General features: G+C 40.7%; 20 protein-coding genes and 1 long non-coding RNA gene across 49 annotated transcripts; 10 read left to right on the forward strand and 11 right to left on the reverse strand.

The window, feature by feature from the left end:
- The first annotated feature begins 625 nt into the window (after positions 1 to 625).
- LOC146506850 (transmembrane protein 248) lies at positions 626 to 4,692 on the forward strand. 3 transcript variants are annotated; one of them, XM_085180103.1, is made up of 9 exons: positions 626 to 795; positions 1,301 to 1,380; positions 1,556 to 1,622; positions 2,150 to 2,342; positions 2,923 to 3,184; positions 3,273 to 3,372; positions 3,492 to 3,633; positions 3,723 to 3,863; positions 3,956 to 4,692. In XM_085180103.1, the coding sequence occupies exons 2-9, from the start codon at positions 1,374 to 1,376 to the stop codon at positions 3,974 to 3,976; spliced, it is 933 nt and encodes a 310-aa protein (XP_085036229.1). In that variant the 5' UTR covers positions 626 to 795; positions 1,301 to 1,373; the 3' UTR covers positions 3,977 to 4,692. The 3 variants fall into 3 exon arrangements, with proteins under 3 accessions (XP_085036229.1, XP_085036231.1, XP_085036230.1); XM_085180104.1 differs by lacking the exon at positions 1,556 to 1,622 and having other exon boundaries at positions 627 to 795; XM_085180105.1 differs by lacking the exons at positions 1,301 to 1,380; positions 1,556 to 1,622.
- Positions 4,693 to 5,446: 754 nt separating this feature from the next.
- morc2 (MORC family CW-type zinc finger 2) lies at positions 5,447 to 23,345 on the forward strand. Of its 4 annotated transcripts, none has more exons than XM_085180091.1 (29): positions 5,447 to 5,580; positions 5,967 to 6,053; positions 6,161 to 6,315; positions 7,384 to 7,437; positions 7,551 to 7,585; positions 7,685 to 7,753; positions 7,865 to 7,955; positions 8,046 to 8,154; positions 11,980 to 12,139; positions 12,231 to 12,342; positions 12,801 to 12,926; positions 13,013 to 13,092; positions 13,178 to 13,260; positions 13,520 to 13,605; positions 13,805 to 13,945; positions 14,035 to 14,189; positions 14,566 to 14,694; positions 14,774 to 14,879; positions 17,448 to 17,580; positions 17,700 to 17,783; positions 19,100 to 19,351; positions 19,468 to 19,701; positions 20,218 to 20,328; positions 20,630 to 20,687; positions 20,760 to 20,898; positions 20,996 to 21,163; positions 21,262 to 21,355; positions 22,120 to 22,308; positions 22,409 to 23,345. In XM_085180091.1, the coding sequence occupies exons 3-29, from the start codon at positions 6,248 to 6,250 to the stop codon at positions 22,475 to 22,477; spliced, it is 3,135 nt and encodes a 1,044-aa protein (XP_085036217.1). In that variant the 5' UTR covers positions 5,447 to 5,580; positions 5,967 to 6,053; positions 6,161 to 6,247; the 3' UTR covers positions 22,478 to 23,345. The 4 variants fall into 4 exon arrangements, with proteins under 4 accessions (XP_085036217.1, XP_085036216.1, XP_085036218.1 ...); XM_085180090.1 differs by having other exon boundaries at positions 5,970 to 6,053; XM_085180092.1 differs by lacking the exon at positions 5,967 to 6,053 and having other exon boundaries at positions 5,463 to 5,580.
- On the reverse strand, positions 18,005 to 30,966 carry LOC146506852 (uncharacterized). Its single transcript, XR_014877190.1, has 2 exons — positions 30,736 to 30,966; positions 18,005 to 28,684 (listed from the first exon to the last, which is right to left on the reverse strand). It is a non-coding gene; the product is annotated as an uncharacterized LOC146506852 (long non-coding RNA).
- LOC146506853 (acyl-CoA dehydrogenase family member 11) lies at positions 25,301 to 31,524 on the forward strand. Its single transcript, XM_085180097.1, has 14 exons — positions 25,301 to 25,585; positions 26,089 to 26,312; positions 26,421 to 26,520; positions 27,255 to 27,372; positions 27,585 to 27,727; positions 27,806 to 27,958; positions 29,293 to 29,387; positions 29,490 to 29,589; positions 29,667 to 29,807; positions 29,892 to 29,984; positions 30,063 to 30,170; positions 30,255 to 30,426; positions 30,775 to 30,841; positions 30,963 to 31,524. The coding sequence occupies exons 1-14, from the start codon at positions 25,301 to 25,303 to the stop codon at positions 31,072 to 31,074; spliced, it is 1,911 nt and encodes a 636-aa protein (XP_085036223.1). The 3' UTR covers positions 31,075 to 31,524.
- A 732-nt stretch (positions 31,525 to 32,256) lies between these two features.
- On the forward strand, positions 32,257 to 41,558 carry slc8b1 (solute carrier family 8 member B1). 2 transcript variants are annotated; one of them, XM_085180098.1, is made up of 15 exons: positions 32,257 to 32,613; positions 34,945 to 35,097; positions 35,641 to 35,693; positions 36,037 to 36,094; positions 36,758 to 36,863; positions 36,949 to 37,116; positions 38,817 to 38,930; positions 39,022 to 39,096; positions 39,206 to 39,336; positions 39,435 to 39,576; positions 39,671 to 39,792; positions 40,496 to 40,649; positions 40,745 to 40,825; positions 40,917 to 40,981; positions 41,083 to 41,558. In XM_085180098.1, exons 1-15 carry the CDS (start codon positions 32,455 to 32,457, stop codon positions 41,272 to 41,274), a joined length of 1,773 nt encoding a protein of 590 aa, XP_085036224.1. In that variant the 5' UTR covers positions 32,257 to 32,454; the 3' UTR covers positions 41,275 to 41,558. The 2 variants fall into 2 exon arrangements, with proteins under 2 accessions (XP_085036224.1, XP_085036225.1); XM_085180099.1 differs by having other exon boundaries at positions 39,025 to 39,096.
- A 118-nt stretch (positions 41,559 to 41,676) lies between these two features.
- On the reverse strand, positions 41,677 to 58,150 carry tpcn1 (two pore segment channel 1). 3 transcript variants are annotated; one of them, XM_085180095.1, is made up of 26 exons: positions 58,017 to 58,150; positions 54,959 to 55,092; positions 53,708 to 53,884; positions 48,763 to 48,876; positions 48,021 to 48,151; positions 47,577 to 47,665; positions 47,403 to 47,437; positions 47,208 to 47,266; positions 46,915 to 47,014; positions 46,680 to 46,796; positions 46,434 to 46,558; positions 46,295 to 46,343; positions 46,133 to 46,197; positions 45,995 to 46,038; positions 45,855 to 45,911; positions 44,390 to 44,443; positions 44,181 to 44,253; positions 43,811 to 43,918; positions 43,551 to 43,712; positions 43,334 to 43,449; positions 43,160 to 43,206; positions 42,996 to 43,064; positions 42,683 to 42,779; positions 42,459 to 42,598; positions 42,289 to 42,369; positions 41,677 to 42,202 (listed from the first exon to the last, which is right to left on the reverse strand). In XM_085180095.1, exons 1-26 carry the CDS (start codon positions 58,105 to 58,107, stop codon positions 42,059 to 42,061), a joined length of 2,478 nt encoding a protein of 825 aa, XP_085036221.1. In that variant the 5' UTR covers positions 58,108 to 58,150; the 3' UTR covers positions 41,677 to 42,058. The 3 variants fall into 3 exon arrangements, with proteins under 3 accessions (XP_085036221.1, XP_085036222.1, XP_085036220.1); XM_085180096.1 differs by lacking the exon at positions 58,017 to 58,150 and adding an exon at positions 56,204 to 56,451; XM_085180094.1 differs by lacking the exon at positions 58,017 to 58,150 and adding an exon at positions 55,171 to 56,197.
- A 439-nt stretch (positions 58,151 to 58,589) lies between these two features.
- drc10 (dynein regulatory complex subunit 10) lies at positions 58,590 to 63,389 on the forward strand. Of its 2 annotated transcripts, none has more exons than XM_085180102.1 (5): positions 58,590 to 58,696; positions 60,855 to 61,502; positions 61,598 to 61,834; positions 61,930 to 62,001; positions 62,995 to 63,389. In XM_085180102.1, exons 2-5 carry the CDS (start codon positions 60,876 to 60,878, stop codon positions 63,286 to 63,288), a joined length of 1,230 nt encoding a protein of 409 aa, XP_085036228.1. In that variant the 5' UTR covers positions 58,590 to 58,696; positions 60,855 to 60,875; the 3' UTR covers positions 63,289 to 63,389. The 2 variants fall into 2 exon arrangements, with proteins under 2 accessions (XP_085036228.1, XP_085036227.1); XM_085180101.1 differs by lacking the exon at positions 58,590 to 58,696 and adding an exon at positions 60,057 to 60,240.
- A 17,433-nt stretch (positions 63,390 to 80,822) lies between these two features.
- tbx5b (T-box transcription factor 5b) lies at positions 80,823 to 95,164 on the reverse strand. 2 transcript variants are annotated; one of them, XM_085180817.1, is made up of 9 exons: positions 94,921 to 95,164; positions 92,324 to 92,470; positions 91,938 to 92,032; positions 91,514 to 91,633; positions 89,865 to 90,012; positions 88,319 to 88,471; positions 86,033 to 86,124; positions 84,744 to 84,997; positions 80,823 to 83,124 (listed from the first exon to the last, which is right to left on the reverse strand). In XM_085180817.1, the coding sequence occupies exons 2-9, from the start codon at positions 92,462 to 92,464 to the stop codon at positions 82,538 to 82,540; spliced, it is 1,590 nt and encodes a 529-aa protein (XP_085036943.1). In that variant the 5' UTR covers positions 92,465 to 92,470; positions 94,921 to 95,164; the 3' UTR covers positions 80,823 to 82,537. The 2 variants fall into 2 exon arrangements, with proteins under 2 accessions (XP_085036943.1, XP_085036942.1); XM_085180816.1 differs by lacking the exon at positions 94,921 to 95,164 and adding an exon at positions 93,152 to 94,914.
- A 5,239-nt stretch (positions 95,165 to 100,403) lies between these two features.
- Positions 100,404 to 113,084, reverse strand: plekha2 (pleckstrin homology domain containing A2). Of its 4 annotated transcripts, none has more exons than XM_085180135.1 (12): positions 112,217 to 113,084; positions 108,659 to 108,819; positions 108,473 to 108,529; positions 108,017 to 108,065; positions 107,790 to 107,887; positions 106,561 to 106,692; positions 106,300 to 106,389; positions 106,144 to 106,212; positions 105,904 to 105,974; positions 103,523 to 103,586; positions 101,953 to 102,030; positions 100,404 to 101,835 (listed from the first exon to the last, which is right to left on the reverse strand). In XM_085180135.1, exons 2-12 carry the CDS (start codon positions 108,797 to 108,799, stop codon positions 101,392 to 101,394), a joined length of 1,293 nt encoding a protein of 430 aa, XP_085036261.1. In that variant the 5' UTR covers positions 108,800 to 108,819; positions 112,217 to 113,084; the 3' UTR covers positions 100,404 to 101,391. The 4 variants fall into 4 exon arrangements, with proteins under 4 accessions (XP_085036261.1, XP_085036260.1, XP_085036262.1 ...); XM_085180134.1 differs by having other exon boundaries at positions 111,733 to 113,084; XM_085180136.1 differs by having other exon boundaries at positions 100,404 to 101,763; positions 111,242 to 113,084.
- Positions 113,085 to 113,191: 107 nt separating this feature from the next.
- Positions 113,192 to 115,159, reverse strand: LOC146506859 (uncharacterized). Of its 2 annotated transcripts, none has more exons than XM_085180138.1 (3): positions 114,977 to 115,159; positions 114,506 to 114,646; positions 113,192 to 113,978 (listed from the first exon to the last, which is right to left on the reverse strand). In XM_085180138.1, the coding sequence occupies exons 1-3, from the start codon at positions 115,023 to 115,025 to the stop codon at positions 113,761 to 113,763; spliced, it is 408 nt and encodes a 135-aa protein (XP_085036264.1). In that variant the 5' UTR covers positions 115,026 to 115,159; the 3' UTR covers positions 113,192 to 113,760. The 2 variants fall into 2 exon arrangements, with proteins under 2 accessions (XP_085036264.1, XP_085036265.1); XM_085180139.1 differs by having other exon boundaries at positions 114,506 to 114,619; positions 114,977 to 115,142.
- Positions 115,160 to 115,463: 304 nt separating this feature from the next.
- LOC146506860 (transforming acidic coiled-coil-containing protein 1-like) lies at positions 115,464 to 140,190 on the reverse strand. Of its 5 annotated transcripts, XM_085180131.1 has the most exons (14): positions 130,343 to 131,186; positions 128,773 to 128,864; positions 124,159 to 124,585; positions 122,922 to 122,957; positions 122,413 to 122,467; positions 122,219 to 122,300; positions 121,612 to 121,664; positions 119,551 to 119,682; positions 119,338 to 119,414; positions 119,146 to 119,189; positions 118,713 to 118,873; positions 118,186 to 118,292; positions 117,973 to 118,093; positions 115,464 to 117,073 (listed from the first exon to the last, which is right to left on the reverse strand). In XM_085180131.1, the coding sequence occupies exons 1-14, from the start codon at positions 130,447 to 130,449 to the stop codon at positions 117,005 to 117,007; spliced, it is 1,563 nt and encodes a 520-aa protein (XP_085036257.1). In that variant the 5' UTR covers positions 130,450 to 131,186; the 3' UTR covers positions 115,464 to 117,004. The 5 variants fall into 5 exon arrangements, with proteins under 5 accessions (XP_085036257.1, XP_085036256.1, XP_085036255.1 ...); XM_085180130.1 differs by lacking the exons at positions 122,922 to 122,957; positions 130,343 to 131,186 and adding an exon at positions 140,087 to 140,190 and having other exon boundaries at positions 119,551 to 119,685; XM_085180129.1 differs by lacking the exons at positions 122,922 to 122,957; positions 130,343 to 131,186 and adding an exon at positions 138,635 to 139,008 and having other exon boundaries at positions 119,551 to 119,685.
- A 969-nt stretch (positions 140,191 to 141,159) lies between these two features.
- ddhd2 (DDHD domain containing 2) lies at positions 141,160 to 158,857 on the reverse strand. 7 transcript variants are annotated; one of them, XM_085180123.1, is made up of 20 exons: positions 158,734 to 158,857; positions 157,004 to 157,195; positions 155,218 to 155,410; positions 152,066 to 152,262; positions 151,846 to 151,935; positions 150,327 to 150,447; positions 150,138 to 150,227; positions 149,923 to 150,064; positions 149,596 to 149,804; positions 149,437 to 149,498; positions 149,216 to 149,332; positions 148,986 to 149,081; positions 148,596 to 148,772; positions 148,460 to 148,486; positions 147,832 to 147,987; positions 145,090 to 145,192; positions 144,854 to 145,015; positions 144,551 to 144,655; positions 143,057 to 143,225; positions 141,160 to 142,970 (listed from the first exon to the last, which is right to left on the reverse strand). In XM_085180123.1, exons 2-20 carry the CDS (start codon positions 157,121 to 157,123, stop codon positions 142,889 to 142,891), a joined length of 2,418 nt encoding a protein of 805 aa, XP_085036249.1. In that variant the 5' UTR covers positions 157,124 to 157,195; positions 158,734 to 158,857; the 3' UTR covers positions 141,160 to 142,888. The 7 variants fall into 7 exon arrangements, with proteins under 7 accessions (XP_085036249.1, XP_085036247.1, XP_085036246.1 ...); XM_085180121.1 differs by lacking the exon at positions 158,734 to 158,857 and adding an exon at positions 157,717 to 157,864 and having other exon boundaries at positions 157,004 to 157,238; XM_085180120.1 differs by lacking the exon at positions 158,734 to 158,857 and adding an exon at positions 157,717 to 157,862.
- Positions 158,858 to 159,003: 146 nt separating this feature from the next.
- On the forward strand, positions 159,004 to 170,942 carry LOC146506862 (clustered mitochondria protein homolog). Its single transcript, XM_085180118.1, has 28 exons — positions 159,004 to 159,281; positions 161,298 to 161,404; positions 161,730 to 161,901; positions 162,554 to 162,691; positions 162,781 to 162,935; positions 163,012 to 163,166; positions 164,402 to 164,524; positions 164,675 to 164,807; positions 164,905 to 164,997; positions 165,095 to 165,261; positions 165,444 to 165,632; positions 165,718 to 166,155; positions 166,236 to 166,309; positions 166,401 to 166,505; positions 166,588 to 166,688; positions 166,772 to 166,924; positions 167,008 to 167,070; positions 167,215 to 167,444; positions 167,534 to 167,618; positions 167,778 to 167,931; positions 168,036 to 168,175; positions 168,917 to 168,997; positions 169,084 to 169,209; positions 169,313 to 169,422; positions 169,536 to 169,629; positions 169,738 to 169,863; positions 169,949 to 170,022; positions 170,195 to 170,942. The coding sequence occupies exons 1-28, from the start codon at positions 159,233 to 159,235 to the stop codon at positions 170,715 to 170,717; spliced, it is 4,158 nt and encodes a 1,385-aa protein (XP_085036244.1). The 5' UTR covers positions 159,004 to 159,232; the 3' UTR covers positions 170,718 to 170,942.
- An 838-nt stretch (positions 170,943 to 171,780) lies between these two features.
- srrd (SRR1 domain containing) lies at positions 171,781 to 173,775 on the reverse strand. The gene is made up of 6 exons (XM_085180137.1): positions 173,504 to 173,775; positions 173,372 to 173,412; positions 173,096 to 173,289; positions 172,903 to 173,001; positions 172,527 to 172,678; positions 171,781 to 172,437 (listed from the first exon to the last, which is right to left on the reverse strand). The coding sequence occupies exons 1-6, from the start codon at positions 173,644 to 173,646 to the stop codon at positions 172,197 to 172,199; spliced, it is 870 nt and encodes a 289-aa protein (XP_085036263.1). The 5' UTR covers positions 173,647 to 173,775; the 3' UTR covers positions 171,781 to 172,196.
- A 753-nt stretch (positions 173,776 to 174,528) lies between these two features.
- On the forward strand, positions 174,529 to 180,183 carry tfip11 (tuftelin interacting protein 11). The gene is made up of 15 exons (XM_085179735.1): positions 174,529 to 174,676; positions 175,590 to 175,797; positions 175,890 to 176,049; positions 176,147 to 176,303; positions 176,410 to 176,537; positions 176,640 to 176,801; positions 177,021 to 177,212; positions 177,374 to 177,553; positions 177,791 to 177,925; positions 178,013 to 178,116; positions 178,250 to 178,422; positions 178,583 to 178,822; positions 179,199 to 179,341; positions 179,451 to 179,616; positions 179,707 to 180,183. The coding sequence occupies exons 2-15, from the start codon at positions 175,592 to 175,594 to the stop codon at positions 180,051 to 180,053; spliced, it is 2,493 nt and encodes an 830-aa protein (XP_085035861.1). The 5' UTR covers positions 174,529 to 174,676; positions 175,590 to 175,591; the 3' UTR covers positions 180,054 to 180,183.
- Positions 180,184 to 180,845: 662 nt separating this feature from the next.
- On the forward strand, positions 180,846 to 193,986 carry thoc5 (THO complex 5). The gene is made up of 20 exons (XM_085179740.1): positions 180,846 to 180,980; positions 181,182 to 181,286; positions 188,806 to 188,949; positions 189,106 to 189,219; positions 189,548 to 189,645; positions 189,822 to 189,968; positions 190,118 to 190,232; positions 190,365 to 190,497; positions 190,592 to 190,669; positions 190,766 to 190,809; positions 191,255 to 191,354; positions 192,137 to 192,245; positions 192,338 to 192,439; positions 192,516 to 192,612; positions 192,689 to 192,800; positions 192,882 to 192,985; positions 193,081 to 193,168; positions 193,273 to 193,388; positions 193,475 to 193,665; positions 193,753 to 193,986. Exons 2-20 carry the CDS (start codon positions 181,188 to 181,190, stop codon positions 193,814 to 193,816), a joined length of 2,055 nt encoding a protein of 684 aa, XP_085035866.1. The 5' UTR covers positions 180,846 to 180,980; positions 181,182 to 181,187; the 3' UTR covers positions 193,817 to 193,986.
- Positions 193,987 to 195,993: 2,007 nt separating this feature from the next.
- Positions 195,994 to 202,789, reverse strand: LOC146506866 (uncharacterized). Of its 2 annotated transcripts, XM_085179739.1 has the most exons (5): positions 202,732 to 202,789; positions 199,692 to 200,491; positions 198,314 to 198,513; positions 198,072 to 198,196; positions 195,994 to 197,976 (listed from the first exon to the last, which is right to left on the reverse strand). In XM_085179739.1, the coding sequence occupies exons 2-5, from the start codon at positions 200,440 to 200,442 to the stop codon at positions 196,665 to 196,667; spliced, it is 2,388 nt and encodes a 795-aa protein (XP_085035865.1). In that variant the 5' UTR covers positions 200,443 to 200,491; positions 202,732 to 202,789; the 3' UTR covers positions 195,994 to 196,664. The 2 variants fall into 2 exon arrangements, with proteins under 2 accessions (XP_085035865.1, XP_085035863.1); XM_085179737.1 differs by lacking the exon at positions 202,732 to 202,789 and having other exon boundaries at positions 199,692 to 200,581.
- Positions 202,790 to 202,846: 57 nt separating this feature from the next.
- On the forward strand, positions 202,847 to 212,216 carry fancg (FA complementation group G). Of its 3 annotated transcripts, none has more exons than XM_085179742.1 (14): positions 202,847 to 203,085; positions 203,629 to 203,728; positions 204,626 to 204,751; positions 204,876 to 205,048; positions 205,485 to 205,638; positions 205,964 to 206,094; positions 206,186 to 206,332; positions 206,530 to 206,690; positions 206,807 to 206,873; positions 206,955 to 207,271; positions 207,350 to 207,390; positions 207,485 to 207,658; positions 208,303 to 208,417; positions 211,741 to 212,216. In XM_085179742.1, exons 1-14 carry the CDS (start codon positions 203,017 to 203,019, stop codon positions 211,832 to 211,834), a joined length of 1,869 nt encoding a protein of 622 aa, XP_085035868.1. In that variant the 5' UTR covers positions 202,847 to 203,016; the 3' UTR covers positions 211,835 to 212,216. The 3 variants fall into 3 exon arrangements, with proteins under 3 accessions (XP_085035868.1, XP_085035869.1, XP_085035867.1); XM_085179743.1 differs by having other exon boundaries at positions 203,632 to 203,728; XM_085179741.1 differs by having other exon boundaries at positions 203,632 to 203,728; positions 206,807 to 207,271.
- Positions 212,217 to 212,881: 665 nt separating this feature from the next.
- Positions 212,882 to 222,858, forward strand: vcp (valosin containing protein). The gene is made up of 17 exons (XM_085179736.1): positions 212,882 to 213,022; positions 214,800 to 214,911; positions 215,021 to 215,193; positions 215,272 to 215,414; positions 215,536 to 215,666; positions 215,764 to 215,895; positions 216,450 to 216,552; positions 216,750 to 216,883; positions 217,171 to 217,306; positions 218,304 to 218,416; positions 218,842 to 219,006; positions 219,257 to 219,379; positions 219,482 to 219,694; positions 219,847 to 220,155; positions 220,570 to 220,725; positions 220,838 to 220,992; positions 222,235 to 222,858. Exons 1-17 carry the CDS (start codon positions 213,006 to 213,008, stop codon positions 222,338 to 222,340), a joined length of 2,421 nt encoding a protein of 806 aa, XP_085035862.1. The 5' UTR covers positions 212,882 to 213,005; the 3' UTR covers positions 222,341 to 222,858.
- Positions 222,500 to 224,515, reverse strand: akr1a1a (aldo-keto reductase family 1, member A1a (aldehyde reductase)). Its single transcript, XM_085180868.1, has 5 exons — positions 224,450 to 224,515; positions 224,246 to 224,367; positions 224,005 to 224,154; positions 223,745 to 223,904; positions 222,500 to 223,471 (listed from the first exon to the last, which is right to left on the reverse strand). Exons 1-5 carry the CDS (start codon positions 224,513 to 224,515, stop codon positions 223,406 to 223,408), a joined length of 564 nt encoding a protein of 187 aa, XP_085036994.1. The 3' UTR covers positions 222,500 to 223,405.
- Positions 224,516 to 226,818: 2,303 nt separating this feature from the next.
- dnajb5 (DnaJ heat shock protein family (Hsp40) member B5) lies at positions 226,819 to 236,699 on the reverse strand. Of its 2 annotated transcripts, none has more exons than XM_085179745.1 (4): positions 236,389 to 236,699; positions 234,934 to 235,197; positions 233,554 to 234,215; positions 226,819 to 228,837 (listed from the first exon to the last, which is right to left on the reverse strand). In XM_085179745.1, the coding sequence occupies exons 2-4, from the start codon at positions 235,142 to 235,144 to the stop codon at positions 228,604 to 228,606; spliced, it is 1,107 nt and encodes a 368-aa protein (XP_085035871.1). In that variant the 5' UTR covers positions 235,145 to 235,197; positions 236,389 to 236,699; the 3' UTR covers positions 226,819 to 228,603. The 2 variants fall into 2 exon arrangements, with proteins under 2 accessions (XP_085035871.1, XP_085035870.1); XM_085179744.1 differs by lacking the exon at positions 236,389 to 236,699 and adding an exon at positions 235,845 to 236,356.
- Between the last annotated feature and the right edge of the window lie 2,556 nt (positions 236,700 to 239,255).

The raw sequence follows: 239,255 nt of genomic DNA on the forward strand, positions 1-239,255 counted from the left end.
TCCTTGGTGATAGATTCAAAATAGAAACTGGTAATTGTGTATTTTGTGAAACAGAAGATGAGGATTCGGACCATCTATTCTTTTTGTGCAATTATATACAAATATTTTGGTTGGATTTTCATACCTGGCTTTGTTCAAGTGGGATTCAAATTACCCCATTTACCTTAAATATGATAATGTTTGGAGTGTTTTTGAAAGAAAAGAAAGCTAATTATGGTGTTAATGTATTATTAATTTCGTGCAAACAATTTATACATAAATGTAGTTTTTTTAAGACCAAACCAACGCTAGCGTACTGGAAAAACGACTTAAACCTGTTGGTTAAATCTTTGACTTTAGTTAAAAAGAAAAAGGCTGCTTTTTTTGTTTCCTTTGTGAAAGATTTTGATTTAGTGAGTTAATAATCTGTTAAATTATGTGACCCCATCTTTATTTATTTTTTTCCTATGTATAAAAGTTGTTAATATGTAAGGAACGTTTATTTTCTGAATGTGCAATATATGGTGCATTTTGTCTGTATGTTAATTTTACTAATAAAAAATAAATAAATAAATAAAAATTTTAAAAAAAGCTTTTCCCCCGTTTAAAAAAACAATTCAACCCATTTAAAGTCATGTGATCTGGTCCTTGTTGGCGTCATAGCAGTGTATTGTCGTAAAGTGACAGCGGTGTCGTGTCACTATTTAACTGCTGAACTTCCTTCTTAAATGTCGAACTTTTGTTTACTTGTCTTTAAGAAACTATTCCGGTGTATTTTACCAAGCGCGGAGACGTGAACAAGCATACGAGCTCGAGGTATGACGTTATATTTCAGAAAGCTAGCTAGTTAGCGTCATAAGAGCGGTAATCTTTGCCAGTAGAGCTGGTTGTTAGACTAGTTGTACGTCTCCCGTTGCGTAGAGTATTGACTTAATGTAATTACTACATAGATGTCTTATTTTTTATAAGTAAGCGTTTAACTGTCTACAGTCACGTGACAGAGAGTACGCGCTTTCAGCTTTGCTCAAACTAAATGTGGTTATGTTGAAAACGAGGTCCGCTCGAGAAAAGACATTCCGAATATCCTGTTTTGTTAAGCAGTAGCTACATAGTATTTCCACAATAAAAGTTACAGATTTTCTACAGCTTAATGCTCACTATGAACATAACTAGGTGATCCATGCAAAGATTTTTCATTAGAAAAGTTTAACTGCTTCATACACGATGTCTCCATGTATGTGCAATACAGAGCATGTGTGTTCATGCCAAAGTTGTTGTGTATATATTTATGATTATATCTATTTATGTACACTATCTGTAGCACTGCACTACAGGGTGCCTGTCTGTTGGACCAAGATTGGCTTTCTGTTCCCAACAAGGAAGATTACATTTAGATGTTAGGTGAGTGGAGAGAAACCTTTTGGTCTCCCAGTGCTAAAGTCTGAACAGAGATTATTCTGGAGAGTAAAGGTCAAACAGCCAAGAGGGCAACACTGGCTAAAATGTGGGACATAGGCACCCACCTCTGCTAAAAGCATTTTGGAGTGGGTTTGAACAGACTTCTTTCTCCTTTCAGGACTTCCAATCTGCCTTATATTACTCTGGCCCGAGCATCCTCCTCCGTCACACCCCTGCCCCTGCATGTATATATGAATCCATGAATTGTCTCTGTGGTCACTCTCAGTAACTCTGCCCCCTACAATTCTGACTTTTTGTTAGTGGCACTGTCTCCAAACCAAAGTTATAGCATTTCTCATTAGCATCTTGTAAATCTTCTCTTTCTGCTCTTGCTGCTATCCTACTGTTACAAATCACCCCTAAAACTTGTCTCCATCCTGCCGTCTCTATGTGCTCTCTTCTTCACCTCTCTTATGCAATGTTTGTTGTTTAGAATGGTTGACCCCATCTATTTACACAGGTCCACCTTTACTACCCCTGCTCCTTGCAGCTTCACTTTCACTCCACCTGTCTACTTCTCATTCACACACATACTCTCTCTTCTTCTACTGACTTTCATTCCTTTGCATACTTCTACTTCTCCAGGCTCTCTTCCATTTGTTTCCTACTGAAATTGTCTTCCTCTATGAAGAACAGATGTATTGAACTTGCCTAATAATAATGAAAAGGTACATTACTTAAGTTATGTGAAATTTTTCTCTTCTGTTTACAGCTCGCCACATCTCTGCTGTTTGTGGAGCCTGATGATGGGTTTCTGGCAGCCTCTGACTAATCTTAGAGATTATGTGTCACAGAATCCTCCAGGGACTACATTTTTCCTGTGTTTGCTAACTCTGGCTATTTCATTCATCTGCCTTAGTTTTTACAGCAACACTCACACTCTGCCTAACCCTGACATAACAAAGGTGAGGAGTGATTTAAACTATAGCAATTTTGGGTTTTTGCTCTTTTCTGTTATCTATATATTAGAGTAGTGGATGCACAATAAACATGGCTGAAGTTTCAAATATTTACGTGCAATCAACCTGTGTCAAAACCTAGGTTGCAGACTGCTCTAAGCTCTCTGTATCAATTTTTTTCTACTCTTGGTTCTTTTTGAAGCTCAAATATTCTATACAGAGGAGCAATTAATCAGATTAATCAGAAGAAATGTACCTTAAAGATAGGGGAGTTAAAATGACTGTGTTCAGATTGAAAATGAATCAAGGCCTGATGTCAGACAAATATGGATTTTTTTTTAGAGCAGTGACTCATGCAAGGAAACTTTTTAGATCAGTCCAAAGATAACAATATGGAGCTGGGAATGAGTATAGTAGGTTTCCTTAGTAAACTGAGCTAATTTTCCTCCATGCCTTCTCTAAATAGATAATTGGTGCTGGTGTGCATAGGAAATATGATGCTGTGCAGGCTGTGACTGAATATACCCACACATTCTGTGCCCTGATTGTATCTGTGTGTAATTTGTGCACTTTACTATTCTCATAGGACTGGAACCGTGTGTTGTCCTCCTTATCAACATTCCACCTATGTGTGAAAGCAAATGAGCTTAATTCCTCAGTCCAATCACCTCTTATCAAGCAGGAAGAGGACAGAAAGACCTCAGTTAACTCAGCAAAGAGTCCTTCTTCTGTCACCCATTTACATCTCAAGGTTCCTCTTGCTCTTATGACTTCCAGCTCTCCGAGTGTCTCGCTGAGAGATCTCAGTCTACATACAACCTTGAGAGCCAGTCAGCTGCTTATTGGAGGTTAGTTTTGCCATGGAGCGCCATGGGTGTGATATTATGTGAAAGTTTTTATCACCTTACATTCTGATTGTAATTTTTTACTCCCCAGGCAATGAAAATGTTAATTTGACACTAGAGTTTCTATCTGACAATGGTAGCTACACCTGCCTCACTATAAGTGCCCCAAGTGACCTCCTGCCAACAAGTGTGTAAGTTTATCATGTTCTGTAAAGAACATGTTTCTTAACTTAATTACTTTGTAACTACGACTTTTCCTCAGTGACCTAAAAATTCAGAAAACTCATAAATGTTATGTACTTTAATAAAGTCGTCCTCCAGAGTGTCCTGAGTCAGAGAAAAATATTTCATCCTTCTATGTGGAGGCTAGTAACCAGCTGCCTACAGCATCACCAACCTGCTACAGTCTGAACTTCAAGGATGATACCACTCTTACAGTCATGTTAACACAGGTACGGTGTGTTGCACTTGAACAGCATAGCTGATTTAGCCACAATTCAGAGATTTGTTTTGTACCCTCATTTATTTCCTACTTCTAAAGGAGGAACAGAGTGTGGCAGTGCAACATCTGTTGGAATTCAGTGCGTGTCTCCTTGGAGTTTGTTTGATGCTCTGTGTAGCTGCTTGTCAACCACATGCACTAAAACGCCGCAACCAATGGAATGGACTGAACCAACAAAGTGTAAGTTGTGATCGTTCGGCTTTTAGAACCTTTTTACTGAGAAATCCATACAGATTATTTAACCTAACTTTGCTACTTTACTTTATTTACAGGAACCCTTAATAGACAGCTGAGCTATTAAATCAGTTGATGGTTGGAAAGAGAGGGCTACGCCTAACTACAGCCTACAGAAGAAGCTGGTTTGTTGTTGGAGTACTACTAACTGTGAAAATATTTGTATAATGCTGCTTTGGAGAAAGCTCTCCTAAATTCATACTTGGGACTAAAGTCAGGGTACAGCAACCTCTCTTGGAATAGTTTGAACCCATTTATCTGTCTCTCACAAGTTTTGCTACATTACAAATGTGCAATATGTAAAATCATTTTGAGAAACATGGCCATGGTAGAAAATGAGTTATAATTTATTATTTATGATGTGCTTTTCAAAATAAAAGACAAAAATGTTATGATAAGGCAGTGATGAAGACATTGCTCAAGACTGAAGAAAATGGATGAAATGTGGGTTAAAATTGCTATTATATTTGCCTTATATTTGTTTAATAACAAAGTATTAACAGATCATTGGGCACTGTAAAGAGTGTGTGTGTAGAAATTAGCAGTGCTATGAACTGTTTTTCTACAGGATTTTACGCTTCTCAGCAACAAATGACTGCAGTCATGCTGTTTCAAACATGTTTCTTTGCTGTAGAAGAAATAGCTTTACTTGGGCTGTTTTGTTGACTAATGTGATTCATTTGTCAGTGTCAAACACAGGTATTACAGTAAGCACTGTATTGTACTGTAACTGTAATGTCAATAAAGGCTAAAGCCAAGCTAAGGGGAATGTGAAGGTGAGTGACATCAGTTTTTAGTGACATTTAAAATTTCAAATACATTTTGCTTGTGCAATTATTTTTAAGCATCATTTAAATATCTTTCTATCCACCTGAAGGTTTTGGATTAACCACCACTAAGGTTTAATTTTAGGTTTATGTGAGTGCCATATTTCTCTCTGATATAAGGCCTCTTGAAACAGAAATTGAAGAGGAAATTATTTTTTTCTTTAATTTCATTCAATGTTTCCTTAAGTGTCTGAAAGAAAGGACGTATAAGTATTTTGTAAAATTAGTAATTCAATTGTGACACACTGGAGCCCTGTAACAGACTGGCGACCTGTCCAGGGTGTACCCCGCCTCTCGCCCTATGACAGCTGGGATAGGCTCCAGCACCCCCCGCGACCCTGAAAAGGATAAGCGGAAGCGAATGGATGGATGGATGGATAGTAATTCAATATTGTCTGTAGAAGAATTATTATCAAATAATCATAATAATGTTTCATCAGCATTTCAACTGCTGTAGCTAAAATAAAATAAAAATTAGGGTTAAGGTGAATTCTCAGTGTGTTTTTGTTTTTATTTTAACTGTGAGCATACTTTTGATTTTATGGCCCCAAAAGTATAGATTATGAGCTTAACGCAATGAACTTCTGAAGGTCTCTCTAGGCGCCAGCAGACTGGTGCACCAGTATGTTCTTTTTTTACGTAACGAGATGTCCTCCAATCATGGTTTAGAATCATAACGCGGTGCCTTCCTATTGTCCACAGCTATTGGGTGATTATCGAAAAATAGAGGCGGGATTAGCGCGGATCAGGGGAAACTAGAGAACCAACCATCGACGTTGATGGTAGTTGGATTCTTCGCGGCCTCGGGGATTGCTTTATGTCAAGGAAAACAAAACGTAACGTTATGAAGTATTTGGACTAACTATATTAGCGTGCAAAGTCGAGGTCATCTGAAAACGTCTGGCAGAAAGGAATTGATACGGCTAACGTTAGCTTCATCTTCCCACAGTAAAGCTAGCTAGCTGCCGTTTCCTCATAAACATTCCTGCGCTAATGTCGGCTAGCTGCTAATGTTAGCATGCCGTTAATAACAGTTGCAGCAAAACGTCTGAACTGTTGATGTCATGTTCTTAACCAAACATGACTTAGTCATATTTTACAGTAACCCAGCGAGGCAACGGTCTGACTTCTTCTCGAACGAATGCACGTTAATGTCTTCGTTGCTCAAGCCGTGCCTAAAGACGCTCTTTTCGCCTAATCATAACATTTTGTTGTTCCTCAGCAGGCCTCCCACGTGTTACTTGCTGGTACCTTCACCTGCGGGGTGACTTGTAATTACGCAGGAGTGTCTCCTCTGACTTGTTCTAAGGTATAAACATTAGCTAATGTCATGTCATTTCTGTTATGTCAGTGAATTGATTGAAGATACACGCAGGCAAATCAACAGTATTTTTGATCTTTTCTTTCCTGTTTTAGAATGAAAGTTCTGAACTAGGGCTTGGTCAGTCAGCAAGAAGACGTGGAGGTCACCAGGAAGTACTTAGTTAACAATCGTGAGTGACCATGGCCTACTCTAGCTACAGCAACCTGAGCAGGGCTCAGCTCACCTTTGAATACCTGCACACAAATTCGTAAGTACCAACTTTTTGGGAATTAATTTGTCCGTAAGAACTTCACAATACACAGAGTTACAACTAGTTAGCCTTAAAGATAGAACTTTAGCAACCACCTACACACAATACACTGCACCACTTCACCTCACCTACTTATTTTTGCAAGATGCCCAACAATGTTGTTGAGTAGAAAATAAGATATAGTCCAGAAAGACGAGTAGAGCACGTTTCCCTCATTTTGCTACATGTCATTTTATATTTAAAACAACTTTACCTTCCATGAGTAATACTTTCCATTCTGTCTGTATTCATTCACAATTCAAAACCTATGCTGGTGTTTATTTTAATAGCTGATGCTGCTACCATTCTTTTACTCTTTTTGTTTTTGCTCTTTGTTGTTATGCATTTTCTTTATTGTCACAAGGGGGGAAAATTGTTTGCCAGTTTGCCACATCAACGTTATAACAGATTTGTTAGATATAATCAGCTATTTTTATTTTTCTGAACTTGATAGTGTCTTTGTGTATAATTGACAGTGTAGGCTCAGAACAGAGTATAGACACGTCACAAATTTTGCAATGAAGCTAAATGTGCTTGCTTCAGTTATTTGTCAAAAAAATCATGTGATATTGGCTGCTTGCAGACATTTATCACTCAGTTTGATCAGTAATGACTCAGGAAAAAGAAGACAAGTTTGGTATATGCTCCTGTGGTATGTAATGTTCAACGTATATGTGGCTTATATTCGAAGTAGGTCGCAGCACCCTTTTGTTGTTCTTTTTGTTATAATGATAATTCATTTTAAGTGTTTAGCTGTCAGGTGAACTGTGGATAGTCAGTCCTTGAAGCTGAGCAGATAGTTTTACAGTTAACCAGGAAATGCATGCTTAACTGATAGTTCTTCATTTTATGCTATATATAGCAGACTTGAGAAATAACAGTTTTTATAACAGAATAATAATCGTATGTTGGCTATCTGTGGAGTTCAGATGCTGTCACCAAGCATCTCCTATGTGTCCTTGTTCTCTAATGAGCTTCCCTTGTCAGTTTTTACTCTATTAATGGAATATTTGGTCTAACTCTTAGGACAACACATGAGTTCTTATTTGGAGCCTTGGCAGAACTTGTGGACAATTCAAGGTACTTGTTATGATTCACAGCACAATTTTTAAATAAATTATCGAGTATGGGAAAACTTGCATTAACCTGATATCATATAATCTAGAAAATCTCATATGTTTTTTCTTTCACAGAGATGCTAATGCCACACGTATAGACATCTACACAGGTAGACCTCAGAGTAAAATATCCAATTTCATATACTGAAACCTATCCAGTGAGTCACTGTTTTTCATATCTGTCTTTTGACTTCCTGCTTGTGTGACAGAAAAAAAAACAGAGCTGAGGGGTGGCTACATGCTTTGTTTTCTGGATGATGGTACTGGGATGGATCCAAGTAAGTGTGACTAAATGATCAAAGAGCAAATTTAAAGCAAGGTTATTGTTGTTTTTGTAGGGCCATGGTTACATACAGTGTATAATTTGTGTCCTTAAACTTTTTTCTTAGGTGAGACAACCCATGTGATTCAGTTTGGAAAGTCAAACAAACGGTCTCCTGAGTCCACTCAGATTGGCCAGTATGGAAATGGACTGAAATCGTGAGTTGTTTTTCCAGTTCCTGTCTGGTATTGATCACGAAGTTGGTACACCAGCATTTCCATATTTACGAAGTTTGCGTGTTTCCACAGGGGCTCTATGCGCATCGGAAAAGACTTTATCTTGTTCACAAAAAAGAACAACACGCTGACTTGCCTCTTCCTGTCGAGGACTTTCCATGAAGAGGAGGGTCTGGATGAGGTCAGTGGCAGTCATGAAATGCTTAGAGACTATTTTTGTTAGATATGCTTTAGCCACTCACCACACATTCATTTCAAAGTGTACTTTGAATATGTGTCTAGATACTCACACCTGTGTGTTCATGCTTGTGTGTGTGCTTTCAGTCTGTGTGAACAGTACTCTGTGCTCTCTGCTCAGTTCAGAAACATGTTGAAATTTTACAGCAGCCTACTTGAATAATGCTGTAAATCCCTGGACAAATACAAAGAATGGAACAAAAACTGACAGCACTGCAAAATGCAAATTGTTTAATATTAAAATTTAGATAACTTCTAAATAAATGTAAAACACCAAAGGTTATCACAGTCATATCAACAATCTTATATCTTATAGCATAAATCAAGACCTAATGCAGACCTTCTCAAAGTGTGGTGCCCACCCCCTAGGGGGGGGCGCGGTATGAAAAGGGGGAAAAAAAACCCAAAACGCTTGGACACTGCTAGCATGGGGCGCCCACACAAACGCAAAGCAGGAGATGAAGCATAGCTGAATATGTTTCCAAACCAACTTCCTTCCAAGCCAAAAACTAGAAAATATGGTGAAGCATATCTTCCCTTTGGTTTCACCTGCACAAGTGCCAAGGTAGGTCTCCCCTGCAGAATTGGTTTTCCCTTCGTCAGGAGCACGCGCTGGGCTGTTCAAATCACGGACAAACAACATCCCACATTCTTGATTTTTAGTTCACAAACACTTGTTGTAATGACTAACTACTCCTGACATTTTGGAGATGTTAGCTCTTTATACAGTAAAGTTACAGTGGGATACAAATAATATCAGGCTGATCCTGCCACAATTTGTCCCCCGGTTCAAATCACAGACAAACAGTATCCCACAGCTGTTTATGTTTTTAAACCCATTTTGCACAGAGAGGCATTTTTTGAAAAATGTATTGATAGCAATGTTGAATATTATTACACAGGAAAAAAACAACTACAATACTAAAATAATTACACCGTGACGCCTCTGCCTTTCTAAATGGAGGGGCAGTAACTGCGTGTGTATATGTAAGCGTTTAAAAACTGAAGCTAGTCAGATTAACAGTATTTTGTCTCTATCTGCCATTCTGCAATTCATCTCATGTAAGCAATAACGTGGCGCACAGCGTGACTTGAAAAAACGCACATACCTTTGACGTTGCATGATGAACTCTGTATTCCTCGTCCACACGTAAATGCAAAAAAGGATTTTTAAAAAATCTCAGTTTTCGGTGATTCGAAACGCCATTTACGTGTGAACGAAACGGCTGCGTTTTCAAAAATACCCGTGTAGGTGCGGATGTAGCATAAAAGAGTTGGTAGTTTATTTTATTGCTACCTGTAATTTATTGCAGTTTACTGGTATTTGCTTAATTGTTTACGAAATGTTTGAGGTGTGAAATAAATTTTATTTATACAGCGCCAAATCACAACAAAAGTCGCCTCAAGGCACTTATATGATATGACATTGAACACATGTTATATTACACTGTTTTTTTTTTAGTTTTTTTTTTTAAACTAAGCAAAAATGCAGAAGCAGTGTGTGAAAAACTAACTACACTGCAACCAAGGTCAGACTATGAAATCCTCAGAAATTTCAAAAAACAAACAAACCAAGAGCTACATCTCAGATTCTGAGTATGTTAAAGTTCATGACCAGACAATTAGACGAAGATAAAATAAGTATGACCCGTTTGAAAGAGATACCAGGACAAAGCTTCCTTTCTCTTAAAACAAAACAAAACAAAACAAATAAACATTGTGGCTCAGATTAGATTTGCACATTTACATTTGAAACCACGAGTCTTATGAAACAATGTCATTGGGATAGACAAGAGTAAAGTGGAGATGTTGGACCATAATACACAGCACCAAATGAAAACCAAATGCAGCATATGAGCACAAAGATCTCATAACTGCATAGCACAGTGGTGGAGGGGTGATGATTTGGGCTTGTCTTCTAGCAACAGAACCTGAGCATCTCGGGCTCATTGAGGTGACCACTGTATACCAAAGTATTCTAGGGTCATCTTTCCAAAAAATAAAGCTTGGTTGAAACTAGAGATGGACCGATCCGATATTACGTATCGGTATCGGTCCGATACTGACTCAAATTCCTGGATCGGATATCGGCGAGAAATAAAAAATGTAATCCGATCCATTAAATATCAAAAAAGCACCTCACAAAACTTGCTACATGGCGTAACCTGGCTCATAACCGTAGCACGTTGCAGCAGTGTGCATCACGTGATAGAGCGGCTGTGTGGAGCTTCGCTACCAAACCAGCATTTCATCTCCGAGGAAGTTTTCCCAGAGAGAAGTAAAGCAAGTGTGTAAGTTCATCTCTGAATGTTTGTAAAGCATTCCAGCGTTAAGCTTAACAACCGATATATGGAGCGACTGCCTCTCTCCCCCTCCCTCTCCTGCTCCTACTTCAAACGTGAAACTGATTAATGATCAGCTGATCGGCTTTTCTGTCGCGAGTCTGTCTCTCTTCTTTGTTTTTGGCCCACTTCTCACCAGAAAGAGGAAACCAGCGGCTGAACAACAGCAGCACTATTAAGCTTGATAAGCTGTTGTTAGAATTTATTTAATATTACTTTCTACACCAGGATCGTTTTCTACGTAGCTGATGGCTGTAACTGTGCAGGTGCGGATCTAGCAAAGTTTAGCCAGGGGGGCCAATAGGGCATGAACAGGGAAAAGGGGGCACAAAGACATACTTTTCTTTCTTATTCCCATTTAAAATGTCGAGCTTTTAATAAATAATTATCTGACTCTTACACCCAAAGTTTTAATCTGATGTAAAATATATATATAAGTCCATTACTGTATATAGTAACTGTTAAGTCTAATATACCCTAGTAAGCTATAGTACTTTTTCCTTTGGGAAGGTACCATCTGTGCAGTCTGCAATTTTGTTGAAGAAAGATGTTGAATCTATTTAATTATTCTTGAAAAATAATTTATTTCTGTGCATTTTCCTCCCTGCATCAAATTAAATTTGATTACATCGATTAAGCATCATGAGGTGGGGGTGGGGGTAGTTCCCTATTTTTTTTTTTTGCTGGGAGTTTGCAACCCTATTAGTTAGGTTGCTTAATATTTCTGCTAAGTACTCTTTAAAATACCAGAATAGGAAGGATGGAGCAGGTTTAAGTTTATTAGATATTACTGCACTATGAAATATTTTGGGCGCAGTGTATTTTTTTTTGCATACAGGTATAACAGAATAGCTTTAGTGTTGTTATTTATTTCAACTTGAGTATGAACTTATACAAAATGCAGCAAGATATTAAAAAAACGTTTTATTAATTAAAAAACACACTATATCGGATTCATATCGGTATCGGCAGATATCCAAATTTATGGTATCGGTATCGGACATAAAAAAGTGGTATCGTGCCATCTCTAGTTGAAACTGGGTCATTTAACACGATATTGATCCCAAGCATGGCAGCAGATCTACAATCAGGTGACAAAAAAAGGAAACAAATCAAAGTGTTGGAAGGGTCCAGTCAAAGTTCAGACCTCAGCCTGATTGAAATGCTGAAAGTTGGCTCTAAAATCGGAGTAGACAGTGCTTCTGCATTTTGCCTTAGTTTTTGTTAAACAAATAAGGGCATGGTGTAATATGTCATAATATGTGTGTAGTTTGTCATTTGGGGATTTAGTTACCCAGCATGTTGTGGAATGTAAACCATGTGGCTCTCCAGCAAACTGATTGAAGGTCACATTTGTCAGATTCCAAAACATGTGGAAAGCTAACTGCTCTGGGTTACTTAGGGTTTTCATTCCCCTCCCTCTACAGGTGATAGTGCCTCTTCCTTCCTGGGATATGAAGACCAAGGAGCCGCTGACGTCTGATCCAGAAAAGTACGCCATAGAGACCGAACTGATCTTCAAATACTCACCTTTTAAAAATGAAAAGCAGCTGATGGAGCAGTTCAACAAAATAGAAGGCAACAGCGGTAAGCATTTAAATGTGCATCACTATGTGAAGAGCTGACAAATTGACATGTTGTTACTTACTTTTGGTGTGGTATTTTATATTATCTATAGGAACGCTAGTGATAATCTATAATTTGAAGCTGATGGACAATGGAGAACCAGAGCTGGATGTAGAGACAGACCACCAGGACATACTGATGGCTGGGACACCTGCTGAAGGAGTGTAAGTACAGTTGTTACTGTTAGTTATGATGCCATTATTATTGTGGCTCACAGATACGATTTTGGTGGTTTTTACTTCAGTATCAGAAACCAGTTTAAAATTTCATCAAATGTCCAGCTGGAACTCAAACTTAATGGTGATCAAATTTCAAAATCAAAATGTTTGTAATGACTTCACTTCACAAATAATTGCTGATTGTGCTGGGGGGTGTTGTTTATCTACAGGGGATAGCAAGGGATCTCTATGGCATTAGCATATGAATTTATAATATTAATTTAAAATATTAAGTTGAGTTGGGTATCTTTCTTGGCAAGCTAATAGTGATTCAGCTTAATATTGATCATTTATCTTTGTTTAAAGGTAGAGCCCTGCAAGTTGACTAGTTGGAGGAGGCAGAAAACCACAAAGTAAAAATAGTTTGATGACAGCATGTCTAATGCACCACTTCTTGTTCACAGGAAGCCAGAGAGAAGATCGTTCAGGGCATACGCTGCTGTTTTGTACATTGACCCACGCATGAGGATTTTTATCCAGGGTCATAAAGTCAGGACTAAGAGACTTTCGTGCTGTCTTTATAAACCAAGGTAATACAGTAACACACATATGGACTCTCAGTAACTTGTTTATTCCAGTGTTCACACTTTGATTGGACTTACTGTTTTATTTAAAGGTGTTATAAATACTCATCAACTCGGTTCAAGACCCGTGCTGAGCAAGAAGTGAAGAAAGCTGATCATCTTGCAAAGATTGGTGAGATAGTGGGTTATTAATCCTGCTAATTAAAGTTTGCTTTAGCTTTAGATCATGTGAAAATCATATGTGGTGTATATTTCAGCGGAGGAGAAGGCCAGAGAGGCAGAGAGTAAACGCATGGCTTTGGAGGCCAGATTAGGAGAGGACCTATCAAAAGACTCACGGGTAAGCTAAGGAAAACCTTTGGTTAATTGTCAAGTGCAGATGTGTAGTGTTTATGTAAAACGGGTTTTGGGCAAAGCAAGTTTAGTTGTATAGCAACAGTTAATGACATACACATCAAAGTGTTTTACATATGTCAAATTATTAAAGAAACAGGGAAATTTAATAAAAGGTGTACTTTGACATGATTCAGTGGTTGATTCACAACCAAAAAACAATGACATTAAATTTCTTCTTTGTCTCCCTCCTTTTACTCCATCAGGCAATTTTGAGAAAAGTTCAAGATGCAGCCATGATGCTGCGAAGGGATGCTGACATGAAAAAAAGGATTCTTGAAGCCAAACAAAAGTATGTTTAACAAAAATGGCAAACTTTATAGATTGTAGGCTGTTAAAATTCTGTTCCTTTGTTTGGCTGGAAATGTATATTAAAAAATGCCTCAAAATAAGATTTGTGCATTAATTTTGTTTGCCGACCAAATTATTTGGCATCTAAATTTTATGTAAATGTATTTCTTACCAATCTACGTTTCTTCCTTGTTCTTCAGAGCATTAAAGGAGCCCAAGGAGCTGAATTTTATATTTGGAGTGAACATTGAACAGAGGGACCTGGATGGGATGTTTGTGTACAACTGCTCTCGTCTCATTAAGATGTATGAAAAGACTGGTCCTCAACTGGAGGGAGGCATGTAAGTAAAATGCACTAAAAGTGAAAAATGGCAGGAAATGAGCAAGTGATTAAGTTGTAATTTTAAACTATTTGGTTCATGTGTCTTAGGGCATGTGGTGGTGTAGTTGGAGTAGTGGATGTCCCATATTTAGTTCTAGAGCCTACTCACAACAAACAAGATTTTGCGGATGCTAAAGAGTATCGACATTTACTAAAATCCATGGGGGAGCATCTGGCTCAGTACTGGAAGGACACAAACATTGGTAAGCTTCCCTGAAGTTGCTGGATTCCTGTTTATTGCTGCACCTCAAATTACAAGTGAAAATACCCCCATACTCCTGAGAGTTTTAAGCATGTTCTATGATTGATACATTATCCTGCTAGAGTGTTAGACAATTCAGATACAGTTGTAATCACCATTATTGATCTACCAGCTGCTGGAGCTTTAAGGTGATATTGCCTGTGATATTGGATCGAGAAATGTTTGAGTCAGAGGTGAAGCATAAGTTTCATTTTAGCTGTATTAAGGGTTCCTTCCCTAAATAAAAATACAGCTTTGGGTCAACTTATTTTAATTATAGCAAATGACTTGCAACTGTATCAACTGATCTCACATCTGCATCTGTGTTTGTCATACAGCACAGAAAGGCATAGTGAAGTTCTGGGATGAGTTTGGATATCTGTCTGCCAGCTGGTCTGCACCTCCATCATCAGAGTTGAGATACAAGAGACGCCGTGCCATGGAGATACCACTTACTATTCAGTGTGGTAAATTGAGCACACACATTTAGAGGACATGCAGTATCTCTCACTCGCTGATTATGCTTTTTCTTCTTCTTTTTTTAAGATAAATGTTTAAAGTGGAGAACGCTGCCTTTCCAGATGGATGCAGTGGACAAACGCTACCCAGACAGTTGGGTGTGTCTCATGAACCCTGACAGCACTCAGGACAGGTACTGACACAATGAGCTTTTTCAGATAACTTCATTTTCTTATCTTATCTCACTAAGCAAAACGGTTATCAAGTTTCTAATTAAACTTATTGGTTATTTTTGATTGCTAAAAAACTGTTTTTAGTATAATTTAGACCAGCGTTATAATGAAATTATACAACTGAATTGTTACTTTATTCAGAAGCAGCAGGAATATTTACAGCAGCACAGTGATGATATGATCTTAGCAACTAAAATAAATAGAGCTGACATTAAACTACTGACCGGCCTTTAAGGTGTCGCGGATAAATACAACAAAATAAAACTAGTACCGGTACCGAAAAAAAGAAGATTTATTCATAACACACGTGAAAAGACCCAGGAAAACAGAGTTAACAATAACAAAATAACACTGAAAATCGATAAAAACCCTAAAAACCATACATTTCACACCTGAGCCTCAACTCTCGCGGCCCGGTACCAAACGACTCACGGACTGGTACCGGTCCGAGGCCCGGGGGTTGGGGACCGCTGCCCTAGGTTGTCTGAATTTTGGCATCAATTCTTCAAAATAATTTCGGATATATTGGGTATAAAATTGACTCCAACTCCACATATCGCTATATTTGGCAAACCACCAAATAACCTTCATACTACAGCTATTCAAAATAACCTTATTGCCTTTGCTTCTCTCATTACTAGAAAAAGAATTTTGTTGTTGTGGAAATCATCTCAGCCACCATTAATTAAAGTCTGGCTACAGGATATCTTAGGACTCTTAAAACTGGAGAAGATAAAATTCTCCATCAGAGGCTCATCAGATAGATTTTTTTTTTTTTTTACTCACCAGTTACCAGCACGAGAAATCTCTCTGTAGTCCACCATATGACAGTGTACAAAATTTTCTGCTATTCCCAGCAGTGGCTGTTCTACCTTGTAAGAATACTTTATTTAAAAATATTCCAGCATTATTAGTTTGTTTCGACCAAGGAGCAAGTACTTATTAATATTAATATTAATATTGTTAATATTGGTTAAGATTTATATCAATATTGATTAATGTTAAGACTTTGTTTTTTGAGGCTAGCAGATGTTGTTGTTAATTTTTTTTTTTTATTATTATTTTTTTTTTCCTATTTATTTATTTATTGTATGGGTTTTGCATTTTTTGTATGGGTCAATTCATTTTCTCTGTAACATACTCATTTTTACATTATTGGGAGGGAGTGGGGGGTATTCAGGTACTCATCCCATTTATGTTTTTTTTTTTTTGTATGTTATAAAAAAGAAAAAGATTATTACCTCTATGTGTTTTATGACAGTTCGGTATTGAAAAATAAAAGAAAGAATAAGAAATTGATGATACTTGGCAAATACAACTAAAGTCCGTTACACACTAAATGCGTTGCGAAAAAGCGACACAAATTCCTAATTTTACGGATCCGAACGTATATACACACTGAATGTGTTGCATTTTTGTGGAAAATTTGCCCTAAAAAAGGAATTTGGAGAAAGAAAGAAAAAAAAATTAAGTCGTTATGAAGCAATGATGAGCTGGTCCTGATGTTCCTAAATAGAGATTCTGGGTTCATTCAGTTCTCATGACAAAGCAGCAGCAGGAAGAATATGATGGTTTGATCTGGGAGTGGAAGCTATATTGTGGCTTTCATACATGTGTAAAAGGATGTCAGTGGGGCAATTTGACCTTATGTTAGCAGACCACATCTGAGGAGGTAAAAAAATAAATTCAGAGAGCTGATTGACCCCCAGAGCAGCATCTTGCTCTCAGAGGTGAAATTATTATTTACATATCATTGTAGATTCAGTACCAGTGCGCTTGATACCAAATGCAGTGATCTGATTCAGTGCTCTATTCATTCGGATTAGAAAAATCGAGCTTGGTTCGAAAAAAAAAATGCCACAAATTCGTCCAGTGAAAAATAGGTGAGTCTGAAAAATATTTTAAACACACAAAATGTTCAGAGGGATTTTATCTGTTACCCTACAAGCACACAGGTTTTTTTTGTTTTGTTTTGTTTTTTTGTTTTGTTTTTTTTTGGGGGGGGGGGGGGGGGGGGTTGTTAAATAGCTTGTTTGTAACACTGTTCATATCATCATATCGTTCATGTCAGCTCATCAACTGTGCCATAGTTGAAGGTACTGGTGTCTGATGGTATCCTCCAAATAGCCAATGTTATAAATGACACTTCAGTTATAAGTGTAAATATAGCAAATCTTAATTGAACTTTGCCACAGGTGCCTCTTGTGCCTACAGATGAGGTTGTTGTGCAATCACAAATGTGACCAAAATGTCAGGGTATATTTAGCATACCACTTTATTTTTCCTCTCTCAGTTTTTCTAGTGATAAGAAAAACCCTATGCACTGATAGTGCTTAAGAGGAGTTAAAATCCAACCGGAAGTTGGAGATTCTGCAGCAATAAACAAAAAACAACAAAAGAACTTTGAATAATGTATTAGCTGAAGTGCTTATGCCATGAGAAAGTACCTACTAGTGTGGTAATATATTTTGTATGTTCTATATAAATTGTTCACATATTGTTATATATTGTTTGGAAATTGTTTTCAGATGTGACGCTCCTGAACAGAAACAGAATCTCCCATCTGGTGTTTTGAAGAAAGATAAGCCAACAGCTGAAGACAAACAAAAAGAGATAGCAGAGAAAATCAAACAGCAGCAGGAGAAGCTGGAGGCCTTGCAGGTATCCTGTCCAACTCTTGCTGTCTGTGTTTCTGTGTTTGGTTTGTTTTTTGTTTTTTAAATCTCTCTGTTTTGTGTCTATCACCACAGTATATGTATATTCTGTTTGTTCCCTGCCAGAAAACCAGCACCATCAAATCTGCGGCAGATGTAAGAAAGCTCCCATTGGAGGTTAGCATGAAACCAACAGAGAGTTCCTCTCAGGTAAAAACAAACAAAAACGTCCCTGTACTGTCTTCTTGTCTTTTTCTACTAGTTAACTCTCGGCATATCGTATTTCTGATTTTAATATCACTGCACGTATGAGGAAAAACAGGAAAACTACCAAAGTAGTTGAATGAGATTTGCTATTAAAGAAAAAATTTAATCATTAGAAAATGATAAAAGAAGAAACTTCTATTCTATTGTATTCTATTCTCTATTTATTTATTTATTTATTTTTAACATCACAGGTACATTATATCCAGAAAGTATTCATAGCACCTCACGTATTCCACATTTTGTCGTGTTATAGACTTATTCCAAAATGGCCTCAAAATTCTACTCACAATAACCCATAAATACAACGTGAAAAAAGTAAATATTTACAGACTTTGGTTATTGTCTTGTTGAAGCACATTTGGCAGTAATTACAGCCATAAGACTTTTTGAGTTTGATGCTTCAAGCTTAGCACTTCTATTTTTAGGGAGTTTTTTTTTTCCATTTTTCTTTGTATAACCTCTCAAGCTCCATCAGGTTGGATGGGGAACATCAGTACACAGGTATTTTCAGATCCTTTCAGAGATGTTCAATATAGTTTAAATCTGAGTTCTGGCTGGGCCACTCAAGGACATTCACAGAGTGGTCCTGGAGCCTCTGCTCTGTTAGCTTAGTTGTGTGTTTAGAGCTGTTGTCCTGTTGGAATATGAACCTTCGCCCCAGTCCGAGGTCCAGAGCTCTCTGGAGCAGGTTATCCTCAATGATTTCTTTTATGTCACTGCATTCCCAAGACTCTGACTCATCTCCAATTTTCTTCTGCCAAAAAATATCCACACAACATGATGCTGCCATCACCACGATTCACTGTAGGGATGGTACTGGCCATCCATACAGCAGTTCCTGGTTTCCTCCTGACATGACACTTGGCATTCAGACCAAAGAGTTCAATCCTTGGTACAGATTTATTTTTGAATTTTGTTTTTCATCGTCTAACAGACCTTCAGATGTCTTTTGGTAAACTCCAATCAATTTTAGAATAAGACTGTAACATGACAAAATGTAGAACAAGTGGAATGCTGGGAATACTCTCTGGATGAACTGTATGTTTCCTTTTCTATGTAAATATGAACTGAAAATGTAAAAAAGGAGTTTTGTATGTTCAGTATTAAACAATTTAATTGCACTGTAAAAGGGTCACACTAAAGACAAACACTGCTGTTGATAGTGATCCTTTTTTTCCTTTTTTTTCCCCTCTTTGTTCAAATGTATTCATTATCATACTCAAATACTAGTTTTGTGTCCTTTCACGTTAACAATTCAGGCAACCAGGTCTTCTGAAAGGTCTGTTGCACGCCCACGCTCCCCACCACTCCCAGCTCATCTCAAAAATGCCCCAAGTGCCCCACCAGGACGTAGTGCTTCTCAGCGGCCCACCCGAACATCAGCCATACCACCAACTCCACCAAAGGTTGAGCCATCCAGGTCCAGAGCTGCAGCAAAACCACCTCCATCTGCAGCAAAACCCGTTCCCAAAGCTACTGCCAAAACACCTCCACCCAGCCGCAGCTCACGGGTACGTTACAGGTTTGATTTAAGAAAAGATTTTGTTGTAAAAGTATTTCATATGGCTTCATGTACAAATCCTACCATAAAGCAGTGTAAAATACTGAAAGCTGTCTCCTCATATAGGCATCCGCCAAAGCTTCACCTGCCAAACCAGCAGCTGCTGGACAGCGCAAGAGAATAATAGAGCAGGAGGAGAGTGAGGAAGAAGAAGAAGAGGAGGAGGAGGAAGAAGAAGAAGGCAGCGAGGAGAGTGAAGAAGAACCACAGACAAAAAAATCCAAGATGGCTGCAGCTGCCACTAACCGTGGCAAAGTCGTAGAGAAGGCCCCACCTCCCAAACGTGGAAAGTTGGATGAGGTAAAGAACAGAGGCAAAAACTGTAGTGCAGATTTGTAACTGCTGAAAATGTATTACAGCTCTGAAAAACAACTGCACATCAAAACAAGATGATTAACCTTGGGTGTGAAATGAGGGCACTAGTAATTCTGCACAAATCTTAATCCTGCGTGTTCAGCGTGCAGCTTGCTTAAAGGACTTTTGCTTTTGCTCGCATTTTCCCGCTTTTGCTTTATGAGAAATTAATTTCAGGATGTGGATAAGGTAATGACTGGACTAGGAAGTGATTGTATGCTCAACATTATTATGATATCTGCATTAATTCAGGTAAAGTCTGTCAGTTTTAAATTAATTAGCTGCTTATTGGAGCAAAGCTTTACTCGTACTGCTCGCTTACTTTATTGTGTCTGAACACAGTAGCTGCAATTAAAGTATCTTAGACTTCTGCTTAAGACACTGAGTGAACATGGACATACCTGGGTGGTCCATCAGGTTGCTGAACCTCCGATCAGAAGCCCTGTGCTATTGACCTTGCAGGTTAAAACACACTCTCAACTTGAGAAGAAAGGAGTGTCTGCCCCTACACGGCAGGCACCAACACCATCCTCTGCCCCTAAATCCGTTTCTACACACGGGGCTAAAGAAAAGGTAGCTTTATTGGGTCCCTCTCTCTTCTACTGTCGAATCAAGCTGGGCTGCCTGCTGCTCTCACAACTTCTAACAATCAACACTTACTTTTTCAGCTCATATACATATATAGTGTAGTGATAGATTAACGGTTCTTTCAAAACAAAACCAATCATTTTATTAATATATAACAGTTTCTTTATAACCAAGCATGCCATTCATTTCAACCTCTAACTAAGTTGTTGAAGACTGTATCTAACCCGACTGCCTTTTCAGTGATTTCTTAAACTGTTGTGGTCATATTTTGTTTGTATTTTTAAAGGCACCTGATAAAGCTCTACAACAGGAACCAGAAAACGACACTAAAAATGCTCAGAAAGGTGAGATGATGATCCACTCTCTACTGATGTGAATCAAATACAGAACTGGAAAATGAGTATTTTCTTCTCCAGATAAGGGTCTGCTGGTCGAAGTACGTGTCAATAAGGAGTGGTATACGGGCAAAGTCATCGCCGTTGAGGCGAATAAACAAAGTGTTCGCTGGAAAGTTAAATTTGACTACGTACCTCGGTCCACCCCTAAAGATCGATGGTAAGATACAGTCTGTGTGAATGTTGCTTTCTGAACATGTTTTTGATGACATGGCAGGTGATTCAAATCTTATACATGTATGTATCTCTCTGTAAAGGGTATTTAAGGGTAGCGATGAAGTCCGGCTGATGCGACCACCATCTCCAATCTCTCAGACACCTGACACCCAGCAGGAGACCGAGAAGGGTCCGGCACCCATGGAGCCAGACACTACTCAGCCAGGAACCAGCCGAGAGGTGACTGACAGCCTGGTCACCATGTTGAGGTGAGCTGGTTACAATGGTTACAATGTTGTTATCATTCTTTAAGAGTCTTGTAACTCTCATAACTGCTGTGTGTTTACTGTGCTCTTGATGTTTCTAGAACAATGCTGCGTTACTTCTTTCCTCCTGCTTTTCGGATCCCAAAGGACGATGTTAATAGCATGACAGCCGAGGAGCTGGTTGCCTTTCCTTTGGTGAGATAATAAAAGCTTCTTCTATCTTGTGACGGATAAGCAAAAGCAGAATGCTAAATTTAAGCAGAAAGATGCAAGAAAAAGAAGCTTAAATAGCACAGCAAAAAGAAATATGAATGTGAATGTTGTCTGTTTCTGTATTCACCATGCTTCTCGCCCTATGGCAGCTGGGATCATGTACTTGTTGTATCAGTCTTGCATGAAGAAGAAAGAGTGAAAGTAGAACTGAATTTACTGGTTGATCTGTTCCCACAAAGTTTCAAATTGATGGAGGTCACTGTAAATGAATTGACCATCTTTGGGAACCCAAAATGTCTGCTCAGTCTACTTACCTACCACCGTTTTTGACACTTGAGCCAGACTTTTTCACACCTCATCAGTGTCCACAAGTCTGATGGAAAAATTAGATTGTAGTGAAAATGATCTTCCGCTGCAGTGTGCAGGGTTCCGCTGCAGCTTGGGAATGCCTCTGTGTTTCACAAGACCAGCTGGAGGAGTTGGCCAGGGAGTTAAGGCTGGTCATCTCTGCTTAGTTTGCTGGATAAGTGCCAGAAACTAGATGGATAATAGTTTGATATTTTAGTGTGAGATGAAACTAGATGGAAAAAAAAACTTGTTAAATAACTAGATAGTTATTTAACAATGGCAATAGTGCACAAATTAACATTGAAATTATAAGTGAAGATGTTAACTGCTGTGTTTTCTTGCCAATTCTGTTGAATTCTCCCACTGATTTGTTTTTGTTTTTTTCCTCCTGCATATAGAAAGAGTATTTCCAGCAGTATGAATCGGGCCTGCAGTCATTGTGTAATTCATACCAGAGCAGAGCTGATGCTAGGGCCAAAGCTGTGGAGGAGAAAAACAACAACACTGAGCTCAAACTAAAGGAGGCAGACGAGAAATTACAGAAACTCCGAACAAACATTGTGGCCCTTCTGCAGAAAGTACAAGAGGTAACACTTCTTAATCTGTGCTCCTCATTATGTGCACATTGTTGATAAACCCCCCCTTTCCAGAAAGTGAGTGATTATCGTGCCTTTTTTCCTCCCACAGGATATTGACATAAACACAGATGATGAACTTGATGCTTACATAGAAGACCTCCTTACAAAGGGTGATTAAAGAAAACCAAAATCAAATGAAAGATGTGAACATTAACAAACTGGTCATCATTTCAAGTCTCCATGGACCCACTCTCATGTGTGAATATTTGGGGTTTGTTTTCATTAATCCCTCCATGTGTTGAATCAGTTTGTAACCGGTTTGTATTTTTAGGTTCTCACTGTCGATTGCCTCTGGGCCTGTGGTTTTATTTTGTCCCTTTTTATTACCCTCTTACATCTGTTAATCTATGTTTAAAACATGCTATCCTGGTTGAGCTGTTAAATAATTTGTATGTTTATTGCGGCGTATGCTCTTTTATATAGTCAACTGTTGTTGTGACAAACTACATTTCTTCATTTTGGTCCATTGTCAGGTGACATTTTCACACTAAAGACTTGGGCTTAACTCGTCTCTGTTCTATATTGCAGCCTGTAGTTAAACAGTTATTTTTATTTTTGCACACTAAAAACACATCAGTGTTCTCCAACCTGGACAGAAAACCGGGTTCATCTTTTATGTTTGGGAGATATTCCCCATCCATAAACAGGAGCTACATACTGGGTTATATCAGTACATTTATTATTCCTTTAAATTCATTCTTCATTTAACCTTTGACTGTTCTGTTTTCATTTTGGGAAGAAAAAAAAATGGTTAACTGCTGAATTGTTTAATAATTATTCAGTGCCTCTGTTCTTCTTTTTGAACAGATTTTTAACCCATCATGGAAATGTTTTATTAAACGGTGCATGCTTTCAGTCTTTATGTTCTCGTTGGAACAAAGGATACTGTATTTTTGACAAACCTTTACTTGGAACAATAAAACTGGTTCAGCAACACATTATGTTGGTCAGTATGTGGTGTATAATAAAGTATTTGTTCTGGGAAATTTTACATTTGGGCTTAAGTAAATTATAGTGTTACAGGAAGGGATTTCTGTAGCCATGACAGTAAATATTGTTGAATTTTGTTTTGTTGGTGGTGCTTAGAGCCCTGTGTTCTGTGGATTATCTTTACAAACAATTCATTTTCAATCCGTTTTTTCTACTCTTGGATCTATTTTATATAAATGAGACATGAAACACAAGGTTTAAACGGCAGAACATTCTTACAGGGATTCTTACAAGTCTGTCCAGCTTCACAGTGGAAGGTAACCTGACTGGATGCACAATCTCTTAGTATGTTGTGGAAGCTGCTTAGCTAATAGTACACACAACAGAGTCCAGGTATCCACCAGTTTCTACCGTCGGCTTTTACTGAAGGCTCAGATGATTCATAAGAACACTTCCTACTAAAATCTTTCCTTTCCTGCCATCTGCTAGGAGGTCCAGAAGCTAGCGTTCATGAACTATCAGGTTCATTGGCTTTAAAAAAAATTAACAATGAACGTAAACACTTTTTTTTTGTTTATTTTGAGTCATCTCGTCAACGCAGTTACAAAAAAACATAACTAAAAGGGATGTTTTATATTTATTTATATAAACATTATATCATACCTGATATTTTATTCTTTGTATACACTATAGATCCTTGATAGAAGTGTTTGTCACCTGTGTGTTTGCGTGCTGTTTTAGCCGCTGCTGTAGCAGCAGGAGGTGCTAGTTGAACCTTAAACGAGGAGAGACTTTTATTTTGAAGGCGAAACTTAAGTTGCCGCCGTGAACGTGAACGCAGCTGGGAAAACGTTTGGTAAGATGACTGCTAGCAGCTATATCTTTGATATTTAGGAAGCTTTTAAGTTTCATTTGAAACTAATTCAGCGTTGTCTGTGTAAGCTTGCCCGTGAATAAAGCGCTCACAACTTTGTTGAACGTCATTGCTAACTGCTGTGTTGTTGTCGGGTTGGAGTGTGAAGAGTACGCGTTATGACAAAGGGTTTCAAGAAGAGGATAGCAAGTATATGCCTCTGTTTAATATTTAAATATATTTAAATAATATAAAGGAAACCCTCGAATACAAGCGGTAAGATAATATCTGCACAAAGGCAACGACGCAACCAGATGAACTTTGACCCATTTCTTTGGTTGTCAGTCTTCTCCATGGTCTGCAAGCCAGCTAGATAAATTTACATAAAGAAATAAGTATCAGCAATGGAGAAACAAAGAAGCTAATCCTATCCGGAATCAGTAAAAATGCGCCTGTTTTCTGAGTAATAAATAAAAACCAAATATACAGAAATTGCTTTCAGCTGAATGCACCTCCCTGTTCTGCCCCCGGGAGGACCAGCGGTGGTGCTAAAGGGCACTGGGGTGGCATTGCCCAGAGGGTGCCGTTGTCCTCTTTAATACTTCAATACAACTTGTCCTTGCCATTAGTTTATTGCTTCAAAGCAACTGTTTGATCTTAAATGTTATTACATCCCGTGAATGCTACTGGTTTACATATTAATGGAAAATAATGATTTAATTTGAAAGATGGATTTCCCCTCTTGTACTTCACATTGGTTTGGTCCACTACTGTCGCTTACTTTGCAAACTCTAAACAAAGGATGTGTGAGACCCCCTTATTTATATCTAAAAATGACACCCATTAACAGTTTTATCCAGATTCATTTTTATTAGCTTGTTACCTTACTTCTTGTGCTTCAGTGTGGCTTGTATTTTGTTATTACTGTATTTCCAGATAGATGTCTATGGAGCAGGAGGTCTGTGCAAATTAAAATGATTATAACTCACTTCTTTTCCCCTGATCCCAACTAGTTGTTGGACGCCACTCACCAGCCCCGTGCCACCCCATTAAAAAAAAAACTGAAGCATTCCTGCCTTTATCTAAATGTCACCTGTCCCTGCTCTAATGGCATTGTGTTGACTCCCTAGTCAGACCTCAGACTGAAGGTATTAGGCCATGTCAGTGTCGTCAGCCCTCCTGAGCCGACGTGTAGCCGGAGGCTCCTATAGGTTGTGGTGTGTCATTCCTTCACCTCGACCACTGATCCACGTCAGATCAGCTTCTGTAGCTGAGCCAGGCAGAAGAAGATCCAATGAAGAACAGCTGTGCGAGGCAGCAGGCTACCTGCCGTTCACCCGAGCCAGGATAGGGCCTTTCTTTCAGGAAAACCCAGTGCTGAAGAACCCATTTGTAGAAGATGCCTTGCTCAGAGGATATCTGAAGAGACACATACCCCAGGAGGTGAGCAGGGATTACATGTTTTTCTCAAGAAAGGGTGTCATACTACCAGTTTTAGAGCAAAAGCAACAGGCCCATTAAATAACAATGTCCATATTAGGTGTATATTACTATATAATAATGTGTTTTTTGTTGTTGTTGTTTTTTAATGTGCTCATAACTTGTTTTCTTTTTGAAAGAAGTGTTGGGTATATGCACAGTGTTACATATGTAATGCATATTTTTCCTTAAGTTTTGTTGCACCAGCACGAATTCATTTTATAAAAAGCAATAAGAGTTTGACTTTGGTCTTTGTTACTATTAAAAAGCCAGGGAGGAGCTGTCCTATCAGGTAAACAGGCTGAGATCTGTTTCATAAGGTCTGCGATATATTGTGTGTAATAATAAGCACCTTTAAAGACCCTCAAGATCACCATACATTAGTACAAAATGTATATATATATATATGTATATATATGTGTGTGTGTGTGTGTGTGTGAATAGTATGTGTATAAATTTGTCTACAGGCAATTCTCTCAGACTTGTGTGCATTTGGAGAACACATGGCAAAGGAGGTGGATGGCTGGGGTAGAGAGTGTGAGGTCAATCCTCCACGGTTGGTGCACTTTGATCCCTGGGGTCGCCGAGTGGACCACATTGTGACCTCCCATGCTTGGAAACGCATGAAAGACCTGTCAGCGCAGGAAGGACTCGTTGCCATTGGCTATGAGAGGTCATTTGGCGAGTGGAGGTTAGAAGGCCGTTGCATTTCCTTTTTTCGGTTTAGCTCATGTGTCTTATTTCACTTCAGTAACGTGTTTTTGTCATCTTCCAAAAAGTGTATGTATGTGTTTCCTAGTCGTGTGTACCAGATGAGCAAGCTGTACCTTTTCTCTCCCTCATCTGGCCTCTACACCTGTCCTCTTGCTATGACCGACGGAGCAGCAAAAGTTATCCAGGTGTGTTTAAAGAAGTGAATAACATGACTAATACAGTGTCCTGTAAGCCAAACTGATTAGAACAACAGAACTAGTAATGGCATTAACCTCCAATCATTTAAAACTGAATTAAGTGAAGAATATTGTAGCCAATGTAGTTTAAAACATTGGCATTTTAAGAATATAAATTCATCGTCCTCCCATCCGTCAAACGCTACAGACAGTTTCATGCTGAGACTAAAGGCTCAGAGACAGTTTCATCTCAAAAGTTATACAAGCATTTAATCAGTCCATCAAGTCCCCCCAGTAAAATTGTTTTAACTGGCTGAGGAACCACATAATCATAGCCATATTGGGAACAGTTTGCACTATATGCATTTTGCACCCTATTTCCTTTTATATTGTATATTTGTATTATCTTTTATTGTGTCATTTATTTCTTTTATAGGGAGATTATGTTTTTGCTGTTTATTTTCCTGTTTGTGTTAAGGAGAATTTCCCTTCCAATCAGTTTGCACAGTGTACGTTGATAATATTAATAAACAAAAATGTAAAATATGCCAGCTTTTGTTTAAAACAGCTGCATGTACTTGAAGGAAGTGTATATTAGATTGATGAGCAACTGAATAAAACTCTATATTTTGCAGTAATGGCTGTATAGTAGTGAATGTACACATATTTTTGACTTGCTTGACCCCAGTTCTGTTTTTCCTTGTAAGCACAGTGAATGATTGTTTGGATTTGTGTATGAGAAGTCCTTAGGTGTTTCGTGGCCAGTAGAAGACGCCTACAGTCGTTTGACCACCCGCCATCCAGAACGCTTCTGGACATCCGGACAATGGATGACAGAGAGACAGGGAGGCTCTGATGTGGGTAAGTAGTGACACACTGTTTTCTGCATTTATCAGTCCCAGATTCAATCTGTAAATTAAGAGCTGCAGTACAACAGTGTTGTAATTGTGCTTTTCAAAGGATGAGATATCTGTGGAGGGGATTCTTTGTTTGCATACTTTTTTTTTCCGCTTTGTCATGCAGAACAAGAGTAACTGTTGTAATGCTTCATGAGTTGTTTTCATTGTTCTCAGCCAGTGGCACTGAGACGGTGGCTGTTCCACAAACAGATGGTTCCTACAAGCTCCACGGCTTCAAGTGGTTCACGTCTGCTACGGACGCAGACATGACTCTTACGCTGGCCAGAGTGCAGGACAAAACGGGAGCAACCATACCAGTACTGCTGACATCAGTCACAAAACATTGTCAATGACTTGCAGAGTGATATAATTGACTGCTGTTCTCTGTCCCACAGGGTAGCAAAGGTTTGTCTCTCTTCTATGCGGAGGTGAGTCGAGATGAGGAGGGCCAATTGAGGGGTATTGAGGTTCAGCGACTGAAGGACAAGCTGGGGACACGCCAAATGCCGACTGCTGAGCTGCTGCTGGACGGCCTGCCAGCGCACAGGGTCAGTTACACATGCAGGGTCATTGGATATAACAATTTATTGACAAACTATAGGCTTTATCCCCTATCTGTGCAGATATGAGCAATTGCTTAAAAACACACACACACACACAAAAACAAGTTATGTGCAGCAATGATAAGCAGAACCATTCCTGCATTTGTGTGCTAGGTGGAAAAATTCACAGTGATTTTATTTGCCACTCCTCAGTAACAAAAAAGTACACACTGCTTTGTAAAAACACAAATCAACTTTTGTAGCACTTCTGACTTAACCCACTGAATCCTCAGAAACTTGTTGAGATGTGCAACTCATGAGAGTGCCAGCTGCTTGCATCTCCAGCAGCAGCACTCGGGCAGGTAGCATTCAGTCAGCATGAGATAATGAGCTGTGAATGGCTGCAGCTAAATTAATATGAGGGAATCACTTAAAGCAAAACAAGCTCAGAAAAAACAGCAAACCAAAACAAGAAGTAGAGATCTGCATTCGTTGTTGGTAAGAACAGATTATTTTTTTTCTTTTACTACTTTGCCTCTAAAGTAGCGTTGACTTGTCTCTGGCTCTTCTCCAGCCTTCTTCGAATTCTTCGATTCATGTAAGCCTCTTTGGATCAGGATTGCTCCTGTGCAACCTGTGGATACCAATTTACATTGGGTTGTGGGGATTTTTAAGGTGGTGTCAATCCCTTGGATTCTTTGTTGTGCTTGCTGTTGTTGGTCCTTCAGCTAGCTGCGGGGAAGACCAAAGTTACAACATAAAGAAAGCTGAAGTGAAACTGAGTGTTAAAAATAAGGAAAAGTGTCCACTGCAAACAATGACTGTGGTTCTCCTGCTGTTTTCTTTTGGTTGACTTTTCAATAATGTTTGCTCCCTTTCCTGTTCAGGCCCACTTTTTAAAAGCTCAGAATTGGACTCACTCATAGCGCTATCTGTGTCAAGCTTATAATCTTGGCCTTTTTGGACTGTAACACAAGCACAGCTGTGTAGGGTGCATACACAGAAAACTTAAGCATGGGGGACACGAGTGTGGTACCACAAATCCTGCATTACCCTGCTGGGGGAGAATTTTTATGGAAATTTGTAACAGTGTGAGCATTAATTGCACTTTTGCTATATAACACATGGTTATATGGCAAAAGTGTAATTAATCACTGTGAGGGAAATCATCCAACATTTTTTTTTTTTTTTTTTTTTTTTTTTAAGGTATGGACATTTTCAGGCAGTTTATGGTCCACTCCACCAACCTTCACTGTTAGAGAAACAAGACAAGCCATGTTACTTGTAATTTTTTTTTCTATAATGTGTCCAAATCTTTGACAACTTGTTTTCCACAACAGCTCGCAGAGGAGGGGAGAGGTGTGTCCTCCATAGCTAATATGCTGACCATAACCAGGATCCACAACAGCGTCTCTGCAGCAGCCGCTATGAGAAGGCAGGACACCACTCATACTACCACACTTGAATCTGTGCTGATTTCTTAAAGCACAGCATGAGTAAGCTGGTTAAACATTTGTGTAACTGTGTGTCTTCACAGGGTGCTCCAGTTAGCTCGTGACTATACCACTCGGCGCACTGCCTTTGGAAAGCTTCTTAAAGACCACCCACTGCACATGCAAACTCTTGCTAGAATGGAGGTAAGCTGGCAGGGGGTGAACAAACTCCACACAGTGTTTTCTGTCATGCTTCAGGACACATGCTTCTCACACTACAGGTAGAGTCTCGAGGGGCCTTTCTTCTGGTGATGGATGTGTGTCGTCTGTTGGGCCGAGAAGAAAGTGGAGTGGCAACCGAGCACGATGCTCACCTTCTCCGGCTGCTCACTCCGGTCGTCAAACTGTACACTGGGAAGCAGGTGAACAGTTTGTGTGAATGCTAGCGTTAGCGGTTATTTGCCTGTTTTGATTGTCTGATTGTTTCAGTGTTGTGTTTGTCTCAGGCTGTGGCTGTGGTGTCGGAGGGTTTGGAAAGCTTTGGTGGCCAGGGATACATCGAGGATACCGGCTTGCCTGGAATACTCCGTGATGCACAGGTGAGTTTGATACTAGAGGTGTGATAGCTTGAGATTTACAAAAAGAGTGAAAGACTAACTTGGCTCTTCCTCTTCCAGGTTTTGAGCATATGGGAAGGTACCACAAATGTTTTGTCTCTGGATGTGCTGCGGTGTGTGGCTCGTAGCTCAGGGATGGTTCTTCATGCCTACTTCAGCCATACCAAGGTCAAAGCAAGTTTAATGAAAAAATCTTCTTTGTGACTGAGCAGAACAAAAATGTGAAGTGCGCTTGTTTTCTTCGTGTTATAGTCTCTGCTGGCGGGCGCCTCTGGCGTTTCCTTATTGTCCCCAGCTGTGAAAGCAGTGGGCGGAGCTCTTTGCGAGCTGGAAGAGTTTGTTCAGGTAGCAGCAACCAGAGCACCCAGCTACCTGGAGCTAGCAGCAAGAGACCTGGCATACAGCCTGGCTCGCATCTACACAGGTGTATACCACACACACACAAACACACACACACACACCAGAGCTGCAACTATGAGTTAATTTACAGGTTAGCTGATCAACATAAAAATAATTCTAAATAATTTTAAGCATAAGTCAAATATTCACTAAAATGTTTTCTGCTTTTTTTTCCAACTTTTTGAGTTTGTAATTAAGTTATTAATTAAATCAGCATTTTGAAAACATAAGCTTAAGCTGACATCTTTCAGTCTAACAAACCTCTAAGTCAGTAATGTAATCAGTCAGCTGTACTGTTATCGTGGCCAAACATTCAAACAATAAACACATTTACCTCTATGCACCTTGTTATCATTCCCAACTCTGTTATCAGGAGCCCTTCTTATTGATCATGCATGTTGGAAAGGAGCTTCTCCATCTGACACCTATGCAGCTCTCAGGTAAAAAAAAAAAGAAAAATGTAAATTTGCAGTTGTCTAAAATATATATTTTTTAAATGCACTATAATTTTGTTACTATTTAACATTATTTTTTTTAATCACTATTTTTTTTATTTTCCAGGTGGTGCGAACAGGACTTGTGTCCCGTGGCAAGGAACCAGAGAAGAGGTCACTATGATTCCAACACTTCACTTGATGCTTCTTTAGTCTTTGACCAGTCGATACAGGGCTGAAGAATCACTGAGTCACTGCTGAGCCCTGCGGTCTGTCTTAGTGACAAACAGATTTATTGTCTGCTATATTGTTGTTTGTGTTTTTGTGAATGACTGAAATCATGTTTCATTAAAAAATGAAATTCGGTCTTGAATAAGCATGTAAATAAAATGGAGAATGGGTTGTGTCTTCAGTATCAGAGTAAATACTGGACAGTAAATTGAAATGTAAATTCCCACAGTTAAATGTAGTTTTTTAAATAAAGGCAAATGATCAGCAGCCCAGAGATTAACTTCACATAGGTCATGAGCAAAACAGGCCCCGACTGACCAGGTTCATACACACTGCCTTACTGTACTGCTGGAAAACCTGCACATACATATTGATGTATAAACTTTAAAACAGTAAAACCTTGGCAGTTTTAACGCAATTTTTTGATATTCATTAAACTGTAGTGACTTTAACTGTGAGTTTACTGAGTCACTGTTTTTTATTTTCAAAAAATGAACATTGCTCCCATGTGATACACAGCAAAAACATAAAATAAACACCCAAACAATATCCAACACCTCTTTTTAAAATATGTTGATATATATCGAGGTGGGAGTAGGTGCGAAATGTTTTTTTTTCTAATGGCGATAAATACTTTTTACTCAGAAAACTTATTGTTGCACTTGTTTTCTGTACTTTTTTTTTTTTTTTTTTTTTTTACAAATTTAGATGTTCAATATGATATAACAGGAAGTTATATCAGACATTCGTACACTGCAAGGCAACCTGAAACAATAAGACGGGGCAGAAAACCGATCGTTTTTTGTGATTTCCTGCCTCTTTGGAGCTAAAAGAGGCCATCCATGAGATACGTCATGCAATACACGAGATGTTTAGTACATCAGGACTTTGTAGGGTAGCTCAAATGAGTCAAAAAATATAGACCATAAACAAATGTCCATTATAGAGGCAATAAATGAATAGGCTGGTTCTCTGGAGTATATAACTCTAATAAACTAAGCTTTTAAATACACGTATTAACGTATTTTAACAGCCTCGTATTTGCCGTTTACCTTTTGCTGTCTGCATTCCAGCACTCGTTCCTTTGCTTCTTCTGGGTTTACGAGGAGTCCGTGAACGTGGCACATGTCTGATTGGGAAAGCAGTGGGAGGAGTTTTAGAGTAAGGTGTACAAAATGTTCAACGGGATTGAATCTGAGCTTAGACTGTGTGAACGCTTGAAAACAAGTAATTTAAGACCAGTAACAAATACGACAACCGGGACATGTTTTTGAGGTCTTCGACTTAATTTTTAGGCTAACCGCCCGGGAATTAAAAGAGTAAACCAGCCCACGGATGTCCTGTTAGCTTCCCAGCAGAATGGAACCGGCTCCGGGATAAAGTGAATCATGTTTTGCGGTATTTTCTTGCCACTTTTCGTGGTGCTGCCGTGTGGCTGGCAGCTCACCTCGGGCTCAGAGCTTTTACGAAACGAGTCTGGTGTCCGGGTTGGAATGGCTGGACGTTGGTCCTCACCAGTGATGGCTGAAAACAACAACAACGATGAGGTCAGTGAAATGTTTTTCTTTGCTTTTGCTTGGAAATGAACGTGTTATGTGTGAGTGCTGTATTTTATTAACAGGTGTTCGTCAGCTGCTTGTTTTCTGGTTCAGGTCAGCAAGGTTTTTTTTGGTTAGTTTTTTTTTCACCTGTCACATGATTAGCGAAAGCTAAGGGCGTAAGTCAAGTTTGATCGGCTTGGTTCACAACTGTCAGTAAACTATAGACCCTCAGTGCAAAGCTGAAAAGAGCACTGACTGTGTGTAGAAGGACCTCTGCATGGGTGGGTGGTGTGCTTTAGCTTGTTTTGCAGTGGATGAAAAACATACACAAAATTTGATCTGACATCTCATTCTGATTAAGGAATGTAGGTGTCTGATTTAAATCAAGTAAATCGAGCCTTCGTGCCAAGCATAATACACACTGCAGTTTACCACTCCTCATCAAGACAGGTTTAGCTCAGGTAAAGCATCCCATACTCAGGACTCCCATCGGTCCACTGTTTTTGTGAAAATACGAAATACTCAGGGCCATCAGCTGTCACAAGCGGAAATGGTTAAGTCGGGATCTGAATTGAGTGAGCCTCATCCTCTGTTTGCTTTTTAAAAACTATATTATTTCACTCAATTCTTGACCCCCTTCGTCATTTTATTTGTTACAGTTTAGCAGTTTCACTCGTCACAAGCAGTTACGCTGAAAAGGTATGACAAATATGTTGCCTTAAGGAAACTTGTATGGCAAGTCATTTTCCAGTAAAGGTGAATTCAGGTGTCTGTTTATTGCTAAGGTTGTAGTGGTTGGCGTTGTACTAGACTGAATTTTAACGAAATGTGCAAATAATCATCTGGACAATATCAGTTTATCACAATTTATCTCTGTAAAGGTGATGAGTAGAATTGGATTGCATCAAAGTTACACCTGTTAGAGGTGTGTGTGTGTGTGTGTGTGTGTGTTAAGACAAATTTGTTAATGTGGTCTCTTGGTCTCGGTCTCTTGCAGGCCCATTGTAAGCAGTGATCCAAAATTAAAGAGCTTTCTGGTGATTTGTTATTTATCACCTTATATCATGATTGCATGCATCTCAGTGCTGTTAGATGATAATAATGATGATGATGATGATGATGATGATGATGTTGTTGTTATATCAAAATGTAGCGCCTATGTTTCAGCTATCATCCACGGGTGACCGTGGCTCAGGGGATTGGGAAGCTCATCTGTAACCGGAAGGTTGCCGGTTCGATCCCCCTGCTCTCTCTGTTCTGGTCGTTGTGTCCTTGGGCAAGACACTTTACCCTACCGCCTACTGGTGTTGGCCAGAGGAGCCGATGGCGCGACATGGCAGCCTCGCTTCTGTCAGTCTGCCCCAGGGCAGCTGTGGCTACAACTGTAGCTTGCCTCCACCACAGTGGAATTGTAAAGCACTTTGGGTGCCTAGAAAAGGCCCATTATTATTATTACTTATATTCAGATGGATTTGTAGTGTGTTTTCATGCATATTCAAATATATAAAGCCTATAAAAAGTATATAATATATAAAGCCGGTTCAGATAGAGGGAGAGGAGGTGGAGGTGGTCAACAAGTACAAGTACCTCGGGCTGTGGGTGGACAACAAACTGGACTGGTCATGCAACACAGAGCACCTGTATTTAAAAAAAAAAAAAAAAAAAAAAAAAAAAAAAAAAGCCCAAAGCTGACTGTACTTCCTCAGGAGGCTGAGGTCTTTTAACATCTGCAGGAAGCTCCTGAGGATGTTTTACCAGTCAGAGGTTGTTGGAGTACTTTTCTATGCTGTGGTGTGCTGGCGGAGCAGCACAGCAAAGAAGGACTCATCCAGGCTGGAAAAACTGATCAGGAAGGCTGGCTCTGTGGTCGGCATGAAGCTGGACACTCTGGTGACAGTGGCAGAGAAAAGGACACTAAAAAAAAATTGCTGGACATTATGGACAATGCTGGGCATCCTCTGCACACGGCCATAAACAACCAGAGGAGTCTGTTCAGTGTGTATGTGTGTGTATATATATATATATATATATATATATATATATATATATATATATATATATATATATATATATATATATATATCTCACATATTATTCTGCTCACGTTCTGTAACTTCTGTCGGTGCTGTGCTATTGGAAACCGAATTTCCCAGAGGAACCCACCCGAGGGATTAATAAAGTTTTATCTTATCTTAAACACAAAAATAAATGTATGGTACACTCAGCTTCATCAGTCATTGCGAAAGAGATGCACATGTTGTTGTTCCACTGTTTAAGCCACAAATGATTGCATGAAAATATTGAGCCATGTAGATAACTGTGTGTGTGTGTGTGCAGTGCGACTTGGTGATGAACTACAGCGTTGCAGACCGCTGTGCATTCGTGAAGAAAACACCAGACTGCTCAATGGAAGATGGCTTCATCAATTACCTTGAAGTGGCCTTCTGTCTGCTGCCTCCCAACCTCACACCACTCACCATCTTTCTCTGTGTAAGACTGAGTTATTTCTATAACAATTGGGGAAAAAGCTGGGAGAAAGGTGGCATTATCCTTATAGCATATTGGTCACCTTTTTACCTTGTGAGCTAAACCAGTTTTTTTTTTTTTTTTTTCTAAATGTGGGTGAGAGGTGTTAGGTGCTTCGGTTTTTGGACTTGGTTACTGTTTGTGAATCAACATAAAACTCACATGAGGAAGTAAACTTTGTTTCAACAGAACTAGGAAAACAATCTGCTTTTTGTTTTAGCTTAATGTGTTTTCATAATGGTGGATATTTTCCAGTTCCCCTGTTTGCAAGATTCCCAAAGTCTTAAATGGGATTAACTGAAGTGTTTGGTTAAAACAGTGTAAGTGAGGATCTGCAAATGAAACCTAAAAGAGATTTCTGTGGTCAGGGACAATATGACCAATGTAGTCAGTGTCATGTTTGTAAATGTAAAGACAGTCACGCTTTTTTTCTTTTCTTTTCTTTAAACAATAGTTTTTACCTCACAAACCAACAACTGCTGTCTTTTTTTTTCTGCTTCTCTACAGATTATATGGCTCTTCTTTTTGTTTATTATTCTGGGACTTACTGCCTCTAAGTTGTAAGTGTCACTGGAGTTATTCAACACACACACACACACACCCATGGTTTCAGCAAAATGGCCATGCAAAGAAAAGTCACATGAGTGGAGAGATTTCATTACTGTTTCACTTTTGTTGTAAGATTGTGAGATTTCCTCAAAGGAAGAACTGTTGCTTCTGTTTTTTCGTTTATTGTTTTTTAAACCTACCCACTTCACTTTACACACTACTGCAAAGAAGCTGTTGTGTGTTCAATGAAAAGTATCTATTGAGACATAGCTTTTTTGTGAATTGAGGTATTAAATTATTTTGTTTTCTCAACAAGATTATTGGATTGTATTCATTTTTTCCCCCTCTCTCCAGCTTCTGTCCCAACCTGTCTGCCATCTCCTCCAGTCTGCGCCTCACCCACAATGTGGCCGTATCCTTTCTCTCCATCGCCTGAACACTACCCATGGGCTGCAGTCTGAAGTTTCTGTTTGACCTCTTAGACTGTTAAATATTAGAATATACAGTACTGTGTAAAATTATTGATCTACCTTTTTTTTGTTTCTTTTCACTTCTTTGGAAGTGTGCAGCTATTTATTGAAATGTATGGAAATACAGACTAGAAAATGAGAAATAACTGAGTTTGTGCAATTCTTGAAGTAATCTTCAGAAATAGTTCCCTGGGCTTCTTCAAAGACATCCAAAGCTCCTCTTTGGATGTTGGCTGCCTTTTATTTGGTTCTCTGTCAGGATGATCCCACACTGCTCTAATAATGTTGACGCCATGAATACTTTTTCACACAGTGGAAAACCAATTTTTTTTTTTTTCTATCAATATCACAAAAAACACTCATTCCACTGAACAGTATTAGTACAAGAACTGGACTGAAAATGAGTGTAAAAGCAGCAAATGTTCAAAGAAATACTTTGAAATGCCTTCAAAAAGTCTGGAGAGCTATTGCTCAAAACCAGATTACGAAAAAGTCTGGCTCCTTGGAAGCCAAGAAATAAGGGGAGGCTCAAAACTTTTGCACACTAGTGTTTATATTTATAGCTTCTGAGAAGAATATTTTCCTTGACTGCTGCCTGTGATCAGGGTGTGACATTTCTGGCTCTTGGTAATGGAGCTCCTGACATCTTCAGTGCCATTGCAGCATTTTCCCACCCGCACACAGCGGGGTTGGCTGTCGGAGCCTTATTTGGTAGGCACAGACTTGCACACGCTCACACTGATATGTAAAAAATTTAAAAACGCCTTGAGATGTGACAGCCTGTTTGCCTTTCCAGGAGCCGGGATATTTGTTACTACAGTAGTTGCTGGCAGCGTGGCGCTGGTCAAGCCTTTTGCTGTAGCTTCTCGTCCGTTTCTGCGCGATGTCATCTTCTACATGGTTGCAGTGTTTTGGACTTTCCTCATATTGTACAGAGGAACTGTGACGCTGGGAGAAACACTGGGTATACAGCGACACACGCACACATGGTCTTGCATTATTTATGCATCCTATTTGACCTCTCGATTTTTCTTTGTTGGTCCGGTTTTAGAAAGCTTTTAATTTTCCAACTTTGTTTTATTGATTTCAACAATGACATACAAAGTTAGCAACAGCAAAGTCAATCTTGATTCCAGAACAGTTGTATGTCCATTATACCCCCCAACCCGAATTCTCCCCCTACCAGGTCCACACTAGACAAGACGCCGCAGAGAACCAGTCTCTGCCCATGAAAGCTTTTAATTTTGAACAAATATTATAATTTGAAATCTATTTACATTTGTTCTAATTTGCCATCAGTGAATCCTGACTAGACTTGACAGCTCATTCATTTTCACTTCTGTTATTCAGCTTCTGACTTTTGTTGTCAGTCGGTGGGCTGTTTGAAAGACCAAAAAATGACTTTTGTTTCTTACGAGAACCACACACACATCTTAGTGTAATTAAACACGTGATCATTAGTCATTTGACACATTGCTTTGACAGTAAGAAGCTAGTGGTATAATATGGTGCCAGGTTACAAGAAAGTTATGTTAAGTTTGGGCAAAGGTCCAGGAATGACCTTGCTGCTGCAGTGGAGGCTAAATTCTCTTTTCAAGACACAAGTTTCAAACTTGTCTCAGAGAAGCTTAAAGAGTCCCCAGCCATACTTTCAAAGAATCGCCTCACACACAATATGACATTTGAAGTCACTCTGGACATGAAGTGATGATGTTTTCTTCACAGCTGCAAGTATTGGATAGTCTTCACATAGCATTTCATTCATCCCTGCAGGGGGAGAAAATATTAAAACGGTCAATTACTTATACTTTTGGTGATTTATAGGCAGTAAACTGAAGTATTAACTTGTGTTTTCTTCTTTGAGTAAATCTTTCTGTGATAACTTTTCAGCTCATCCCATGGCAAAGCCTCCGACTGTCCTCCCATCTATTTACACTTCACAAGAATCATTCCTTCCCTTAGAGTATTGGTTAAGAGACACTTGCACATAGTGATCGTCTAAGTCTGTGCTCGAGGCTGCGGTCCAGTTTATCATTTTACTGTCACGCTTCCATTTTCACAGCATAAACTGCATGCACATTACTTAGTTTTTTTTGATGTACCAAAGAACATTCAAGCCATTTAGCAAAGTCCTTAAATTAAGATTCTCGATACATAAAATGACAATGCAAGAACTTAATGAAATACCAGATGATGCGATGGCTTTAAATATCACTTGTAACCATCATGGGATGTGATCAGTAACATGGCGAATGCTTTGATAAGCTGCTGCATTTACATGTATTCATGCTTTTTTTTTTTTTTTTTTTTTTTTTTTTTTTTAAATGGCCGTGGTTAGTTTTAACCATGTAGTCATAATACTCCTGATCTCAAACATGGCATGGTGGTAAATTTGATTAATTTGTCCTGAATACGACTGTGTGTGAGCCTTTAGTTCTCAGTAGTTTTTACCACTAATGACAAGTAAACTTTCTGCTCTTCACAAATTGCAATAACCTGTGAAATGTGATTGATCGTGAGCCAGATCAGCAGAAATGCCGTTGGGCTGGTTTTTACAGCTTAGGTGTGAAACCCACAGGGCCAAAAAGAAGAGGTTAATTAAAACTAGTCAAGACTAGTTTTAACTAGTTGGAAAACATGTCTCTGTGTTTTTCTTTTTTCTAGGGTACCTTGGCCTCTACGTCCTGTACGTCGTGATTGTTATCATCAGTGCGTTCATTTACAACCGGCAAAAGTATTCTGACAACACGAGTGTCCAGAATGTTACACATGTTCCAGGTTAGATATGTAAACACACGCTCTTACACACAGACAAATAAAAACCACACAGTTCCAAGTGATGTGTGGTTTTTTTGTTTTTTCTTTGAAGCAGACTTTCATTCGTCTGACTCATCAGATGATGACGTTCCCTGTCTGACAGGCAGGAGTCTTCATCAGGAGTATGGTAGGAATGCAGCAGCCTCCATTTAAAAAAACAAAACTAAACCAAAAGGTAAATTTACTGCAGCACATTCCTGAGTGATCAGATCATAATTTACACCTGTGTGTTGCAGAGTCAGAGTATCGACCACTTCTGCCCTACTCTGAGTCTACAAGTCAGATCCTGCTGAGCTCTTTGAATCCAGTCGACAACCGTAAGTGGAGGAGGAAATCATGGAAGTGGAAAGTCCTTAAAGTACTCAAGGTACTGGTTCACAGACTTAAGTGAAATCCAGTCAAAAACTTGTCTTTCAATGTAAATTAAAGTAAATTATTCTGTGGTTCTTGGTCTGCACCCATCAGACGCCTCTGGAAGTGCTGCTGCTGCTCTGTATCCCTGTGGTCGACCCTGACAAAGAAGACAGAAACTGGAGACGCCCTCTAAACTGCCTCCACCTGATCACTGCTCCTCTGGTGTGTGTGCTCGTCTTCCAGTCTGGAGCGTGTAAGTGCTTAACATTTTACAACAGAAGCAGCTTGAAGTCCTAGTCTTAATCAAAATAAGCATATGATTAAATTATTTTCTTTTTATCTATCAGATGGAAATTATATGATCCAAGGGCAGTTTCCCCTCTGGCTGTTGTTTCTCCTGCTGGGACTTTTCGTTTCTGCTATTGTCTTCTGCTCAACCAGCAATGACTGTCCTCCCAGATATCACTCAGTAAGTGTGTGTGTGTGGCGAATAAGTATGATGATGATGATTATTCCTTTTTGTAATACTGTAGCCAAGTGGGATAGTGGTGCAGTAGTTGGCACTGTTGTTGTTGTTTCATGCACCACAAAAAAAAACAAGAACAACACAATACACTACACTTACATGCATCTTTATTACGCCCTGTAGATATAGCTGCTACCACACAATATAAACTTATGGACCTCGTGAGCCAGTTGTTTTTGCATATTTATCTACAGCTTATGTTTCCTTGTTGATTACTGATGTGCTTTACTGGGGCAAGTCACCTGCCACGTTTGGCATTATTTAACTCTCCTATTGCTGTTTATTCATTATTCTCTGAGTGCTGTGTCCCTTATGTGTCTAGCTCTTCTGATGCACAGTGATGCTATGAGTTTGAGTGCAGGTATAATGGTTTAGCATGTTGAGTACACTGATTTAGTTGACATTTGCTAATTAACACGAAACACAAATTAAGTACAGCTGAGGCTGATGGATATCTGGTAATTGCTGGTTTTGCTTTAGCAACACTGCCATCAAGCTTCTAAGGTGGCTTAAAATATTTGCGTTTCTCATATTGATTCAAAATTAAAGCTACATCACAGGTCTTAAATTTTTTTATTTTGAAGTTTTTACATTTATGCTATGATGATACTGGTTTGTAAATGTCTTGTCCTTCCCCTCCCTCCAGTTCTTTGCTCTTTTGGGGTTTGTGGTGAGTGCAGTGTTGATCAGTGCGGCGGCCTCTGAAGTGGTCAGTCTTCTGCACATGCTCGGGGTTGTGCTGCGTCTGAGCAACACTGTGCTGGGATTGACTCTGTTGGCCTGGGGAAACAGCATTGGAGGTAAAGCTTAAAAACTTCATTCAGTATTTTTCTCCAAAAACATACTGTATGTAACTTTAGTTGCTTAAAAAAAATTGTGTGTCTCTTATTTTCAGACTGCTTTTCTGACATCACCATCGCTCGGCAGGGTTACCCACGGATGGCTATATCTGCCTGCTTTGGAGGCATCATTTTCAGTATCCTTGTTTTTGTGACTCTCTGTAAAACAACACCAATCATGCGTGTATAAAAGAGGCTTTTAGTATCCTTGACTCTTACTTCCTTCAGACATGTTGTTTGGAGTGGGTTTAGGATGTCTGGTGCAAATGCTCCAAACACATGCCGACGTGCAGGTAATCTCCTCCTCTAAGATGCAGCGTAATCTAACCCAAGCTACACGTGCCTGTTTCAGACACTATGAAGATATGAAGCCTTTGTTCTTGTTCCTTCTCAGGTTGAACCAGAAGGTTTGCTGACATGGATTCTTGCAGGATCGCTGGGTTTGTCTCTGGTCCTGTCCTTTGTCATCGTTCCACTGTGCCGCTTCCACTTGGGTCGGGCCTATGGCATCTTTCTCCTCATCTTCTATGTCATCTTCCTTATCATTGCACTTCTTACAGAGTTTGGCGAGATTCGTGTTACGTAGACCTGATGCTGTGGCCGGTCTGAAAAATGACAACTACAACTATTTATGCACTATTTTTTACAAGAATCAGCTGTAACCTTTGTTCCACTTGACTACTACCCACAGAGTTCCTGTGGTTGGATAATGAAATCAGGCGAGCAAAGTCTGCTCAGGGAGGACTGAAACGACACGCACTGTGCCTTTTGTAATTTGAAACACTGAATTGTCTCCATTAATTATTGATCTAAATGTTAATGACTTGTGCATGCTGCTTTGGGGTAATTAAATGATTTTGGTTTAATTTTTTTGGAGTGTATGTGCTTTAATTTTTTTCCCCTCTAACTTCTCTAAATAGATTTGAGTAAATAGGTAATTTTTACAGCCAGCAGTGTTATAATCCAGCAACATCAATGAACATCACAGTTTGACAAGTTCTAACAGTTTATTCAAATAAACTCAAATACATTACAGAATAAGAAGTTATATAAAAGTAAAATATTCTAAGTCTGCTGAGACATTAGTTGAGGGAAAATGTCATCATTTGTTCAGTTGAGCTAAAAGGAGTATTAAGTGTTTATATATTTTGGTCTTTGGAAAACTCAGTGGGTGTGTTAATACTGATCAGAGGAGCCGTTAAACTAAGGCATCAGGTTTAGATGCGTCATGATTTACAATAGGGCACAAAAGGCCAACAGCAGTATATGCACACATAATATGGGAGTCCAGGCTTCCTGATTACTGCAGCTTTTGCCTTTAAAGGAAACGTTGGAATGACAATGTGCATGTTTCCCTAGCAAACTTTGCATTAATTGATGCTGTGAGGTCCAGTCTGTGAGTTGAGCTGAGGCTCTGGGAAGGGAGACAAGTCAGGCATGGGGCTGTCTGGATCCCGCTCCAGGCTTTGGTCTGGTTCAGGCAGGGCTTCCCTCGAATATTCTGCATACCACTCCTTAAGAAACAACACAGAAAAGACCAACACATCATGATAGTCCAAGTCCTGACATGGTATTCAGGATTACATCTTTAGTTTCTTACCTGTATCTCCTCCTCGTACATTTTCATGCTGAGGTCGCTCTTCGTCCTAGACCTGCGACCTAGGTACACTAAAGACGAGTGCTGCACACAACAAATCAGGAGTGAAAATTAATTAGAGGGACTTAAAGAGCCGAAGAAGACGACTTCTTGCTGTTTGCGTGTGTTCTTACCCCACTTTTGTCCATAGTCTGTAAGACTCCCTGCAGAGAGCTGAGGGAAGACGATCCTGGGCACATCTGTTTGTACAGCTCGAGAGCGATGAGAACGTCATCACGACTCACCTCTACTTCAAACACGATCCCATTCTCATCTACAGCATGTACAAACACATTTAATTTAGATCCTGGCTGACAACTCTTAACCTGCATACAATCTCACACACACTCAAACCCACCCTCTGGATTTTCTAGCGGTTCCCGGTTCTTGCGACTGTAGTTCATGCGGAACACAAATGCATCTAAAATGAACGCCACGATGATGGTCATCACCACCTGCACAGTGCACAGACAAAACATTGTATGCAATATGGTTACATTCCCACACACTGATTCTTCAGTAGATTATGCAGAGGACAACATTAAAGTAAGACTACACAGGCTCCTCAGGGCAGGATAGAAACATTAATAAAGAATAAAAGGCTTCAATTTGTCTCAGATATGCAAAACCTCTGAGTTTTGTTTTGTTCCTCTGTTCGCATTCCTGCTCACCATTGTAACTATATAAAAAGTCATGAAGTACAGACGGCTCCAGTGGCTCGTCATAGACGTCACTCCTTCCTGTGAAAGAGCAAAAAGCAGTCAGACACCCAACGATCTGTGCTCAGGCTGCCGAGTGGCGACAGATTTTGAACCACAGATAAACTCAATCTCACCATGGTGATGTACCAGTTGTTGACCACGGTCAGTTCAAACAGAGTCACTGGACATAAATGAAAATTGAGTAATTGTTTTTAAAATTCTAGAAAACATAACACACATGAACACACAACAGATGTAGATAATATACAAATACAGAATTTTGACAAAAAGGAAAAAGGGATTATTACCAAAGCTACTGAGGATGTTGTTGAAGTTATTGAGATAATAGTAGCCCTCTTCCAGCACTGTTTTGTTGCCTTGTGTGTTGTTGATCAGTCTGTAGGAATCGGCCACTGTGCTCGTACTGAGAGGGAGAGAAAAAAGGAAGAATAAATTAATGAAGTAATGAATCGTCAATGGAGAGACCCACTTTTTCCATTTGTGTCTCATGACACCACTACTCACTTGCAGCAGTTGGGGTAAACCACATCTGCAAAGAACTCCATTCCCACAATAGCAAAGGAATAGTAGAAGATGATTAATGTCAACCCTAGACTGGCCATCCTGGGGAAGAGCTCAAACATGGTGTCTAAAACATTACGATACCTCTGCTTTATCTTAAATAACCTGCAAAAGGCAACACACAGAAATTTGAATGTAAAATAAATGACTATTGCCATTATGTGCATATATGCTGTCACATTAAAGGAGATCGGAAATCATACCTTAGCAGCTGAAGCGGTCTGAGAATTACAATAAAGTAGAACGGCTCCTTATTGAAGGCGAGAGCAATGAGGCCCAAGAAGGCAAAAACCGTCACAGAGAAGTCAAACCTGGACGGAAGAGCACAATGAGGATTACCAGCAAAAGCAGAGAAACAGGGTTTCAAATCAGCTCAGAGGCATTTCTGTGATTTTCTTTTAAATATAAGTAGGCCTACTGAAAAACAACATGTCACGTTTAATTGTTAAAGATTCCTAAAATTTCCACAGTCAAATGGAGTCTGTTGATTTAGACATTGTTTGTGTTTAACAGAGTGCACAGTTTGAGTTTTGGATGCAGCACAGATTTGTGTTTTCAATGTGTGTTACTCACAGATTCCACCCAGAGCTGAAATAGGCAACTGGCCCCAAACCTGATATTTTCAATAACACTTCTACACCATAAACTGAAAGTGGAAGGACAGACACACAGTGTAAATGACTGTAATTAATCCTCGACACCTTATGACATTTTAATACTATCTGGACTTTCTATGTGGGGTGCAGAGTTTGGGTGGGGAGGGTGCCATGCAGCCTACTTACTGGTCAGAAAAACAATGTAACTCCAGGGAACCAATTTGGACCAGGAAAATCCACCTGCAAGAGGAGAGGAAGGTAAAACACCTGGAGTATTGGAACACATGCCTTAGTACTGTGCAAGTACTGTGCAAAAGTCTTGGGGCATTTTTTTAATATATTGCCAGGAAATTAAGTGCAGTTATTCACTGGAACACATGCAAACATACGTGTATAAAGCAAAAACTGAGTTTATGCAATTATAAAGAGCTTGAAATTCAATATTTGGTATGACCACCTTTATTCTTCAGCACAGTCTGAACTCTCATAGCCATAGGTCTTCGGGAATACTGAAGACTACTTCAAGGACATTCAAAGCTCTTCTTTGGATGTTGGCTCCCTTTTAGTTCTGCTCTCCATCTCGATGATCCCACACTGCTTCAATAATGTTGAGGTCCATTTTCTGGGGAAGCTAACCTACCTAGGTAGATTAAACACATTGCCAATGTGTTTGAATTCATTGTCATGCTAAATAATTAAGCTGTTGTCAGTTAGACGTTTTGCAGAATATACTGCATGGTGAATCCAAATCTGGCAGTACTTTTCTGCATTCACAATCCTGTCAACAGCCCCAACACCACTGGCTGAAATGGAGCCCCAAACAATGAGAGAGTCTCCAACATGTTTTACAAATGGCTGTAGACACTCACTGTTGTACTTCTTTTCTGACTTCCTCTGTACATACTGACAATGATTTGACCAAAAATGTCAAATTTGTGTTCTTCAATCTATCAGACACATTTTCCACTGATTCAGTCCAGTTCTTGTGTAATTTGGCAAACCTCAGTGTTTTCTTCCCGTTTCCCTTCCTCAAGAATGGCTTCTTGACAGCCACCCTTCCACTGAGACCTTTTCTGATGAGGCTTCAGTGAACAGTAGATGGATCGACTGAATGGCCAGATGCATCTCTCGGGGTCCTGCATCAGGTCTTTGCTGAATTTCTTTCAATTTCTTAAGGACGTGACTTTCAAATGTTGTTCATTTGTGCTGTTTTTCATAGATTCAACTATAGAAATGGAAACAAGTTATCCCTTTCTACATCAGGTTGCGAGTAATAATGTGCCTAAAGATAGAATATTAATAATTTTTTTTTTTTTGCTTAGTTGTCTTTTATGTGTAGACACAACACTGGTTCATCCCTTGAGTTAGGGGCCTTTTTTTGTCATTGAATGAGTCATAGGTCAGAGTTAAGCGGTTTATCAAACAACAAAAACATTCCACTGAAAACGGTCAGGGATGAGGACTGGCCTAAGTAAAAAAAGCAGCCAATGTCGAAAGAAAAACTTTTAAAGACCTCCAGAAAGAATGGAGAACTATTGCTCAAAACCAATTTAAAATGACAAGAAAGTCTGTCGCCTTAAAGGCAAAATATCAAGATATGAGGGGTTCGTGACTTTTGCACAGTACTGCAGATTACGGTTAAAGATCTTACTATTCAGCTGGTACGTCTCCACAAGGATCCAAACACCGTTGATGGCCACCACCACATCTACAGTCGCAAAAAAACTTTGATAAGAGACTTTAATCAGTATCACTGATAGCAGCTGGGAGAAGGTCAATGATTACACTTACACATAGCATACTGAAAGGCCTTTGACTTCACAAGCAAATGGATACCTAATAAAGTAGAGAGGAAAGTATCCACAATAAGGGATCAAGAGCCAATCTTATTTTGTCTGACAACAGAAGAAAAGAGAGAAAGAGAACTTTCCTTTGAAAATGAGGAAGGCTGTGTGTGGAAGATCATCAAACCAGTGTTCTCCACTGCGACGTGCCTAAACAACACACAGATTGACAGTAAATGTATATTTGAATCAACCAGAGGAGCACAAAAATAGAGCAGCTACACAGCAGAAATGTCAGGCTAATTACCTTCCATTTAAGGCCAGTGACCTCATAGAACTTATAAAAGTCCTGCAGGCTGCAACAGAACACACCACCATTAAATCAGTGACAAAGCAAATCAATGTAAAAGGATTTTCATTCTGAGAAGTGGAAGGGAGACAGTTACCTGAGCATGGTAGCCCCTGATGTGTTAAGAGCTTTGTAAGTGAGGAAGCGGTCTCTTGCAGACATGCGTGGTCTGTAAAAACGCATCAGACCATCGAACTGCTTCAGAGACACACCCATCGGTCTCTGTGTAACACAGAGAAACGTAAGAAAAGCTTAAGAAAACACCTGACAGTGTTAAAGAAAAAGGAAAGACATGTTACAAATAATAATAATTATAATAATAATTTAAAAAAAACAGGCATACCTGACGGCTAACTAACAGCTGAAAGGCGTGGTCGATAGCAGAGCGTTTGTGAAGCAAGAGAGATTTAAACTTCATTTTCTCAACATCATTAAATGTATCAAACACGACCGCCAGGAGCTGGAGAGGGGGGCACAGACGGCGATGATGAGTAACTGGGAAAACTTCAAGCCATGTGTATTTTCAATAGGACTCAAAGACATCTCAGAAATTGTGAAAAAAAACAAGCTTCTTCTACCAGGTTCATGATAAAGTAGAGCTCGATAGAGAGGTATACAATGAAGAAAACACAGGACCAGCGGTTCTTGGAGTATGCTGGCATCATCACATCAGGGAAACTACACAGTGAAAGAGAGATGCCATCAGATGCAGACCGAGTCATAAGATGCAAAAAATGAAAAAAATGTGGAAGCAGATTAAGCAAAAGTGGTAAAAGGATTTATGAGAAGCTCTAAACGTGGTGAGCACTGCTTACATGCCCCATGTGTAAAGATAACCAAGCGGCAGTAGTACGTGTATTGCCGTGCTTACTTTGCTGTGGTTAGCAGCACAAACAGGCTGACAAGGCTGTTCTCCATAGTGTTGAAGTACTGTGGTGAGAGGATAGGGTTCAAGACAGGAAATATGACCAGACACAAAACTGGCACAAAGAGAAGAACCACCCAAATCGCTGAAATGACATAACTCAAACAAACTCTTGTAAGTGAGATGGAAGACTCAACATACCGGATCAGAGGTGTTCGTGGAGAAGAGACAGAAGCCTGGAGGACACAAAGAGCTAATCAAATACAAACATTAACAAAAACAGCTTTCTTCATAAGGCGTTTCCTCTGCTTGAATAAACAAGTTTAACAAATAGAGGACAGAAAATAATCAAAGTGTTTTTTTATGCACTCTTACCAAGAATAGCAAATATAACCATGAAGAAAAGCAGCAGCAGGAGGATGTCAATAAAAGGCGGGAGAGACTGGAAGATCTGACGCAAGTTTCTGATTGGATGAAAGAAACCTCGTCAGTGACAACTGCCTTGTGGGTGGCCACAATAGAAAACAAAAGAACTTCTCAGAAACATTTGTTAGCAAGATAGATGGAGCTGAAATCTCACTGAGTTTGTTTAATTTTGTCTGGCTTTACAAACCTACAGAGTTGAGTCACCATTTTCTTTCATATGACAAGACTTTTGCTTGGAGCCCGGGCAGGGATGACTAGTCTCTCTGTTCCCGCTAGTATTTTCCAGTATGCAAGTCAAATTTGTGCTCAATCAAAAATGTAATGTCTACTTTGTGGCAATGACTTGGGCCAGACTGAATCTGTGTGTGTGTGAGTGTGTAGGTCATTATTTACCTGCGCACAGCACCACAATATCTACAGTCCACCAGGAATATTGGTCTGAGCGCTCTGGTCACTCGCATGTGAGAAGTTTGTCGGATCAGAACCACTATGGCCTCCACAAACTGTACCAGTAACACACACGTCTGTGCAAAGAGAGAAGACAACATGTACAGTGTAGGATAATGAAAGCTGAATCCCAAACTTTAACATCAGATCTGCAGATAGCAAAGTTTAATCGCCTTTCTTCAGACTAATCCCTAATTTAGACGTCTGTTGGGAATCTTTGTATCACCTACGTAAGTGGTCGACGTCATTGCTCACATTTATGCTTGTGTGTGTGTGTGTGGTGTGTTACATGTTAATTAGTGTGTGGTCATGTCCCGATGTTTTATACGTGATGGTAACTGATAGAAAAAAGATTAAGTGCTGCTAATGTTTTTCCCTCTTGGGTCCTCGCTTTTTGTTGTGCTCAGTTTTTTTTGTGTGTGTGTGTGTGTCTTTTCCCCAGAAGCAAACATATCTATCCCTCTGTTTTCCCATTTTTTTGTACACTCATTTAAAGTCATCTGTGATTATTAGTAGATACAACTATGGTATGAATTTGAAAAACCCAGTTGACTTTGAGTTATCATATTCACGAGGTTTTTTAGAAAACATGACCTCTGACCGTAACTGAGATCCACACAATGTAACAGCAACCCGACTGCCACACACACGCACAATAACTATGAAATTATTAACATGTAACAGTTACCTTAACCACTGTCCTCTTGTGCCGTATGAAGGTGTGGAAGCCTAACCAGCGGAGTTTCATGCATAGCTCAAATGCTACCATAACCAAAGCCAGCAGCTCCAGCGTGGCATGGACCTGAATGACATCAAATACACAAGTTATAAAGGAAACTAGCCACTCATTAGTCATTTTGTTAGGTACACCTATTAAACTGCACATCAACACAAGTCTTTAATGAGCCAATCACATGACATATCACATGGTGTTTAGGCATGTCAAGGGAACCTGCTGGTAGAACTGGTGTACACAACATGAAAGCATGGATCCCTCCTGTTTTGGGGTTATGATTCATGATGCTAGTGGTGTAATGAGAGACATTTTCTAGGCACACTTTGGGCCCCTTAGTACCAACTGAGCATCTTTAAACAAACCAAATTGTTGCTAATCATTTGGATCGCTTTATTCAATTCAATTCAATTCAATTTTATTTATATAGCGCCAAATCACAACAAATGTCGCCTCAAGGCGCTTCATAGATACAGAGAAAAGCCCAACAATCATATGACCCCCTATGAGCAAGCACTTTGGCGACAGTGGGAAGGAAAAACTCCCTTTTAACAGGAAGAAACCTCCGGCAGAACCAGGCTCAGGGAGGGGCGGCCATCTGCTGCGACCGGTTGGGGTGAGAGAAGGAAGACAGGATAAAAGACATGCTTGTGGAAGAGAGACAGAGATTAATAACAGATACGATTCAATACAGAGAGGTCTGTTAACACATAGTGAGTGAGAAAGGTGACTGGAAAGGAAAAACTCAATGCATCATGGGAATCCCCCGGCAGCCTACATCTATTGCAGCATAACTAAGGGAGGATTCAGGGTCACCTGGTCCAGCCCTAACTATATGCTTTAGCAAAAAGGAAAGTTTAAGCCTAATCTTAAAAGTAGAGATAGTGTCTGTCTCCCGAATCCAAACTGGAAGCTGGTTCCACAGAAGAGGGGCCTGAAAACTGAAGGCTCTCCCTCCATTCTACTTTTAAATACTCTAGGAACAACAAGTAGGCCTGCAGAGCTGAGAGCGAAGTGCTCTAATAGGGTGATATGGTACTACAAGGTCATTAAGATAAGATGGGGCCTGATTATTTAAGACCTTGTATGTGAGGAGCAGGATTTTGAATTCAATTCTGGATTTAACAGGAAGCCAATGAAGGGAAGCCAAAACAGGAGAAATATGCTCTCTCTTTCTAGTCCCTGTCAGTACTCTTGCTGCAGCATTTTGGATTAACTGAAGGCTTTTCAGTGAGTTTTTTTGGACATCCTGATAATAATGAATTGCAGTAGTCCAGCCTGGAAGTAATAATGCATGAACTAGTTTTTCAGCGTCACTCTGAGACAGGATATTTCTAATTTTAGAGATGTTGCGCAAATGGAAGAACGCAGTCTTACATATTTGTTTAATATGTGCGTGAAGGACATATCCTGGTCAAAAATGTCTCCAAGGTTCCTCACAGTGTTACTGGAGGCCAAGGTAATGCCATCCAGAGTAAGAATCTGGTTAGATACCATATTTCTAAGCTTTTCAGCGCCGAGTACAATGACCTCAGTTTTATCTGAGTTAAGAAGCAGAAAGTTAGTGGCCATCCAAGTCTTTATGTCTTTAAGACATTCCTGCAGTTTAACTAATTGGTGTGTGTTATCTGGCTTCATGGACAGATAGAGCTGGGTGTCATCTGCATAGCAGTGAAAATGTATGCTATGTCTTCTAATGATGCTGCCTAGGGGAAGCATGTATAATGTAAACAGAATTGGTCCTAGCACTGAACCCTGTGGAACTCCATAATTAACCTCAGTGTGTGAAGAGGACTCTCCATTTACATGCACAAATTGGAGTCTATTAGATAGATATGATACAAACCACTGCAGTGCAATACCTGTAATACCTACAGCATGTTCTAATCGCTCTAATAGGATATTATGGTCAACAGTATCGAACGCCTGCACTAAGGTCAAGAAGGACAAGCACAGAGATGAGTCCACTGTCAGAGGCCATAAGAAGATCATTTGTAACCTTCACTAAAGCTGTTTCTGTGCTGTGATGAACTCTGAAACCTGACTGAAACTCTTCAAATAAACCATTCCTCTGCAGATGATCTGTTAGCTGTTTGACAACTACTCTTTCAAGGATTTTTGATATGAAAGGAAGGTTGGAGATTGGCCTATAATTAGCTAAGACTGCTGGGTCTAGAGATGACTTTTGAGTAAAGGTTTAACTGCAGCCACCTTGAAGGCCTGTGGTACATAGCCGATTATTAGAGATAGGTTGATCATATATAAGATCGAAGAATTAATCAATGGCAGGACTTCTTTGAGCAGTTTTGTAGGAATGGGGTCTAAAAGACACGTTGATGGTTTGGAGGAAGTAACTATTGAAGTTAACTCAGAAAGATCAATTGGAGAAAAGAGTCTAACTTAACATCAATGAAACTAAGAGTAGCTGTAGATAATATTACATCTGTGGGATGATTATTGGTAATTTTTTCTCTAATGATAAAAATTTTATTTGTGAAGAAGTTCATGAAGTCATCACTAGTTAACGTTAAAGGGATGGTTGGCTCAAAAGAGCTCTGACTTTTTGTCAGCCTGGCTACAGTGCTGAAGAGAAACCTGGGGTTGTTCTTATTTTCTTCAATCAGTGATGAGTAGTAAGCTGTTCTGCTTTGCGGAGGGCTTTCTTATAAAGCAACAAACTATTTCTCCAGGCTAAATGATGATCCTCTAAATTTGTGACACGCCATTTCCTCTCCAGATTACGAGTCATCTGCTTTAGGGTACGTGTTTGGGAATTATACCACGGGGTCAGGTACTTCTGATTAGAGACCTTAGTTTTCACAGGAGCTACAGTATCCAGAGTCGTACGTAGTGAGGAGGTGAAATTATTAACAAGATAATCGACCTCTGTTGGGGTAGCGTTCAGATAGCTGCTCTGCTCTGTGTTGGTACAGGGCATTGACGATGATAACAGTGGCTGGATTATATTCTTAAACTTAGTTACAGCGCTTTCAGAAAGACATCTACTTTGATAAAGTCTACTCTCCACTGCTGTGTAATCGATTATTGTAAATGTAAATGTTATCAAGAAATGATCAGACAGGAGAGGGTTTCAGGAAACACTGTTAAATGTTCAGTTTCTATGCCATATGTTAAAACAAGATCTAGAGTGTGATTAAAGTGGTGGGTGGGTTCTTTTACATTTGAGAGAAACCCTTTGAGTCTAACAACAGATTAAATGCCATGTTGAGGCTGTCATTTTTAGCATCAACATGGATGTTAAAATCACCCACAATAATTATTTTATCTGAGCTCAGAACTAAATTAGATATAAAGTCTGAGAAATCAGACAGAAACTCTGTGTAAGGCCCAGGTGGACGATAGATGATAACAAGTAAGACTGGTTTCTGAGTTTCACAGCTGGGGTGGACGAGGCTAAGCATCAGGCTTTCAAATGAATTAAAAGTCTGTCTAGGTCTTTCATTAATTAATAGACTGGTGTGAAAAATTGCTGCCACACCGCCCCCTCGACCTGTGCTTCGAGATTTCTGGTAGTTAGAATGACTCGGGGGTGTTGATTCATTTAAACTAACATAATCATCCTGCTGCAACCAGGTTTCTGTAAGGCAGAGTAAATCAATTTGTTGATCAATTATTAAGTCATGTACTAACAGAGACTTGGAGGAGAGAGACCTAATATTTAATAATCCACATTTCACTGTTTTACTCTTTGGTTCAGATGTGGATACTGTATTGTTCTTTCTTTGTAAATGTTTAAGTTGTTTGTTGCTGGTTTTTAGTTTGTTTTTTGTCTTTTTGGAAGCAGACACAGTCTCTATGGAGATGGGTTTTTGGGGGGGTAGCAGGAGGAGAGAAGCTGCAGAGAGGCGTGTAAGACTGCAACTCTGCTTCCTGGTCCCAACTCTGGATAGTCATGTTTTGAGGGTTTAATAAATTTGTCCATATTTCTAGAAATGAGAGCTGCTCCATCCAAAGTGGGATGGATGCCGTCTCTCCTAACAAGACCAGGTTTCCTCCAGAAGGTTTGCCAATTATCTATGAAGCCCACATCATTTCTGGGACACCACTCAGACAGCCAGCAATTTAAGGAGAACATGCGGCTAAACATGTCACTCCTGGTCTGATTGGGGAGGGGACCAGAGAAAACTACAGAGTCCGACATTGTTTTGGCAAAGTTACACACCGATTCAATATTGATTTTAGTGACCTCCGATTGGCGTAACCGGGGTGTCATTACTGCCGACGTGAATTATGATTTTATTGAATTTACGTTTACCCTTAGCCAGCAGTTTTAAATTTCCTTCAATGTCGCCTGCTCTGGCCCCTGGAAGACAATTGACTATGGTTGCCGGTGTCTCTAGCTTCACATGTCTGAGAACAGAATCACCAATTACCAGAGTTTGACCCCCAGCGGGTGTGTCACCGAGTGGGGAAAAACGGTTAGACACATGAACGGGTTGGTGGTGTACCTGGGGCTTCTGTTTAGGACTACGCTTCCTCCTCACCTCCTTTATGACCACATTGTGTCCATCTACTGATGGCTGCTTCTAGCAGGACAACACACCATGTCACAAAACTAATCTCAAACTGAGACAGAGAGTTCACTGTCCTCAAATGGCTTCCACAGTCACCAGATTTCAATCAGAGCCCCTTTGGGATGAACTGAAGATTCTCATCACGGATGTGCAGCCAACAAATCTGCAGCGACTGTGTGATTCTATCATGTCTATGAGCAATGTTTCCTGCACCTTGATAAATCTGCAGAATTAGCACAGTTCTGAAGAGGAAAAGGGTCCAACCCAGTGTTATCAAGATGTAAATCAGAAAGTGGCCTGCGACTGTAAGGTAAAGTTGTGTTTTTAGTTCATATTAGTAAGTTAGCGAGTAGAGATTCACTCACATAGACATCCAGGCGCAGTGAGGGTACAGCAGGAGCCTCGCACAGTGAGAGCATCAGCAGCAGCAGGCCTGTCAGCAGCTCCATCATGTAGAACAGGTGGTTGTGCGCAAACAGGTACGCCGCAAGCGCCTTTGGGTTTCGAGGGTGAGTGAAGAACTTATCATTGTTCTCTCCTTCCTACACAGAAAATGTAAAAGTTACACATTTGTGCATACAAGTTGGCAAAAGTGATGGATGTGTGGATATGAACGTTTCTAATTTTTTAAACAGCTTTAATTCCCTGAGTGTTGTTTTTTTTTTAATTGGTATTTTAAATTTTTTTCTTCCACGGGAGACATAACAGAAAATGTTTTTCTGCACTTAATTTAAACTGAGCAGAACTCAACATTCAGACCAACGATGTAAAAAGAACTTCTCAAAGGCATACAAATGCACATGTGTGCTTACTGTTATTTTTAATTTGCAGCTCTTCAAATGATTTAAAACAGGCCAACCAAATCTAGGAGCCACTGCCAATTTTAGAAAGTAAAACATTCAGACATTGATAAGAGACACACAGATAAATATTGATTGACAGCAGCTTTCTTGTCTGATTTATCAGTGTTTATGAGTTTGTTCTTTGACATTAATGTTGCACTGGTTGGATATTCAAACATGTTGTGAGAAAGAGAGAGACTTTAAAACAGTAATTTATTTGTAATAAAGATTGCTTCTTTCCCTAAAAAGAAAATTAAAAGCAAACCGACCAGTACTGGCCAACTTGGCATCTCCATCGTATCAGTTCAAAGGTTTTACAAATCCATAATCTACATTCTGTTGAATGTGTCGATACCATTATAAAAGTCCGATTTTTGCCTAAACGCTGTGTATAAATCAACAAATCTGCCAATAATCAACCAATGAAATCAGTCGGGTATAATTTTTACACCAATTGTGGCTTTTTAAAATACAGTTACAAAACCTTATGAGGTTATGTTTTTGTATCAGCAACAAGACAAAAATCCCATTTTTGGCAAAAAGTTCCTTTCATGTACATCAACACTGCCTTTGTATTTTATTTTGCACAGTTTTGCATGTTTATAGATTTATAACATCCTGCAGCTTTTCAGGATGTAAATATAGCTCACAGGGAGAGGACAAGGTTTAACCATCTACAAGTAATGCAGTGTAGAAGGTATAATAAAACTATAATGTGATCATGTGAATGAGGGCATACACTAATAAATGCAGCAATGCTCTGGTTGTAAATACCTGCAGGTAGATGGCTGCCTCTTGGTAGTTCATCTCCCAGCTTTGTCGCAAGGACACATTTTGGGATCTGTAGTTTTGTGGGCCAGGCGTTGAGATCACAGCATTGTTAACTACGTCATAACTGCCTCCTCCATCTGGAAGACAAGACTTAATTGTGAGTGTTCTCATACACCCCTTATTTATGTGAGTCACACAAAGGGGTATCCGCCTACCAATGCATTCTAGTTCTAACTGTAAGGCAAAGGATGAAGTCACTACAGGGCTCTCGATATGCGACTGATCTTCACGGAAACCAGCTGCCTGTGTGTGCGAACTCTCCATTTGTCAGTCTGGATTCATCAGCTGTGTGACGGTATTAACATCCCTCACTTCCAAGGACCAAGTGTACATGTGTGTCACAGTCACAGTATGCTGGTCTCGTTCCAGCATCAATACACATCTGGAGATACAGATGGCCAGACATTCCACACAGACCTGATGCAAACAACAGAAACCAAGTCACAAGTGGATCTGGATGAAATCCTTACAGATCCGGAAATATCCCGGAGATCAAAAGGACTCTGGAGAGCGGACCCCTTTTAAAATGATCACAGATGTTCTTGAGGTTCCGCACTTGTAGTTCTTTGAGAATCAGTTGCTTGTTTTGGAACAAAAGTCACACAGAAGAGTGATATTACATTTTTTGCCAGACTGAAAAATTACCTCCTCCTGACTCTGTGGCACAACGTGAACCTTGATCCCAGTGCTGCCAGTCAGTAATAAAGTGTGCTTTCAATCACATCACATTTGCTATTAAGCCTCTGTCATACCACAAACAGGATGCAGGGACGAGACAGAAAAACCACAAAAGGAACTGATTTTGCAATACCAGACGACAGCGAGTGACTAACTTCGGAAGACACGAAACTCCTATGTTAGGAGGAACAAATAAACATAATATTGTATAAATTAAGTCAAGTGACCAAGATAAAATCCAGACAAAGTCAGTATTCAAACTCAAGCCTGATCCCAGGTTCTTCCTCAAACAAAGCTGTCCCTCCATGCGGCTTTCTGCAGCTGCATACTTTACTGTGGCGCAAGTCTGTTGGGGTACGCTTCCCACACACTGTAGATCACATATTTTCTCTTCGGGCACGACTCCTTAGAATCCAATGTGCTGCAGGTCACAGATGTTTTCTATCCACCATGACAGCAGCAAACTGAGCTGAAACGAGAAGCTTAAGTTCCAATCCAGTGGCAGCCTACCCGTTACTCTGACAGAAGTACACCCATCGTCTGCTGTGTGCCACTCCGACCACTCATTTGTTTGAGAACAATAATACGTTTGAAGCTCCCAGTCAATAACACAGTGACGTCAGGCTCACATAAACAGATCCAGCAGTCATGTCTACTTGTCCCAGAAAAATAAAGGGTCCGGAACATGGGCAATAAAAACTAAATTCCTCACTTCTATCCAAGCATGTGATTTGTCACTCAAGTGGTAAGAGGCAGCTTTATTTCATAGAGTCCAGGTTCATACTCCCTCTATTTCCAGAAGGCTTTGGCAGCAAGCAGGCAAGAACAGCAGGACTTGTCCCACTTGTACACCACTCCCATATATGACAGAAAAAACACTCCTCTCCTCTTCCTGTTCATGCCAGAGCTAGAGAAAATGATACTCACACACACGCACACGCACACAAACACACTCTACCCATATGCACTGGGGAGGGGCTGAGGGGCACACAGTTCTAAGCTGAGCCAGCAGCTTTTCAGATGGGTCATTTTGTAGCTTATATGTGAGGAAAACAAAGGCAGCAGGATTACTATGTCAAGCAGATGCACAGATACTCATACATGCTCCACCCACACGTGATCCCAGAGCCTGGTGGACAATCTGTTTTCTCCATTCAAACAGCAGATCCTGGATGTGCAACATATATGCAGCTGACTGTCAACATTACAGCACTTCTGACTGCACCAGTGCATTATGGTAAGTTGAAAAAACAACATTAACTCCATCTATATACAGCTATAATAAAATAAACAGTTTATGCAAACGCTCCTCTCTGAATACTGTAGTGTACAGTAAAAACAACCATCAGAGTTCAATACTCAGCTGACATTTTATCTGGAGTACCTTTAGAAAAGTATTGATTGAACTGTTTTTATTTAAATACCTGGTGTCAACCATCCAAAGCGATAAACAGCAGCACGAGAGAGATGAAGAAGAGAGTGCAGGCAAGGTGGAGTGGTTGGAGACAAATGCCACCAGAGGTGGTTTGTGAAGGACAGCAGCAAGAGTGAAATTGAAGGTTTACAAAATGATAGTGAGACCTGCTGCAATGTACAGTTTGGAAATGGTGGCTGTGACAAGACAAAAAAAAAAAAAAAACAGAAGGCAGAGGTGGAGGTGGCAGAGTTTTGATTAGGAGTCACCAGAATGGACAGGATTAGAGATGCGTATATCAGAGGGACAGATCAGGCAGTGGGCTTAGGAGACAAACTTCAAGGGGCAAGGTACAGTGGAGAGATAGTGGATGTATTTAACAAAGGATCCTGAACATGGAGCTGCCAGGCAGGTGAAAAGGAGGAAGAGCACAGAGAAGATTCAAGGGTGTAGACAAAAAGAGAGGGTTGCCAGGACAAAGGAAGATGTAGGAATAGGGTGAGATAGAGGGAGATAATCTGCTGTGGTGACCTATGAAGTGAGCAGCCAAAAGAAGAAGCAGACTGAACCTGTACAGAAGTAGTGATTTAACTTATTAAATCTTAGAAACTTGGGTCTGTTGTAATTTTGACCCTAATAGTGTATTTAAAATGTTGGGGGTGAACGAACCCCCAACACCACAGCCTTCTTAAAGGTGGGGATTATTACACAGGTGTTACACAGGAGTGCATTAGTTTTGGTGTGCTTTCTCAATGGGATCTGTGTATTACTTGTATGTCTACTGCGACAGCATTACAGTAGAGACACCAAACCACTTCCCCCGATCATGTTCCTTTCCTTGATGTATATGTGCATTGTTTGCATTGCTTGACTACAGAGGTATGTGATGATATCACTGTATAGACTTACTTTCGTCTCCTCTTTCAGGCTCCTCGCTGAGCAGACCACTATTTGCTTCGTCCCAGGTTAAGATGAGAGGCACATCGTCGTCAGTCTCCATGCTAGCTAGCAGATAAACAGACTGCAACCTGCTTGGAATTCCACCCTTTTGTCAGACTTAATATAAGCTACCTAACAGCTAAATAAGTGTAAGGTTTTCTCCGCAAACAGCAGTAGAACTGCACATCTTGTTGAGGACGGACGGCAGGGTTAGATATTAGCAGACAAACCGAACAGTTTCTATCCTGTGTTAAATGCAAGTTCAAATATCGATAGTAGAATAGTAAAAAACAGGCTCTAGCGCCTTTTACAGTATGCTAAACAGACATGGGGTTGGGGAGCTTACAGATTTGGTGTCTTCCTTGTCACAAATATCTATCTCCGATTTAACTGGCTCGCTGTCACGCAGGCTAACAAGCTGTCCGTCTGGGTCCATCGCGGCAGCACCATTTCCGCACAGCTACACAACTAATTTGATTACACATAGAACGGATAACCACTCACAGCCAATTGACATCTAGCTTTATCTTTTTGAGAGCAACATTATGTACAAGAACGACGCCGCAAAAACTCTAGAGATACCTACAACTTATGGGCAGAACTGGATAAACAAACTTTTACGACACTAGCAGCAGTTAACGGCAGGCTAAGTAATAGTGATGGGTCGTTCGCGAACGAAATGGCTCTTAGAGCCGACTCTTTGAAGTGAACGACGCGAGCCGGCTCCTTATTGGGAGCCGTGAGTTGTTTTTTTTTTCTTTCTCTCACCCTCTCTCTCGCCCTTTTTTCCGCTAAACTCCGCACGCGCGGCCTGTACTTTGCGCTGGGCAGAGGGGGGAGGGGCGTTAGTTACACTCGCAGTAGCACAGGAACAGAGCCAGAGAGAAAGAGAGCGAGGGACAACAACGTCACATTAGAAAGGTATAGTGATCATCCACTATTTTCAGTTGCAGATGATAAAGGATTCAGAAATCATGCAGGCCCATATGACAGAGAATGTGCATCTTCTTTTTGTTTTAATATTTTAATTTATATTTAATTGTGTTGTGGTTTGCAGTGTTTTGTGTTGTTTCACGTTAAATTTATTTAAAAGGAAAAAGCTGAAAATTTAAATAGTTAAAAGTCTAAAATGTAAATAGTTGTTCTTTGTATTATATGATTTAATTATTACATTTTATGTGGAGTGAATAAATAAAGTATATTTATGGTGGCCCTTAGAGAAAAAGCACGTACAAACTCCAAAACACATACAAACTCAGAAGCACGTACAAACTCCAAAACACGTACAAACTCCTAAGCATGTACAAACTACAAAACACGTAAAAACTCAGAAGCACGTACAAACTACAAAACACGTAAAAACTCAGAAGCACGTACAAACTCAGAATCATGTACAAAAGACAACAGAAGTGCTCCAGGATGCTAGGGCGCAGTGTTGAGCTTTTGTTACCTAGTGGCTACACAAGCCAGGAAGTATCAACAACCGGATTTGGTGTGTGGTTGTAACAGGTAAATTAATTTTTTTTTTAATTATTTGAATAAATATGAGTGCTTGTCTATAAATACACAAACAATACACACATGCTTTCAATTGTGTAATTTAAGTGATCTGGGTAGCTCTGTTTTGGAAGTTCAGTTAACGCTAGAAATGTGTTTTGGAGTTGTACGTGCTTTAGAGTTTGTACATGCTTTGTCTCTAGGGGCCATATATAAACATATATAAATAAAACCACTTTTTTTACATTAGTAATTCCTTTTCTGCATAATTTTATATTATTGTTAATGATTAAATAATTAAAGCAACAAAACAACCTGAAGAGCCGGTTCGGAGCCGACAGAGCCGACTCTTTTTAGTGAGCCGAGCGGAAAGAGCCGGGTCTCTAAAAAGAGCCGGCTCTCTAAAAAGAGCCGGCTCTCTAAAAAGAGCCGGAAATCCCATCACTACTAAGTAAGTTACCATGCATATTTCCAAAGTAAAAGTCGGCAATTTTAACACATCATAGTATATTAATTTAAAGCTAATACCTGTATGAATTTGTTTGAAATATGGTAAAGTATTCATATATGTGTGTATATTTTGTCAACATAAGCAATCTGTAATATGATCCGATGCTGATCATATTACAGATGGCTATTTGGTATCCTAGCAACAGGAAAACAAATAAAACACACACTTACTGAGGGACGTCTACAGGTATGTAGTTTAGCTAACTTTGTATATTACACAACTAAAGTAAAAGCTGCTTATGTGCCACAAGCAAACAAAAACCGAGAACAACCTTTTCATTTTTTAAATTTACGATGTGTTGTTTAGAACGTTTACTACTCACAGTACTATAGATACTTAACTGGCTCGCTAATAAGAAAATTAATTTACCAGGTATAAAATAAAACCAATACAGTACTTCACAAAGACTTTAGACTAAAACTAAGATAGAAAAGTAACTTCTCTTATGTGTAAAATACATTGTCAGACAGGTTTTGTTTAAGCGATTTCTTGATTCAGCAGGTCTGACAGTAATAGTTAGTGAAATTAAACTGAGCTTTCCAAAAATGTGGTTGATCACATGATTAAATACTTTTTGTCCCTTAATAAATTAAGTCATCATTTAACAACTGCATTTTTTATTTATTCTGGTTGTCTTTGTCTAATATTTAATTTAGTTTTATGATTTAAAACAAGTAAGTGTGACATATAGAGTAAAGTGAAATATACAAACTCGTGCTAATTTTTTTCATAGAACACACTGCCTTTATCAAAAGCTAAGACACAGCTAAAACCAGACTTCTTTTTTTTTTTTTCTCCAGTCGAAGCCACTGAGTGTCGACATGTCTGAAGATTGGTTGGCATTGCTGCCAAACAGCCAGTCAGAAGATGGTTGCTTAGTACAGAGCAAGCACCTCTCTAGTGAGGCTCAAAATATTTTAAGCATACTTGAAAACTGCATCAGTAAAATTGAGACCACAGCAGCTCTGCCCGCTCTCCTCCACCTTAACAGTAAGTCTGAGATTGTTGACAAGGACTTGAGCAAGGCACTTGAAAAACATTGGATTTTAGTGGAAAGACTGGAGAAACTAGAAAGTCTCAAACAGGAGTCCGTTGAAGAACAAATAAGAGATGCCAGGATCGGAGGAGAGAAGGAGAGAGCTCAGCTTGGGAATGATCTCAAGAACTCTGTCAGGGATATTCTCCGTTATTGCCGAGCCCATTCAGATGGCATTATTGGCTTGAGGGCAGAACTAGATATAAAAATAGAGGGAAATGAGTACAAATTAATTAAAGGATTAAAGGTGCTTCATAGCCACATGGTAGAAAAGTTTCTGATCAGCCCAGACGAGGAGCTACAGCTCATCACAAAGCAGAAAGAGTTTTCATCCTCTGCAAAAGATCTGGAGAAAAATATTTCACTGGAGGAAGAAGAAGTAGCTAAAGCTATACAGCAAGTAGATGCTGAGGTAAGTTGTCAAGGCTTTTTCATTAGCAGCCAGAGAAGCAGAATCTTCCTTTCTTCCATCTTCTCACCTCCTATCCATTGCTTTTGATATCACAGATTTCCCAGAAGGAGAACACAATCAAACACTTGGAAAGTTTGCTGCAGGCGTGCAGCCCTCAAGAAGGTGATGTGTCAGATGATAACATGTCGCCTTTTGAAGACAAACAGGTGCAGGCACACATTCAGGTGTCAAAGCTGAAGCAGGACCGTTTACAGCAGGAAATTGATCAACTGAAAATTCAGCTCAAAAATGTTGTGCTTGAGAACAGACAGGCTGAGAGATTACTCCAAGAGGTACGTTTAGTGTAACAATAAGGTTTCATGTTTTACTTGTGGTAGTGTATTTGGTTTTCATTAAACTCATGTTCACTGTTATTGTTTTTTGGCAGAAAAAAGAAAAGATGCAAGGGAAAATTGACTCCTTAATCCAAAAGTTTGACAACGAAATAGGAGAAATCCAGGTACAAACTTTCCACTGCAAAGTACTGCAAAGTACCAGAAATAGTCTGTAAAATATTAACATGGGGTCTTTCTACAAACTTATTACTCATTACTATATTCAGAATATGTCCCTAAAATATTATGTTAAGGTTATCACAGTTGCACAGTATGTGACACCTCACAATAAACTGGGTAAACTGTATGCCGCAGTATCCTGGCTAATCCTGCCATGCAAAGTTGTGACATTTATTGTATTTACAGTACAGTACCAGCTCAATATTAACACGTGACAGCCCTGTACACTTAATGACAAGTTTTGACACCTAAGGTTATATCAATAAAGATGTAGTTTGATGACCATTAGAATAGGTTCCTGTATAGAGAACAATCCCAGTCAGTTTGTTCAGGAAGCAGGCCCGAAACCACTCAGTTCAGAAAAGAAAAACAATGGTTACCCCTAGTAAGCATCCAATGGGGAAAGTGTTTACACATTTAATTTTCAATTTTACACATAAAACTTTATGTATTTTATTATTAAAGTTTATGTAACTTTAATATTTATTCTATGAGCTCATTGTAATTGGTAAATCAGCTGGTTCTTATAACGTTTCTACTTGAGCACTCAAAACAACTTAGGTTCATAATCTTGCCCAAGGATACTGTGGCATACAGGCTGAAACAGCCAGGGATTCAAGCACCTTGTACTAGCAGATGATCTGCTCTATCACAGCATATAAAATAACATCCAAGTTTCTATGCTTTAAAATCCATAACTGTTGTATTTACTCTTGTATAACATCTGGAAATAAAGGTGTTGTCCTGGGTTTTCTTTTAGGTCATTGTTACCTTTTTATGTCCTTAGTAAATTAAGGATGCTCAGTGTCAGTGAAAGCATTTCTTATATTTTCACCACTTTTCTGTTTTTTCTTCACTCCACAACCATATCCACTGCCATCTCCCTCTTCTCCACTTTTGACACAACACACCCCCAATGACACCATCGTCTTTCTCAGGCCAAACTGGAGGTGAATGAAAATGCTTATGAAATGGAGGACAATGAGCGGAAGAAGTTTGAGAAACCCTTTTCTACCCTGGAGATGGAGTACAATCAGATCCAGGAGAGGAGGCGGCTGGCTGAAGAGAAGAGACAGGAGGAGATCAGAGAGCTGGAGTTGAAGACCAAAGCTGCCATTCTGATCCAGGCCTGGTGGAGAGGCTACAGCGTTCGCAAGGCCTTAAAGAATAAGGCCAAAAGCAAAAAGGCCAAAAGGGACAAAGGAAAGGGCAAAGGCAAGAAGACCAAATAAATCATGCCTTATTCCATCAGTGTTTCTTTGCCAAGACACACTCCTCTTGTAGAGTGTGAATGTTGTTTTGTTTTTAAATGAAGTATTTATGTTTCCAGCTAGTATTTCCTGTTTTGTGTGTTGAGTAGTTTCTGTGGCTCTGTGTTACTTATAAAAACAAAAGTTAATATTTACATTCTGAGTTGATGTTGTCAACATCATTAGAGTCATTAGACTGAAAAAACACCAGATAGAGTAGCATTTGTATTTGTCAATGTCAACAAAAAAGAGTTTGGATGTGAATTCAGCTCTGCATGGGTGTGTTTGATTGACTTCTGTTAACACATCTGTAGTTCTTTTGCAGCAAATGTCCACCACATGTAAACTCCACTTTTCACTGGAAACAGATGAAATCAGCCAAATCAGTTCAAAGGGGGACCGATCCACACAGTATAAGAGCTGCTGTTGAATCTAAAGACCATAGGGGGGCAGTGCAGACCCCTGTGTGCTGAATGATGTACATTACATTGTTGTTATTTGGTAGTCATAAACAGAAAGCAGGGAGTGAAGCCCTGGTATTGCATATTTATTGTTTAACCCATCAATCTAGCCTTTCTCTTCCTAATTATCCTTATCCTGAGTAAACGCTGGACGGGTTGCCAATCTGACACAGGGCTAACACAGAGAGATAGGCATCCATTCACACTCACATTCACACCTATGAGAGAACCCACGCAAACATGGGGAGATGCAAACTCCACACAGAAATGCCCCAGCTTCACTCACTGTGAGGTAACAGTGCTTAAAATCTAAAAAGCTGGTACACTTTTCACTAGATTCACATCAGAATTATTAGTCAAGCTCCGGTCATTAGAACAAGGTTCTATTGGTTACTCACTGAAGTCAGTAAGTGTATTAAGGTGCACTGTGAGGTTATTAGAGTACTCGCCAATATTTAGGTTTCACAGTGTAAGATCTTAATACAAGTTCACTGCCTTTAACTCTAAAGTTCAGTGAACTCAGGACTAACTTTAAATGAACTATTCAATGATAATTATGTGGATTTATAGGTAAAGAACGGAAATTTACTTAAAGGGGTTTTGTTTGTTTGTTTGTTTTACATTCACCTGTGTCTGGGATTTCTTCTTTTTATATCAAGTGTGACATGTTTTTTGTCTGCATCCTTTTCAAGATAGTTTCCTGTTTCTCTGTCATTCATAGCTACACCTCCCTCTCATTTCACAGTATCTTCACATCTTACACCGCATTTCACAGACGTTTAAGGTCACCATCCTGATCTGTCTCAATCCAAGTATTTTCTTTGCTGTATGTTGAATGTAGTTCTACTTTTTCTTGTTCATTATACAGGTGATCTGATTCAAGAAGCAGACTAGACATGTGGTGTACCCAATGGTCACTGATTAAAGTTTGATCCAGGATTGTACCTGGTTAGTTCAGAGTAAGTTTTCTCCAGCTGTGGAACCAGGACAGCTGATTGTTCTTAGAGTCCTCCAGACTCAGCTTTGGTTCACTCTGAACATCTTACACCTGTGCGTTGTTTCTCTGATAGAGCATCTGCATGTCTTCATACTGTAACACACATTAGGGTGTATCCTCCAAAACAAATGTCGCCATCTGCTCAAATCACATTAAAAGGTTTTTTTTTGCTTTTGTCAGAGGCAGCTCATCTGAAACAAAAGCCATCCCTGTTAGTATGATTATTGTAACTTTTTTTGATTAAAAAGAAAATAGGAAGAAGCAGTAAGATAACCTATTTTAGACAACAGTATGTATATTAAAGTAGTGTTTCTACTGTTTAGGCCATCTTTGAGAGATGAGTCAAGATTTAGAGCAGCCAGCCATAACAACCAAACAATGTTCAGGAGTTTTGGAGCCTTTTTAAAAGTGTAAACGTTTGGGAGCTTTGGAAATGGCATGTTTTGAAAACAACAGATTAGTAATTAGAAAAATATTTTTATGACAGACACTTTGTTTGGTTGTTAGGAAACATCTTTGACTTCCACACAGTCACAGCATGTGAAATATTTAGAATTGAGTTGCATAGTAACATGCAGTTTGTTACATTCAGAACATATAAGGTACTTACAGAAACCTTTGTGTTAAATTATGCACCAAGTTGAGATACTTAGTCAAAACAAATGAACGAATTAATAATTATCCAAGTGTCTTGCAAAAATATCCCATGTCTTCTTCTTCTTCTTCTTCTTCTTCTTCTTATTATTATTATTATTATTATTATTATTATTATTATTATTATTATTATTATTATTATTATTATTATTATTATTATTATTATTATTACATGAGGCCTATCTCCTGTTGTATCACATCCCAAAGGTGCTCTATTGGATTGAGATCTGATCACTGCGGAGGCTATTTGCATACAGTAAATTCATTTTCATGTCCAAGAAACCAGTTTAAGATTTTTTTTAAACTTATAAAGATTTTAAAAAGATGCTCAGCTGATACTAATGGGAACAAAGTTTTCCCCCAAACCATTACACAACCTACACACCCTGATCTGTTGACATAAGGAAGATGGATTCCTCTTTTCTTTTCAAGTTTATGCCAAATTCTGATGAGTCTCGCCAGACAAGTCTGTGTTTTTCCAGTCTTCTATATATTGTCCAATTTTTGTGAGACTGTGTGCATTATAGCCCCTGTTTCCAGTTCTTACTGACTAGAGTGGCACCCAGTGTAATCTTATCTCAAGTCTCTCAAGCCTGGTTCCATTCACTGTGCTAAGATGATTTTCTGCATGTCTTGGTTGTTACCAGTACTTATAGGAGTTAGTACTGTTTCCTTCAGCTCAAAGCACTCTAGATCTCATCTGAGCTCTGGCATAAAATAGGATTTATTTTTCTGAGAGACCCGCTGCTCACTGCATATTTTCTGTTTGGAAACAACAACTATACTGCATTCAAAGTCACTTAAGTCACCTTTCTTCTCAATTCTGATGCTTGAACTTCAACAGATCATCTTGAAAATGTCTACATGCCTATGAGTAGTGAATTGCTGTCATGTGATTGCACCTAATTATGTAATGTGCCTAATGAAATGGCTGTGAGTGAACATTAACCAATTGGTGCTTGCATAACTAAGGAGTGTAATTTAGGATCATATAAACTTTATTAGGCACAGTATCCTGTTACTTGTTGAACTCTTAAACAGCCTCAGTTCTCATAGGCATGGATTCATGAGTTTCTGTTTCCTGTTGTCATATTACATCCCATCATTTCTGTTCATTCATCATATGCACTCTCGTACCAGTTATATGCAGCTCTACCACACTCAAACAGTGTCTTATGGATTCAGATCAAATGACTGAAAAGTAGAGTTGGATGTGGTCTCAAGACCATTTTTATGTGGTCGTGGTCTTGGTCTTGTCTTGGTCTCAACGGACTTTGGTCTTGGTCTTGTCTTGGTCTCGGATTCCTCGGTCTTGTTTTGGTCTTGCTGTCTCAGTCTTGCTGTCTCGGATCGACACACAACGTAACGTTTGATAATGTGTCATGTGCAAAAGCACCAGCTCTAAGGCCCGTGCTTAGAGAGTGCTTTGTAGTGAATCAGAAGAGTCGACTCCCATTGAGCGAGAGCCGGCTCCTCACTTAATTTCCTTTCGCTGCTCAGCTCTCACACAGTGGCTCAGCTATGCTCCAATCTCTCCATATTATAGACAATCACATGCGAGGATATAGGATAATATCATTATGTGAAAAACAGAGGGTGAGAGACGCGACAGTCAAGTGGAGCGTGTGTCTGTCCTCTAAGTAAGTGAGGGAGACAGTAGACAGCGGTGAGGAGGGCTGCGCGAGTGCATTGCAAAAACACATAAATATGCCTGACACCCATAAACGAAGCAGCATCTGGCTGCAGATTAAAGACTTTTTTGTCTCGACTTTGTCTTGGTCTTGACTCAGTCTGTCTTGGTCTTGGTTTAGGCGGTCTTGACTACAAGTCTACTGAAAAGGCAAATTAAGCAAAATGGCCTCTCTGTCATGTTCATGAAACCAGTTGGAGATGGCTTTTTTTAATGGACTATTACAAGATGGTAAACTGTGGCAATAAAAACACCTACGCTAACTTTCAAACACTAACTACCATGAAAACACTCCTCATATCATTACACCAGCAGCAGCTGCCTGGACTCTTGACTCATGGCAGGTTGGGTCCATGATGTTCTTCTCTGAGCTCACCATCTGCACGCCTCAGGCCAAAGACAGATTTTTTTAATCCAAGCTTTTTCCACTCTTTAGCAGTTCAGTTTTTCAGAGCATGTGCACACATTCTCCTCTAACCTCTCATCAACATCACTTATCCATGTGAAGAATTGCCACTCACTGGATGTTTGACATTTTTAAGAGCTAGCTATCACAGGGCGTGAGGTGAGGTATACCTCGAGCAAATCAACAGAAAGATGTACAGGAACACACTTTAAAAATAAATGCAGAATCCTAACATGCATGTTTTTGAACTGAGGAAGGAAGCTGGAGTAGCCAGGGAATCCACATAAACACAAGGAAACGTACAAATTCCACACAGAAAGGTAGGCTCAGATGCAGGACCTGTGGTTGTACTTTCTCCTTCGAGCTAGGAACAAAACATAACTGACGAGGCTTAAATTTAATAAGCTTCTGTTAGTAATGAGGGCGCAGATCCCATCATGTCTCCTGCCATCTCCACTCTCATCTCACTAGTTAACAATCTGTTTGCACGCAGTCATACTAGTAAGTTATTAGCATCGATTGCTCAGATTGATTCTGGCTAAGCTTCACACGCTCAAATGGGCAGGACCACTCACGACTGTGTTGTCTTTGAACATTTGGAGTTAACAGCACATGTTCTTCCCATCGTACGCTTAGTTATTAGACTGCCTAATAGCATGCACAAGTCTGTGCCCACTCGTTAAATGTCAACACATAACAGGAATTTTGAAGGCGCATCCCAGCTTTTCCACTTAGAAACCCACTAACAACTTTCAAAACACTTAATCTGTAAGACCACAGTGTTACAGCAGCTCAGGCGATGAGTCAGCTAGAGAAGACTGATCGACAACTAGAAAAAATGAATACTCTGGTTACTGTAAAATACTGCCCACAAACAAGAAAAATAGAATATTTTGTTGTATAGTGTTATACAAGTACAATCCTGTAAAAAACTTAAGGCGGAAGGATCCATTGAAAAGCATTAAAAAAAAACAATACATATGCACATTAAGTAAATAAATTAAGAAATAATAAAACGTATTAAAATGGAACAGAAAACAGTGGAATACATACAAAATCCACTACACTGGGGTTACACTTTAACATGTATTGATTTGTGCGTTTGTTGTGTGTGTGTGTGTGTGTGTGTGTGTGTGTGTGTGTGTGTGTGTGTGTGTGTGTGTGTGTGTTATTTACTAAACAGTTTTCTGTCTTATAGGAAAAAAAATGTTCCTCACTCCCATATCGCCTCTGTCAGTGCGCCCCAGGGTGGCTGTGGCTACAATGTAGTTTGCCATCACCAGTGTGTGAATGTGTGTGTGAATGGGTGGATGGCTGGATGTGTATAGCGCTTTGGGGTCCTTAGGGACTAGTAAAGCGCTATACAAATACAGGCCATTTACCATTTACCATTTACCATATCTCCTACTACAAGGCATCAGGTAAGACAGACTGCTGTGTGGCTGAGCTGGGTACTGCTTGACATGCTGGGGGATTCCTGGGTGCACCATTATTGCACGCTGGGCAGCTTCCATCCACCAATGTGCTGTGAGCCACACACTCTGGGGTCTCACAGTCTTTTCCAATAACCAGGTGATAAAGCAGCCTGTCAGAAGGTTCTCTGTGGTGACAATTTTGAATGTGTATTAGTGTAGACCATGTGTGGTTATTGACAAAGTTGGAAACCCTCTTATTTTACGATTTGAACCAAACATTGAAGTTGCACTTTTACACCATGGATACCGTACAAGCTTTTAAAAGTACTAAGAGAAGTCTGGCTCTGTCCACAGGGGGCCTCTGACTTCCTTTTTTTCATGCACCTTTTGCCTTATAATTTGTCCATCTATATGATTAAAAACATCTAAAAATGTTTTTATAGCATTGACATCAGTGAAGTGACCCCTGAAATGTAAGTTTAAGACATCTGATTGACAAGTGTGACCACTGGGAAAAGTGTGATTATTTCACTCTGAGCACAAAAATCACACTTAAGATCACACCTTTCACTGTGGACTCTCTGAGAGCACTGAGCAGTGCACGCAAGCATGTGGTAACACACTATGCTTCTTACCATACACTCGACTGGCTGACACAGGCACACACGATGACACTTTGCTGCAGCCTGTCAAAAACAAGATCAGGTTTATGAAACTAATGAGTCTAATTAGTGCAAGAATTCATTGGAGACTGGCAAGTTTTTTGGAAACTATGCACTGTAATCCATTCCTGTTTTTTTATATATATATATATATATATATATATGTATATATATATATATATATATATATGTATATATATATATATATATATATATATATATATATAGATAGATAGATAGATAGATAGATAGATAGATAGATAGATAGATAGATAGATAGATAGATAGATAGATAGATAGATAGATAACTGTACTTGTATGCTTTCTTTAAGATAAACAGCAATTTCTTTGACATTTTGTTTTCTAAGCGAATGGAATTCATGCACACTCACCAGCCACTTCATTATGTACACCTTGTTGGTACTGAGTTGGACCCACTTTTGTTTTTAGAACCGCTTAAATTCTCTGTGATTGAACAAATTGAACAATTTGCTGGAGACATTATACAGATGCTCCAGATGTGAATCTCCTATTCCACCACAGCTCAAAGGTGCGCTATTGGATGAAGATCTGTTGACTGTGGAACTCATCATGTTCCAAAAAACATGCTAAAATGTTCTTATCATTATGAGATGATGTGTTATCCTGCTCGAAGCAGCCATCAGATGATGGGTACACTATGGTCACAAAGGGATGAAGAATGTCAGCAACAATATTCAGGTAGACTGTGGGGTTTAAGCTGATACTAAGGAGCATCTGTGTGTGACAAAAAGATACGCCCTAATCATACACTATTACACCACCAACACCAGCAGCCTGAACAGTTGATACAAGGCTGATGGGTCTATGCTATTATGCTGTTTAGACCAAAGTTTGATCCTACAAGAAATTGAGACTCATCAGATCAGGCAACACTTTTATTGTCTAATTTTAATGAGTTTGTGTGAATTGCATCCTCAGTTTCCTGTTCTTAGCTGACAGGACTTGCACCTAGTGGTTTTCTGTTGATGTAGCCCATCTGCTGCAACATTTGACCTGTTCTCCATTCAAAGATGCTCTTCTGCATACTTTGGTTGTTACGACTGGTTATTTAAGTTACTGTCGTCTTCCTATCAGCCCAGAGCAGTCTGACCATTCTATGCTGACCTCTAACATCAACAAAACATTATCAGAGAACTGCCCCTTACTGGAATTTTTTTGTTTTCCAGACCATTCGTAAACATGTTGTGTGGAAAAATCCCAACAGATTTCTGAAATACTCAGACCAGTGCGCATAGCACCAACAATCATGCCACGTTCAAAGTCTATTAAATCACCTTTCTTCCCCATTCTGATGTTCAGTTCGAACTTCAGCAGGTCATCTTGACTATGTCTACAGTTGTAAAGGCAGCAAGTTGCTGCCATGTGATTGGCTGATTAGATATTTGTGTTGTATAACTAAAGATAAACCTCCATTGAGGATTGACCTGGAGAAATAACGATGAATTTTGGCACTGGAAACCATGGCTTCTTTGATAGTCATGACTGAAAGGTTCAAAATCAGCTTTTTCATGGTCATTTGATAAAAGATATTTCTCTTTCTTGAACATTCTGACTGAGATCATGTGTATAATATATTCAAAGACTTGTCATCACCTTAAAGCAAGACCCATTCAGGACTGAATAAATGGTCATTTTACAGTGCACGAACATACTGGGGGCATAGTGCCACATGATGAATGAGGGAGGCGGCATTAACACTTAATGGAAATGCTTTGTGTGCTGTTATTTTTGCATAATAATTGCCAGGTGTGGTGAAGATAGGGATGTGGACAGTGACAGCAGCAGAACCAGAGAAACACATCTGGTTCAATCAGTTGAGAAATATGGAGGAGAAAGCAAAGAAATACATGACACAAAGGCAGTGAAGGGGAAAAACAACAACACAGATAGCTGCAGGCTGAGATGCTGCTCTATTCATTTTTAATGAATGGCTGGCTTTCTGCACACACTAACACAAAGTACTTTATTAGTACTAATGGAAAGATCTTATTTTAATAAAAGCATGTTGTGTTAGGTGATGTGTGAAGTGTGAGGCTGTGGAGATTGAGGTATCACACCCATGTAAACACCAGCAGACCTTTTAACAGCTCAGGAGGATGAGGAGAAGAAGACAAACAGGTCAGAGTCTGTTAGGCATAAAACACATGAAGAAGTTAGAAAGTAGTGATATCACTGTCCATTTCTATTGCCCTTATAATTTGTACAATTTTCTCTTAATTTGCAGATAAACAGTACAATGCTGTTGTTTCACTACATCAAGTTTTAATCTATTGAAATCCAAAATATTTTTTAGATTGATGCACCGCTCTGGTTTGGTGTTTATATTGGGGTTATTTTTAAACCAGTAGGTTTAGGGGTCATCTTTAAACAAAGCTTTCCCAACATCAACACTTTTCTCCTCAAAGTTAGGATTCAGTGATGGACTGACTCAGGGTTTTTCCAGCTCAGACTAGGCCTGTAGAAGTTGACTAAGCAGTAAGCATTAAAAAGTCATAAAATAAAGGCAACTATTGTGTGTTATGTTTTTTAAAATAAATCTCTGTGTTTCACTGTTATTTTGGAGATTTTTGTTCAATTGTGCACAATGCTTATGTAAGCGAGCCCCCCAGTGTGCCACGGCTGAAGCCGAACAGGGCAAAAGACTCAATATGCAGATGACACACAGGGACACTGGTGAGCGTGATTAACGCAAAACCTTTACTCACAAGAACAAGGAAAATAGCAACTTAGACTGTGAACTGTGAACTACGTAGGATAATCTGTGGCTGTAACAAAGAGTAGAAACTTGAATGGCTATAAATAACGTGAAGTAGTAGATTAACATAATGCACTTTGATTCTGTGACAAGGGGAGTGGGATTTAACCGGGAATCTCTGAACATTTAGCAGGTGGAGGATTTGGCAAGGGAGGGGTAAGTGGTCCGGACGAGGCAGCGTGGTTTCCAGGTGAGCCAACTTGAGCTGTGATGCAAAGAGGTGCCGAGTACCGACCAACGCCGAGATGAAGGTGAGTATTACCAGAGGGTGAAATGGCAGACAACAGGATGATACGGTTAGCTGAAGACTTGGCGAAGAGTAGTGGCGAGCTCTGGTCCTATATACTGGCAGGTCAATTGCCAGCAGGCGTGGAGACATGCAGGGATGCCGCGACTCCACCCAGAGGTGGAAACTATGACTCTGTGGACTCACCTGAACCATGACGCAATGAGCAAATCTTTATCATAATGATGGTGATTTAAAATTTAAAAATTCTTTAATTATTTTTTTAAACACAGTTTAATATTTGACAGTAAATACAATATGCCATTTTTAAAGGATGATTTCATTTATTAAGGGAAATAAACTATCCAAACATACCTGGCTCTGTGTAAAAAAGCAGATGCCTCCTAAACCTGGTTGTACCGCCCTTGTCACCAAGGGTTGCAATTACCATTTGTGAGTCTTTCACACTACCGTGGAACAATTTTGACTCTTTTCTTTGTAGAATTGTTTTAATTTATGTTTTAATGTTAATCATCTCAATCGGATTTAATTCTGGACTTGATTTATTGTTTTATTTTTGGTCATTCAGAGGTTGACTTGCTGGTGTGTTTCAGATCTTTGTCCTGCTGCATAACTTAGTGCTCTTGAGCTTCAAGGGATGAACTGGTGTCTGTTTCTTTATGATTTGCTGTTAGAGAGCAGAATTAATAGTTTCAACAATTACAGCAAGTCTTCCAGGCCCTAAACTACCAAAGCTGCCCCAGACCATCACACTACCACCACCATGCTTGACTGTTGGTGTGATGTTCTATCTGTGAAATGCTACGTTAGTCTTATGCCAGATGTAACGGGAAAAAGGGTAAAGCTTTTCCACAGAATATTTTCTTGTCTTGGGGAACATCAAGATGTTTTGGGGCAAATATGAGACAAGCTGTTGTGTTATTTTTGGTCAGCAATGGTTTTCTCCCTGGAACTCTCCCATGGCTGCCATTTTTGCCCGCTCTCTTTTTATTTTAGAATCCTGAACTGTGACCTTAACTGAGGCAAGTGAGGCCAGAAGTTATTTAGATGTTGTTCTGGCCTCTTTTGTGACCTCCTGGATGAGTCATGAGTTTTCTCCATTTGTGGATAATGGCTCTCACCGTGATTCACTGGAGTTCTAAAGTATTTCAAATGGCTTTGTAACCATTTCCAGGCCAATGGACGTCAATTACTTTGTTTCTCATCTGTTTCTCTAGATCGTGGCATATGAGGCCACATAGGTTTAGATAGCTTCATCATTTCAAAATTGCTCTTACTCAGGTTATATTTGTCTCACAGGTGATCATGTGTCTTTCCTCCAGTGCCCAGCAACCTCCCACTCCTAAATCACATGGAACAATTTCAGTGTAAATGCACTTGAAGCAGACTATTTGCTGCAGTGTCATGGATATATACGTTTTAATTCTGCATGCATATGTAAATTGCTTAACAAATTTATTAGAATACCACCCAGTGTTACGGCTTATGCCACAGCTGCCCTGAATTAATAGTACTAGTAATTACCCAAATCAAGGCTAATGGCTAATGGTTAACCCACCAGTATGCACAAGCTCTTCAATTAAAGTAATATTTTTAATTATAAAAAATATATATTGTTTTTTATCCATGAATTTTCAAATTTACTGTCTTGCAAAAAACAATTAAAAAAAAAGAAAATCAAAAATTTTTTTTTTTTTAAAGATGTCCACTTACACTTAATATCACCACAGTCACATGAAGTGCTGAACAGAAAAAAAAAATAGTTCACGTGGATGAATGTTATGCTTGATTAATTTCTGACTTCTTAAAGTCCAGTGTGGGTTGAAAAATGTAAATGCAGTTTGTTTAACTGCCAAACAAATAATAACATAATTCTGTTTTAAACAAGTTTTTGAGGAATGTTTAAAATATTTGTGTTTTCTAGTTTTTATGATCTATATTTGATGGTCTAATGCATTTGTTAAGCACTGTATGTACAAATAAAGATTTGTAACTCTTTGGTGTAAGTCACTCCTGCTATGTATGACAGTGTTACGTAACACAACGTTTAAAAGTAGATTACTGTCATAAAAAAGAAATCTGTTATGTCTGATGTTGAGCTTTAGAATGTGGAAGAAAGGTGATTTAAGTGACTGAAAGTAGCATGTTAACTGGTGCCAAACAGAAAATATTAAGTGAACAGCATTTCTCTCAGTGAAAATGCCTTGTTGATGTCACATGCCAGAGGTCAAAGGAGAGTAGCCAAGCTATTCTGAGCTGATAGGAAGGCAATAGCAACTCAAATAACTACTGGTTACAACCAGCAGGTAAAAGCTGGGGTAATAATTACACTATTCCTGCATTTCTTCACTGGCTTGCAGAGAAATTCCAAATACACTTTTAAATCCTTTTATTAACATATAAGGCTCTGCATAGACATGAACCAGCTTATATAGCAGATCTTCTGAGACCTTATCACTGCAGCTGGCCTCTCCGATCATCTAAACCAGGCACTCCATAAAGTCCTTCGCTCTGATTTTAAAACCAGAGGTAATCATACTTTTGAGGTTGTTTTGTGCCCAAACTGTGGAAGAGCCTTTCTCAGTCTATTAGGATTCTGTTGAGTCTGTTATTTGTTTTAAATGACTGTTGAAAACACATTTTAATAGGTTAGCTTTTCCTTAATCTTTCCCCCTTTATTTTAAGCCATAGTTTGCAACTACATGTCTGTATGTTGGTATGAATGGCTAACTATGTGGTTAATTATTGTCTGTTTAAGTGTCTATATGTTCGAACATGCACACTCACCTTTAATGTCTGCCTTTTATTCAAAGTGTGAAACACTTTGCAGATCTGTTTTTTGTGTTATACAAGTAAAGATTATTGGTGCTAGACTGTCTGGTTTGGGCATTTCAGAAACTGCTGATCTACTGGATTTTTCAACACAAAGAAAGGTCCAAACGAGAGAAAATATTCAGTTAAGGCACAACATATCAAACCTTGGAGCAGATGGGCTACAGCAGAGGAAGACAACAGTAAGTGCCTCTCCTATTAGCCAAGAACAGGAAATTGTGGCTACACTTCACATGGGTTCACCAAAAATTTGACAATAGAAGACTGGAAAAAGTTGCCTGGTCAGACAAGTTTCTTCTCTGCTGTAACATTCAGACAGTATGGTCACTCACTATAGCTGGAGCACAGACATCGTCTACAAGCCGTTAATGTAATTAAGCCACGCAGAAAGCTATATTATTTATCAAAAGGCACCATCACCAGAAACATGGTGGAGAGGTCCAGTTGAGTGGATTGAATTAGTGGAGATAAAGCCTAGCAGATAGCTGCTGGCTAGGGCCACCTAATGTTTAATTTATACTGTTTCTGTTTGCACAGGCATTTAACTTTGGAAAGGGGTTTTCAGCCATTGCAGACAGGCTCCCATGCAATCCTCAAAAATCCCAACTGCATGATGCTTGAATGGTGGCTGGTTGACAAGTAAGCCAGTGTTCACCAAGAATGGGAGAACCACAAAAGACATCAAAGATGAAAAAATAAAAAAATACAGCATGAAAAGCATCGATGGTGACTGCGATGGAAACGTTCACTGTTTTTACTCTTTGTATGTTATGACTTGGCTCTTCACCATGACTGGCTGAAGGACCAGCGACAGCACAAGAGTGCCCCACAGACCCGTTGTTTTTGGCACTGCCCCACATCTGAATACAGACACTCTGCAGAGAGACTGCCCACGTGCTACAGCCACTGGACCATAATTACTCCAGGAGTCAATACCTGTGCATTAGTCGTATCCTCAGTTGTGAATAACTTTAAGTACTAACAAGATTTAAACAGGTGAGTTATAAATAAATAACTAAATAACTAAAATCCATAGGCTACAAACTTGTAGCCTTGGAGTCTGTGGGCATGGACTCGCTTCCTGGAGTCACCCTAGAAAAGGCCATCCGAGGAAGTGCAGTTTTCCCCAGTTTAGCTTTTGTTTTGCACATCTTGAGATTAAAGCTCTTTAAAAAATGTGATGTCAGACATTAAGTTTAATTCCGCGATTGTTCTCAAGTGTCTGACTTAGATTAGTGCAAAACTTAAAAAAAAAAAAAGAATCATCTGTCTCATAACCAGTGAAAAATGTTACTTTTTCTGTAGCCCACACATGCACACACACACACTTAAGTGGACGGGTAACAAACATTTATACATCCATAATTGAAGGTCAACAGTGCGTTACAAATAGATATTGAGAGGGAGTTTGTGTTTATGCTAATGCCTTGTCAGACAGAGAGGCCGGCGACTCTCTGACACCATCTATTAATAATGAGACAAGACTGCAGAAATGCACTGCGTATGAACCAAACAATGCTGCTCCTGAGAGCTGCCAGCAGGCTTGAGTGAGTGCTTTGGAATCGGCCTCAGTGTGCATGCATTCTTCTTCGGAGGAAGTGATGTGTGTGAGTGGATTTATTTGTTTATTGATGTTTGTGTTTTGTGTTTGTCTCACAGCAGTGGTCTTGTCTGGCCTGTTTGCAAACATGTTTGTACATGAGCGGCAACAAGCCTGCAGGAATGACTGGGTAATAGAAATGCAGCGAGAGGGGAAAGCCTGCCAAGAGATGCTGAGGCAAATGGTACCTCTAGACTAGAGCAAAGTTTAAGAGTGCTCCTGATGATCTCTGAATACAATGGTATGTGGCTTTTTTCTTTTACTTGTTTTGAAGAGTTGAACCACAACCTCCCTTTAATTGTAGCTTATGTATTATTTGATCTAATTAATATGATCATATAAGAAGCAATCAGCCAGAAATTTCTGTCACATGGTGCTAAGTCGTTTCTGATTTTACTAGTTTATTGAACCTGCCAGATTTGGGGGGCGAAAATCGCATTATTTCCACGTTGTTGTTTGAGCTTAATGATTTTAAGCTCTAAAATCATTAAAAAATAAATAAAGAGAAGGGGAATCAGTGTTTCCGCTCCAGAATCGAACCAAATTGAACCACTGACACAGCATGAACCTTCGCTGTGAACAAACACAATATTTCGTTATTAAGAACTGGGAAGATGTGAGGCCACAGCTAGTCTGCACTAGTGTGCAAACAGAGTGGCAACATAAAGTGAAGTCCTGCTGAAAGTGATATCATTGTGCTTCCTATCCTGTCTGGATGAAGAGCTCGGAGTGAGGTCAGGGGAGTGTAGGGTGTAATTTCTTGAATAGGTTGGTGTGTGTCTGTCTGTCACGCTTGTTTGGGTGTCTTTGTGTTTGAGACAGTGTATGTGTACATCTCCATTTGTGTGTGTGTGTGTGTGGGTGGGTGGGTGTGGAGGATTAGCGTGCCTCTCCAGTCCTCTGGCTGTAATGAGACGGGACACTGGCTCCACGACGGCCCGTCGCCCACTGGGAGAGTACCTCTATCCCTTTTCAGTCTGTCATATGTGTTTGGCTACTGGTCTCAAGACTTTGGTTGCATATTAGGATTTAAAACAATGAATTCTGCTCACATCGGCGAGTCCTTTTATTTAAACAAATTTACCTTCCATCAGTGAGAGTGACGGAGAATTAGAGACGTTGGCCTCAGCTGTTGGACCTGACCCTACATACCATGCTGCATCTGTATGTTTTTTTCAGAGGAATCAGCTACTCTTCAAAAGTGGCGGTGAGTTGCTGAAGTGGTCTAAAAGTGAGAGTCCGGCACTGAAGGGGAAAGCTCCATCAGGCTCCATCAGGGTGATGGTTCTGAAGTCTATAGATAAACAGCCATTGCTGATCAGGTTAGTCTGAGCCCTCTGACCCTGAACGGGCCTGTCTGCTGTTAGTTTGACCCATAACCTCTCCCTTTGTCTTTCAGACTCAACATGCAGGACAACCTCAAGCACACTCACTTACCCACGCACGCGCGCACACACACACACTCCGACTTGGCCTCTTATCCTTGACAGCCCTTACGCTCATATTAAGATCTACTTCAGTGATTTCAGGGCTGTTTCAGCCATAAACTCTCATTTAGGGGGAAATTAGCTTGGCTTTGAGTCTTGTTACTATACCGTCCTTAACAGCATTACGCCATTCTTGTGGCTTTTAAATAACAACAAGGATGGATAGGACCATTCAAATAAACCTCCGCCATCCTACTTTGTTACACTACATGTAATGGCCAGGCATTCATTGTTTTACATTATTGTATTGCCATTGTGCTGTCCTCTTAGTGCCACACAGAGCTTACTGACTCTAATTAGTGACACTAACATATGTGGAAAAAATGGTTTAATGCGTCCGTCAACCTATTTTACAGTGATGTCTTTTCAATTTGTGAATACCAGAGGAAGCTGAACAGGGTTTGGTAATGATGTTGGAGTTTCTTGAAAGCCACTTAGGAAAAATCCTACAGGCTTAGATACGCCCAAACTTTCAAAACGTGGAAAATGGGCTGATCTAAGCTTGGGATTCCAGAGTAGCAGTTGTTTTGACTAGTGCCACGCTAGTCAGGACGGACGAAGCCTTGTCGCCCTTTACTGCCACAGAGACGGAGCACCGTCAGGCTCACAGAGACGAGCCATAATCAGCTTTACCAATTATGCTCCATCTCAGACCACTTATTCCACACAAAATGACATCACGAATGCTGGACATCACACAAATGCCTCTCGGAGCTCCGCGAGCGACTCCAGTGCACATTTATATTTTCAAACAAATAGTTCAGACTGTAATGAAAAAAGCTTCAAATAAGTCTTTGATGTCTTTTAAAAAAGCATTGCAACAGAAATCGCTGTGCACAGCTGGGCAGCAGCTTTAACATGCGACCCAGCAGTCAGTAACTCTCATGGTTTAGTTGCTATACAAAAATGTAGCTCTGTAGGCCAAATGGGTGACATTTGAAAATGTCAGTCTTTTAACATGTGGTATCTTAATGTGTCTGTGTGTGTGTTGTTTACACTCTATGGCTGTTGGAAACGACTGTTGGATGAGCAGAAGAAAATTAGTATATGTAGAGAAAAGGGTTATAGCTCTGAGTGCCTGCGCGCGTGTGTGTGTGTGTGTGTGTGTGTGTGTGTGTGTGTGTGTGTGTGTGTGTGTGTGTGTGTGTGTGTGTGTGTGTGTGTGTGTGTGTGTGCTGGAGGGGGGGTGATGGGGAGATAATGATAAGCACCACTTAGGCTCTTTGATCACAAAGGTTCATCAATCTACTGTCTAACCAGCTGGTCTGAGAAAGTCCTCCACTGATTAATTAAGGTCCTTTACACACACCACACACACACAACCTGCGCTTGCTGTGTTTAATATTACCTCAACACTTAACCCAGCGCTTTACTCTTAACTTCCCAGCCATAAAGAGACATCACAGAGCCCCCTCACACTATAAGCAGGCATGAAACTCTCTGATTCTCCTTGTAGCATTGGAGGCCCCAGAGATCCTTTGTCTCTGGAGACGAAAGGGTTAACGAGGAACAGACCCTCTAAAGAGCTGCCTGCTTAGCCTTTGACCTCATGGTGTATGAGAGACAGAGGAAGGAACAAAAGGAACAAAAGGGAAAGGAAAGTTTGAAAACTTCTAACAAACATAAAGTATGTAATTCAATTAAAATACAATGGTTAAAGGCTATTTAAACACTTTTGCAATAAAAGAAAAAAATCAGTTCTGAATTGTCAGGTGTAGCAATATACGAGGTTTTTCTTGTGGAGACACAGGAACATGAGATGGCAATTTGGAAAGGAGTCTAAGAGAAGTGTGGGGACCACCAACACACCCCCACCTTCCTTTGTCCTCGATCCCAACAGACCCCTCCCTTTTCTGGGCAGCAGGTTGTCAGTGAGGCGGTCCAGCTGGTGGAGACTAGAGATGCCAAACAACCTGTCAGAGATAAGAAGAGGTGGACAAGGTATGTGCAGCTCCCAGACTACTCTGGAGGTTTGGCTGCTGAGAAGAAGAGTAACAGACACTGGGATCCGTTATGCTTGATAAGACAGCATAGTAAACACTCTTACACTTTAAACAATTCTCTCCAACACTGTTGAATGAGCTTGCACTTGTTATCAGATCTTTCAAATTCATACATGCCTCAAAATAGATAAACTGCCCTCCACTTAAAAGAGTTTCCACTCCAGAGGTGCCGAACATACTTTAAATAACCCGCCGGGAATGTTAATTGTTTGTCCTTGCTGTGTTTGCTGCCTAGTCACAAAGAAGAATGCTCCAACCAAAGGACTTTCTCTCTAAAATTTATTCAATTTCTGTTTATAAATCCCTTTTTTTGTAATTTCATAGAACAGAAAAGTTTGTTTATCACAAATATTTATCACCACTTGAAGATGGAGGGCAAAACTGGAAACAAACCCTCAAAGAGAAACAATGATCTCCGAACAATACCGTCTTATTTCACAAACAACAAACTATTCTTTACAAATCTAGAGTAATAAATACTATTGGCAGGAACAGGGCTAAAATAAAAACAAACTAAAAAGAACAATCAATTCTTATTTCAACGTCACGCACACACATTCTCACACACACACAAATCAAATAGATATCAAGGAATGATGAGGATCTTCTCTCTGGATGAATAATTTGTAATGTTAGAGCACCATATCACAAGTTACTGCATGTTAAAACACCTGGGCAGAGATATAAAAAAACAGACTGTTAACACATAAACCAGAGGCCTGTATCTATTCTTCACAAAAAGGGCCACACTTCTTGTTTGTTTCTTTTGTTTGCTTGTTTTTTCACATTTAGCTACAAGGATTAAAATGTGTCCCAAGGACTGCAGGGAAATGCGCGTACACAACCAAATCTAGCAAGCAATGAAATAAGGCTGTATGTATGACAGGGACTAATTCTGACTTAAAATGAAAAGACAACAGGAGTTGGTGTATCAACATTTACAGCTCTGTGTTTCTTTGTGATTGCTGAGCAATCCTCACGTGTCAAGGATCACCACTGGACTCATGAATAATTCACAAACAAACAAAAATGGGCCCAATGCACGAATGTATAACACGCGCTGCACTCCTGATCCGACTGGTCAGCTAAGGATAAAAGAAAGCCACGCGCTCATTGGCGTGTTCCGAGTGAGCAGAGCAAGCTGATTGGTCAGGCTAGGGTGACTGAGAGGACAGCGGTGACAGCTGTGTGACGCTGAGTTGTGCATTTACCCAGAATGCAGTGGAAACAGTGTTTACAGGTCTTTGGGCCTGTAGCGCGGTCTAAACAAACTGTTTATCTCGATGGTGCAGTGCCTGCAGCTACCACTGCCTGTCTCATTGGAAATGAACTCATAGCATTCTTGAGCTGAGCTGACATAGGCTTTACATATACACAGGCTCACGCGCGCACACGCTCACTCGGACAACTCATGCCTTTTCTCCTTCACCGAGACTGAGCATAGAGCTGCGCTTTGAACACTAAAGAGGAAAAATGTCTCCCTTAGGCTCTGCTATGAGAGCTCAGATTATTTTGGTCAGTAAATGTTACTGCCTGTCTGACAGTGGGTCACAATTTAAATCCTTCACAATACCAAAAAAAAGTGGGAGTCACTGAGAGGAGAACAAGCCTAGTGCTCACAGCGCAAACATTTGAATCACACCAGTCTTTGAGTTACGCAAAACAAAACACAAACTTTGATTTTCACTTTGCAGTTAGAAGGAGCTTTTCTTTTGTGAACATCTGGAGCATCATTGTTGTCCAGGTCCTGTCCTCAACAATCTACTACTCCTTCCAGCAGAGGGGAGAAACATGACTAACAGATGAGACCGCTTCACACAGCACAAGATCACACTTTTCACAATTATATTACAAAATTAATATCATATTTAGTTCATATGTAGTGCAGCTTCTTTCAGAAGAGCGAAAAGAAGACTCTTTAAATTTGGGACTAGGAATCTCTGTCCACTCATCAGTCTTTAGATATATCCTCTGATTTAGTTAGGAGGCTGCACTCCATTCTGGCACTCCACACCGGATGTGTGTGTGTGTCTCTAGTGTGTGGTAGAGAGGAGGAGACAGATTGGGCGTGTATCGGGGATATTCTCTGAGAGGAGAGCCGAGCTGCCTGCTGTGAATGTTTTGGGAGCTCTGAGATGGAGGTGCGGAGTTCTGTCTCTGGTAGGGATCGTGGGTGATGTGTTCTCCGAGTGGCGGAGAGGTCTGGTGGGCTATAGCGCTGAGTCGAGAGCCCTGAGGACTGGAGCTGTAGGGTGGATGAGGGGTGTAAGGTGGATAGGGCTCCATTGGGGTCATGGCGGTCGGGATGGGGCAGGGGTATGACCAGGATGCACAGCTGAGTTCATCCATTCTGGGCTCCGATCCGGCAAACATGCAGGCCTGACGCTGTCCCATGTCAGAGCTGTAAGGAGAGTCAGTGAGCCCCAGGGCTGGGTTGTTGGATAGACCGGGTGGAGGAGGGGGATAGGAGGAGGGGTGATAGTACGATTCCCCTTCACTTGGTGAACTACCAATGAAGGGTTTCTTGTATGAAAGCTGGTGGTTTTCCGAGGAGCAGTTTTCCTCCACTATAGAAAGACAGAGAAAAAAAATGCTGGTTTTCCATTTGAAGTTGAAGATAAATGAGAACTGCGAGAGTTCCAGCTTTCAATTTATAACTTCCCATTTACTACAGTTTAAGTAGCTGAGACACAAAAAAAATGTACACATGACGTTTCAAATTTCAAAGTAGGCCTGTCTATAACTCTTTTCAATACTTTCTAATTTTGGCAATGCTGTTTGTAGAAAAAAACAACCCTTGAAATAAACATCAAAGCACCAGAACTGCACACAGATCAATGGGGGATCTATGTAAAATGTTAAAGATAACAGAATGCCATCATTTCTGAATCATTTAATCATTATATTTAATTACAAATAACACAATGCCAACATGTCAAATGCTGAAACTAAGAAATTTTATTTTATTCATTTTTTAATGCACGTTTTTGGATTTGATCCCATTTTAAGGCTGTAAGATTTGAAGTTTTTAGAAGTAAATATGAAGAGGGGTTCCCCATTATGAATAAGACTTTAATTACAAAATAAGACTTCTGTTTCTTAATTAAGAAAAACTGCAAACAATTTAGCTAATTCATCATACACTGTACAAATAAAGGTAATAAAAGGTTCAGAGAATTTAGAGAAATCTCTGTAAATAAAAAACAAAGCCAAAGACCAATACTGAGCTTCGGTGCCCTAAGATAGACAGCATTCTGCTGTAGAAAGGACTCCGTGGGCTCAGGAAGCCATCACCAGTGAACACATTTCACCACTAAGGTCGCAATTTTAAACTTTCCCATGAAAAAAAGAAGAACACTTACAGTTCATAGACATTTATACTCAGGCCCTCCATGATGTGACATGTGTAACATCTTTAAAGACTCCATTAATGCCGAACAATAAATACAAGTTATTGAGCAACATATGCTGCCATTCAGGGAAGTACTGGCTTATTTCAGCAGTACAATAGCAAACAATGTCAAATGTTGCCAAGTACGAGTCAGCTGATAAACTGTCCTGCGTCCAGACCAGACCTATCACCTACTCCAAGACTTTGGTGCATTATGGAATAGAAAATACAACAATGCAGGGCAGTATAACATATTAAACATGTCTTTTCTGAAAGTGGTCTGAAAGTGGTCTGAAGTGGTTGCCATCACTTGTCAATGAGCACATTTTTTTTCAAAATCACTCAAAGTTTCGCAGCTTCAACATTTTTCAATTAAATATAGGCAAATTATATAATAATAATAACAACAACAACAACAATAATAATAATAATAACAACACTCTCCTTGTCAAGCAGAGTGTAGAATAATAGTTTAATATAAACTTCACTACATCACCCACTGGTAGATGAACGTCTTTGTTGTTGGTTAGTTAAAATACTAATTTACTAACTAATTAGTAATTAGTTAGTAATTATCTATCTATTTATCTATATATATATATGTATATATATATACATATATATATTCTCATGAATGCTTTTGAAAACAAGCTGGAAACTGGAAGGATGATGGTGCATCCTTGAATGCTCATTCAAAAAGACAAAACTTTATATTAAATAAAACTCTGTATTCCCTTTGTCTTCATCGTTATATGATTTACTTAAACCTGGTGTGAACACACAGTTTCCTCTTACCTTTTCTCTTGGTGCAGTGGTACACCTGTTGCTGTTGGCCAGACTGCAGGTGTGGATGAGGCAGGGTGTAATGCGTGGGTGGAGCACTCAGTAGCTCCTGAGGGCTGCTACCATTCAAGCCGTTCTCACAGCTATAAGGAGACCCAACAGCCTCGGGGGAGCCCCGCAAACCGCGACCCTCCCCACTGAAGGGACTCCCAGAAGAACAGGCTCTCTGACGGACAGTACTACGAGGGACCACTGGGTAATCCTTGCTGTAACAGAGAGGAAAACAAGATTACAGCATGGGGTAACAGTTTATCTCAGATGTTGTAACAAGCACAGGAAAGCAGCACAAGCCTTCTGTTCTCAAATGTGCAAATCTGTGCATGTATTATTATATTCTTATTATTAAATTCTGCTTGGTTGAATTCTTGAATTCTTGTTTTTTGCCCCTTTTCCTTCAAGTCTATTTAGATATTCTCCATCCTTTCAGCTCTGATCTCTTTCTGTGCACACTGCCCTCTTGGTGAACTCAGTGATGTGCGGGAGACAGCGGGCCACATCGCCCTGACTCCCACTGAGACAGTAACACAGTCGTGCACGCATACACACACACACACACACGTACACACACACACACACACACACACACACACACGCACACACACACACACACACACATATACACAGTGCTGTTGTGAGATAATTCAACGTTCTAAAAATAAACATTCATCCCTGTCACTTCACATAGAATCTCCTCTCCTCTCCTGTCCTCTCATATCCTCTCCTCTCCAATAAAGCAGGGGTTCTGCATTTAATGCTGTTCTCCCACCCTCTGTCTCCCCCCTTGTCTTTCCTCAACCTCCCTTCAGTGACAGCCTATCCCATTGGCTTGCAAAAACCTCTAAACTGCCTGCCACAACACCACTCAAATGGAGATTAGTTCAGCACGCAACCCGACACAATATAGGCCTGTCAGCTGATCAGTGGTGACAGCCTAAATAGACCAGCAGCAACATGATATCATGGACTTATCAATGCAGCAAAGGAAATGATGCTGGGTGTGCGTTTGTGTTTGTGCTGCATGTTCAGGGCGGGCTTTCAGGGTAAGATCAACCTTCAGGTGACAATGGCTGACATCTCTTTATACCACTTGGCTCCACTCACAGACACACTTGTGTCTTAGACCATATGTACCCCATCATAACAACCTCCCCCTCCGAGCTGATGGAGTTTGAGAGAGAAGAATAGCAATTGTGTCTTATAAAAGCTCACAAGCACACACACATCAACGAAGCTGTACTCACCCTTGTAGCTTTGCCATGCGATGCAGCTCATTGTCGTCGCTGCCTCTGAATCCCTTAGCAAAAGGATTATTCTCTATCTTCAGCTGTGTAATCTGAGGACAAAGCAGAGCAATATTTTACTTGCACAGGTCTGCAGGCCCAAAGGCATGCTCTGTTTTGTTTTGTTTTTTCTTCCATTGACTAAATCAATGGTTTACTATTATTCGGAGGCCCTGCAAGTGTTAAAAGGAGGACTGCTGGAGCTCTGCATGGCCAACATTCCTCAGCCGCTTACGTTTCTAACAGAGCGAACAGTGTTCTCGCAGCTGACACAGAATAAACTGTTTACCCAAACAGTCGCCAGGTTTAAGGATTTCAGGCCAAAGCTTTTAGAGGTCCAAAGCTTCGAGCTTTGATGTTAAAGCTTCAAACTTCTCCCAGTGATGTCATGGAGGTAAATCTTTGCGGTTTTTGAGGGATTTCATTTGGTCAAAGTCCAAGACCATCACACAAGAGGCGAGCCGGCTGAAGATCTGACACGAGCTCAGGTCCAAACAAACTTTGAAGTGCTGAAAATACTGATAACCCACACCAAACTGCTGGCTAAAGAGCTCTGATTTCTATTTAGCACCACATTAGTGTCTTACATATTACTTATTTATACTGCTTATGTTAACTATAGCTACCATGTAACTATAAAGCTTTTTAGTAATCATATGTTTCACCAAAAGAATTGAAAAAATTAATACAATCTCTAATAATAATAATAATAATAATAATAATAATAATAATAATAAGAAGAAGAAGAAGAAGAAGAAGAAGAAGAAGAGCTGTAATAATTCTTCTGGACATTTTTATCACTGTAATATATCATATTATTATTATTATTGTAGCACTGTAAGTGTAAAAGTCATACAAATACAAAGTCTTACTATATATATATATATATATATATATATATATATATATATATATATATATATATATAGTAAGACTTTGTATATATATATATATATATATATATACATATATTTGAGAAATATATTTATTTATATATGAACGTATACATAGACTTTGTGATAAAAATGTATTGTAAGCAAGAAGTATACTGTACTTATAATTACATACTTGTATTAAATATAATAATTTAACAATTATTACCATTTTATTATTATGAAGTACATGTATTACCTATAGTATTTTATGCAAACTTGACACTATAATGATAATAATTATAGCTAAAGTTGAAATACATTGCAATATATCTATGTACAGAAAACAATGCAATGCAAATTGGTTATAAGCTCAAAATGCCTTCTGATGGATTAAATCATTATTATTGGGGGGTTTTAACCTCAACTTTAATTATATAATAAATAAAATGAAGAATGCCACATTAAAGCTACAAAGATTTTTGCTTCTGTTTTGTCTACCAAAACACTTTGCTTACAATTTATAATTTCTAAAAGAAAATCAAAAGACAAACTATAGAAATATAAATTGTGACAGAAAACTTTCTTAGTTGTAACTATTTAAGTTATTTGTTATGAAAATTAAACGTGATGAAAATGAAGCCATCGCATGTGAACGTATTCAGCAACGAGGCTCAAAGCCTCAGCAATCTGTGTTTCTAATAGATGCCGAGGAAACTAGCTCAGCTCAGATTAAAGGAAAGAAACAGGTCATTAGAGGCTGACACTCACACAAGCTCGTGCACACATATAAACACACACACACACAGAGAAAGGGAGAAACTTAATGTTTACATGTTTACAAATACTAAGCTATGACGCATAAACAAATAGCATGCTAATTGGCTTTTTGGATACAAAATAAAGACAGTAATACAAACAGTGTGTGTGTGTGTGTGTGTGTGTGTGTGTGTGTGTGTGTGTGTGTGTGTGTGTGTGTGTGTGTGTGTGTGTGTGTGTGTGTGAGAGAGCCTTTGTGTGTGTGAGAAAGAAATTTGACTATAACTACTGACCAAAAGGCCAAAAAATATGCATGCATCTGTCACTGATGTTTAAAATGAAATCCATTTCCATTATTGTTTGAATAACTGTAACATACTGTAGCTCAGCCAGTGAAATCACTCTACACTTTATATTCACATCAACAATTGTTAAACTGTATAAACATCTTTTAAGGGTTCTTATACCATTATAAGGACTTCTAATGCATCTGTGTTACTTAGAGTACCCCTACTGTACTCATATACATTGTGAAACTTCCAGTACTTGCTACAGCATTTGCAGTTGGCTCCCCATGTTTAACAGTGCTTCGTAGTGTGCTCTGCATTAGGCTTACCTTGTGGTTCTGATAGGACGTCACAGCGATGAAGGCAGTCTCGGGGAAGATGTGAGTGCAGAAAGCTGTGTTTTTGGAACCAAAGCCATTGTTCTCATCTGCCTTGACAATATGGAGACGAGGCTGGTATTTGTGCATAGAGTTGAGTATTATCTACATGGGGGAGATATTATGTAGGTAAGACTGACAGGCCTGTCATGTTTCCAGAAAATCACTAGCAGATGCTTGGATCTAGACTTTAGAATCCAGGTGGCGATTAATCCCATGTAAAGGTACTTTGATTTCCAGAATCCTTGGCTGACATAAATGTTTAAAACAGAGATTACCTGTGAGTAGGATCAAAGTGAATGTCAGCAGTAAAAACAATAAAGGATCTTTGTTTATACAGTTACAATCCGAGACTAATTTTCTTACAGTAATGTGAACCCTGCAAGTGTTTTGGTTTTTTTCATCTGCATTGGTTAGAAAAATCGCAAAAATTATTCATGAAGGTCATGTTGTCCTATAAAGTAAAGAAAAAAAGGAAATAAATATACATAAAACCCCATTTTAAATCAACATATTAATCTTTGTTAATTAAACTTGTATGACATTTAAAGCCTTTTGAATAAATTGTACGCACCCGAGCAATCATCTGGTATAATGCAGAATTTAAAAAATGTGTTCAGCACTCACTGATCATCAACAAACTATTTCCGCGTATGTCTAATTAGACTTTCTGATTCATTCCCGTTTGATATTGTTAAAGACTTTAAGCTTTAGTTTGGACATACTGGTAACTTTAAACTATTAAAAACTGTGAATTCTGCGCACGGTCTAAACTATTTCCCACGACACTGACAACTCCACAAGTGGTTCTTGGCTAGATCGCGGCCCTCTCTGCGCGCGTTTGGGCGAGACCACGTTTGTTTACGCAGGGGGCTCTCGGTTTAACGGCAAAGTTGCAGATTATCTCTATATTAGTTATACTTATTTAAGTATAAAAATATTACAGTTGTGTCCTTTCTTTCGTCTTTTTCCCTTTTTTCTGCGTGCGCATGCACTGGAACCAAGAGGCGCGCGCAGAACGATAGCCTATCATCTGCTCTCACGCGCTTGTAACCATATGTGTCTCATCTCAAGTGTGCAGTGTGAGCTGTGCGGCTCTCGCGGTGATTTGTGTTGTGTTGTGATGTCGGGTGAGTTATACCCCCAGGAGTGAGCTTCACGGGCTCCTCGGGTTTTGCCTGCCTGCTGACCGAGACCGTGTTGGCTGACCGGACCTGTGCTGTACTTTGTATAGTCATTTTTCTTACACTGAAAACACCTCTCAGGTTTAATTATTTAAAATGCGTATAAAGGCTATTTAGTTTGGCCCGCAGGCCACCTTCATTAGGACAGCTGATGGTTTGTATGCTTATTATAAGTAAAAATAATGGAACTAAATTCAAAGGGCAAACTTTTTTTATTGTATCAAACAGAGAAGAGCGTGTGTTCTTGTTCTGTCTGTGACAGACACAGAAACAAAGCAAACAAGCAAAAAATACTGTTAAGCAGACAGACTCACGTGTCCAAAGGGGTCCAGGTGGTTGTTGGTGAGTTTGAGTTTCTGGAAAGAGACAAGCTGGCGGCTCCAGTGCGCCCCTGTGGCGGGAGAGTCCGGATGGACGTAGAGCCTACCGGGCATCGCGGGCTCTGCCTTCCCCGTTATCGACCTTTATGACCAAGGAAACGCGGTGGATCGGAAAATGCTCTGACACTGACACACACACGGTCCCAGTGGTTTTCGTGGTGTAGCAGGCCAGCGCTGCCGCCGGCTGCAGAAGGCCTGGTTAGTTCTTTAATTAGACAAACTATGTTTTGCTGGAGCTTACGCAGACACCCACATCTGGACCTTAACTCGGTTAACCGAAATGAACCGTTTCCTCCTAAACTGCTCTAGCGTGTATTTCCAGGCAAAAGTCTGAAATCGTTAACATAACCTGTATTTTTTAATAATTAAGAAAAATAACAATAAAGGTCCATCTTTATTATTCATTATTTTCCTAATTTCCTTGTAGTCACTGAGAAACAGACAGAGAAAACATCTGCACATTTTATATATTTGTACAGGTGAGTTTCCCCCCCACATACTTTGGATACTTTGCACAGCATAAACGAGTCGATATGTATTTTCCCAAACAACTAGGGCGCATGTGCGTGGAAACTACCAATAGTGTCATGGACATTCAGCTCCTAAAGTATTAAGAATTGATTCCGCGGTGTCAGAAATGATTTAGGCTTCTGTTTAGCCTGGGAGTCTGTGATGTGTGAACTTTTCATCATTTGTGGAAAGTATTGTGCATCCTCCTACACCGGAAGGCAAAAATATTTCTACAAACTCCCAGGACAGGGTGAAACAAAGCCCTACGGACCAGCAGCGACTTACAGGCTACAGTGTAAACACCGAGCCCCTCTAGTAACTTTACTCTCTGAGCTGGGACTTTGTGTCAGGTAATCCACAGACCCCTTGTGTCTTTGTAATAACCAAATGATGCTCTGAAGGGGCAGATATCTTGCTGCAGAGTCAGTTGTCCATCGGATTTCCCTTCAGCAGCACACACACACACACACACACACACACACACACACACACACACACACACACACACACACACACACACACACACACACACACAGCTGAATTGGAGATTTTAATCCGGTCTGCGCCGTCTGTCCGCCCCGTGAACCCGTCATATTCCGATTTAACCGGCGGGCAGAAACGGGGGGGAAACACGGGGAACTAGGCCATCCCAGTCTGCAAGAAGGACCCGACCTTTACAGAGTGCACAAGCGTGGGTGGAGTGGAGGGTATAAACCCACAACAACAAGGTTTACCCAGAGTTAAGTTCAGAGGTTTCTTGATATAAGGTTCATAAGCAAAGAGGGGGAAGGAGATGGCGGAATCTGAGATCTGGAAATGGAAATTTTGATTTATTTATTTTTTCGGAAAGCTATTATTGTATTTATTCATTTATTTTAAATAAATGTATATTTGTTATCATCCTCTTTCTGTTTTACCATACACTTAAAACATTTATATATTCAGATATTTTTTTGGTGGGGAAGCTGACCTATACCCCGAACACACTGCCATACAACGTTCACTACCATACTAACATGACTTTGAATGTCCTGTAAGTGTGTATACCGTGTTGTAGACATGTTCCTACGAACCATTTGTTGTCTGCGAATTTGTAGCGATGGTCATCTCCGGGAATGATGTCCATCAGGAGAATGTACTTGGTTTTCGGGTTGAGTCCTGTGACCTTCACTTTATAACTGGGGAACATCCTCCTGCAGGGAGCACAGCCAGAAAAAATCAAATAAAAACAGCGACATATATGATTAAATATTGATTTATTTTTTTTAAATGAATAAAATAAAAAATAAAAAATAAATTATTCCTTTAGGGATTTGGTTTCCTTTAGAAAATTTCCCTGCTGAGGCCCGGTGGCAACCCGCCGTACTGTATTTTGTCCCGTTAGGTTTATGTTTGATCAAAAAGTGTGACATTAAGAATAATTTGCAATGTTTTAAGTGGGACAACACGAACCACCAATAAAAATTACTTTGTGTTAAAGTCATTCGACAGTTTTACCTTCCAGCCTTGGTGATGATCATTTCCGTTCCTACTTCATCAAACTTGGTCCAAAGTTCCCTATCATGAAGGAAAACTTTGATTCCCTCCATCCCCTGTACAAAAATATAATGAGTGCACGAGTTAAAGTTTAAACCCTAGTTATATTTAAATAATTATTTAGTAATTAATAGGCATTATAAGCCACATCCGTGGCAAATTAAACCAACAGCAATGACAAAGTTTTGTTTACTTTTTTCTGCATCCAGAAGTTATTGTTTTTATTTCTATGAAAAATATGACTGGACGAGCAGCTATTATTTGTTTGGTAAAACAACAACAACATTGAATTATTATTTTTTTAAGTAAATTTAAATTAAAATCCAGAGTAAGCTACAGGTTGGTACCTGCTGACTGGACGCGCTCTGCGGTGAAGCTGGTGAGTTCAGGGTGAAGCTGGGATTTTCCTGTTTGGTCTCTTTTGGGGAATCCATACAGTCCGAGTCAGGGGGCTCTGCAAGGCCGTACTGGTCCCCTCCGTTTGCCATGTCCCACTGATGCACACACACACACACACACACACACACACACACACACACACACACACACAACACACACACACACACACCAGACATTCGCCCATTTTACTGGTTTATCTGATCAAATTCTATGCGCTGTTTGACACTCTGGATATTGTCTGGATATCTAATATTTCTAAATAATAATAATTATATATGGGGACAAAACGGTCTTTTGTTAGAGGGAGCGCAAAGAGGACACGATTTGAGTTTGTGGTGAAAACCCCCCACAAAGAACTCCTGGCCTTGTTTCCCTAAAAAAACCAATCACTCACAATAGATTACAATAGCTCACATAGAGTTACAATAGACTAACTCATCCAATCACCTAATTACAGACTTACACTTGAAATGAGATTAAACGTGCAGCTTGATCTTGAGCATTGTTTCCGAAGAAGGTTCAGATTCACTACCAGTTTTATGAGATCTAAACATCCCAGCTACCAAACTGGACTGCACTTACAGATGCCGTAATAAATGCACTGAGTTCATGGTTTACAGTACATGATATCTGAAGGTTTACATTCCAGTGTTAACAGTGCACAGAACTGTACAGCTACCACAATCATAGCTTGCAGCTTTGAAAGTGCACATCAAATCTAACCACTGTGTATGTCTGGCATGTTTATTTTGTGTGCTCTCTCTGAGGGCCTTTACCTCAAATGCACTGCCCTGCTCCCCCTGCAGAAAACACTCTCATCCTCTTCCTGCGCGCTCTGCAGGCTGTAGAGCGAGTATATATGTATATATATATATTTTTTTTAATTAAAAAAAATATAAATTTTAAATATTTCCAAGGTGGTTCTTAAAAAATCCACGTCTCCACTGCAGCTTTGTCATATTGTAGTTTTTAGTTTTGGTCTATTTTTTTCTTCTTCTTCTTCGTTTCGCTGTCCGTCTCCCTGCTCGCACACGGAGAGGCGCGTCCGCCTCGCTGCTTCCCGTCCACAGCTGTGGCGAAGTCTGAGATCTGCTCACAGCGCCTGTAATTCCTTCCTCATTTGTCTCGCTCACTCCCCATTGTCCTCGCGGACCCAGCAATAGCCTTGATCTGAACCCAGCTCATCAGATCCTTCACAACAAATGGAGTCAAGTCCGCCTCACGTACTCTGCCCTCCCCCTTTTGCCAACCCCGCGCTCTCATAGGTCTGCACGGTGCATCGGTATCTGCAGCCCAAATCATGGCTGTGACACTGGCCAATCACGCGCGCAGAAACACACACACAGAGACCCAGACGCACGCACGCACCCTCGATGGGGAATTATTTATTTATATACATTTATATGAAAATATATATTTATAGATATTTTTTCTCACAGCGTCTATTTTCCCCACCGCATCAATCATGTATTTTACAGCCTTCTCACTTGGTGTTATGTCACACAGACTTCAAGTTGACAAAATGATCGCTGGTTCATTTCCTACCTGAAAAAAAATCTGTATTATTCATAAAAATGTCCTGCTTGATCAGAGAAACGCGTTACTTCCTGTTTCAGGACAGAGGGGAGATATTTTACGCTTGAATTAAATAAACATTAGACACGTGATGGGTGAGTGGAAGGAGACTGTCGGCAAAGCTAGAGTAAAATGAAAATAAGAGAGACGTGGTCTGATTTTTTAGACAAATTTTCATTCGTGTGTGAGCATTCCCCTCACGCGAAAAGAAGACATATTAGCTGATAACTGCTGGCAGATTTATTTACGTACTAATAGGTTATTGATTCGTGTCTGTGTCATATTGGTGATTAAAGCACAATTTTATATATATCTACATATATGTTGGGCTACTACATACCAAGAAAATGTGACGTGGATTTGGGTTGTTTCAAGATAAACCCCCAAATATAATCTCACACGAGGCTAGATACAGAGATCTTTTTTATAGGAGATTATTCGGGCACGGAGGGGCCTATAGTAGCAACAGCATCGAGGTGACGCGAGCGCGCATCACATTGACTGGATTACTGTAGATCTTGATAACCGGAGGCATCCAGAGTTGAAAGTTGAAGAGGTCACCGGGAGGTCAGCATTACACATTTCCACCATTCAGCTTAACTGCAGTCTCTCCATTCATCTTTTTTGTATTAATTTAAGCATCAACCAGATTTTCAGATTAATAATTTAAGTAAAATATCCGAGATATTCACGACATAACCATCTTAGACATGACAGGTGGACAAGGTCTAAAATAGCTTACCAGAAAATACTAGAGCTTACATGTACTGACATACTGGCTTAGGACATAACACAGCAGTTATTCGATACGCTAAGATTACTACATCAAATTAATGTAAAAATGTTATCTCCTGCAGGCAATTCTTGCGCATAAATAGCGCTCTTTTACGCACGAGAAAGTCTTAGATTTATTCCACCTGCACGTGACTATGTTTTGGTTCAAATACGCAGTAATAATTGCATCTCTTACCGTTTTGAATTATCCAAATCCCAGGTGTAGACCTCTGGTTACCGCAGTTTGGTCCACAGCCTCTCCTGCATAACGCGCGCGACAAGCGGGTACTGCAGCGCGCTGCCACTGGGAGAGACAGGGTCCGTACCCTCTGTGTGTAATTGTGTGTGTGCTAGTGTGCGTTCATGTGTGTAAATGCAGATCCATCAAGTTTCCGAGCTGCTCGGACACCACGCCAATAAGCCTAACAGTATATACGCTCAGACGCACGCTACATCTGTGCGTTTTAAGGTGGCGGTGACGATTAGGTTACACGCAGCGTGGATTTTGATCTGATAAATTATTCACTGTTTTCGCACTGATTGCCACGCTGATGCGAAGCTTAGAATAAAAAGCTTCCATAGGCCACATGTTACACATTTTTAGTACCAGCCTAGTTTCTAAAGTCATTTCTAAACAATCATTTTTGGGAGGTGGAAAATGAAAATTCAAGAGAAGCTGCAGTAGATTATTTTGTTGATGCAGCCGAGCCTATACAGTCTGGGCAGATTAGCGTTTCCCGGACAGAAAGACTGGCCTGAATAATGTTCGTCACATTTATTATGTTTGTTTACAGAAGGTTTTTTATAGTCCACTCCTCAAAGATTTTGCTTTTCAGCTTAGGTGATAAGTCAAAACGTCAACTTAAATATTTTTTGCACAACAAAGACTCTTTTTCATTTCTTTAAAACTGTATTTGTGTGATGACACCGCTGGAACAACAGTCCTGCAGAAAGAAATAGTCTGGACAATTCCCACAATAAACTTTTTCGCAATTAACTTTGGTTTAATTACTCACCTCATCTGCTTTTTAATCTATCTGAAACAGTAAACCCACATACAAACATAAGAGATTTAAATATATATATATATATATATATATATATATATATATATATATATATATATATATATATATATATATATATATATATATATATATATATATATCAGAGGGATTCCTACGTAAAAGAAACATATTATTAATGTATTTTGGTTTTCAGGCTATTGGAAGGTTGTTGCAATCCGTTTATTTATTTAGAAAATTACAAGTATTTTCTCTATTCCTCGAAACACAAGGTTTTTTTTAAGTTTAAATATAGTTTTCCAGAAATATTTGCTAAAAGTCAATTAATTATTAATATGGGCCTGCAAGCTAAATCGAAATCTGCCGAATTGCCGCTTAAAATACACGCAGTTTAGCGCTTCTTTATAAGCCTTAAAACAAGATAATTTTCTTTTAACCATTTTTCTATAGACGGCCTATAAATATTTGTGATAATTAGATACGTCAAAATAAAAATATGAACTATATTTTGGATAAATATTAACTAAAATGGAGAAATATTTCAGATTAACAACCAAATAGTGACAAAACTACTAATTCTTTTAAAAAAAAATTACTTAACAAAGAGCGTTAATTTATAATTTAAATTATGAGTTTGAAACTTGTCTTTAAGAACAAATGTTTTTTTTGTCTATCCGATTGCTCTCAAAATGTAGGCACATTTCTTTGAAAATGAAACATTTACTATTGGAAACCACATTTTACAGGGCACACTTGCACACACATGCCATTCTGAGCAATACGCAGCCTCAGTATTCAGTCAAGTTCATGTTTGACTGAATACTTTTGTGTACTTTCTATTTAAAACAGTCCCACGTCTAATATTTTAATCTTTAGTTTTGAGTGCTTAATCTCATTATTAAATCAGCTTCTTAGGGTATAACTCTTCATTTGGTATGATCCTGTAGCTGCTTGGTCCAGAAGAAGAAAAGCTAGAGGCAACGGTTTGAATAAATGAGGTGGTGGTGGTTGCTGGAAGGCTCATTATTGTCCCATCCTGGCTTCAGCTGACTGGATCCTCTGTTCTCTGTCTGGAGGAAGTGGTGAAGGGGTCCCAGACCTCCTGCACTCAGCAGGTCTGTCTCACACACCTCCAGCTCGGCTAGAGCGAGTGTGTGTATGTGTGTGTGGCATTGGAGGGCAAGGTCAACCCATTTCTCTGCAAACAATCACATCACACAGGGCAAAATACATTCCAAACCCCCCCTGCCTCCAGTTTGTAAGGTGGTCTGATGTGGGAACAGCAGAGGGTGGAGGTTTGGCAGTGGTCCAGAGGGGGCCTCTGAGTCCAGATGAAGGAAAACCTGTTCCACATTAATATGACTTCATATTACACATGTTGAAAAGCCTCTGCTTTCTGCAGGGCACTAATTTAATGCTTTGCTCATCTGTAATATCAGATAATTAACAGACTAATAACAGAGCAATATGACATCACACTAAACCAGAATGGTTTACCTAAACCATTCTCTAAAGGACTCCACACACACACACACATGCACACACACACACACACACACACACACCTATTCTTTACACATTAACTAGTTTAATCTGAATTATTAGCTATTATTAATCTGAACTACAGGAACCCGAGGAAGTCTTGCAATTAGAAGTAGTGTCACAGACACACTCTTCCAGAGCTTTACAACACTGTTACCCATGAATGAATGAACACTCTCAGTTGGGCAAAACTCCATGCGGGTAACTCACTCACCATCAAAGGTCTTGATGCTCAGCTTCTCTGAGATTTTAAGGGTATGAAATAGAGCTTGACACATAAACTTCAAGTCCCACTTGGATATTCATGCCACAGTGTCTACATTTTGCACTGGATTGTATTCAGGGCCTATAAGCTATACAAAACACAAAGTAACCCTTAAACCCCCGGAGAATCAAATTTATATGCAAAAGATTTTTTCTCTAGAACAAAACTTGACCGAGTCTGTCTAGTTTTAATGTGTTTATTTTTATATAATACAGCCCGTCTGTGATTACTGATAATACACTTCTTTTCTAAACAAGTCTTTGTTATGATTTGTCCTCCTTGGTTTTATTATTGTGCTTATATCTTGCAGGGGATTAGTGTGAAAATCAATGGGAAAATGCTGCAACTGTTCAGATTTATAATACTATTTCAGTGCTTTAATGCTGAAAGGCTTTACAGCTTCTTGTCAGACTTTTTAGGGGGTTTACAGCAAGTCAATGTAATCTCACTGAACTACAAGCATGCTGCTCATTGAGTGTTTTGACAGCCTCATAGTATGTTGAATGAAGTGCGGTGTATCACAGCTCCCTCTAGTGGTAATCTTCTGCAAACGGGGAACTAATAACTGGTAGCATAAGAGATGATTATCATAAGATGTCATAAGAAACAAATAAAACCCGCTGTATTTAACTCCATCACTTACAGACTCCTCAAATCGGTGTACAAGCAACAACAAGCTTTAATCTTAAAATCATTTCTGCTGAGAGAAATAAATTTATTTTGTAACATTTAAAATCACCAGAGTGTAACCAATGTGAGCAGGAGGCAGAGAGAGAGAGAGTGCAGTGTGCTGCAGAGTCATTCATGTGGGAACATTAACATTTAGGGGAGCAGTGTGTCTGCCTGCCCTCATAGCTGCCTGTCACTCACAGGCATCAGACCAAAGTGCTGTGTGACCTTTAAGTTATGTCTGTGCAGACAGGAAAAAGAAGTTCAACCTCGAAGGCTTCTACCGTGACGCTGTATTTCCAGACGTTTATCTCTTTGTTTCTCAAACTATGAACAAACTCAGAGAGGCAAGAAACTTCAGACTACTTCTGAGCTTTCTATGTTGCTTTCAAGTTTCAGATTCAAGCCAAGCCCCACAGTTAAGGACGTTTTTTAACCTGGAGGTCGTACACAGGTACACGTTCCCCAGAATGTCACCCCCTATCCACTTCATTTCTTTTTTTTCTTTCCTAAACCTCGTAAAAATTCAGTCACTGGCTTCATCTCCACTTTTCCTGCCACGTGTTTCTGCTTGGATTTCTCTCATTACCTCCAGGAGCTTTGTCTTTAACAGACTGAAAACTCATTTCAACACAGCTGACATTTCACGAGCACTGAGGGCCTTTTTACCTATACTGACACAATTTAAGCTGTTCAGTTGGAGACATTTCACCCTCACCAGTCGCACAGCTGCCCTAGGAAGCACAGAGGGAAGTGGACAGAGGTCAGGACAGAGTTTTAGGGCAATTTATCTAATGGACTTTGCACTGGATGTGTGAAACACTTCACTTAACTCAGCCTCTGGCCACTCAATTGGCGTGTGCATGCACGCTCGTGTTTGTGTCTATATGTCATGCATGTGTTTTAAGGTGACAGTGTTAAAGGGCAAGTGTGCTGGCACTAACCCTTTGAATGTTTGGAAGTTGGGGATTTTCACCCTTTACAGAGAAAACACATAAAAAGTTTTTAAGACTCACCAGCATCACTTCGATCAAAAGATAACCTTAACGTTACAATGTATTTAGGTTTAAACTCTGTATGGGCATACAAGGCATTACATGACAGAAGGTGGGAAAGTAGTAAACCTTAAAAATCAAAAACAGCCTAAACTAGAGACAATAAAAAGCCTTGTTTTATTCACAAGAAAGAAAATTAAGCTTAATTGCAGGCAGATGAGTGCATATAGCGTCAGAAAACGGAAACAGGAATAAACCTGGTACCACATCAATGAAATCTCAAGGTGAACCTAACAAGGGTGTAAAAAAAACAAAAGGCATAATCTAAGAGGAAACTGTAGTACATGGTGTGAAAGCTGTGACAAAACAAGAAAAAAATCACAAGTAAAAATAAGAAACACAAAGTGCAGATAACATTACCCAAGGCAGTCGCAAATCTGCCCACATAATTCTGCAAAAAGAAAACTGCTTTACCAAACAACTGAGCTAAATTAGTACCATGAAACACTGCAGCATTAGTATGGTACCGTGTTCAAACCAAACGGGAAGAGGTCACAGCTTACTGAAAATTGATCTTTAAGCCAAGTATTAATATTAATAGTGGTGGATACAAAAGTCCTGAGAGGCAAGCAAGAACAAAAGAAATTGCGGCGATCCATTTGCAAACTCTAACTTGTTCTCCATCGAGGGTTTATGAAAAACAAGGGCTGGTTTGGCAAGGTTAATTTTCTAAATTAAATTTTCCCCCTAAAATGCTCTGGCACATTTAAAAAAAAAGGAGGCAAAGGCTGCCAGTGTCAGAACCATTTTTCCAACTCACTTTCTTCTCATGTTGGAAAACAGCTGGAAGAAAAACCTTTTGTGAGAAAAACATGCTTTTCTATGGTTTTTTTCACTGAAAACGAGTAAAAAAAAAAATCATTTCCTGCCCTTTGCCATTTCTGTAATACTTATATTGGCCATGAGAGGGTGACAGGTCCCACTGTGCCATGTGCTAAGCTAAAAGCATTTATGTTAATTTCTTCATCCACTCTTAAAAACAAAGCACATATATTATGTCTTAAGAACTTATCTAAAGTTCCCATCTTGCTTTTCTTTTGACGCACATAGGTGGGTTGGGTTTTCCCAGCATGCTGCGAAAAAACATGCCAGCGGACACAAGCTGAAGTAAATTGTGTTGATACAGATGTTATCGTGCACACAGTCATTAGTGTTACTCTTCTTCGCATCAACTGTACAATCTTCCTAGTACCTTAGAGTTGCTGTTGTGGAAGGCGTGTCAAGCCATGGGTGAACTTGTGTGCTCCCTTTAAGACACAATAATCCAACTAAAGGGAAAACATGCCTGGCTTTGTCTGCTTTAAAAATGGAGTGTTGGCGTAATGTGGCTAAAATGACTATTGCAAGAGCAAAGCCTTTCAGAAAGAGAGCAAATAGATGACATTTAGCAAAAAGTGAATGAAATGTAAAAACATGTTAGCCATTCTTAATTCATACAAACAAGAGAAGAAACAACATAGAGCAGGTTTAGAAATGGATCACCAGATTTTTTTTTCCCCCTTTACTTGCCTCTGAGGGTTTTCATGGCAAAACATATGAAAGACAACAGGTATAAAATGCTTGTTAATTATTATGTGAAGTTTTTCCACACATGATGCCCCTCAAGAGCAAAGGAAAACACTGTTGGCCCAGAAACAAAAAAAAAAAACAAAACACAGAAACACAACCGTCTGATACATTTAAACACAAAAACAAGCTTGGACATAAAAATATATTGTGAATGTGAACACTTGTAACTGGGGTGATAATGGGGTCCTGCTGATAGGAGCAAAGCAACAGAGTGAAAAGCGTGTGCCATCATTTTACAGTCGGCAATAATCAACAAAATCATTCAAGTTTTCAGAGGAAGTTACACTTAGAAAAAAAGGAAAGAGAAAACACTCCGTCTTATCTGTTCACAGTCCTGTGTACAACAAACACTATGCCTCTTAGCCTTCCTGCAGCCGGGTGCATCCTTCATCTGTATAAGTGCTACTTCACCAGTAGGGGGCACCAAGCTCATGGCCTGGCATTGAGGCAGGTGGTCACAGTGGCCCTTCAATAGGAGTCACATTCATTTAAAAACTGGTGTCAGCACAGCCCACGCAGGAGTCTCCTCAAACATCTCTGGATTACACGTCTGTGGTGCGGATGCTGTCGTCATCCAGGCTGAAGGGAAAGCTGCAGCCGGTTTGAGGCTGAGGCTGCGAGCGGTGCCTTCGACGCCCACTCGCCGCATCTGCGGATGCTGTGAGCATCCCCAGTCCACTGGCCGAAGGTGCTGGATGTGTGACGGGGCAAGGATTTTGGGTAGAAAGGGAGTTTGAGGAGGAGGAAGCAGATGAGGAGGTGGAGGAAGAGGAGAGTGGCACAGAGCTGAAGGCGCTGTCCTCATCCTCGTTATCCATGATAGACGGTTCACACGATGGAACGGGTGTCCAGGGCTGCCATCCTGGCGCCACAGAGCAGGACTTCACTAGCTGAGGTCTCCTATCTGCTTCACTCTGCGAACCACGAGATGTAGAGGAAGGATTGTAACTCCGATAGCACGAAGAAGCACGTTTAAAAGAAAAACCCTGCAATTAAAGAGACAAAAGCATCCCCGCTGTCAATCGTAAGCAAGGATTTCCACTTTTCTCCCAATAACTTATAGCTAGAAGTAAAGAATTATCCATTTCTGAAGACAGAGTTACCTTAGAGGGACCCCTGAAATCCTGGATCTTCATCTGAATGTCCCTGATCCAACCATGCATTTCCTCTGGCGAGTCTGTCTGTAGAGAGAAAGGGCCCATGTTATGTTTCATGGTAGCTTTTGTGCCTGTTACCTGCCCTTTAATAAGGCCAAAACGCAACAACAGCAGTCGTCACACGGCGCTGTATACTGTAAGGTAAAGACCCAAAAATCAAACAATGCCCTATGAGCAACCACCTGGCAATGGCGGGAAGGAAAAACTCATTTTTATCAGGAAGAAGCCTCCAACAGAACCAGGCTCAAATTACCCAGCTGCCAAAGGCAGAGCACCAGAATTCGCTTCAGCAGGTAGTGAGGCATCAGCAAAGATATTGCTGGTGTTCGACAGCAACGCAAATATTAATCATAAAAATAGAATGGGAGACAGAGCTTTCAGCTTCCCTGATTTGGAGCAAGCTCCACAGACAAATTCCAAACTGGCAACCCTGGACACTCTTTTCCCTTTTTGATAAAGCTTAAATTTAGGATTGGCTCACATGACCCCGTACCCTTCCTGAGTTACACTACAATACGTCTAGGCTGCTGGTATGAACTGAGCATTTCTTCTTCACTCTCTATGTGTTTATACACCACTTTCCACTTAATCATTAGTTATTAATAATCTCTGGCTGTCTTTCCTCCTGTCCCCCTTTCCCAGCCATAACTGGTCTTGGCAGATCGCCACCCCTTAGCCTGATTCTGCCAGAGGTGTCTTCCTATTAAAAGCGAGTTTTCCCTTCCCACTGTCGTCAGCTGCATGCTTATAGGGGGTCGTCTGATTGTTTGGGTTTTCTATTATTGTAGTGTCTTCATCTTATAATATAAAGCGCCTTAAAGCAACTATTATTGTGCACTACATGGGAATTGCCTGATGTTATCAGAAAAAAAAGCTAGAACAGTACTCAAAAATTATCCTCGGTGGTAACTGTACTTATTGTCATGCGTTTATGTTTGGAAAGAATGCACGACAGGAGATCACTATCCGCTCTCAAGCTATTAAAAGGTGTGTAAGGACTCCAATATTCATCTTTATTTTAGTTTAGATCACTTTTTATTACAGTGTCCACACACGGAATGAGAAGTTGTGGTTATCCTGTTTTTATTTACTTCAGTTTATTATTTGTTTTTCACACTTCCTTTTTTTTCCTTGCACAAACAAACAAAAGCGCTCATGCTTGCAGTCTGTCTATCCCCGCACTTCCTATCTGATCCAGCCCCCAACGCCTCCGTCAGCTGTTCTCCCGGGGGAAAGGAGGGGGAACGGATATTATTGTTGTTATGGTAACAGATGGCTGTGCCCCTTTCACAAAAACAAACTTCGCATGCGCCTTAAAAAAGCGACTGCGCCACACTTCAGCAGCAGAGCATTTAGAGAAAACATGTCGACAGATCAGGACGGTGTCACCAGGGAATACAGAGCTTCTCTGTTCTTATTCAAATATCTAAAAATACAACAGGGACATTGCCTTCATTTCATGAATGCAGGCCTTTTTTTGATGAGTGTTGTATACAAAAGGAGAACAAGGTTTTACCTGAATGTAGAACGTTCGGTTACTGGTGATGATCTCAAAGAGGTTGTCTCTAAGCAGGAGCTCCCTGATGGATGCAAAAAGTTAAAACTTAAAGCAGCTAAAGAAAGGGACAAAAGCTAGAGTGTGTTTTAGTGTCATTTACAATACTTATACATTCAAGTTCAGCAGGTATATACAAATGAATCTAATAGGTTCGCAACTGAAGCTCAACTTCAAGCCTAAAGTGACTAATTATTAAGGGAGAAAGAGAGGTTTCAACAGAGGGGGAAAAACACTGTAACAGTGCATACACTAAGACGGTAGACATGAAACTAAAGTTTGTTTGTAATGTTCATTTATAAAAACTCCAAAAACTCATACTAAAGATCTGAAAAAAAAATTTCCATGTATTTTTTAAGACCATCCACAACTTCTCCAGCTGTCAAGTTGTATTCAGTGGCCAACTTTAATACTGGATCATGAGCTAAAACTATATAAACTATAAACTATATAAAACTTTATCCTGCACTGATATTTAAAAGGGGACCAATGATGATCATTTGCAGTTCCAGTTTTTCTTGGACTCTTGATTTACAGTAGCTGTGAATTTACAATACTAAATAATTCTTAATTTTCTGCAACAGTTCATAATATGGCCAGTGACTAAGGACGTAATCCCCCTGTAATTAAATGGAATTTCTACGTATTTTATTTTAAAGTGTAATCTAATTATATTTACCTACAAATACTTAAAAACATGTATACCTAAAGTGCGCCTTATGTATAAATTCTGGTTTTGCTTACTGACCTCGAACCGATTTTATGTGGTTCACGGCACTCAAACATCTGTCAAAAAATGTCTTAGTGCGCCTTTGGTAAGCAACGAAGCCGCACCGCTTGATGGATTGTCGGAGCATTACGGCTACCGTAGTCAGGAGCCTCGGAGTAATCTGTGTCCAAAACTCCGTCCGCTTCAGGTCCCAAAGTCAAACGTACAATGCGGCATCACTGAGACTTAAAAACTGTCTAAATTCTTTCATCATTAATAAAATGATCAGCTTTGCTGCTTTACCAGGTGTAACAATTAAGTTTAACATCCAGGCATCCATGAAAACAGAATTTATTAAATTTAACAGAGTTAGAAGTTAGCAGGAAGTTAGCTCGCTAGTTTCCACCGAAACATGATGTTCTGACTGAGAGATTTCTGAAAAAATTAAAACGTACAGCTCTGCTATAACTTCCAACATAAATGAAGACAGAAAACGAAACAGCAGTGATGTTTGTAGGGTTACTGAAGTTGGACTAGCTGGTATATAATGATGTGCTACGTGATCGCTAGCATAACATAAACAGTGAAGCTGGAGGATGAATGCTAATGCTTGTTTCGCTTAATGCGCCTTATGGTCCGAAAAATAGGGTACACTAGAATAAAAAGGGGGTAACAAGACGGGTTTCTAGAGGAAACAAACAAAAAAAAATATTGTAAATAAATCTAGGTAGTGCATAACTTGATGTATTTTACAGGAAAAAAGACAGAAATGATACTGTAAGTAATTTTAGATATTTTGTAATTTCTTTGTCGTTTTATGGATAAAAATACAATATTTCCCTGTCTTATACTGTAAGTATGCTGTACTTTTTGGGGCACGGGCCATATTATGAAGTGCATTTCAGTTATGCAATACTTAAAATTACTGTAAGGCATAAAATTACTTACACAGTGTAATTATTTCAGTGTTTCCTGTAAAATCCTGACTTGTTAACACCTTTTGGTAGTCTAACTACCTTTAAGCATTTGTAGGGAAATATAATTAGATTGTAATTTCAAATAAAAAGGTTCAATTTAATTACAGAGGAATTACAGTTTTAGTCATGGGGCGTATTATAAAGTGTAACCCAATTTCCTAATACTGAGCCATGGTGCAGTTCCTCAGTTTATCATCTGTCTAAAGCTATTTGTTTTTGCTCACTTTGAGCCAGCTCTCTTCTGATTAGCTGCCTCTCGCAAACAGAAGGTTTGGGCAGCAGGTGAGAGGAGCTTCTCTGAGAAGGCTCACAGAGTTATGAATAGAAAAAAAATAATCTGGGTTTAGATCAGACTGAAGCCTACACGTTTGGCTCATAACGATCACATGTTGACCTCATTATTTCAAACTTTCACTACCTTTGTTCACACCATTTATAACTTATATTTAAGGGCCCCTTTTAAAACCTGTGAAACTCATCTAAAAATGATAAGGATAAACTTGTCCATACATGCAATGCAACACTTTAAAACCGGTTAAGAGTGCATCATCTGCTCACGTGCAAGTATTCACAATTGTTTACATAGTATAGCAATAACCAGACAGAGGGAAAGCAAAAATGCTGGCAGACTCAGACAACTTTTATGTTTTACTCACCCCGACTTGACGAGGCATTCATGCACCTTCTGAATGTCCCTCAGTGGAATAGATCGGATAAAATCTTTCTCCTAGGACAGATTTTTTGTTTTTGTATTATTGTGGGTTATTTTTTTAATGTTTTGGCTGCTATAACACTGTAGTTTTCAAAATTTTGGAACAAAAATATTCAGAAAAGATAACAGTCACTCTTAAGCATGTAGATACAGGGGCAAAAACATGAAAACCCTGGTTTCTCACCGACTCAGTCTTGTAGTAATTGACTGCGTTGTCATCCAGGGTGAAAAACCGCCTCTTCCAGCTCTTCCTCTGAAACACATACCACATTACCATTTCCACACTCATGCTGTTTTTTACTCAGACTCAGTCTCAGTCTGAACCTGTTATGAGACTCACCACATTTCCCTGTTTAACACAGTAACCACATCTCAGCAAACCCGGCCTGTTGCCCTTCCTCTCTCTCCCTTCCGTCTCTTCATTGTCGTTCTGAAACATTTCATGAAAACCATCTTTATTATCACTTTAGATATCATGGTCACGGAAACCAACACTGTCGATAACTCAGACTAGCTTAGCACACCGCATTTTTGTGTGCTTTTGCCACAGTTTTGATTCTTATAATGCTAAAAAAGTGTGTGTGTGGCCTATTCATTTTACCTGAATAGGAGTGTGCACCACCACGCCGCCAATAATCTCAGCCTTGTAGGCCTGTTGTCTCTTCCCTCCTTGAGCGTCACTGATCACTGTGGTCACATCAGGCCTCACAGGTGCAGGGCAAGACTTAGGCACCTGTGAACAGACGGGACACCTCTGAGAGCAAATAAAAGGACTTAATTGTTTAATTTCCACAGCCGCTCTTCCTCACTCTGGGAATACTTTCTTAGTCATACGCTTGCCACAACACCGTGACTGTTTTACTGCAGAGATAACTGAAAAACACCTCAAATGTCATCTGCTATGAGAGATTGCAAGCTTTCTCAAAGTCCACCGATGCACGAAAGCGCAACCAAGTGTATCCAAGCAAATAAAGCCCACTAGACACGCGAATGTTAGCGTGGGGTGTATATCAAGTAGGGAGCAGGAAAAGAAGAAAAACAACAGAATTGCAGGTGCATGCTGGTCATACAGTAAAAACAATAGTACGGCTGTGTGATGCTGTGCTGCATTTTCTGCTTTCAGAGCCGTTATCTAGCCTACAGTTTCTCAAAACTGGTCATACAGCTGAATCATTCAGCTAAATGTATAATTTCCTAATAAACTGCAACACATCTAGCTCAAACAGACAAATATTAAGAGATGCATTTTAATAACTTTACTCCCCCCCCCCCCCCCCCTGCAATTACGTCATGATTTCCTTTTTTACACTCGCTCAGAAAAAGAAAAGAAAAGATGAAAGAAAAAAAAAAAAGGCGGCAGAGCAGCCCTGCCCTCGATGGGGAAGTGAAAAAGAGTGAACAGTGCCGCTTCCTGTGTCAGTGAGCAGGTGAGAGAGGCAGAGAGACACTCTTCTCTGTTACCTTCCATCAGGAGACATCTGAATATCACTGATCAACGAGGCTCCCGGACATTTCATTGAGCTCACACAAATATTATGCAAATACATATGAACAAGTTTCGACACCTTCACCACAGTGACGTTTGTGTTAACACCCCTCTTCTTGCACATCCACAGTTTCCTCATTCAGCAATGTGTGTGTGTGTCTGTGTGTGAAGGGGTATCTGTGGGCAACGGGCTGGCATTTGCAGCCGCCTGGGTCAAACTGGTTTCAGTCCCACCGCAGCAAAATTGCAGCTTCCTGCACTCAGGTGGAAACAACCCCCACTCCCCCACCCTAACACCACCAATAACTGCTAGATCAAGCATTTTCTCATGTAACGGCACTTACTGTTATCTTGCTGGCCTTGTTGAGAGCAGCCACCCAGTCTCTCATGTCGGTCACATCATTGGCTTGCAGGAAGTACCGTCGCGAAAGTGCATTGATGACTGCCGGAGAAGAAATCATTTCCGTAAATATCCACATTAAATGCAATGGACAATACTATCACATATGGGAGATTGTGTGATTGTGAACCATTTCATCAGCGTCACTCTGTTCCTCCCTAAAAAACTCACCAAAGCAGAACTCTGTCTTGGGCTTTTGCTTTGTTGTAGCTTCACTCACCTGAGGATAGAAGAAGAGAAAAGAAATATGAATATAAACTGAAAGGAGTGAAAAAAAAACAGGAATAGAAGATTCACATTTTTGACATAGATCTGACTGAGTGTCCAGGGAGAAGCCGTCAGCGCTGCAGTGCAGAGGAGCCAGATGTCATTATCTGTGGTTACCTCAGTGAGCGCGCTGACATCTGGAAAACTTCACAGCGTCTGCCTCAGCTCTGCGCTGCATGTGACCGTTAACTAGAGATAACTCTGACCTCTTTGTGTATCTATGAACTCTTGCACGAATTTGCATGCTATTTGTGTGTATTCTGTGAATTCTTGTGTGCTCGCATTTTAGATATCTAAGTTGGTGCGCTGGACTTTACTGTATGCAACCACACTGCGGAGTCAGTCATGAAAGTGGTTTACCTTAGAGATGTAGGTTAATTTCAGGCTGCCAACAGAGCTGGCTCCACTGGGCAGGTTCTGCATACAAACATAAATACACAGACTCGTCGTTGGCTCAGAGTCCAAGGTTATATGACCACTATTGGTCAATTTCATTTCCTCTTGCTATTTGTGAAAGTGTGGGTCGTGCATGCGCGTGTGGAGCACCTGAGGGTTGTCCATATACCACAGCAGTGCATTTCCCTGCGTGTCAAGGATGAAGTATCGTCTCTGGAAACGGCAGCTGTTCTCCTTCTCTTCGATGTCCAGGAAGCCGCACACACGGTTCAACCGGTCCACGTACGGCATGCTGTCGATATCACATATCACTGAGGACAGACGGACAGTTAGGAAGAGAAAGATTCGAGTGGGATGGACAAAGAGAGACAACATGTGAAGGGAGCAACAGGAGGCAAAGACAGGCAGATGTGGAGGATAAATCATCTTTCATTTAGTGTTCAAGCGCACACAGGCATGCATGCGCGCACACACGCAGGAAGAAATAGACCACTCGCACTCAGCAGTTTTTCATGTGACGTGATTGAGGCTGTGCAGCAAACCCTGAAGCCCGAGGCTGAGCTGAGGCCCTCCACCACAGCCAAAAATTACAGACTGCACTCATGATCTGCACACACGCACATTTCCATTGGCCAGAGAAGAGAGAGGAGCAAGGAGAGAGGAGAGAGGAAAGGCAGGGAGCGAGGGAGGGAAGAGAGAAGATGAGAGGAGGGGGAGAAAGCTGGTGAGATGTGTTCATTGAAACAATGCCATGCGTGTGAATCACCAAGCTGCTGACTGATTCCTCAACACAGTCGAGGCTCATTCAGCCCAGAGAGCCTCAGCTCTATAGACTTTCAATTACATTTTATCAATTGGCAAACATCTCATAGTATTTATTTTTCTAATGGGGAACCACAAGGCTTATGGCTTCATTTATTTTCTTGTCCTCCTTAAGTTGCCAAAGGAACTTTCACTGTTGACGGAGCCTCGTTTGCATCTCTGTCAACGAAATGTGAAGTAATCACAAAGACAAACTCCAAAGTTGGATGCACCCAGTAAAATAAATAATCAAATAAATTAATAGATCCATTTAGAAGATCCTTACTAGATTTAAATCTATGGAAAAACTTGAATGTAATGAGGCCACAAAGGTAATATGATGGCAAACTAGGCCACATCTGTGACTGATCTTTTTATACAAGACCAAAAATTATAACGTGACAGTCATATAAAATACATAATCAAGACTGAATGGCCGTGCGCCCTGCCAGTACTTTTTTACGGGCTCGTCCTGGCTCGGAAGCCTTCAGGAGATGGAAATTATCAACATTTCCATGAAAATATTCAGACAACCCGCTCAGAGGAACAGAGGACAAACACAGACTATGTCTTCACCGTGCCGATGAATCTCCAGTGAATCTATTTTTGAGTTCATGGGTAAGAAAATGTTTCATTTTGAAACTGCTTTGAAAAAATTAGTGGGTTGTGCTTCTGATGTGTTAGTCTGCTGCTATTTAAATAGGTCAAAGATACAGAGGCGCTCTACAGAAAGTCTTGGTGTAATGGAAAAATGAAAACGATGCCACAGAGGTCAGCTCTGACAGTAGCACACTCCCCACACATGCATCCATGTGCACAATAAACCATTTTGGGCATCAGAAAACATCTGGCTTAGCCATTATAAAGACAAGCAGCGGCGAAGCTGTGGCATCTTTGGTAAAACTACATTGACAAATGTTATTTCAACTGTCTTTACATTTCTATCAAGTACCTTAGCTTTGAAACGTGGCAGGATAATATAAACAGAGCAATCATCAGTTTGTGTGCAGGAAAACAGAATGTACAGATCACAGCAGCGATATTAATTGGCTTATACCACATCCAAGGTAATGAAATGAAACCCACCTACAGCACCTTTACATATCTGCTTCATCTGTGTGCAAACACAACACAGTCTGGCAGAAACTGATAGTAAATCTCTTAGACCAATGTGTGGCATGTCTGAGAGGTTTAGTCATGTTCTTCTTAATCGTTGGGGGAACTTGTTACGGACATATTACAGCAGTGCAGCATCTTTTTTTCTGCCTGGTAAATGCTTTACTTTGTTCTCAGATTTATCAAAGTTCACCCCAGAGCTGCTAAAGACAGGCTCGGTAGTTCTTCCTCTGGCATTTGAGTTAACTTTGAGGTGTGCAAAACAGTGAATAGCTCCTTAATAAAATAAAAATAAAAATACAGTTTGTTGTGTCATCAAACAATCTGCACCCAAGTAGTTTCAACACTCCCTACAATCACTTTTATGTAAAATTTAATAAATAAATAAAATGATCTTAAAGGATTATACAAAAGCAGAAATCCGGATCTTGAAATCCGGAACACAATTGGGGGGTTTTCGTCTAGTCTGGAGCGCTATTTTAAGATGTTTGGCATTTTGTGGACCAGTTAATCGAGCAAATCGTTTAACTGACAGTAAAAGCAGCGGCGTGGAGCACGCCCCTGGATACCAAGCTTGACTGCCATGCGCGTGCATGTCCAACGTGATTATGAGCATGCAATGAAAAGTGTCAAAATGTGATCAGGCGCAATTACTCAGCAACACCTGACAGACATTACATTTGTTCAGCTCAGATGACCTGCACTGACTCACCAGATCCAACGACTCAACGGACAGCCACACCTACTGTACCGCGCGCGCGCGCACGCACGCACACACACACAATATCACAAAGTACCCCTGTCGACTTAACTTACCCGCTATGGAGAGTCGGCGTGCGCCAAAGCCAGCGCCCCGCAGGGCTACGAAGCAGCGGAGAGAGACGCGAGTTTGGTGAACAGAAGCATGCTAAATAAAGTTTTTAAAACCTAAAATAAGCCGTGGATATTCGCAAGACCGGCGTGCGTGAAACTCCGACACCCTCTTCAATTTGTTAGTGTGATCCGATTACAGAAGACTTGTCCTTTTTTCCGGGTTGGACGTTTCGTTATTAGAATAAACCAGCCCCGGATGTGATCTATGCGTCCCATGAGCACAAGCAGGGCTCTCCTCCTCCTCCTGTCTGCTGCTGCTTTAATCTGAACAGGTCTGTCACACACACACACTACTTTTATCTTCAGTTTTAAGTTGCAAAAAAAACGACAAACACGAGACGCTCAGATGAACCCGGTAGTTCACATAGAACAGCTGAAAGGGAAGGGAGTGTAAACCTGGATAAACAGGAATACAAGACTCACAGTGTCATTACCGCTGGTAGGTGAGGCTGACAGGTGCGAGATGTTATGCCAAAAACAGTTGGTGCTTTAAAATATATATATAAGCCTAAAGTTAAAGGTTCTCCACCAAAAGCGGGGCTGTTGTTCAAATTTAAAGATATTAACTGCCTCACGGGAACCCTTTAAAATGCTGTTTTAAACGCTTTCACACATTAAAAAGGGGAAAAAAAAAAATCAACTTCGTCGTGTGGTTGTAAGTGTATTTGTTGATAGATCTCCTCTGCAGACCTTTAACCCCATAAATTCTCGTGTCACATGACCACAGTGTCATCAATAGCAGCCGCACGCCTGCATGAAAGTCCTGCATTATTTAGATAAAGAGAAAACGGTCGTTATGCCGATTAGTGCGTGCTATTGGAAGAGTGTTGTAGCTGCATGTGATCCCGTGCAACAAAAATATGCAAAACATATCCCATGAAAAAGCATTTGTGGTTATCAGACTTATAATTTACTAACCTTATATCCCGAAGCACGACCGTTGAAGCACGACAAAGCACTAGTGTAGCCCAGTGCTATCAGAGACAAACATCCAAAGTTAAAGAAGACACATCAAAAGCAAATATATGCAAGTGTGGAGGAGTTTAAGGCTGTCAGTCAAAGGTGTTCATGGAAATTCAGGCTTTAAACTTATACAGAAAGGATCCTTTTTAACACATTACCTTATTGGCAGTTTCTATGGCTACTTAAGCTGAAGAGCTCATATATAAAACTTTAGCAAGTATCTTAAATTTGTCTAACTTGCAAAACAGCAACTTCAGTGTTAAATGTTGTGTAAAATAATAAGTCATCCATTTGACATTGCCACAGGATGTAAAGAAACTCAGCGTATTCTAATAAAATGCTTAAAGCCTGCTTTATTCCACCTTTACACAAAAGTGACCACAATTGAGGTCTGTGATAAAACACGAGTGATTAAAAAAAAGAGGGCTTAAAAGGTGAACTGACCTGACTTCTCAGTTTCAACATCTCACTCCAAGTTTAGTCAAGATTCTGGTTTTAAAGTTTTCACACATGTAAAGTCTCTCCTGGATCTGAGCACGACACCTTTGTAAGTGCTGAAATAACAAATATCTACATTCACAGGAGGGATTCTGTGTTCACTTTTGTTGCTTTCGGCAAAATTGTGTCCTCCTGTTAAGAGGAAGTGGTTGCACGTCATATGACCTGCCTCAGGACTGAGACCTACCTCACTGATTTCATATCCTGTGGCGACTGCACAGAAATTAATTTACACTGTTGCAAAAGGAAGCTTTGAAGTTTCAGCAGACCCTTCTGTTGCTGCTGAAAATCACAGACTGAATGTTTCCTTTACTGTACAGAAGACGCCCAAGGTGTGCTTTTACATCAGAGACATTAACATAAACACAAATTTAGTGAGGAGCAGTGTGTCAAATGCCACACTTTACCATGCACTGCACCCACACACGAAACAAGGGTGTGATTAGGTCTTTATTCAGACAAGCTTGCATACAGATAAAATAACAAAGCATCATCAGACAATTTTAAACCTTTTAAATCAGTTTCAGATTACCGTGCGAAAGAGATTCGTTTTGTGGTTCTATGGTGTGAAGCAAGCTAGCTGTGCACTAAACTAGTGAGGCACCCCAGCACTTAGTTACCAAAACCACACCCGAGTCCCCCCCTGGGTGCATCAGAGTGAGCTGCTCTTAACTTTGTACACATTTATTCAGCACAAACACTCTCCAGGTTCAAATCCTCTTAAATTCAACAAGCTGCTACAGAGAACAAGGGTACTGTTTGAGAGGATGATAACTTAGACAAAGGAAGCTGCTTTAAAGCAGCTTATACCTGCAGAACAGACCACACTCCCTTCCACCACAGCCGTCAAAAACCCTCGTTAAAACTTGATATTTGTCACAAACCACATGAAACTCTCTGCAACTCAAATCCCTTTTTTGAACTTAAAAATAAAACAGATAAAGAGGAGGTGATGAATCACTGGAAGGAAAACAAAACAAAAAAAAGGGGGGAGGAGGAATTTACAGCTGACTCAAGGCCATACGCAGCAGCAGGGCTGTGATCAGCAGGACTGGGCTGGAAGAAATTGCCCCTGTGCTGTTGTGATGACCACCGTGGCTGTGACTCTTGTGGGGCCCGTTACAGTCATCGCCAAAGCAGCAATGCATCTTGGCTCCGGAAGTGCCGCTGTTAGCCTTCTCACAGAAGGCCTTGTATGTGCACGACTTCATAACTGTGTCTGAAAGAGATCAGGTCAGAGAGGGTGACGGGTAAGCTGCGTTGAAGTAACTGAAGACTTTCCAAGCACGCAAATGGACACACACATAAAAGATGTCATGTGACCAATATGTGAAAAAAACTTTAGATCATTTTAGTGCTTAGAATATCATCAGATGCATCTGATCTGTTACAAATTCACTCTGTGAAATAACAATCTCAGATTTTTGTTACCAACACAAAAAGGTCTTGCCACAGCCCCTTCAGCTAAATGCACGAGAAAAGAGAAGCAGCTAAGTGAGTTTTATTAGTTTGTGGTTTATGGATTTTAATATTGACTAAAAAAAAAACTATTTATATGGAAATGGAAACTGTTTGAGCAGTATTTTAAGGAGCACTGGTTTCCTGAATCTGTGACACAATCAAGCATTGGGTTGTCAGTGTTGTGCTGACCTCTAGTGAGGCACTACTGTATCCAGCCACATCATACTGGTTCTGCTTGTTTTTCTGTGTGTTTGTACATGTATATGTGTGTGAGTGTTTACTCACTGGGCCCTGTGATGGTGGAGCAGGCATCAGCGTACTGAGGACAGGGGGTGGAGCCCTGACGGTTGCAGTCTTCCTCATTGGACGCCACGCATGTGTGACATTTGAGAGCATGGCCTTCACAGACAGAACAGGAGAGAGTGCCTGGCTTGAGACTAAGCATGCATATTCAAAAAGTGGCTGCAAGCATGCAGATATGCAACCACCTTCTTATTAGTCCATTCACCCGTAGACACAGGTGTAAGCACACACACACACACACACACACTGAGCAGAGTATCCAGCTTCTGTTGCCTCCTACAATTTGAGACTGGGGAACATCTGCACACACTCAAAGGTATTTAAGTATGTCCAACAGACAGGCTTAATTTGAAATATAGTGACTAATTCTCCCCCAAAAATGGATTCTCTCCACCACAAAGTCTCCAATTAGTATGTAATCAGCCAAGTTGATCCCTTCTCCTAAAAACTTACTGTGGCAGGCCAGAGAGATGAGCAGCAGCACAGCCAGAGCAGTCTTCATGGCAGCAGGGCGATGGGTCACTGTGTCTTTTCAAGAGTCCAGAGAAAGAGTGGATGAGCCGAGATGAGCGTCTGATGGAGGAGACACGGGAGGTTGAGGTGGAGCTGGAGGGGAAGGTGTCTGAGGGCATTAAAGTCTTATCGTTGTAATCTCCATCTATGATGCACAGCCAGCACACTGCTGTAATTGACTTAAAGCAAGCTTTCCCAGGGAGAGACACACAGTTAGAGTTTGGTGTTATTAACAGAATTATGAGGTAATTTGTTTGTTTTTCTAACTACTAAAGCTTTTTACAGTGTGCATATAAAATGTAATGTATGTGTAAAATGTAAGCGCTATGCATCGTAATCAGCAGCGAGTCCAAAGCTGCGGCCATCACATGCACACTGACACATACAGAGAACTCAGACAGGAAAACAAAAATCAAACATAGCAGAACAAATTCTATTTAGGTTTATTCAGGAAGGATGTACAAACGCTCAAGTCGCTTCCACACAGGAGTGAGATCGTCATTTCTAATTCACAAATATATATTTAAATAATTACAGGGGCTAAAGTTACAAAGCCAATTAAGTTATCCGACATTAAGAAAGTTACAGTAGTGACTGACCAAAAAGTACCAACATCAAAATGAAAGGCTTATATTTTTAGTTTATGATAAAACCTGAATGAGTGGTGATCTTTTCACACATTTCTTTTGTTTTTCTAAAAGAGCAAACTTTTTTTCTGTATAATATGGGAACCAGCTCTAATTTTACTGTTGTTGCGGCGCTGCGCTGATCTAGTTTTTATTGGTGCTAAGAAAAAACTGTGTGCATTCTGAAAAATGGAAAGATGTGAAAGTAAACATGCAATAAATTGATATTTTTCTATTGCATTACTAGTGTACTGCTTTAAACACAAGCAATAAGGCTCACATGTTCATCATCGCACATAAGCAATGGAAAAAAATACAAAGGTGTCAAAGTCTGAGAGATAAATGTGATTTAGTGAGCAATCGGTTACATACTGAAAGTTAAACAAAAACTGTTGACACACAGAACAGCAGCACTTAAAATAATATAATAACCTTTAGCGTTCAGCTGACATACAGAGTGACTCTTTTTCTCCTTTCCAGCTGTTCGCAATCATTAACACCAGTTAGTTAGTCAAATTTGTGTTTGTGCACACAGGATGAAGCCATGAATCTTTATGTGATTGTCAGGTTAATTTTTTTTTTTTTACATATAAAGTGACTGATTAATATTCTGTGGGTTTTTGAATTGTCGAGCATCCCAAATGTGCCGCCATCTGAACCAGTTTAAACAAATGATATTAATTATATGCAGCTTGCTTTCAATATCATAACTGAACAAACAAACAAAAGCCTCTGTGGGCTGCTGTACTTCCTCAAGTGATCCTAAACCCCTTTCTTCCCGTTTTGTGCAGCTTGACTTTAACCTTGACCTCATTCAACCCTGACGAAATACCCCTGAGCCTTCCTCGGTGAGCATAAAACCCACATTTGCGTCGTAGAAAAATACACTTTATAGACTGCTTCTTTTATAGAAAATATTCCTTCTACAAAACTGAGCTGAAATGTAACTTTAAAACAAATCTCGGCCTAGATTAAATCTGATGTCACCCTGCATGAGGAGTTGCTGGGAATTTAGCGGTTAAGCTGCTGGGAAAATTGAGTCACAAGTGAGCTGTTGTTCGCTGGAATGATTGACAAAAGCACAAGGCCCCCAGATGGCCTCAAAATGGGCACGAAGTCAAAACAAACTAAGATAATCACACGTAATTAACATGTATAGAGCGTTCTTGGTTCCTGTCACATGTAGTGCAATCGTAGTATACAAGAAGTTACTTTAGACGTCTGTACATAAGCAGGCTCTGAGATGCAGGGCAGGTACAGGGTATAAGAACTGCTTCAGGGCTGAATGCATGCACGGGGCCAGAGGAACGGACAATCATGGTTGATTCCCATAAAGAAATCCTCAGTCTGTTTTTCCCATTTTGACAATCAGCTCGTCACAGATTTTTGTCAGTTCTTCGATCTCTTGATTCTGTAAAAAAACAGAATAGAGGAAAGTAAGTAAATACCATCTAACCACCAAAAATGCTTTTTTTAAAACTCAGCAGCACTGTCATTTGCCAGAAATCATGACCTAGATACCCAGAAGAAGAAAAAACACAACAAAAGTTTTCTTGTAAGCAGTTTCATGTAGGAACAAATTTCTATTTAGCAAACTTCACTGTAGAAGGAAGTGGCTCGTGATCGTTCAAGTGGGACAAGCTGTAACTAAACTTTCATGGTGTGCACCTCAGCTGAGTGGCAGCGCAAGCCAGCTGCAGGATCCCTTTAGTTTAACAAATACAAGTGCAAATCATATGTAAATATTAATCGGATTGTTTCTTTAAGTACGCTTATTTGGAAATGATCCAATCCAAGTCCAGACTATTTATTGTATTCAACTACTTTTTTGGCTTTTCCCTTTGGGGGTCGCCACAACGGATCATCTGCATCCTTCTCACCTCATCCCTACTATGCACCTCTGTCACACCACCCTTCTGCACTCTCTTCTTCACTGTCTTATTACTGTATTATTGTGGGGTTATGTATTATTGTAGGGTGTAAAGTGCCTTGAGGCGACTGTTGTTGTGATTTGCCGTTGTATAAATAAAAGTGAATTGAATTGCATTGTCGATTGTTTGGATCGCTGACCGCAGGTTAAACTCATCCACCTTCACTATCTCTGCTCCTTGCAGCGTCACACCTGTCTTGCTTGCTCTTATCTCAAGTGCATACCTCCACCTCTCCAGACTCTCTTGCACTTGCTCCCTACTCTCGCTATAAATGACAATGTCTTCTCTAAACATAATAGTCCTCCTCTGTCAGCCTGTCCATCACTACTACACACAAAAAGGGGCTCAGAGCAGATTTTGTATCCATGATGCAATTCACCTTCTGCTGCAGGGCTTGTTCTAGAGACTCGTTCTTCATCTGTTCCTTCCTCAGGCTGGCGGTCATCGCCATGTTTTCTGCGCTCGCCTTTGCACGCACCTGAGCGATCTCCTCATTAGCTCTAAGAGATGCATGAAATGAGATAATTAACAGAAACTGAATCTGTCGAGTGTTTCGTTTCTTATTGTAGTTTTATATTTGCTCTCTACATACTTGTCCAGTTTCTCCTCTGCATGCAGCTTTAGTGTTTGGTATCTCTGCTCCTCCTGCTTGACTCTGGCCAGATACTCTTGTGCACACTTCTTCAACACCTCTTCATTCTCCATGCGGAAACAAACACAGTGCACCTTAGAAGTCATCTTTACAGTGAATGCTTTTGTTATTCTAATTCTTCCCTTAACTCGGGTCTTTAACTAGAGTAATGCCATACACTGTAATTTAACACGTTTACACCTAGAAGTCTTTCCAATACAACCACATAAAGTGAGGACTCTATTTAAGTCCTGGACCAAACTGAGGTAAAGATTTCAGCATACACTTGGTTTTTATGTGGCATCTGACAAAGCTGGGAACCATGAAATATTGATCTAAACCTGTGTTGTTGCTCTTAAGACCACTGCCCTTTATCACAGGATACCATCCAACCTTATTCTGACCTTAATCCTCTTACAATCCTCCAATTTGTGCTACTATCAGCTCATCATCACAGCACTTCGACTTGACAGGCATATACCCCTTACTTTCTTAAAGCCCTCCAGAGTGCTCTTCATATTTTCGTAACGGCGAAAGACGTCAGAAAGCGAGCGCTCCACTGAGTTCAGGTCTGCCAGGGCAGCGTCTTTCTCCATCGTCACTGTGTGCAAAGCCTTCTGGGCACTCACAGTGTTGCGCTGCTCGTCCTCTGACAGAAGAAGAAGCAGCTATTGTTAAGGCGTGGTACACAACTTTTTCTCAGACTCAACTGCTTGAAATATTGCATTTTTAATCACAAGCAGGGAGGAATTTGGTTTTTCACTGATGTGACATCAGAAATCATAACTGCAGGCTCGATAAGACAACACAAATTCTTTGAAATGTTTGATTTAATGGAAAATTTTGATTTGATGGAAAATAACAGTCTGTTATGTCAGGGTTAGAAACTGTTCAAATACATCTCTCAGTATTTCCACTCACCAATCATCTGAGCGATAGTCTTCTCATATTCTGCAACAATCTTTCTGTAATAAGACACAGAATGGTTTCTAAGGGCTCCATATTCATTCATTCTGCTTTTAAAGGTGATAGAGGCGAGATAAGTTAACCTATCATAGTTTATCAAAACCTTACGCGACCACTCTTATGGTAGTGGTTTCTCATATTTCTAACCTCATCTCATCCACTTCTTTCCTGCAGTCTTCATACTTTTTCTTCCAGTCACTGACTTCAGCCTCCTTAGTGATGATCTGAAAGAAGACATTTCCTGTGAGCATGAACTGTGTGCATGAATGAAACCTTGTCAAAGTAAAAAAAATACAAATAAATAAATAAGTACACTGATGACATGCAACACTGAAGAATGAGTGTGATAGAAGAGTGTACCTCCTCTCTGATAAGGGTGAGAACAGCCTGTTTTTCTGCCTCACTGATGCAGATGGAATCCAGAACCTGACTTCCCGTTTTCTGCATCTCACTTCCCCCCGACTTGTTCTTCAATTTGCACGTGTCTTCATACTGCTGAGAGCAGAAGGAAATCAGTCATGCTCTCGTGTCTTTTTCTTTTGTACGGGGCTAATAAGCGTTTTACCCACTAAACCGTCGAGAATTTAACGTTATCTAGGCCACAAACAGTTTTCACTATTTTGGGAAACAGCATTCAACAAAACTCCCATAAAACTGAACAATCTGCACACTTTAACAAAGTTTTTCTCTGTACTGGTTTAGCGTTCAATGCCGTTTTATATTTACACCATATATTCCATGTAAACTGTGCTGTTTTCTTGTTTTTGTGTAACTTTTCTGTTATATGAAGATATTCCACACACCAACTCCTTTCCTTCTCTTTGTTTTCCTTTTATTTTTCTCTCAAACTGCTCATCTTTCACCTCACACCAGCCGTTGGCTTTCGATCAGCATTCTTACAGACCTCAATCTTCCTCCTTCTCTCCGTCTCTCTCTCCTCGGTTGTTTTGTCCTTCCCTGGATTATGGCTGTCATATTCTAATCTGCTGAATGATAATCATAATCCATCTGTCACCTGAGCACAGTGGCAGACACTAAATACCTCCTGCAGCACAGTGAAGTCATCGTATCAGTACTGCACTAGTTTTGAGCTCTAAACTGCACACTGAGCATTCAGCCAGACAATCTTTCTATTTTTACTGTGCAGAAGTATCAATTAATTTATTATGAAGCAGCAAAGTACCACTGTTACTTTTACACATAGTGCTGGAACATGCCAGGACATGTCAAAGCCATTGTTTTTAAAGTGACTGTTTTGTCTGCAGACTGCATTTATACTAGACTACATTTAGAGCCACAAACAACATTCCTGTCACAAGGCAGAAGTTCCAGTCATTTTTTTGGCAAAGTGACTTTTATGTAACATCTGTTTATCCTGCTAAAAAGTGTCACTGACGTAAAGAAAAATGTTTTTCAAGACAGATCTGGCCAAGATGGCAGCAGAAATTGCAACAGATATAATATAACAGTTCCACAAAGTGGAATGTTTTAGGTGGCCAAAAATAAATGGATTCCTTATAATGTAGGTACAATAATGCAGAGTCATAAAGATACTTGCAAAACAGGTAATTTCTTTATTTTATATATAACCATAAATCCTGTTGATTACAGTCTATTTAACAATATAAGTAGAGATGTTACCATTTCTACTTGAAAACTGCCTAAAATTCGGTCTGAACATCAAGGCTGCATTTTGCCCTCTTTTCATCCAGCTAAAATTTGGTCGCAACATCAAAGTCACACAAAACTCAAAATAATTTGTCCAGTTGTGAATTTAAGGAAGTACGATAGGCATCAGTGCGTTGGTATTTCTCCAAAGTCATATTTATAGCCAAAATGTAGTCCACAAATGGCATTTACTATTTCACATAAAGTGTCATAATTATTGGAGCTATATATGTTACATGGGAAGCTTACAATTAAGTTCTCATTGCCATTATTCTTTATTTTTTCTTAGAACGTTTTTATTTTTAACACAGACGCTAAGCAAACTAGAACAAATGAGAAACAGACAGTGAGTCAAACACTTGACTAGTGAATGTTAAAAGCTTTGCTTGAGCCATAAAAGATTGCTTTAGCCCCACCTAGTGTTCACTAGATGGTATTATCATGGAGGGTGCAAACAAACAAAGAATATGCACGACAGCTTCTAGTTTGATGATGTATAAATAGACCAGAGAGCAGAGCACAGGTTTCTGGCACAACTTCACCTACTTCCATGGAGATGCATGGAGGAGGGAAAACGACTAAAAAGGTCAAAGCTCCAACAGCACATTGACCAACATGAAAGCCTCAAGCCAAAAATCATTGGTCTAACAGTGAAATTGCTCTATATAGTAAGACTTTTGCAGTCTTTAAATGGATTGTACATGCAGCAGATGTAGGGAAATGACTGGGTGGTAAAATATGACGGTATCTCACCACAGAGCAGCAGTCTGATGCCTCAGGTTTGGATGTCACCTGGCAATCTTGGACTAGAAGGAAACAGCAGTCACTGGGTCATTTAGTGCCATATAATGTAACAGACTAGGTTACAGTACATAAAATATAAATGTATTCTTCTAAACAACATTTTGTTGTGTAAAATCTAATTACATATACTTTTCTTTTTTTAAATTATGATGTAAGTATTTCACTCACTGTACATATATTTGAATTATTGTGAATGTGAGCTGTATTTCAATGCTTCTAGGCCTCCTAGCACATTTTCATAATGATTTTCTTTCACTTTCTCATGCTCATAACTCACAAAGTAACAGGGTTCAATGTGATGCAAAATTACATGTGAAGTTAATGATTATTGTGTATGTGACGGTATGGCAAAGATGACCTAGTTGATGTGCAGTATTGATTAACCCTGGCTGATTGTTTGATCCAAGTGGAAAGCTGATGCAGGCTGACAATTATTAACAGTTATCTGATATCGGGATAGTGTGTGCCCTGTGTACTGTGTGTATTATGGTGAAGTGGCCATGAGAAAAGTAAATATTTTAAGTATAAATAAACCTAAATTAATCATTTGACTCACTGTTCTGCTCCTTTTCTGGTTTGACCCCGACGCTGCTCGCCAGTTTCTCCTCATCTGTGGCGTGGTCTCCATGATGGTCATCCTTCAACAGCAGCAAACTCAATCATCCATAGCCATTGCATCATGCATGTAGTTTGCAGTGCTAATCAGCGATTCTGAAGCTCCTCAACAGCAGAAAACCTATTAGTGCTTACCTGTCCGTTAAAGTTGTTCTGGATTGGCTGGTTCTGCTTTACTTTGCAGGAGTTCCTGAATATGAAGGCAAATGACAACATCAGCACTAACACAAACAGATCACATCCGTGTGTGCATACATGTGGACAAGTGTGATGACGAGAAGAGAAATTAGGAGACAGAGGAAGCCTTACAGCTGGGCCATATAGCTTTGCTTTGTGTGTGCTGCGCTCGCATGCTCTGCTAAAAGTGCTGAATTACACACAGCAAAAAAAGCAGATTAATGAAGAAGCTGTTTGCCAAATTTAAATAACATTTGCACAGAGCATTGGAGGGATGTATAGGGTTACCACTAACCATTTCTCTCATCTACTTAATAAAATGAATTCCACAATTTCTTCCACCTTCGCTTTGTGATCAAAGGAGAATTAATGAATGTATGCAAGACAAAAAAAAAAAAAAAAAAAAAAAAGAGAGCCGTAGTTACACCACACAAACATTTCTGCACCTACAGTTACAAAGTACTTACAACAGAACACAGAGGAAATGGACTTGCTCAGCAGTCCTGAGGCCACACAGAGAAAAGGGACACAGCATGACAGGGTTTGAAGGAAAAGGAAGGAAAGACACAGGAGAGGACGGGATAGGAGTCAGGGTAAACACAAGGTGAGTGAGGGTTATTGTTTTTTAGTAAACTGAAAACTGAGGCAAAAACTAGACGGCAGATAAAGAGATCATCCAAACATGTCCTAAACATCTACCTGCCGGTGCTATTTTTTACCCTCATATGTGATCGTCCACTCAGATACCTTGAATAACTAAAACTATAATAAAAAATAAAATCTAGGTCCAAAAAAACCCACTTTTGTTAAATAAAATAAATAACACTAAAAATAACTGAAATGATATTGTGAACTCACAAAACTAACTATAACTAACTATAAAGTGTTTTTGATCTTCTGTGTTAAGCACATTGAGTTTATGCATAAAGAAATATCAATAAAATTCAAAATGCCATTTCACATCAGGATCATTTTTGGGATATGTTAATAAACAACAGTTAAGTTGCTTTTTTAACCATCCATTAGTTAAAAAACAGGAAAAAAAAATAACCATGCCTGTGCCGAATCTTTTTTAAAAGCTCGAATTAGTGGTAAATATGGAGTTCTGGTTAAAAAACACCAGAGGGCGATGCTTGACATCCTTACAGAAATGTTAAGGAGGTTAATACCTTTGAAGAGAAAGAAATCTTTTTGCAAAAACAAAGCTTTTCTTAAAAATACTTAATCCAGGTATGAAGACAGGACTACAATATCCAGCCTTTCATCAGCATCCACGGGTTAAAAGCAGGCATTTCAAATAAAAATTTTTCTGACTGAATTCTAAAACTTCTTAAAATAAAACCAACACTACTGCAAAAAAAACATTATTAAACACGATAATGCTGAATATTACTTCTTCATTAGAAAGAAGAGAAGAAGAAAAAACAGCTCACAGGACTTTTTCAAGACACACAACAGGCGACCACGGCTGATTAAAATGGGAACACTTTGATCTCCTAGGTTCATTGAGGACAATAGTGAGCATTCAGTACTGTTCCCCACAGCCACTAAAAGAGAAAAGCACTTGTTCAGCTTGAAAATGTGTGAGTCACCCTGGCTCAGATTCAGCATTTGTGTAACTGCAGTCACCGACTGGAACAGGGATGATTATGGCTTATGACTGGAAAGGACAGGGCTTCGTATATAAGTCTGTAACGTACTCACGTGATAATTGACCCTTTGGGCTCGCAGGTCAGTTTTGTGCTTGGTAGCGAAATGTCAGAGTCCATGTTGCCATTGAGCAAATCCGAATCCACACTAATGTCATGACTGAGAGTCAAGTTTGAATCCGGGCTTGAGTCGGACGTCACCGGAGCCTCGTCATCCACCTCGGAGGGATCGGGTTTGTTCAGCGGAGAGACGACAGACAGCGTCGGAGGCCGGGCAGCCTGTGGAAGAGTCTTTGATGGGGAAATGACCACTTCGGGTTTGTTACTGAGGGTCAAATTAAGGTTCTGATCCAAACTGAACCTGCTGTTGTCAGGCGAGGAGCTGGTAAGGTTGTTCAGAGAATCGACCTCTTGGGATGGAGCGGTACCAAGATCCTGGCTGGAGACTGTATTCAGAATGTGGTTTGTAACATCAGGAAAAACTGTGGAAAAAAAATGAAAAATAGAAGTCAATTTATTTACAATTTGGGTATGCTGATTTAAACACATGTGGAGACTAAAATGCGCACTAATGTAGGTTTACGGAAGCTGTTTTCAACTCTCTACAGTGAGAGTTTCAATATTTAGGATGCAAAACCCTAAAAACAGACTCATATGTTGCTGACAGCCTTTATTAATCTACTTGTGCCACAGGGCTGCAAAGATATTTTTAATGTATGTATGTGACTGATCCTGAAGAGCTGTATCGAAAGTGATCGAGAGAAAACAGGTGTAATAAAATCAGGATCTGTGTCAAACACGCTTCTGTACAGGATCACTTGCAAAGGATCCAGTTATGTTTTGGTGAGGCAGGTGAAGAGGGAGCCAATCTCATCTGAGATTTGCAGCTGGAAAAATTATATAGTTGAAACACTTAACATGCTGACAAAGAGTCAATGAACTGCCCCGTACAGACTACAGAACTGAAAATCTAGAAACAAAAAGAATCCTCTATTTAAATGTCCCTACTTAGCTAGTTTGTCATATAAGTTGACTAGTTAACCTTTGTACTGTGAAAAAAAAAAGAAATTAAATGAGGGAAAAGGGCGAGCTAAGAGGGAAAACACCTGGATTCAAAGGTTGAGAGGTGTGGCCCAATACTTTTGTCCATATAGTATATCGTGAGGTGGAGCAGGACAGCTGGCAATCGGAAGGTTTACTACCCAGCTCCCCATCAAGGTTATTACAATTTTTTTTTACCTCATTTATCTCAATTCTTTCTTTTGTTTGATTACATTGTCCCTCTGTTCAGCACTTTGGCCGACACTTGATGTCTTTTAAATGTGCTATACAAATAAAGCTGACTTGACCTGACTTCAACTACAAAAAAGGGTTAACTCTAATAAAGATAAAAACTAGATTTTAGACAAAGAAATGACCTGAAAATATTTAATTAGCTTGGAAAACTCAGCAAATGTTCTGAGTTTTAGTTTAGTAACAATTTCATTTAACTTGCCTGATGAGGCTTCGATGGATGTGTTTATAAAGACTTTGGATGTATACAAGACTTTGTGACATATGTATTCCATTCAGTAATAACAAGGACTAAACTTAAACTAAACACTTTCAAACAATAAAAGCTAAACTGACGCAAAAAAATCCACTAAGTGAAACGAAATTAAACAAAATTTCAAAATGAAATTAAAATAAAAAAACTACTTAGAAAATACAAAAACTATAATAACTCTGCTCCCCATGGCTGCTTGTCACAGTTCCCCTGGGCAAGATACTGAGCCCTGATGCATCCATAGGTGGATGGATTAGAAGGCACATAATAAACTGTAACTTTGACACTAACATTTTTGCATCATAATTTGCTGCTAATGAAAGAATACAATAGGGGTGTTAACCAACATGTTAAATTTAATAACTTGTGCAAAGCATTGCTATCTATAAATCCACTCCTCCAGTTCCTCCAGACTCTCTGATTGTAAACCATGAAACCTCACATCCCCGTCCTGTGTCTATGTTAAGACTGCATCTGTCTCTGGAGGATTTAACCTTGTAGTGATTCATGAAACGTTTCCTTCTCCTGTTAGAGCACTTAAAATGGCTGCTGACTTCCTCAAAGAACACTTCATTTCCTGTGTCCTTATACATCTCTTTAAGAGCTAGCTAACAACCACAGCAGCAGCTGAATCACACTGCTGCTGAAACACAGGAATCTCTATAACAAGTCAGACCCCCCCACCCATCCACATACTGTTAAACTTACAATACTACGCCCGTTAATAACGCAACAGGGACCTCTCCGTACGCGCAAAACATGAATCGAGGCTTTGTGGTTTTAGCGCTTTCTCACACAGTTTGCTCTGATCGAATGCTAACGTGAGGCTCACTGAATCATAGAATAAGTTCAGCTAAGCTTCAGCTGAAATCAGGATACTTTCAGGCACACAACAGAAACGCCCTTTGGAGACAAGGAACAGATGTAGTGGAACCACACCCAGTCATGCAAAGGACGTATGCACCACCACCACGTGGCTTAGCAACAAAAACAACATCAAGCTGAATTACAGATTCACAGCTCACTGAAAAAGAAAGGAACAGAAGACTGAACAGAGAAACAAATACAAGCATACACACAACTGCCTAAGGTTTCATCTTCATTATTGTTTAAATAATACATCTAGTTAGATTGTGGCGTGTGGATGTTCCCAAGAAAAGGCAGTAGTTTCCCAGAACCACAAGTCTTCTAATTATAGGGAACCCGAGTATCAGTTTCTCCACAGTTGATCTTTTATTCATGAAACTAACCCAGATTTTTTTAACTTAACGTGACTGTTTCAGCCCAAAAAGGAGAATGCTATTGTCTGCAAACTACTTTCAATAACAAATACGGTAATCTCTATTACTGTGTGGCACAGCTTCACATATACTGTGGTTACAAAACACATCCGTGCAAAATGGACACAACATATCCACACACACAGACGAAATCAATTACTTTTTAATCATCATTAAAGGACATGGAGAAACATTTGTGACAATCGCATTTGCTTCCACACAGAAACGCCATCGCCATGGTAATGCGTGCTACTTGTGTCTGTGCGTGTCTGAAAGCAGGACAGCTGAGGAAGAGGGGGTGAGAAGCACCCCAGTAGGCCTTGCTGGCAGGTTCAAAAAGAGAGGATTCAGCCCGCGTCGTTTGCAAGTCTGTGCCTCACTGAAGTGAGCTCATTTACATGTCTGATTACCTTTCATAAGCACACTTTGAGCAGATCACAGTACGCTGATCCGAGACCAGATTCTGGCACGCTAAAACTGCATAATGAGCAACATAATATTCCCAGTATGAAGTTACACAAAGCAACTTTGCATTGTCTGAACATTTTAAACGCACACTAGCGTAAATACTACTGTTACAACAAAAGTATCACTTTTCTCCAAATTACAAAAGAAAGCAAAAACAAATCCAACCCGAAAAAGAAGGCATAATTATGAAAGTAATAGTCTTCAACAAGCTATTATTCTGAAGTAATAACAATAACTGTGACATCTTTCTTTAGGTCCGCCTGTCTAAACTGACTCTCAGTGCAGATTTAGATCCGACATCTTATGAGGAAAACCTTTCACACTGGAAATCTTAGCAGCAACCTGAAAAATAGATCAGGTATTGTTTGAAACGCTTATGGATTATCCGTGCTTCCGTACCAATACAAATACATGTTATAGAAAGTATGGAAGACTAATTTTCAGCATTGTGTGACACAAGAAAAACCGGCTTGTTACCCAGCCCCACCTGTGAGTGTGTAATGTCAGCAGTCAGTCCGATTAGGCTTCATGCGCAGAGGTGCTTTTAACACCCCTCTCAAAGCTAAAACAAAAATCACAAATGATTGGAAATATGTGGCATGGTCCATTATCCTGATGTAAGCAGACATTCAGGAGTCGACTGTTGCAGCCACAGTGTAGGACAGGGCGCTACTGTAGGTGCTTCATCCCAACAGCAGTCAGACTGCACAATAACCACGCAGGATAAATACCAGCTAAAAAACCCATCTGTAAATATTATCATTCCCACTGCACTGTAAGTACATATTAAAAAAATCTGTGTAATTTACTGCATTTGTTCATACAAATCAGGGTGATATTGTTTTTTTACCACATCTTTAATTAACTTTTTCTTCCTGACCCTTGTTGTAATAACTGAATTTCCCCAGTGCGAGATTAATTGTGTCCATGTCTATCAGAAGACACACAGGCACAGTGTGGTCATAAAGGGATGGACATGGTCAATAGTTACACGCCCTTACATCATACAGCAGAATGTATACATGTTTTCATGCTGTTTAACTCACTTAGATTATCTTTCTTACCCTTCCTTAATCTCAGTTTGCTCATATTAACCATGTCTGTGTGCCTAAATGCTGCCATGTGATTGGCTCATTAAATAACTGAATATGTGTAGCTAATAGAATAAATGTGGTTTACCAGTTTTGTTAATCAGGTTTTCATTTCTCAAGCATGAAGCTTATTTTGTTTATGAAATGACGAGAAACCAATTCATGTCTGTTAAATAAGAGGACACAGACTCATTGCCTTTTCTGTACCACCAATCACGCTCATCCTGCAGGTAGGGTGGATTCTGACAAGTGTATGAACTAGCTAAGCAGCTGAGCAATCTCACCTGAATGGTTGGAGTTGTCCAGTTGGCCCAGCAGCTTCACAACACTCGGAGACTCGGCCTCTGGAGTCTCGAAAGTCCCCTCGGAGTCCGAACTGTGAGACAGAGGAATGAATAGATTCATGAAACTGAGCTACAACTGAGCTCAACTATTCATGATATTATCTGGAACTAAAAGTCAAATGTTGCCTTTTGAAAATAAAATGTGCTGAAAATGAGAAAACACAATATACAACATTGTATTTGCAAAAATCTTTAGAAGATGGGATAAAAATAAACATCACATTGCCTGGTTTAAAGACAGTGTTTCAGACAACAGTGTGCTGTCTGTGAGAACAGAGAGGCACTGAAAAGCTTCATAAGCTGCACATATGTCCTACAAACAGCTACTAAATTATGTTTATAAAACTTTGAATGCTGTTTTGGGGCGTTGGATCGTCTTGTTCCTTCTAACAAACACAGAACAGGTTTTCAGTAAGGAATTCATGTTTTTTTAAGAGACCCAAGCACAATAGAGCTGAAAGTTCAAAGTGACCAAACATAAAGTGCTTTTATTTTAAAGGAAGTTAGAGGAAGGGAGAGGAGAGGAAGTGAAGCACTACAAGGCCACCTGCATCCTTTGCTCTTTAGTAACGACACACTGTGTCCCGAAACACACAAACACAGACACACACGCAGTCTTTGGGTCTGCTGTGTCAGCTGCCACGGCAACCAGCCAAAATTTATTTCCAAACTGTGGAGAGACTAAAAAAAAAAAAAAGGAGGGACATCAACAGCAAGGGTTTGTGTGTGTGTGTGTCGCAGTCACTTCAAAGCACATCAAAATGTCTGCACTCTAATGAAAGACAGCACAACAAGCAACAAAGCTCACAGTCCCAGCCACACTTCACCTCTGATAACCAGCTCACACAAACACACTGACACTCTGGGGCTCCATACAACCCCACCATCAGCAGCTAATCCTAATATACATACCCACTCACCCCCTCACTGTGTACACACACACACACACACTCTGAGTCACATCCCAGTGACGGCCCCAACGGCTGCAATCTTGGAAGGTTACTTAGAGACTAGAAATGGACAAGAAAAAAATCTAAAGCTTTGGAAACTGTGGCTTTTTTTCCCTGCCCACAGTTTTCAGCAACTGTTCTCCGACTACCACAGAGCCCTCACAAACACCCAAACACACATAAAAACAGGCCTGGGCAGTCGTACCGTTGGTTTCTCAAAGAAACACGACGGTGCACATAAAACAGACACTCGTGAAACAGCAACCTGAGCGCCTGTGTTTTAAACAAGTATCTGTGTTTAGCAAATGACAGCATCATCAATCCTCAGCACAGGAAAGCATCAGAGATTATCACAGCTCTGAGCAGTTTGTCTGCTGTAAGTGATGCTCTGTCTCTTTGTATACAACCACCACCTGTCAGCATGACTCAGGGAAGTCATCACACAAACACCCACATTCACAATCAACTTGCGAGAGTCCGTGGCATCAAATCTTCTCTATCAGAGTGTATTTATTATACTGCAGCAGCTATGTTTCTCTATTCACTTCATGCACTCTTACATGTCTTCTCCGTTATTCTTCGCTGCGGGCTGACCATCATCAGCTGAACCTCCAGTCACTGCTGACCACGTCCATTTCGCCCACTGGACCGGCGACAACCAGGACATCCTTGCGACACGTTCAGTCCCAAGCGTGACGACACTTCTAAGAATTAATAGTGACCTTCCTCTTCCTCTGTTTCGATTACTACTGCTGTCAATGAAACTGGCAGTTTATCTTGGAGTGCCGCAAGAAAAGAAAAGAAAGGCAAACACGAGTGCACGATCTGTGTTTTTGATTCTCTTCCTCTTCTTTTGCCTTGTCCGTTTGCTGTCTCACTTCCTCCTCTTGCTTAGCCGCTTAGATTTCCCATCCTGCTCTTCTGCTTTGTTGACGTTCGTGAGAGAGAAACGTGCCTCACACTGCTGCAGCTGCTTCTGTTGCCGCTCTGCTCTAAACAGCACTGACTCACACGGCACAGATTACTGGAGCATCAGTATTCACTCCTCCCTCTGCTCCCCTCCTTTTTTCACTCTCCACTCTGTCTGGGCGGACGATCAGCTGGTTAACAGACATCAGCTCGCCCTGCTCCCACATGTTTGCTAACTCTCTTGTTTGTCCTCAGGAGTTTGCCTTTCCCCCGATCCTTTCAGGGTTAAGCAAGGAGAGGGGGGGAAAGGAGAGCCAAAGCTTCCTGTTTAAAGAGGCAAGAAGGGTCTGTTTTCTCTGGGACAGACAGACTACTACAGAGATGAGGTGATCAGGCTAAGGGAGAAGAATTAATAGGGCATATATACATTTCAAAAGCTGTAAGTATATGAAGTATTCTGAAAAGACTGGTGCAAATGCTATCTGGAAATTATACCCTGCTGTAAAGCCCATTTACTCAACATCACCCCCTCCCCCCACAACTATAAACCTTAAAGCACTCATTTATACATCTAGACAAGCATTTCTGAGCATTTCACAAACTGCTAACTACTATGCTTGTCACACAAAACCTCTAGAGTTGTAAAACTATCCAGTCAGCCTCAACTCTCTCAAGAAAAATACCTTTTTAATTCAAAGAGCCAGAGAATGACCAGACTGCTTTGAGCTGATAGAAAGGCAACAGTAACTCAAATAATTACAGTCAAGATAAGCAGAAGAACATCTCTGAATTAAACCTTGAAGCTGAGAGGCTATAACAGCAGAGGACCACGCAGTCCTACTCTTGTCAGCTCAGAACAGGAAACAGGCTCAGTTCACATGGGCAAAAAATTTGGCTGATCAGAAATCATGAAAGCATCGATCCATCCTGCCATCAACGGTTCAGGCTGGTGATGTTGGCGTAACGGTGTGGGGAATATTTTCTTGGCATATGAGCATCGTTTAAACCTCAGAGCCAACCTGAGTATTGTTGCTGACCACATCCGTCTCTTTATGACCACAGTGTATCCAGGACCATGGATAACAGACTATGTCACAAAAGTCAACTTTTGAACATGACACTGAGTTCACAGTAAACAAATGGCCTCCGCAGCCACCAAAACTCAATCCAACAGAGCACATCTGGAATGTGGTGGAACGGGAGACTCACATCTTGGATGTACATTTGACAAATCTGCAGCAATTGTGTGATTCTACCATGTCAACATGGACCAACATTTCTGAGAAATATTTCCAGTTGAATCTGTGCCACAAAAAATTAAGGCAATTCTGAAGGCAAAAAGAGGTCAAGGCCAAGGCACATCTCACAAAGTGGGTGGTGTAAGTGCTCTGAGAGCTTTCCAGATGCTATAAAATCTTTACAACTTTGGCTACTTTAAAACAGACGTCCTGGCTTTTTATTATCATGAATTGAAGGATGTTTCTCACAAATTAAATGACTGAGATGTTGCTCAGTCACTTAATTTGCTTAGTGAGACTGAAAGGTACTTTAGCTTAATTTGCTGTAACAGTTTGACTTGGCAACACAGAGGCCCGCATGAAAAAGAGTATTCGAGATCAAATATTTCTAACAAGGACTAACAATAGTCTCTTTACATTTATAATAATGCAGGCAAGTAAAATCTGAGCTGAGAATAAAGTTGCTGATCTAGTAATATGTCATCAACTAACAGAGCTACTATTCACTTAAACGATCCAAGCTAGCCTGAGGACAAATCAATACAGCAAACCTAAATTCAGCAGTAACGATGCCGCTCAGCACGACACCGGCAGAATAAAGTATTTCGCTGAAAGCTTCATCGTTGCTCACACAAATGCCTCTGAGGTTGCTCATGGGTGGCTTATGTAAGTCCAGGCTTTCACATTTATACCTCTCTCCCTTTCTCTCACACGTGCGCACACACACGGTATCTAGGCCAGATGAGATGCATTTTCTGACAACAAAAAAAACATGAACCATGAATAATCTAATAACAGGAAGAAGCTCTAACTACTGTGAAAAATGTGAACTGTGAAATGTAAAAAGCATGTGAAATGTAAAAAGCATAAGCATTTTATTGCTTATGCTTTTTATTTGCACTCGAAGGTGCCCGTCCTGCCATTTACTGCTCCCACAAAACACGTGGAAGGAAAGACAGGAGCGCTATTATCACACTGAGCTGATCCACAGATACACGCAGGCAGCGAGTGAGGGAAAGATTAACCAGTGTACTCACACATATTTTTTACACACTGGCGAACACATAAAAAGAGGCTCTGTTCAGCCTATGATGAGTCGACAGCGAAAACAGAGCAAATGAGAGCCATGGCAACCGGAAAAGATTGATTTAATTAAGCGCACAGAGACGGGGGAAGTGTTAGAAAGGAGAGAGGCAGAAAGAGGGAGATAATAGAAATGAAAAGATCTGGGATATGAAAGAGAAAAGAAAAAGAACGTTTGGGGCGGGAGAAGAATCTCAAACATTTGTTTGTGTTTGCTTTTAGTCGCCTTTGTTCCCTTATCAGGAGAGATGAGAAGACAAACCTGTCTGTCCTGGAGAGGATGGTCTGCCTGCAGCTAACAAAGCCCTTCAAGCAGCACACAAAGGTGAAGTGAAAAGGCCATGCAAGATTATTTATTCAATTTCAGTTACAACAATGGCTTTAGATATTAAAACCAAGCCAGCTGTTTGGAAACAGTCCAGTGTAGAATGAGAAATACAAGTTTATTCAAAGTTCAAATAATCATGATCATTACATAATCATAATAAAGTAGCCATATGTGATATACACTATGTGCTGCACAAACTCTTCACCCTGCAACACCTGGAGATGTGAACTGGCCATGCGAGGAAAACAGTAAGTAAAACAGTACGCAGTCTGTGAGTGGAAATATCCCTCACTCTCTCCCTGGCAGAGGCACAGACCGCAGACAGAAGCAGGAGGAAAATACAAGGGGAACAAAAAATCAACTCTTATGTAATACCTTGAAACCACAAATAGCACACACAAGTAACAGTGGCAAAGCCCACACATACACGTTCTCCTATAAGTGGTCATTGGCTCTCGTAGTAACACACACAAAAACAAACGACTATGGCACATTAAAAAAGGCACACTCCTACACACTTGACCACGTCTGTTAAATGGGTGTGCTGTCAGTTAATGTAGCAAGAATGCACATCCTTAATCACGGAATAAATGTTGACTGAAAGCAGCATGTGTGGTTACGAGCTAAGAATAAATCGGCCGTGATAAACATGTCTGTGAGCCGCAGCAGAGGCGATGTGATACTGGATGAGATAAGTGTGTGTTTGTGTGTAGACTAAGAAGGAATTAGTGAGGCATCCCAGCTATCACAAACTGTTTATTTCTATGCCTAATCCATTGCATGATGATATAAGGTTAGCTGCCGACGCTCACTTTAGCGCCAGTATAAAGTTTACACACTGCCTGTGAATGTTCTTTGTCCTTGGATGAATACTAATAACAGTTTTTGTTACACTGGACATGATTTCACTTTGACATTTATCGAGTATTTTTTAATTTGGACATTCTTGTGTTTCCCTCTTCATCAGCTGGAAAAAAGCTCCCCTTTTTCCAAAAAGTGGCCCTGTGTCTCACGAGACGAGCAGATTGCTATGATAAACTGTTGAAAATGTTGCCTTTATACCCAAGGAATACTACCAAGGAATACTACACTATTGTCACTTATTCACGTCTTACATTTTTATTTTACATCTTTTAGTCTGTTCTGTGTATTTTATATTATTATTTGGCTTTTCTGCCTTTCTCCTGGCCGCAAGACACATTCTACCAGAAAAAAATAAAGTTAAGCTGTAGCTGAAATTACTTTGGTCAGCCCCAAAAGCTTACAAAGCCTTTGATTATAACAGTCATCCCAACCTGACTTTATGTTTCTATCCCCAGTACAGCTAAGAATAACAGAGTCATCAGCATGTTTTGTGTCCAGTGTAATTGCAGCTTACATTCTTTTAATGTTAGATTTAAGCTCTGGATGTGTTTCAATTAGAAACTGAATTCGAGTGAATGCGCAAAATGTCATCCTTGAATGGTTCTTCTTTGATCAACAATCACACAGCACAAATGCTAAACGGCAAACATGTCATGGGACGTGCACACCAGTGCTACTGCGTCCAACCTCGAATGGCTAAAATTAAAAAGTAACATTTTTCTATTTTTTTTTTTTTTACAGATTCAACTTCCACTTGGTGGAATACAAACATTACAGAGCCTGGATTCCCTTTTAAAGACGGTTGCCATGAATTCCTGAAATAAGTCACTTTTCTCATAACTTTTACATAAGAGCATGTTTAATGTCTCACAAAAGACAGTCTGTTGTAATATTATCTAATCCAAACAGAACACTATGTTGGCTTCTTAAAAGATATGGCTCCATCTAGTGGTCATTCTTGGAACTATTCCTCACGTAAGAAAAACGAAATGACACAAAGGCCAACACTAGCTTCAGTCAGCGATTCAATAATACAAAACATGGATGCAAAAGAAGTGAGTGGACATGACACAAAAAATAAATGTAAAAAAAATAAAAAATAAAAAAAATCAGGTGTCATTTTTGGGAGCCTAAATATTTCACTCCTGATGGGAGTGTTCTCTTTAAAAATGTTCTCCATAGAGCACAAGGGGTCACTGCATGATTAGATTTATATAAAAATGGTGCCAGTTACTCACAAGGGCCTTCAAGATCACCAAATACTAACCCAGTTGAACACCCGTGGGAGAATTTGAACAGCTCTCTCTCCAAAACCCATCATCAAACCCCAAGATGAAGAAACAATAGCCCTCATCCCTCCAGTGAGGTTACACAGACTTATAGAATTAGCATAGAATTAGAATCAGGTTGTTCTTGCTGCACTTGTTGCCACATCAACTTACTAAAAGAATTTATGGTACTTTAATTTTTCATCTGTCGGTAGGTGGAAACCTGATGCTGTTGTTAATAATTACTACCCCTTTTCCAAAAAATTTGGTATTATGTGTGAAATGTGAATAAAATCAGAATTCAATTATTTAAAAATGTACCATGTTAAGAAAAATACAAGGTCATTTTGAATTTGGCAGTAACAGATCTCTCTTTTAACAACAGTCTGTAAACATCTGGGAACTGAGAGACCAGCTGTTGGACTCTGGGGAGAGGAATGATCTCTAATTCTCGCTGGAATATCGGATTCTAGCTGCTCAACAGCCCCGGGTCTCCTTTGTTGTATTTTCCATGTCATGATGCTCTGGGTGTTTTCAGTTGAAAATGTCTGGACTGCAGGCAGGTCAGTTCACCACGTTGTACTGTGAAGACATGCTCTTGTCACTGATGAGGCATGTAGTTTAGCATTGTCTTGCTGAAATTTGCAAGACCTTCCCTAAAAAAGCCTGGATGGTTGCTCACCTACTAAAAAGGATGCTGCATCCATGTTTTCCCAAAGGAATTCCAGATTCATCTGACCACAGAACAGTTTTTCACTTTGCATCTGTCCATTTTAAATGAGCTTTGGTCCAGAGAAGTGAGCAGCATTTATGGATCCCATTCACATATTAATCGTCTGAACTAAAGCAGACAATCAATATGGCATGAAAGTTTTAATCTGCATTTGTGGATGGCAGAGTGAATGGTTTCCCAGAAAAGTTCCTGAGCCAATGCAGTGAGGTTTGTAAATGCAGTTTTCCTGCAGATTTGTGAATCTGTCTATCGTTACTTTTCCAGTCTTTTTTGTTGCCTCGTCCCAACTTTTTTTTGCTGCCATCAAATTTAAAATGACCAAATATCTTTCATGAAACTGTAAAATGTCTATGTTTAAACATTCAATAGCTTTTCTATGTTCTGTTGTGAATAAAACATTTTTGTCTATGAGATTTTAGCAGTTCAGAATTGTAAAGCAGTAAACTATTTATCTTAATCTGATGTGCTGATCAGAGCTGTGATTAAAATTTTGGTGGGACAGCAGAAGATTTTCATATTTCAGTCTGGGCGGTGGCATTCTTCAGTTTGGGAAGGGCTGTTATAAAAGACACACAGAGATAAATTTACACAAAGAGAGGCTCATGCTCCAAATTCTTTGGTATGCTTTTGGGAAGCACATCGCAAAAGAGTTCCTGAATATTTTATAGAGAACATTCAATTATTTGCGTCAGAGCGGAAAACTAGCTCTGAGCGAACACAGTTACAATCATCAGAGCCGAAGCCCTTGCAGTGCTGCAATGCACTAAAATAACCCGACTGGCAGCGACATGATAAAACAAAGAGAGAAAGAATGAGGCGATGAGAGAATAAGAGAGGAGGACTGATGCACAGGCACCAGCTGAGCTACTGTTTCGGACTACAACAGGAACAAAAGAGCACACAATTCCCACACTACAGTTCATGTCCATAGTGTGGGAGGGAGTCGACACACCCCACTGCAACTTATGTTTGTATTTATATTCATATCTTCAAATCAAATCAAAAAAAGTTTAACTGCCATTAGAAAGCCAATATAGCTATACTTATTCTTAACTTCATTTCAACATCCAATGTATGGTGCAAATCAAAGTTTTTACCTGTTAACTTCACAATTATTTAGCCGTGATTTTGATCTTTGTGCTGGTAATACCCCACAGCGAAGCCTTATGCTTAAAATCAATGCTTATCCTTAGATTTGCTACATGAAGATGTGACATTTCACTCCACGTTAGATTGATTTGTACCATGGAGACGGAAATGAGCTCCAAATGCAGGGCAGCTGCATTTGGAGCGAGACACTCTTTGCGTGTTCAGGGGTTTTGGAGAGCAAAAAAAACCAAAAAAACCAGTGCACATCTAAGACTGCTCCAGTTAGGATATAAAATGGATGATGAAGCCAACTAAATTTAGATCCTAAGCTGAAAGCTCCAATCCCAGTGGTTGGTTTCCCAGTTTTCTCTCAAAGATGACCCCAACCCCCATCTGACCTTACAAAAACACAGATGGATACAGAAGACTGAAGTATGCTTGAGCGGTGAGATTTTTTTAAACCAGCTGAGCATTTCTTAAACATGGCTTTGTCTCAGTGTTTGTCCCTTTGAGTTCTCTGCAGCTTTTTCTTACAGTCGCTCTCTGTGTTCTGCTGCCATCTCCAAAATAATATCTGTTTCAGTACATGGCGGCAGTGCTTCTCATATTAACAGCCACTGACAAGAACCACTAAAATAACACACAATGCGAAACTGTTGTTTCGCTACAAGGAGCTTAGAAAAGCTTTTAAATAGCGAGTCCTTTCACTTCGTCCTCTTTGTGACAAAGGATTAAGAAAAAGAAGAGGATGAGCGGTGACTGGGTGCTTTCTAGCCTCAGCTCAAACATTTAAATGCCCTTTTTTTCAATATAAGTGTTCCAGACAGCTGCGGTTTTCACATCTCACGGGTCTTTAAGGATGTCAAACACGATGCATGAACGAAACAGGAATCTGCAGTACCTGAAAGAAATGGACTGCACAATTTGTACGATTAACGCAGTGCATATTAGGGTTAGAATTAGGGTCACAGCGGCATAATCAAAACCTGCCAGCAGCATTGTGTTTTATACTGTGGTAACTACAGCAGCTGTCAAAACTGAACTGCTTTAGACCTTCAGCTCATGTTATCAGCTGCGCCACTCCTCAGTCGAGCTCGCTTGCTTTCTGCCTTTAGTCTGATTTGAATACCTAACTAGTATTCAAACTCCCATGATGGGCAAATTTGCCTAGCACAGAAAGTCCTGTTTGCTTCAGTGTCCCAACACTGCACTTTGATTCCTTATCTCCCACTTCTCTTCCCCCTCACTGACAGAAGCATCCACATTAGACAAAACACCAAAGAGCTGGAGCATCTCCCCACGCTCACAGACAAACATACAAATGAAGAATCTAGCCTTACATGCTGTTCTTCTTGCGAGGAGAGCTGACAGATCCCTTCCTGTGCTGGCTGAGAGAGCCCCCCATGGCAACAGCAGCGTCTGTGCTTGGTACAGGTACGTCCCAGATGTCTTCTTCCACTTCCGAGTTTCACCTCTGTGTCTCCTCCCGACAGTCTGGCTCAGCTTCAGAGCAGCGCGACACACCGCTCCTCATGGCTGACTAGTTATTATTTAACCAAGCGCCCTCTCCTCTTTCCTCTTTCACAGACTCTGTTGATGCTCTACGGAGCATCATCAGCACTACACGTGAATGGTGACAAGTCCCGCCTCCTTGCTCTACTTCCCAAGCTTCATCATCTCCCTCTCCTTCTCCTTCAAAACACACACACACACCCCAGACCAACAACACTGCCCTTTGGAGAAAGACAGAGAAGTTAAATGTCTGTGTGACGGGGGAAAATTAGGATCAAGCATAAAGAGTTGGACAGGAGGCAGATACAGTGTGTGTGCCAGAGTGTCACGGGGGGTATCTGGCAGACTTGACAGAATTGTTTAAGACAGAGAGAGCCTCTTCTATTGTTCGTGTGCTGAATAACAGATCTGACATCCAGGGGGAGGGAAAGAGTTGGTGGCATAAAACACAGCTCCACTTGTTATATCGCATTCCCGCTACCTGCTGTCACCCAAAGCCCCCCCCCCCCCCCCCCCCCCAAAAAAAAGAGATTCAACATGACAACAAACATGCCCTTACACTGTAAGGAAGTATTGTTTGTACACTTTCATTTCTTATGTTGATTGGTTAGATTTTGACCTCTTAACCTTTAATCAGCCTCTAAGTTTACTTCAGAATCAGGTCATACAGTGTGATTAACATGACAAGAGGCTTAATCAAGGCTGATAAAGACTAAACACTGTTATGAAAATAAAAAAGCTATTGTTTAACCATTAATTTGAAGGAAAGCGCTTATAGGGTTGGTCCAATCCTCATGCTGAGTCACAGTGCAGCAGAGACGATTAATGAATAAACAAAGAAACCACAGCTCTTGATTCAAGTCAGTCTGACCACGTCTGTCTCTAATGATTACATGAAGAATGGTTTAAAACCTCAGAGTGTTGCAGGGTCAGTAATTGGAGTCACCCAAGCATTAGCACATAATTTCCTCCCACTGAAGTGAATCACACGAGGCTCAGTATGGAGGTCCCAGCTTTTGAATGACACATATTTTTACCCAACAGGGACAACTACGGAAATGCGCTGAAAATATAAAAGTACAATTTACCAGCTATTACTACAAGCATGAACTCTTTTGTGGGCTCTCTGTTTGGGAGCTACTGTTTTATCGTGTTTTTTTTTTTTATCGTTTGACCTGCAACATGCATTCAAGAAAACACGAGCATTAAAACGAAGACAGACACCTCTGACAAAAAGCTTTAAGACTAACCGTAAAAACAAGTTCAAGACTTTGAATTACCTCATTGCTTTCGCCCAAATCTGCAGGCCAACTCAACCGCTGCGACTGATAGTGCGTTTATCACTTAACTGCGCATGCCCGAATGATTTGCTATAGTAACGACAATGAGACCGTACATCTGAGAATTATGTACGTCCTTCGTGTGTGGTTTACTTTTTTTTTTGGCTGCTCTTACTTACGTTAAAACATCACCTCGTCTTTGTTTGAAGGATTTATTACTTTGCAAATCTGAATTGACTGAGAAAGTTTTTTGTTGTGTTGCTTCTAACCAAACGTTAAACACTAAATAAAGTAAAATAATACACTTTTGAAAAAGCTCATAAAATCACGAAAATGAAATTTAATATACATAAACAGAAAATTTGTCATGGAAACCTGCCTGATGAGGCTGTGGTACATATTTTTATCTATGACTGCAGTAAACATGGAGCACACAGTCATTGGTCAGAACAAGGCGACTCCTGAATGTCACAGTTGCTGCCAAAAAGCCACTAAAGGCAGATTGCAATTTAAACACTGTCTCCAGGTAGAAAACAGGAGTGATTCACCTCCTGCTTTCAGGCCTGCAGCTATCAGGCTTGTGATGTTCTCCTTCATCTTATAGATGACAGAATTTAATTTTTTGGAGAGGCACAAATAATTTGTGTGGCATCTTATTTGAAAACCCGATTGTTCTGTAAATAGTTTGAAATTGATATAAAAAAAACCCCACCTTGGCTGCATTTTTAGAATTTTATCAGTCAACAGTGTCATGGCATGGACATACGTGGATACCAGTGGAACCGGGACACTAGCATTTGTTGATGATGTGAGTGTACAAGGACATATGCTGATCAGATACCACTTCACAGTGCAAATGGAACAGAGAAGCTTTACAGTTACTGAAGGCAAAACTGAAAGCAGAAAGACCCACAAATAAGCAGCAGTGGCTGCAGTGAAGGTCTAGTGGAGTATCTTAAGGAATGAAACAACATGTGATGAAGTCCATGGACTGTAGAAGTAAACCTACAAAAGCTATTTATTTATTTCAAATTCAAAACAATCATGCTTCAATAAACCTGAAAAAGCACAACGCATTTGGAATATTTTATTATGGCACACAAAACATGTAACCACATTTACAGGGAATCAGAAAGGATTTTTTTTTTTTGTATTTGGTATATAACAGTATAGCAGTATAAAGTGCCCAAAACAATGGTTATGGTTTTGTAGAAGACTCATGGAATATTAAGTCCTGTTTTCTACTGTTTATCATTGGTGTGGTTTATAAAGTGAAATTTACAGACAATGATTAGGTTCTACAGAACATCGTCATGGTTACAGCGCATTTAGTGCATTTCTAAAAGAAGAAAAAGAACCAGCTGAGCAAGTTAATTCATTATTTATGCAAATATCACATGCAGAGGGCTGTGCTACCCTGATAGTGATAACAAGAGTCTTACAAAGGTAAATTACTCTAACACACACAGTTTTTAACTCATTAGTCTTGACATTATGTTGGTTGATATGCAAATTTATCTTACTTATAATACTGATATTTCCCAACAAATATATATTTTTATATAAAATAAATACATTTGAAACATCTTTTAATACATCTTGTACTTGAAATGACATTCTTATGAATTTTACAACAAAATTATTTTGCCGTGTGCATAATATTCATTAACATTTTAGGGCGTAAGAATTGAAACAGGATCAGAATATGTTGCAAAACTCTGTGCTATTTTAAAAAAAGAAGTGCATGCAGTGCAAACAGAAAGGGTGACTTACAAAACTTTAGTACAAAGAAGGAGATAAGAAAATTCTGACCCGTGGATAACACCAAAGTTACAACTGCCCGAAGACTGGGCCAAATGCAAAGAAGCAATGACGTGGTAAAGAGGAAATGGTACAAAACTGAGGGAGAGTGGGTGAATGTGACCTTTCCATTAGTTTACACAATCTTAAAACATAGAATACCAACCCACACTTAGAGTGCATACAAAAAGACACCTGCATTTCCAAACATCATCATGGTTCCTTCATACAGATACATGTGTTAGACACAAACATTACTTACATTAACAGCAGTATGTTTGTGAAGTAACAGGAGTGACACCAACATTACCAAAACACTGCACAAATGTATGGGAAAGCAGCTTCCGGTTTCAAGTGTCTCTGATGTGGGCAGAGAGAATAGAGCTGCCAGACAAATGTAACAGACAAAACATAAACTTTCATTTTCCTGTTTATAAAGCAAAAATCCTATTAAGTCAAACAAAACAACTCTACATGTGTGATTGTGCACAGAGTTGGGAAATCTATCATTTTTTTTACAGACTATAAATAAATATAAAAGAATATATGTGCTATTTTTATTTTATTAATGAAATCGTAAATATGTTTTTGTTGAAAGTGCCACCTTAAAATGAGTTCTAGTTCGACATGCGACGACAAACAAGTACAAAAGTACTGTGTGCGTTTTCTGGTAGTTGTGAGCACAATATTTCAGTAACTCAGCAACTTGAAGTAAAAGAAGAGTAAAGTAAAGAATGATTAAAAATAGTGCAACCAGAAGCACGACGGTGCTTCCTGTAGTGGCAAGAAGCAGCTGCCATCCTAAATTAAGGTTAACCAAAATATGTGAACCTAGATCACCTGACTGGAGTCAAACTGTCACTACTGAAGGGTTTGGATAGATTCTGGCAGGCATGTATCATCCCGACAGTAAGGCATTCTGGAAAAATAATGTACAAACTCTATCAGTTGTCCTTCATTTTCCTAAAATCAGGCAAACATTTCTTCATTTATACAACTTTCCTACTGTTGTGGCTGTTCGATAGCCACACCTAGGTTGTCGTAAATCTCCTTCAGCAGCAGTAGAGCTGTATCCTCCGATTCCCTAACAAGCAGAAAGACAAACCTTTTATTTGAAGTAAAAATATTTAAATCATTCCCACCAACCCTGCACAGATACGAAAAACTCACCAGTAACACAGATGAGACTGGATGGCAAACAGGTACTCGTTGAAGCTCTCAATGGGTTTCTCCTGAAGCACATAGTCGATGCGTCGACCTCCATTTAACATCCCCATTTTAATCTCACGGTGCTCTCTTTCCTCCACTGACTCTGAGGACTCTGCCTCATCAAACCCTCCTGAAGGGACAGAAATCATTACAAACGAGGCTGCACGCACCGAAACCATGACAAAACCCAACAGAGGCTCTTTGCTTTTACTTACCCTCTGTTGTAAAATAATTAACAGATAACTAAGTGAGAGCAAAGAGGGAAGCATGTGCTGTTTGCGGTGAGCAACACAAAACTAAATTTACAGAGTAATACAAGTTAAATGCAAACAGTGCCGCTAAATCCACTTCTGCAAACACTACTAACAATACTCTGAGAAGTCTACTCCAAACATCAATCAGTATATACTGCCATCATAGATCCTGTCAGATGGGGTTGGGACGCTACCCCATGGCATTAGTTAATATACATTTTAGGCTAAAAAAAAAAAAAAAAAAAAAAAAAAAAGCAAAACAAACAAAACGTGTTTTTATGGGTTTATATTAGTGAAGGACGTTTGTCAATACTTGTCTACTATGACATTTTAGTTCATTTGATGTAGTATCAGGTACGCGTATAATTATAGGCAAATCATGAGTAAATGTCAGTAAGTTGGGGTAGTTTTGACTGATGTGCTTGTTAGCTTGCAATGAATCCCTCGAGGCTCCCCACAAAACCCCAATGCACTTCTGATGAACCTGCTTGCTGTTGGCTGTCAGCGTCTCAATCTATCTTTGCATGTACTGGCTTGTAATCCTGACATTAAAAACACAAAAACTCTCAAATAACATTCCTTTAGAATAAGGTTGTAAATGAATAGCTGTGAGTCCTGAGATAAAACAAAAAAAACAAAAACGGTATCCTGTCACTTAATTGCAGGACGTGCACCCACATGTAGCTACTGCACAAGGTCTACAGATAAATATCATTTTCACCTCCAGCTAATTTCTCATGTAATTAAAAAAAAAGAAAAGAAAAAACTTTACTGCTTTAAAACTGCTAGTGCTGCTTGTTCAGTCCACTGCTTTAGTTACACCGGCTTATGATACTGAGGATCCACCAGCCAGAACTAAAAGGAAGAGCGGGAGGCAGAAGCCTAACGGAGCCTGAGTCAGTAATGAGCTACAGGAAAAATACATCATATTCACTCTTTGTATATGAGCAAATGTAAATGCCGATGTAAACCTCTGTAACTGAGCAGCAAAGTAGAAATAATTAATTCTGCCTCTTTTGTATGAATACTGGAAACATGTTAGTTTTCTAGGTTAAGATGAGTAATGATGTATTCATAGGCTTAGAGCTTTCTAAGAGAGGACTAAAAGGTCATTAAACCAATGTTACAGCAGCTATAAATTACAATGAGTTAATTACTTGTTTTGTTAATCAACCCCACGCAAATGACTATGCTAGCTTACCTCGAAAGTAATGCCTATGAATGGCACTGGACCACGCCAGTATTTTAGTCCAAAAATTAGCCCCTTTTTCTTCCCTCTTAGTAGAAGCAGTGACTGCCGCTGAGGCTGAGGTTCATAGTAAAGTAGTAAAGGGTGAGGGAAGCAGAAGAAAACACCAGATAGAGCAGAACAGAGGAGGGCAACATGCAGAGAGGGGTGAGAGGAGTACGAGGAGACTGAGTTAGACACACGTGTGCACATTCGCTCACACACGCAAACACACACAACACACACAAATAAAGCAAATGAACATGCATTATTTACCCTGCGTCTCCTCAAGGGTTTTCTCTGTTGAAGTTTCTCCTCCTTCCCCCGGAGGCAGTGCAGCAACCGGCAGTCTGGCAAAGGACTGCCACGCAGTCCGTAATGATCCCAGAACATTGTTCTTCAAATCCATGCTCATTCGGGTCAAGCTGTCCTTTAGTTCTACAAAACAAAGAGAAACGGAAATGAGTTTCTACAATAGTACAGCTTATTTCAGTACAGAGAAATAATCATACCCAGGTGCATCCTCTTGCGGCCTTTATGGTGAGGGATTAGCATGGGCTCCAGGTCCACCTCGGAAACAATCATGGGCTCTATCCGATAGGCAACAGGATCATACTAAACACAGATAAAAGACATAAAAGATGACCTCTTTCATCATGTGAGTAGAGAAAGAGTCCAGCAGGTGCTTGTCTATATACCAACTATTTCTTTGGCAAATCTTTTAATCTTGAATTCAACAACTAAATAAAGAAGTAGTAAATTGCAAAGAAGCTGTCTACTTTAATCCAATTACCTTAATCCAGACGTTCCCAAAGTGTGGGGCCCGCCCCCTAGGGGGGGCGCAGAGCCATTGCAGGGGGGGCGCGGTATGAAAAGGGAAAAAAAAAAAAACAACCAACGCTTGGACACTGCTAGCACGGGCGCCCACACAACCGCAAAGCAGGAGATGAAGCATAGCTGAATATGTTTCCAAACCAACTTCATTCTAAGCCAAAGACTAGAATATATGGTGAAGCATGTCTTCCCTTTGGTTTCACCTGCACAAGTGCAGAGGTAGGTCTCCCTGCAGGATTGATTTTCCCTTCGTTGGGAGCAGCGCTGGGCTGTTTAAGTCACGGACAAACAGCATCCCACATTCTTGATTTGTAGTTCACAAACACTTGTGGTAATGACTAACTACTCCTGACATTTTGGAGATGTTAGCTCTTTATACAGTAAAGTTACAGCGGGATACAAATAACATCAGGCTGATCCTGCCACAATTTGTTCCCCCGGTTCAAATCAAGGACAAACAGCATCCAACAGTTGTTTATGTTTTTGAACCCATTTTGCAGAGGGATTTTTTGAAAAATGTATTGATAGCAATGTTGAATATTATTACACAGGAAAAAAAACCAACTACATGTAAAATAATTACACCGTGACCCCTCTGCCTTTCTAAATGGAGGGACAGTAACTGCTTGTATATGTAAGCGTGTAAAACCTGCAGACAGTCAGATTAACAGTATTTCGTCTCTATCTGCCATTCTGCAATTCATCTCATGTAAACAATAACATGCACACAGCGTGACGTGAAAAAAGGCACATACCTTTGACGTTGAGTGACGAACTCTGTATTCCTCGTCGACATGTAAACGCAAAAAAGGAGTTTTAAAAAATATCCGTTCTCGGTGATTCGAAACGCCGTTTACGTGTGGATGAAACAGCTGCGTTTTCAAAAATACCCGTGTAGGTGCAGATGTAGCGTAAAAGACTTGGTAGTTTATTTCCTTACTACCTGTAATTTATTGCAGATTACTTGTATTTGCTTAATTGTTTACTAAATGTTTGAGGTGTGAAATAAACTGCAATGGAGCAAAATATGGGTGTGTGTGGTTGGAGGATGTGTTCGTGCGTGCGCGCGAGGGGGGCGCGAACATTTTTCTTGTAAAACAAGGGGGGCCCAGCAAAAAAAGTTTGGGAACCACTGCCTTAATCTAATTCTGTTAACATTTTTCATTTCCTCTTTTTTTCCCAACTCATACTGGCAGGTGAGGTTCCTTTAAGACAGTGGTTCCCAAACTTTTTTTGCTGGGCCCCCCTTGTTTTACAAGAAAAATGTTCGCGCCCCCCTCGCGCGCACGCACGAACACATCCTCCAACCACACACACCCATAATTTGCTCCATTGCAGTTTATTTCACACCTCAAACATTTAGTAAACAATTAAGCAAATACAAGTAATCTGCAATAAATTACAGGTAGTAAGAAATAAACTACTAAGTCTTTTACGCTACATCTGCACCTACACGGGTATTTTTGAAAACGCAGCTGTTTCATCCACACGTAAACGGTGTTTCGAATCACCGAGAACGGATATTTTTTAAAACTCCTTTTTTGCGTTTACATGTGGACGAGGAATACAGAGTTCGTCACTCATCGTCAAAGGTATGTGCCTTTTTTCACGTCACGCTGTGTGCATGTTATTGTTTACATGAGATGAATTGCAGAATGGCAGATAGAGACGAAATACTGTTAATCTGACTGTCTGCAGGTTTTACACGCTTACATATACAAGCAGTTACTGTCCCTCCATTTAGAAAGGCAGAGGGGTCACGGTGTAATTATTTTACATGTAGTTGGGTTTTTTTCCTGTGTAATAATATTCAACATTGCTATCAATACATTTTTCAAAAAAATCCCTCTGCAAAATGGGTTCAAAAACATAAACAACTGTTGGATGCTGTTTGTCCGTGATTTGAACCGGGGGAACAAATTGTGGCAGGATCAGCCTGATGTTATTTGTATCACGCTGTAACTTTACTGTATAAAGAGCTAACATCTCCAAAATGTCAGGAGTAGTTAGTCATTACAACAAGTGTTTGTGAACTACAAATCAAGAATGTGGGATGCTGTTTGTCCGTGATTTAAACAGCCCAGCGCTGCTCCCAACGAAGGGAAAATCAATCCTGCAGGTAGACCTACCTCTGCACTTGTGCAGGTGAAACCAAAGGGAAGACATGCCTCACCATATTTTCTAGTCTTTGGCTTAGAATGAAGTTGGTTTGGAAACATATTCAGCTATGCTTCATCTCCTGCTTTGCGTTTGTGTGGGCGCCCGTGCTAGCAGTGTCCAAGCGTTGGTTGTTTTTTGTTTTTTTTCCCTTTTCATACCGCGCCCCCCTAGGGGGCGGGCCCCACACTTTGGGAACGTCTGCTTTAAGAGATGAGTGCAGAATCAGAGTGGGCATTTGAGTTAAGTAAGGAGTTACTCACTGGGTGGTAGATGTTGTAAAAGCTCTTGCAGGTGGGGAAGGTGTAGTTTGGATCGATGCGTTTAAGCCCACGTACAGTCAGAAACATACCAATTGGAGAACCGAATGCAAAAAATGTCTGAGGGTGGAATTCAAGCTGCGGGTAATCAATGGATACCTGTCGAAAAATGGTGGGGTTAGCTTGTTACAGTGAGTTATAATTTAAATAGATTCTGTTGTAGGACACACACACACACACACACACACACACACACACACACACACACACACACACGATAGAAATAAGTTAGCTGTGCCATCTGAAAATATTACAACATCCAGGAAGTACACCAGCAGGTGAGGAGGACACCAGGGAGATGGCCACTCATGCAGGACTGACTCATGTGTGTGAGGACAGACAGACAATGGCACTGGGATGTACCTTTCAATGGGACAAACACAGTACCCTAATAATGGCACAATGTGACTTAGGCACAAAAGTTCTCTTATCGTTGATCTGCTATAGTTTAGCTCCCTTGAGAGCCCCCTATTCTGACTGAAGTATATATGAACAGAAACTCCAGACACAGTTAGGTCAAAGACAGCAAAGGACAAAGCCGAAGAGTATGTGGACACCATGTGAGACACACCTGTCCCTTGGCTATGCCTCCATTGGTCTGTCCAGGTAAGCGGGCGGAGGGGAGGAGAGAAGCAGGAAGGTGATGCATCAAAGCTTCACCCCCCGAGCAACAATAACAATGGTGTATTTGTCTGCATGTGTTGTACCTGTCCAATGCCCACATCGAAGTACTCATAGTCCACAGCACTAGTGACAGACTGCGGCCTGTGCAAGTGGAACTGCTGAGGTGGTAATCCTGAAGACTCATTGCCATCCTGAGTACTTGTCACTTCAGGCTGAAGTTGTGGCCCTTGTGACTGACACACTGCTCCCATCCTGCAGTCCTGTTATGAATAAGAAATATAAAACATTATCAGCAGGTTTTCCAAACATGGCTTAAACCATGTTAAACCAAAAAAAGGAAAATAAATGAGCATATTCATGTAAATCACTAAAATTCACCAATATTCTCCAATTGCATTTCATTCAAGTACAAATTCTAAAAAAAAAAAAAAAGAAAGGAGAAAGAAAATCCACATAATTGAAATGAGCCAGACCTCTGGAAGCCATTTCCTTCTGACATAATTCAGGATCTTCTTCCTAGGTCCAAGAGGAATTCCCAAATCTTTAAGATCACTGTCACGGCAAAGAGCCTAAAAAAGAAGATCAATGGGTTTTTAAGTCGGATCAAATGACTCAGTGGGTGTTATTATGTGAACAGTATACAACATGTAATGCATAGATAGAACCTTCAGTTCTCTCAGTGTGTATATTCATTATGTCTTACCAGAGATTCGAGATCCAGGTTTTCGTTCTGCAGCACATCCAGATATTGCTGTAGGCCCAGTCTGTTCAGAGTCTGCACCAGTGTGTTGCAGTTCAGATGACAGGGCTCACCAGAGATCTTACGTAGAAGAGGAAATAGAACTGAAAAAGCCATGAAGAAATATACAATCTTTCCGAATCAGTAAAGCTTCGTTATTCTTTGCTGAGAATATCATGTTGTACCCCTTGTCTAGCTTGTGATTCATCCCTCTGGTTGGTTAGCAGATCAAACAGGATCAGTGAACCTGCAGAACAAGAGGCAAAGCAGAAAAGTTAAAACTCTGCATTTTAGGTCCCACTTCTTTGTGATTGCAAGAGTTTCTGTGTTTGTACATCTCTAACCCAGGCTATGGCCTACTACTGAAACTGTCCCGCTGAACTCTGGGTGTCTCTGCTTAAAGAGTACATGTAGCCTGTTGAACTCCGAGGCCACTGTGTCCACTATGGTCTGGCAGTAAGTGGGGCTGTTATAGAAAAACAAGTCCAGCAGAGTGTCATTGGTGAAATGTCTCAGCCTGCTGATGCTGGGGAGAGTGATCCTCTGGATGTCCCTGGGAAGTGGGGAAGACAAGAGAAATCAGAAAACAAGAAAAGCGTCTACAGGGTCATGAGCTGGACTGCAACAGAGAAATCCTGTTTTGTCGATGTCTAATTTCTGTTCATACTTACTCATCAACACCAGTGGCATCTCCGTGTAGAGCACTGTGCCAGTTGACTGGGAGGAACTCTACTCGGCCCACCTGACCTTCCTGCTGAGCACGCTTATAATGAGAGGCCAGGAGGGATAGGGAAACACTCCTGAAGTCATTCACTGGAAAGATATTAAAAGAGGTCATAAACACACATGGGAACATTTATATATACATATAAACAAAGAAACTTACCACACTGTATGATGGATCGGAAACGTAAGTCGCATGCAGGGCCAATGCCATGCACCATGAAGACAACATGGTCCACCTTTTCTGGTTCACCTGCAAACACACGTGCAAATATGATGAGCCTAAACCGCTAACTGTGCTATACTTTCTGAAACTGGTGACGAGTAGCTTTCACCACATTATCATACATACCATCAGGTATTTCTACAGAGATGCTGTCTACTCCCCTTTTGACAGTTCTTGGCCGGGTATGTTCTGAGGGGGAGGACACCCAGTCATCCTGCAATCCTATTGGCTGATACTGCATTATCAACTGAGAAGAAAAACAGTGGGTAGAGACTTATATGGGCAAATGACAAATAAATTTAATTATATCTTTTTTTTAAATCAATTTTTTTTAAGATAAACAAAAAAACAATGCTGATACAATAATACATAAAGCAAGAGAAGTTGTGACATTAATAATAGTGACCCAAAACAATACACTTGCACAATAGTTTGGTGAAGTACAACAATGAGTAATATATGAACAAATGTCATCCATGTCATTTGATTCCAGTCAAAAAAATGTGGCAATTGTCCGTGTCATCTACTTTTAAACAAATTATAATCAACCCCAACAAGTTCCAGTGGCCTCTCCCATTCCTGCTGTAAAAGTAAAGTCCTTCCATAAATAAAGTGTCCAAGTTTTTCTTTTATTCACATCTCTGAGATCTGTGATTTCCACATGGAAAAGGGAGCAGTGTGTCAATCAAGGATCTCATCTCTGACCCACATCACCATTATAGCTTTCCTTGCTAACATGAAAAACAGCTGGATCGCATCTTTCTTTTCTTTAGAAGAGGCGGAGACCTTCCAAACCAGACACAGATCTGCTGAAACTTGTTGACCTTTTGCTGCATTAACACTTAAACATAGTGGTGCCCGGCACATTTGATTGCAATGCAACCTGGTGTTAACGAGGCTTACATTTGGAACTGGGACAGTCTGGAGTGGTTCCTGTTGTGTACTTACAACAGATGAACAGACATGTGCAGATGTGTGGTAAAATATTATACTGTAACTTTTTATGCCTGCTGCAAACTGCCATGAAAGTTTACCCAGGCTCAAAGTTAACTCCTCAGAACAGCATCTGGATATCTAAAAAAAAATTAATAAAAATTTATCTAACGGTTCTGAGTCATCTGAGCTTACACTCAAAGTGTTTGATCTCTAAATATTTGTATAAGATTTGATGTATTGAATTGAACTGTCAGTGAATCAAATGTTTTAAGTCTTCCATTCTCAAAAAGATTAAAGAGGCTAACAGCACCCGCTCTTTGCCAAAATGTAAAATTTGATAAGTTTCCTGTGATAACAGCTCTGGGTTATCAGCCAGTGTTGTTATAAGATAAAAGAGGGAGAGTGCTATTAAATAATTTTGTGAGTGCTCTCCAAGCTCACATCACATTAGTCATAAGAAGATTGTTTTTGGCAATGGGTGGCTTTTTTAAAATTTTACCCAGCAGGTTTACAGTAGAGAAAATCTCTAATATTTTATTATCTAAATAAGGTCTGTTTCCTGGTTGTTTTTTTAATATAATAAATGTAATTTGCTTTCATTTTGTTTCTAATTCAGTGAAATAAAAAACATTTTAAGTATGCAAATAGTTCTTTGAGTGGCAGTCTCAGGAACAGAATTACTCTTTGATATTTTAACAGCAGGCTTTACCTTAGGATTGTGTAAGATGACAGTCTCTCCAGTGGGAAAATCCAATTTCTTCTTCCATTCATCTGAAGTCACTGATTTCCTATAGGCTTCCTGCAAAATATTCATGTATTAAAAGTGTTACTTAAGACCAGACAAAGTTGAGAAGATTATAAAGTTAGAAAGTAGTCAGCTATAGAGAAGAAAGGGTGCTGGTGAAAGCTCATTATTTGTGTCTGACTACCTCCAGATCCTTGCTGAAATCTTCAGGATAAGGCATGAATCTGGTGTCTTTATCTCCTTTGTAAAACCAGATGCATCTGCGGACCTCAGAGGGAGCTTGCTCCCAATACACAGCGTAACGCTTCCTTTCCTTGACATGTACATCATACCGTTGCCCTTCCACAGCTACCACCGTATCCTCCTCGCCCTCGTCGCTGACTGCGAGGTAAAAACATACAAACGCAGATATAAATAAATAAAGCACTCTGGTGCTTTGATTTAATTACAGCGCATGCTATTTTTACAGGACTAAAGAAGTTACTTTGAAAATTTGATCACACGTTTTACTTTGCAGCAATTACTGGTCACTCATCGGTGACTTCACCAGCATCACCAAGTGAACAATAAGTTTATTCTTCTGAAATAATTTAATCATGTACCTGCTGTTAGAAACACCGTCCCTGTCTTTAGTTTAATGGAGACTGATACTCTTTTACTTGTCAACTTAACCTTTATTGACAACACCATTCATATTTTCATTGCTGTTGTCACACACAAGATCAATATTAATAATAATAATAAAACTACATGCTCCCACCTAAATGTAGATTTAGACTCTTTCTTTAGTGTTTAAATATTGTAAAATTATCTGCTGATAAGTACATCTTTCTGAAGCCTTGAGGAATATGTTATTTGTTCAAAGAGTCATACTTTTAAAATGACATTCTTATACTGCTGTTTTATTATTGTGTTTGTTTTCCTTTGGATGGGGATGTTCTTTTTTTTTTGTTTTTTTTTGCCTGTCCCATTTGGTTCTTTAGCCGTCAGAATTGTTGTCTGAAGACCAACAAGGATACCCAATGGATTTATTTTGCCAAATGGATCATCATGGCATTGCCGTATTGGTCCATTTGATCGACCTTTGTTTTTATTATTTATTTTATTTTATTTTCAGTTGTTACAGACGGGACAGACATAAGTGAGGGATAGGAAAGGGAGAAAGAAAGAGGAAGGAAAAGAAAAACAGAAGGGGAGAGGGACAGTGAGAAAGGGGGAAAAAAATCTCCTGGATCACCTGTTGAGAGGAAAAAGAATAAAAAACAAGCAAAAAAAAAAACAAAGCAACATACTAAACACAACACCATCGCATTAATCTAGCTAAGTGTAAACAGCAGTAAATACTAAATATTGAATGTTGTGCAGCACGCAGGACAGACAGCGCACAATGTGCTTTGAAGTAGCAGCCAAGAAAGGTGTGATTTAAGTCTACGAACAGTGAACACCCGTGTGCACACCTGTGTGGATCGGCGCACTTGCATTCAAATGGTTTCCCCATGTAATGGTCTGCAAGAGGATGTAGAGAGCCATAGCCCTGTCCCCCAGGGCATGAAGCAGGCATGGAGGAGATCCAGGCCCCAGACATCCAGAGGCCCCAGAGTGCACATTGTGGGACAGACAGCACATTGTGCGCTGTCTGTCCTGCGTGCTGCACAACATTCAATATTTAGTATTTACTGCTGTTTACACTTAGCTAGATTAATGCGATGGTGTTGTGTTTAGTATGTTGCTTTGTTTTGTTTTTTTTGCTTGTTTTCTAGTGCAAGAGCCCAAGGAGGACCACCGGAGGGGCATCCGTGCCACCTTCATGGGAAGGGCTGAGGATCCCCAGACGAGGGGTCACCCAGTAGCCACCGGGCAGAAGCTAGAGGGGGCTGCACCGGCAGCCAGCTGTGCCAGAGTGAACCGAGCCGCAGGCACAGAGGCCGGAGGCCCGAGGGCCCCCCGCGCCCCGGAAGAGGCCTGACCGAGCAGCAGGCGCTCGGTCAGGCCTCTGTAGCCACCGGGAGTGAGCTGGCACATACCTGAGCGCCCAGCCCCGGACACCAAGAACCAACAATGCACCGACCCCTGAGGGCATCAGTCACCGGCCTGTGACTGATGTGGTGAGGGGAGATGGGCCTCCACACTTTGGAGGGCCTGGGAGTTCCCAGAGAGGTAAATGGTAAATGGCCTGCATTTGTATAGCTTTTCTAGTCCTTAAGGACCCCAAAGCGCTTTACACTACATTCAGTCATTCACCCATTCACACACACATTCACACACTGGCGATGGCAAGCTACATTGTAGCCACAGCTGCCCTGGGGTGCACTGACAGAGGCCAGAGGCGAGGCTGCCGGACACAGGCGCCACCGGGCCCTCTGACCACCACCAGTAGGCAAACACGGGGTTAGTATCTTGCCCAAGGATATTTGGCATGCAGCCAGGAGGCAGCCTGGGATCGAACCACTGACCTTCTGATTAGTGGCTGACCTGCTCTGCCACCTGAGCTACAGCCACCCCGGTGGAGTCTAAGACCCGACCTGACATATAGACACAGACACAGACATGCATTCCCACCCTCATGCACACATATACAAACACTCAGCACTCACCCAACGTAGGAATAAACGTAAATGGACATGTACACACAATCACACTCCCCAAACATACTCTGTACCCCGGGTCCAGGTATCCTCGCCACCAGAGGGGGAAACGGCACCCAGACCCAAGAGATGTTACCCTTCCCTCCGGGGTGGAGGCAAGCAGACCGCCCCAGGCTCCGCAGCAGCAGGGATGGGGATGTTCAAAATGTTAGTGTGTCAGTGGGAGTTAAGAACACTAAGACACACCCAAACCAACCGTGAAACTGAACTTCGGTTGGTTAAATTGTTAATAGCAGGGAGCATGTCCTAACAGAACAGTCAAATGGCCTACTGGGCATTTAGCCAGTGATAGCAACATTGTTTTGAAAGTTTATCTTTCCATCAGTTGTTCCAGGAAAACTCACTCCAACTTTTGTAATAATGACACAGGGATTATGCAGTTTTTCCTGGATACAATAAAATCAGGTCTTACTTCCTGGCATTTTCCTTAAAGGAAAATCACAAGTTTTAATAAAAATTTAATTTTTAACCAGCTTTTCAAATGGGATTTTGTTTGTTTGTTCCCAGTATAGAATCTATTTTTATGACCTTTGTTAAGCAAACTGACAAACACATGTTTGTACCCTCCAACCACACCCTACTGTCAACAAAGGCCCATAAAAATGCCTGCTGATATAACCCCAGACTATCCATTTGTAATAATTTAAATACACAGTATATTTTATAACATACAAGTAAAATACATTCTTACTGTTGGTGAAGGCATTCTCTAGTTTGTCAGAGTCTTCTCTGCTGAAAGGAAGCCAGGAGGTGTTGTCATCAGCACGTCGACAGAAGAACCAGTGAGGCTGCACTTCTTGGTAAGGAGCATGAGCTGACTCCATGTCAAGCATCTCGAAAGAGGACGCTGAAGAAGGAGAAGCTTCGTCCACCACAGGTGAAGCCTGAAGAAAAATTATGGCGACATGATCGAAATCTGACATCAGTATTTCTTCCTGTGCTTACTGTCTTTGGAACAGTGCACTGTTCAACTCAGCAATTATTAGAACCAGTAAATTCAGAAGTCCGAACCAGGCTGTGCCTTTCTGTAAAATCCTATGAAGCAAGCCGAAACCATGAGACAGAACAAGGGGTGTCAGGAAAGACAGGATTAGGCCTTGTCTTTGTAAGAAGCACAAAGCCCTACTTTATGCTTTTCTTTACAAGCTGCCTCTTGTCTGTTCTTCTTTCCACAACTGATAAAACTATAGCTTGTAAACAATCTACTTCCACTGAAAATCCAGTGGTAACACACAATGCTGCCAGTAATAATTTTGGCAATTCATTGTGTCAAACAGTGCCTGACACAACACCCGCCCACATTACTGACAGCAGCCAAATCAGTCTGCATAAAGCATCTGGACAGATTTATAATGACTGAGAATAAAGTGGAATGTGACCGACGCACCTTCCCTAAGAATTAAATCTTGCTGTTATCTTGCTAGTAAAATTTCTCCCTGAGACTTTTTTAGGCACACAACTAACTGTACCACATATTTAATGACATGTTATGCAGGGGAAAAAAGCAACAAACCCTCAGGAATGTAAATGATAAAACTCCAAAGTCACAGGCAGAGATATTCTGACAGTAGCCCAGATGATCACACCAGGACTGTTGTCACTTTTGCATTACCTGCTTTACTTAAAACTTTACAATGAGTCAAACCACAAAAAACAAACACTATTAAATGTCCATCTATTACTACTACACACTACCAGAGTGGCTCTCAAACTGCAGATTAGTGAAGTTAAAGCTTCAGTCAGACAGGCCTAAAGACTGGCCGGTGACAGGCTGGGAACCCAAAATCTTAATTTAGATTAATATGGCTTTTATATTGTGATGCATGCTTAATAAGGAAATCCCAGAAAGGCAAAGAAGTCACCCCCACTGAAAACACTGCATCCAGATAAACATAATCACTTTCTGGGATATGAAGTTACGAAGATATGAAATTACTCCCATTATCCTGCTGTCCTTTATTATGTGGCTCTACAGAGTAGTGGTTTACACAATTGGCTAACAAGGGAAAAATACCTGGTTCCTTTCTGGGGGGAAACAGATATGCATTGGGGGTTGCATCAGAAAGAAGATCAAGAATAAAAATCTCCAAATCTGACTGCTCAAGCCTATCCTTCATGCCTTTGGGGTATTGTTTTTTGCTAATATGTCATTTATGTCTCCAAAAGTTGATTCTGTTCATCTGGACGTAGCGTTTTGTGGGAGAAACGTTTTGTCACTTGGATGAGTGACAAAACGTTTCTCCCACAAAACGCTACGTCCAGATGAACAGAATCAACTTTTGGAGATTTACTTACCTGGATGATTGAGCATCCATCAAGATGTCATTTATGCTACATTTCATTTTATGAATTTTCATTTTCCCTTCTGTCACTTTTTTTTATGTCTGGTGAAACAGGTTAGGAATAAATTCATATTAGGGTTAGTGTTGCTGCATCCAGCAACATTTATCCCCCCATGGTTATGCATGTACTCTCACCTGATCCTCAGGTGTGCTCCCCGAGGCCACTGTCTTAGTGGGGTTGTCGAGCAGGTCTTGGGAGTTATCGCTTGGGGCAGCCCGAAAGAGACCCCCCTTTTTACCTTCACTGACTGACATGAGCCCGATGATCAACTCTTACATGAAGCGGGCAGGAAGCCACACAGTCACAGGACATGTAACAACCGAGTTCTGCATGGATGACACAGACAGTCAGTGGCATCCCATACATAACCTGTTACAACGTGTAAAAACAAAAAATACAAAACGAGTGAAAGTGTTGCATCAGATTGTGGCACAGAGAGAATCACAGGTGGTGAGAAAAGAAGAGCCAGCTAAGCTCCAAGGATAAACTGACAGCTGTCTCTTTAGCTGCTGGCCAGTAACGGTGAACAGAATGGAAATACAAAAAGCTAAAAGTTCACTCACACAACGGCTGTATCATAAGTTGTGATGATGTACGTGGCAGGGAAACGCTGTACACTATCTTGACTAAAACAATGTTCATGGTTAACTGCCACGTTGTAAGCCTTGTATTTTAAAGGATGCAAAAACACAATCGCCGAGGCCAAGAGTTGTAACGCTGGTTGAGGTTTATGCTAACTGAGTTACAATGGCTGGACAGGACGCTATTATTACAGTTCTTTTTGTTTCCAAACATTGTTATTAGACATCACAGCATTAGTAACAGACAGCTGTTAAGTTAAACTCACCGACAACTTCACAAAGACCTAATGCAGAGGATTTAAATTGTTTGTTTATTCTATCTTGTCGTGGCTAGCTCGGTTAGCCGAGGACAGCCTCCTGAAACGATGCTAGATTGCAGTGACCTCGGAAATATGAACATTACTGAGTGAGCATTCACGACTGAGTACAATGTAGGTCAAAACCACAGACTCGGGATAACTACATCAATTTGGATGTTTCTCCGATGCCTGTACTACAAAGTGTGATCATTAGAAGGCGAAGTACTTAACCATAGCGTCTAGTGTTAGTATTAGTCTTTATAAAATAAAATAAACGCATCTTTATCATTAAAGTATTTTTATATATTTCTTATAGGTTATTATAAGAGCAGTTACATTAAAACCCAAGGAATAGTATCACAAAACATGAACTAAAGAGCTGCATTTTCGTAATTAAAATGAAATCTACAAGGGGCTCCTGAAGGTAACGTTACGTTTACGTCCCTAACGTGGTACGGGGTGTTTCACTGTGCTGAAAACGAGGTGTACCCTACTCTGATACTTTCAGATACATTCATCCAGTTATATACCAAAACTTAAACGTGACGAGTGTCAAAAAGCCATCATCCACCATAACCTGGGATATTTCGATCCTGTGGGGATATCTTATAATATGGCAAATATGGCAGAAGTGACAAGCAGCTGACTTTTGTCCAGATGCATGCTTAACTTCCCTGACTTTCAGCTGAGAGATGTTTTATAACACCACCACCGAGCACACTGTAGATGACTAAAACATAGTTTTATGAGATTGTAGCAGCCGAACCCAGAAATCTTAATGCGTGTTTGGACTGAAATCTGCACAGGTATGCGTGAAATGTGACTGTAGTAGGTGTACACTTTTCAACAGAGATGAGTAACCAAGTCACACACGGGCACACCCATTTGTGGAAGGGTAGCTTTCTCACGGTTGTATTTTCTGCAGACTCTGAGTAAACTTGTCACAAATGAAGAAGCCCAGAAGCTGCACCCAGCAGCACTCACTTGGCGTTAGATTACAGAACACGGCCTCATCATTCCCCTTTGTTAACATCTGGACATGTGTGGACCAATGCGCTGAGCGAGCTTCCACATAATGCAATATAAAACACTTAGATTCAAAAGCAGTTTTTGTTGGACTGGTGTCAAAGCAGTCTTTAATTCACACTTCTACTCCAGGGCTTCTGGAGGGAGGAGTGAACAGAGACACACCCAGTCCAACAAGCGTGTGAGACAGCCGGAGTAATGAGCCTGTGTGGCGCAATAAGAGGAGGGTGTGGCTTTTTACACAGGGAGAGTAGATAAGCTAAGTTTGCTTTGTAGACAGGACAGGAGTTGCAGTTCTGAGCAGGCACTTTACCTTCAGTCAGTAGGACTGCGCGTTTCCACTTCTCTCGGTCTTTTTTTCCGGGAGTTTTTAAACACGACTGCGTGGTAGCAGCTTCCACCACAGAAGAAGTAAAACACAAGAAGACAGCTCCAGGAAAAACTTCAGTAGGCAGCCATGAAGGACAAAGTGAGGAGAGGAGGAGGAAGAAATCAAGCCAAGGCTGGTAAGAACTAGTCTGTGGGATATGTTTTACGTGTGCGCGCCTCTCTCTTTGGCACTTTCTTCCTTTTTGTGCTTGTGCGAGGGGTGTCTCCCGTAGCAGGAGAATGTGTGGAGGGTGAGAGATTCCAGCACTGTACTGCTGCTCTGAACATGGCCGGTGCTTTTACCAACTTCCTGACCACTTGAAGCATCTCCTGCTGTGTATTTTGCGCATTTATTGAGTGCCACACACGTGCTGTGATGCAGCTAAAATCGATAGGAATATGTACACAGATGTGTAAGGGGCCTTAAAATATCCACTTACAACCTTTTTAAGAAGTGAAACTCTACACTTTCTTGATTTTTGTCCAAAACAGTTGCCACACTCTTGTGAGGACCTCCTAACGTGTTGCCACTCCCCTCATACATAACATGCTGATTGAGTTAAGGTAGACTGTGCGCTAGCCTGTCACCAATTAAATTGCCCCGAGGGCGTTTTTCTTTCAAAAAATGTCATTAATCTTAACTGTGATCGACAGTTTAGGTAATTTCAAAGTACAGAGGAATGCTTTGACAATTACCGTTTTGCATCGTTACCATGAATGCGCTGTAGCATATACATTTCTTTGCTTCCTAGCTCGATTATAGTGCAAGCCAACTTCAGGAATCAATGCCAATATAGACTCTGTACGAGCTCCAAAAGAGAAGTGGAGAAGAGGAGGGACATTCTGACAACCAATCACAAACTGCTATTGTTTTGGGTGCTTTCCAGTTGCAAAGTAGTCCCAGATTGACAGCAAGAGTTGTGGCTGTGCTGCAGAGTGAATGAATGACCGTAGCCAGAGATAAGATCAAAGTTATTTTTGGCCTTTGCAATGTGCATGTTATGTTTTAGTAGCCATTGTGTGACTGCATCATTGCAAGCAAACCTGATCCATCACCTAGGTTTTAGTTTTGTGTCACAGTTTGCTGCTTTTATCTACATAGCAGCGTTGGGTGTTGGCTGTCCCTTCACTCTGAGATGGCATGTAGGCCAGTATGCAAATGCAACAGGTTTAGCCATACTTCCATTAGTGGAACACGCCAAGTCCTGTTCTCCCTGCAAGTGTGTGTAAAAAGCTAGACACTCCCCATGTTTCTTTCTCTTTTTTTCCCCTTTCCCCTCTTCCTTGTATAAATTCACTCTCCTTCAGGCACTCTGTTACATACCAAACTTTCCATCCTAGCTCATACTCATTTTAGAGGAAATTAGTGGGAAGAAGGTGATAAATTATTACTATTCCTTTGTTGTTTGACTCTGTTTTAAAAGTGGCAACTAAGCAAGAGAGTATTGTGAATGTTGCCCAGATTGAGTCCCTGCCTCATCACGGTAGGTAAAATACAAAAGGAAGGCAATGATTTGCAAGTAGTACAGCAAGAATGTGCCAAATGTTACAGCTGAGAAGCTGTAATCTTTTATTTTTAGCATATACTTCGAGCAAACCATTTCATAAAAGTCGGGCTCCTTTCCCAACGTGCTGCATGTGTCCGCTTCTTCTTAACAGCCCTGCAAGTGTTTGGGAACTGAGGGGACCATCTGCAGCTGAAAGTTGTTGTTTTTTGTTTTTTTTTTTGTTTTTTTTTCCATTCTTGCTGCTCAACAGTTCAGGGCCTTCTTTGTCATATTTTTCTTTAATCATGTGCCAGATGTTTCAGTGGGTGGCAGGTTCGGACTGCAGGCTTTTTCTGACATGCTGCTCAAATGGGTGCAGAAATATTGTTTGTCTCGCTGAAGGAAGCAAGGCCTTCCCTGAAAAAGGGAATAAAATACTTCAACATAAATGGTGCCCTCACAGATATGTAAATCACCCAAACTTGATGCTACTTTTTGCTGTCCTTCAAAATGTTTGCAATCAGATATGATGATTAGCAGGTGTTTCACTCTGTTTTATAGGCATGTCAACAGAATCTCAGCTGTTCTGGAAACTGACATGTTCTGCTGCTTTTGTAGAACTCTTGATTATCCTGTTGAATCTGTTCCTCTGATTTCTCAAAACAGATGCAAACAGCGTGACTGGAAGCGATGCTGTCAGTATTCGCCTAGATGATGTCACATCGTTTTCTGTAAAGATCCAGGGAGCAGGAGTAGAGCCCTTTGAGCTGCAGGTACTGACTCTCACTGTCTGTTCCTATTTTCCTTGTTTTTTGATTTTTGTTTGTTTTTTAAAGCGGTGATGGCTATTTTTGTAGGGTCTTTACCTTACAATATAAAGCACCTTGAGGTAATCGCTGTGATTTGGCACTATATATAGAAATAATATTGAAATTAAAATTTAGCTGGAACTATGTATTTATGGTTTATCATTTTTGTTCTTTGTTATATTTGCCACTGTGGATAATTCTGTATGTTTGAAATTCTCCTCACAAGTAGATATTTGAGTGTTCGCAGATTGGATTTAACTGGTGTGTGTTTAAAAATTCATCTCTGTAGGTCCATGGCTTTTGGCTTGTTCAAGATGCAGTAATGACTCTGCTTTCGAGGAATGAGGTGTGCCCGCGCTCCAACCTCTCACTCACACTAGCCGGGGCAACTCTGGATCCCCTTGCTCAACTGCAAAACGTCAAGGGTCTTAAAGCAGGTGCCATCCTTCGCCTTGTGGAAGGTATCATGTTTTTGTTTTTAATAAGCTGTCCTTGGCAACCACTCAACAATTCTTACATATTGGTGAATTTCTTATTGAGTCAATTACTGCCTGTTTTATTCTTTTGGTAATTCAACCCATTTACACATTAGTAACATTTTAATTCTATAGCAAAAGTCACAAAGTTAACCAAATGCAAGTGGAAAGGTGTGTGTGTGGGGGTTTTTTTTTTTTGTTTTTTTTGCAGACCTCGAGGTTGGAGGGAGAGCATTCCAGAGCACAATTATGTTCATAGCTTGTTAATTTTAACAATAATCCTATCCATATTTTCACCACACTCTCACCCTTTCTCCTCCACAGACACCTAAGTCTATCTTGGGTCAGTGTAAACACCTGACTCACTTTTTCTGAGTCATCACACAAAGGTTTATAGATGCAGTAGTCTTTGCAACCATAAGTGCAAACTCAAGTATTTCACTCTCACCCTCTAGCTGCTGAAGCAATGTACCCTCGAGCACATTCCTTATGTATCTTCTTTGTTGAACTCTGTACGGCTTGTTCTTTGAAAACAGGGCTGATCATTTTCAGGTGGTTATCAGATCTTTGTTGTATTGCTGAGAGTTTTATAATTGGTCGATCTAAATTTTCTGTTAACCAGCGCATCTCTTTTCAGAGCCTTACACTTTCCGCTCAGCCAGAGTGCATCTGGTTCGTGTGCTTGAGCTGCTGAGAGCATCTGGACCTCAGGATGCACTGAGAGAAGGACGCTCACCTAGCGTACTGGAGGCACTCACACATACACAAATACCAGGTAAACGCACACCCTGTGCATTTAGACAAATTGTAACACGTAGACCAAAGATGGACTCTAACTCAGTCGAATCTTTTTTCCCAATGTAGAATCTAGCTTACAAAATGGAAAGAGCCTTAAGCGCTCTCTAAGCCACACAAAAACTGAATCAACCAGCCAGGATGGCGCGCCGCCTGAGTACCTCCTCCCCGGTTCCTCAGAAAGACCGCTCATGGCCCTGCTCCCACATAGCTCCCAAACAGAGGTGCACAAATAACTGGAATCTTTATTTGTTTCACCTAAACGCATTCACTAACTCTGCATCACTTTATCCTCATCAGGCCCCCAGTTACCTGAAGGACCTGTCTCTCAGCTGCTGGAACCCTCCTCCAGGACACAGGAAGTTGCAGGGAGACTTCCTGTACATCACTGCGGTTACAATGGAGGGGCGACGCTGTGACATCACATCCTGTCCAAAAGGTTTTTTCCTAAATAGGTAAAGAAATTTATTTTATTTAATCAAACTGCTTTCTGTGGCGGTGAGGAAAAGCAACAGCAGGCTAATAATACGCAACCCACAATCCTTATATTCATGTTGTACTTTGTTTTATTGTGGCCTTTGACACAAGCAGTGATGAATATTTCATTGGTTATTATTAGTTCTGAACACTGACAGGAAAGACTTCATAGTTATAAAGAACCTCTACTGGGAACAAAGTTCAATGACATTGGAGAATTTATCAAAATCTGAAGGTTTACAGCAAGCGTGTGCTGTCACCTGACCTAATTTTCTCTGTACTGTGAGAGCATCATCATGAGATTGATGGAATGACAGGCAATGTGGTTAGTGGGTACCTTTATTAATAACCTGAGGTATGCAGATGACGAGAATATCGCACACAGAACGACTGAAGTTTTAAATGAAGACAAAAGCTCACTATGTAAGAATGACAGGCAAGCAAAATTGTGTGGACACATAAGAAGAGGTGGACTGGAATATGGTACACTGGCCTGCATTTAGGAAGAATCTGAGAAAATGTACCTCTTTTGTTTTAAGAGAATTGGATGGCAGCAACAGGACACAAAATGTGTGTCAGCGCCATGTTTCTCACTCTGTAGCGTCCTCTCTTTAAACTCTGGAAACTGAGGAGGCCAGCTGCTGGACATCTGTGAGAGGAGTGTTGTCCCATTCTAGCTGCTCAACAGTCCTGGGTCACCTTTGTATATTTTAATTTCATGATGCTCCAAATGTTTTCAGTTGGTGAAAGAGCTCGACTGCAGCACGTCAGCACCTGAACTCTGTAACTATAAGGCATGTTGTTGTAGCAGATGCTATATGTCTCTTTTGATGATGAGTAGATCATGAGACATTCAAAGTCTTCACAATTTTTATGTTGAGGAACATTATTCTGAAACTTTCCAGTTTGTAGATGCAGGTTTGTTTGTTTTTGTTTTTCCCCCACACTAGTGAAACTAGCCAACTTTATTTACACTCTTTATACCCAATCATGTTGCTAACCTAACTGGTTACAAAATGTTCCTCCAGCTATTTCGTTCTAGTACCCCTTTTTTCTTTTTTTTTTTTTTTTTTTTTTTTTTTTGTCTCGACTCTTTCAGAATTGGATATGTACCTACTTGCATACTTTCTGGGCCAATGCACACAAAGAAAGAAAATGAGACTACAGCATCCAAGTTGGTTTAATCATATTCTCTCTCTGACATCTTTTGCAGGTCCACAGAGGATGTGTTTGATCCTCGTCCTGCACAGTCTTCTCCAGTTTGTCACTGTTTAACCGACTTGCTTTGTCATATTAGTCCTGCCTTCAAACAAACCTTTACCACACTCAAAAACAGGTAACAACATTGTTCTTTACAAAGTGAGTACTGCTGCACTGAATATGCATCCCTTCCAGCCTTTTGATTGGCAAAAGAAATGTTTAGTATTGCTTTGAAAATAACCAACTGAATCGTATTTGGAGTAAAGCAGCTTTTTCCTCTTTTTAGGCCCCTGCAACCGCCAGTAGAGGTAATACCTACACCCTACCATACGATCAGTTGGCTCGGTCCTCCGTGCGCTACACGCACTCACAAAAACGCCTTCACCAGACTGGGAGTAGATGATCAGGCAGCAACACAGGTTGTTTATAGCAGAAGACAGTTGTTTTCTGATGGTTGCTGGCAGCAGTTTGCTGTTGGCGGTGATCCTAATTATGCATGCCTTTGTTTATACGCAGCCTCCAGACTGGAACGAGGAGCTACAAGCAGCCAGAGATCTTCCTCAAGGAAGTCTGGAGGAGAGGCTGCAGAGAGACAAAGCAGTACTTCAGGTAAATATAAAAGCTGTCATTTAGCTTGATGTAATAGATTGTATTTGTCTCTTTTCATTCACTTTCATATACTCTTCATTCCTTCCTTTTTGCTCAGGTGAACAGTGCATTTGTGAATACTGTTATGCAAGGGGCCGAGACTGTGGTAGACGGTTTTGTTGAGCCAGTTAATGGAAACCCAGGGGACCCAGCTTTCCTGTGGGGTGGCCTTTACATGAGCCAGGGGGCAGCAAGTGCAGTGTTTGGTGGCGAAAGGGGTCGCAGGTAAGTGCAAACTCCCTTTAAAAAAAAAAAAAAAAAAAAAGACAAGACGACCTGATGCCCTTTGCTTCTTATGGGATGTACGTATATGCTCCATCCCATGTTGTGTATGATAAAATGACTCTTGCATTGTAGTTGTGCTTTTATATTGGCACTGATTATTTTTATCCTCCTTGTATTTGCAGGGCTGCTCAGAGGCTGGAGCTTAACGGTGTGCAGGCTTACAGTGACTTGGAGGGTCTGCAGGGGTTGCAGGGGCTCCACACTATACCCACAGCCATTGTTGACTACAGAGGGGTTCGCCTGTCTGCCCAGGGTCTGGCCCCTGGCTTGGAGGGCTCGGAGCAGGACCAGAGAACTGCTCCTGCTTCAAGGTACACTCCCTGAAGCTGTTTAAGAATGTTTAGTGGTATTAAATTTTCACAGATTTTAATGCTACCTGTCTCATTCGACCTTCAGAGGTTTGCTGTATGGTGTAAATGCAGGACCACAAGAGTCTCCCCATCGTAGACGGCTACTAGAACTGTTGGCTCATGCGGCCAAGTCCCTTTCGCTGCAGAGACATGTTGTCCTGGCACCCAACGGTCACCAGGTGCCCCTGTTCACCTCAGTGGATGCGCAGGGGCTGTTGGGAGCTGATGGGAGGTTCTACTTATTAGATGTGTTAAGAAGTTTCCCAGCTGATGCCAACTTCTGTCCAGAGGCACAGACTGAAAGCTGCACGGTGACTGGAGAAGAAGAGAGTAATGAAACCTGTAATGAGGATGAGAATAAGAACGACTGTATAAAAGAAGGTTGGCCAGAGGATTATCATGCAAATACTGACCTTCCAAGGAATTTTCCTCATGGCCTCTGCAGACTGAGGCCAGAACTGATGCAGGCTTTCAGTCAACACAAGTGAGTAGTAAATCAGAGAAGATTTATTTTAAACTTTTAAGTTTTCATGAAGTTTAGGTTTCTCTTGTTTTGTTTTTAAGACATTGCCAGTTCACTCAGCGTGTCAGAGAGTTGTTGGATGAAAATGGAGGATTTGAAGAATGTGCCACATCTGGTAAGAAGTGTTAGTAGTTCTTACTGACTGGGCACTGAAATCATGGCTGTACTTCAGCACATTTTAAGTGAAGTTGTCATTTATTTCACAGGTGACTCTCGAGCCACTGCTGCCGTCCGAGCTGCGTGTAAAGACGTGGGCTCAGTTAGTGACATCCTCTTTGAGATGCGCTTTAATCCAAATGTATTTTCTCCAGGTATGCAGACTAACTACACAAGTATGCTATAGCAGAGCTCTTATTAGAATGCATCATGACATGCTTCTTGTACAAATTTTAGGGGTAGCATTTCCTCCGGGCGAAAGCACATCAACAAAGCTGCAGGAACGGTTACTGAGGGAAGCGGCAGCTTTCATCATCACACACCAGATACCAGCTTTTGTAAGTCCAAGTAGAGTTAATGTGCTCCAAATGGTGTCTTTTGAAAACAAACATGTTCACTAGATGCCTGTTTGTGTCTGCAGTTGGAGGGTTGTTTGGACAACAGTGAGGCTCCAATGGACGGAGCTACTCTAAAAAATGCTCTACATCAGAGAGGCATCAACCTCCGGTACCTGGGCCATGTGGTCAAGGCTATTGCCCAGTCAGAACACAAGGAGCACCTGAGGCATATAATGGTTCGTTTAACTTTAAAAACAAAGCCTAACTCGGTCTTTATGGTGATGCTGCTTTCTTACATCCTCCTTCCTGTTTTCACCAGAGAACGGTCGTAGCTGAAATTTTTATTCGTTCAACAAGAAGGGTGTTCAACAGTTTCCTCCAGGTACTTTTTTTTTTTTTTTTTTTTTTGAATGTTCCTTGATGAGAACTCCAATTAATCACCCATGTTTTCACACCTTGGGTTTTAAAAAGGCAGCTGGTGTGGTTTCCAAGGAATGAACTAAAGCCACCATTCATGTCTCTGTAGGGCGTGGATGTGCCGAGTCTCTCCGCAGCCGTCAGTCACTTCTTTAGCTGCATGTTGGTTCCCCACTTCCCGCCCACCTCTGTAGGAGAGGATACTAAGAAGAAGTCAAGACGGCGTGGCCGAGGGGCCGGGGCCTCTGAAAGCACACCCTGGAGCACACTCACAGGAGCAGAGCTGTGGAACCTGGTCTACCAGGATGCTGCTGAAACCTATGTCTTTGATAGCCTGGGGTGAGGGCATAGCCTTTGTTCTCCACATGCATTTATTATCTAATAGTAGAGAATCAATTTGAGAACAACCTGTGTTTTTTGTGGAACAGCTCTGGGCCAAACTACCTGGTGGAGCACTATGGCCTGCAGAAGCTCTCCTTGCTCAGAGAGTTCTGTTTAAAGACTGGTGTACAGGTAACAGACATCTGGAAATATGAATGCAGTTTTAAATTTGTCAGTCCAAGTAGAGAATATGGATATTAATATGTACATTTAAGTTGCAAAATTAGCTTTTAAAAATCAATTCTGTATATTAAAAGGGAAAGGCACTTTTTAATCCTGTATCCACACTAGTTGAGACTGAGAGACTACTCCTTTGACAACCAAAACAAAGCTCCTATTGGTCCAGAGGACATCATCAACATGATCCCTATTGTCAAGCACATTCACATGCCAACTGTGGATGCCTCTAAAGTATATCAAGCTGCACAGCTCTCCATTCAGAAGGGTAAGTCACAAGTCCAACTGCTGCAGACTATTGTCTCTATTTATTTATTTTTCTTCCCCGCAGTGTGAATTTACTGAAAAATAAGCTTTGTGTTATGATTGCAGGTCTGCTGGATCAGGCCCATGAGCTGTTAAAAGAAGCGGTTTACCTGTATGGTAGAGCGTGTGACAATCTGCACCCTGAGGCTGGTTATTGCCACACCTTGCTGGCCAAGGTGGCTTACCTCCAGGGGAAAACTGCTGAGGTATGCTGACTGATCAACGGTTTCTGTTAGCCACAAACATTAACACATAATAGAGATGAAAATAATAAGACAGCTTTACTGAATTACTGGATCTTTGAAAAACAATTTATGCCACGTTTGAGAGAACACTGCAGCATTAGCTACACCAGATGTACAAATTATTGGGCCACACATTTTTAATCTTTGAATTCCGGTGTTTTCAGTCCCATTGTCACAGGTGTGTAAACCAAATGCCTACTCATGCTGTCTGCCTTTACAAACATTAGTGAAAGATTGGGTCATTCTAAAGAGCTTCCTGAATTTGAGCATGGTGCTGTAGTGGGAAGCCACTGCTGCACAAGTCAGTCTGTGAAATTTCTTCCCTCCTAAATATTCCACCATAAACTGTAAGTGGCATTATTGCAAAGTGGAAGCATTTAGGAACCACAGCAACTCGGCCACAGTGTGTCAGACCACAAAGTTAGAGCAGGGTCACAAAGGCTCTGACTCACCAATCGGCCTCTATAAAACATTAACATCTGCACAAACTGCATCAGGAGCTTCATGACACGGGTTTCTGTGGCTGAGCAGCTGCTGTAGGTGTAAGGTGAATGTGATCCTGTATTTTTGTTTGTCTCATCTGCATTCCATGATTCTTTTGGTTGATTGATGCAGACATGTATGCACTGCTCCCTCCCTTAACTGTTCCTTTTAATATAGATGAAACTATCAATTTCTCATCTGACTTTCTTTCTCCTCAAGGCCCGCAGTGTCCAGCTGAAGGCAGTTGTCATCAGTGAGAGGGTGCTCGGCTTCGATCATCCAAACACGATTCAGCAATACGTGAGTATAGCTACACATTTGTATATTAGAGAATGTACTTTATCCAGTCATCACAAAGTCACAGTTGCCATTGTTTTTGTATGTAGGCCCTCTTAGGTGTGTATGTGTATGCTGGAGGGGAGACCACCCTGGCACAGAAGTGTTTCCTCAGAGCTCGTCTGTTAATGCTTACAGTGCACGGAGAAGACCATCCATACACAGCAACACTGGATGTAGGTTTGATGGACTTGAGTCTGGAATGCTCAGAAGAAAAGCTTTTGACAATATAATGAAAAGTGAAATGACTATGAAAGTGCTAACACTTTCTTCTTGTAGAACTGCCTTGGACTGGTGCTAGCAGAAGATCAGACAGGCCAGTTCCTAAAGAATGCTGTGAGACTTAACACTTCCTTCTTTGGCCCCACATGTGAACAGACTGCTCTAAAGTAAGATGTGATTTATACTCTTGATAATATTTTGAATAAAAAGTCAGTGCGATGTCTATTATCCTCTCTCCCCAAAACATGACCATGTTTCTCCCTGATTCTTGTCTGTGCAGTCAGCACTTGTTGGCCCAGTGGATGTGCAGTAAGGGTGACTACAGAACTGCTATGACACATGAGAAAGAGGCCTTGACTGCCTTTACCTCTCTGGTCAGTAAATGTGTGAGAGAGGAAGTAAAGTGGGTTACTGACTTTATTTGCATGGACTTAAATGTGTGTTTTGTTTTTTTTGTTTTTTTTTCCTGCCCCCCTCTTTAGTTTGGAGAAGATCACCCACAAACACGCTGCAGCAAAGACTTCCTGTCCACCATAACCAAGCAAGCGGTAAAAGTTGAACGCACTCTCAGACAGGCAGGAGCTGAGTGCACAGAGGAAACTGTGGAGGTAGGTGCCTGAAAGCATGCGCAACTCTCGCTTTCAAAGGAAAAAGTAAAGCATGCTAAACCCCATTGTTCTCAATTTCCCCCAGTGTCTCAGTCCAACATCCGACATTATTCTGGAGCAGATGGTTCTAGTTATGGGGATCAGGAATATTACACAGAGGTAAATATTCATAGTGGGATGGCATACCCAGTGTTAAAGCAACGTGACAATGCACATCTCAAAAATGGACTTTAGAAATGGTGTTTTAAATTCTAGTTGGATTGTATGTAGCTTATTTCAGTATTGGCACTTCTTATGTATAAACCCACTTATGACACGACTGTTTTCACAGTAATAGGTTCCAGGAGTATAAGCAGAAGCATCTTGAGCTAAAGGCTGCAGTGGTGAAAGAGCTGGGACTAAAACTACCTAATGTCGCCTCAGTGGCTGTGAATGAAGGAGGGAAATGTTCAGACCGAGAAAAGGGATGTGGGAAGGAACCAGCGGGTGGGGGAAACCCAGCAGAGGATACAAGCAAGTGCCAGCAGGACCAACAAGTAGAAGAAGGATCTCTGGAGAGCACTGGGCAAGTTTCAGCTAATGGTCAAGTGATTGAGCCAGCTAAGCAAAACCAGCAAAAGGAGAAAACCAGTGCAGAAGGTGACAAAGCGGCCTCTGATGAGGTCAAAACGGTAAATGATGAGATGGCGTCGAGCTCAGGCGAAATAAATGTAAGGATGGATGTCCCTGCAAGCCCATCGGCCCTGAGAAGTGACGTGAGCTGGGCAGATGTTGTTTCAAAGTCTAGAGGCAAAGCTACAGCCGTAAATGGAGAAGGAGATGGCAGCACTGCCAATGGAACAGCTGAAGAATGATCACGAGGCAAACAAACAGTTGTAATAAAGTTTTCCAAAGTCACTGCTGTAAGATTAAAAAAAACTCTCCCAGTATTTCCTGATGAAATTTGATCCAATGAACAAGAAGGACAGAATGACTATTACTTTATCCTGAAGATTTTACCTTAGCACTGACTCGGAGAGGGTTTAACCTTTTGTTTTTGTTTTTTCAATAATAAACTTTTTACCTTGGTGTATTCAAAAGTGTGCCTTCAGGTTTTTTAATGCACTTACATGACATGACTTTAGAATTTTAAGATTCACATGATGTAAACTCTATTCATCTGTAAATCAGGATGCATCTGTTCAAATTTAAAGTTCTATTTGTACACAGGTGAGCTGAAGCACTGGAAGGTAGACTGTAAAATAAAAAGGGTTAGCTTTTATAAAATCTTACTATACTATATAAAACTGAATCTGATTGGTTCAAACCTAAGAAATACAACTTATTGTCTTTATATACTTAAATTACAAATATAACAGTTAAACCCTATGAGAATTTCCATTAATGTGATTATAAATAAAATCTGTGGAGTTGATAAAAGTTAAATTTTTGTAACATGCTAATACGTGTTTGCTTGGTAGGGTATGGAAACCAGTTTATGATTTGCGCTTTGTGACATGTTATTGAGGCAGCCATCAGAAGATGGGCACACACTGTGGTGTTTAAATAATGCCTAGTTTGCACTAAAGAGCCAAAGTGTCAAGAAAATCTCCCAAACAACACTACGAGCCTGAATTGTAGATATAAGGCAGAACGGATCCATGCAAATCATTTTCTATGTGAATTGTAGCCTCAGTTTCCTGTTCTTAGCTGACATTAGTGACAGCCGATGTGGTCTTCTGCTGCTGAATCTCACCTGCTTCAACATTGTGTGTTCAGATATGCTCTTTTGCATACTTTGGGTGTATCATAGCTAATTCAGGACCAGACACAAATGTTACAGTTCTATTAAAGAATTTGTTACGGCTGAATAAAGTCAGACATTATGAGCAGGATTTGTTCCAACAATTTTTAATTCTTGTGCTTTTCTTGAATAGATTGCATGGTCCACAGCTCAAAATAATCCTTGTTTTATAGTGGGCCTTCACGCCCAGCCCCTCAATTTGTCACTGTTTGTAAAGAAGCTGTTTTAGCTCCCCTCCATTTTATGCCAGCTTTCTTTTGATTTGCTTCTGCTTACAAACAGGGTTTGAACAGTAAGTGGGTGGGGCTTCTGTCCCATACATCTGGAACTGACCAAATTAAGGTTCTCTGATGGTCTTAGTTTAGGGCAGTCTGATGCCTGAGGTTTTAGCTCACTGGAAAACTCTGAAACTTGGTTGATGTTTAATATGAAAACCCATCATTGTCACCATATATAATTAAGTAAAAGTACAACAGGTCCATTAAAAAAAAACAACTTGTCATATGATTGACAACAGTCAATAAAACATGTCCTATATCCATCTCCTGCCTCAGCTCCGAGTTTCTTTCAGTATAATCTCCAAATCAGGGCTGTGTGGGTACCGTGGTTCAGGTGATGCTGCCCAGGTAGACTGTGGGAGTCCATTAAGGCTGTTGGAAGGAAATGTGATGACTGCTGTGTCATTGAAGACGTCTATCAGATGAGATGGGCATGCAAGCTTTCTCTCCACACTAAAATCCACAGCCTTACTGATGTAGCTGTAGTCTCGCTTAAACTCTTTCTCGATCGTTCTGTTGGGGAAACAGACAGATGTCAACTTCATCTCCACTGCTCTTGCTTAAAGGTTGACTCCATCGTCTACGTGTCGTCTCGTACAAACCTATCCCTCATCCCACTGAAGCTGTTTCCGATGATTATCATCAAAGGGAGACCCCGTGCACTCCAGTTCTTCCACAGAAGGTTGTTGTAGAGGGCTTTCCCACAATGCATCAGGTAAAAAAATGTGGGTTTTTCTACCAAACGTTTCCCCTCCTGAACAATACAGACACACAGGATCACACACTGTTTGCACAGTCTACTCCCCTAAACAATTTTGTAGTCCCCATTTTCAATATAAAATGGATAGTAAATAATAATATAGTTGACATTTGGATGAACTGTAAAGTTTTATGTACTATATGACACAGTTCTCTTTAGTATATGCCTATTAACAGTGTTTCACTTAATTACCAGGACATGAGGGAGCAACAACTGACCTCATTTTCTGAGAGTACAGTCAGACCCAGGTCTCTCAAAACATCTCTCTCTCCAGAAGAGAAGACTGGATCATAGACAGAGCAGTCCTTTAGAGGAATCTGAAGATATTAACAGGGAGACACAGAATATGTATAACAAGCAGGGTCGGGTGTGAGTGTTTGTCATCTAACTGATGATGAAGCCTCCCCTGACCTGTCCTGCTTCCAGTAGAAGAAGCAACATGGCAAGCTGGTAACGGGCTGAGACACAGGAGGCAAATGGACCGAGGCCATAACACACACACTCCAGCTGCTGGCATCTCCTGGGGATCCGCTCCGGCTGGTCCTCAGCGTCCTTGTCCGCTGGAGATTTTGAAAGAGATGCTGATGCCGCCACCAAGAGCTGCTCTAAAGGCAGAAACACAATAACACATACACAGCTGCAAGCCAGATGCTTAGTGGTAACCCCAACTTTCAAAGCAAAACCTACCCTTCCAATCGTGCCAAAACTCTTCGCATCTTAGTTCAGACCTGCAGAGGTAAAATAAAAGCAGAGTTATGGGACTGTGGTGAAGATGAGACGTCCGAGGTGTTGCTGCTGAGCTATACTTGAATTTCATACACGGTGTCTCTGATGCGTTTAACGGTTTTCCCGACGTCCAGCGACTCCTGGCCGCATGCTGCAGACACCTGAAGAGACTTTGAGCTCCTCGACGCACCTTTTCGTCGCCGTGCCACCTGCCACTCCCCTCCGGTGTCCGACATTTATGCTAACTTAGCACCAATACCCCTGCATATTATCCCCCAATTATCAAAGGACAAAAAGCATTTTTTCCCTTCAGTAGACAAGTGACCAACATGTGGGAATATTTTGGGTGTAACACGCGTTTCCTCTTCCGGCGTTACGCCAAATTTGTAGTCCATCAAATAACATCCACCTGGTGGTGGTGTACGGTCATTACTATAGAAATAATGCACAGCTCGGTTGATTTAAAGAAACTGCGATATTATTTTTTTTGTATTTATTTTAAATATACTATTACTATATATAATTATGTATATTATTGTGAAGCAAACTAGAAATTGCCCCGTTGTTTTTAGCTAATTTTGTTTATTAATACATTCTCATATAGGACTTTGCAGTGTGGTTTTATGTATTTTTGTATGTACTTATTTAATATTTTATTTAACCAGTGTGTCCCAAATTACAGATCGTGATTCACTTTTATAGTGAAGTCACTGAGACTTTTAACTTTAATAATTTTTAGGTATTCATGTTCAAACATTGCCTCAAATTACTACGAAATAAAATAAAATTCTGAAAGAGGGTAGGCACATTTTTTTCTAACTAAATAAACAAATAAATACATTTTAAAAATGCATTTGATATATTTAACATATGAAGCTTTTTTAAACTAATAGTATGATGTAATATGAATGTATGTAATATTTCTATTAACCTGGAGAAAAAACAAAACTGAGTTTTATATACCGTCTTTTTTATTATTATTATTATTATTATTATTATTATTATTATTATTTACTACTGAAACGAACATTACTTCGCAAAGTCAATGAGATAAACGCATCTTTGCCCTTTCTACGCCAACAGTCATTACTAAGAACCAACGAAATTTTTTACAGGGGTACAGATTTTGGTGTAACACCATCATACCGGAAGTACTTGTGTTTTCGTGCACTAAACGAAGGAGCTTTAGTGTGGATTACTTCTCGTCGTTTTTGAAAGAAAGCATGTCCAATTGATCTCCACGCCGACCTTTATATAACTGTTCAGGTGCGTTAGAGAACATGGTGTTTACACTGCTCTCAACACTCGAGATCATTACGTATAGCAAGACATTCATGCTGTAGAGGGTAACTAACCTTAGCTATAGCTAGTTATCGTTAGCTTACATTGCGTTTTCTCCACGGAGATGAATTTGTTCGGTGTCGTTAGTGTCAACTAGCGAACCAAATATTTGAGATAGTGATGTGTATGTTTAAGACGTGTCTCTATAAAATAAAATTTACTTTAAATTTAGACCGATCTAGTTTTTGCGACACTGTTGCTGATCTGGAATCTGCAGCAATAGAGCCTCAAAGTGTGGACAGGCTGACAGATGAGGTCAGGTAGGATGTTCTCAGATAACGTTACGGTCTGTAGTTAGAGTAGGGAGCAGGTGAAAGAGCCTGGACTGCTGGAGGTATGCTCTGGAGAACAGAGGACATGTGAGAGGATGAGAGAGAGATGGGTGTAAAAGTAACGACGAGGACGGAGAGTTGTTTGTTATGGAATCCAAGATATTGAGCTGCCAGGCAGGAGGAAAAGAGGAAGACCACAGAGGAGATTCATAGAGGAAGTGAAGGAGGACATGCAGAGTGTTGCTGTGCTAGAGGAGGATGTTAGGGACAGGGTTAGAGGATCTGCTGTGGCGACCTCTAAAGAGAACAGCTGGAATAAGAAAAATGTTATGTTTTATTATAATGTATTTGATTTTGTTTTTCCCTGTGCTCTGAGCTACAACTTATTGCTTTAAACAGATTGAGTTTGATCCGTTGCTATGGAGATGGATGTATTTTATTATTCTGATCCCATGTCAAAGGGCTTTACCTAAACCTTTACACAAGTAGAGCAAAGTTATTTGAAATTACTTATGCATAGTTTTTACATTTCTTTAAATTGTGATTTTGTTCATTATGATCTCCAGAGATGTCCATGTCACACCTATATGGGCGGAGAGATGAGGAGGAGGAGGGTGTTGAGGTTGAGAGCTTTGAGGTGACAGACTGGGACCTGGCCAACGAGTTCAACCCAGACCGCCACAGACACAGGCAGACCAAAGAACAGGCCACTTACGGCATCTGGGCTGACAGGGATTCAGACGAAGATGAGAGGCCCAGCTTTGGTGGCAAGAGGTGAGGCATGAGTTTGTTTTTGCTGCTGCCCACAACTTTAAAGTCTGCCATTAGTAGGAGATTGAGTTTGCTGTCTGTGTTTTCATTGCTAGATCTAAAGACTACACTGTCCCAGTGAACTTTGTGAGTGCTGGTCTGCGAAAGACGGCAACAGAGGAGAAACAGCTGAAAGGGGAAGGAGGCTCTGATGACTCTGATGATGATGGTCCTGCAGCTCCTCCACCTTCTCGTGCACCCAAAAAACTCCAAATGGTAAATTTGGTTATGTGTGATTTGTATGTGTGTACATTGCAGATAAATATCTCAAAGCAGTTTATAGGAACAATTATATGCTGAATTGTTTTGCTAGGGTAATTTCCGTGGGAATCAGTCACAGAGGTTTGCAGGTGGCATACAGTCTGGACACGGCATTGGCAGCTGGGAGAAACACACTAGGGGAATTGGGCAGAAACTACTGCAGAAAATGGGCTACCAACCAGGAAAAGGCCTGGGAAAGAATGCTCAAGGTAGGGTAGGAAAGGCTGAGAAGGCCACATTAATGAAGTATTTAAGAGTATTGTGTGTATTTCAGAGCTGATCTACTTTGTTTTTCCACACTCTCATTTTCTGCAGGTATTGTAAACCCTATTGAAGCAAAGGTTCGTAAGGGAAAGGGGGCAGTCGGAGCCTATGGAAATGAGAGAACCCAGCAGTCTCTCCAAGATTTTCCTGTGGTGGACTCTGATGAAGAGGAGGAAAAGGTACAGTGTGCACATAAATGCGCTTTTCCTTTTTCTATGTGTAAGCAGATGTTGAATTGTAGAGTCATTTTTTTACATTAATCTAAATTCGTGCTGATGTAGGAGTTCCAGAAGGAGCTGGGCCAGTGGCGTAAGGATCCTGCAGGGTCGGCGGGAAAGAAGAAACCGAAGTACTCCTACAGAACTGCAGATGAGCTCAGAGCTAAAGGCAAAGTGGCGGGGCGGGCTACAGCAGCATCTGCTGGGGAGCTGGCACAGGTCAAGGTATTAGTGCTTTTTTGTCCTTTCTCAGAGGTGTGTTATAAGGGCACTGTGGCTTGGCTGTATTTTTACAACAAACTTTAGCAGCTAAAGTTAATTGTAGTCAGTATTAGACTCTATGGGTGAAGTTGTTTGGTGTATCTATATAAGCACATGCACTCTGCTATTATTGTTTGTTTTGTTTTTAACCTTTTTTACCCCATACCGGCCCCTGGTGCCTAGGTGATAGACATGACTGGAAGAGAGCAGAAGGTGTACTACAGTTACAGTCAGATATCCAACAAGCACAGTGTTCCTGATGAAGGTCCACCAAGCATGTCTACTCGGGATCAGAAGGGATCATGCTTTGCGCTCCCTGAGCTTGAACATAACCTTCAGCTGTTGATAGACCTTACAGAACAGGACATATTACAGGTATGAGGATACCAAAATAGTTTTTCCAAATATATTTGGCTATAACTAAGATAATGCGTCCTTCTTAGATCAGCAAACTGGGGCTTCCTTTATAATTTAGCAGATATTTATTATTTATTTTTTTAATCTCTCTCTTTTTTTTTCATATAACCCTGGTATAGTCTGCCAGACGTCTGCAGCATGAAAAAGATGTTGTTGTTTCTCTGAGCCACGAGTCAAGAGCCTTGCAGAACAGACTGGATACGGAGCAAGATGCCATCCAGAGAATGGAAGCTGTGCTGGCATTAGTCGAGCGTTTTCCATCTGGGGAGACACCACCAGGGGAGGGTCCTACTCTGCAGGTGCATATAAAAAGAGAATGGACTGAGCACTTACACCTTTTTAGAATTTTGTATTAGGTGTAAAGTTTCAAAGCAGTTTTCTGTCAGAAAATCATTTAAAAACCGGAGAATAAAACAACATAAAAACATGTGCAAAAATTGTGAAACAGAGACAAAGTGAGAACAGGATGGAAACTGAGTGCTTGCTCAGTTTTCATGTAATCATTTTAGTAATTTTTGATTCTTCTCTTTGTTCAGGAGTGTGCTCGCATCTTTGAGACCTTGCAAACAGATTATTATGAAGAATACAAGATGATGGGTTTAGCAGACCTTGCTGTAGCTGTTGTTCATCCGTTACTTAAAGAGAAACTTCATTTCTGGGACCCCCTGAAGGTACACTTTTGCGAGTATATCTTTTAAGATAACTGCATCCTTTTTACATGTTAATAATTCTTTACCACATTTTAATTATTATTTCAGGACAGCTCTTACTGTCTGGAAGATATTGGTCAGTGGAGAGCAATCCTTGAATCTCGGGATATGCACTCCAGTGGCCCAGATTCAAATATGGATCCTTATCACAGGTAAATTTGAACATACAAACATATATTAGGTTGTGCTTTGTGTATTTATGTGAATAAATGTTGGTTATATGTGATCCAGCCTTTATTTTTAACTACATGTGTCTGTAAAATGCGTGTGGTCTTTGTGTTTCAGACTCTTATGGGAAGTGTGGATCCCAGTGATGCGGACTTGCGTGTCAGGCTGGCAGCCTCGTATGGTCGGGCCGATGGTGGACTGTGTAGAAGTGTGGGCTCCTCTTCTGCCCCTGTGGATACTGGATCACCTGTTGGAGCAGCTGATCTTACCCAGATTACAGCGAGAGGCAAGTCACACACGCTGATAAAGAGAAATATTTTTGATTTGCTCCCATTATTTATGAGTGAAAAACTGTTTACTATATGCTATACTGACTTTATGCCTCCATCAGTATCAAAGGCAGTTTTGTCACATGTAAACCTCTCTCTTTGTTCCCTGTTTAACAGGTAGATAACTGGAACCCTTTAACTGACACGGTGCCTATCCACTCCTGGATCCACCCTTGGCTGCCTCTGCTCCAGTCACGTCTAGAGCCTCTTTATCCGCCAATTAGGAGCAAACTGTCCAACGCCTTGCAGCGCTGGCATCCCAGCGACGCCTCAGCTCGCCTCATCCTACAGCCGTGGAAAGATGTATTCACACCAGGTGCATGGGAGGCCTTCATGGTGAAAAACATCATCCCTAAACTAGGTATGTCTTCATCTGTGATGACGTCATGTGTGTGCTGGGAGGAAAATCGAAGGAGAAGAGCCAACCTCTTATTAAAGTCAAGCCTTGCCTCATTAATTAGGTTTAGGCACAGGTGTAAGAAGTCAGAAGTACAGTTACCTATTTATTTGACTAGAGTGGATGTTTTAATTGCGACATTCAAAAGATGGGGATTTATAACATATACGCTCAGTTTAAACCTGGTAAATACGATAAACAACTGAACAGAAGCTATAAATTGACATGAAACGGCACCAGTGTGCCAAAGACATGAATGAAAATGAACCCCTCCACGTTTCCATTCTCAAGTAGCCCCACTGATATATCTTCATGCAACTGCTGATCTTTCTCTCTGCAGCTTTGTGTCTGGAAGAGCTGGTTATCAACCCTCACCAGCAGCAGATGGAGCCATTTCACTGGGTCATGGACTGGGAGGGCATGCTGTCCCCCTCTAGCCTCGTGTCTCTGCTTGACAAAAACTTTTTCACGAAATGGTTACAGGTCAGTGAATTAAAATGTACTCAGAACTGAGCATTTTGGTGTTTCATATAATTGCTTTTTGGATTTTATACCTTTTGGGGTTTTTTTTTTTGCTTTTTGTGGATTATAGGTCCTGTGTTCATGGCTGAGCAACAGTCCCAACTATGAGGAAATCACAAAGTGGTACCTCGGCTGGAAAAGCATGTTTAGTGACGTCTTGTTGGCCCAGCCCCTCATTAAAGAGAAATTCAATGAGGCTTTGGACATCATGAACCGTGCGGTCTCTTCAGGCATAGGTTCGTGCTCCACAGTCTGAAGATGTATAATAAACACACAAAAATGAGTATTACTTAAAGTATAACTTTCTTTTTTTCGTGTAATTTCAGGCGGTTATATGCAACCTGGAGCGAGGGAAAACATTGCATATCTCACACAGACAGAGAGACGCAAGGACTTCCAGTATGAAGCCATGCAGGAGCGCAGGGACGCTGAGAGCGTGGCCCACAGAGGGATCAGCGCCGGTGTGCCGACTAACTTTAAGGATCTCATCCAGGCCAAGGCGGAGGAGAACAACATCGTTTTCATGCCCTTAGTGGCTAAACGACATGAGGGAAAACAGCTGTACACATTTGGGCGTATTGTTATCTACATAGATCGAGGGGTGGTGTTTGTGCAAGGAGAGAAGACTTGGGTACCCACATCTCTGCAGAGTCTGATCGATATGGCAAAGTGAGCGTGGACTGACATATTTAGGTCTGACAAGTGTAAGGAAAACAGGAAGTATTTTTTGTTTTTAAGTAACTTCTCTATCATATGTCTCTTTCTCTAAGAGGTCAGAATTGTGAATAAATAACTTTTGAATGCATGCTGACTCTCTTTATTGCTCAAAAATGAATTTTAAATAAGTGCTGTACTTGTACAGTGAAAAGTATATATGATGTTTTCACATATTGCACATTTTTATACAAAAGCTGCTTAAGGGTCACGGTCATTATAATGTCCTCTTGATACACATACAAAAACAGTGCTTACCTTCAATGTTTCTATTGTAACATCAACAGTTAAGTAATTGGAGTACATTTTTGGTGTTGTTCATTTTTCTTTTTGTCTGTGACAGCGTATTGGTCTGTGTGGAGGTGACCATTTATACCCACAGTTTAATTGGCTTTACGAGAGGCAAAAGACCTACAAGTCTCACAAGAAAAGTGTCTCCTAAAAGAAATCCCTGCTGAACCTTAATGGACTGAAAAGCACCTGATCTGATCATAGTTTTCAACATTTAATGGTTTTAATAGAAAAAAGGAATGACTTGAAAAATAAGACTTGCACAAAAATAGTTTTAGCTTTTATTTATGTGCATAAGAACAGACAAACGTGCAGCATATTCATCCATGATATGATTGTTAGCAAACCCTTAACTTGCAGTTTTAAGGTTAAGTTTTTAGAGTAGCTTTAAGCATTATTCAACAGATTGAAACCCTATTTGTGAACGTTAACAATGCGATACAAACGATAACAGGAAGGTGGCACTGCAGTTGCTGCTGCTTCCTCCTGTTTGAGGTGTTTTGGTACGTCAGGGCTTCCGTTGGAAGTAGGCGCTTTGCGGCGAGAGCAGCGAGTTGGTTCATTTGTTCGTGATTAACGGTTTTGCACCAAGAAGGTATGTGAATATTTATATATATATAAAGTCGAACATAGCCTGTCGTTTATTTAACGTCTAACATGTTTAATGTGGTTTAATGAGCCGCAAAACTAACGATTGCTATCCAATGAACTACCGTAGCAGAGTGCTAACATTAGCCAGCTTGCTAACAGAAAGGTATTTACGGCTTTTAATGTCATATTTTCCATTTTTATCCAGCTACTCATGTCGTCGGACGCCCTGAAAAAACGAAAGTCCAAGGTTCTCCGCAACGAAGGAGCAACCCCGGAGATGAAGCGGGGTCGAGCAGATGCGGACCAACAGGTAAAGTTGAGGAGAAGATACACGACTCCTCGATCACCTGTGTCATTATCAAAGTGGCTTTGGGCAGTAATGCACAGACGTTAGTATACATTTTAAAATTAAAGTATTTAGACCCTAATGTGCTAAGCAGCGTCTGCCCTTTAAAGATGATACAGTTAAAGTGGTCCTTTTACACAAATACATCTTCTATCTGAATTACATTTTCAAATGGAAGTCATAGAGACTGTTGAATCAAACAGCGAGACTCTTGTTTAAAATAAACCTGGGTCATTTCCCCCCAAACCCACGATTTCTAATTTCTAACTTTAATGAGGTCGTTTCCACTTTTGTCGCAAAATCCTGATTTAATACTCTTTCAGTACAGAAGGAAGAAAAGCTCATATACTTTTTAAGTATTTAGAATAGAATAGAATAGAATAGAATAGAATAGCTTTTTTATTGTCATTGTTACAAGAACAATGAAAGGCAGTTTGGCATCTCTCCATGTATGTGAAGTACACAGTAGCGTAAGTATTTACACAATAACAGACAATTTTACATTTACACAAGAAAGATATGTACAAGTTATACATACACCTGCAAACATACACGCACATACATACATACATACATATATGTATATATACATATATGCATCCGTACATACATACACACTAGGGGTGCAGCGATACACAAAATTCACGGTTCGGTTCGATACTTTGGTGTCACGGTTCGATATTTTTTCGATACAAAAAAATGTTCATGCCTTTTTAGTTTGTTATTTATTAAAATTATAAATATATATTTTAACTCAAAAGTACAGTTTTTAAATTTAATGTTGCTGAAACAACAAAGTAATAAAAAAAATTAATATCTGATTGAGGAATCACTTATCTTTGGAAAAGAGAGTTTATTACAGAGAAATGGCTCTTTCCAAAATAAAAGCTATACTATACACTTCTTCTGGGGTATATTCTCAGCAGCATATTAACCTCTTAAGCCCCAAGGGGGTTTCTGAGCTTCCTGCTTGAAAATGTAATGCCCAAATTTAATTGATTATTTCTCTGCAATTACAAACTCTGTCCTTACAATCTTGGTATCAAAATAAAGCTAACACTTGGGAAATTTCATCAGAGGTGTAAATATTGAATCAGATATTACTGTGTCAAAGTTACTGAGACTGGAACACAGAAAAAGTAAGTAGCTTTTATCCTCGCCTAATTTTTTAACATTTTTTTAGCATATAACCCTTTGAAAAATATGCCTCAGATCACATTTGGTTCCAGAAATCCAGTAACCAACATATAAACATCATCTGTGCAAAGATTTATGTTTCTAAAGTGAAACAGTGAAAAATTACAGTGCTGTCAATACATGAATATCCAGACGTTGTACAAAAATGTCCAATTTTGGCACACAATTGGACACCATGCCAGTTGATTTTTTTAGGTATTAAAGAGCAGAAATTAATAAATTTTATTAACAGGCCTAAACATGCTTTTTTTAAATATATATTTTTGAAGAATTAACCGCACATTTACATGGCAACGGCCCTTTTCTGCGGCGCGTATAGAGCGTTTGATTGGCCTCTGGCCCTTTAAACTCCGAGGGGCTGTAACTTTGGTTTCTTTTGGTCAATTTGTGTGATTGACACCTCTTTTTAATGTTTGAGCCAATAGGTTCACAGTGACGATGCCACGTTCACGGCACGTCAACCAATCAGACGTTGTGATGCCAAAACCCACGTGGGCCCAAATTTACTGCATGTGGCGTCTGTTCAGTCACGTGTCTGTAGGTGGGTCTAAAATGGAGGTTGTTGACAGAAAACTGCTCTGATGCAGGCTAGGTAGGCATGGCAACTACTGTTAATCACGTGGCTACCGGCTACCAGCAAAAATAACGGAAGAAATCAGGACGGTAAGCCCTTTTCTGTCTTAGCGCATTTGCGCTGCTGTGTGTTTTTGTGGTCTTCTTTTGTGGCTCATTCAGTGAATTGTGGTCTGATCGTGGTGAAACCTGGTGTGTGGAGTCAGTGATAGCTCTGGAAGCTAACCAGCCCATCTTTAGCCGGTTACACGAAGTCTGAAGAATTTCTGGTTCGGTTTTGTTTGTTTAGCGGACTTCTGCGCATTTATGTAACTGCTCGTTTAATCACGGCTTGTTTTCGGTGTGTTTGGTGGTTGTAGAAATGGTTTATATGACGTGATCTCCTCCTTTTTGCCCTGTACGGGGCGTGGGGCTTAAGTGGTTAAACATATCAGGTCCCCATAAGGAGAATCATGTGCTAACGGCTGTCTAAATGACTCGGGTAAAGTTTCTAGCATGCATGCTTGTTGTTTTTGTCTGTTTCCACTTGTCTTTGCACTAGGATGATGTCGGAGTAAATGTGCAGTCATATTCGTTGTGTTCCCACTAGTGCTGTCAGCGTTAATCTGAAATGACGTTAACGCCACAACACGGCAAATCTCGGTTAACGACCTACCACAGATCGCCCTGTGCGTGGGGCTGGACGGCCAACACGTTAACGAGCTAACCTACTAACACACTAGTTCCCACCAATTTAATTGAGCATTGCGTGGCACATCCAACATACTGTTTTACTTTTGTCCATGACATGCTTACCTTCAGGGTCATACTTCACATGAAAACCAAAATCCAAACGCCACATCTGAATGAGGGTGGGGGAGGTTCAATTTGCCATGTTGCAACGAGCTTAACTTCTGTCTCGCTAGCTTGCCCTGCGCTCAGTGAAACTGGTTCGACTACTCCGCCTAGGCTGCACTGTCAAGCGCAGATCCACTGAGCGCTCAACACAGACAGCATCGTCAGAAGGAAAGTTGATAAAATAAATTAAAAATTTTGTATTGTTCGATACATATGCGTACCAAACCGAAAGCACTGTATCGAACGGTTCAATATCGATACGAGTATCGTTGCACCCCTAATACACACACACACAGACACATATTTCCACATACGCACTTACATCTATATACATACACATACATGCCATCTGACTAGCAGGTGCATTGAGAGGTGCATTGTGATCAGTGATATTGCACATTGAGTGGGGGGGTGCTGTTGGAACTATACTAAATAAGGTTATAATAAATACAGTTTAAAGAGGTAGGGGCGTTGGTTGCATTGAAGTATAAACAGAAATACAATTTATAAATAAGGTGTAATGTCCATGAGTGTTGGCAGTGCAGTTATCCTCCAATCAGGGTGGAGGTAGGGCATGTTTGACAGCATGTGGGTAAAAACGTCACTACTTTACACTACTTAGTGTAGTGGTACAGACCAACAGAGAGACAGGGGCGCTGGATTTACATGAAAGCATGTTGGGAAAATGTGAAGAAACGAGCAAAAACGTAAAATGAGCAGCATCTGACTGACATATCAATGATATGTCTGAGTGTCTAAAGGAGTCTCACAGGCCTGATTGTACACTTCAAGCTATTTATAATTCTTAACTTGCTAACAACACAAAAGCGGAGCATCTGGGCGAAGAGCTACCAGATTTTTTTTTCTGTAATCTTAAACATTTATTTTTTACATTTTAAGTCCAAAGTGTTGTGCTAACAGATTTCTTCCCTTTTCACAGCAACTTTTTTTATCATGTAGACAAACAGTTAAATGTAGCTTCTTTACACTGATAGAATGGGGAGTTTCACTTATTCGGCCCACATAAGATCAAAGTGGGCTTTATGTTGCCCACCATGTAAAATGAGTTTGACATCCCTGTGTTTTCCCTAGAAATTTTAAGTAAAAGTATAACATACCTGCTTCACACTTTAGTCTAACAGTAACAAAAGTATCTTAACCTTGTAACTCTTCAGGAGTTGCGCAGTGTTGTTGCATAATAAAAGTGAAATTGAAAAATATTTTCTACATGGGGTGTTCAAACTTTTTAATCACTTGCTAAAAGCGCCTTTTACCAGCATGTACTCGAATTAGTAATTTTCTTCCGCAGTTTGCTCTTCCTGTTAAAGAGAACACAACTGTTTGAGTCACTCGTTTGTCTTTGGGCCGCACCTCAGCAGCTGCTAGCATCTCCTCCCCACATGCCTTTGTAGACTGGTTGTGCTCCATGATGTGTTTTTGCCTCAACCTTAATGGAAACAGTTTTTTTTCAGAGTTTTTAAGCTGCAGTTAAAATGATCCAGGAGGTCAGTTCCAGCTGAAGGGGTATATTCTGCCTGTGTGTTTTATAATGTGGATCATACATTTTATCCTTAGAAATTTAGAGTTCACTCAACAGCTTTCAGCAATTTATAATTAATATAAATATATGATTTATATGGGCGACCGTGGCTCAGGGGGTTGGGAAGCGTATCTGTAACTGGAAGGTCGCCGGTTCGATCCCCGGGCTCTCTGTCCTGGTCGTTGTGACTTTGGGTAAGACACTTTACCCTACCACCTACTGGTGTTGGCCGGAGGCGCGATATGGCAGCCTCGCTTCTGTCAGTCTGCCCCAGGGCAGCTGTGGCTACAGCCTGAATGTGAGAGTGAATGAATAATGGCATTGTAAAGCGCTTTGGGTGCCTTGAAAAGCGCTATATAAATCCAATCCATTATTATAATGCTGTCTTTGTTCTGGATCTATACTGAAATACCTTTGCATGATTAGCAGTTTTAAAAAGGTGTTTTATATCCATCCTTTATACTGCAGCTCATCTCACAGCATATTATAGACCAAAATATGAAATGCAAATTATATCACCTTTAAGTCATATTTAACTTAGTCACTAGAGATGGCACGATACCACTTTTTTATGTCCGATACCGATACCGATATCATAAATTTGGATATCTGCCGATACCGAATGTGAATCCGATATAGTGTGTTTTTTAATAAGTAAAACTGTTTTTTTAATATCTTGCTGCTTTTGTATAAGTTTCATACTCAAGTTAAAAAACAACAACAACACTAAAGCTATTCTGTTATACCTGTATGTAAAAAAAAAAATAAATAAATAAAAAATAAAAAATAAAAAAAAAAACCACACTGCACCCAAAATATTTCATAGATCAGCAACACTGATCAATCTAATAAAGTTAAACCTACCCCATCCTCCCTATTCTGGTATTTTAAAGAGTACTTAGCAGAAATATTAAGCAACCTAACTAATAGGGTTGCAAACTCCCAGCAAAAGAAAATAGGGAACCACCCTCTTCCTCATGATGCTTAATCAATGGTAATCAACTTTAATTTGATGCAGGGTGAAAAAAATTCACAGAAATAAATTATTTTTCAAGAATAATTAAATAGATTAAACATCTTTCTTCAACAGAATTGCAGACTGCACAGATGGTACCTTCCCAAAGGAAAAAGTACTACTACTAAAAAGTACTAGGGTATATTAGACTTAACAGTTACTATATACAGTAATGGACTTCTATACATTTTACATCAGATTAAAACTTTGGGTGTAAGATTCAGATAATTATTAAATAATTAAAAGCTAGATATTTTAAATGAGAATAAGAAAGAAAAGTATGTCTTTGTGCCCCCTTTTGCCTGTTCATGCCCTATCGGCCCCCCTGGCTAAACTTTGCTAGATCCGCCCCTGCAGTTACCAGCCAGCTGCATAGAAAAAGATCCTGGTCTAGAAAGTAATATTAAATAAATTCTAACAACAGCTTATCAAGCTTAATAGTGCTGCTGTTGTTCAGCCGCTGGTTTCCTCTTTCTGATGAGAAGTGGGCCAAAAACAAAGAAGAGAGACGGACTCGCGACAGAAAAGCCGATCAGCTGATCATTAAGCAGTTTCACGATTGAAGTAGCAGCAGGAGAGAGAGAGAAGAGGCAGTTGCTCTATATATCGGTTGTTAAGCTTAACGCGGGAATGCTTTACAAACATTCAGAGATGAACTTACACACTTGCTTTACTTCTCTCTGAGATAACTTCCTCGGAGATGAAATGTTTGCTAGCAGGCTACAAATACACACAGCCGCTCTATCACGTGACCACACTGCTCCGGCTCGCCATGTCGCCAAGTTTTGTGAGGTGCTTTTTTGATATTTAATGGATCGGATTACATTTTTTATTTCTCTCCAATATCCGATCCAGTAATTTAGGTCAGTATCGGACCGATACGTAATATCGGATCGGTCCATCTCTATTAGTCACACTTAGACCCCTCAGAGCAGTTAAATAAATGATATCAAGTTTAACCATGACTAATATCTTATACTTATCCATCCTCTTCTGATTAGTGTTATCAGCCCCCACCCCCGTGTGAACCTTGTACTTAATATACATTTATGTTTTTTTTGTTTGTTTTGTTTTTATTGCCTGTCCCATTTGGTTCTTTAGCCGTCAGAATTGTTGTCTGAAGACCAACAAGGATACCAATGGATTTATTTTGCCAAATGGATCATCATGGCATTGCCGTATTGGTCCATTTGATCGACCTTTGTTTTTATTATTTATTTTATTTTATTTTTAGTTGTTACAGACGGGACAGACATAAGTGAGGGATAGGAAAGGGAAAAAGAAAGAGGAAGGAAAAGAAAAACAGAAGGGGAGAGGGACAGTGAGAAAGGGGGAAAAAAATCTCCTGGATCACCTGTTGAGAGGAAAAAGAATAAAAAACAAGCAAAAAAAAAAACAAAGCAACATACTAAACACAACACCATCGCATTAATCTAGCTAAGTGTGAACAGCAGTAAATACTAAATACTGAATGTTGTTGTGCAGCACGTAGGACAGACAGCGCACAATGTGCTTTGAAGTAGCAGCCAAGAAAGGTGTGATTTAAGTCTACGAACAGTGAACACCCGTGTGCACACCTGTGTGGATCGGCGCGCTTGTATTCAAATGGTTTCCCCATGTAATGGTCTGCAAGAGGATGTAGAGAGCCATAGCCCTGTCCCCCAGGGCATGAAGCAGGCATGGAGGAGATCCAGGCCCCAGACATCCAGAGGCCCCAGAGTGCAAGAGCCCAAGGAGGACCACCGGAGGGGCATCCATGCCACCCTCATGGGAAGGGCTGAGGATCCCCAGACGAGGGGTCACCCAGTAGCCACCGGGCAGAAGCTAGAGGGGGCTGCACCGGCGTGCCCGCCGGCTCCGCCGGCAGCCAGCTGTGCCAGAGTGAACCGAGCTGCAGAGGCCGGAGGCCCAAGGGCGCCCCGGAAGAGGCCTAACAGGCGCCAGGCCCCGCCAAGTAGCCTAACAGGCGCCAGGCCCCGCCAAGTAGCCACCGGGAGTGAGCTGGTACATACCTGAGCGCCCAGCCCCGGACACCAAGAACCACCAATGCACCGACCCCTGAGGGCATCAGTCACCGGCAGGGAGTGTGGTGAGGGGAGATAGGCCTCCACACTTTGGAGGGCCTGGGAGTTCCCAGAGAGGTGGAGTCTAAGACCCGACCTGACATATAGACACAGACAAACAGGCACACACAGACACAGACATGCATTCCCACCCTCATGCACACATATACAAACACTCAGCACTCACCCAACGTAGGGATAGACATTATACATTTATGTAATATATTTACTTACTAATTTATATACTTTTTTGGCCAGGATGTGCGTGTGTATCATGAGGAGGTGGAGCTTGATGCCAGGGACCCTCAGCAGGACTACCTCCAATACAAAGAAACATGTGAGAGTCTGGCTAATCTCATGAGTGAGATCCAAGAGCTTAAGGCCAACGGAGCTAAGGACGGGGTAAGAATGTGTCATTATATGCTGATTTAATGGCAAACAATTCATGTACAGCAGAAACCTTACACATAGTTTGTAGTATAGTATATCTAAAGCACCATAACATTTATTGTCTTTTCTCAATAATAATGAAAGGTGACTGGTTGTATGTCTCCTCAGTGTGCAGAGGTTGAGAAGAAACGTATGCAGAGCTGCATCCACTTCATGAATCTGAAAAAGCTCAATCGACTTGCTCATATGCGTCTAAAGAAAGGCAGAGACCAGACACACGAGGTAACTCCCACGCAAGTCTCAAGCACTCTCAAGTAAAACCAAGTAACAGCTTAGGTTACTATCACTCTTTCATTCGCTTACTAAAAAAGTGCTGCCTCAAGTCTCCTTTGTGCTGACCTCAAAACCAGAACTGACCACTGAGCACTTTGGTTTCCTTGTAGCACCTAACAGTAGCAGCTGCCTTTGTCAGCAATCAGGGTTTTTATGCCTTTGGATTTAGTTTGTTAGTCTTAAGACATTTTCAATTAAACTTCAGTATTGTATTATGCATCTAAAAATATTTACTTAGAGTTTGCAAGTCAACTTTAATCTCTCTGTCTCTCCTCAGGCAAAACAGAAAGTCGATGTGCTGCACCTTCAGCTGCAAAATCTGCTGTATGAAGTCATGCATCTTCAGAAGGAGATCAGCAAGTGTCTGGAGTTTAAGTTAGTTAAAAAAAAAAAGATTTCATTTAAAATTGCTCATTGGTTTTCCTAACTTACAGAGAATAATTCGAATAACGTTTGTTGCTTATTAGTTCCCTTGTTTTTAGTTTATACATTTTTCAGAAATGTATATAAATGTCTCCCAGTAGTAATAAGTACTCGTTTCCCCATTCCAGGTCTAAGCATGAAGAAATTGACTTAGTGAGTGAAGAAGAGTTTTACCAGGAGGCACCGCCAGAAATTTCCAGGCCTCAACTCACAAAAAATGACCCCCACCAACTCACACTGGCGCGACTGGACTGGGAGCTTGAACAACGGAAGAGGTATTTAAAAAACAAACAAACAAACCACAAGGCAGAGTGAAGGATTTGTGCCTGCACAAAGCATTTGCAGCATGTTGTGTTTAAAAACTAATTTGCTAATGGATAATAGGGACACTGAACACTTGTTAACAGTCTATTGTTGGATGCAGGTTGGCAGAGAAATACAAGGAATCACTAGCCTCAAAGGAGACAATTCAGAAGAGCATTGAGGTGAAGAAGGAGCATCTGAGAAGCTTGCAGCCAGGTCTTAATGCCATCATGCAGGTATCATTGCTGTGTTAATTCATAGTTTGTAGTCTAAAGAAAAGCTTGGTGGTGTTTTGTACTTGTTGAGGTGAATTTTTAACTGCTGTGCCAACAGTTTACACCACGTATGCCTCCTATGTATGTTCACAGGCCTCCCTCCCAGTCCAGGAGTTCCTGTCTATGCCTTTTGAACAGACTCAGAAGCAGACGGAGATTGCCCGCCATCTGCCTCCACCTCTCTATGTCCTGTTTGTTCAAGCAAATGCTTATGGCCAGGCGTGTGGTGAGTAAGGATGAGAGACAATGATGTTTTCCAAGACAAAATATTAGTTTTTCTTTAAAGGATTGAAGTTTGGATCGCCTTGATTTTATTGCAGACAAGAACCTGATTGTCTCAATTAGTGGTGATGTAGATGAGGCCAAAGCCCTGTCCAAACCTCCAGAAGATTCCCAGGGTACAAAGGCACACATTTAATCTATGTATAACACACAGACGACTCATTTTGGGATTCATCAACAAACTTAAAACTGTGTATTCTGGTTTTATTCAGATGATGAGAGTGATTCTGATGCAGAGGAGGAGCAAGAGAAAACTGTGAGTATCAGGCACTGCTTTACTCATGAACGAACACACACACTCAGGACACTGAGGTCTATTGTTAGTTAGTATACAAATCACTGCTCTGGACACATGAACTGTCTCTGAAGCCATAGCTGTCGTGCATTGAGTGGCAGCTATTGATTGGAGTGGCAGTGGGGATGTTCTGGGAAATATTTACTGAGAATGGCTCGGTGACTGTAACCGGATCTTAGGTTTGTATTTGATTGCAAATACTGTGTATTTCTTTTGTTCTATCTCCATGTTTGAGCTCATCTGTAGCACTGTTTGCTTTTCAGGCTTCCTTTCAGTATTCTTTTTAAATGTGCTTGCAGGGGGCTAACATTTTAGAGATGCTATGTCACTGGAATTATGTCTTTTATTTATTTATTTGTTCTTTTTTGTCTTTTTATTCAATTGCTTTTTATTGTCCATTTAACAGAAGAGAAGAAGGCCAACTGCAGGTGGCCAGCTGGATGATAAAAGGCGAGAGATGCTGAAGAGGCACCCTCTGTCCCTAAGCATAGACTTGAAGTGTAAAGGTAACTCTTTCTGTGTGCTTCATGTCCTTGTTGGCAAAAGCATTCTCTGTATTCACACAGCATCCTTCAACCCAAATATTTGCAGCCCCTTTGTGCTCCAACCCTAGTAAAGTGACCACATATATATATATATATGGTGCTGTGCAACTGTACACCTATCAGATGGCATGTGAAACAAAGCAACTGTGGCTGTGACATGACACCACTTGACCCTTGTGTTCCCTCTGCTGGTGATATATGGAATACAGTGACAGATTATAGGGAGATCTGCATTGCAGGCGTAACTCTACCTAAGGGGGGGGCGGAGGCGGAGGGATGGAGGTGAGAAAGATGCTTGCAGCCTTGTAGTTCTGCAGCACCTACAACATCTTGTAAGCAGTTTTTCTCATCACCGCTCTTTGTCTGACTTCTGCTTTTATTTCTGGAGCCCCTCCTTTCCCTAGTTATCCTCACTGCTGCCAGCTGCAGCATTCGGTCTAGTGCAGTAAAAGCAAAAAGTGAGCGGTGTAGGTGTGAGTGAGTGACAATGTGTCACTGAGTTCACCGTGACTGCAGAGAGTGGAGCGAGAATGATGACCATCGGTGTAGCCGGTATCCCATAGGTGCCATTAGCTGCTGCCATGACCAAGGCCTGTTATTGCTCTGTAATGCGCTGCAGTGTAATATAAACCCAGAGGAGCTATCACTGGCAGGATTAATGAAAAGATTGAGTAGAGAGAATATAAGATTAAGATAGCAGTCCATTAGTGTAACACCATGTGTTGTCATCCTTGTGTCTACAGATGGCAGTGTACTCCATCTTTACTTCTACTACCTGATGAATCTGAACATTATGACTGTCAAGACCAAAGTGTCCACCTCCACCGATCTCAACACGGCCATCAGCGCAGGGTATGTGTGTAAACGTAAGGATTTGGCTCTCTGACTATGACAGCCTTATAAAAAAAACTAACAATGACTCTTTCTTTTTTTTTTTTTTCCAGGGAGCTCCTGAAGTCAGACACTCTCCTCAGCTGTCTCTACACCAGCGACCAGGGACGAGAAACACCCAATCCAGCGAATCGCTACCAGTTTGATAAAGTCGGGTAAGGAAGTAATGTTCATGGTTGATGTGGTGTGTACTGGATCACAGCTGGCTGAATTAACCTATGTTATTTTTAGGATCATTTCCTTTGGCGATTATGTGGAGGAGCTGGGCCATCCCTACATGTGGGTTCAGAATCTCGGAGGACTTCATTTTCCTAGTGACGCTTCGGAGGTGCGTGTGTGCTAACCTCAAGTATACACCATGTGTTACAACTGTATAATGTTAACTTTTGCTAATTTTCTTTTAGGGTGTGCGCGTGGGTAGTTCACTGAGTGCGAGCCACATGGAGAACACCATGAAGCTGCTGAGGGGACGAGTCCAGTCCCGCTTGGCTTTGCACAGACAGTTTGCCTCTTTAGGTATGTTATTTGTTTACAGCCTTGCACACTGAATCATCGTAATGAAGAGATTGTTAAGTTTGTTTGTGCTCCCGTCATCAGAACACAGCATCATCCCCATCTCCAGCGAGTGTCAGCACCTTTTTCCTGCCAAGATCCTTTCTCGTTTGGCACGTTGGACCACAATCACTTACCAGGAGTACTTGGTAAGTGAAAGCAAATTGTCAAACGATTGTACTCAAATGTAAAGAAAGCATTAGTTAGGAGTGTGACTGATTTTGATATTTCCTTTCTTTTGCAGGAATTTCCATATACACGTCATGTGACTGAAGCTGGGCTGGCAAAGGAGACTGATCTGTACTTTATGGGAGTGGTTGAAAGAGGCACAGGTAAATCCTGTCGCTGACAGCATAACTGAATATTACTGATGGTTTTTTTTGTTTGTTTGCTTTGAATGTGATTTTATACGCAACCTCATCTGTGTCCCTTTCAGCTCGTCTTAATGCTGCAGTGGTGCTGAGTCCCAGATACCCAGAGATATCTCCTGTCTTCTCCCTCTCTCTGAGCTGGAAGGGAGAGCGCAGCGGACGCACCGACGACAACCTCAGAGTATGAACATTTCAAAACCTCTCAATATGATTGTTTATAAATACAAGTCATTTTTCACTTTTTGACTCCCCTTTTTCACTTTTAAGGCCATGGAGAGCGAAGTTAACGTGTTCAAAAACGAACTACAAGGACCACGTCCTGGGCACCAGCTCCTGACCAATCAGTTTGCACGACTGTGCGTCTGCCTGGATGTTTATTTGGAGACAGAAGGACAAGACGACAGCGTGGAAGGACCGCGAGAGTTCCCCCGTGAGAAGATGTGCCTACGCACTGTCAGGTACAGTTAGAGAAAGAAGTGGGAAACTTTTTGATACATTTGGTGAAAGATTTATCTCTGACCACCGGTTTGTCTCTTTCAATTCAGGGGTCCTAATCGTCTGAAGCCGTTCAAGTATAACCATCCTCAGGGTTTCTTCAGTCATCGCTAAAATTTGTGTGCACATAATTGTGTGTGTGTGCGTATGTATATAATTCTCCTTCTGTAGTTTATCACTCTTAACTCCCTCAAGATTACCTTTGTGACTCTTTGACACACAAGTATCCTTTTTAAAACACTTCATACCAGTTTGAAAATAAAAGAACATCCTATTTTCTGGAATGAGTTTGTCTTTTTTTTGTCTTCCATCGCTGCATACAGGCTTTGTTGTGCACACAAAATGTTTGTTTTATCCCCTTTCCTTCCTCTCTACCCTCACCTCTCTGAGTGCTGCTCTATTTATAGGTGTCGTCTGAGCTTGCTGATTATTATGCCATTGTGGTTCAGTGCTGGATATAGCTGAGTCATTTCCACAGAGGATCTCTCGCATTGAATAAAATATTTGGTCTATTGCCTGCTGTTAGCCTTTGACTTCTCATTTATAGTTTCAGTAAAGAGCAACAGGTTTTCATGTAGAATACTGATCCTCAATTTCTGACTTGATGCTAAAGTCAAGGAAAACAGTCATTTAATGATTAAAGCTAAATGATTAAAGCTTTAGCTTTATAGAAGAATCTCTCTCCTTTGCTCTTGTGTGTTGCCGCAAAGATCCAGCAGCAGGTAATCGAATCTAGGAATTCAATGCTGCACAGATGCATGGAAATAGATGCCTGTAATCACAAGAGAAAGGAAGCATTACTTATTGGAAAATTGGCAGTAAATGCTAATGGTTGAGATGAGATTGGTAAATGGTACAAAATGAATCAATAGATTGAGAATACTGTAAAGCTTACCAGTGGCACAAACATGAAGCCCAACAGATGAGTGTCTGTTGGCTGTGCAAAGACATGGGAGCATCTTACAAGCATATTGTTGAGCCAACTTATCCCCATTTGGAGTTAAGAGTCACCGCTAACCAGTACAAAGTTGTGAGTGATCGTCCATGATGAAATGTAAATACTGAAGTGTTTTCCAGTGTGTCATGGTGGATTGGTTTGCACTGTGACCTCACTGGGTATGAACGCACCACCCAGCCACTGTGTGGAGTGTGCATGTTCCCCCTGTACTCCAGTTTCATCCAACAGGCCAAAGACATGCACGTTAGGTTAACTTGTGATTCTAAATGGGCCGTAGGTGTGAATGTGTATCTCTGTTCACCCTGTGAGAGACTGGCAAACTATCCAGGATGTTCCTCTCCCACCTTGTGACAGCTGGGATAGGCTCTGCAACCCCAAAGAGGACGAGCAGTTAAAATTGATGGATCTTATATTGGTTCACTTTTGTTCAGTTTGCACCGAGAGCAGTCACGTTTAGCAATGATGTAAATGTTTTGGAAAAAAATAAACTTTACAGAGTACACAATCATCAATAAAACAGTCAACAGATGGCAGTCACAGCACAGTGACAGCAGTCAAAGTAATCTCAGTCTTTCGACTCTGTTTTTTAATGACACTGATCTCATTAATACACAGCCATCTATTAGATGCAGTGAAATTGGATTACAGGGGGATGCAGTCGTGCCAGGAGAGAGAGCCTCACAATGTCAGCCAAAGTGTGTCCAATGTCAGTGTTTCACCAAGAAAGAGAAGCTTTTGGTGATGGCACAAATCTAACAGTTACCTGCTTTTCAGTAGGATGGTAATGAATGTCTTTTTCACCAGCACTCATTAGGAAATCCTATTAAAAGTAACCACACATTTTTTTTTTCTGTGAAACAAAAGAAATCTCTGAATATTTCAAAATATTACCAAACCACAAGTGACAGAGGAGGATTTGCATTTCTTATTAATTTATACGTTTCAAAGCAAAAGCTCTGTTTAATTTTATGGCTGTGCCTGTAGGACAATTTGATCATTCTGGTGATTTTTAATTAACAATCCTAAGATAAATGTGGGTCCTCTGCTCCTGTTTGTAATGAGACAGGCCTTGGAAATAAGAGAGAGAGAGTCTGTGCGAGCCGGCGACACTGCTCTTGATTTATACATGAACGCGGTCTGTGGGACGTGAGGAAGGGTGCAGCAGCTGTGGAGAGTGGGTACAGCTCCCCCTCTCCACAGCCGCAATGCAGTGCAATAACTCGCAGCGTTTACCTTTTGGCATCGCACTTTGTAGATTTTCTCTCGACACTTTATTAATCTTCACTTTAATGAGCTGCGGATTTCTGCATACATGAAGAAAAGCCTGCCAAGCCTTGTGTGCTTCATTTTTCATTCTTTATTTTTGTGTTTCATATTGCATATTCTCAGCAGTTTATACAGAGCACAGTCATCATTGTCCTAACACTGCAGACTAGAAGAGTGAGACACTCCAGTTCACCTGTAAGGAGAAGCTGCATTAAGGTGCACAACAAGCAAAATTCAAGTCTTCCTTATTTATTCATTTGTAAATATAACATTTGTATTTCCCTAAATATAAGTTTTCATATTCAATATCTGTGACAATCTTTAGCTAGACATTGGTTTGACATCTCTACCCTTGAAGGCTTGCGTAGGTGCAGCAGGGTCCTCCTGCCCCCATCAGCTGGAATCCTGTTTAAATGCACTTGATATTGATTAAGGGCAGTTGTCACATTCTGATAAAGAGTTTAAGAGCATTCTGTATTCACTACAGTCATACATCAGAAGCATCAGGGGCATATAATGGCCATACGTAGGGAGCGGGGGGGGGGGGGGTATTTGCTACAGAAATCACTATTGCTTACATACTGTTACCTGCTTGGTTTTGGGCATTTTGCCCATCTGAACTGCTGGGTACATCCAGCTTCTCTTTCTCTTCAGTCACTTTTTGCCCTTTCCTCACCTCACCTCCATCACAGATCTTTGGCATCTCCTCCTCTAGCCCTGAAATGCAGCATTTTTGTCTTACTTCTTGGGTTTCTCCTCCTTGCTTTCCTTTGACTCAGTGCCAGAAGATTTCTCAGCCTTCTCCGTCTTTGCTCCTTCCTTCACCTCTTTACTCTGTTCTTTACTAGCCTCCTTTTTCTCCTCTGGCTTCTTCTCCTCTTTCTTGCTATCCTTTTTCTCAGGCTCTGCTTTAGGCTTCTCCTCTGGCTTCTTCTCCTCTGTTTTTCTCTCCTCTGGTTTCTTCTCCTCTGGCTTCTTCTCCTCCTTCTTGCTCTCTGTTTTCTCAGGCTCTGCTTTAGCAGCTGGCTTTGCCTCAGGTTCGGCCTTCTCTGATTTAGGAGCAGAGGGCTTCTCCTCCTCCTTGGCAGGGGGAGTACTCTCTTTAGCCTCAGACTTGGGGGCTGGCTTGTCCTCAGCAGGCTTGCTGGGAGTTACAGGTTTTGAAGCCTCTTCCTTTTTTGGTGTTTCCTCTTCTTTGCTTTCTTTCTTTGTTTCAGGTTTGTCCACCTTCTCTGGCTCTTTCTCTTTGGGTTCCTGCTTCTTCTCCTCCTTCACAGGCTGCTCTTTCTCCTTCTTTTCCTCTTTGACAGGCTGAGGCTTCTCTTTTTTCTCCTCTTTTTCCTCCTTTTTAGGGGTGTCTTTGGCAGAAAATGGTTTGGCCTTCTCTGGAGACTTTGGTTCAGGGCTCTTGGGAGGAGGAGATTTGGACTCAGGAGATTTGCTGGGTGGGGATTTGGACACGGGTGACTTTGACTCATCTCCTGCAGGAGACTTGGCTGCAGGGGACTTGGCAGGTGATTTGGGCATTGGGGATTTGGCTGCTGGGGATTTGGCTTCTGGTGATTTTTGTGGCGATTTAGATTCTGGTGATTTGACAGTAGGAGATTTAGATTGAGGAGATTTTGAAGGAGGGGAAGCAGCTTTTTCTGGAGATTTGGACTTTTCTTCTTCTTCACCTGCCTTTTCTTCCTCTCCTTTCTCCTCTTCCTCTCCCTCTTCTTCCTTTTCCTCCTCTTTTTCTTCCTCTCCCTCTCCTTCCTGCTTCTCATCTCCTTTTTTCTCACCTTCTTCTTCACCCTCTTCTTCTTTGGTTTCTTCACCCTCTCCTTCCTCTGCTTCTTCTTCATCTTCTTCTTTCTTTTCTTCCTCATCTTCATCTGCTTCCTCTGTCACCTCCGTCACCTGTGTTTCATCTGTCTGTTCCTCTACAATGACTGTATCAGAGATCTCTTCTCCTTTTACTTTCAAGTGGGCAGAGATTCTGCTTTCCAGGTAGGAGTATGGGCCTCCACCTGACACAAAGCGATTCTCCTCTCCCTCCAGTAGTTTCCTGTTTGGAAGACAAGAACACAGAAAATGAAAATGTTAATCACTTTTAGCATAAAGAAACCAATTTAAAGTTACATTTTTTAGATCCCAACTAACCTGTAAGCAGCAATTTCGATATCCAGAGCCATCTTCACATTCAGAAGCTCCTGGTAATCTTTTAGCTGGCTAGCCATCTCCCATTTTGTAGTTTTTAACTCGTTGTCAAGCTGATTGATGGTTTCCTGCAAAACAAACGTAAACATCCTCTCTGGTCACATATCATTCATCAAGTGTCTGAAAAGAGATTTGCAGTATTGGTGCATTTCTGCTTTTTCTGCATGTCTGTGCTGATTCCTTGCCTGTAGTGAGTTGAGGTCGTCTTGGTGTCTGTCTTCACTCTCTATACGCTGCCTCTCCAGTGACTCCTTGGTTCCTCGAAGAGTCTCCAGCTCAATGGTGCGGCTCTGGAGCTGGCGGCGGTATTCTGCAATCTCTTCCTGGGTTCCACGGATTGCATCCTGGTTAGACCGAGCAGCCTCGGACAGATGCTCCATGCGCACTGTGGAAAAAAAAGAATTTTAAAAAGTACATAACATGTTTAGAAATCACTTTTAATTAAGATAATTGCCTGAAACATGACACATATGCATACTTTTAAAAGAAAGGGGAACATTTTGAGTCTAAAGACGTGGGCCTTTTTTTAAACTGAAAATATTTAACCAGTCCTGCTTTAGAGAACAGACAGTCACTACAAAGAGCCTCTGTAACCTTGACACTGTCCAGCTGCCAGTCAATAGTCTGACTCAGCTCCCTCCCGCATCCAAGCATGAATAAACCACTGCTGCAGTCAGCTGGACTCAGAGAAGGTCAATTTGTTTGTACCTTTTACTAGCTGTACCAGGTCAAAACGTACACCTACTGAGAGGGATTGGGTATAGACCAATATGTCCTTTGACATACCCAAAACTACAATGCGCAGGAAACCCTTCTGGGCCTTCAAAGTTGTCAGCAGTGTGTTTATGTAGCACCATAAAAGTCAGAAGCGCTGTGTCTAAGTGCTGCTCACAGTGGCTGTAAGATCGTGTCTCACTTATTGCTTTGCTAGTAATTCTAGGCATCAGATCTACGTCCAGGTGCTTTTATTAATCACATCAGATGGCTGTAAAAAGCAGGACCGACTGATGAAACATTATCAGCCCGCCGCGACCTTGAAAGGTACTTTTCTACTTCTAAGTCCAGGGTCAGATCCATCAGCACAGCAAAAAGAGAAACACGCAGTGAACACCCACTGTTAGCCGGCAAGAGTGCAAATTAATCGTAGTCTCTTCTCTGTGTGCCACCTCACCTCTGCAGTGCTGGCCTTTAATTTTTTTAAATATTTTTTTAAAAGGTCACTATGCCGCAACTGCGCAGTCATAGAAAAGGGCACCAACTAAGATTGATATTATTTAAGTGATTAATTTTATTTTATGTATTTGCGCATTTCCAAACTGGTTATCTTGCTTCTTTGGCGTAATTCGTCACTTGTAATTTAACCTGTAAAATTTTCGATGTAATAGATTAATAAATGTTATCAACCAACATTCCAACGTAACAGTCGGAGACGCCTCAAATAAATCCCGATGTGGATCCATGAGGCACACTTCAGCACCACGGACAGCGGACAAACATGACTTTACGCACGGAGACTTTTGATCGTTTCAATAAACTTTCCGCCTCTTTTTTGATCGGACTCACCTTTGAACCACTCCTCGGCGTGCACTGAGGTCTTGGATGCGTGACTGTCCAGCTGCGAGCGGATCTCTCGCAGTGCGGTGGTGACGTCCGCCTTCAGGGTGTCCCGCATGTCGAAGCTCACCTGCGCGCTCTGAATCTGCTCCAAGAGCTCCGCCACTTCTTCCTCGTGGTTCTTCTTAAGAAAAGCGGCCTCCTCTTCCAGCGCACGGAGCTTCTTGTCTAGCTCCAGGCGTACCAGCCGGCACTCGTCGACGTACTTTTTCATAGCGCGAGCGGCAGCCTCCAACTCTTCCCTGTTCCGCGCTTCATCCTCCAGCCTGACCCGCAGGTGCTGGATGTCCTCTTCCAAGTGCTCGTGCTCTACTGCCGCGCGGGCCTTCTCCCCGGTCAGCTGCTGCAGGAGACCCCTGAGGTCACCCAGTTCCCTCTCGTAGTGCTCCCCGACCGAGGCGCGCCCGGCTTGGTTCTGCCGCAGCGCCGCCGCTTCCGCCTCCAGGTTGCGGTTGTGCATCTCCAGGTTGCGCACCTTGTCGATGTAGCCGGCGAACCGGTCGTTCAGAGCTTGCAGGATCTCTTTCTCGCTCTTCCGAGTCATGTCGCCGTTAAAGGTCTCCAAGCTGTCGATTGAGGATGGCTGGCTGTAGGTGAGGCGACGGCGCTGGGAGTGAAAGCCGCTGGAGGACACGGAGGCGGGCCGAGCCTTGCGGTACGAGCTCGGGCCCATGAAGTGATGCTCTACCGTGAAACTCATGTTGGCTGGGCCGGTGAGAACTGACTGCAGTAGGAGGGAAAGCGATCAGCTTTTATAGGAGGGAGGGAAAAGACAGTAGTCAGCACCAAGACACGCTCGTTTTTAAAGAGATACCTTTTCCTCAGAAAACTACCGGCCGCGCAGGAATGGCAAGACGATACTCGCTCCCGCTAGTGTAGGATCCTGATGATAAGTATGTATTTTGAAGGAATTAGAGGTGTTGATGAGGGGATACTTTACTGACGGAACAATCCTAAATATTGGGACGATAACATGCGATATGTTTTTTAAGCATCCAAAACTGCACCTGGAAATATCTAGGCGATGTTTCAAAACAAGATTGTAATATAAATAATTTTAACCATATTCACAAATGCCTGCTTCTGTGTTTCTTTACACAGTTTTAAAAAATATATATTAAAAAACACATGGGAATACTATGGGCATACATGTGGCTAAAGTCCTGGTGGACCTTCTTTCTAATATGTTTCTTTAATAGGGACAACTCACCTTAATAATAAATACCACTTTAAAATGTAACAAACAGTAAATGATTTTAGCAAATTTTCTCATTTCCATCTGTGACTGATTGTGTGGGTGTCCACTGTGTTCTGCTGATGCTCTCTGTAGCTTCACTGCTGCAGTGTGAGTTTGCAGATCCACAGCCATACCCCCTGGGACTCAACTCAACTGCTGGGCCATTGACAGACTCCTTCTTTTAGTACAGGCATACACACAAATAGTATTTCCTTCTTTCCCCTTTTCAGAAAGCAGCTTCCCATCACTTAGTTTCTGCTTCTTTTTGAGAGAGCAATTTTAACATGTGCAGAATCTGATTGCAGGTTGAGCGTGTGATGCACACAAATGACACAGAAACCAAAAACAGCAGCATGAGTTACACTGATACAGCATTCACAGAAACCCCAAACAGCTGTCTCTGCTGATCTAAAGAGATGTCTGCTCTGAGAAGAGGAGCAGTTCTGAAGAGCACATACAGCACCTATTGATCACTCAGGGTGAGTGAGTTTATTCTACCTTAAAGGGAAACTGTAGGCCTCGCCTTTAATATGAACAAATATTTGGAAGAATCCACCATTTAGCAGACAGCAGTGATTTCTAATTTTCAGCCATTCTTTGTTATTGTAACATTAATGTCATCAGCTCAGTGACACCCATGGGTGTGTGACACTTAAGTGCTCTATAGCAGATGTGTTACATTTGTAATGAAACACGCAAAGTTCCGTGTGCTTTGCATCACGTCTCACACGTTTGGGGTGGGATGGTGGGGGTGGGGGTTCTCCAGCATAGGAATTACATGCGTCACAGCCCCTCCATCCACTGGCTGCATGTTTTATAGATGAGGATAATGCAACAGAGATGACAGGATTCTGCTGTGAAAGGCACTTTCTGTAGCACATGTCAAAATGTAAGTGCACATGAAATATAAGCAGCAGGCCAGATCTGAGGTTTATCAGCAGTTATTGCAGTAACTCAAAACAGTCTGGCCTGAAAGCACGAGTATCTGTTACTTAAAACCAAAAATCTTGTAACAGCCAAACTAAGATATATTGCTTGGAATATGACCTCCAAATAACAGGTCACCTGCAGTCTGTCTGCTGCTTTTGCTTCTCAGAATAAACATAATCCTCTCTCCGGTGCTGTCATAGGTGAATTAATCAGTCACATTTTTCAATATAGCTGAAAGCTTAATGACTGCCACTGCAAAGGCTTTTGATAGAAGAGCACAAAGGATGTTGCCATGTAGCGGCCTTGTCCTTGAAGCAATGGATGGGCAGACAGCAGCAGAGTGAGATAGATACAGAGATGGAAAATAGCAGAATCGATGCAGAGGAAAATGTCAGAAAAAAGTGAAACCTGTCCCAGAGGAATGATATCTTGCATTTGCAGGTGCACTGAGTTTAGGCTGTGGAGTTTCCCTTGTTTCAGAGGGGTATATTTAGACATTTCAGTGATTTGAGACTATCAGAGAACAGAAGAGCTGTGTTGGAAGGCAGACAACGAAGAACACAGTCGTCAGGGAACAAGTGGATGCACTGAAGGAGGGATGACAGGGTGTGACTGGAACTGGGGGACAAAACAGGCAGTCACCTTGGGAATGACATCCAGAAAAATGGTAGTCCGGAAGTCTAACGGATGAATCAGCTGTAATTCAATTAAGGTTTTAGATAGTGTTTATGCATGTAACCGAGGCTGATGCTTTTTTTCAGAACTACACAGCAGTCATGCAGATAATAAAAAATAGCTTTGTAACTGTGGAAATTTACTGACCATAGAGAAGTAGCTCACGGCTTGATCATGGCTCTGCCAGACCCAGAGATTGAACTTTCTAGAAAGCATCTAAACTTGACTCCGTCACAGCACCACCTGCTGGTCAGTCAGCAGAATGCCGGTGTCGACCCCACATGTGTCCACAGGGGGCAGCAGAGCCCCGCTGCCACTCAGCCTGTAACGTTTTATTTCCTGTGTTGCTCGCTTCTCTTTGACAAACGAGGGAAAGTTCAAACGAAACCCCTCCAGCTTTTTCACCAAACACCGATGTGATGTGTGGTTAAAATGTATCAGCCGACCTCTTTACTCGAGAAGTGGAGTCAGGAGAACAACGAGTTGGTAAATAAGTGCAAGGTGGGTAAGGCCGGCTAGCAGGTCTACATTTAATCACAGCTCTGCGATTAATTAGCAATACTAACATCAAATAAAACTGTAACTGCGAATGGATTAGATGACTAAAAACGCATAGTTTAATTCATGTGCTAAAATGTAAAACAGAGCCAGTTTTTCTCCTGACAGACTGAAGTCCTTCTGTGTTGTCTTTTTCTTTAATGATTGTATATTAGCCTCCCTACCGTAACATAATACAGAAATAGAAGAGGTTTGCGTATTGTATAACACATACAATTATGTAAAATACTCTACCTGGAGAAAAAGTCATGAAGTCTTCTTTATGATATTGTTTTGGATTATTATTGGAGATGTAGAACAGCGTTAAGTTACACAAAGCCACTTATACCAAACATAAGAAAGGAGTAAGGGGTATCCCTCATGATGGTAGTTTGCAATGTGAAGGGCGCTCAAAAATACTCTCATGAAGGTGTCTGACATAAATGTATCCAACACTGTGGTACATCCTGATCATGGTGTCATTTTGCTTTCACTTGACTGTTTCAGCAGCAGGAGGCAGCTGGAGGTGCTGTGAGCCGAGACCACAGCCAGTCCAGCCTGAGGTGGTGTTCCTCTGAATTTCACAAACTTTTGAGGAAAATCCAAGGTACTATGTGATTTATTTGTCACATTTTATGTTTCAAATCATCACAAATGTTAATATTAGACGCAGATAATTTGAGTAAATACAAAAAGCATTTTTTAAATGTAAACGATTAGTTAATTTATTAAGAGCTATTCATTAAAAGCTATCCAAACCTACCCACCTCGGAAAGCTGAGGTCAGGTTCACTAGCCACACCCAGGTCTGATTACTGCCAGACCAGCTGAATCAAGAAATCTCTTAAATTAAAACGGTCTGACAAAGTGAAAAGTTCTCAAAAAGCAACACATCATGCCACGACCCAAAGAACCACCCGAGAAACAAATTCACTGACATCCTTCAGTCCAGAAAGGGCTACAAAGCAATTTCCTAAGGCTTTAGGATTCCAGTGAACCACAGTAAGAGCCATCATACACAAATGGAGAAAAACTTGGAACAGTGGGGAAACTTCTCAGGAGTGACCAGGAGGCCAAAATTACTCCAAGAGTGCAGTGACGACTCATCCAGGAGGTCAGAAAATACCCCAGAACAACATTAAAGAACTGCAGACTTCATATGTCTCAGTTAAGGTCAGAGTTGATGATTCAATAATAAGAAAGAGACTGGGCAACAATGGCATCCATAGGAGAGTTCAAGGAGAAAACCACTGCTCAAACACAAAGACTTCTCGATCCCCAAGACAGGAGAATATTTTGTAGGCTGATTAAATGAAAGGTTGAACTTTTTGAAGGTTTAGTAAAAAAAAAAATTCTGATTTACTCAGTTTATCTTTGTCTAATATTGAAATTAGTTTAATGATCTGAAACATGCAAGTGTGACAAATATATATTTGAAAAAGGAAATCATGACACCGTATAATTTACCTTAATGCAGCTTCTTTCTACGCGTCTCTCCTCCGCAGGTATCCCTCCTCATGTAGATCACTCCCAGCTGGAGTTGGCAGTGGTGTGCAATACGTGTGTATGCTTTACTGCTCAGTCTCAGTTTTCAGAAGCTGAGCTGCTCCTCAAAGAAGCCACTGAGCGAGGTAGGCCTCTATGTGGAAAAATTGCCATGATTCAGGATTCAGGAACTAATGCCACAAATCCAAATTTTTGTAAGTTCAGAGATTCTCAAGTGTGAATTTTACAGCCTGCCATTGTTCTTTACAGTGTTACAGGTGACAGGAAATAACGCTGATACTTCTGATCCGCTTGTGCTGTGGAGAGCAGGGCTTAAATCAGCGGGAAACACAGCTTTGCATCCTCATGTTTTGTACCTCCTCTGTCTGCAGTGGGCACTATGGCTGGCCAAATGCCAGCTAGAAAATATATGGGAATTACAAGTAAGATGATTTTTAGGTTATGTCCACACCTTTCTACTTTCTTTTTAGTTTTAAACAAACTGTAGGATCTATGCATTGAAAACCATTCCTTTAGCCCCATGCGATGCATGTTTAACTGCTTTTTATGGGAAAAATCACTGTGCTGATTTTGACTCAAATTTCATGGCTGTTCTTTGTTACCTTGTAGAAATTAAGTCACCTGACACAGAGTTGGTAGAAACAATTTTCCCACAGTTATTTGTTGGATTCATGCTATCCCAGTGTTTTCTGTCACTGCATGTAATACAAACTACATTGATGGTACTCCACAGTGGATGAGCATTTAAAGACCTGTGTGCAGTCCCCATCTGTCGAGTCGAGATGGAAGTTTGATCTTTGATTTGTTTTTGTTCTTGTTTAAAATGATTCAGTTATTGTATTTTTTCATGTCATGCAGGAGCAGATGTCTTCTCTTTGTGAGCTAGTATGTGATGGAGTTGGGGATGGCAGTCCAAGCGAGGCAAAAGGAAGGTTGTCAAAGAGTCCTCTGTTGGTGATGGAACTGAAAAGGCTTACTGAATTATTACAGATCTGCACTTCCATTGCTCAAGGTTGGCTACATTCATGCTTTTTAGCAATGTATTTTTGAGGCTCGGTTATAGCTGTTTCTGCTCATGCTACCATATTTAATAAGGGATAAGTCATAGTGCAGATTTCTGTTCTCTGCTTTGCAAATTAACATTTCACCTTGGTGATCCCTTGTCAGCAAACTATTATTACATGCTTCCAAAATCAGTATTTGTGACATGTTTAAATGTTTGTGTGTTGCTAATGTGTCTTTTTACACTAGCGACAGCTATGAACACTGATCATGGTGAAATATGACTGTGATGTATTCATAGACTTCCTCTGTGTGACTCCACATGTTTTAAAAAGGTGCAGAAAAGCTGAATGAGGGTCCGAGTTCAGAAGCATTGTCTGATCTACAGGCGGCTTCTGCCCTGCCAGCTACCAGGGCTCTAGTGGCATATACACACCTTCTTTCAGGCTCCTGCCTCGCTCATATGGTATACACATGCACTGTAATCATATAAACAAGAGAGCAGCCTTTAAGCAGTTGTCTGAACTTAGAGTGTTTGTCTTTCCGATTGTCTCTAGAACCGCCCACAGATGGCACTGCAGTGTTACAAGAGGGCACTCGAGACAGACTCCCGTTGTGTGTGTGCTCTGTACCGAAGCATGCTCATCTATAGACAGCTGGGAAACACACAGGCTGAGATACAGGCTCTTCGCCTACTGCACTCAGTGAGTGATGCACATACACTCTCCATATACAGCCCATACATGCAGACAAGAGAAAGGATGCCGGTAATCCCTGCATGTACATATATTTTTAAGTTAGAAGCCTCACAGATGAAGATAAATAAGTTTATTTTGATCACTGACATATTTTCAGTTAAATTCAGGCCTGCATCAAACATCAGACCTATCTTTTCCCACAGACTTTGATGTTGCCCCCTGCTACAGAGCCCGTTTTGGGAGGTATCCATCCCCTCTCTCCGTCCTTACTCCTCAGTAGCCATTCACTAAGCAGGCTGCTTTCAGTCCCCTCTGCCCCAAGTGTCCTTTACAGCCTTGCCCTCAAGTGTGTGCTCAGTGGCAGGTAAGAAGAGCAGCAGGGATGCTAGCTGACCTCTACTCCAACACAGAAAATGCCAATAGAGAGGAAGAGAAAAGTATACTTGTATTAACAGTGGAGTGTTGCTGATGTTTCTGCAGGGTTACTGAGGGTGTTGAACATTATCTGGATCTGCTGGCTGCTCTTCACTCAGAGGATCAACATGCAGTAAGAGTGAAAATAATAACAAACAAAACCACAATTCAATTCTCCTTAATGGGTTCAGTGACATGTATTTGTTTGCCTCAGGTAGATGCTGAGGTTTCTGTCCTTCCCAGGATGCCGGAGCTTTACCTGGAGGCTGGCGCTGCCTTGCTCTTTACCCGGCGTCCTGCAGATTGTATGGCGCTCTGCAATGAAGTCATCAGCACGACACTGGAGCTGGTACCAAAGAAAGTGGTGTTGGAAGAGCCAGACGAAGGAATTGGAGGAGACGCGAGGGGTCTGAGTGTGGAGGGTGAAGATAAGGTTGCGATGCTCCTCTGGGCCGCAGCTGCCTACCTCCTCCAGGGTCACTGCCATGCTCACTTGAAGGACTGGAAACAAGCTGTGACTCATTACACGAGGTGTGAGAGATGAGAGTGATTTTATTTGTTTCTGTGTAATTTGGTTATTAAAACAAAACACTGCATTCTGTATTACAGGTGCATCAACCTGCTGGTGAAGGTGCACTTAAAAAACAGAGGTGAGTACCTTAATGAGTTTATAAATACTTGGGTAACTTTTGCCTTTTTTTCCCTGTCTTTCTGTTATTTTCTGTATTTTATGGTCGATTACAGATTTCCAACCACAGATCCCTGCTGCAGATGTGAATGTTAAGCATGGGAAAGATCTCTGTGCCCTGCAAAGAATGAAGGGGCTTTCATTAGCATGGAGGGGTATCAGCTTCACCCAGATGGACCAGCTGAGAGAGGCGCTGAGGGACCTCCAGCTCAGCCTGCAGGCCTTCCCAGGTATACACGCCACAGCTGTAACTTAATCCTGTGAATAGCAGAAGTTGAAGCTATTTCTGACATTTGATATAACAGCAGTACTCTGTCATTGTAGCTAGCTGGTCATACAAAGAGAAAATAAGTTGAGTCATAGACTCCTAATTTTATACATCAGTGTATATAATACTTTTTTTCTTATATGTAACATTTATCACATTGTTCTTCACTATTGGCCCACACTCAGTGACAAATAGGGGACACAAGACAGGTTGTATTGCTTACCATTGTTTTATTTACCATAAAGAAAACTAATAAACATGAGGTATGAGGAGTCAGAAGTATCAGTCATGACATGGATGCACGGATGAGCATCACATGTATGTGCTGATGTTGGCATCGGTGTGAAAGAGGAAACAGACAAAATCTGGAGGTGTCATTCCTAGGAGCTCAGGCCTGCTTAAACCATGTGGAATATGCTACACAGGTGTAAACCAATTATCCCAATGACCCTCTCCACTACTGTCCTCTGCAGGAGGAAACCCTGCAGAGACAAAAAGGGGAGGGTCATCCAATAACGCTGTAGACCACAGGATTGTATTGAGTGTGGATTTGATTTACTTGGTATTGTGCTATAACATGTTGTTGTGCTGTATGTGTTGTCTCAGATTATACAGGAGCTGGGCTGTGGTGCGGTGAGGTGCTATGGAGGCTTGGCAGGAAGCACGAGGCAGCAGCTTTCTGGGAAAAGACCTGGAGCCTCACGACTCAAACCTCAGTGGAGTAAGGCTTTCATTCTTGTATTGTTAAATGCCGTCACTACATTTGAAGTTTATAATGTTAACTGCTGTACGTCATACTGTAGAAGATATTTGATCCTATGGTGATCAAATATCTTCTCTTCCGGGACACAGTTGGGGAGCATGATAAGTTCAAGGTCAGAGGTCAAGTTTTCTGAATATCTTGTGAACACAACAGCTCGAAAAGGATGTCACCTAGAATTTTTTTTTCTTTCTTAAAACGAGGTCATTGATGTTTTTATCCAGGAAGGATGTCATACTGGCCGCTCATACTGATATCTTAGCTGCATCTACTGACAGTCACTGACACCTTGGAATTTGGCACGTTTATACAATTCATGCATTTTTTTATTTTGCAGGTTTCTCAGTACCACAGTATAATGTGTAGCTATACCAGTGCCACTGTTTCAGTCTTTTGATAAAGTCACATTCAAAGCTTTTCCTCAATTTGCATTCAGTGAATTTTCATAATGTTAATAACCCTTCTGCTGTCAGATTGCTGCAACCACATAGATTTCCAGGCTAGTGCACAACTCGATAGCAGAATCATTTCAACATTAATTTCAATAGATGTGGACATCTTTTAACTCCTATTCACAGCAATATTTATAAAGCATTAGATGTGCTTTATATATCCCATAAGTTGGGAAATTTCTGAGTTACAACAGCCTTCAGTATTTCAAGAAAATCTGAATAATGCATTAAGGTAGAAATGATAGAAAGTTAAATAAAGAGAAAGAGAAAAAAGAAACTCGGTAGGTAAAAATATAACTGAAAGAAATTTAAATACAGTACAAATGTAAAATGTTTATTATAACAACAATAATAATACAACATCACACAATTGCACCACACAATAATAAAAGGGCTCAAAATCAATAAAATAAAATGAACCAGTAATGGTGTAATAAATGTAGTAAGCACATCAAATGTCAGACAGTGTAAAATATGGTGGACGGTTAAATCAGCTAGTCAGATGTATTGTGATCTAGAGATACTGGATGAGCTTTAAAGATTTCCTTTATCTGTGTTTATGGCGAGGAGCTAAATTAGCCTGTTTGGAGAAGGTTTTCAGCTGCATGTCCTGTAAATTCTGCAGGGGTGGTCAGGATTATCCGTGGTGGATCACAGTTTGTTCGATAACCTTCTCTACAGCGCAGTTTCAGATGTGTCCAAAATACTGCTGTGCCGTTTTTTTGTTGCTAGTATACACAAAAAATGTTACCAGGTAATATAAGGTCAAATGTGTATTAAAGAGTTAGCCTTAACATTGCCATCGCCAGTCCTCTGTGGTTCAGTCAATTTCTCTCACCATGTGCAAATGTTTTCTGGCTGTTTTGTATATTCCTTCCATTCTCATGAAAGCAATTTCTCTCAAATGCCTTGAGGAGATTTCTTCAACTTAGACACAAACATTTAGTCAAGGATGAGCTGAATAAATCAGGAATTCATGCTGTAACTATACAGTGCAGTTTCTCAATAAATTGCACAGGGATTGACACTCCTTCCGGTGTTGGTCTGTAGCTTATTGCTAAAAAAAGTTGGAGACAAATAAGGTGGCTTAGAAAGCTTAAAGATGAATTAAAATTAAGTGATTACATCTTATGGCTTAATAGAGCATGAATGAAACAGCAACTTCATTGTTGTTGGTTGACAGTCAGTCACAAGGTGACAATTTGTTTGTTCTCACTCTTGTTGTTTTTTGTTGGAAATTGCATGTAAACAAGAACAAGCATTCAAAAGGGATTTGAGATAATTTCTAATTACAGACACAAAGTGGAATTTGATTTAGCTGGATTGTCAAGCAGGAGTTTAACATACTAACACCCGACCAGGATGTTATTCCAGTGGTTATCAGAGGTCAGCACTGTCACCTCACAAAATACAAGCTGACAGTTTGCAGGCTCTCTCTCTGGGTATTCTGGCTTCCTCCCACAGACACACATGTTATGTTAATTTGTGATGAAACTACATGGAAGGTTGTCTTACCTGACCAGGGTCTTCCCTGCCTCTTTCCCTAGGATTGATAGTTTAATCACAGAGAGCATGAGGGTGGGAATGGATGTTTGTATCTGTGTGTGCCTGTATGTCTGTGTCTGTATGTCAGGTTGGGTATCAGATGCCACCTCTCTGAGGACAGCTCAGGCCCTCCAAGGTTTGGAGGCCTATCTCCCCCCACCACTTCCCCTGCCGGGGGCGGACTCCCTCAGACGTCGGTGCGTTGGTGGTTCTTTGTGTCCGGGGGTGGGCGTCCGGGTACACACCGGCTCACTCCTTGGCGGCTGCTTATCGGGGCCTGGAGCCTGGGGCTCGCTTGGGCCACTTCGGAGGTGGGGTGCCCCCGGCCTCTCGGCCTGGGGCTCGGTCACTCAGGCACAGCTGGCTGCCGGCGGAGCTCACGGGCACGTCACTGCAGCCCCCCCTGGCTTCTGCTCCGTGGCTGCTGGGTGACCCCTCATCTGGGACTCTCCTCAGCTCTTTCTGGGACAGTGGCGCGGCTGCCCCTCTGTTGGTCTTCCTTGGTCTCTTGTGTTCTGGGGGCCTCTGGATGTCTGGGGTTTTGATCTCCTCCATACCTGCTTCATGCCCTGGAGGACGGGGCAGTGGCCCCCCACACCCTCTAGCAGATCATTACATGAGGGAACCTTTTAAGAAAACAAGCGCGTCCATGCTCACAGGTGTACACACGGGTGATCACACACACAAACTACACCCTTTTTGGCTCCTACCTCGATGCACACTGTGCTGTCGATCTTGCGTGCTGCACAATAATGTTTAATATTTAGTATTTACTGTCATATTCCCATATATCATTGTGATGTGGTTTATTGTATTACTCTCGTTTTCTTCTGCTTGTTTTCTTTTTTCTTTCTCAACAGGTGATCCAGGTGATCGATATATGTATTTTTTTTTTTTTTTTTTTTTTCTTCTGCTTATTCTGTTGGTTTTTGTTTTTTGCCCTTCTCCCCCGTCCCTCTTCTCAACTGTTTTTCTTCCCCTCTTTCTTTCTCCCTTTTCTTTCCCCCAGTCAAGTCTGTCCCGTATTCAGCAAGTGAAAATAAAATAAAGAATAAAAGGTGAATCAAATGGACCATTACGGCAAAGCTGGGATGGTCAATTTGGTAAAGAAAATCCGTTGGGCATCTTTCTTCGCCTTTAGACAATAATTCTGATGGCAAAAGAACCAAACGGGACAGGCAAAAAAAAAAAAAAAAAAAAAAAAAAAAAAAAGATAGTTTAATCACTTCTCTATATACAGATACATTAGCTATGCAATGATGACTCTAATCTTTGTCTGTGTTGCAGAAAACTGCCTTTGTACCTACAGGATCCTCAGTCTGGCCCTTTGCTGGACTCTCTGGAGTTGCGCCTTAGAATACAGGAACTTGGCCTTACCTAATCAAACTGGAGACAAAAGAAGAATTACTTGTGACTTAATGAGCTAGATCGATTTTGCTATGGGTTTCATTTCACACGCCATACAAACATGGACCTACAGGGACAATAAAATAAGCTGACTGTAAGCATTTGAAACTAAGGATGGGCACAGTGTATGTGTATTGTATGCATGAAATGATGGAAGATTAGGGGATGCATTGTTTGGAGTCACTGAACTGGCTTTAAGAAAGAAAAGTCTGGTGAGGTGATCTAGCCAATAAAGTTCTCTCTACATCAGCAAACCTTTAATATGCTGTACATGCACTGTCAGCTGAATTTTCAAAAACGGTTAAGCAAAAAACAAAACAAAACAATGAGCTACACTGCAGTCCCCCCTCCACACACCATACAGGGAAAAGTATCTGTCATGCCAGTTCCTCCAGTATAATACTCAGCTTGGTTACCATACCACACTCTAGCTGACAACTGTTCCATCAGCATCTCCATTAAGATAAACTGGACATTGATCATTACATGATGGACTGCCTTGATAAATGATGTATACCATATATCAGGCTGTGTGATGGCTGGTGTTTGGAATGAGGTGTTGTGGATGGGTTAGCTGACAATCCATTAAGGGAACATAATTTACTTAGGATGTCTTTGATCAAATTTCAAGCTACAAAAATGTATTGCTATCTAACATCTTGTCTCATTTTTTAAAATTTGAATAAATGAAGTATATCCTGTTGTTTTTCTTGGAAAAAATGCATTATTTACCTAGAAAGTGTGTGTATATATGTGTTATCTGTCTTCCATAAATTTAATCTTACACATTTGCTGTTACCAACAGAAAGAGTAAATTTCATATTTTGGTGATTATTCTATATCAACGCGGTGAACGTTAATTGGGTGGCTGAATTCAGTCGAAGGACCAATAAGAAGAAAAACCTTCTTCCAAAAGACTCGGTAACAACAAACTCCAATTTTTTAATTGGTTGATGGGTTTGACAGACAACCGCTAGCCAATCAGAATGAAGGATGCATCCAGTTCATGGTATAAGTGTAAAGAAAGCACGGAAACCGCTGCTCTTTCGCGTGAAATCACAGAGAAGGTTGAGCAGAGAACCGGTTAAGCTTCTTAAACATTTAGCTAGAATTTATTTATTAATTGTAATCCAGGTTGGACGACCATGGCTTCGGGAGGGGAGTGAGTATAAATATCATAGTCTATTCAGACAATGTTTATTTCGAAAAAAAGACCAACCAACAAATCCCTTTTAATTACCTAATGGAAGTTAAAATACGTTAGTTTATTAAAGTTAGCTGGAATGCTAATACATTGCTAACAGGGTAGCTAATGGGGTCAGTCACTTCATCCTCCGCACTTTTGTCCGTTGGTTAACGTAACAGTGTAGTTCTCACAATTCTACAATTCCCTTTGATTGTTGACATTTGTCTAACTGTTGTCATTCAGGCCGTTGTCGTTGACCAGTTAAAGGTGCTGAGCGTTAGCCAGCTGTGTGACAAAGCGCAGTCATCGCTGTCGTGTTTGAATGCTAACATTAGCTTAGCAGCACTGGCAAGGCCACAGCCATCCACCATCACACATCATACCGACACAGTGGCCTACCCACCGGTGAATGGCCTGTTTTTAGATTGGTCATCAGATTTTCATTACAGCGAATATAAATGAGCTTAGTAAATGGCATAAACCCGTGTTACATGTTAAAGGCTTTAGTAAAGAAAACGCTAGGCAGCTAAATGGCTATCTTTATAGCTATAGCTGCCACTGTGCACAGCACAAACAAGCTAGCAGGCTAACAGTGTTGGACACTCATTCCAAATGCCTCTCAGTTTAGTTGGATTCTATTTACCGTTAGCTGAACAGTAATGCAATTATACATGTAAGCAATATGTACCCCACGATTACGTTGGTAGCTAACGTCTGAAAAGTCACGCTACATTTGTAGCATGAGTGCTTAGGGAGGACCTAGCTAACAAAGTTTTTCTAATTCTTTTGCTGTGTCATCTGGGCTCGCTTACTCGCCAGTGGGTTAGCGCAAAAGCTACGGTTAGCGTGCTAACAACATGAAAGAGAAACCATATAAACTGTCCCGGACTTTTACAGAATCATATTGGTGATATTATACCCATATGTTTTATTTTAATATTTTGAATGTACGAATGATGGCGTGAATTGTCCGTATGTAGCACTGAATCACAATCGGCGAGTTGTGTAAACGACCTGTTTGCACTGAATAACTCAAAGTTGGTCATAAGTGCTTAATTACAAGAGTTAATGTAGAAACATGGGCATGTACTATAAAATGGGAGTTTCTGCCACATCCTGTAAATTACATTTATAATACTTATTTCTGTGGGTCATTATAAAAGTCTACAAACAATACACTGACATACACAACTTAAGCATTTGCAGTAACAACACAAGGTACCAAAACTTTATTGTACAAGAACTCCCATTTGAGTACTAGACGTTTTGAAGGAGTTCACATTATTGACTCCTTTATTAAAGTTGACTCCATTATTAAAGTTTCTTTCAAAACAGGGTAGAAAAAGGTGCTTTGCATTTCCCCAAAGACAAAGCCAGAAACCGTTACAAGTTTCAGTGTACACAGCAATTTTTGAGCCAGTTTCATCAACTTTATTAATGATGTTACTACACTTAAAGTTGACTAGTACTATGACATAGCAATGATAACATTTGACTGTTTTTATTTACAAGTAGTTTTCCTTTTCTATTTATTGTAATGTATATAATATGCGCGGGCTTGAAAAAAAAATTGCCAGGCAGAGCGTTGTTAACATTTCAATTGATTATCTCAGAAAAAAAAATCAAGATTTTGAGATGGTAACCTCAAATTTTGACTTGGTCAGCACTTTTCCTTCAGTGGTGGAAACTACACATGAGACCTTAAAGGTACTGAAATATTGTGTTTGACTTTCTTATTTTGCGCTCCTCATAGATCCAAAAATGATGATCTTGCAACTGCAATTCTGAAACAGAAGAACAGACCCAACAGACTGATTGTTGATGAATCCATCAATGAAGACAACAGCGTGGTCTCCCTCTCTCAGGTAAATAGTTGGAATGGTTTATGGCTTTATTAACAAGTTCAAGACTTTGATTTGTCATGAAAGGTAGTAACACTGATATTCACAAAATAATGGTTTAATGTGTTTAAAGACCAAAATGGATGAGCTGCAGCTCTTCCGTGGAGACACAGTGCTGATGAAAGGAAAGAAGAGGCGCGAGACTGTGTGTATTGTGCTGTCTGATGACACCTGTTCTGACGAAAAAGTTCGCATGAACAGGGTGGTCCGCAACAATCTGAGGGTCCGCCTGGGTGACGTCATCAGGTATGTAAAAGCACACAACTTTAAAAAAATGTAACGACTTTTGAAAATTTGTGTTTTTAAGGCTATTATCTCCCTCAGCATTCAGCCATGTCCTGATGTGAAGTACGGAAAGAGGATTCATGTTCTTCCAATAGATGACACAGTAGAAGGAATTACTGGCAACCTGTTTGAGGTCTACCTGAAGCCATATTTCTTGGAGGCTTACAGGCCAATCCGCAAAGGTGAGTACCAGTTTCTTTTGTCAGACCAGAGGTTTTATTTGCATATTTTATCTCTTTCAGGGTACACCAGCTTACCACTCTATTGAAACTGTATCAACTTTTCAACTTTTACCTTGTCAAGGTGACATTTTCCTGGTCAGAGGAGGAATGCGTGCTGTGGAGTTCAAGGTGGTAGAGACTGACCCATCCCCTTACTGCATCGTTGCTCCTGATACTGTCATTCACTGTGAGGGAGAGCCAATTCGGAGAGAGGTAGGTAGCAGCAACTGTGTGTGGTTTAACTTGTACCGAAAAGAAATGAAAAAATCAACTGCACAAAAATGTGAACAGCTTGTGTTTGAACATGCAGGATGAGGAAGAGTCCCTGAATGAAGTGGGCTATGATGACATTGGAGGAGTAAGGAAGCAGTTGGCTCAGATCAAAGAGATGGTGGAACTGCCACTCAGGCACCCAGCCCTGTTTAAGGCCATAGGAGTCAAGGTGAGACTGCTGGGGCTATTTTATTTTATTTTTTTAAATTAACTTAAAAAATGTAAATTGAAAATCCGGTTTAGCTTTCTTCTAGAATTGTAAAGTAAGAATTTAACTGTATTTTTGAAAAAAATGAGGCCAATTTTCCCACTCAGCTAAACAATTTACACAGCCTAGAGATCCTAATCTGTTCCAGTAAAAGTAAACCTGTGCAGGAATAACCTGTGGAAAATACCTACTGGTAATGACACAGACTTTTAGAGTATTCTTAATCTGTGTGTATGTGTGTTGTTGTTTTTTTTTCTGTTTGTTTTATTTTTTGTTCTTTTTTTGGGCTGTTGTGCTATGCTTATCATATCTGGTATGCATTTCTAGTATTTCATCAAAGTAAGAGTGCTTTCTATATTTTGTTTCAGTTTCAGTTTGTTTCATGTAATGGTTGACGAGAGGTTCAAAGAGATTCAGTCTGCCGCCTTTATATCCGTCATAAAATACTTTCAATTTAAGAAAAAAAAAAATCTTGTCTTAAATTTGATTTCATTCATCAACCCCCTTATTTACAGCCACCGCGTGGAATTCTGCTTTACGGACCCCCTGGAACTGGAAAAACTTTGATTGCCAGAGCTGTGGCCAATGAAACGGGAGCTTTCTTCTTTCTGATTAATGGTGTGAACATTAATTTATTTCCTCTATACCTACGTAATCCTAGTTAGGACTGTTTGATGCTGGAGTGGATTTAGATAGGGTTTGCTGTTTTTGGTTTTTAATTTCTGTGATTGATTTAAATGAGTATTTATGAGAATCCTATCAGTAGCTGATACTATGCGTGAGGTTGCTTTTCAAACTGTTTGCCTGTGTCTTAGGCCCTGAGATCATGAGTAAGCTGGCTGGAGAAAGTGAGAGTAACCTGAGAAAGGCCTTTGAGGAAGCTGAAAAGAATGCTCCTGCCATCATCTTTATCGATGAGCTTGATGCAATTGCTCCAAAGAGAGAAAAGGTAAGCAAGATCATGGAACTGAATAGGTGGCTAAATACATACACACAGTCAGTTTTATTATGTGACTCTTGTGAAATAAATTTAAGTTTCTGGACCTTGGAAATGAAAACAAAATGTTTAGCAATTATTTATGTATTTATTGAAGTTTATTTTTACTGTGTTAAAAATCTAGCAGCTGCGACCTGAACCAAAACTCTGTCGTATTGATGACTACCTGATTAGGTACTCTAATTCAGTCAGCACTCTAAAATCTACATGGGATTTAAAATGTCCTCTGTTTTTTATAGACTCATGGAGAGGTGGAGAGGCGCATTGTTTCTCAGCTTCTGACTCTTATGGATGGCCTGAAACAGAGAGCTCATGTCATTGTCATGGCTGCCACCAACAGACCTAACAGCATTGATCCGGCTCTCAGGAGATTTGGTAAACTATATTTAAAGCATGTTTTTAATTGACTTTAGGGTCTAAACCTAAAGAAACATCCACTTTGTGTGTGTCTGTTTGTCATAAAATGTTAAGTCAGCAACACACCCTGAAGTGCAATTTAATTTATAACATCTCACCATTTCACTACAAAATTGTGTGAAGAGTAATTTTAAACAATATTTAGGCTTAAATTTAAGACTTTAATCATTTATTTATGTATTTATTTTTGCATAATATTCAGCAGTGTCAGAATATGTTTGTTACAGCTTCTCTTCAGGCAAATTCAAATATAATTTTTCAAGTTAAATCATTACTTGAACCGATTCGTGCACATGAAGTTGTTACATTTTTAGATAACATGAAGAGTTCTGTTTGAATGCCTCCTAAAACCATGTCGTTGCAGTTTTAAAACCGCTGGTGTGTTGATTTTGTGGGGTCTGCAGTTTAATTGTGGGTCACTTTCTCACAACTCTGCACTTCAGTTTGTCAAAGCTGTCAGAAACATCCTAACCAAGGCTTTTCAAAGAGTTAGACATGGTTGTTTTCTGAACATTCAAATATGAATGCTGTTAAATGGAATGATTTATGCTGGTCTTAATACTAAAATACTTCTGTAACATCAGCAGATAGTGTTGTACTTCTCTGTTAGCGAGGCGCTAAATATGGGGTGTAAATGTTTTATTTATTTATTGTTTTAAATAATGTTCAGTGAACTATCATGGGGGGATGCATCAGCTGCAATATGTGCTCAACAGGAAGTTAAGATGGGTTGTTACTGTGCAAACACATCAGTCATGAATTCCCACACCATGTTTTCACATTCCTGAAACGTGGTGTATGCACCAATGCAAAAAAAACCAAACAATTTTTCTAGTTTGCATTTAAATAAATAGCTAGTTTTACTCTTGAGTTTACTCTTGGACTTTAATAATCTTATTCATGTAACAGTTTCTCAATAAAACTAATACTTGGGTTTAATCTTTGTCACTTTCAGGGCGTTTTGACAGGGAAGTTGACATTGGTATCCCCGATGCTACTGGAAGGTTGGAGATTCTCCAGATTCACACCAAGAACATGAAGCTGGCTGATGATGTTGACTTGGAACAGGTTTGTATACATAACTCCTTTCTTGTAATTGGTGTGGTTTAAAGATACAACACACGGATTCCTTGAACGATGGGTATAGCCATATGGTTATTATTGCCTGAGAATACAATAGAAGTAGAAGTAGAACAATAGAAGTAAAATTGTACTACATGTTTCAAGTAATTATATGTAACTGTTGTTAATCTGCTGTTATACTATCTAATGAAGAGCTACTTTCACATTACTCAGTTTCCAAGCTAACCTTAGTGACTGTACTTGGCCTGGCATTCAGTGTATTATAATTGTTCCTTGTGACACAGTCATCCATTATCAAGTAGCTGAGTTGCATAAAGCTACAGATGTAGGTCTTTGTCACATGTAAGGCACATTGCTTGGAAACCTAGGGAAGAATTCCTAAGTGTTGAGCTCTCTGTTTCCAATTTTAGGTAGCCAATGAGACTCACGGGCATGTGGGTGCAGATCTGGCAGCTCTGTGCTCTGAGGCTGCTCTGCAGGCCATTAGGAAGAAGATGGACCTGATTGACCTGGAGGATGAGACCATTGATGCTGAAGTCATGAACTCTCTTGCTGTCACCATGGATGACTTCAAGGTAAGCAATCTGATACTCCTTTGTTAACTGGGGTTACTGTTACATACAGGGTTGCTGTCATGGTAGGGACAGTACTATGTATCTGAGTCTGGAGTTGGATTGATGCAAATTTCATTAGGGGCTATGCCAGGTTCTGTGTTCAAGAAAGTGCATGTCTGATGTCTTCAGCAGTTCCGGCCTAAGATGATATTCACATAGCCAGTAGTTTCCTTTTGGCGTCAATACTAACACAATCAACTCTGTTATCCAGTGGGCTCTGAGCCAGAGCAACCCATCAGCCCTGAGAGAGACTGTTGTTGAGGTTCCCAACATTACCTGGGAGGATATTGGTGGTCTGGATGATGTCAAGAGGGAGCTGCAGGAGTTGGTGCAGGTATGAGCCTCATTTAGAAATGTCTGAAACAACTGATACATCGTAAACTGAAGGCTTAGTGTTGTCTCTAACTGTTTTCCCCCTTACTTGTACTTAATTTAGTACCCAGTGGAGCACCCAGACAAGTTCCTCAAGTTTGGCATGACCCCATCCAAGGGTGTGCTATTCTATGGTCCCCCTGGATGTGGTAAGACTCTGTTGGCCAAAGCCATTGCCAACGAGTGCCAGGCAAACTTCATATCTATCAAAGGACCTGAGCTGCTCACTATGTGGTTTGGAGAGTCTGAGGCTAATGTCAGAGAGATCTTTGACAAGGTGAGACTTTGTAGGATGTCTGTCGTTGCATTTGGATGTCAGAGAATTTGAATGTTGTTTGTTAAATCAGAGCTGTCACATTTAACAGTTTGGTGCTGGATAGGACAGATTTCGTTGTATATTTGATGTGTGTGCTCATCTTCTACATGTAGGCTCGTCAAGCAGCCCCATGCGTTCTCTTCTTTGATGAGCTGGACTCCATAGCCAAGGCCCGTGGTGGCAACGTGGGAGATGGCGGTGGAGCCGCAGACCGTGTCATCAACCAGATCCTGACTGAGATGGATGGAATGTCAAGCAAGAAAAACGTCTTTATCATTGGAGCCACAAACAGACCAGACATCATCGACCCTGCCATCCTGAGACCTGGCCGTCTGGATCAGCTCATCTACATCCCCCTGCCTGACGAGAAGAGCAGGGTCAGCATCCTGAAGGCCAACCTCCGCAAGAGTCCCATCAGCAAGGTGACAAAGCTGCTACTTACTCACACAACTGACACACCCACTTAGCTCTTGTGTTTTTCTTTTTCTTGGTGTAGTTACTGTAGCATACAAACAGTTAATGCTGAATTCCTGTAAAATGTTGTCATTTTGTTAAAAATGGAAAATTTGCTTCTAAATTACTTCAGGATTGTTTATTAGAACAATGATAGATGTTAAGAAATGGTCTTACAAGCAATTTAGTACATTAATAGAAATGTCCCCTTTGAGGTTTCATCAGGAGTGGCATCTGGTGTAAAAACTGCCACCTCAGCAGAGATGCCCAATATGATGGCCCCCTTGTGACAAGGGGAGCAGCCAAAAGTAGCTAACAAAAAATGTGATTTACTAATTGTAACCGAATAGAAGTTAAAATTTGACATTGTCTCTGTTTGATAGGATGTGGATTTGGACTTCCTGGCTAAGATGACCAACGGCTTCTCTGGAGCTGATCTCACAGAGATCTGCCAGCGGGCGTGTAAACTGGCCATCAGGGAGAGCATTGAAAATGAGATCCGCAGAGAGAGGGAGAGGCAGACCAACCCATCAGCTATGGTCAGCACTTGTTTTATCTCCTTGTTCACTTTTTCATATCAGGATGAGCATCTTCAAACTATTGCAATGCTGCTGCCTCTGATCTCTCATGTATAAAATGTTGATTTCATAGGAGGTAGAAGAGGATGATCCTGTACCGGAGATCAGGAAGGACCACTTTGAAGAGGCAATGCGATTTGCTCGCCGCTCCGTCAGTGACAATGACATTCGCAAATACGAGATGTTCGCTCAGACACTGCAGCAGAGCCGTGGCTTTGGCAGCTTCAGGTACTTTCATTTTATACTAAATTTTGAAAGTCATGTAGTTTTAAGTTTTGCAGAAAAGAACCATTAACGTGGATGCTATTCCTTCTAAGTTCTCATTGATTGTACTGTAATTAGAGCCGGGTGATATAACGATATGTATTGCGAAATAACTTTTGCTCGATAGAAAAATGAAACTATTGCGATAGATCTCTCTCTCTCTCTCTCTCTCCCCCTCTCTCTCTTATAAAAAAAAAATGAATAGCCAATACAAATTAAGTAGCGCAGAGCCGAACCAATCACAGCCGCAGCGTCACGTCTTGTAACTTGTTACGTACAGCACAAGAGCCAAGCCGCACATGTGTATTTGTTTGGGAAGCCGCCAGCCGCCGTGTGGCCGGGTAATGGAGGAAATGAGTGTGCTGACTAGAGAAAAATCAACCGAGAGCTTGAGTGACGAGGTTACCAAAGAGAACACAGATGACGGTTCCAATGCCGGAGAGATTGTTGAAAGGAAAGGCCAGAGAAGTTCCGTAGTGTGGAGGTATTTCGGCTATTTGAAGTCTGATTGAAAAAACAGAGTAACACGCACTGTAAATTGTGCCAAAAGCATGCTCCCACAGTCTGGAAATACAACAAACCTTTTTTATCAACTGAAGCAGCGTCACCCACTAGAGCACGCTCAGTCTCTGACTGAAAGCGCTAATTCGTCATCGAAAACAACCAGGGGAATCCCTTGCGAAGCAGCAAGTCAATTGAGTCGGCTTTCTCCAGCGTCTTACCATATGACAAAAAAGCTGAGAGACAGCGACATAACGAATGCCATAGCTTACTGTCTTGCTAAAGACATGCTACCAATAAACACGGTCAAAAATGAAGGATTCAAGCAGCTAATTAAGGTAATGCATACTCGTTACCAACTGCCTGGACATAAACATTTCTCTCAGACAGCGCTTCCAAAGCAATATTATAGAAGTTAGTCAATTTTGGTCTCTTCTGTAAAATAAACTAAGATTTATTTATAAGTGGCAATTTAGTAGTCTGTTTTGTTTGTTCAATTTTGAAACTTAAATGCTTTAGCGGCTCATATCGTGATATGAAAAAATCTTATATCGCCCAGCTCTAACTGTAATATGATGACTATTTTGAGTAGAGTAGATTCTTTAATACACTCAAAAGCTGAAACCAGCTGTGTATTTAAAGGATATCTGGAGAAGTTTCCTTTGAATGTAAGAATAAAGAATAAATAAAAATGTTTCCTTTCAGGTTTCCCTCCAGTGCTGCAGGCGGCAGTGGTCCAAGCCATGGCTCTGGTGGAACTGGCAGCGGTCCAGTGTTCAATGAAGATAATGATGATGACCTGTATGGATAAACATACACTGCCCCACAGTGGTCAGTACTGGGATCACACCTGTACAAATCTCACCAGATTCCACATTTTTAGGACTTTGTGCTTCTTTCATGTGTTCCTTTTTTTTTTTTTCTTTTTTTTTTCTTTTGTATGTTTTTTTTTCTTTTTTTTTTCCCCCTCTTTTCTTCTTTTTCTTTTTTTTCCCCCCTTGGAGAAAGCATGTAGCTGCTTGGTTTGCCCTGGCTTTGATGTGGGTGGGGTAAGGGGATATTGGAATTGGAAGGTGGAAAAACTGACTGTGGATTTCTTTTTCCTGGGGTGGGGGGTGATGTTTGAGTGGCCTCATTCTCAGTATATCACAACCAACATGAATGACTATAGTGATGGAATTCTATGCTAGAAAGAAAAGAGAAAAAAAAAACACAAACATATTGCTAATGACTTCCTTTTTTTGTTTTGTTTTTTTAAATAAACAGTAGCATATAATGTATTACAAATTTGTCAAGGTTATGTTGTTGGAAAATAAAATCTCACGAAACTACTGTTGTCAGTTTCTATTAAGCTTTTTTTTATTGCTTGTATATTAGGCATTACAAAATTAAGTTAAACAGATACTTGATTCATCAGAGTGAGGTTAAATCATCTGCATTTATGGTACCTAGTATTATTTGCCATTTATCTGCCTGTTTGACAGAGATGCAAATCTTGCAAAAAGACAGCATGTAACAAAGTTTTTGTTTGTTTGTCTCTTCCCCCCCCCCCCCCCCCCCTACTTCTACCAGACACTAAAACTCTTTACAGGGCAGTTTGTAGTTGATGAGTTCTGTCTGTTCTCTGCTGCCAGCAGAGTGAAAGATGTGATCAGTAGTGCTGTCACTGGGCTAAGATACTGTTCCGTTTCTGTCCACACAGTGTCGCTGTAGCTGTGAGAGAAACACTGCTGCTTGGATTTTCTTTTTTTTTCTTCCCCCATACTGAAATTGTAACGAGGGGGGAAATGTGAAAATTGTTCAAAACCTATTAATTACTATGAAATTACAGTCATAGTGACAACTCTTAAAAGTATACATCGACTTTGCTGGAGACTCAGTAAGCATCATGGAAGGGGAAATGAGGATGTTCAGCATCTCTCCACACTCTCTTGCCGTATCTCTGTAGAAACAAATGCAAATTGTAGTTAATGGTTTATTTTAACAATTTGCCTATTAATGTACTACTATACCCAAGTAACTCCAAACACCTCACAGTACACTTCTGAGAAACTGATTAAAATCCAAGACCTACTGAAATCACCAGCTGTGAGCCTTCTCCAGAGGGAGACTACAATAGTTCATGCTTTGGTATATAAACATCTAAATATTTTGGCTCTGGGGGAAGAAGCAGTTCAGAATTGTTTTTAGGTGCCAAGGAGACTTGGTGACTTACCTCGACTGTTGGAGCGATGAAACGCTTGTTGTGGTTGAAGGATTCAATGCTCTTCGTGTCCTCTTCTGACAAGGAAAAGTCAAACACGTTCAAGTTCTGCTGGATTCTGGAAGGCGTCACGCTTTTGGGAATACACACAACACCCCTCTGAATGTTCCACCTGCAAATGAGTCATTGAGTCATGTGATTAATCAAATAAATGGAGGAAACTGTTAAAGGGATTAGTGGTGATTGTATTACTTTGAGTTTTCCTGCCTTACCGGAGTATAACCTGGGCCGGTGTCTTCTTGTATCTTTGGGCTATGGCTCCTAATCGAGGATCTGCTAGCAGACTTGGTTCATTAGCGGAGGCCCAGGGTCTGTCTCCACTGCCCAGAGGACTGTAAGCTGTCACACAAACTCCCACTGAGCTGAGATGGAGGTATGAAACCTGTTACTTTAACATATTAATCTCAGAAAGGATGACTGCCAGTTTGAATGTTAAACAATCATTAAACTGACCGACAGTGTGAGAGGAGATCTGCTTGAGACAAATAAGGATGGCATGCCTCTTCAACATCCTGGGGGTCGTGTTTGGTGTTCCACAGTTTGGAAGTCACAAACACTTCTTCACGTTGCAGAGCCTGGAGCGGAAAGTATGACACGGATACAAACCAATGACTGCTCTGAATACAGGGAAACACTTGAACAGGGCACATTACAGACAGTGACAAGTTTGAGCCTGATGGTAGTGAACTGCAGACTTGAACCTATGTTAAAACCAATCTTCATCTACATGTTTTGGCTTACAGACCAAATATTAACCACTTCTTCGAAACCATTTGCTGACACAGTGATTTGTATACACTCTTTAAGCTCTTCTTTAAAGAAACATTATGTTATTTGGGTTTCTGACATTTATTTGAAAACAACAACAAAAAACCTATGAGAGAAGTATAGATGAAAAAACATCTTGGCAGAGCTTCCTAACCTCAGAAATATAACTAAAACTGTCATACATCTCTAACCCTGCAGTGGCCCTCAGGTTTAATAAACAACAGCAACAATCAACAGAAAAACACTTCACAGGTAAGATAAGGAGCAGATATCTTGTTTGTTTATGTGACTAAACTGAAAATATTTATCAGTTTTTAGCTGAATGTCAGTAGATTTATCAGTTAACACTGTAAAGCCTGAAACATGAAATAACTGCCAGGAAATTCTATTTAATTGTAAAAATAAATAAATAAATAATAATAATAATTAATTTGCTCACAGTAGCACTGCATGTGTCTGATAGGCTATTACAAAAAACATTTAAACCAGTAACCATCAAACACAACCAGCATTTGAATATAAAGTCTTTCTTCTCGTACCTGGAATCGCTTCAGAAGATGAACCGGCGATCAGTTGAAGGTTGGGTCCATCAGAATTTTAGCACGCTGAGGTCAGAGTCTGTCTTCATATGTTTATCTGTAACTACGGCTGATGGAAAATGTCCAAATTCCACCATGCTCGCTGTTAAACATTCATGTCCAGGGTCACAGGGCAGATTTATTTGTTTAGAGGTGCTGGTGGCTGCTCAATTTTTACTTCCATATTACTATCAGAATTTGGAGTCTTATTCCATTTTTGATCTTGCTAACCTTAAATGCCCAATCAAATCAATAATCTATCCCTCTATCTATGTCTGAGAAGATGAATGCAGCAGGGAAGATGAAAAAAATAGTTTTGTTACAGAGATTTGTTTACATTCTTTTGACTATTTTCTCTAAAGAAATGTCGAATAATTTAGTCTTCAAACATGAAGTTAAACAAAACCATGACTGAAGATTAGATGAACAAATCTTGGATGGATCTTGTTAACCTTACAACTGTAATAAAAACTGTCAGATAAATGTATTACAGTGGCCTTCATGCGCAAAGCAAAAATATAAATACAGAAAACCCAACAATTTTAACTTTACAAGCAAGGTAAGGACAGGCAGGTGTCATGGTGGTAAAGTGTTTAACAAGACAGTTACTGGTTCATGTTGGATGGCTGGGGCCTTTCTGTGTGGAGCTTGCATGTTCTCCCTGTGCCTGCATGGTACTCCTGAGGGTCCGAATAACATTTGTGAAACTTAAGTAACGATTCTAAATTGGTCATACCCGTGAATGTCTTTCTATGCCGTCCACTCTTGCCTCTGTACGCAACCACAGAAGATTTCAGATCAAACAGAACTTGAACAGTGCGACTGAAGTGCAAACTTTTAGCTTAAATTCAAAGCATTTTACAAAAGTATTGCATTAACTTTTTAGAAATTACAGCCATTTATAATCTCCCATTTTCCGATACTTAAAAATTATCGTCTGACATGCAGTTTCATGGCCAGGTGAGATCTGTTCCTTTGTTATTTAATGATAAATGGCGCAGATAGAAGATATGGAGTTGGAATGGACTCCAAGTGATGAACTTAATTTTGGTACCACAGGAGACAAATATGGTGCTCAAAGACAGAATTATGTGCATGGTTAAGCGAAACAACATCTAACAAAGACAAGAACACTCTCTGGTAGGCCTATCCTTCAAACGTCTACATTCAATTATGAAAATAAATACAGAAGGTCTACAACACAGTGAAAACTACTCGTATTTGGTTTTTCAGTCTTATGGCATCCTCCTTCATTTCCATCAATATATCCTTGGATCTCATATTACGGTTTATCCTGGAATAATGAGAAAACAGGCCTCAGTTGGCCATAAAATTGGTTGTCAGCCAATGGCCATAATTGTTAAGCAGTGAATGGACGTGTTTTGTAAAACCCCTCTAATAAAATCAGAGAATCTGCACTTCAAATACATCTTTATGCCTGGTTTAAACTCCACTGTGGTGGTGTAAAGGAGGCAAAATTACCAGGTTAAGGTATGTTTGTTGTCGCTGTTGTGTGCTGAGAAGGGTTTTAATCTTATATAATGTTGCATGTTGGTCTTTTCTCCTCCCCCCTCCTTGAGGTTTTGAGTTTTTCTTAGAATGTAAAGCACTTTGAGGTGAATGTTATTAGGAACTGGTACTTGTTCTCAAGCAGCAATAAATGAAAATGAAGCAAAGTGCTAACTTCACACATTTGGTTTATTTGTTTTCATTTTGAAAAATTCATAGATATTGGCATATGCACAATAAGCAGTGTAAGTGAGTCTTTGATTAGCAGCAGCAGCACTTGCTAAGCCTGGTTGTTGCCACAGGACCATCACACAAGTCATTCAAGTCTCTCCCCAAAGAGAAAAAAAAAACAAAACACATATCATCTCATAGTTTTGTCTTTCACAATATAAAAGAGAATTTATCAAACACGAAGCATTCAAATATTTTCCTGTACACCTCATTTATACGACCTACTAGGACTGTCAGCATAACCCACACATATTCTCACCACTGCTGCAAATTACAGCGAGGAAGAGCTCAAGGGCGTCCCCTGCAGCTGAGACAGAGAACAGTTTTTCTATTTGCACTACGTACAGTTTGTAACGTTTGATGTACAGCTGTTAGGGAACAGAGGCATTTATCACATCGGAAACTGAAGACTCCATTAACCAAAAAAGTAGACAACAATGCGGTCTACTTTTTGGCATTGCTCACAGTAGCACCGAGACATGGCCTTCAAATGCCACAAGAGAAAGCAGAATATCCCCACAACAAAGCTGGCTTTCCCACAGGAATCGGTCTAACGTCACGCTTGCGTTCCTCTGGGAAATCCAGCAATTACTTGTATGGCACTTTACAAAGACGAATTGGCAAAAATCATCAGTCTTGTATCAAATCACTTCCTAGAAATGATCCTTCTTACATACAGTACAGTAAGGTGAATTACTTTACATAGCTTGCTTACCGTTTTTTAAATTCATTTTTTATAAAATTACCAGGTCCTGGTGGTAACGCCTAACACAGCATAGGGCATCATGTGTTGTGTTCATGGCTATTTGTCTTTATTATAGTGTGACTTGTATGTGTGTTCACATATGTGGTATGACACCGGGCTAAGGCACCTAAATGTCCCTCAGATATTGAGCCAGGCTATTCAGTTCACAGCTCAGAAGGGAAAGCACCGATATTATGTGCAGATATCTAAACTTACACTGCTGTTACAGTTACGTGATTGTCATTCCCAGATTTTTCCATTGCAGCTAAACTATGCTAATATCATTAGAGTAATGCAAGAGTTTTTAGAGCTCTGTGGCACTGCATGTCTAGGGATATTTTAGGGGAGACAGATCATACTAATGGCCTACAGATTTTCAAGCACAATTCTTTATTAGATTGAAAGCATGGGGAAGAAAAAAGAAGAAAAACTCCGGCATGTGCCAAAGGAAAGGCTATGCTAAAAACCACTGAAGCTGCTGGTACATTTAATGTAAAAATTAAGCAATCCTATTTTGACATGTTTGGAAAACAAAATCCTGTTCTCGTTATAAAATATTTCACGCTTTATCCTATCACAAAAAGACGAGGATCAGAGTCAGACGGCATATAAAACCACTGATAAATCCGTATAAAACAGTTAAGAAAAGAGGTTCCCTTAAAAACCAGAATCGTGCTGAGCCCATCCTCAGCACCGCTCCGCTGCTCAGGGTGCTTGTGTGTGTATTTGTGGGTCTGTGTGTGTCTGTGTGCGCGTGCGTTTGGGCTGAAAGACAAAATAAATATGAATACTTTACATCCTGATACTGCCATTCTTCCTTTTGTGAAGTCCCTAAATTATCACAGCACACGTTCAAAGCTGTATTCATTCACAGGGACATGAGGGTAACTACAAACAAAGAAGGAGTAGATGAAGGAGTGTAGCTTTTTTCCTCAGGTTTAGTCTGGAGTTTGTGGTGGAGGAGTTAGAGATGTGTATTTCTAGGACTGGGGGAGGTGCTGTCTGATAATTTCTCTGGACTGAGGGGGGATCCTGTCGGGAAAACGGACCGAAAACTCCACGATGAGGTCACCACGCTGTGAGGGGTTCTTTGGAAAGGGCAGGCCTTCGCCTCTGAGTCGTTTCACCGTCCCTGGCTTGATGATGTCGTGACAAGGGAGGGAGATGACGCGGTTTTCCAGCGTGGGAATGCTAACTGTGCAGCCACACAACGCCTGGAGAAGAGAGGAGATTGAAAGGGTTAAAATCATTAATAGGAATAAAATGCCAAATCCATGAATATCTTGGTGATGTAATGTTTTGTTAAAGTCTGCAGTCTTCATATCTTCCCCCAGTACACTATCGGGAGGCAGTATTTGTTGTGCTTTCGGTGTGGTGTGTGTAAAAGTATGTGAAGAAAAGAAATTGTACTGACAGCACTGATGGGGTCGAAAGAGCAGTATTTGGAACAGGAACATTTAGGAAAACATGACTTGGCAGTGGGAAAGTTTTCTAGTCTTTGTGTGCGAGTGTGTGTGTCTGTGTGTGTGCATGTGTGTTAGAGAGTGTGTGTAAGTGTGTCAGCGTTGCAGGGCCCCACATTGCACAGGGGACTAATTTTAGCAACGGTCTCATAGCTGGGACTAATGAAGTGAGGCAGGAATCGGCTGAGCTCGTAAATAGTTGGAGGGCCTGTCAGATCCCCACATGCACACAAACACACACATGCACAGACACACACTCACTCACATGCCTCACCTCCTTATCACAGTGCCTGATGCATCCAGTCCGTGTAGAGAGCACTAAACTAAACACACAGACTTTCCGGTTATCACGACTTCACAGGCTTTCCAGTGAGCATCATTCACCAGATTTGCACTTAATGGAAAGAACTATTTAAATCCACAACTGTGTGAATGGACTTCCCTTTTTTTAAAAATATAACACTTGAAAAATACATCACTACAAATAAAACAGTAAATAAATACTATAAAAAGGTGTGGAAAAGAGAGAGAAAACCAGCGAGAATGATCAGCAGTATAATTCACTGTGAGCTAAAGGGTTAGGTTAAAAAATGAAGACAGGGAAACAGAAGCCTAATTTGGAGATTCCTGAAACTACTCTAAGACAAAGAAAGGTATAGAAATTAAAATTAAACATTTTAGAGTTGTTAAAGGGTCGGCTCTCTTATGCCATTTGTTACTGGCTCCATTAACCTTTAGCCGAGGAGATAAAAATGTGACCGTTCATCAGGTATAGACCAATTTTAACAGCATGTTGCTATTGTTACTGTGCTACTTTTAAATGCATTTACACCTAAGACTGATGAAATACACTCACCAGCCACTTTATTAGATATGGCAGCAACTCAATGCATTTGCAGTTCAAACAGAGCATCAGAATGAGGAAGAAATGTGATTTAAATGACTCTGAACGTGACACGTGGTTGTTGCTGTCAGAAAGGCTGGTCTGAATATTTCAGAAACTGCTGATCTACTGGGATTTCCCAACACAACCATCCCTAGTGTTTACAGGCCGTGTTCCAAAAAAGAGAAAATATCCAGTGAGTGTCAGTTTACTGGGTGAAAATGCCTTGTCGATGCCAGAGATCAGCAGAGAAGTGCTTTGATCTAATAAAAAGGAAAAAACAACTCAAATAACCACACATTACAAATAGGGTTTGCAAGAGAGCATCTCTGAATGCACAACGCGTCGTACCTTGAAGCAGATGGGCTACAGCAGCAGAAACACCACACTCATGTCAGCTAAGAACAAAAAACTAAAGCTACAATTTACAAGGGCTCACCAAAATTGAACAACATTCAGTCTGATAAATCTCTATTTATGGCATGATATTCACATGATAGGGTCCAAATTTGGCATGAACAACATGAAAGCATGGATTCCTCCTTCCTTTTATTAATGGTTCACGCTGCTGGTGTGGGAGATATTTTCTTGGCACACTTTGGGCTTGTACCCACTGAGCATCACTTAAACCACAGCCATCCCTTTATGACCACAGTGTGTCCATCTTCTGATGGCTGCTTCCAGCAGGATAACACACCATGTCACAAAGCTCAAATAATCTAATACAGGATTCTTAAACACTGTACTCAAATGGCTTTCTCAATCCAACATAGTGGCTCTGGGATGTTGTGGAACTGGATTTCACATCATGGATGTGCAGCTGATAAATCTGCAGTATCTGTCTGATGCTGTCATGTCAATATGGACTAAAATCTCCAGCACCTCTGTTTCCAGCAGACTTATAGCAAACCAAAAGCGTGTCCAATCCAGTACTAGATACCTACCTAATAAAGCAGTGAGTGTGCATCTAGTACAGGTAACTGTAGTGGTGCTTGATATAAAAAGGGAGATCACGTATATCACCTGGGTATCATAAAAGATCAAATCCCTGAAGGATTAAGATAGTCAATAGCTAGAGATGTATAAATTCAATCCCCTTCTGATGTAATTGTGATTTTTGCCCAGAGTAATAGCTCCAAGAGCCAATCCATGCGCTTAGACACTATTGTACTAATTGGAAGATTTTCAGGCTGTGCCTGTTTCTTTGAAAAGAAACTGAGGTGTAAATGTGGCCTGGAGAGCAGCTGCTTCACAGGACCAAGTTTTCCAGCCTTGACATCATCATCATCCTTTAACCCATCACATACATTAGAGGGTGATTTCTTTGACTGCAGTGGAGAGCAGTGGCTCATCCTTCAGTTATGGACAGCTCCATTGACTAACACACGTCTCGCACACAGACAGGTTGCCATGACGCTCAACACACATTGCCAGCTGATCCGGGGCCCACTGATTGCATAAGCCTCAGCACAGACAACAAGGCTTTAGAAACTGACACAGACACACAGTCACTTTTTGCTATATTTGAAAGAACATTTCCTAGACTTGTATTACTGAGGGCCATATGCTAATGTTAACTTTCACTGTTAAAACCCAACAGTTTTGTTACATTGAGCTGTCAAAGCCAGCTTAAGGCGTGCTCATAGTCCGAAGTGTCCTTACAAGTGTGGGCCGCCTGTCACAGAGCCTGTCCTGAAATACTGGTTGCTAATGCTACACACAACAGATGCTGCAAAATGCAAATGCTGTCTTACTCCCATAGATTCAGCAGTTATTTGCCAGAGAGCTGCAAAAAAGCTGTCCACGCTGCCTTTAGAGCCCAGCAGCCACAGTTATCCTGGATGTGGATTTTACAGCAATGACAGGAGCTAGACAACTCAGAGGCTTAATTATTGCCATAGAGCCTACCTATAGATCCTAATATAGACTGGTTTCAGGGAAGCCAGTGTGTCATATTTGAGGTAAACTCTCAAATTGCTTCTGACTGTCACAGTGAAAAGACAGCAGGGCTGAATGTTACCTCTGCTAATGTCTCCCAGGAGTTTATAGCATAGCCAAACAAACTTGGAGACACTAAACTGAGCCGCTGATCAGGGCATGCTTCAGGCAGAAAGCAAAACTGAACAGCCAAATATCTGGAGACTCATACAGCAGCCAAAATATGACTAAATGGAGATACCTGCTTCAGAAAGATGATTGCAAATATCAGCATGCCTCAGTCTCACCCCTTTTGGTTTTTACTTTGTAATGAGCACTTGCAGAGATTTTTGCTAATATAATCAATCATCTCATTAGTGAAGCTATATTCTCTACTGAAGAACTGGATAACATTTGCTACATTATGCGTGGTAGGCTTTCTAGCATGCGGCATGCATCTGGTGCTGTGATTTTACTGCAGTATTTAGCATCACATCTTCAGGAGAGCAGTGGAATATGAGCTCTTATTTGCTTTGGATACTGAATCCTCTGACCCACTTCCCTAATATTCCCTAGATACCCCCCCCCCCGAAACACACATCCCTGCCACAGTTCCCCTTCGCTTCCTCATCTCAACTTTAGCTGCGTCAGAAATTAAGTCTCTTATCTGGCTGCTGTGGGAGCAGAGGGTTTTAGCTGCGGGAGTTCTGCAGTGCAAACCTAATCACTGTGCTGGTTTGATCAAGTACCATCCCCTGCTTAATGTGACTCAACAAACTCTAATGTGCTCTCGTCAACTTAGGCTTCATTGTCTTTCCGTGTGCAGACGCACTTATTTTCCAGTGCATTAACTGCACGGTGTGAGAGTCAGTGCTGCTTTTAGAGGAAACCTGCTTAAAAAAAACAAAAAAAACAAAAACGGGCCCGAGTTGAGTAAAAACAACATCTCCCCTGACATCTCCAGCTATTTGAGAACACCTGCCATTAAGCAGATCACGTGGAGAGCAGTCCAGTGAGTGGCAGCGCTATTAGAAACATTAAAGTTTGTCTAATATAGAGCCAGAGCAGAGCTGGTGCTGGACTCGCTGCCCTCTAATTAAATGTCCTGCCAGTCACAGTAATAACAGCCTGGATCATCACCAATGTCACACTGCAATCCGTCTTTAACGGAGTGTGTTGGCAAATACGCTTGAAGATGGAGAGTGTGTGCACACACACTTGCTTGTGTGCAGCTTTGTGCTTGTGTGTCTATTTATGTATTGATGCATATGTTTTCATACAGTGTGCAGGATAATGGCTTTGTGCCAGTCACACAAATACACCACATTCTGGCTTCCTCTGTCACAGCTCAGTGGCAGAGACTCTGATGCACACACTCTCCCACCTTGGTATGTTTGATATGACCACCCACCCAGCACTGTTAAATTACAGACACACCTCTCTGGGCTGAATGACATGAATAATTTGTATTTTTAGTTCAAACTTTGCACATCTTCATTAAAAATTAACCTGGGACTGCTCCACTGGGAATCAACATCAGAAGCTTGGCAGCATTATCTACAACTACATGTAGAACAGCAACAAAGAGAGTTCAACTGGTGACAGAGGGAAAATCAGAAGACAAGACAGAAGAGAGAGGGAAGTTAAATCAAAGGAGACAGGCGCACCTCTTTTAGGCTGATCTTGCAGTTATAGATTATGTTGGAACCGTCTCTTTTGAAGTGGGCGTGCCCTTTGTCTTTAAGCACAAACGCTATGTCGGCGGGAATGTTCTCAGGGGTCTCGTCCCCTTCCTTTGGGAAAGTAATCTTGGTCCCCTCCTTCCAGCCTTTCTTGATGATAATGTTGAGGATCTTGTCCTCCGTCCTCATGCTCCGTCCATCTGGGTTCAACCTGCGGCGCGTGATCTTCATGCGCTTGGTGCAGCCGTGGAAGATCTCTTCCAGCGAGACCTTCAGCTCGTGAACGACCGGAGGATCCTGCTGCTTTCGGTTGGTCCCGAGGCGCTCTGATGGTACACCTCTCCTCCTGCGGCCTTCCCCTGGGAAGCCATTGTTCATCCCCCCCGGAAAGCCAAACTGCCTCCCAAAATGGGTAAAGGGATCATCCTCGTCCATTTCCGCGTCCTGCTCCGTGTCATTGCTGTGGTCGTTGTGGAAGGAAAAGCCGTTGGAGCGACTGTGACTGCGGTTGGAGCCGAAAAACATATCAAAGGGGTTGGAGCCACCGAAGAAGGAGGCAAAGGTGGCATGAGGATCTCCATGAAAAGTGTAGTGGTACGATGAACTTCCAGGAGGACCCGAAGAGCTGCTGCCTCCTGTTTTTAAGCCTGAGAGATTTAAAAAAAAAAGAGAAAGAGAACAAGAACGTGAGTCCTCACATGCACACACTCTAACACCCACCAGCTAAAAAACACACAATAATATGAATTCAGATACCAGACGTAGGACCTAAACACAAAGTGCGGGTAACAGTAGAGAGAAAAGTGGTGCCCGCGTAGGTGGGAAAAATCCCACAGCATCACCGGTCTTCCAAAAGCACTGCTGTTGGAGAAACTCAGGTCACTCCATCCAACACACTCGCACAAAAACACACACTTACACGCACACGTTTTCAGCAGAGACACATGCACAGAACACCCACAAATGCAAACTACAGCAGTCGCTGCTATTCATATCTGAACCACGTAATGGTCTTATGCCATCTGTCTGTCATCTAGCACACCACACAGACACGCACACAGAGTTACATACATACTCCACGGGCAGCTGAGGTAGACTAGAAGGTATTAGAGCTGGTAAGTGTTGTTGACACCGAAGACAACAACAGAAAATTAAACATGTGCCAGCACATAAACATGAAAACATGGAAGAGACGGCATTATTACTTCAGTGACTGAAACCCACCAAGCTGCGATATGAGATGGTTCCTGAGCTATTTCAATAACAACTTAATCCATCATAACCCAGGCTTAATAAGGCTTCACTAACAAAGCCTGCACTCTCTGACCCCTTGCACTCAAATGACCCAGAACGCCCTCTCCTTACCTTCCTCTCCCAGCTGATCATAGACCACCCTCTTCTTGGGGTCACTCAGCACCTCATAGGCTTCTGCGATCTCCTTGAACTTCTCCTCTGCGCTAGGATCCTTGTTCTTGTCCGGGTGAAAGCGGAGCGCCATGCGCCGGTAGGCCTTCTTGATTTCCTCCTCGTTGGAGCCCTTGGGGATGCCCAAGGTCTTGTAGTAGTCCTTCCCCATGCTGGCACTCTCAGGAATGGAACCCCCTCTTCAGCTCAGGCTGTTGTCAGTCACTGGTGAGACACAAGACTACTTTAGAGTCTTAAGATGGATACTAGCTGAAGGAGAGGTTATATTTGAGTTGGCAAAGGTGCAGAGTGGACTGCATCCATTAGGGTTTTACTGTGAACACTATTTACTGATGCTGTAGCTGGAAATAGAAGGTGCTGCTTTCACTGCTGAAAAATCAAGAGTGCCGAGGAATCCCCCTTCATCTAATTCATCACAGGGCTTCTGGCGACCAGCTCAGCCTGTTAGGCAGGGTATAGATAATACTTTAATAATAATGGTGATGATTATCTGCCTCCATCCCAGTTTTGTTTAACCATCCGGGCATAAAAACCCAAATGGACAGGCAGAAGCGCTTCGCCGAAGCACTGCGGTGGACACAGCGGGAGCGCACAAGGCAGGGGAAAGCCTGGTTTCATCTGTAACACTAAAACACCCTGACTATCTGCTGCTACAGAAACCGTTCGCTATTACAGTAAAGCCCACTCTCACGGAAAAAAAAATCCTTTAGCGTGACAATTTCAGCTTTATTTGTGCCACTGTAAAAACCAACGGCGGGTTTAATCTGACTAACATTCCGACAGAAAGGAAAAGCCTAAAAAATAAAAAACGAATAAATGGACAGTGAGAAGAAATACAAGCAAAATCCTACCAGGAAGCTTTGCAATTAATGAAGAATCAGAACAGCATGGCCCAGCTTCTCCCTGTCTCTCTCTGTCTTTCTTCCCTTCAGCCCCTGCTGTCTGCCTGCCTGCTGCTCTGATGCTGCTGGTCCTTATAAATTGACGTCAGGACGCCGGGAGGATCACTGGCTCTGAAATAACCGGTGACCAAACACCGAGATCCCCCTGACGTTTCTCTGAAAAATCTCGGACAAATGTCCATGAACCTTCGAGTCCACATCCACCGTGGGTAATAATAATAATAATAATATATATTTTTAAAAAGCAGGGTACCGTTCTCTAAAAAGGGATTAACGCATGGGTGCGCAAGGAATCTATGAAAAAGTTACTAAGTGATTGTAACTTCTTTGATATGGGGCTGTATTCGATTTTTAATAACTTCTTTCACTCTGGTGATGGTTGATAAACCTAACCCCGCTTCTCCGCAGTCGTGTTCTTTTCTGGTCCACCCGACTTTGAAATTTCGCAAATATAGAAAGCTTTTCCTTAAAAAGCGTCAAAACATTTCCTTACCGAGCCTGCTCCTCCTGCTGCTGCTGCTGCTGCCTTGTTTCCGATTCTGGTCCTGTGTCTGAAAATCGCAGCCGGGAGAGCAGACCCAACCCTCTGTCAGCCAGCAGCCAGCAGCACTCTTTGTTCAGGGTCTGCTCACATACACACAAACAGCACAGGCTGATTTCTATTTAGGATTAAGTTAAATTAGTGGCATTGGTTTAACTTTTTGATTTATGGGCAGTCCACGCTTGCAGGTCTGGGGCTTGGGTGGACATATTTGGAGAGGCGTCGTCCTGATTCCTTGCTTTAATTTTTTTTTCTTTTTAAAGGAAAAAGAAAGCGGTGTGTGTTAATGCGTGTGATCCTGCAGTCGTGCCTGGATTTAGTCGGTATAAACACTGACTGCTGAGTCATGTGATGACTCCCCTCTTTCACACACACGCATTTTCATCTTCTATCTTTGTGAAAAGTTAACATCTATTCACAGTCACATCCTACTTTCTCAACACCAAACCTCAACTTTCACGCTTTCTCATCCCTCAAAAACCCATTACATCCTCAACCCAAATCTTATTTTTAATGTTTTCACTTTTACACTTAACCTCATCCCCAACACATAGATTACCTTTTTTTCCCTCCCAATCTTTAAGCCTTTTACCTATTATTATAAATCCAAGTTTAGCCATTTCCAAAATAATCCATCTGACCCTGAACCTTGACCCAGAGCTGCTTGGAGATTTTTGGAGAGTAAAAATGGCTCCATCAAGGTTGATGTTTGGTAGAGATTCAACACATACACAGCTTCTAAATAATGTCTTATTATTATAGTTCATAAGTATATATAATAAGTATAATAAGTCTTAATTTGAACAAATCAGTAAGCAATAAGCATCCACATTTAGGCCTTCATCAGGTTATGTGCTTTACTAGTGAGGATTCCCAAACAAATAGTTAAACTTACCCAAACTTGTTGACAAATGGTCTTAAAGCTCAGAGTGACCCCTAGACTGTCCTTGAGTACAAGTGAACCTGATATTACAAGATTTCACATCTTGTAATATGTGAAATCTATTAATCTTCACATTAATATGAACTCAGATACCAGATGTAGGACCTAAAGACAAAGTGTGGGTAACAGTAGAGAAGAGTGGTGGCCACGTGCTTAAAATCCCCAGAGATACATTAAATAGATCTTGTTCAATAAAATTTGCCTTATTTGGAGATTTTTTTTCCCCATCTTTCACTGCAGGGAGATTTCATTCCACACATCACATCTCAAAGGAGAAATATTCCTTTGTGCAGATCAGATCAAGGAGCAGCCTACTTAGCTTTTAAAAAAAAAGTAGAAGAAAATTGCATATAATGCGGAGGTCTGAGTCATTATTAATGACTTTTAGCGTTAAGTGCACAGGAAGGTACACCCAGCAGGGTGAAACGCTTCTTGTCGAATTGAGACAGGGAGAGATAATGAGAGAGAAATAAAGGCTCATTTAGGTTTGAGTCATCACTCCCCACTGGACTGGCGAGGAGGTGCGAGAAAAGTGGGCGTCTCAATGGAGGAGTCTGTCTGACACACGCGTGAATGCATGTCCTCACACACGCTTAACATTCAAAATAAAGCAAGCACGAAGAGAACTGGCGTATAGCTGTGCAGGGCACTGGGGAGATATTCCTGTGCGTCTCGATAGGTGTGTGTGTGTTTTGGCAGCGGGGAGGGACTTCGAGCCAGTGCAGCTGTCCCACAAGAACAACTGGTTAGTGGTGGAGTGCTATTCGTGCTTGGGAATGTGACTGCCACTGAAACATGTTGAAGCTGACTGCAATACAACATCCGGTTAGGTGAAGATCCGCATCTGTCTGTATCAAATCACTGAACTGGTTACACAATCGACTATTCTTATTCATTACAGGCAGGAGGTCTTGCATAACTGGTGAGCTTTCAGAGAACAGAGTCACATTTCTGCTGCCGTGCACCATGTGTGTGTTTGTTTGCAAACTAATAGCCATTGATGACTGCCTGGAAGCTCATCCACGTGCTCCTCTGATGCTGAGTGTGCACCGAAACGGGGTGATGCTGGGTTTCCATGGTGACACAGGGATCTGCCAGACAGTGATGTGTCTGCTAAGAATATCAGCAACGGGTCCCGCCGAGCACGTGCATGTGTATGCGGGTCGGATGGGATGGAGGACACGCTGGATGGGTTTGGGAGGAGAAATTTTATGAGGCTAATGTTTCCAGAGCAAACCCTTTCACATAAGTACCGACCACTCCACAGCACTTCACCACCTGAGCTGAGAGACGGGAGAACAGAAGGTCGAATTAGACGGTGAGAGACAAACACACCGACGGCTTCACAGAACGCGCCGAAGGCCGTTTTCGAGAGCCAAGAGGAGACGGCGAGTGTCTGCAAGCATCTCCCACCTCCCCTTCTTTTCTCCCGTCCTCTCCACCTCCTCTCTCACTTCCAGTAACCATAGAGACCACAGTTGCCCGAAGAGAGGTTTTTCTCTGAGACAGAAGTGGTGGTGTCAAATGCTGGATGTATGCATGCACACAAAAGCTCATTTTCAACACCCCCTGCTTTTTAAAGGCTCTATTTATAGGGGAAGAGTACTTTTTTCAAATTTTTTTTAGTGATGGGCATGTACTGTTACTTTGTCCATATGAAGAGAACAGGAGGATGTGGCTGTCCATGAAAATCAGTCCACAATAGGTTCTGTCATAACTGCCTTCTTTGACGAGGAAGATGCAGTTTAAGTCTATCCGTCGGGAGCATTATGCGCAGAAAGTGAAGATAAAGACAACTTTGTTTTGTTGTAGAGGCGGAACAATGCATTGTACCTCTAATTGCTGTCTGGACCTGTCCTGTTTGTGCTTTCAGCGG

The sequence above is a fragment of the Neolamprologus multifasciatus genome, chromosome 12 (assembly GCF_963576455.1).
Source record: "Neolamprologus multifasciatus chromosome 12, fNeoMul1.2, whole genome shotgun sequence".
NCBI classification, from domain to species: Eukaryota; Metazoa; Chordata; class Actinopteri; order Cichliformes; family Cichlidae; genus Neolamprologus; species Neolamprologus multifasciatus.

Coding starts and splice junctions, on each gene's coding strand:
- tbx5b (XM_085180817.1), bottom strand. CDS start 92,464: ATGGCAAACGGAGGGGACCAGTACGGCCTTGCAGAGCCCCCTGACTCG. Junction 84,998..86,032: donor CGCATGGCAAAGCTACAAGG/GTGAGTACAGCT, acceptor TCTCTGTTACAG/CAAGGATTACCCAGTGGTCC. Junction 83,125..84,743: donor CCACTGCACCAAGAGAAAAG/GTAAGAGGAAAC, acceptor GTCTTTCTATAG/TGGAGGAAAACTGCTCCTCG.
- ddhd2 (XM_085180123.1), bottom strand. CDS start 157,123: ATGTCAGTCAGTGAAGGTAAAAAGGGGGGTCTCTTTCGGGCTGCCCCA. Junction 147,988..148,459: donor GAGGCATAGCCAAGGGACAG/GTGTGTCTCACA, acceptor ATTTTTCGACAG/GTATCCATTGATTACCCGCA. Junction 143,226..144,550: donor TCATAGGCATTACTTTCGAG/GTAAGCTAGCAT, acceptor CTGTCCCTTCAG/GAGGGTTTGATGAGGCAGAG.
- vcp (XM_085179736.1), top strand. Junction 215,896..216,449: donor TTAAGGCCATAGGAGTCAAG/GTGAGACTGCTG, acceptor CCTTATTTACAG/CCACCGCGTGGAATTCTGCT. Junction 216,553..216,749: donor TTTCTTCTTTCTGATTAATG/GTGTGAACATTA, acceptor CCTGTGTCTTAG/GCCCTGAGATCATGAGTAAG.
- dnajb5 (XM_085179745.1), bottom strand. CDS start 235,144: ATGGGGAAGGACTACTACAAGACCTTGGGCATCCCCAAGGGCTCCAAC. Junction 234,216..234,933: donor TGATCAGCTGGGAGAGGAAG/GTAAGGAGAGGG, acceptor TAAATCTCTCAG/GCTTAAAAACAGGAGGCAGC. Junction 228,838..233,553: donor GCAAGATCAGCCTAAAAGAG/GTGCGCCTGTCT, acceptor TCTCTTCTCCAG/GCGTTGTGTGGCTGCACAGT.
- LOC146506866 (XM_085179739.1), bottom strand. CDS start 200,442: ATGAGTTTCACGGTAGAGCATCACTTCATGGGCCCGAGCTCGTACCGC. Junction 198,514..199,691: donor CGCCGAGGAGTGGTTCAAAG/GTGAGTCCGATC, acceptor TTTTTTCCACAG/TGCGCATGGAGCATCTGTCC. Junction 197,977..198,071: donor ATCGAAATTGCTGCTTACAG/GTTAGTTGGGAT, acceptor TCTTCCAAACAG/GAAACTACTGGAGGGAGAGG.
- tpcn1 (XM_085180094.1), bottom strand. CDS start 55,279: ATGGAGAGTTCGCACACACAGGCAGCTGGTTTCCGTGAAGATCAGTCG. Junction 48,877..53,707: donor CACTGCGCCTGGATGTCTAT/GTGAGTGAATCT, acceptor GATGTCATTCAG/GTCCATGCCACGCTGGAGCT. Junction 47,438..47,576: donor GGTTATATTTGCTATTCTTG/GTAAGAGTGCAT, acceptor TGTGTCCTCCAG/GCTTCTGTCTCTTCTCCACG.
- fancg (XM_085179741.1), top strand. CDS start 203,017: ATGTATCAGCCGACCTCTTTACTCGAGAAGTGGAGTCAGGAGAACAAC. Junction 204,752..204,875: donor CAAAGAAGCCACTGAGCGAG/GTAGGCCTCTAT, acceptor TGTTCTTTACAG/TGTTACAGGTGACAGGAAAT. Junction 206,095..206,185: donor GCTCCTGCCTCGCTCATATG/GTATACACATGC, acceptor GATTGTCTCTAG/AACCGCCCACAGATGGCACT.
- LOC146506850 (XM_085180103.1), top strand. Junction 1,623..2,149: donor TCACACCCCTGCCCCTGCAT/GTATATATGAAT, acceptor TTCTGTTTACAG/CTCGCCACATCTCTGCTGTT. Junction 3,373..3,491: donor GACCTCCTGCCAACAAGTGT/GTAAGTTTATCA, acceptor ACTTTAATAAAG/TCGTCCTCCAGAGTGTCCTG.
- akr1a1a (XM_085180868.1), bottom strand. CDS start 224,515: ATGAAGATTGGTTTTAACATAGGTTCAAGTCTGCAGTTCACTACCATC. Junction 223,905..224,004: donor CCGGCCCAGGTTATACTCCG/GTAAGGCAGGAA, acceptor ACTCATTTGCAG/GTGGAACATTCAGAGGGGTG. Junction 223,472..223,744: donor TCATCGCTCCAACAGTCGAG/GTAAGTCACCAA, acceptor TTGTTTCTACAG/AGATACGGCAAGAGAGTGTG.
- tfip11 (XM_085179735.1), top strand. CDS start 175,592: ATGTCCATGTCACACCTATATGGGCGGAGAGATGAGGAGGAGGAGGGT. Junction 176,538..176,639: donor CTGATGAAGAGGAGGAAAAG/GTACAGTGTGCA, acceptor GTGCTGATGTAG/GAGTTCCAGAAGGAGCTGGG. Junction 177,554..177,790: donor GGGAGGGTCCTACTCTGCAG/GTGCATATAAAA, acceptor CTCTTTGTTCAG/GAGTGTGCTCGCATCTTTGA.
- LOC146506853 (XM_085180097.1), top strand. CDS start 25,301: ATGTCAGTGTCGTCAGCCCTCCTGAGCCGACGTGTAGCCGGAGGCTCC. Junction 26,521..27,254: donor GAGCAGCAAAAGTTATCCAG/GTGTGTTTAAAG, acceptor GTGTATGAGAAG/TCCTTAGGTGTTTCGTGGCC. Junction 27,728..27,805: donor AAACGGGAGCAACCATACCA/GTACTGCTGACA, acceptor TCTGTCCCACAG/GGTAGCAAAGGTTTGTCTCT.
- LOC146506862 (XM_085180118.1), top strand. CDS start 159,233: ATGAAGGACAAAGTGAGGAGAGGAGGAGGAAGAAATCAAGCCAAGGCT. Junction 169,630..169,737: donor TGACTGCCTTTACCTCTCTG/GTCAGTAAATGT, acceptor CCCCCTCTTTAG/TTTGGAGAAGATCACCCACA. Junction 169,864..169,948: donor GCACAGAGGAAACTGTGGAG/GTAGGTGCCTGA, acceptor AATTTCCCCCAG/TGTCTCAGTCCAACATCCGA.
- drc10 (XM_085180102.1), top strand. CDS start 60,876: ATGTCTGAAGATTGGTTGGCATTGCTGCCAAACAGCCAGTCAGAAGAT. Junction 61,835..61,929: donor CTGAGAGATTACTCCAAGAG/GTACGTTTAGTG, acceptor GTTTTTTGGCAG/AAAAAAGAAAAGATGCAAGG. Junction 62,002..62,994: donor ACGAAATAGGAGAAATCCAG/GTACAAACTTTC, acceptor CGTCTTTCTCAG/GCCAAACTGGAGGTGAATGA.
- LOC146506859 (XM_085180138.1), bottom strand. CDS start 115,025: ATGAAGACTGCTCTGGCTGTGCTGCTGCTCATCTCTCTGGCCTGCCAC. Junction 114,647..114,976: donor CATCTCTCTGGCCTGCCACA/GTAAGTTTTTAG, acceptor GTCTCAAGCCAG/GCACTCTCTCCTGTTCTGTC. Junction 113,979..114,505: donor CTCCACCATCACAGGGCCCA/GTGAGTAAACAC, acceptor GATCTCTTTCAG/ACACAGTTATGAAGTCGTGC.
- morc2 (XM_085180091.1), top strand. CDS start 6,248: ATGGCCTACTCTAGCTACAGCAACCTGAGCAGGGCTCAGCTCACCTTT. Junction 21,356..22,119: donor AGCTGGTTGCCTTTCCTTTG/GTGAGATAATAA, acceptor TCCTGCATATAG/AAAGAGTATTTCCAGCAGTA. Junction 22,309..22,408: donor TTCTGCAGAAAGTACAAGAG/GTAACACTTCTT, acceptor TTCCTCCCACAG/GATATTGACATAAACACAGA.
- slc8b1 (XM_085180098.1), top strand. CDS start 32,455: ATGTTTTGCGGTATTTTCTTGCCACTTTTCGTGGTGCTGCCGTGTGGC. Junction 36,095..36,757: donor GCCTCACCCACAATGTGGCC/GTATCCTTTCTC, acceptor GCCTGTGATCAG/GGTGTGACATTTCTGGCTCT. Junction 40,982..41,082: donor AAACACATGCCGACGTGCAG/GTAATCTCCTCC, acceptor GTTCCTTCTCAG/GTTGAACCAGAAGGTTTGCT.
- srrd (XM_085180137.1), bottom strand. CDS start 173,646: ATGTCGGACACCGGAGGGGAGTGGCAGGTGGCACGGCGACGAAAAGGT. Junction 173,290..173,371: donor GTTTTGGCACGATTGGAAGG/GTAGGTTTTGCT, acceptor TTCTGCCTTTAG/AGCAGCTCTTGGTGGCGGCA. Junction 172,679..172,902: donor CTGTACTCTCAGAAAATGAG/GTCAGTTGTTGC, acceptor TGTATTGTTCAG/GAGGGGAAACGTTTGGTAGA.
- plekha2 (XM_085180135.1), bottom strand. CDS start 108,799: ATGCCGTACGTGGACCGGTTGAACCGTGTGTGCGGCTTCCTGGACATC. Junction 106,390..106,560: donor TGGTGCACACTCCTATTCAG/GTAAAATGAATA, acceptor GAAATGTTTCAG/AACGACAATGAAGAGACGGA. Junction 103,587..105,903: donor GAATGCCTCGTCAAGTCGGG/GTGAGTAAAACA, acceptor TGCATCCATCAG/GGAGCTCCTGCTTAGAGACA.
- thoc5 (XM_085179740.1), top strand. CDS start 181,188: ATGTCGTCGGACGCCCTGAAAAAACGAAAGTCCAAGGTTCTCCGCAAC. Junction 188,950..189,105: donor CCAACGGAGCTAAGGACGGG/GTAAGAATGTGT, acceptor ATGTCTCCTCAG/TGTGCAGAGGTTGAGAAGAA. Junction 190,233..190,364: donor GTCTTAATGCCATCATGCAG/GTATCATTGCTG, acceptor GTATGTTCACAG/GCCTCCCTCCCAGTCCAGGA.
- LOC146506860 (XM_085180131.1), bottom strand. CDS start 130,449: ATGTCCTGGTTGTCGCCGGTCCAGTGGGCGAAATGGACGTGGTCAGCA. Junction 122,301..122,412: donor AGAACAACTTTAACGGACAG/GTAAGCACTAAT, acceptor CTGCTGTTGAAG/GATGACCATCATGGAGACCA. Junction 121,665..122,218: donor ACCAGAAAAGGAGCAGAACA/GTGAGTCAAATG, acceptor GTTTCCTTCTAG/TCCAAGATTGCCAGGTGACA.